The 286,269-nt window shown below is 48.1% G+C and overlaps 6 protein-coding genes and 1 long non-coding RNA gene across 14 annotated transcripts; 4 read left to right on the forward strand and 3 right to left on the reverse strand.

The window, feature by feature from the left end:
- Positions 1–2,372: 2,372 nt before the first annotated feature.
- TMEM106C (transmembrane protein 106C) lies at positions 2,373–10,424 on the reverse strand. 4 transcript variants are annotated; one of them, XM_067529628.1, is made up of 8 exons: positions 10,358–10,424; positions 9,485–9,693; positions 8,659–8,722; positions 7,403–7,562; positions 7,171–7,311; positions 5,793–5,842; positions 5,448–5,501; positions 2,373–4,219 (listed from the first exon to the last, which is right to left on the reverse strand). In XM_067529628.1, the coding sequence occupies exons 1-8, from the start codon at positions 10,396–10,398 to the stop codon at positions 4,072–4,074; spliced, it is 867 nt and encodes a 288-aa protein (XP_067385729.1). In that variant the 5' UTR covers positions 10,399–10,424; the 3' UTR covers positions 2,373–4,071. The 4 variants fall into 4 exon arrangements, with proteins under 4 accessions (XP_067385729.1, XP_067385730.1, XP_067385732.1 ...); XM_067529629.1 differs by having other exon boundaries at positions 10,270–10,406; XM_067529631.1 differs by lacking the exon at positions 10,358–10,424 and adding an exon at positions 10,312–10,329.
- Positions 10,425–70,465: 60,041 nt separating this feature from the next.
- On the forward strand, positions 70,466–169,621 carry VDR (vitamin D receptor). 4 transcript variants are annotated; one of them, XM_067529777.1, is made up of 13 exons: positions 70,466–70,510; positions 76,079–76,187; positions 80,043–80,254; positions 94,621–94,694; positions 112,779–112,850; positions 116,301–116,451; positions 133,293–133,423; positions 154,923–155,107; positions 156,785–156,893; positions 158,293–158,464; positions 160,760–160,911; positions 162,937–163,053; positions 163,747–169,621. In XM_067529777.1, exons 5-13 carry the CDS (start codon positions 112,787–112,789, stop codon positions 164,004–164,006), a joined length of 1,341 nt encoding a protein of 446 aa, XP_067385878.1. In that variant the 5' UTR covers positions 70,466–70,510; positions 76,079–76,187; positions 80,043–80,254; positions 94,621–94,694; positions 112,779–112,786; the 3' UTR covers positions 164,007–169,621. The 4 variants fall into 4 exon arrangements, with proteins under 4 accessions (XP_067385878.1, XP_067385879.1, XP_067385880.1 ...); XM_067529778.1 differs by having other exon boundaries at positions 80,160–80,254; XM_067529779.1 differs by lacking the exon at positions 80,043–80,254.
- Positions 169,622–170,937: 1,316 nt separating this feature from the next.
- MYG1 (MYG1 exonuclease) lies at positions 170,938–178,416 on the forward strand. The gene is made up of 7 exons (XM_067529645.1): positions 170,938–171,150; positions 172,107–172,219; positions 173,301–173,460; positions 174,270–174,419; positions 176,381–176,503; positions 177,370–177,551; positions 178,010–178,416. Exons 1-7 carry the CDS (start codon positions 170,938–170,940, stop codon positions 178,194–178,196), a joined length of 1,128 nt encoding a protein of 375 aa, XP_067385746.1. The 3' UTR covers positions 178,197–178,416.
- A 3,772-nt stretch (positions 178,417–182,188) lies between these two features.
- Positions 182,189–184,349, forward strand: LOC137140855 (leucine-rich repeat-containing protein 3-like). Its single transcript, XM_067529519.1, has 2 exons — positions 182,189–182,295; positions 182,797–184,349. Exon 2 carries the CDS (start codon positions 182,885–182,887, stop codon positions 183,644–183,646), a length of 762 nt encoding a protein of 253 aa, XP_067385620.1. The 5' UTR covers positions 182,189–182,295; positions 182,797–182,884; the 3' UTR covers positions 183,647–184,349.
- A 7,276-nt stretch (positions 184,350–191,625) lies between these two features.
- On the reverse strand, positions 191,626–214,795 carry AAAS (aladin WD repeat nucleoporin). 2 transcript variants are annotated; one of them, XM_067529644.1, is made up of 16 exons: positions 214,641–214,795; positions 212,897–213,024; positions 211,574–211,629; positions 209,554–209,645; positions 207,467–207,513; positions 205,590–205,688; positions 202,633–202,776; positions 202,182–202,302; positions 199,771–199,895; positions 198,961–199,021; positions 197,915–198,005; positions 197,105–197,198; positions 196,262–196,329; positions 194,081–194,162; positions 192,821–192,905; positions 191,626–192,155 (listed from the first exon to the last, which is right to left on the reverse strand). In XM_067529644.1, exons 1-16 carry the CDS (start codon positions 214,761–214,763, stop codon positions 192,009–192,011), a joined length of 1,563 nt encoding a protein of 520 aa, XP_067385745.1. In that variant the 5' UTR covers positions 214,764–214,795; the 3' UTR covers positions 191,626–192,008. The 2 variants fall into 2 exon arrangements, with proteins under 2 accessions (XP_067385745.1, XP_067385743.1); XM_067529642.1 differs by lacking the exons at positions 207,467–207,513; positions 209,554–209,645; positions 211,574–211,629; positions 212,897–213,024; positions 214,641–214,795 and adding an exon at positions 203,667–203,876 and having other exon boundaries at positions 205,590–205,863.
- Positions 214,796–229,914: 15,119 nt separating this feature from the next.
- SP7 (Sp7 transcription factor) lies at positions 229,915–253,099 on the reverse strand. Its single transcript, XM_067529636.1, has 2 exons — positions 253,012–253,099; positions 229,915–231,194 (listed from the first exon to the last, which is right to left on the reverse strand). Exons 1-2 carry the CDS (start codon positions 253,097–253,099, stop codon positions 229,915–229,917), a joined length of 1,368 nt encoding a protein of 455 aa, XP_067385737.1.
- Positions 253,100–277,358: 24,259 nt separating this feature from the next.
- On the forward strand, positions 277,359–279,111 carry LOC137140878 (uncharacterized). The gene is made up of 2 exons (XR_010916500.1): positions 277,359–277,509; positions 278,920–279,111. It is a non-coding gene; the product is annotated as an uncharacterized lncRNA (long non-coding RNA).
- Positions 279,112–286,269: the final 7,158 nt, after the last annotated feature.

The raw sequence follows: 286,269 nt of genomic DNA on the forward strand, positions 1-286,269 counted from the left end.
TGTTTGTTTGTTTGATTTAACCTGTATCCAACGCTCCCAGTTGTAGAGATGAACTTGAAAATGAAACCTAAAGGCTCAAAAATCAGAAGGCAAATAAACCCCCAATTTATTTATTTTTAAAAAGGTCCCAAGATCTTTTTGAGCCCAGTCTCCTGATTGTTGAGCATTTGGGTATCATAAACCTCCATCCATAGGCTAGCCCCTAGAGAGAGACAGAGCCACACTTGATTAACAGGGGTTATATAAGGTCTGCGGCTATCTTCATGCTGGCATATGCAATTCTGCAAGTAGATTCTAGCTAACCTACACCAACCAATCTCTGAGATGATGTAGAATATGTAGCTCTTATTTAGCAATTATCACTAGCCCTCAAGGCGCTTTACAAAGGAGTTCAGTATCCTTCCCCATCCGTAAAAAGTGAGGCTAAAGAGGCATAGAGAGGAGAGACATCATTTGCCTAAGGTTAGGAAGCAGGCCCCATGCTGATTTAGAGGCTGACCCCCTACCTGCTTGGAAACCAGAAAGGAAATAAACCCAAAGTGTGCTTTTTTTGGCTTCAAATAATAAAATAAGCAGGGGCTTGAAGAAAAAAAAACCCTATGAAATATCACAAGTTTCTCATGATTACAAAAAAAAAAAAAAAAAAAAAAAAAAAAGAAAACCACACCCCACACACACACGAGTTAGAACCACTGAGAGGAGAATTTGGCCCAGCCCGTAGGCATTTATTAGCCTGAATTACTCTATGTGGGGGCACGTTGATGGTGCTAAAGAAGTCCCTTAACTTTGGAATTTCTTGATATTCTCATATTTGAATCTTCATCTGCGATTCTGAACTCACAAGTAGGGCTTTTTCATTCAAATTTCCTTGGTCTGTCGCCCTTCAGACACAAATTGAATGAAAAAAGGTAACAGCTAATTTCAAGGTACAGATTCTAGCCTTACACAAATGCACTGTATACAACCACTGGCTCGGCTGAAAGCAAGCTGCCTTCCAAACATTCAGGACCACAAATTCCTGGAAGGACTGGTACTTCTCAATACCATGAGTCAAGTAGATACACAAGTGGGAATGGATGAATGTTACAGGCTTGCCTCCACAGGGGTCCTGAGGAAAAAAAAGGACAGGGTGATTGTACCTGTAAAGGTTTCTGCAGTTGGAAGGTGTACCATGTATTGGGACAGAGAGAGTTACTCAGCTGGGAAAAAGAAACTGTCATTAGATCCCATAACCTAATATTTTAATGCTTTTTAGAGCTGCATGACACAGAATGCATTGCCCCATTCAGAGCAGAAGACATCTGAAACATCCCTACAGGAGAAGGAGACCTAGGAAGAAGGTGGCTGCTGGATCTGTGGGTTGCCTTCCAATGATTCAAGATGTGAGTGGCAGGATTAGGTTACAAGCCTTCCCCTTCTTGGTGTAGGCAGAGTGTGCTGTCTTAGCTGGTGGGTGCCAGGTACCTACTTCACACTGTCCCTGATCTGAAAGGCATAGTGCACTCCGGGCCATGCAGCCCCACAATGGGTGATATTTTAGTGAGTGCAGCAGTGTAAAAGCAATTACTGAATACTTTAGATGGTTCTCTGAAGTTCAGTGTTTGGGCTTTATAAAATTCAACAATGCACAGGGAACAGAACAGATTACTACACTGGGTAAGGTCCATAAAAAAAGAAGCAAGACAAAAAAAAGCAGATTAAAGGAATGTGTTATCTAGGAAAAAACATTAGATACTACAGTACTTCTATTGCAAACACTTTGAGGCAGAGACAAGGCCGAAACATAATTTTTTCGGGTCCAGTACAAACTTGTAACATGGACCCCTCCCACACACATATCACAATCCCTCATCCCAGACATACAATTTTTTCCCCTATGGTAATGGGGGCTGCAGCCTGGGCTGAGTCCCCCAGTAAAGTGTACCCTTCCCCCCCCCGCCCATGTGGGGGCCCTGGACAGAGACCATCTCTATATGGACACAGGAACCCCAATACTGGATCAGAGCCAAAGTTCATCTAGTCCAGTATCCTGGATCTGGCAGTGGCTTCAGAGAAAGGTGCAAGAATGCCAGAGTAGGCAGATATGCGATAGTCTGCCCCCAACATCAGCCTCACCTGTCAGACTGAGTAATTAAGAAATTGGCTTAAACCATTTGGGTATGTTCGTACAGGGCCTGGCATGCTGGGGCCTTGATCAATGATTAGGGACACCAGACACTAGTGTAATACAAATCAGTAAGTGTTGCAAACTGATAGTACAGAGATTAGCCAGCTAAAAAGTCAAGGGTGGCACATCAGGTCAGTTGTAATACAAAGCACTCAAGGTCCTACGGCAAAAATGCAGGAGACAAAAAGAACCAGGGACTACTTCATTCCAATGACACTTCCTAGTGGTAAATAATCTCAGGCTTTATTTGTCTAGCAAGATTCAGTTCCAGAAATTCTGCCAGTGAAGTGCAATTCTATACAATAGTTACATTTTCTTAAAATAAGGTTCATTTTCTACTTCACACCAATAACAAACAACCATTCTTCAACGAAACATTTTAGGTATTATCAGTTTCCTTTGCAGACTTTGACTGTTGGATTTTTCCTCCGCACCAGCAGAACTATTTCCTCTAAACAAAGAGAGGGAAAGATGCCAGCTGACCTAGCCCAAAGGAAATGGGGAAACGGAGTTGATAAGACAGTGAATTTAAGAGGCCTGAAATCACGAAGTGCAAGACTCTGGCCCAGAAGCAGCCTATGGAATCATCTGTCCTGCATATAAAGTGAGGAATTTAAAACTAAAATACATTGTGCTTAGCCTTCTGTACCAGGGTTAACTGGCTATTATGCATACTAAGATAAAACTGCGTCTCTAAAATGAGCATTTGAGACAGGAAACTCCCATTAACTTACAGTGAAATCAGCTCGAGTGTGCACTCAGCCAAATCCCCATTGAAAAGCAAGCCAATGAATGGAGAATCTACACAAGGCTACTACCTATTTAATCTTTAAATCCTTTCCCTTTAGCAAAAAATATACAGAAGTACAAAAATGCTATTTTAAAATACTGGCCTTTACAAACTGGTACAAAGTTTTCCTGCTAAGAGAAAGAGCAAGTACACAGATAAAACTGCTCAGTTACAGGTTCTCTGGCTCCAATGACACCCAAGAACTCACTACCTTTAAATACAGCATATACCTAGAGCAGTAGCTTCAAAACAATGCATGAAGGAAAGAGGCCCAAGAACTATCTGGGCCATACAAGGAAATCAGTACGACTCCATTGGAGTGGTGCACCTAATGAAACACAGTCATCACTAAGATGTAGGGTTTTGATACCAAGTTATCCAAGCGTGTCCTACAGTGTGAGTAAGTAAACCAGCACCTCAAACAGAACATGTGCTGGTTAGCTCTAGTTATTTCCACTTCCAGAATCTGACGCAAGTTCCATCTACAGAGAATAAATTTGAGTGCCAATCTCTCCTAGAATGACTATGCGTAGAAATCCTACTAGTGAAAAGGGATAAGATCTCTTAACAGTGTGCTGCTACTGAGCAGAATGAGGGGCAAAGGGAGTTTCACTGAAACAGCATGTTTGTCCAGAAAAGACAAGAAACGGAGCAGAGCCCCATCAAGCAGTAGCAAAATTCAATCCCCAGCATCACACCAAGGCAATGACAGAGTCTGAAGTCTTCTTCATATCTCCACTAAAAGATGCATTTAAAACAGTTCCTTGATTTCTTCAGGCTTGAATTCTAAGAAATTTGTTGCAACAGCTAAATATCAGATCAATGTCAAGTTATAAGTGGGTGGGCACTCAGCACGTTTTGGGGCACGGACACACACACACTCAAATCCCTGCCCAAAAGATAAGCAGTGCAGCCATGTGAAACGCCACATGCTTTCAGACACCTCCTGTTCACTCCAAGTTTCCCCAAGGACAGCAGTGATCTCTCCACTTCCATTTAAAAAGTTACCTTGTGATCCTACCTACATGTACGTAATTCATAATGAAAGTCAGTCTCATGATCACTTCTCCAAGAGAAGTATTAGCTGACCCATGTGTCTTCAGAACATCCTCTTCTATTTGGTTACACTATTTAAAGTAGATGGGGTGGACACAGGTCGAGGGTCCTGGACAGCTGTGGAATTAGTGCCACAATCTACATAGTGATATGTTTCCAAGGAGCTCTGAGTCACGTGGCCAATGTATGAGATTTTCACTGATGTTCTGGAAGAAAAAGAAAAGAGATTCAGATCAGGTAGGACAAGTTATATTTAATTCACTTATTACATGAAAGGACAGTCTGGGAAGCAATGGGAGTGGTTCTGCTGTTTAGTAACCCCTTTCCCCCAAAAAACTGCATGCTATCTTGGGAACCTATCACTGGGGTATAGAGGTACCCAGATAAGGGATGTTTGTGGGACATTCTTTCCCCTCTATCAGAATTTGCTTAGGTGTGTATCAGATTTTCACATTTATGCAACTAAGCTTTAACTGTTCTGCATCCTTAAACAGCTCTTGTGGCCAGCTGTTTGCTGCAATTACACTCACCATACTTTTCAAGAGAGGCAGCCATCCACATCCAAGTGTGCCCCAGTTAAAGTGGGATCAAGTTTCCCATGCCAAAAGCCAAGACTGGCATAGCAATCACTGCTACAAACAAGGCATAAGGAACAGGCATATATAACCCTTCTTACTGCTGCTAATGGAATAGAGGAGAAAATATGCCCCTTTGACTATTAAAGGCCCATCCAACTTCCATATTACTCAGCTTTTCTTTGCCTGAAGCTAGGGCTCGTCCCTGCAGCCCTTACTCAGAGCTAGAGACTAGAGCCCCTAGATCACAGTGATGAAAATCTGTATTCTAGAGTCAAATATGGTGATGGATACTTAAAAGTTTCCTCAGATACAACCCTCTCCCACTTCTCCCATCAACTATCCTCTCCTACAGCCAATGACCTACACTTCACACAGCCTTTTCTCCTAGGAACTGGCCAGACCTCCTGGACACATGGAACTACTTTGGGATGCTTGCCAGAAGGAACTGGCATGGAATGCTACAGGTTTAAACGCACACAGTTAGCAACAGGGCTTGTCCCAAGCCCAAAAAAAAAGGAGGATTCTGCAGTTGGGTTTGTGACCCGCTCAGGTAAAACAGTCCATTTAAACCAAAATTTGAAAGTGGTAGTGCACATGAAGTTCAAAATGCAAGTATGGCAGATCTCAGTATAAGCCAAAAGGAAGCTGACATCTCAAGACATTGAATCCTGGTGACCAAATCTGCACATCTGAGAAGTACCACAACTAGCAAGCTACCACAATTAATGAAGGAACTGGAATGTCCAATATAACAGTAGCACAAGAGGTACTCAAATCTAAGACAAGGCTGTAAATTTGTCACCACAATTCCATTTCCAGTCATCAGATGCAGCAGAGCGTAAGAGGAATTACATACCTCATGAAGATCACTATATTATGCACCTTGACCTTGGGTAATGTACAAAAGAAACTGTAAAAGACCAACACAGAGAGATGTATTAGAAGAAAGATTAAAAACAGAGTTTGATCCATAACAAATTTTAGAAAGGTCCTGAAACGCCTTTTTTGCCTTGGGGCGGCTCTGACTGAATTGCCCAGAACATTTTTTTGTATTTGAAAACTGTGGTGCAGATGGCCTGTCAGGTCTGATTTTTTGACCAACAGGAACTCTTTAAATAAAATTGCCGGGCTCAGATCAGTTTAAGTAAATTCTTTGCGCAAATCACATGAACTGCAGAGATAAATGATAAATAATCCTTACTACACATAGGAGAAAGGTCCACCCATCTCGGATTTCACAGTAAAATTCACCTGGAAAGACAAGAGATGTTCAGCAAACAGCATAAAGAAGTGAGAGATGGAAGTGACTTTCACTATTAGACCAATTCAACCACTTCCTGTTCTTTCCCTACATTATGTTCTCCAGTGCTTTGTCCAGTCCAGCTATAAGAGAGACTAGTTGCAAGGTAATTCGCACAAAGTATCACTGAATTAGGAAACAGAGTAACATCACAGTTAAAATTGGTCCTGGGACAGGACCCAACAATGCTGTAAACTGAGTCTCTTGACTTGGTTATAGCTGTTTTGTAGATGAGGGTTAGTCAGTACAACTCAGGGTCAGGAAGATTCCCCTTCTAGCCTAAATTCTCCTTTGTTTAGTTTAATCCTATTACTTCTAGTTATACTCTAATTTGACCCTCTTAGACAATTTTCTCCTTCTTCATTCTCAGCATTCAGATATTTGTCAAACAACCTACCGCAAGTGACACTTAAACCAGTTTCTTTTAATTTTTCCTTCCCAAATCAGTCCTTTTCACCCCCAGAAGCATTTCTGTTGTTGTCTGGATTTCCTCCAGTTTGTCAGCATCTTTTTCCTGGAACTCAACAATACATTCCAGGTATAGTCTTACCAGAACTGAACTGAACAGAAAGGGATTACCTTGGAATCACGTTTCTTTAGAATAGTCCCAAAGGCTGCATTGCATTGGGGATCTTTTTGGCCATTGCTATATCACTGGACAAGCTCTAAGACTTGTAGATCTTAATATCACTGCTTTCCAATTACTTCTTGAATAAAACTGTCCAGAGTCACCTCATCCCATCCCACCTAACTTGTTAACTTTGGAAGAAACAGTTCAAGGTTCAGTCATTTTAAAATCACCATCAACTTTCCCAGTGTCTATTGAACATTTTCTTCTTTCACCTTCATTCCTATTAATTCATCCTGCTTTTTGGGGAAGAAGGGTGCTATGCTTGTTTTTTTCCTGTGAACCCAAACAAATTTTATTTTTGTCTAGTGCCACCCCAATTCTCTATTTCCACTAAGGCTGTTTTTAGCCTCATAAGGAACTGTTCAGAGATGTGAAACCTCACTGGCAATATCTCACAACTTGTATTTTAATGGAGCTGTGGGTCCACCTGGTTAGCGCACAAACCAGGAGAAGAGAAGGAGAGGAAAGTGCCTCTCTCTGCGCTGGTCCAGCTCATTAGCTGAAGAGCCTCAGCCAAACTCATCTAACTTTTTCAGTTGCAGCCATTTGGCTGAGTACTTTCAAAAGCCAGTATCACAAGCAGTAGGGGATGGTTCAATACTCTCTACAACTTATGCCCCAGCTCCTACTCAAGAAAGGCTGTAATACCAGTTTGTCGCTCAGCGGCTGGATGCGGGACACATTGGTAATCTGTTGGGTTCCAACCACAGTGTTCATGTACTGCACCTGGCTGGCTAGGCTGGCTACTGCGACTGAATAAAAATTGGAGTTTCTGATCCTCAAGGTGGTCTGTATTAAGAAAGAGAGAAGACATGTAAGCATCTAAGTCCTCCAGAGTTCAGCAGCAAATTCACAGAGAAAGTATTAGCCAGAGCTTTACCGTGATGGCAAGAATGACAATAGAGTTTTTCTGGTCGAACCAAACTTGAACCACTTTGATGCCCTCATCATCCACAAGGACCGAGTGTGGAAACAGGAAGAAAACCACCAGCCCTGAGATCAGAAGGCAGAGCAGCACAGACAGCAGTACATAGAGCTTCCTGCAACAGACACGAATATTTTACACACTTTGCCCTAAGACAGCACTTGTGATCGAAGAGTCTCAATTTACAAACATGAACTGATTTTAAAGGCTCCATGAAAGGTAGGAAGCATATTATCCCCATTTTACTTAGGAATGAACCAAGACACAGGGGCTAAGTGACCCACAGTCACACAGCAAGTATCTGAAGCAGCCAGAAAGAAACCACAGATCTAAGCTACTTGTACAGCCCTCATAACTGTAGTGAGTGAGCACCTAACAATCTTTAATGTATTTATCCTCACAGCACCATAGGGGTATCATCCCCATTTTACAGATGGAGGAGGGACAAAGATGCTAAGTGACTTGCCAAAGGTCAAATAGGAAGTATGGGCAGAGCAGAGAATGTACTCAGACCTCCCAAGTCTTAGGAAAGATGATCCAATGGTTAGGGCACTACCCTCTCTGTCACCAAGTCCTAGTTTGTTTGTTTAAAACCATTAGGCATTGTTTCCTCCCATACAATGAGACACAAGATCTCCAGCTGTTACTAATGATATTCCAGCTGTACAAAAACTTTAACACCCAGAAGAAAAGGGACTGAAAGAACAAAGGATTCCCTGAAAAAATATCATGTGCTGTACATTAACCCCTCCCCCAGCTATCAGACAATGCACCTGAGCTTTCCTGGGAAACATATCACAGATAATAAGTGGTACTCTTACATGAACAACATTAAAATTGGATAATGTGCCTGAACAGCTCAAATAAAGAACTGAGAACCCTTTAAACAGGCATTTTACCAGAAAGAAGGGGACTGAATATATTCAAAAAATGTAAAACACAGCATGCAGAATCATTTCCCCCCCTTTAATGTTTTCAGTCTGGCACTTCTGGTGGTGGTAAGACGAGCTTCTTTCAAGAATCAGTAAAGTGTTTGTTGGCATTATCTCAGATTAAACTAAAGCATGGAAGGGAACACAGAAAGGAACGCAGAGTGGGTATATTTAGTTGCTGAAGCACAATCAGTCAGTCGCCAAATGAGAAGCAGCCCCATTTATTCTTCATGAGAAAGATTACTGGACATGAGTCAGACTCTTTTACCCTGTACTTACGTTCTCTGAGGACGTAGCCTCTGGTCACTGTATGGTATTAAAGCCACCAACTCATTTACCTGTTCTGGAAGACAAAAGGAAAAAGCGGTCAATTCCACCCACTTGCAAAGTCACTATGTATTTTCCATGTGCTGAGCTGCCTAAAAACTGAGGGCATTCGAAATGACTAAAAGCTGCCAGGGGTTTCTGGGAATGCATTTTAATATCATGCTCCCCTAACATGAGAAGGAACATACTTTTCTAGACTGTAGTGGACAATACAAACATCACTGCTACCAGCTGGCAGGGTTTGGATAAACAATCTCATTGCTTCATTGCTTTAACAGTTGAACACCACCACGGGACATATGGACCACAATGTACCATCCATCCCAAGAAACCTCTTCTTTGTTGGTCCGGTGCCTTAAGATCCTCAAATACTATTAAAGAGTTTAGGTCTTGGGAAGTGAACCAGCCTTTGAAGAGGGAACTTGTTAGGAGAGATAGGATTAGTACAAACCAAATTCAGTGCACTTTTTTGTACACTAAAGAGTTCATTCAGTAACTTTTTCTATTCAACAGGAGAAACACTCCCAAACATTTAAGATTTATTACCGATCATCCACAGCCTGTTTTTTTAAATTATTTAAACTCTAAACTATCCACAAGTTCTCTATGTAGTCAAACAGTAGCAGAAAGAGAGAGAAACAAGCAAGAGATTTGGAAATCAAAGAGGGAAATTTTGAATTAGATCCTGAAAAGAATAGGAGTTTTATCTAAACAAGGAAGGTTTCTAACCAGTGTGTAAAATGCTTTGGGATTTAAGTTTCAATAGGGATAGGGTCACCTGTGGGAATGCAGCCAGTGCCTTGACAAGTTGGGCAGGTGATGCTGTCTCGACCTGTGAACTCAACATATGGAAACTTGGCAATGTCTTCCTCACGATCTCTGCTGTCTAGCAAGTCCTCATCATTCTCTCTCCTCTGCCTGGAGGCCACATTATCACTGAGAGAGAACAGAGACCCCATGGCAACAGATGAACAGTTGCTGCATGTCCTAGAACAAAAGTTGGCAAGAGCAAGGGTCATCATCAGACAGGATTTCCAGACCTGCCTGTCTGATCCCCGCCCTCCCGCACAGAGGAGCCAGCTGCTCTTCATCAAGCACATACACCCCCCTTTACTCCCCTTCCACACAGAGGGACAAAACCCTCCTTAAACACCCCCCCCCACAAAAGATGACCCTTCCACCTGGTCTCTCCCCCCCGCTGAGGCACCCACCGCTCTCACTCCAGCAAAATAGTCCCCCTCCCTTTCAAGAGAGGTACACCCCCCATCCACCCACAGGCACTTCTCCCACCAAAGAGAGCCACACCTCCCTCATGAGCACCTTGCCCCCAGACAAGACACCCATCCGCCAGCTCCGCTCCATCAATCCAGAACCCCCCAACCCTGGCCCCCAGAAACCCCCCACCACGCCCCTGACCCGCGAGGCCACACCCCCCACCACGCCCCGCCCCCCGAGGCCAGATACCACAACCCCACCACCACGCCCCGCCCCCCAGAGACCCCAACCCGGCTCCGCTCCCACAACGTCTCTCCACCAGGGCCGCAGGGACGACGAGGGACCCACCAGTTCTGCCTGCCTCGCCTCAGGCCCTTCACCCGCCCGCACCTCAGGGCTCCCCCACGGGCCTTCGCACTTGCTGAGGCTGTCTCACCCTGATAGGCCGGCCCGCCGGCGGCTCCCCGCACTGCGCATGCCCCCCGCCAGCTTGCGTCACTATATGACAGCGCTTCCGAAAGCGAGACGCGACGCGCGCAGTGGAAGGCGCGGCCAAAGAGAAGCCCCGCCCCTCCAGGGACCAGGCGGGGTAGCCATAGTGCGCCTGCGCTGAGTGCGACACGTTAGGGGGGGGGCGGGGACGGACTCTGAGGAAGACTCCGCCTCCCACTGACCCCGCCCGTTCCTCGCCACCCGTCCCAACCCCCGAGTCCCAACCCACAACTGCGCACGCGCGACAAGGAGGGCGGGGCCAAGAGAGAGGAAAAGGGTGGGCGAAATTTAGAGAAGGTTCCTCCCCTCTTTATCCTTCCCAGTGCGCATGCCCAAGTGCAGGAGGGAAGGAGAGGGCGAAACACTTATAGAAGACTCCGCCCTTAAAAAAATCTTGAGGGCCGCCACTCAGTACGCATGCGCTTCAGCCTATTTTTCCCCCCCCCCCCTCTCTCTCACTGCGCATGTTCCAAAATGGGATGACGACACGCATCCCCGCAGGGCCCATGTCATTGCGCATGTGCTAGCGCCTGTCCTGTCACCCTGTGGCCTTGGGTTATTCCTGCGCATGCGCCCAATGAGGAGCCGAGAATCCGAGCCAGCGGCGGGAGGGGGTGTGTCTGAGAGACAGCGCTTGGGTTGCAGACGTGCTCCCCCTGTCGCGTGGGAGGTGGCCGGTGCATGTTTCCATGCAGAGAAGCGCCCTGTCCGCTGCAGCCCACTTGTCCCAATGTGCCCCATGCTCGATGCAGAGTGCAGCCAGTCATGTCGTCGTTAGGTTCCAGGGTTAACACGGTGAGGGCGCTAGGACGCATGCTCGAGAGGACGGCGTGATCCTCCTCTGCTTTGCCCCCAGTCCATTGCTGACCCCACCCCTCCTGCCGCAGTCCTTTACACCCGTGCAAATGTTGGTTAGGGGGCGTTTTACCCCTCCATTGCACGAGTGCAAATGACTGGTCGAGGCGCAGAGGAGCGACGAAATGAGACCGTTTGCGGCCCCAAGTCTCTGTTGAACCGCATCTTGTGCAGTCATTTCACCTGTGTACAATGCTTCCTTTCCGATTCGGGCAGTGCCGAAGTGACTCTGGCCTAAGGTTGGCACCTGTCCCAGTTTTCCCAGGATAAACTCTTTCTTAAGGTAGTGGCCTGGGAAATCTGAAAGGCTTCTCATTACACGCTGCCTGCTGTCCAGTTTTATGGGCTCAGGAACATCCCAGGGGTCCCCATTTTTTGTACCTCAGCAGTAGCAACCCTCCTTGGGGCCCATGCCACAATATATACCTGTTCAGAGTGTAAAATGCTGTCAGATAAGAACACCTTACACTTAGCTTCGGTTTACATAAAAAAGTTACATTGGCACACCCCTGACTGACATAGATATGCAGACATCTGCATCTACGCTGTTTTTATGTTAACAGAAGAGGGCTGCAAGGTGTAACCTCCTGTGTCTACACTAGGGGGTTATACTGTCATAGGCTCGTGGTGTAGAAATACCCTCACCTTGCACAGGCATAGAAAACTACACATGGCGACAGACTGGGGAGAATCAGGCCTGATGGGGTGTTTTGTTTGTTTTAATGCAAGCTTAAATGTTGCTGCACAATTCTGTGTGGCAGGTGCTGAACTTTCTGACAAACTCTGTGGTTGCAGAATTGCGTAACGCCCCTTTCCCATCACTCTCTCTGCTGTGCCCACACTCACAATAACACACCGTACGTGATTTGACTCACGGTAGCTGAAGTGGCAGCAATAGACTGAAAGGGTGCTTTCCTGCATGTATGGTGGCTCTTGAGGTTAATACCAGTACCTTCAATGAATCAGGGACAGGAAATGGGCCTTTTAAAATTCTGCTCCTACTTGCACACAAAAAGCGGTGAGTGGGGAATTCAGTTTACGTCATAGATGTTGTAAAGGAAACCAGAGAAAAATGGTAAAGACGTGGGCAGATAAAGAAATGAGGAATTGAATACTGTCTACGCACAATTTTCGTACCAATATAACTATTTTTGTAAGGAGTATAATTTTTTTTTACCTTTATTCCAGTACAACCCCTGCTATGGAGGCAGTTCTGTCAGTCTAAGGCCATGTCTACACTAGCGAGTAGCACCGCTGCACTAATGCAGCTGCACCATTGTAAGATCGCTCATGTAGCTGTTCTATGCTGACGGGAGAGAGCTCTCCCAACTCCTGTCCACATAATAAAAGCACTTCAATGAGCAGTGGTAGCTGTGTCAGCAGGAAAACTTCTTATTAGGGCCCCAGTCATTGCCCACAACCCCATTGTGCAAGGTGCTGTACAAACACAGAACAAAAAGATAGTCCTTCCCTGCCCCAAAGAGCTCATGATTTAAGTAACCCCAGTGACTTCAGTGGAGGGGCATGCAGGTGCAGTAGTCCGCTTTGTACGCTGTCAGCTATAGGATCGGGGCCTAAATCAAATGAAAAAGCTGTCTAATGAGGTTAGTACCAGCTCCTCCACCCGACCTAGGGAAGCTCTTTGGTGGTGGAACACAAAGCTGGAACATGCCAGAGGGTTAGTATCTGGGACAGCTCTCATAATATGGGAACAACAGCTTCAGTAAGACAGTGCTTAAAGTGCACCCCTTAGTGACCTGGCTTTATTTTTAATTTTTTGGGGTGGGGGGTAGGTCTGGGAATCCTTACACACACCCTTTTAAGAAGGTAATATCTTACCAGGCTCCAGTGGGATGTCAGAGCCCCAGGCGAGGATCACCTCCATTTTGAACCCCGATTTCCCAAACATTTCGAAACACAAACAACCCTTCAGACTGAACATCCCAGTACAGCTGGCTGAAGTCTTTTGACTGAAACATATTTTTGGCAAACAATGCAGATTCAGCAACACCGAAATGTTTCATGAAATGACATTGATGTTGCCAAGTTGTTCTTTTAGAAAAACAAACAAACAAACAAAGAAAATCTGGAAAAAAATGGAACATTTCTTTTGGACATCTCCTAAATGAAACATTTTGATTTTTGGTTCGAAAGAACTTTACATTTGGAAATTTCTTTTAATTTTGACCATCCATGGTGGCATAGTCTAGGTGGGGCATCTGGGGAGTGGGAGGTGATGGTCAGGAGGCAGTTTATTAAAAAAAAACAAAAAAACAACTACCAATAATTGGTTTTGTGATTAAGACTTTGGCCTGACACTTGGGTGACCTGAATTCAGTTCCTGGTTCTAGCACAGACTTTCTTTGCAATCTTGCAAAAGTTACAGCTGTAAAATGTGGATAATAATCATGTAACCATATACATTTTAGAAGTGGGAAGTATCTCAAGAGGTCATTAAATCCAGCTCCTGTGCTGATGGCAACCAGACCAACCCTGACAGGTGTTTGTACAACTGCTCTTAAAAATCCCCAGTGACGGGGATTCCACAACCTCCTTTTTGAAGCCTATTCCAGAGCTTAACTATCCTTACAGTTAGAAAGTTTTTCCTAATACCTAACCTAAATCTCCCTTGCTGAAGATGAAGCCCATTACGTCTTGTCCTACTTTCAGTGGACATGCAGGACAATTGATCCCCGATCTCTTTATAACAGACTTTAATGAAAACATTATCAGATTCCCCCTCCCCCCAGTTGTCTTTTCTCAAGACTAAACATGCCCAGTTTTTTTAACCTTATAGGTCAGGTTTTCTAAACCTTTAATGATTTTTGTTGCTCTTCTCTGGACTCTCTCCAGGCTGACCACATCTTTCCTAAAGTGTGGTGCCCAGAATTCCTTTTTCCTGCCCTTTGCGTGTTAGGCCTTGTCTACAATTGAAAGTGATTACCAGGTGAGCTATACCCGCAAAGCCTCTTAGTGGAGATGCAGCTTATACCAGCAAAAGTGTAGCCAGTGCAGATTATACTAGTTCCCCGAATGAAATAAACTATATATAGGGGTGGCCAAACTGCGGCTCTTTTACAATTAAAGTGTGGCTTACAGAGCCCCACACATCCCCCACCCTGCAGTCTCCATCTACCAGACTGGGGCAGGGAGCTCGGGGCTTCTACCCTGCGGCAGGGTGATGGGGGTAGATGCTTCTGCCCAGTGGGGAGGGGGATCTTGGGGCTTCAGCCCCATGGGGCACACCTGCCGTGGCTCAGGGCTTCAGCCCTGCAGGGAGAAGGGGGGTCTTATGGCTTCAACAGGAGTGGGGCAGAAGCCCTAAGCCCCCACCACAGGGCTGAAGCCCCGAGATCTGGCAGACATACCCTGACTCTTGAACTTCTGAAGATTGTTGTATGCGACTCAGAGGGTCAGTACGTTTTGGCCACGCCTGCTATATAACAAACAAACGTTTTTGTCAGTATAACTGCATCTACGTTGGGGCTTTTGTTTACACAGCTTTGTCAGATCCGTGTATGATTTAGCTATGCGCAATTCTTCAGTGCAGCCCCCCCCCCGTGAGTCTCTTCAGACTGTAAGCTCTATGACGCATGGACTGTCCCTCGCTATGTGTTTGTACAGAGCTTAGCACCACGGGGCACCCACCTTAATTGGTGCGACCACCATATGAATAAGCTTCCTGCTGCGTTCTGCATGGCTGAGTGTTTGTCACATCAGTTGCAATTGCCCCGAATTTCACTAGATGGCACAAAATGCTACTTATATGGAAAAGCAGATCCAGCCGCTAAACCAGTGGCACATCACCAGGAGCCATCAGGTCCGTAGCTGTCCCAGGTCATACGCTATCTATGATACTTATCTGGGTTCCGTTGTGCAGCATCTGAGCTCTCTCGCCGACTTTATTATCTTTGTCATCATGACACACCCGGGAGAAAGGGACCGGCTAGTATTCGCATTGGGAACTGAGGCACAGAGTCCAAGTGACTCATAGCACTTAAGAGTCTCAGTCAAGGCCCAGGATTCTATCCTGCAAGGTGCTGTACAAACAGAGCAAAAAAAGGGTCCCTGCCCCAATGAGTTTACAATAATTTCTGCATCAAACCCATATTTTCTGTTTGAGCCAGAGCCGTGGTTTTCAAACTGGAGTACGTGAGTTCTCATCAGGGGGTATGCAAGGAAAATCCCATGTTGGTGGATAACTCATCGTGTTATTCCTTACAGACCAATTTTCTCCTGTTTTCAATAGGTATATTATGACCATATCTCAGATGGGGGTACATGGTAGACTACATTATTCGGAAAGGGGATGCAGCCTAAACAGTTTGAAAACAACTAGCTGGAGCATATGCATTAGAAAGATATCCAGTCTTGCTTTAAAAGCTTCAAGCGCTGGAGAATCCATCTCCCTAGGTATGTTGTTCCAGTGGCTAATTACCCTCATTGTTAAAAAGCACCTCATTTCTAGTCTGACTTTGTCTAGTTTCAGCATCCAACCGTTGAATCTCGTTAAGCCTTTGTCTGCTAGATTAAAGAGCCAGCTGGTCTCAGAAATCTCTTTCCTATGTGGGTACTTGCAGACAATGACCAAGTCACACCTTAACTTTTTCTTGGATCAATTATCTTAAGACTTGACTATAAGGCGTGTTTTCCAGGCCTTGTGTGGTCCCTAAAGCAGGACACAGCGTCCAATTATCGTCTCAAATATCTATCTAATCTAACAAAGGCGTTCATAATACAATCATGTGGGCATATGTCTGAGAATAAGATTGTGTATTAGAGCAAAACGTTTGTGTGAACTGTTATGTTACACGACCTGCTGCAGTTGATTTTGTTGTCATCTCTTACATACATAGAAAGAGAGGTTGGCGTTTTCAGTGGACTCAGGGAATTAGGCGCTAGACTCCCTCTGGCTTTCAATAAACTTTGGGTGACTAACTCCCTTAGGCTCATTGAAAATGGTTACATGCATAATGTGCATAGTTTCCAGAATACCATTTTCTCTGTAGGGAAAGACTCTGGAGGGCTAAATGAAGAGCACACTTCATTTAGCAAGAAGTGGGTGTTTTCATAAAATTCAGTATAAATGGATTATTGTTATTATTACAACAAGAAAGGGCCTGCCTTTACCTTGCTAAGAAAGAACAGCTGTAGAAGAAAACTCAAAAGAAATAATAGAATAAAAGGAGGGGAGGGATATGGGGTGAAGCCAGCAGCAGTACTGGATTTATGGAGCCACTCCCTGCTGGTGTCTGGGAGACTGCTGGGGTGAGAAATAAACCCAAATTTGCCTTTCTAAAGCCTAATAAACTCCAGGGAGCTGTTTTAAGCTAAAAATCCTGCTTCAGTTTCAGAGGACAGTGTGATCTCTGTCTGGAATGACATGCCAAGTTACATGCACACAGTAATCCAGATACTGCCACAACATTACCCCCTTCCACACTGCGCTCTCTGGGCTGGTGGACAGTGGCTGGCACTACATATGGTATACCTGGTAGAGGTCTGCTGTTGTGGTAGCAGAATCCACCCCTTCCAAGAAACAATGTCCATCCTTACAGGACAGTGCCAGGCAGTATTCCAGATGGAGTCCAACATCTGGTATAGTCAGGGGATCACCTCTGTTTTCTACACAGCAGCCACCATCCAATCTTTACAGGGGCTGTTTGCAAGTCATTAGTGTTACCAGGGTAACCGTAGTAGCTGTGGTGTAATTAGGCCAAAGGTAACACTGTAAAAGTTTTCAAGCCCACTACCTGCGATACAGCCTAGTGTCAAGTCATTGACTTTTTATTGTACTGTTCCTGGTTTCTATGGTTTCAAACCCGGGCCTTTTCTGGATCAGCGGATGGGTGGCTGCTATAGCGGGGTCAGATCGTACCAGAACGGCATCCTGGCGCTTCTGCTGCATCAAAATGGCGTCTTCCGCACAGCGTGTGTGCAAGGTAATGCTGGCAGGGGCATTCCCACGCTGGCAGGTGCATGCTGGGAGTTGCCCATTCAGGACTACACTCTCCCGCACCCCCTTAGCCAATCTCCCCAGCCCTTCAACAACAAACACTTGGTCTCCTTGAGTTAGATCCAAGTGTCCTGTGCTGATCTCCGTCACACAACTGCATCCATAGAAACCCTGCCGTACTTCTCTACATGCATGTTCTTTATTATTTCCATGGCGGTAGCAGCCAACTTGTGCTAAGTGCTGCAGTTACCATCGGAAAGTCAGGTCCCTGTTTTTAAAATTATGACTTGTCTGACTGTGATCCACAGCCTGTAGTCCACTTCATCTGCCTTTCGTGGTGACTGGGCCCCAGGTGTTTGATGGACCTGCTACAATATTGACTAGCAAAAAGAGTATTTTCGCTCAGGTGATGAGATCCAGAGGTCACAGCTTTAATATCCACTGCCGATGATCCACCCAAGAGTGTGGCATCCCATAATACGAGACAGTCCCTGCCCCCAGAGAGTTTACAATCTAATTAGGCAAGACGGAATGGGAGACTGGAAGTGTCATTATGCCCATATTAGAGTCTGCGAACTCGGGTGCGGAGCGATCAAGCGTCAGCATTTCTATAAATCTAAATAAACATCAGTCAATCTGGTGTGGGTGGAAGGTGGAGTTGTCACCTATCTGTTGCCCAGCTGGTTGAGGGATCTTGTGTTTTGTGTCCCCAGATAAATGGGGGATTGTCACATATCTCTAAATATAACAGAACCCAGTTCCCTAATACTGTTGCATTAGACATTGTGCCCAGAGGGTATGCACCATTACCGGAGTGGGCTGGGGAGAGACCGGATGAGATCGGTGTAGCAGAAGAGATACCTGCACAGGTAGAGGCCCAGGAAGAATTGTAGAGAAATAATCTCTGTCAGGAGACCGACAGACAGAGAGCCTCAGTTGGCATGAATGAACATAGCTCTATTTACTCAATGATTGATTTACACCAGCTGAGAATTTGGGAACCCTGTCTTTATTCACAGCCACATTGCAACCAGACTCTGCATGCCAAATTCAGAAGTCAGGGTCATGTCAGAACACAACTTCCGTGTTTGTGCACTCTCGTGATTTGAGGCACTTGGACTCTCTTCCCAGCCTCTGGGCACCTATGCTATCAGCATTAGGCTATCCCCCACTTCCAGGCCTCAGGCACCAGTGGTGGCAGCTCCCAGCCCTCCCCCCTTCATGAATCTCAGGGCAGTCATGGCAGAACCCACAGATGTTTTCCTTAAAGCCCCAGCTCCTTGAGTCATAGGATCAGGTGGGACTCCCAGCTTTTATTTAGTGTACAAAAATTAAGTTTCTAGCCTTCATGGTTGCAGAGAAAATCCAGAAGCCATGAACCCAGCACTAGCTAAAGGCTCACAAGACACAATGCAAATAAAAAGAATCCTACTTTTATTTATTTATTTTGTAAAGTCTCCTGACTGGGGGGAGAGGGGCCGATTCATGACTGTAGAATGCTTTGCGCTGGCAGTATTGCAGCTTATCCAAATCTCCTTGACTAGCTTTCCAGAGTGACCTCATCATCTAAACAAAGTCCCAGCCACGTTCTTCCAGCCTGTACATGTCCTCCATATGCCAGTGGAACAGCAACTGCTGGAGGACATGCACGTATACTTGAAATGCTATACCTAGCAAACACAGGGCCCTTTAGCATCGGATTGCATGGATCACTCTCGCAATGGGTACCTCTGGTCTCGTACATTGTGGGCCCCATATTTGCCCTTATCTGACTCTGTCCCGGGAATGCTACCTAATGCCTGTGGTATTTCCCGTAGCCCAGCTCTGTTCCACAGCAGTGTGTATTCTTATTAATGTTCTGAGCGCACCAAGAGGCACCAACTGAGATCAGGGCCCAGCATGTCAGGAGCTGGACAGACACGGTCAGAGGTCTTGAAGAACATACAGTCTAGACAGACAAACCACAGAAGGGGAAACAGAGGTACAGGAAGATGAAGTGACGCGCCCAAGGTCACACAATGGCAGAGTCAGGCATTGAACACACCTGTCTTGAGTCTCAAACCTGTGTTTGAGCCACTGGCCGATGCTGCCTATTAGCTCCACTAGCATAGCCAGCAGAAGCAGTGCAGGATTGTTCCTGACAGCATGTCTACGAATACTTTATCTGATCTCGTTTTAAATCACTCAGGCAGTGGGCTTTCCAATCTCTCTCTTTCCTTTGAGAAACTATTAAACAGCCTATCAACCTCTCCTATCAGAAAAATGCTTCCTCATCATGTGGTTCAACTGTCGTCTGCTGGCTACTTTACACCTGTCTGGGATTTCCCTGCGCACTTCCTCTCTCCTACTAGTTACAAGAGAACCACAAAACCCCACATGTGCAAAGTGTATTTATTATTGTTCTGGGAGCACCTAGGAAACGGGTTATGGACCCTCCCAGAATTTCACCTGCAGGGTTTTGTGCATCTCTGTGCTTTGTAACACCTCCCTGCTCTGAGGTTCTTCCACCTTCTTCTGCAGCATCTAGTTCTAGCCACTGGCAGAGACAGGGCAGAGGACAGGGCTAGATGGACCAGGGATCTGATCCAGGCTGGCAATTCGTACGTGCCGTCACCAGCCTTTAAGGTAAACCTTCAACAGAGCCGCCAGTAAATAGACTTTGTCATTTTTATTCCTCCCAGCACAACCTATGCTCAAGTCTACTAGGGGGCCACACATTTCGTAGGTTGCGTCGGCCGAACTTGTTGCACACACCAGGGGCTCCTGGCATCCCTCCATTGCCCCACAAGCTCCCTGTCAGCCCCCCAATCCCCCTCTATTTCAAGTCCCTCCACTGGCCATCCAGCCAGGGGCTCTGTGCGCCCCCCCACTGCCCTCCTACCCAGGACCCCCATTCTCCCCCCAAGCCAGCAGCTCCACGTGCACCCCCGTTCCCACTTCCCCCCTGCCACGTCAGAAATGGTTACGAGGAAAATAAAGACACAACGCTTACTAGTGCCGACCTTAGCAAGCAACGTCTCATCACATGCTGCCAGCATGGTTACTGACCGAACTCTTGAGGTCAGGATCCCCACCCACCCCCGAAAAGTCCAACTGCTGTTTCATTTGGTCTTCTCAGGTGCAGAGAATGCGAGGGGCAGGGAGAGAGAGGGGGGTATCTTGGGATGCCTGCCCCTGCTTTTTATAGTGTCAGTCCTCCTCTTGGAAAACCATTCCAGCTGAGAACCAAGAGACAGAGTCTATGTGGGAAGAGGATCCCTGCTGGGGTTTTTTCCACGTGTTTGAGATTTCTTTGTTTTCCCTTCCTGCTTGGTGGCTCTGTTTACTACTTAAAGGCAAATTAAGGTAAACACACATTCCTTTGTTTGCTGACTTCTGCCTGGGCAGGGCTGTGGGGTTTGGAACATGCGTTAATAACGCCATGCAGGGGAATCTGATAACTTCCCATACTGTATTGCCACACGTGTTTTATCAGGGCAATACTGACCAGCAAATGATGAGTTTTCAAAGGATACCTTACAAGGCAAAGATCATTACAGTAGTGTGTAGGGTGTGAATACAGGGGGGTACTCCATCACACCAGGGTCCCCCCATTCTTCCCCCAGGCCAGCAACTGTGTGCACCTCAGTTCTCACTCCCCCCACGCCATGTGTCCTCTATGATCCCCTTCCCCAAACCAGGTTCCTCAACTCCCCCCCCACCAGGGATTCTGTGGGCCCCATCATTCTGCACAATCCAGGGTTCCCACATTCTCCTCCTCGCCCCATGGCAGGGTTCTGTGTGAACCCCCATTCCCATCTTCCCCTCCATACCTCCCTTTCCCCCTTACCAGGGTCTCCCAAACTCCCTCTTAGCCAGAGATTCTGTGTGCCCCATTTGTCCCATCTTCCTTCCCACCTTCCTCCACATGCCAGGGGCGCTCTATGCCCCCCTTCTCCCATTCCAGGATACCCCATCCTCTCTCCATGGCAAGGGCTCTATGTGAACCATCTTCTCCCCCCCATGACCCCATTCCCCCTGCCCTCCCTACCAGGGTCCCCTCAATCTACCCCCAACAGAAGTTTTGCGCCCCCATACCTCCTTCACCCATGTCCCCCATTCTGCCCCATGGCAGAGGCTCTGTATGAAATCTCAGTATCCCTTCCCCCTATTTTCCATTTCCCAACATGCCAAGGAGTCTGCCTGTCCCCCATTCCCACCTTCTCCTCATGCTAGGGGCCTCCTTTCCCACTCCCCCCACACCAGAGTCCCCCAATCTCCCCCCCCCCCATGCCATGGGCTGTGTGCACCCCCCCTTTTCCTCATGACCCCCAGATCCCCTCCCATTATTTTTCTTTCTGTGTGGGAGGCAAATCACTCAGTGTATCACCATGTTAAACGCCGGTAGGAGGCCGAGCAGGCGTATTGCTATGTGGGAAGCCATTAATTGGTGGCCTCCACCAGTTATCTGATCTACAGCCAACCGCAGAGGTGCTTGAAGCTGTGGCTGTGCTAATAAAATATCAAGGGCTCCATGTGTCCCCCGTCTGGCCCCTTCGGATTGTCTCATTGGGGAGAAATATCAGGAGGGTTCTGACCACTGATGCCTAGGACAGTCTCTGAAATTTTGGCATTGATCCCCTGCGGCATTCAAAAGTTATCACACTGCAAACAGACGGACACAGAGTTCAGCCTAGAGGCCTTCGCAAGCACGGCAAACAATCAGCCCAGCGGGGGCCGATGCAGCCAAGAGACAAAGCCTTAAACTCAGGGGAAGTTTTATTCCCAAGGCCCAGCTGACTGGAAACACAAGTTAATGGGTAAGTGGTTTGTAGAAGAACTCGATCTCTGCAGCAACCCAGGGATGGTTTGAGCAACCACTTCACTTCAGAGCGGGTCATGGTGACCTTGCCTGGGCTGAGTGGGAGGAGAGTGAGAGCTTCCTTGAATCTACTGCTGGAAGGAGAAATACCGAGTTCTCTTCTTCAGTATTCCACAGGGTCCTTGTTATAACCCCCACATGCCCTCTGATTAGATATGGATTAATCTAGTTTATTAGCAACACCCCCAGCAGCTAGGACCGCAGGGTTCACCATGGGGGAATCTCAAATCGATGCTGACAAGAAGAGTTAAGGGCAAAATTCACTCCTGTGCAGAGAGGTGGCATGCGGAATATGCTCCAGTGAACCAACTCCCATGGAGTCTACGGAGTGATCTCATTGACTTCAGTGGGAATGGATACAGCCTCAAAAGAAGGCTTAATACGCAAGTGAAATCCACCAAGTGCAACCTTCATTACTGAGCTGCAGATTCCAGAGTTACCTTAAGAGTCCACCCAGGTAGATATCCACTGTGGGTGGGATTTCAAAGCCACCCAGAAGGGCTTGGGACACCCGCTATTCATTTATTTTAATGGGATTTGAAGTCCAATAGAGACTATTGCTACTGATTTTACAGGGCAGGTGCCCAGCTACTATGGTGATGGATGGCACTATATAACTGAGATACATAGATAGATGTGTATGGAGATGGATAGATTTGGGCATCTCAATCCCTTAGGCAGCTTTGAAATCTCAACCTAGAATGCTTATTTTGATCCCCATCTCTACATTTTAACAGGGAGGTGCTGCATTCATAGGAAAATATGTGTGATTCTATAAAGGAAAAGATTTTTTTTTTGAGGTTTGCTTTCTGATAAATGTTTTTCAAGTGGCGATGACTCAAAATGTGCCCTCTTTGAAGTTAAAAAAAGTTACAATTTTTCAGTCATCACTAACTTCAAAAGGGAGTTAAATCACTCATTTTAATCATGATTAATCAGCAGACAGGAAACCTTGATTTAAATCATCACTTTTAGTTGTGTTTTGCATTTGTACTTTTTAGTTATTTTCGTAATAAAATGTTGATTCTCATCAGTGGGTAACCATTAAAACATGTTGCTTTGCAACTAAATATGGTCTTTACACTAAATTTGGTACTTCTTTATCCATCCTGGAGGCTATTCTATATCTGTACACATTTACTGAAGCAATTATATAGCTTCATTGACATTTATTCAAATTTTTAGATTTTTTTATTGTTAGAAAATGGCAAATGATGCATTTCTTCTTTACTACATGATTAACTTTTTTACTTGTGATTTGTGGCAAGCTCTATTTGGACTGAAATTCAAATTCAATTAAAATGTACAAAAACAGTATTTTAATTTTTTTTTTTATTAAGTAAAGCTACCTTAACTGTGCTGGATACATAAGAAAAAAAAAGTTTTGCATTTAAAACTTACTGATTTATTAAACAAAGGAAGCATTATCTGTAGTTAGTGTATTGTGGACACGATGTCCTTCAAGATTTTAGAGCTCGTAGAGCTCATCCGCTCACACCTAGTTTTTATTCATAGATTGGAAAAGGAAAAAATGTTTTCCTGCTTTTTCAACTCCCAACTGATTTCTTAACTTCGAACGAACTGGTCATTGCACTGAACTGGCTGAATACAATGAAATGCAGAAAATATTCTCCCTGCACCTGCAGAAGAGGCCACTGCTTTCAAAAGCTGGTTTAGCAGATCAGCAAATTTTGATTTCACGTGCTTAGCCGGTGACTACCCCCAGTTCCGTGATTTGACTTTCTTTATAACTTGGCAGCAAACACGCACTGTGTTGATTTTTATTCACCCTGCCCATAAGGCTGGGTTTTTCAAATGGGATTAGGCCCATGGTGCAGTTTTCGAAAGCACCTATGTTTGTCTTAGGCACCTAACTCCCATTAACTTTCAATGTCAATTAGGTGCCCAACTCACTTATGCACTTTTGAAAATCTCACCCACCCATCTACTTTTGACTTGGGCACCTCACTCTTTTAGGCTCTCTTGAAAATCTCAGCCTAAATTCACACCCACTACATCACAGGATCAAGCCCTTAATGATATAGATGGGGTTTTCAAAAGTGCCTAATGACTTAGGATCACAAATCCCTTTGAATTATGCTCCTAAATCACTTAGGGGCACATCTACACTGCAAAGCAAAACCCGTGGCACTGAATCTCAGAGCCCAGATCAACTGTCTCAGGCTCAGAGGGCTCAGGCCAAAAATAGCAGAGTAGATGTTCCCATTTGGGTCAGAGCCTGGCCTTTGAGATCCTGCCTCCTTGCTATGATTCAGAGCCCAGGATCCAGGCAAAGAGCATGTCTACACAGCTAATTTTAGCCTCGCAGCCTGGGCCCTGTGAGCCCGAATCAATTGAGCCAGGCTCTGAGACTTGGCCTGGCAGGTTTTTCTTTGCAGTGTAGATGTACCTTCTGGCCCTTTTGCAAATTCCACTCAGGTTCCCAGTAACAAATAATAATAATTCATTTGTATTGCAGTACACTTTGGAGCCCCGCTTGTGGACCGTGACCCTGCTGCACAGAACGAAAAGACGGTGTCTGCCCCAAAGAGCTTACAGTCTTCCTGTGGTTAGCTCTGCGGTCCAAGAGGAAACCCATTTGCCCAGCAGATTCTGACAGCTCTAGGGGGAAAGCTTTTTAATAACAATCATTGATTTCAAATGTGATTAAATAAAAACCAACAAAAGAGAGGAACCAGGTGAAGTCAGATAGCCACAAACTGGAAATGACAATGATCTTCTGTGGAGAAATTATTTAAAAAAAAAAAGAACGTTATGGAAAAAAACAAAGGTGGGGGGGTAATAAAAAAAACCTCAAGGAACTAATAGAATCATAGAATATTAAAGTTGGAAGGGACCTCGGGAGGTCATCTAGTCCAACCCCCTGCTCAGAGCAGGACCAACCTCAGCTAAACCATCCCAGCCAGGGCTTTGTCAAGCCGCAGCTTAAAAACCTCTAAAGATGGAGATTCCACCACCTCCCTAGGTAACCCATTCCAGTGCTTCACCACACTCCTGGGGAAAAGGTTTTTCCTAATATCCAACCTAGACCTCTCCCACTGCAACTTGAGACCATTGCTCCTAGTTCTGTCATCTGCCACCCGTTAGAACAGCCTAGCCCCATCCTCTCTGGAAGCCCCTTTCAGGTAGTTAAAGGCTGCTGTGAAAGAAAATGGATAGAAGCCCAAAATGGTAAAATTGCTCCTGTTTGAATCTGATGTACAACAACCAAGTTCACGGAGTATCTCTGCTGCTCAAACAGCTTCGGAAGCACATTGTTTACTTGGTGCATGACGGCCCAAAAACCACCTCCAAAGAATAAGCCGACAGCATGTCATTTACAATGTGCAGAAACAGGTTGTCCAGACAAATTTGCCTTTCAGAGTTATTTCCTTCCCTCCCAGAATATAAGTATTTTGAACAAGAAATTCAACCACAGCTGGAACCCGAAACTAAAGTTAGCAAAGGAGACAGAGGGCTGCCAAAAGGAAATTGTAGGATCTAGAAATAGACAGGCTGGAGAGGCCAAGTCCTGTTTCAGAGGATGACCAAAGCCCAGCCAAGTCCCTCAGATGGCACCTGCCACACCTCTATTGCTCCGGCAACCCTGGACTGAGTCGATTTGGCACCTCAAAGATTTTCTTTGGCTGGAGGAATCACACTGTGGCGTAGATTCCCCCTAGTGTCTCCCAGCTAAGGGAAATGGGGTGTGTCTACCTATCTAAATACTTATGTGACCCTCTTTCACCATAGCGACTGGGCACCTTGGAATTAGTCATGGATTTTACCCTGGAAGGTAGGGAAGTATTACTCCAGTTTTACAGAGGAGATTGAGTGACTTGCCTAACTCACAGAAGAAGTCTGTAGCTGAACACAGAACCCAGGTCTCCTGACTCCAAGAACAATACTCCAGCCACAAGACCGGGATAGTCAATGGATGGACCACAGGCCAAATCCAGGCCGTCAGACACTTTTGAATGGACCCAGACATTTGTTTGGTTACTTTTGTATCATAATTGTTATTTTTTATTATTATTATTTTCTCTGGCGTCTGGATCTCGATTAGACCTTGACCAAGAAAATGGACCTTGATAAAAATAATTGACCACCCCTGCACTAGAGCATAAGTCCTTCCTGGCTGGCTTTAGTGCGCTCCAGCTCTTGAAATAATCCCTCGTGAGCAACATAAAGTAGAGCTGCCTTGAAGCTCTGCGAGACAACCCCGGAACTGGGAGGGAGGGGCATAAAGGTAGGTTACAGGTACCTGGGCCACCAGAGCCGGCACTAGGCATAAGCTGACTAAGCAATTCCTTAGGGCCCCGAGCAACTCCTGTTCACTTTTTTAGTAACTGTTGTGGGGGGGGGGGGGGGGGGGGGGGGCAAAATATTCCAACTTAGGGCCCCCAATGCGCTGGCACCGCCTCTGTTTGCACCTCTCTTTGCCCCGCTCCTTCAAGCTGCAATGACTGTAGCTCAGACGCAGCCTAGGATCTGAGCTAGAAAGAGTTTAAAGTATGTGAAATACAGGAAGATCTCGATAGCAGCAAAGATCCATTGCACCGTCCACGAGGATCTCTGTGCTTAGCTATGTAATTTAGATCGGGAGAATCATTTGAAATGGCATTCCAATTTCTACCCTATTGTAAAGACGTAGGTCCTGCTTCTGCTTTTACATGCACGGGTGTAAATATGGACTGAAGGCAAATACATTGCTGTGAAACCAGTGCAAGTAAGAGAGATGAGAAGTAGAACCCAATAGCACAAAACATTGTAAACTCCCAAACAAAACCTTTGCTAACTGTTCATGAAGCTTGCAAAGTCATTCCCATTTCCAAGAACATCTGGGAAAAAACATGTTATGGTTACAATGCTTTAAAAAGAGGCTTGTAAGTTCCAAGTCAACGTCATTGAATAGTCACGCTTATTAGTTAATTAGTAAATTAGTTATTATTTGTATTAAGTAGTTAATTAGTAAATTAGTTATTATTTGTATTAAGTAGCACATGGAGATTCCAACCTAGACTGAGGCTTTGTTGTGCTGGGAGCTGTACATACACTTCGTAAGAGAGAGTTCCTCCCCTAAAGAGCTGACAATCTAAACGGACAAAAAATGGGAGAGGAAACTGAGGCACAGAGAGGTGAAGCGACTGGGCTACGGTCACCGGCAGAGCCACGAACAGAACCCAGGTCTTCTAACTCCCAGTCTGGTGCCTTATGCATTAGACCACACCGCCAAATTATTAGCTATTTGTAAATGTAATGATATCATGCTTAAAAATGGGACCCCAACTTGCCTTTGCTGAATTTTAATTGTAACCTCTAGCCTCCCCTGAGGGATGTGCCTGAATCCTGTCAAAGGCAATGCACAGCCTCTGCTTAACCAAGGATTGTCCTACCTTACCAGTACCACATGGCCTTTGAACATAGCAACACTTTCTGTTTCCACTTGCTATTCCTGCCCTCTACCTGGGCAAAGTGGGTGAAGCAGAGCAAAGCAAAGGAAGAAGAGTCATGCAGAAAGAGACAGCCTGGAGAAGCTGTACAACATTCTGTCAAATTGGTAGTGGGCAGAAGGAAGCAGTGTTCACCTTATCGTCTTCCACCGTAGCAGAGCAACACAACATGGTGTCAGCGGTAGGCTTGGTAACTGAATTCTCAATGTTAATAGGCACGATAGGTCCAATACTGAAAATGACTTTTGTTTCTGGAGGGGCAGTCGGGGTCACCGTCCACTCTTGGCAGAGCTGGTCATTGACTGACCTGTCCATACTCTATGCACATGCAGACAGCTACATTACAACTGAGTGAATAATAGTAATTAAACAAACATACCTGACTTTGTTTCAAACCAAAATTGATTCTTTTTTCTTGACAAAACAAAACACTGAAAAAAATTTCCGTTTGACAATGTCAATTTGAACTGACATTTTTTAAATGGTTCATTGAAACATTTTCCTTTTCAGTTTCTTTTCGCTGAAACGATTTACTGAAGTTGACCTTAAAAAATACACTTTTTTGTGAATCTACTGTTTGCCAAAAAAAAAAAAAATGTGCTCAACTATAAGCTACATTCCTCTTTCTTACCCCCACAATTCATTATTTGCACTGCAGTAGTAACTAAGGCCCTAACCAAGATCAGGGCTCCATTGTGCTGGGCGCTGTACATACAGTTCCTGCCCCAAGGAGTTTATACTGGAGAGATATATGGGTTCCTGGATGGTGCCAGCAGCCCCAAGTTGTTGCAGAAAATGGGCCAGGTTTTCAACAGGTGTAAATCAGTGTCGCTTAATTGACTTTGGTGGACCTATGCCAATTTACACTGACTGCGGCACTGCTCGGTGATGTCTTCTGCATCAGCTGACACCAGCCACCTGGACCTTTCAAGGGAAGGTTTGGTGTCGTTCAGGCTGATTTGGCATTCTGTGGCTTGAAATCATTCAGCACATCATTCCTGAAGCGCTCCAAAGCCGGTGCAGGAATCACATCTCCATGCTCAAAGAAAGAGGATGGCCAATGAAAAAGTGAGACATGACCTGGGAAATGTCTCAGCCACCCACATTCCTTATCACTGGTAAGGGTGGGGGAGCCGGGGGGGAGAGAGGAATGTAAACCACTGACTCCATGGGACCATACTATCTACAAACCTCAGTGCCAACTCCCAGTCAGAGCATAATATAATGTCTAGTGTGCAACACGCAGGGTCTGTGGCTCAGAATCAGCTACCTCACTCATGCCAGCAAAGGCTCCGTCAACACCCACCAAGAGAAAAACATTTCCGCCACAGACTGTCCCCGTAATAGAAAAACTGCCAAATTCACACCGAAATTAGAGCAGAGGGAGCAGCTCGCAAAACCCCAGCTGTGGCGAGGAAGCTGCTGAACAAAAGCAAAGTCTGCAGTTCTGCTCAGAACTGAAAGAGGAGTCGAGAGACAGAAACCCACCAAAGAACATTGTGGTCCACAAACCACAGTCTGTCTGGGAAAGGGCGCGAAAGGCAAGAATAATAAACAAGTGGAATCCAGATCCACCGTGATCCACCGGATACAGGGGAAATAATTTACAGGGCCCAATTCTCCCACCACGCTGGCCCTGTACAGGGGCCTTAAAGTGCATGTAATGGTAATTGACATCCCCATAGGAGCATACAGGAGCCTGACTTAGGGTGTAAATCTGTTTTAGGGACTTGTATGGCACACATTACCATGCAATCGGAGCACTTCACAGCCTTTAGTGCATTTATCCTACCATGCTCCTTGGGAGACAAGACAATGCTATTATCCCCATTGTACAGACGGGGAACAGAGGCCCAGAAAAGCTATGGGTCTGTTCTCACTGCACAGTTAATTCAGAAGATTAGCACCTATGTTAGCCTAACAAGCACCCTTCCACTCCTGGATCCTCCCCGTTTCCGCCCTCACTGACGTGTGTCTGGGGGCATACCCCAGGGTTCTTTGTGCGGAGAAGTTCTCAGAGTTTTTCCCACCCAACTGTGGAAGAACTTGTCTGTCCTTGGGTTGGGGCGGAGAATTGTGGGAAGGGCATTGGAGGACGAGCTGTACTCGAGTGATTTTTGCCCACATCATCACTGCAGGTTCTAGCCCAAGTCTGGACCCCACCCCCAGCTGGGTTAGCTAGCCTGAGTTTAAACTTTAGGCATCTGCAAACCCAAAGCCAGAGCTTTCGCTCTGTGGGTGGGGTGGGGGAAGGAGGGGCTGGTTAAGTGTAGTGAAGAGAAGCCCAGCCCATTTATCCAGGGTCACACAGGAAGTCTGGGGCAGCGCAGGGATTTGCACCTGAGTGTCCTGAGTTCCAGGTTAGTGCGCTAACCGCTGAGCGCTGCGCTTCCACTTCCAGCACAGAAACCTCCTTCCAACAAGAAGGACCCAGGCTCAGGTTTTAGTCCTCAATCTGCATACCTGAGCAGTAAGCCAGTGGCGGACCGATGGAGGTGGGGAGGAGAGGGGCCATGCCCCAGGCGCTGGCTGGAGGGGGACAGGGGGGGCGCCGGCTCAGCCCTCCTCCTCCTCCTCGGAGCCACCCCCTGCTGTTGCAGGTGACCAGGGGCTGCCATGCATTGACATCCCCGGTGGCCACACCAACCCCAGCTCAGGCCTGCTGGTGGCCAAGGACTCCCACTGCGGGGGGAGCAAACGTCCTCCCGGCCCTTCCACCCATGTGCTGGGCCCAACAACACCAGGGTGCTACGGGGATCTCAGCCATGCAGGGGCCAGGAAGCCAACCCAATCCAGGGTTCCAGCTCAGAGCCCGTCACACCCCACCCACTCCCAGCTGTCGGGCAGCCCGGGGGCATCTGCCCCTCACTCCCGCTCCCTGCTGTGGGGGGGCATGGGATAGAGCGGGAAATGGGCCCGCAGACACCCCCACTCACGAGGCACTGCCGCTGCTGCCACTGACGACAATTGGGGGGGGGGGGGCAAATGCAAGTATTGGCCCCCGGACACCAGGGTCCCACCGTACACCACTGCAGTAAGCCCTCAAGGATGAAATTCATCCTGGTGCAGAGGGCCAGTTTAGGGATTCAGTCGCTCTTAACTCCCACATACGCTCTCATTTAACAGTTTAAGCAATGCTGGCCCTCTGCACAGTGGTGAATTCTCCCCTCAGAGAGTATCTTTACGGCTACGCTGATTTTCACCAGCTGAAAATCCAGCCCAGGGAGGTTCCAGCCCAGGGCACTGACCATTTCACAGAATTACCACGGCTTTTGCAAATCATTTGAGGCTACTATGTACTGCAGGGGCAAATGAATTCTCTGTCTTAATTTGTGATTGAGGTCACTTGGCTGATGCACGTAGATACTTTGTTAATACGTAGCAACTTCCCACCCACTGTGGAAGAAGCATAGTTTCTATCTATCTGTCTAAGGATTTAATATTGCCACTCATAACCATAGAATCTAAGTGTCTTCTACATACAATCTATTAGCAAAAGCTAAGTCCTTTCTGGACTCCATCACTGATGAAGCAAAGACTTTTTTGCACAGGTTGCTGGTTAATGTGTTAGAGTTCATCTGCCTGCTGAGAGCACAATCCTGCAAGGTCCTGAGCATTTCAGTCTGCATCCAGCAAAAGACTTCGGCATATGCTTAACTTTAAGTACCTGAGTAGTCAGTGGGACTAATTGTGCTTAAAGTTAAGCACGTGTTGAAGGGTAGGATTTTGGAAAGATCGTAAATGACAAATCCCATTGAAAGTCAATGTGGCTTGTGCTCCTAAGTCACTTGGGGGTTTAGAAAATCCCACCCTAAGTGCTTTGCTGGATCAGAACTGAAGCGATCGACATCGTACCAGATCGAGACCTGAGCCCATCAGGTTCTCCGTGTGTTTGGAACTGGGCTAAGGAAGGGAAACCAAGGCAAGTTTACTCTCCCCGTCTCCAGTTCTCCTGTCTTTCAAGCATCCCCTCTCTAGTACTGGTGAAACTCAGCACTGAATCTGAGCCACTCTGTCTGGCAGAGGAATCTGAAGAACGAAAGGATGAGAACCTCTTAAGAGGACTGTGATGCTAATTCCTGCCTGAGCGGAGCCAGGCCTGCCCCTCAGGGAGCTTTGGCTCTGCTCCGAGAAGATGTCCAAGGTAGAGCTGTTCAGAACACTTTGTGACCATACGGTCTACCGCGTGGACTTCCATTCGCGGCGCTGGGAGGTCTGTGGTTCTCTCAGGACTGTCATTATGGTGTGCAGAGGCAACTCCAGGAGAACATTTCACCAAATATACACGCTCCGGCTGTATATACGCGGTCCAGAGCTGTAATTACAATTGTGACATGATTCTGAGAGACAGTCGGAAGCTGTAGGGCCACCCGACTGCCCCGGCACCTGGCTGCAATACACCCTAAGGGAAACCTCTTAATGAGCAGACTGTGCGCTTGGAGAACTGTGAGGATACCACCACGCAGCTCCTGGCAGGGTTTTCGATCGCAATGGGGAAGGCGGCTTTTCCGGCCCTTCCAAAATCTCGCCCTCTTTCAGAATTCCCTGGGCCGGATCCAAGCCAGGCAGAACCTGACTGAAGTGGGGGTTAGCCCTCCGGAGCTCAGAGTGAGACTTAAGAGCTAGAACGGGTGGATGTGGACGCTGCTCCTTCTTGGCCGTGACCTATTTTCTCTGCCTTCAGCTGGATTCCAAGGGTTGACCAATGGGAGGAGATATCGGTCTAGCGTCTACTCTGACTTGGTCAGGGCTTCAAAGCAGGCCCGGCATCCAGCCGTTCCCATTGTTCTCAGTGGAAATGTCAGGTGCCAAGCCCTTCAGTTCAGCATCCCGGCAGTGGAAAGGCACACTCGCTGCGCGTGTCCTCTCATAGCTGGGCATGGGGTAGCGGGCTCCTCCTCTTCTCTGCCCCCCACTGACAGTCAGCACGGCCCAGTGGGGGTCTCTCTTCCTGTAACTCAGCCTTCCAGCCAGCTCACAGTTCAGGCCCATCCCATTCAGGGTAACAGAGTCCAGCAAATAAAAGTTCAGTGTCTTTACAAAAAGGTTTTCCGCTCCGACTCCGGGCCCTCATACCTTCTCTCAGGGCTCTCCGTTGTTCTTACCCCCTTCCATCAGCAGGGGCTTCATGCCACCTTCTCCAGTGGCTGCTAGGGGAATCCAAGCCCCGCACTTCACTGGCTTCCAGCCCAGGGCCCTGTAGTGAGCAGCCAAGGTGTGTGAATTCTCACCTGCCCCTGCTACCCTCCCCGGGCTTCTGCCTCCCATAGCCTTTTACCAGGCCTTCCCTGCAAAACCTCGCTACGCTCCCCCTTCTCTCCCGGCCAGGACTCCCAGGGCTCCCTCCCTATAATCCCCCCAAAAAATCTCAAACCAAAAAGAACAAACAATGCAACCTCTGCCTTCCAGGGGCTTTGACTTCATCCCTCCATTAAATGGCGCCCAGCGCTGGCTCTCCGGAAATCTAGTTCCTGCCCTTTTGACAGGCTTCCCACCAGAGCCTGCTCCATTTTGGTGGCTGCTCCAGGTCTCTCCTGGTCTCTTGCCAGACTTTTCTACTCAGGCGAGGAGCCCAGGGCCAACTCTCCCCCAGCCCGTCCTCTTTGATTCTCCCGGTCTCCCCACTCTCTAGTCCCAGTGAGCGACTCTGGAGTTTTTCCCTGCAGCTCCTTTCTAATCTGTGCTTCCTATCTTAAATGAACCACCCAGATCTGGCCCACCTGGGCTTTCAGATCCGTTATGCCTGGCTTACTCTTCTGCTGCAGCTGGGTAGGTAAACTGGCCTCTCAGGCCCACATTCAGAGCCTGTCTGGGAGACACACCCCATCACACCATTTCTAACAGTAGCCAACACCACAGGCTTCAGAGGAAGGTGCCGGAAGCCTGCGGGAGGCTGAGATCAGATAAGCCGCCCCCAAGCAAAGTTCCTCCTAGTCCCCAACAGTTAGAGATTGACTTAAATCCTCACCCTCGCGTAGGAGGGTCTACAGCAGTGCTGAAAGTCTTGTTGGTTTCTTTGTAATGTATTTACTGTTATAGCGCTGGGCAACCTCCGTGTCCAAATAAATATTATTATAAATGTCACTCTGATCTAACACTTCTCTGGTGTCTAATCCCTTTCCAAATCTTTCTCAGCTCTTGGCCTTAGAGGCATATTGTGGCAGTGAGTTCCACAGGCTAAGTATGGATTGTGTGGAAAAAGTATTTCCTTTGTTCAGATTTAGATTTAGACTCATAGACTCTAAGGTCAGAAGAGACCAATATGATCAGCTAGGCTGACCTCCTGCACAACGCAGGCCACAGAACTTCACCAATCCACTCCTGTAATAGACCCCTAACCTAGGACTGAGTTATTGAAGTCCTCAAATCATGGTTTAAAGACTTCAAAGTACAGAGAATCCACCAGAGAATCCACCAGCCAGTGAGCCGTGCCCCATGCTGCAGAGGAAGGCGAAAAACCCCCAGGGCCTCTGCCAATCTGCCCTGGGGGGAAATTCCTTCCCCACCCCAAATATGGCGATCAGTTAAACCCTGAGCATGTGGGCAAGACTCACCAGCCAGACACCCAGAAAGAATTCTCTGTAGTAACTCAGAACCGCCCCCCCATCTAACATCCCATCACAGGTCATTGGCATATCTACCACCAGGAGTCAAAGATCAGTCAATTGCCAAACTAGGCTGTCCCATCAGACCATCCCCTCCATACATTTATCAAGCTCAGTTTTGAAGCCAGCTCAGCTTTTTGCCCCCACTGCTTCCCTTGGGAGGCTGTTCCAGAACTTCACTCCTCCGATGGTTAGAAACCTGTGTCTAATTTCAAGTCTAAACTTCCTGATGGCCAGTTTATTAGTTCTTGTTTCCACATTGGCGCTGAACTTAAATAATTCCTCTCCCTCCCTGCTATTTATCCCTCTGATGTATTTACAGAGAGCAATCATATTTCCCCTCAGCCTTCTTTTGGTTAGGCTAAACAAGCCAAGCTCTTTGAGTCTCCTCTCATAGGGCAGGTTTTCCATTCCTCGGATCATCCTAGTAGCCCTTCTCTGCACCTGTTCCAGTTTGCCACCTTTCATTTCTTTCATGTCCTTGGTGCTGCCTGTACTTGAATCTGTGCTGCTAAAGATGGAGGCAGTGTAGTCTAGTGGCTAGCACACTGCATGGGAACTCAGACCTCAATTCTATTCCTGGCTCTTCCGCTGGCCTGGTGATCTTGGGCAACGCATGTCCCTGCTCTATGCCTAAGTTTCCCCATCTGTAAAATGGGGATAAGGATAGAGACCTCCTCTGTAAAGTGATTTGAGATTTAAAGATGAAAAACAATATACAGGAGCAAAGTATTATTATTTCAGACCCTGATAGCTGAGCTGCTAAGCCATATCCTCTGGCTACTGGAAGTGTGGTAGGGAGTTGTCCCGCTTGCTGGCTGGGATAGTTCAATTCAGTCTGTGTGTAAACACAGAAAGAGTTGTGAATGTTTTCCACAGAAAATTTCAATTTAAGAAAAAATTAAATTCCCCACCTATGTTTTCCACAGAAAATTTCTAATTTCAGCCAAAATGCAAACATTTTAAATATTTTGATTTGGCAATGATGCTGCAATGCAACATGGGAGATGTAGTTCAGGGGCCTCATTCCCCCATTCTCCACTATATGGTGCATTCCCTGGCCAGATTACAGCTCCCATGACCCCCGTCTCCCTTCTTGGAGAGAGGAGGTAGTGGATCATGGGTGTCCCCAAACATGGTGCATCATGGGAGATGTAGTCCGGCTGAAGAGCTCAGCCTGCAGAGGAGAATAGGGACACCAGGCCACTAAACTACAGTTCCCATGAGGCATTGCTGCAGCATTTCAGAATCAAAGTATTTGGTTTGGGGGGTTGGTTTTTCAATGAAAAAAAATCAAAATTTTCTACAGGAAGCAGACACATTTTGCAAAAAGTGTCATTATGTCGACAAGCTGATTTCCTGTGGAAAAACAGATTAGATGGAAAATTCTGAACCAACCCCAGTGACTCTACTAGTCAGCCTTATCCATCAGTTGCATGGCCATGCCCTCTCCCTTACAGCATATATAGTCAGTAGCCATTTCCCCCTGTCAACATCCCAAAGCACTACCTGGAAACACTTGTGATGGAAAAGAGGAGTGTTTGATCTTTGCTCCGTCCCTTTTATTGCTCCTCAGTTATCCCGCCTTATATTTTTATGACTGGAAAATGCTTGCTGTTTGTTATTTTGACTACGGGGCAGAGTTCAGCTCAGCATCTTCCAAAGCAATAAAGGTGAATTACTCCTTCCTCGATAGCTGGTGTCTGATCTGAGCACTCTGATGAGACAGAGTTCCTATCTTCCAGCTTCAACAATCCTGTCACCTAAAAAGCCCTCCCCTTTGCCAACTCACCCAGCGATGTGTATCCACCACAATGAAGTGGCAAAATCTTTCCAAAGGCAAATAAAAATGGTGATAAAATAAGAGAGTGATAAAAAATAGATAAGCACGTAAGATGTGGGAGGAGCCCTTGTAAAAAAACCCAAGGCTACATTAGCCTCCTTTAAATCTTTCCATACACAAAATATTTGGCAATTGTTAGGTAACCACTGCTTATTAGTATTGTGATGGGTTGAATGAGACTTTATTGTTATGGGTCGGTCATGGTCACTACCTTACATTTAGGACAGGGGTTCTCAACCTTTTTTGAATCACAGCCCCCCAAACTTTTTTTTTTTTTTTTTTTTTTTACTTGGAGTGTCCTCCCCCCCGCCACAAAACACATCTTTCCAAAGTAATCTAGATGGATCTGGGGCCGTTAATACATTGATTCCAATAAAAGGGATTCCACATTAAAAAACATCCAGTCCTTTGGATCCTGCTGTCTAACTGCGCATAGGCTGTGGAACCTTTCAAAAGAACATCCCGTAATTTCCCTACAGTTTTCAGGGCAGCATTTCTCAATTTCAGCATTGAAGAGAGCTAGTGGGCATGTGTCCTCTGCCCCAGCTTGCAACGGTGCTCATCCAAACTGCTACATTGGAGAATCAACCCCCCTCTCCCCCCAAATTAAAATGTTCCCATTCTGCTGCAGCAAACGTGAGAGTTGAGTAGAATGCTGAATTCCTTCCCGTTGTAATCTACAGCCTCCTTGCGTCTTTAAAAATGAAGTTTTTAACATACAATTATTCCAATAACCTTCTCACGTGCACCCTATAAACTAATGCCTTCAGAGGCCAAGGCACTTTCTTTATATCTTTTTTTCTTCCTGCCAATTTATGTTGATGATGGAAACTTTATGGATCATTTACTCTCTCCTTCCCACCAGCAAAATGCCAGCATGATTTCCTGGCTCACCTCTTACAGACAAGATGCTAGTGACCTGCTCCTAGTGCTCTGCGATGGCTGGTCTTGCATCTCTATCAGTGCTGAGAGTGACAGAGAAAAGAGAGGGGAGCTGTTGCATCGTAGGTCAGAGTTGGGATACAACGTGGTAGGTAGGATTCCCCCAGAGCTCCTGTAACTAAAAAAGAGGATCAGGGTTGCTTCCACAATGCTGCAGCACAGGTCTGAGCTCGGTATTCGGGGCGCCTAGTAACAACAACTTTATTGAACCCTGAAATTTACAAACGCAACAGTGGTTGTTACTTGTATTTGCCACTAGATGGCAATCTTTCTATATGACTAAGAGCAAGATTATTTTGGGCAGGGGCCCATTATTAAGGTCGCCCCCACACTTCCCGTTATAAGCCCCTCTTTTTTGGTTGCTCATAACTTCGCCAGACTTTAACAGTTTAGGCTGAAATTGTACATGCCCAGGTGTGTGCTGCAGGCTGAATTTTTTTCTTCAGAAATTTTCAGCCAAACTGGTTCGGTAGTTTCCAAGAACGAGGCTAGGGAAAAAGACTGCTAAAAAATTCTAGCTACTTTTTCTTTGAGAAGCTCTAGTGTCCCATGCTTTGACATTTGACAGAGGAGGGAGGTGTGTGTGTGTCAGGGATGCGACTTTTGCTATTCCCAAGAAAATCGGCTTGAATTTGGCCAAAGTTATAAACCCTTGAAAAATCACAGTTTGTACATGCTCAGTAGAGACTTCTTAGAGTTCAACAGCTAAGATCTCGGAAGATTCCTTCCGCACTGGGCATGCTCCAGCCCACCTCTGGAGCTGGACCTTCCTTGCAACTGCAGCTCTGGGCTGTTGCAGGCTGGGCCAGGGTGGGGCTGGGCGCTGAGAGCAGGGTCCCTCTCTCTCCTGTACTCTCAGTGCCTCCTCTGCTGGGGTCAGGAAGCCAGAAGGGAGGTGGAAGGGGTTGGACCACAACTGGAGGCTGACAGGAGGAGAGGGAAACTGGGACTTGGAATTGGGGGGGAGTGGGAATGGCTGATCAAGGAGACTGGGACTGGGAGCTAGGGAGGGAAAAAGGGGACAAGGCAGAGGGTGGGGGGACACAGACTGGGGAGGGAGACTGGAAGCCAGTGTGACTGGGGAATGTGGTAGAGGGGTGACCGGAGGCCAGGCCAGGGGGAAGGAGAGAGACAGATTGGACAAGGAGCCAGGGGGGACTTGTGCTTCCGATGAACTGTGAGCACCAGGTGCCTCTGACCCTCACGTTGCGACATGGCTCTTCTGAGCACCCATTCCACCGGAGAACCGCACTGGGACTCAATTCCCATGAGTCTCTGCTACCTCTGAGCCCTGTTTTGGGGCTGGACTCCCATGGGAGTCAGCTCCGTCAGAAAGTTGAGCTGGGACTTGGCTCCCATAAGCCCCTGCTTCCTCTGCCCCCAATGCTGGGAATCCTCTGCCATGAGCCTCTGCGTCCTGTGTTGGGACTCAACTCCCCGATCCTCTGCTGTGCTTTCTCCAGGCTTTATGCGCGTCTATGCTCCCAGCATTTTGCTCCTCAGCGGCATCTGACCCCTGGGCTGGGACTGGCTCCAGTGGGTGTGAGTTCCAGCTCCCTCCTCGCGTCACACCAAGACTCACTCCCTAGTCATTCCTGCTCCCTGAGAGCACTGCGCCAGACTCCAGTTCCTGGGAATCCCTCTCCTCCCAGAGCTCACTCTGCACATCGCACCAGGACAGCCGCTCCCTCGCTGTGCTCTGCCAGACTTCAGCTCCTGTTCTGGACTGGGCCCAAGCATAACCTTCTCGGGCCCAGTACAAACTTGTAACAGGGGCCCCCTCCCACACACATACCAGAATCCCTCAGCCCAGACGTACACTCTCATAAGCCATGAAAAAAATCTGAATTCTGAAATTACTGCTACGTATTCTACACTTCTGAAAAATGCCCCCCCCTCCCCCCTTTGCTATTTTTATTTCTATAAATATCCTCAGGCATGATCTACAATTTAGCCTCAATTTTTTCCTCATGATAATAGGGGTTGCAGCCTGGGCCGGGCCCCCCAGGGCCTCCAGGTCCCGGTAAAGTGGGGGCCCTGGTTCTGGACACCATGCCAGGGCTTCGCTGCTGGGAACTCCTGGCTGTGAGATCACATCACTGCACCAGAATGCGCATTGTGGATCAAGCCAAGGACTTTGCAAACCTTCTGGCAGATTTTGCTCTAGGAAATTGCAGTTCCTTTACCCTCTCCAGTGTGAGCAATGAATCAGGGCCTCTCTGCAGCTCCACTTCTGCTCTGCCACGGAGGGTATTGGGCACATGGGATAACAGTGTCACTTTAACAAAGCTGAGCCCTGAAGCAGTATCGACACTGATGGGCGCAGCAAAAAGCTCCTTCAGATGATGACAACCCCTTGTATAAGAATCGAGGGGGCTCAGGTACCAAGAGATAGCTGCCGTATAAGGCCCTGATCCTGCATCATTAAAGTCAATGGAAGCTTTGCCATTCGGTGAGCCCTAAAAATCTAGGATAGATGGGTACAGCGATGGGTAGAGACATAAACAGATCAATTAGACCCTGCTGCCATTGGCAAAAGTCTCACTGAGAGCAGGATCCAACTCGTAGTTTCCAGACTATGTCGATTCTTTCCAAGAAATCATAAATATTTGGTTCCAAAGACTATCCAGTCCAACCCCACTACCCCATCCAGCCCTGAACCCCCTTGGCAACAACTCAATTCAATTTCTGTCTGGCAGATTTCTGATCTCCACGAAATTAAGGATAGGAGCGGCCCACTGAGCCAGAGCCTTTGTCTGGCTTCTAAATCTGCCCCCACCATTTTTTTAATGCTCAATTTTTCATGCATTGAAGACACAAAACTATGGGTTTCCTGGCAGAGATCAGATGTCCGACCAGTTCTAGTGGAGATCTTACCTCTTATATATAGACTTGGCAGATTTTTAATTTTTTTTTTTTTTTTTTATAATTTCAATGGATAACGTTGATGTTGATTTTGAAGCATTTTAAAAAAGATTTTTATAGGTTTAAATTTCCCCAGTTGCGGATACTTATGGAGGGAGTCAGACAATTATTTAATGACAGTAGAAGAGGTTGAGAGCCAAGAAGTTAAAGTTTTATAAACCACTAAAACACAAATTGTCAACATCGCATGTCAAAATCCACAAAGCAAATATCCATAAATCAACAAATCAGGCCCATTTTCCCTATTCAATTGCTAGTCCATTTGTAACCAGCCTAATTCAAACGTCTAAATCACTGGAGTGTGACATTAAAATGTTCTCAAGCAGCATTTTTTTTTTATTTTGCCTATCTGTACATTTTGATTATTATGGGTGGAAACATTTTTTCCTCCTGTTTGTGTGTGCGGGGTGAAATCAACATTCACTGAAACAAATCTAATCCTTTCAAACCTACTTACCTACTGTGTTAAGCTGCTGAGCATGCCTAAGGAGACTTAATAGCTATATTCTTCGCTGGTGTATATGGGCATAACTGTGCTGATGGAGCGCTGCTGAGTGGGATGTGGCCCATTGACTCAAATGGAGCGACACCCGTTTACACCAGCCGAGGATTTGGCGCATTGACTCCAATGGAATATTTGAGAATATGGCTCTAGAGGTTTCCATATGCCTGTTCCCTGACCCCTACCTAAATATGATTCACCTTCTGAGCCCCACTGAATCACTGTATCATGAACACTAGGGCATGAACGTTCAGGAATGAAGGAATTCTTTACAATGGCCACAATCTGCATGATCTGGAATGGAAAATCATTTCTGATTCTTTCTCGCCTCCTGAGACACAAGACGCAGGAAGAAGAGGTGAATGAATGGAATGTGATCTGGACCAGGTCACGCACTATCTGCTATAGCCTACGACACATCTCCTGGTCTGCTATCTCCACGCCCTCCTAAGGCAACAAAGAGCCTGCTGTGACTCTGGTGATGGTGGACTAATTGCAAGGTCAGCAGGATATCAACTGTTCCCCGCACTGCTTTCCTACAAAGCCAAACCTCTCGCTCCGTTTCCATGGTGAGTTTTATTTCAATATTCCCGGATTAAAATACCTTCCATCTCTTTACTAGCCTTCCAGTACCCAATCTGCCAAGACCCTCAAAAAACACATACCCGGCCCTGAGCCGTGGCAAATCCCTGGCATCCACCCAAACACGCTTGCTTGTTCTAGCCAGCACATAAGCAACAGAACACCACCACCGGGACACCATTGGGCTCCTCTGTCCCCACCTCCTTCTCTGCCACACATCCCTCTGCCTCACATTCCTCCCCTTTCCCCGCTACACCGCTTCATCACACCCTTCATCCCAGAGAAACCAGCCAAGGCTGGGAAGGAAGAAAGGAGAGAGATTGCTGGTTTTAGTTTTAAATATTCAGGAACCGCTCAGATCATCCAAAGATGGTGCCAGATGAGAATCTAGAGAACATCTCACTCTGGAGTCATTAGCAGTGTTTATTAATACTCGATCTCAAAGCGCTTTACAAAGGAAGTCAGTATCATTATCCCCATTTGCCAGCTGGGGAAACTGAGGCACAGAGTGGAACTTCCCCAAAGTTACTCAGAAGGTCAGTGGCAGAGCTGGGAATAGAAGCCAAGGCCCAGCTCCTAAAAAGGATTTAAATGCCTAACTCTGAGGATTGCCTCCTAATCCGGTGGCTCGGCTGCCTTCTGGTTAGGGTAGTCACACTGCCATTAAGTGTGGTGACTTTTCCAGGTGTGCTATTTTCTGGTCCGGTCTTTCTGGTTAAACAGGTAGCTCAACATATTCTTCCTGTTTAAGTTGTAAAATGTGTCTCATAAAACGTTCAAGATATGCCATGCTGAGGCGTTAAAGGGACAACGCCAGCTCCAAACTGGTTCCAGAGGTAGATTTTGGAAAGGGGGGGGGGGGGAGCTTTTACAATGAATTTTGAGGGGCCAGTGGAAGCAATTGTCTTTACACAAATAAACAAACACTGCAGCCTTGGCAACTGCAACACTAAGAAGGGGACAGTAGCCAGGGCAGGACTTAGATGTCAGAGCCTGCTCCATGAGAGAGGACATTAGGCCAGACAGAGACAAGGCCTTTCTGGAGAGGACTTTAGGGCCTAAAGGCCTGATACAAGGTAGCTGGAGAAATGGACCTTGTGGGCAATCCGGTGGCAAAGAAGCGTGAGGGAGGGGAAGTGCCTAGGGGGAGCTCTGGGAGCAAGGGGCAGGACAGACACACAATTCTTAAGAGGAGGAGGCTTGAAGAAGTGCTAAGCAGCAGGACCTGGGGTTGGGAAAGAACAGTTCAGCCCCACAAGGGAGTGGTTGGTGGGGAAAGCCTTGCTTTGGTTTAAGCTGACATCTGAAGTGGGATGTTGTTTTAATAAATCAGTCCCCAGGAAGGGGTGTTATTTGACTTGCAAACAGGGCTGGGTGGAAAACAAGAATTTCATTTCATGGGAAAACACTGAGGTTTCATTCTGTGTTGGAAAAATTTCATTAAAAAATGAGAGATCTCCCCACCACCACACCCCCCCCTCACGTGGAGCCAATAGCCTGGAGATGAGGGCATTCAGTGGGGATGAGACAGCCCCTGATTTAACTCTCTACTCGGCCTGATTTAGAGCAGCGACTTGAACCGAGCTCTTCCCCATCCGAGGAGCGTGTCCGAATCATTTGGCTGTTTTGCGATGGGTTTCTTCTTTTCCAGCCGAAAAATTCCATCAAAAAAACAAAAACAAAAAATCCCTACTAGTTCTACTTGTTGGGAGCAGCTATTGGGAAGGCCAAGAAGGGGAAAGCGAGACCGCAGCAGGATCTGATGCTAGACTGGGTAAGACCCTGTTAATAAAATAACTTAAAAAGCACCCTTTGTACCCGGTCAGACATCTCTGCTAACAACCACCCTTCTGTTCTTGCGAGCAGTAGAGCCAATGGCTTTCCCACTTAGAGAGCACCACCCATTCTGCAGTTACAGTGAACTCTCTGCATGCTAAAGCATATCTTTGTGCCCTCGCTGGAAGTGGAATGTGACTAACCAGAGGGAAGATTGCAGCATTGCATGGGAAACAGCCTTGCATTTCTCCTATACAGCTATGGCTGCATCTGGCAGACCCTGATTTTGCTCCTCCCGATTCCTAGCTCCCCACCTACAATTAAGCCCTCTTTACAATAGCTCAAGTCAGACACTGCATTTGCTGGAGGCTGAAATTTGCCAAGTGTCTAGCCTTGAACAATCTGCATTCAGAGGCTTGTTTAGCTCAGACGCTTGCCTTGATAATAGGAGGATGTTGAACAAAACAGATAGAAAAGGCACTATAGTGTAGTGGCTAAGGCACTGTGGCCTAGAGGGGTTAGGGGACTGGATTTAGGAGACCTGGCTCTGTCACTGACCTGCCATGTGGCCTTTGGTAAATCACTTCCTTGTTCTGTGCGTCAATTTCCCCTCCCACCTATCATCTTTCTCAGCTGTTTACAGTGCATGCTCCTTGGGGCAGGGAGTGTCTCTCATTATGGGTTTGTCTAAATTAGGAAAAGAGACCTTAGCCCAGACCTTGCCCAGGGGTTGGATTATTCACATAGTTATACCAAAGTAATTTTATAGTGTACACCAGGGCTCTAAGTATCTTTCCCAGCCCTGGAGAAGAGCTCTGTGTAGCTCGAAAGCTTGCCTCTCTCCCCAGCAGAAGTTGGTTCAATAAAAGATATTACCTCACTCACCTTGTCTCTGAGAAAGTTTGGCTAAATAAAGGGGGTGCAGTGCCCTTGGTGCACCATGAGGAATTAGCTGTTCAAACTGTTTTTCACAGACTCCCATGTCCCACGTGAACTCAAAGCTCTGAAGACAGACATGAAAAATGTCTCACAAGTCATTGTTTCCAGGGCATACGTTTCCATATTTTTTTCATCCTCACTGCCAATGGCTGTAATGCCCTAGGTACAGGTGCAATTTATCATAGAAACCCCCGCTTTAAAATTCATTCTGAATGCATGCAACGTCAACTGACAAACTCCCTGACCTGTAAAACTGAAGGGGGGATGGTTTCCAAAGGTGCTGAGCACTGGCAGATCCTGGTGCAATCCATATCAGAGCCAGTACCTGTGAAAATCCGTCTGTAATATTCTTTCACTCCATTTATAGATTGCAAAAGAAGTCAAGTATCAGCCTCATTGTACAGATGGGGAAACCGAGGCATAGGGAGGGGATATGACCTGGGGAAAGTCCCAAGCAAGTCAATAGCTCAGACAGAACTAGAACCCAGGTCTCCTGAAGACTAGTCTAGAGCTCCAACCCTTAGGCCACGCTGACCTTTCCAGAAAGGACTTTACTGATTTTATTTACAGCTGGGTTTGGGTGTGGTGGGCAGACGAGCTGAAGTAGCAGGCTCTGACTCACCATGCTCAAAGTGGTGCAACACGTTTCCTGTGCTTGAGGAGACTCTGTGGCAATTGATGCTCTCCTCTGCCCTGCTCATTTTCAGTCAGGATGCTCTCAAACAGGCATGCTTTCACGAAATTGTTTTCCTAGGTGCTGTGTGACGCTCAGGAGGACGGCCTATTTCCAGCTAACATTAATTTAACTGCTGATAAGAGCAGGCAACAGGTGGTCACTGGGGCGTTTCACATAACCAACTTCTCAGACACGGCAGGATTTTATGTTGTTTAATTCCTGGGGCAAAATTTACCCAGAAACTGATTAAAATCAGAGCTGGGCAATGAATTCTCCTTCACAATGAGATGCTATTTATAGAGACAGCCATATATATACACACATTCTACACCAAAGCATAACAATCTGAGTCAGCACGAGGACTGCATGGGGAGACAATGGAAACCTCACCATAAAAGAATTTGTAGTAGGGGGACAGATCCTCAGCTGATATAAAATTTCCCATAGCTCCACTGAAGTTAATGGGGTGAGATCACCACCTGGTGTAAAGTACCACAGTCTAGTGAAGTCAGTCGGTCCAGACGCCCAGCTGGTGTGAATCTATCGAATGTCACAAAACTGGGCTCATTCACACCAGCTGGGGATCTGGCCGAGTATCTCAGGCCTGGTCTGCACAGAGAACCGGCACCATTATAACTCAACTGTGTATTTAAATTGATTTAGTAAAATCGACGCAGATCCCTAAGCAGACATCCTCATCGGTTTAAACCTGGCATGAATCACTTATGTCAATTTCCTTGCTGAATCAATAGTTAAAGCCAAGTGAAACCGATTTAAGAGAGAGTCCACACAGGAATTTGTACCACTTGAGCTAACTCAGTTTTAAAACACACAGTCATGCTGTCCGGGGTGGCTCACGACTGAGAGTGCCTCCCTCAGGGCAGACACCCCAAATTGTTCTATAATTAGATTTCATCAAGCCAGTAACAAATGTGAACTCCTGGCTCACTCTACCAGGCTTACCATGGAGTCACAGACAGTCCCCTTAGACTCTCCAGTCCATCTTGCCATCCAGGTAAGCTGGATTTAGTGATAAATGGTCACACCAAAAATCTCAAAATATTCAGGTTGCTTCTGGTCCCAAGAGACCAGTCACTTACCTCAGATCAATCAGTATCTTAGATCTCACACCAAAGACAACACCTGTAGCAAATCCTGTAATAAACTAACAAAGTTTTATTAACTAGGAAAAAGAAATAAAATAATTTTTTTTACAGGTTAAAGCAAGCAAACATATACACAAATGAGTTGCAATCTAAATCCTAAGAATGACACAGTTGTAGTGATCTGTCAACTCAGGGTCTTTTCGGGAGGACACAGGGGTAACCCCCAGGGATCCCTGACTTCAGTTTGGAGTCTCTGGCCTGGTGAGAATTCAAACAGCAAAAAGATGGAAAAATTTTCCTGGGTCTGTTTTATTTCCTTCATTTAGCTTCCAAGTCCATAGGACGGGCTTCCTTGCACGTAGCATTTCCCAAGTGCGATAGGGCCATTCATCAAGCCTTTGTATTGCCATGTTCCTTGGTGGCCTATCTGATTTTGATAGTTCTTTTGGATGCCCCCACCCACTTTCTGGAACCCAATAGTACAATGAACCAGCTCAGTGAGCAGTGGGACTTTCCTCTCCCCTCTTGGCCAGACAAACACAGGTCCTCTGTGACTCTTCTTTTATACACGGATACAAATAAGTTATGTATTGCCCCTCTGGACATGGTTAGTTACCGCCCTTTACCTTGTACATGTTGGTTTGGTCAAAACATCTCTATCCATCACCCTGTCATCCTGACCTTATCTTTAGGAAGGGTCAGTGTGTCCCTGCATCATCTTTGGGGAGTGTGTTTATACCATAACTCGGTTGTGACACTGTCTGGTATATGAATGACCATCTATATTATTGATATCAATATTGCAAAATTACAACAAATCTTGCAAAATATGCCATGTAAGGCACCACTGGAAAATATATGACTTTGAATATGATAAGCTCATCTCCATGTGTGTATCATCTTTGTATTGTATGCTATGAGGCCGGATGCAATGCATCCGAGGATGCTGAGGGAGTTGTCTGATATGATTGCGGAGCCATTGGCCATTATCTTTGAAAACTTGTGGCGACTGGGGGAGGTCCCAGATGATTGGAAAAAGGCAAATCTAGTGCCCATCTTCAAAAAAGAGAAGAAGGAGGAGCCAGGGAACTACAGACCGGTCAGCCTCACCTCAGTCTCCAGAAAAATCATGGTGCGGGTCCTCAAGGAATCTATAGAGGCATTTGGAGGAGAGGAAGGTGATCATGAACAGTTAGCATGGATTCACCAAGGGCAAGTCATGTCTGACCAACCTGACTGTCTTCTATGATGAGATGACTGGCTCTGTGGATGTGGGGAAAGCGGTGGACCTGATATACCTTGACTTTAGCAAAGCTTTTGGTATGGACTCCCACAGTATTCTCATCAGCAAGTTAAAGAAGTATGGGTTGGTTGGATGAATGGACTATAAGATGGACAGAAAGTTGGCTAGATCATTGGACTCAACAGGTAGTGATCAATGGCTCCATGTCTAGTTGGCAGCCGGTAACAAGCGGAGAGCCCCAGGGGTTGATGCTGGGGCCAGTTTTGTTCAACATCTTCATTAATGATCTGGAGGATGGGGTGGATTGCACCCTCAGCAAGTTTGCAGATGACACTAAGCTGGGGGAAGTGGTAGATATGCTGGTGGGTAGGAATAGGATACAGAGTGACCAAAACAAATTGGAGGATTGGGCCAAAAGAAATCTGATGAGGTTCAACAAGGTCAAGTGCAGAGTCCTGCACTTAGGACGGAAGAATCAGGAGCTCTGTTTGTGACAGTTTGATTAATCTAAATTCAGTGGTAGCTGCAAGTTTTGGGAGGATCTGCTCTCCTTTTTGCAGCCTGCCCTGATTTTGGCATTTTGAGGGGATTACCCTAGCCACAGAACACAGACGGGTCACATGGGTATCGGGTGTTCTGGCATGATCCTTCTGGAACGTGTTTATGCAAGTGTTCTGCGTCTAGCACTTCATAGGAGTGTTTGTGTTTTTTGCAACATTAGCCCTGTTCTTGCTAAGTTCAATCAACTTGTAAGTAGGCACGTTTTGTAACAGAGTGTGACTTTAGTTCAGGCCTTAGGCCTCACACCAGGCCCCTTACACCAGGCCTCATGTCTCAGGCTCCCTGTCTCTACTATACACCATGCTCAGAGTAAAGGCCAGAGGACAAATTAATCTCTGCCTGTGACACTATTGACTTTAGTGGAATTACACCAGGGATGACTTTACCCCCGTGAAACCTGATCAAACCAAAGAGTGAAGGTACATCTACACTTGGGGCTTGTCTACACTTAAAACGCTACAGGGGCACAGCTATATGTAGTGCTTCAATGTAGACACTACGTATGCTAACAGGAGGGCTTCTCCCTCAACATAGGTAATCCACCTCCGAGAGGTGGTCACTCGTTCAATGGAACGTTTCCATCGCCCTAGCGCTATCTCCACCTGGGGTTAGGTTGGCATAGCTACATGGGTCAGCGCTGGGGATTCTTCACACCCCTGAGAGGTGTAGCTGTGCCGATGTAAGTTCCCAAGGTAGACCAGCCCTGAGGCTGAAATGCTGTGCAGGCTGATTTTCCTGAAGAGTCTGGGTCTGGGGAAGCCACTGCTAATTTGATTGCACCAAGTCATCTAAATGCACTCCTACCTTAGAGCTGAGGCCGTTGGTCTCTTAGGCCTGGTCTCCACTACGAACTGAGGTCGGTAGAACTACATTGCTCAGGGGCGTGAAAAATCCACACCTCCTGCGCGAGGCCGTTAAACCAGCCTTACCCATGGCGGACTGTAGACAGTGCTAGGTGGATGGGAGAATGCTTCTGTCAACCTCGCTACCATTTCTTGGCTGGGTGGATTATCTATGCCAATGGGAGAACCACTGGCGAATGCCGTGGCTTCACGGAAGCACTACAGCTGTGCCCCTGCAGTGTTTTAAGTATAGACAAGCCCTTAGTTTTGACTGGGCTGCCAACCTGCCTGCTGTGATCAAAAAAAAAAAAAAAAAAAGTCACCGAGAGAGATATAGCTCTGGCCAGTCACAAGCTCTCTAACCATTTCCACCCTAGCCCTGATGTCTAGGAGATTACATGGACAATAGATCAGCATGGGCATCTATAAATAGCACCTCATTGTGAGGGCAAGGTGCCCAGCGCTGATTTTAATCAGTTTCTGGGTAAATTTTGCACAAGGAATGAAACAACATAAGATCCTGCCGTGTCTGAGAAGCTGTTTATGTGAAACGCTCCAGTGACTGCCCGTTGCCCCCTCTTATCAGCAGTTAGTCTAATGTCAGCTGGAAACAGCCATCAGACAGCACACCTAGGAAAATGATTTCATGGAACAGCACCCACTTGAGAGCATAACAACTGAAAATGAGCAGGGGAAAGCAGCTCCGGCTCTCACAGCATCAATTGCCTTGGAGTCCTCTCAAGCACTGGGCTCCCTGGGAAATCTGTTGCACCACTTTGAGCCTGGTGAGCTAGATGCTGCTGTTTTATCTCATCTGCCCACCACACCCAAACCCAGCTGGTGAATAAAATCAGGAAAGTCACATTTGGAAGATGTCAGCACGGCCTAGAGGCACAAGATCCGGGTTCTAGCCCAATCTCTGCTACTGAGCTCCTGCGAGACCTTGCCCAAGTCACTTCTCCTTCTGCTCTGGCTGTGCTTTGATTACATGCAAGTTCCTCAGGGCAGGATCTATCCATCACTACGACTCAGATCCTTAAAGGAATTTAGGCACCTAACTCTCATTGATTTCTATTTGAGTTAGGTGCCTAAATACCTTTGAGGATCTGGGGCTACCTGCCTGTGATGTGACTAAGGGCTTGTCTACACTTAAAATGCCGCAGGTGCGCTGCTGTAGTGCTTCAGTGAAACACCACCCACACCAATAGGAGCGGTTCTCCTGTAATCCACCTCCCTGAGAGGCAACTGCTAGGTCAACGGGAGAATTCTCCCATCAACCTAGCACTGTCTGCACTGGAGGTGAGATCGGTTAACTGCTTTGCCTGAGAGATGGATTTTTAACACCTCTGCGAGACCTAGTTATACCGACCTAATTTCCTAGCCTAGACCAGGCCTAGCCCAACTGAGGTGAGACATTTCAATCTGCCCTTACACTAAAGTCTGTTCACGGCTGGGAATGCTCTTTTCTTCTCTTGTGGTGGGGTAGGATTTTCAAAATGGCCTTAAATGACTTAGGAGCACTTGAAAATTAATGGCACTTGTGCTCCTGAGTCACCTAGGCACTTTTGGAACCCCCCGCCCTAGATAAACAGTTAAAGATCCCTAGTTAGGATGTCACATTCTCCAGGATTTGCTACCTAGTTAACATTTCCCTCTAGTTTCATCCACAACATTTTTGGATGGGATAGCAAAGTCCATGCTTCAGGGTTTAAGTCCACCTTTATCAAGGATCAGGATAAAACCCATGGGGGAGGGCCCCCTAATTCTCACACACTTTCCTACCCTGGGGTTTCTTACACCTTTCTCTAAAGCATCTGACATTGCCTACTGTCGGAGACAAGATACCGAGCTAAATGGACCATTGATCCGATCATGCTGGTAAATTCCATGTTTTGATCAGAAGTCAAGCCTCTCCTGCATCCCCATAACTCTGCATGTGACTTTCTTCCTCTCTTGATCTCCAGTAATTACCAAAACAGCAGTGTTTTCAGGGAGTTTAAACTCCCACGTCACCTCATCAGGATGTTTATTTTGTGGAAATTATTTTCTCCCTAACAGATTTCAGTGTGACGTTTCTGCTTGGTAGATTGCCAGCCCTGTTCTTTGAATCACGGCACTTCAGAGTTCTTAACTTTTTGCTAAAAAGATTTTGGGGTTAAAAAAAACAAACCCAAAACTTTCTGCCATACTTTTAAGCTGAGTATATGGGTGTGTCGTGAAGAGCAGCAGCGGCTATAAAGAAATACCATTGTAGCTCTGATTTCTAACAGAATGACTCTACTTGATTGGAAGAGCTGGAGTTTGAGGAAGAACAGCACAGGTTTTCGTCTCAGGCTTTCTGGAAACCCATACGGGACTTCCTCATCTTGGTACAGTGTGGTGTATGGTAGTAGATCGAGCTGGGGCGGGAAAGGAGAGTCTGACCCCAGATGTGGAAATCTTATGGCTGTAACCCAAATTGGTGCATGGGGAAGGATGGTCTTGTGGTTAAGTCACTAGGCGTAGGCCTGGGGAACAAGGAGGTCAGTGCTTAGCTCTGCACAGATTTTCTGCGTGGCTGTATGTGAAGCATTTCATCCATATTGTGCCCTAATTCACTGCTTGTAAAAATGCTCTCCTACCACCTGGAGTGTTGTGAAGCTGAAATCCATTAATGTTTATGGAGTCAGGGTTAGCTGCACCTTTCTCTCTGTAGGCAAACCTGTCCCTCGCCTCCCTTGCCTTCACCTGTCTGGAGGTCGGATCCCAGCATTTTCCCACTCTCAGATGGAGCTATTGCATCCTGTTTAACAACGACCAGCTGTCTTGCAAGACTTCCCTTCAGGAGCTGCAAACGCAGGGACAAAAAACAGCGCTTTCAAAACAAGGCATCATTTAATTAAGCTTGGAAGGATTCCATTTTTTATTGGGAAAGGTTAATGTCACCGTACACACAGACTGGCAAAAAGATATTCCCGTTGATAATAGCGGAAATTAGGGTGACCAGATAGCAAGTGCGAAAAATCAGGCCAGGGGGTGGGGAAGCAATTGGCACCTATATAAGAAAAAGCGCCGGATATTGGGACTGTTCCTATAACATTGGGACATCTGGTCACCCTAGCTGGAATGTACAGACAGACAAAGTAAGAAATGTGCTGCTTGAGAACTTAGGAGAGTGTGATTGAAGACTCTTTGCTGTGTGGATTTTGATATAGGATGTTGACCGTTGGTGTTTTAACGGTTATAAAGCTTTAACTTTTTGAATCTCAACATCTAGTGTCATTAAAGGATTACTGTCTGGCTTCCCTATTGTCTGAGTCTCCCACACATAATTGCCCACCGCTGTGAAAATTTACATAGATAAAAATTGGGAGAGGGCGGGAAAACAAACAATAAACATCGATATCATCTGTTGAAAATTGTAAAACAATAAAAATTGAATTCGGCCCAGCCTACATTTAATCTCAACAGTAAGCAGAAAGTATACAAGAGAAGAGTTCTTAACCCAATAAAAGACCTACATTCCGGGCTGTTTAACCTGAAGCTTACCCTCACCCCCACCCCCAGTTTAGGATAGCCCAAGACACATCCCACAGGGCCTTTGTCTGCGGATACATCTAAACAGCAGCCGGAAGGGGTAATTCCCAGCATTGGTAGACGTACACATGCTTCCTCTGCCCCACCCCTTGGGTATGTGATCAGGCAACTGGCCCGTGCCACTGCTGCTGCATTTCCCCTTTTAGGTGCTGACTCAAGCAGCGCCATTTGCTTGAGCTGAGACTCACTCCTCCCTGCTGCGGTGTAGACAGAAGCTGTGTCAGTCTGCTTCTCCACAAACAGCCCCTGACAACCGCCTCCCTTTGAACGATTTCCTTTGATCTGTCTATTTGCAGTCGTGGTGCACCAGCTGTGTAGCTTCGGGCTGGACCAAGGAGGTGGTATCTGCACCGTTAAGAGCACAGCATCGTTTCTTAACCTCCGGCCCTGTTTCTCAGAGATAGAACTGGGGGGGGAAATTATTTGACTAAAACTTTTTTCCCAGCAAAATAATGCAGATTCAGGTTGACTGAGAAAGTTTGCAACTTGTTGGGGAAAAAAGTCTCAAATAAAGTCTGAACTTTTTTATTTTTCATTTTGAAATGACTGTTCACTGCAAAACTTTCTTCGGTTTTATAGAGAAAAAGTTTTCAAATCACAAGGAACTTTTCCCCCTGATTTTTCTGAACTGCCAGTGAATCAAAAAAATAAACCATTGGAAACAGCTTTAGCCATGGTGAAGTTCCCTCGAGCCATTGTCTTACCGTCCAGCTAACACAACCTATTATTCCAACCCCCATGCAGCAAACATTTCAATATAATCACACAAGTAACCATTTTCCATTACCTTGTCAATCCAGATCAGCCTCATGTCCTTCACATTCAGATCAAAAGGTGACAAGGGCCACAGAAGTACCTAGATAGAGGGGTGTGGGGACCTGTCGTGGTTAGGCCATGGAAAGGGATTTATGAGTGTGGCAGCAGAGCCTCAGTAGCAGAGGTAAAAGCAACAATTTGCTAAAAATAACAAGAGTCCTGTAGCACTTTAAAGACTAATAAATTTAATTTCTGCAGGCATAAGCTTTCGTGGGCTGTAACCCACTTCGTCAGATGTAAGGAATAGAAATCAAATAGCAGGTACATATATGCATATCCAAGGTTAAACAATAATGGGGAAGTAATTGAGGCCTATTCACAACCATTGATTAGGAAGTGAGAATGTGTGAACAGTGACAATCATTTCTTGTAATGAGAGAACCATTCCAAGCCCCTATTTAGACCCAGTTTGATTGTGTCAAGTTTGCAGATCAGTTCAAGCTCAACAGTTTCTCTTTGAAGTCTGTTTTTGAAGTTTTTTTGTAGAAGAATGGCAACTTTCAAGTCATTTACAGAGTGTCCTGGGAGACTGAAGTGTTCTCTGACTGGTTTATGGATGTTTCTATTTTTTATGTCTGATCTGTGTCCATTTCTTCTTTTGCATAGTGACAGTCCGGTTTGGCCAATGTACATGGCAGAGGGGCACTGCTGGCACATGATGGCATGTATTACATTAGTAGATGTGCAGGTGAATGAGCTCCTTATGGTGTGGCTGATGTGGTTATGACCTGTGATGGTGTCACTAGAGTTGATGTGTGGGCAGAGCTGGCAACAGGGTTTGTTGCAGGGGTATGTTCCTGGGTTAGTGTTCCTCTTGTATGGTGTTCGGTTGCTGGTGAGTATTTGCTTCAGGTTGGGGGGCTGTCTGTAAGCAAGGATAGGTCTGCCTCCCACGGCTTGAGCGAGTGAGGTATCATCTGCTAGGATAGGTTGTAGATCCTTAATGATGTGTTGGAGAGATTTTAGTTGGGGGCTGTAAGTGGTGGCGAGTGGTGTTCTGTTGCTTTCTTTGTTGGGTCTGTCCTGTAATAGGCGACTTCTGGGTACCCGTCTGGCTCTGTCAATTTGTTTCTTCACCTCTCCGGTGGGTATTGTAGTTTTAAGAATGTTTTATGGAGATCCTGTAGGTGTTTGTCTCTGTCTGAGGGATCGGAGCAAATCTGGTTGTATCTTAAGGCTTGGCTGTAGACAACGGATTGTGTAATGTGTCCAGGGTGGAAGCTGGAGGCATGAAGATATGTATTGCAGTCAGTTGGTTTTCGGTATAGGGTGGTATTAATGTGACCATCCTTTATTTGTATTGTAGTGTCCAGGAAGTGGATTTCTTGTGTAGACTGGTCCGGGCTGAGGTTGATGGTGGGGTGGAAATTATTGAAATCACGGTGGAATTCTTCGAGAGACTCTTTCCCATGGGTCCAGATGATTAAAATGTCATCAACAGAGGTGATTCCTTAGTTCAAGCATTATGATACGCATGTCTTTATAGAGCCAGTGGTCCTGGGTTCAAGTGCCACCAATGACTTCTGCAAGAGGCTGGCCGAGGGTGATTCAGTAAGGGGAAGAGAGAGCTGAATTTTTGGGGACATTTTTGGGAAAATATTTTTTCACTGGAAAATGCCAATTCAGCAAACCTGAAACTTTTCGTGTAATGTACTAGTTTTAATGAGAAAAATTTCTCAGGTCCAGGATGGAAAATCTTGTCAAAATCAAAGTAAAAGTCCCACCTTGCAAATAATGCCATGCTTATGGGACACATCTGAGACATGGGAGATGCAGGTTCAAGTCCCTCTGCTATAAGAGCCTAGATGACTGCCCTAACCACTAGGTTATTGTCTGTTTTGAAGTGGGTCTTTCTATTTTTGGAGTTGTTCCACATTGCACAAATAATCATGGGAACAACAATTTGAACCCAGATCTCACACATCACAGCAGAATGCCACAGCCACTGGGCTGTTGGCTTGCTTGGAGCTGGGCTCTCTCTCTCTGGCTTTTCACAACAAAAATCACAAAATGAAAAGAGAGAAGGGGAATCATTTTTGAACTCTCAAAATTTTGTGCAGGATGGGAAAACCATCTCCCACCCAGCTCTAGTGGGGGAACATCTTGTATTGATGGGATAAACCATGGGGATCAGAGAAGAAATGTGTCCAGAAGGGCAGTCACGCCTGGCACAGTCCCAAAGCCAGTTGAGCTAGGTCAAACCTATGTCAATTCAGTAACCAGTTCTGCTGAGTGTGTCCAGAACAGCAACTCTCTCCATAGTGGGTGAATTCTCCTCTGGCCTCTGTACATCAGAGTGATGGTGTCTGTCTCTCATGGTCTTCGCTGTCCACCCTCGCATGCTGGGCACAGTTAAAACAGCCACCACATCTCACCCCATAGGCCCCTGAATGCAAAGTGATTCCTGCATATAGTTTGTACAGCTAGTAAATTTTGCAAATGTATGATCATTACCAGCCTTCTCATGGCGACGCTCACTCGCCCCCATAACAAGCACTATTAAAGCAATCGCGCAGGAGTGGGAGCAGCCATTACATTTAGATTGTTAAGGTTGCAAAATCATTTCTGCAATGACGTGATCGTAACTTTCACCTTCTGGGACAAAATGTTCTGGCTTTGGTCTCTGCCAGAAAGTGATGTTTTCTGGAAAGTTTGAGCACAATCCCTTCAGCCATTTGGGGGCTCTGAGAATTTGAGGGGTGCGGGGGAGATGTGCATTTTCCCCCCTTATAAAAAAATTCTGTTCATTTCTCTTTTTGCAGGGTTAAGTCAATAAGCACCGCCTCCCTCTCTTGGTTGCATTGCACCGCTAATACCAGATTGTTTCTAACTTAGGGCAGGTCTGCACTATTGCTTAAGTCGATCTAACTTCTGTCGCTCAGGGGTGTGAAAAAGCCACCCCCTGAGCAACGCAAGTTACAGTGATCTAAGCGCTGTCCACACCGGTGCTATGTTGGTGGGAGACGCTCTCCCGTCGGCACACAGCGTCTTCACCAGACATGCTACAGCGGCACAGCTGCTCCGATGTAGCACTTCTAGTGTAGACCTGCCCGTAGGCACATATCTGACAACCCTAATGAATTGATCCTCACAGCACGCACATGATGCTTGGCAACATACAGATGGGGAAACCAAGGCACACAGAAGATAAGGATCTGAATTTTAAAGGTATTTAAGCACCTAACTCTTTAAAAATCTGGACCTAATTAACACTGGAAGAGCAGGAACTTGAACACAACCCTTCCAAAGATTAAGCTAACACCCTAACCACTAGTCCATCCTTTCTCTCAATTAGCCAGCAAAGATCAAGGGAGAAAAGGACTGAATTTCTTTAAATGTTTAAAAAATAATTCAGAAAATGAATAAAAGTTTGGGCATAAACAAGCAAAATACACGGCACTAGTCCATATTATTTCATATTTATATTGCTCTTTGTACAGCGCCTAGCACAATGGGCCCTGTTCTTTTGGTGCTACAGAGAAACCATTCATAATAATAATGTTGCCATGAAGATGTCAAAGTAGTATTACTATTATTTGTTTTCCATAGCACTCAGAGGTCCCAGCTGAGCTCAGGGCCCCACCATGCTGAATGCTGCACAGATCCCATTCCCTGCCCTAAACACAGAGTCATCTTTGAGACCCAATCAGGAAAGCACTTAAGCACCTGCCTAACTTTAACCACTTAAGTCCATCCTGAGTCAGCCAAGTATTTATGCACCTGCTCAGATCCCAGCGAAGTCAATAGGACTCCAGCACTTGTGATTACGCGCTTTGCTGAATCGGGGCCTTACGAAAGAAGTCGGGATGCATATGGGATCATTTTTGTGGCCTGGGAAATATGGGATCTTGGAACTGGCTGTCTGTATCAGTTTATTGTGACCCGTGAGTTATCAGGCACATTTCCATATTGCGCGGTCTTGCTGTCCATCACTTGTATAACAAGGATTTGCCCATCCAGAATTAGTCATCCTGTTCTCCATGCAATTATAGCCTCGGCGAAATTAAAATTGGGCCCTGTGATTACATGACACAATCCCCATGGGTGTGGGAGAAAGGAAATGGATTGGGGTTATATCAGCAGCTGACATAGGCAAGAGGCTGAGAACGTGTGACTTTGGGCCTGGGCCAGGGCCAGATTTAGGGGCAGGCGACCCAGGTGACGGGCTTGGAGGGGCGCTGGGCTCGGGGTGCTGTTACAGTTAACGTTCTAAGGCTGTTGCCTACTGTAACATCACTTAATGCTGGTCCAGCCAACGTTGGGGCACCGTTCAATTTATTGAGGTCAGTACATTTCAGTTATTCTTAACATTAAAAAGTTTCTATAAGCTTAGAGGAAATTAATATTTTTTATTTGCTTTCATGCGGCATGAACAAATACAGATTTACAGATCCTAGCTTGCAAACTTAGCCTCTTATCTGACCGGCATAAATCATGCATGCAAATCATGCATTAAAGTTTAGGTTAGGGCTGGCCCTGCCTTGGGCAGACTAATTGCTAAGAACTAAGCAGGAAATGAGAGCGCAAAGGAGACCGATGGGAAAAACCTGGAAGAAAAGGTGCTGAAGAGGGTACAAAGAACAAAATATGTGACAGGTACTGGTAGTGCCCAGTGGACAGAGCATTGCAATGAGAGTCAGCTGCTTCTGACCAGCCTTGGGATGTTGGGTGAGTCACTTCCCCTCCCACCATTAGTCTATTTAGATTGCAAGCTCTTTGGGGACTGTCTCTCACTGTATATCTGTGCAGCACCTAGCACAGTGGGGCCCTGATCTTGGATGGGCTACAGCAATCCGAGACGGAAGGTGCTGTCTTTGGTAGCCAAGAAGCGTGGTTCTGCCAACTGGCCTTAGATCTGAATTCAGCCACACATAATCTATCAGCTGAGGAGCCAAATTCAGGCGTGGACGTGCGATACTCGGGAAGATGAGTGTTCACATGAGATGACTTCGCTCACCTGTTTTGATATCGCCTTGTGCTTTTCAAATCATCCTATTGGAGAGCAGAAACTATGCCACATGCTCTGTGGTGCTCAACCCAAAAGCAAGCAGAGCAGCGTTGATAACTCAAAGCCCTAGATCCTGGATTTGTGTGACTGCATGGGGGGGGCGGTCTCAGCTTCCATCTGAAAAGGCAGCATGTTTCTAGCTCTCCTGGCTATGGAGGAAAACTAGAAAGTACGAAACAAGTGCATCCTGAAGGCTCAGAAACCAGGAACAGAAATAAAAAGAACCTGACTTTTTTATTTATTTAAATCTCTTGATTTTTAAGCCAATCTCATGATTTTTGGGGGCCCGACTGGTGATTTTTGAAAGCTCGAGGTTGACAATACAGGACTAGCGAGGTTTGCACAGCAGATTCCTGAAGTGATAGTTGCTGCTATTTGCCTACAACCCTAAGGCAAAGTATGTTGGTAGGAACGTCTATACAGTAAAGAACAAAGTCCTACAAATCAAGGTCTGTTCGTGGCAACACTCAGTCTGAGTTTTCTTTCTGCAAGTGGGACGAATGGATGCCAGAGCTCATGTCTCAAACCTATAGACCCGGTTTTATAGGTTATAAGGGTCCCCTGTAGAGACCATTGTGATCATCTAATCCAGTGGTCCCCAGAATTTTTACCCCACATTCCTCCTTACCCCTGTCCACACCCCATCCGGGGCTGGGATCAGGACCATGGTTGGGGCCGGGGGCTGAAGCTCGGAGTGGGGCTGTGGGGGGCCCCAGCAGCTGGGGTCTGGGAGTTAAGACTGCAGGCTGAGGTGGGGGCTGGATGCTGAGACTGTGACTGGGTACTGCAGCTGGGGGCCGGAGCGTGTGCCGAGGCCATGGCCGGGCCTGGAGCAGAGCTCAAGGCAGAGTGGGGCTCCCTCCCCACCGCCCATGGGGGCTGGCCTGGGGCCAACCACGCCCCCCCAAAGTTCCTCCATGCCCCAGTACAGGGGGTACACCCCACAATTTGAGGAATTCTGATCTAGTTTGATCTCCGGCATAACACAGGCCATGGGACTTTCCTGAATTAATTCCTGTTTGAGCTAGAGCAGATATTTTAGCAAAACGTCCAATCTTGATAACATTGCCAGTGCTGGAGAATCCATCACGACCCTTGGCAAGTTGTCCCAATGGTTAGTTACCCCCACTGACAAAAATTCGCACCTTATTTCTCATCCGAATTTTTCCAGCTTTAATTTCCAGCTAACCCCTTGCTTGGTTTGCTCCACACTCCTCCATTGATCTTATCAGCACGTCACTTTGGTTTGTCGCATTACCCCTAACCTAGCCCCAACACCGCACCATGGGACATTTAACACCCCTCTCACGGATGAGTTTATCCACTGAAGACCGAGTTCAAACAGTCACAGCAAACCAGACACTCTTCGACAAACAGGTCTTGCCGTCTCCTGCATGAAGTGCATGTCTCGCTTATAAACGTCTTTGTGCTGACACAGAGTTCGTGATCTATCAAACCTGTGTACTACTTGTATCGCTATACGGGTCAGAAACCTGAACCTTCTTACAGGCCGACTCAGAGCACCTAGAGCCATCCCATATGCACTGTCAGCAGCAAATCCTGAGCATAAAGTGGTTTGACTTTGTGCAAAATGTCACAATCAGGCGGACATCTAGCTTCCTTCTGTTGTTCCTTATATTCAAAAGCGGCATTGCAAGCTCTTTGTTGCGTCGCCAGGAGGGAGAAAAATACCCCAGCATACCATGCTCTCAAATCTGCATCGTCGCATGAAGGGCTGCCCGCCCTGACCCTACTGGGCGTTATCCCCGGGAGCCACCCCAGAGATGCATGGATTTGCAGGAGTAAGCCAGATCTGGGAGCTTCACTACCTAACGCCTAGTTCTGTGGTCACTCTGGGTGGAACAATGGTCCTCAGTAGTTTATGCACTTTTGATGGTGATCTTATTCATCTCTAAAACCAAAGCCAGAGACATCTAGGCTGTGCTGTGCCAGGGGAATTAGAAGCCCAAATCCCAGGCCTACACTACACCAAGCATTTATGCAAACTATCACTATGTTGGGTTGGAGTGTAAAAAATTCACCCCTCTCCCCCCGTCGCTGACATAGCTAGTCTAACAAAACCCTCAGTGCAGACTCAACTATGCCAAGGGAAGAGTGTGCCTGTCACCTCATCGAACGTCATTTGGGACACACTGGCAGATGCTGCAATCTACACAGGTGGGATAGGACAGCATAGGCGCTGGAGTGTAGACATGGCCCCTGGGAAAGTCAAAGGAATCTGGGCAATAAACTCCCTTATTTCTGAAGCCCACACCTTGTATAGTCATTATAGTGTTATCCTCTTGTGATATGTCGTGTTTTCCTTAAAGCCCCAGCTCCTGGAGTTGGGGGATTCTGTGAGAATCTCACCTCTCATTTTAAAGGTGAAGTACATTTCTAGCCCTTATGGCTGTAGAGAAAAGCCAACATATGTGATCACTGAAATCTCCAAGCCCAGAAAGCAAATAAAAGAACCTTAACTTTATTATTTTTGTTAAAAGGCGCCTGAGTTTTAAGCCAATCGTGTGATTTTGGGAGAGGCCTTGATGTTTGATTTTTGAACACTTGGAGTCAGTGACACCAGTGCAAGGTGGCTGCAAATCAACACCATTTGGAGTTAGTAGCATTTTACACTCATTTTGCACAAAGTCCAGGGCAAGGGAAAATGTGCCTTCCTGTATTTCCCCACACTAAGGCTGCGAAAAGTTGCTGGTCCCCCAAAGTGTGGTTTGCACAATTATAACTAGTGTTCAACCCAGCTGACTGCAAAGTTCTGCACATTTAGATTGATTTTAAGATTTATTTTTCTGATCGGCACCATTAAACCAATTTAGAAACGTTTAGCAAAACATTTTCCCAAGGCAAATTAAAGCTGTTGAACTTACTGTTTACAGTTCATAGCGAAGAGAGAAGTGACTTTTTTTCTGTTGTGCTGATGTGTGGGATGTTAGATGGGGTGGGCTCTGAGTTACTACAGAGAATTCTTGCCGGATGTCTGGCTGGTGAGTCTTGCCCACATGCTCAGGGTTTAGCTTCGCCATATTTGGGGTCAGGAAGGAACTTTCCCCCAGGGCAGATTGGCAGAGACTCTGGGAGTTTTTCACCTTCCTCTGCAGCATGGGGCACAGGCCATTTGCTGGTGGATTCTCAGTACCTTGAAGTCTTTAAACCATGATTTGAGGACTTCAGTAACTCAGTCATAGGTTAGGGATCTATTACAGCAGTGGGTGGGTGAGGTTCTGTGGTCTGCATTGTGCAGGAGGTCAGACTAGATGATCATAATGGTCCCTTCTGACCTAAAAGTCTATAAAAGTAGTCATCCCTGCACACAGAAAGCCCAGGAGGTAATTAAATGCTGGAACAATCTTACTGTATTTAAACAGGTGAAGGCATGATTTAGAGATTGCTACAACCCCCAAAGGCCCTTCCTTTGAAGGAAGCTTCATGAGAGCAAAAGCGAAAGGACACAAGTGCCTTCTTATGAAGGAGAATTTGCTCAGGGCTATGTTGCGCACCTGGGAACTGACTGCAGCACTGCTACGCCACCCTTTAAAAAAAGGGCACTGTGCTCCCAGGGCCAGATCTTTTGCCTGCTCTGGGAATCAGTTGGATAAGTCTATGGCTCTGCCTTCTCCTTGGCTTTCCTGGGAGGGCCAGCGTTATAAATAGTAAAGTGCACATTTCCTTAAATTCCCCCTCCCTGCATACCCTGGTGATAGCTGCCATTGAGGGTAAGTCTACCCTGTAATCACAGGTTGTGACGGCAGTTCATGCAGGCAGACCCAAGCCAGCGTTAATCAAGCTAGCCAGTTCAGGTGCTAGAGCAGTGACGTTCCAGCAGCATGAACTTGCTGCATGAGAAATTTACCCAGGTTTCTGGGCAGGCTGGTACAGCAGCGGCTTCACTGCTCCGAGACCCAAGATTAAAGCTGCAAACACAGCCGGTGATGGCAGCATAGACCTACCCCGAGTCAACACCGATGATTGAACACCAGGGCACCCCAGAGCTGAATGCCTAAGCTTCTATAGTTTGAGCTGAAGAGCCAAGCTTTGTAGCTAGGACCTGTGACACACTCACATTCTTTGTAGGTCAGGCTCAGAGAAGGACACAACACACACTGACCCAGTGGGTTACACACGTGCCCAGGGACTGGAATGACCAATGGATGAAATTCTCCCAGACCCTCTGCATTCATGGGGTGAAATTCACCTTAGAGCAGAGTAGCTAGCTAATTGTCAATCATAGGTCAACAGCAACTATCCTGATAATCCAGTCCAACCTCCTTCATAACACAGCCCAGAGAACCTCCCCCCAGTAATCCCTGCATTGCAGCCAATAACATGTGGAGCTAGAGCGAGGGAGACCTTGCGGGACCTTTTTCTCGCTCTGACTTTTTCTCACTCCACGGAACTGCACACCACTTGACAGCTACTCATGGGGGAGGTGTTTGGGGGAGAAGCTGGGAAGGTGTGGTGACGTGGAAGACAGGAGAGGATAGAACGGCCAGTGTGGCAGATCCAAGTCTGATTCTTTACACAGAAGTATCACACTGGCTCCTTCACATGAGGCCTGGCCTATATTAAAGTTAAGGGTTGAAACTGGTTTAAAACTCAGTTGAAGCCCAGTCTGTGTGCAGTGCTGCATTGGTTATCTAATGGCATGATTTTAAACCAAGTTAGTTAAATCAGTGCAACAATGGGGGTGCATGTGTTTAAGTGCCCATAGGTGGTGCTCAATCAATATAAACCAGATTTTAAACCAGTGCACGCTTAATTGATACATATGAGTCAGATTTAAGGGCATAGCTGCATGGAGCCCGAAGATGTGATAGTAGATATATCTGCATTAGCTTTAATCCAGCTAGTACGGCTAAAAATACAAAGATATGCTGGTTCAGACCCTGGCACTGGCTAGCAATGTGAGTATGTACCCAGGGGACCAGGCAGTTTAGTACAGCCTGAGCTGAAACCCCTGGCGCTGCATCTTCACAGCTATTTTTAGCAGTGCTAGCTAGCTTAAAGCTAGCATGGGTATGCTCACTCCCAACCACACCTTCGATTGCAGTATAGACTGTCAACCTACAGGTGTACATTAGTTTCACCAAACTGACTTGAAATGGATTTAAGTTGAACCAGTGCAACCTGTGTGTGTAGACAAGCTCTATGTTAAAGCAGCGCAAACCCCTGTGTGGATTGGTTTAAAAAAAAAATCACACTGTTAGTTAAACCAGAGCAACGCCTGTGTGTGAAGGCATCAGCCAAATCTGATCAGATAGCACGAGAATGTTTCAGGTTTCCATCCTGGTTTTTGGCGACAGTTGATACTGATTCATTGGCTTTTACGAACAAGAATGAAATAATGTCAATAAAACTCTAATAGCTCTCTTTGACCTCATTTCTGATTTAATAGGGAAAAGGGTCATAGCACAAAGATCACATGTGGCTTTGTCAGGTGTTTGATAGAGAACTATGTAATTGACCTAAAGGATCTCAATAAAAAGCACTTACGAAAGAACTTCACAGCAGAGATTAGAAGTTAGTATTTAGAGAGTAAATTGACTTCTGTGGTACAGAGATAGCTATTGTATTTGTAGAGAGTGGCAGATGTAGCCTCCCGATTTAGTGGGTACACTCCGCTGCCACCATTTAGGAGGGATGGATCATTCGCAGCAGCACTTTCCCCTCCAGCAGGCCAACCAAATCCTGATACAGGCTGGAGAGGAGACTGGGGAAGAGGTGTGTGTGTGTGTGATAGGATGTGTATCCTACAGATGCCATGTAAGGGTTAATATGGGCCTGAGGGGCCAAGGAGGCTATGACCGAATGCATCCCTGTGTTCACACCCTACACACCACTGTAATAATTTTTGTGCAAAATATGCCTTGTGAGGTATCATCTGAAAACTCATAACTCACTGGTCAATAATGTCATGATGAAATGCATGTAGCAACATGATATGTAAAGTTCTGCATTCCCCCTGAATAACATTGGTAGCACATATTCAAACCCACATAGCCCCAATCAGGCAGGACTGCTCATGCAGGTCTTAAACACAGGAATGTGTTTACCTCAATTTTCATATAAGTTGTAAACAGGGTCCTCTGACAGCGAGAGGGGAAGACAGGAGACAAGACAAATCTGCATTTCAGCAAACTGAGGTGAAAAGAAACAGCGTACAACCTTTCACCACCACATCGCCTTCGTTACTGTTTAAATAAACTGGAACAAGGGGTAACCCTCCGGAAAATGCATTTCATAGGGTGACTGAGCTAGAAAAGTGAGGGGCAAAGATACCCCAAGTTCTCTCTCCCCATCCATCTCTCTTCTTTTCACCCAACAAGACAAAAACAAAACAACAGCCATTGGATTCTGCAGGCCTGAGAGTTTGGCCAGCGAGATTGCTGGAAACATGCAGTAAGGGACTTCACCTTGACCCAAGTCTAGTTTGTTAAGTTTAGTACTAGGAAGCATTTTATCTTTCTCTCTCTTGTCACCAATTCTGACTTTAATGCCTTAACTTGTACTCACTTAACACCTCGCTCTTTGAAGTTAAACTTGTTTTAGTCTTTAATCAAAACTAATCCAGTGTTGTGAACTATGTGTGGATAATTCCATTTCGGGTAGCAAACTGTTGTTGTATATTGATCCCCTTAGAGCGGTAATGCCCCTGACACATTTGGATGGCAGAACATGTTTTTTGGGGGAAATCCAGAACTGGGAATGTGTTGGGGTCATCCTGTAAGTAGTAACCAAGGCTGTTGGAAGCCAGAATGTGGCTGGTGTTTGCTGACAGGCTGCTGGGGTCCAGGGCTGTGGTTATAGACAGACATTCAGGGTGTGACCTGCCTGCTATTTGGGTGTGTGTGAAGAGCGCCGGTGGGCAGCTACAGCAGCAAAGCATTGTAGCCCACTAGGTCGCAGGGCAAGTGGTGACACAGAGCTCCTCACTGGTCTGGATTGCAACCTGGGATGTCATAGAGGGTACCTGACTGCACCTGGGGGGAGAGCCAGCCCTAACTGAACAAGAAGCATGGCTGGGCAGGAGTAGGCTGGCTTATAAAGCCAGGAAGTTTGCAGCAGAGAGAGGCTCCTGGGAGAGACTCGACAATCAGTCTCTGGGAGAGGAGAAGAGAAAAGAAAAGACAAAGAAAAAAAGTGGGAAGAGAATAAGCCCTGGGATTCTTGCCTTGGAAGAAAGGTCAGCCCCAGAGGAGTTCTGGGGAAAGGAAGTCTGGGAGGGCTAGGTAGGAAGAAGCCCCGGGAAACAGCAGCAAGGGATAGGACTGTGCAGACCTTGGCTGCTTGTGATAGGATCCCTATACTGGAACTCAATGTAGAGGGCAGGCCTCGGTTCCCCTACTAGCCACTGGCAAGTGGCACAGGAGTGTTGGAGATGCCAGCTGGTCCAGAGAGACTTTGTTACAGCAGAAGGGGAGGACCATGTAGTGACCTGGCCGGAGGGCTGAGTCACGAAGAATGAGCACCCCAACTCATGAAGAAAGGGGGCCATTGCTTGAGTAACTAATGGAAGAGAGAGCTGATCATACCCAGGGCAGAAGGAGGTGCCACCTGGGGTGGGTGACCCCCCTCACAAGGGGACTGGAGAGGGATCTGACCCCACGCTCCTCTCCTGTGAGGCTGGGCCCAGCTACCAGCTCTGGGTGTCATGACCTGGAAGCACAGGCTTGCGGCACAACTCAGGTGTGGAAGTTTATTAGTCAATCAAATTAAACCAACGGTAAATGGAATAATGTCACATCTAGTATAGAGGGGAAGGCAACGACCAAGCTAGGTAGTTTAGACCTTACAGATACAGTCCTGGTAAATGGGAAATTACAGTTCAAGCATTGTGTGCGTCTGTCCCATAGGCTCTGCCATTATCCCAACCCTCCACTGCCTGAAATCATAACAGCCAGTCAGTGAGACTATTCCAGTCCCCTCCTCCGTCAGTCTGCCACTTATAGTCTCAGTTCCTCTGAAGCCGAAGTATGAATGCTATTACCCAGGGCCTGCTAATCTGTCCTAGATGCAATGGATTTTGACGTCGACATACCCGCCCCATTATATCTCCCCATATTATTTACTAATGAAGAGGACTCTGCTTTCATGAGCAAAGAGTTTTTTATCTCTTGTTATTTAACATGTATCACTTCAAAGTAACTCCAGGAACTTTTTACACACCACTTGATTATAATGACATCTGTGTACCACTGCGTAGGTCTATTTTTGTAATAAAGAATAGAGGGGTGGGTGGGAGGTCAGAGAGGGCCCAGGCCTGTGGGGTTGCTGCCCTCCCTGTGGGGTTTGCGGGGTGGGGTCAGAAAGGGCCCAGGATGGTATTCCCAGGATATTTCCACCAGGTGTTTCACCATCACTTCACATTAGTTAATGAACACTTGAAGCAGCCACGAAATCTTTACTGTGTTGTCAGGTAGAGACAAACAACACACCATCGTGAGTCTTCTTACACTGCACTAACTCACCGCTGTGTTGCTGCAGCTGTACCCATGCGATGTAGAAAAGACTGATAGTGCCAAACTCTTGTATAGTTGGAGCAACTCAGCCGGGAGTTAGTTCAGGGTAAGACTTAACTACAATGATCACACCAGCCCTTCCTCCCCCATCCCCTTCTCCTCCCAGGAGCCCCCTTACTGTCCTCTCCCAGGAGCTCCTCCCTCCTCCCACCCCACTTCTTACCCCTCCCTGCTGGCTTGAGGCTTTTTTAGAGGAAGGGATATTAGGAACTTCCCCTCTCTGCCTCACATCCATACCTGCTCCCTTGCCATGCTGGGTTCCCAGGAGGGAGTTGCCATTGCAACCCCGAGTGGGCAGGAGCACCCGGACAGGGCACCCTTGCCCCAGCAGCTGCAGCACATGCTCCCCCATCCTTCCCTAACTCCCTGCCAGGCTGAGCCACGAGATCAGCCTAGCTTCCCCCAACACCATACCCTTTCCTGCTCATTCGATGCCTCCCTCTGGTCCCCAGCACCGAGGGGAGCTGCCTCAGGTTCCAAGCAGGCAGAGCAAGACTGGGTGCTGGTGGCGCTTCCAGCCACATGAGATGCATGCATGGTAGTGCACCACCAAGCCAGATTTCTGTGGGTGCAATGGACCCCAGCTAGAGATGCCATTGTTTGTATTATAGTAGAGCCTACAAACCACACAGGAAATCAGGTCATCACTGTGCTAGGTGCTGTAAGAACACAGAGTAAGAGACAGTCCTTGCTCCAAAGAGCTGATCATAGAATCATAGAAGATGAGGGTTGGAAGGGACTTCAGGAGGTCATCTAGTCCAACCCCCTGCTCAAAGCAGGACCAATCCCAACAAAGGGTATGTACACACTGACAGTAAATTTGCCGCCATCAGATCGATTTATCTGGATCAATTGAGCGGAAGTGAAGACCCGTTCAATTGATCTGGAAGTCAATTTAGTAAAACCACCTCCCCAAAAAAGTGTAGCGCTGCGTCAACGAGTACGTATTTCCCATCAGCGCAGCGTAGTGGAGATGGCGCACAGAAGGGGATTTAGGAAATCGAAGTAAGTTACGCAAGCTACTCCATGTAGCCATGTACTCCCAGCCAGGGCTTTGTCAAATCACACCTTAAAAACATCTAAGGATGGAGATTCCACCACCTCCCTAGGTAACTCATTCCAGTGCTTCTCCACCCCCCTAGTGAAAAAGATTTTCCTAATATCCAACCTAGACCTCCCCAACTGCAACTTGAGACCGTTGCTCCTTGTTCTGTCATCTGCCACCACTGAGAACAGCCTCGCTCCATCCTCCCTGGAACTGGTCATCTGAATAGACAGAAGGAGGAGAACCAGAGGCCCAGGGAGGGGACATGACTCACCAAAGGTCACACAGCAAGTCAATAGCAGATCCAGGATCACAACCTAGTCTCTCTAGGGCCCATACAGTGGCCTAGCCACTAGACCACACTGCCTCTAACAGAAAATAGCATTGCTGTGGCCACTGACCTGATTACGTATTGACACGCTCTTGCGAAGTCTTCTCCTCAGACGGCTCCTGTGTGTTGTTTTTCCACGGCTACTCGTACAGTTGGAACGGGTCCAGCCTTGCAACAAGTGCAGCATCTTCCTGCTGAATGCTTTACACAAGCCAGGAACCATCACAGCCACAAGGCTGTTAGAGCCTTCTGCTCCGGCCAGGGGACCTAACTCCCTGATCCAATTAAAAACCTCTGCTCTGGCTGACCGAAATTGCTCTAGCAGGGCCAATAACAGGTGAGGATAGAATGCATGCTATCAAGCTGCTGTAGCCGGGGAGCATGGGCTGGGAACAGAAAATAGCCCACAAAAAGAAATGCCATTGTTCCCAGAGTAAAAACACTACCTTAGAGTTGTCCCCTTATTTGGAGGGTTGTTAATTAAAATTGTTTATTATAACAGGGTGGCTAGACAGCCAGCTCTGTCCTGAGGCAGGGCCTCTTTAAGAGCAGGTAACTGGGCCTTGTGAAGGGGAAGATCAGACCCATTGAAGGGGGATGAGCTGCGAGAAGCAAGTGAGCTGCTAGCTGGCAACAGAGTAGCAATGGGGAGGCCCTTGGGTTGGTAGAAAGATAATTGTTGGATTCTAGGGTTTGCTAGTACAATTAGTAAATGGTACCATGAGGAAAGAGAGCATGAGCCAGACCCTTGGTTTGGTGTTTATACTTTCCAGGATGGGGGAACCAAAGCAATAGCCAGCCTTTATTTATTAATGTTATAGTAAGTTTGTGAGGTCTTTTTGACACCCCCCCCTTGTGCTAGGTGCTGTACAAGCATATGGGTAAATGACAATCTTTGCTTGCAAAGAGCTGATCATCTAGAATAGGGGATCTCCACCTTTGCCATAGCAGGACCTGACTCCTGTGTAGCTGGGCCTCCCATTTAGCAATAGGGGACCAGTGAGTATGATTGTGAGGACCTGATTGTCCTCTGGAGGTTGCAACCACTTGGTTCAGAACCCTGAGCTAAATGGCAGGAGGCATCAGCTGTGTGAGATGAACACATGGGGAGTGGTAAGTAATATTAATAACCATATATTTTAGTACAGAGTACCTAATTTGTAGCTGTCATAAGCAAGGTGGTAACAGAGATCCATGTTTACTGTAGCTCACCACTTGCTTAGCACCCCTAAGCCCTGCCCATCCCCAAAAGAGCAGCTTTAAATGCTGTACACAAAGGCCTGGTGAAACTGCTCTGTTCCCATTAGAGTGGGGTGCATGGTGGGCTGGAGGCTGTGCTGAGCCCTTCAGCAAGGAAGTTTGTGAAATAGGTGCTGATTCTTTTCATGCACCTTGGGCCTGGTTATCTGCTGCCCTACATGGTGCAAAATGCACTCAGAATGGCAGTATTTCCCCTTGTGCACAATGGGTGTACAGCTCTTGGTATGTGTTTAGATTGGGGGGGAAGTCTTGAGTGCAAAAAAGCAATACCTTTGGCAGGGAGTCTAGCTGGTGATTTCTGGGCTGCCTTGGAGGTGTGGAATTGTTTTTTGTTTCCTTTTCAGTCCCATTCTTTGGCACCAGTGTCAGCAGATGCAATGCTGAGCCAAGCCAGGCAGCCAGCAGGGGAAGCAGAAAACCATTGCAATTAGAGTAGGGATGTTGGAGTGAGACAGGGTAGCCCTGATCTAGAACTTAATCAAGTGCAAAAATATTCATGACTGTCACCTGCTCTGGGAGGTACCTGACACAGACCCGGTTACCAAGGGCTGATCTGGTTTACATTGAGGTAGTCAATGATATGGTAACTTCATAAAACCAATCAGAATTCCCAAACTTCCCAAACTGTTTCAACTGCTCACACTAAAAAGTTCATTTGTTTAGAAGCTTCCTTTACTTAACTGCCTCCCCCAAGGCATATGCTATGCTGTGTGAAGCCTTTGAAGAGAGGGAGCTAAATACGCTAGTACAATGTATTGTTGGGGGACGCGCGTTTACTGAAAAGCTGCTGATCGCTGTGAATGCAGCGGAGACTCCTTTAGCCCAACTGGGGTCTGTGCTTTAACGTCTCTGGCTGGGTCAGGCTCCTCTATTTGATACGGGACAGCTAGACTAGAGCATGGGTGTCAAACATAGGCTGGTCTGTGGGCTATTTGTGGCCTATCGCACGTATCCATGCGGTGCAGCATCTTTGCTCATTTAAAAAAAAAAGTTTCTAGCCCTCCTCATGGCTGAGGAGATACTTGGCTCCCCTGTGGCAGGTTCCCTGCTGAAACCATCCCTGCCTGAGTCTGCAGAGAGCCTCTGGGACCAGTCAACTCCTCTCTTTCCTGCTAACCTGATTAGAGCATCAGATCTACAGCTGGTGGATGACACTTCCTGAGGGATGTCATGGCTGATTATTGTGGCAGCTGGAAAGGCATGAGAGAAGCGCTGTGGGTAGGAGACTGGAGGAGGGCAAGGGGGGTGCTACCAGGCTGGTGGAGGAAAGGGGGTTTGGGGCGTTGCAGGGCGGGGCTGGTGGATGGAAGAGGGGTGGAAGGCAGGGGGTGGCAGGGCTGGTGGAGGGAAGGAGGCTGGGGGTGCAGGGCAGGGGCGGGGGCTGGGGGTGCAGGGCGGTGGAGGGAGGGGGGTGCAGGGCAGGGCTGGTGGATGGAAGAGGGGTGGAAGGCAGGGGGTGGCAGGGCTGGTGGAGGGAAGGAGGCTGGGGGGTGCAGGGCAGGGGCGGGGGCTGGGGGTGCAGGGCGGTGGAGGGAGGGGGGTGCAGGGCAGGGCTGGTGGATGGAAGAGGGGTGGAAGGCAGGGGGTGGCAGGGCTGGTGGAGGGAAGGGGTTTGTGGGGGGCAGGGAGGGGGGATGGGAGCGGGCTGCACGTCAGGAGCAGAGGCAGGACGAGGGGACCGAGGAGGGACGCTCGCAATTTCAGACGGGGGAGGGGGGAGTTGGAGAAAGGGGCGGGGCTTGGGGCGAGGGGGCGGGGAGCCGGTCGCTTCCAGTCAAAAGGCGGCGCGGGGTGGGTGCGGGGCGGTGATCGGGTGCGGGGCGCCGCCGACGGTGGGGCAGGGGCCAGCGGGACGCGCAGGTACCGAGCCGGGGGCAGAGTTGCCCTGGGGGGGGGGCGGCGGCGGCGGGTTCAGCTCCCCCCCGAGCGCTGGGGAGTGAGACCCACTCCATGAGGGGGCTGGGGGCTGGCTCTGAGGTGCCCCCCGGGGGGGCTGGGAAATGGGGGGGCTGGCTCTGAGGGGCCCCCCGGGGGGGCTGGGCTCCTAACGGTCACCCAGTGTGCGGGGCTGCCGGTTACTCCCTGATGCGGGGGGGGGCGGCTTTCTGCCCCCTTGTCCAGGCTGGTGTGAAGAAGCAGGTGCCTCTGGTGCGGGAGTGGGAAGGGTGGGGGGGCTGGTTTTGACCCCCGCTGGGGTGGGTGAGGGCTGAGAACGGGCAGAGGGGGGGGTGTGAGGACGGGGGCGTCTCTTCCTCCGCCTTGCCTGTGAACTTTCTTCATCCAATTCCATTCCTCCTCCTCCTCCTCCCTCCCCCGTGCGTTACCCTCAATATTCCCCATCCAGGCCTACACCCTTCACACACTTGTAGACTTGTGACCCCTTTAACTATCTCCCCCCCCCTTCCAGGTTGTCACTTAACCAAGCTCCACTCACTTTCTTTCCTCCCTACTCGGTTCCCCCAACCCCCTGATCTCTTCCCTGGCTAATCTCTTGAACCCCTGTCACTTTGTCAATTTCTTTCTGGTAACCTGGTGCCAATAAGTGAATGCCATATTCTTGGTGTGGTTGTATTTGAGCTCTATAGGTGGCCTGCCCATTCCTTCTGCCTAAAACTGCATTAACCTGTTTTACTTTACTTTATTTTTCAGTCCTATAACAATGCAAGCTGATGGCTACTTTGCTGTCTACCCTTGTAACGAAGGGCTTTCAACATTACTGATTCCTAGGCTGCTCATTTCCCTGAACATGGATTAATTTAGATTAATCCCACCCACTCCAATACACTAGCTGCATTTTTCCAAGATGAATCTCTTCAAAACTTTCTGCCCATGTATCTAATGTCTCTAGTTTAGACCACCCCCTCAATCCTGTTTCTCCATCCCCAGTGGTGTCTGCAGCTTGTTCCCTCTTAATGTTTAAGAATGTCAGCTCAATTTAATGAAACTTTATTGGGATGACAAGTTATACAAGTGTTGCCAAAGCGTTAGGAAATCTGTCACAGGTGGGTACAGCCCATCAGTGATCAGTTAACAGTGATCCCCATGTGGACATTGTTAATATTTTGCTTTCTAACTCTTCTAGATGATTAATGAGCATGTTAAGATGTGTCTTAACACTGGTTTCTCAGTCCCCTGCTGGACACCACTTCCCCATCAGCTACTGTGCTACTTCTGTTTATGGTTTTCCAGCCAGCTTACAATCCACAGGAGTTCTATCTAAGACAGTTTTAATTAATTTCCCAATTAAGATTTTGTGAGGCAGAGTATTGAATGCCTGATTAAAATCCAGCTATAATCCTTGCATTCTCTCTGTCTCTAGTTCTGATTCACTCTAGATTTGTAGTGACTTGTTCTAGTATATTCCTAATGACAGACTTTTGCCTTATTGCCAGGATCTTTCCTCTTTTGAGAGAGAGAAACTCCCCTGTGCATAACCCCCTCCTCAACCTTGTTCCTTTCCCTGAGTGGTGTCTGGGACATGGATAAAAGCATTAGGCATCTCCACCTATTGTGACAGGAGGGAGTAATTAGAGGGAGAAATTTATTTTGGGGGAAGACTGGTGAGGGAAGGGGCAGGCTGGGTTAGACGTCTGCCTGGGTCAAAAATGTGAAGTATGAAAGGATGACTGTCCTTTTTTCCTCCAGTGTGGTTTTCTTTCTCTTTGGGGCTATAACTTGCTGATGTAGTAACAGGAAAGGGTTGGTGTCTGACAGTCGGAGTTCTCTGATATCAAAGTAAAGTTTTATAGAAGTTAGTTTTCACAAAAAGCCCTCCCAAGGCTTGCTCTGTTCCATGGCTTGCTCTCCTCCCACCATAGATCTGGTCAGTGACTCATCTTCCTTTATGGGCTCAGTTTAAAAAGCTGTAGCATGTTCAGGAGCATCTGCATTTCCTTCTGAAAGGAGACTTTGTTCACAGTTCAGTTTTAGTCTGAAGTCTGCAAAATCCAGTGTAGCTTCTGATACTCTTCTCTTGCATCTGCAGTACAGTAGTGTAAGCTGGGTCAGCAGGCTCTCTTGACTTGTGGCTTTAGTACCTGGGAGGATGGGATAAAGGCTTTAATAAATACTTTTAAAACAGTACAGTCACGATTACAGAATAATTCTGTAAAGCTTAGTCACTTACTCTTTTAAGCCTCTTTTTCCCATGACAATACTGGCAGTTTACAAACTGATTCTGAGTTGATGTTCTCAAACACTTTAGACTCACAGCAAGAAAGTGCTTGTGCTTAAAGGCAGCTTTTCTATCATTCAGATAGGAATTTTTTGCCTTCTAGGTAGGTAGGTTTTTCTGAAATTTGTCAGCAAACTTGAAATGCAGAAAAGTTCAAGCTAATCTCATTGAGTCAGTGGAGTCCTGATTGACCTAGCAAGAAAATATTTTAAAAGCACTACAACTTTGTTGATAAACTGTACCATAAATGCAAATCTACCGTGTTAATCAGATCAGAATGACTTTCACCAAATGCTCTAGACTAGAGATTTGAGCTGTGCATTTGGCAAGTTCTAATCATGGCTAGAAAGGATAAATGGTACTGAATACTGTCTCTCTAAAGTTTACTTAAAATATATTATCAGCAGTTATTCACAAATCTGTGACACTTTCTCAAAGTCCTTTTTAAAGCTGCCTTTATAAAACAGGAATGGAAACTTATTCTCCTACCCCTTTAACATAATAACTCAAGTACTTGCTTGTCTGACTGAGGCCAGTCTTGCTTGTGATCATGTCAAGATGTGGGACCATGCAACAGAAGTCCAGGTGTGCTCTTTCAGAAACATAGAACAAACAATTAAAAATAAATAAATCCTTGAATCGTGAAAATTGCTTTGTTTGCTTTTTGCTAAGCTTTTTATGCCTAGATACTAAGGTACTTAGGACAGATGGCTATATAATATAACCCCTATGTAAAGTGCAAATATAACTAACTGCTACTTGTGGAGAGGTGGCTATTTCTGTCCTTGGTTAAAATGATGACTGTTTAAAAACTTTAACCTTCTGCAACTTAGCCAAAACTAAAACAATTCACCTGAAACTTCCTGTAACCTTCTGTGGAGAAGTACTGGAATCTGGGAAAGTTGGACAAAGAATGATCAGATAACAAAAAAACCTGAGTTTGCAAATCTTCTTACTTTGCTGGAAAATCCTGAGCTCAAGGAAATGATGGAGAATCAGCTCCATGACACAAATTTCCCTTTCTGGTGGTCAAGACTAGGGAGATTTAGGATTTGGGACCTGCTACAGCCTGTACCTTTGAAGAGGGAATGATACTACAAAGCCAGAGCCCAACAGAGGCTGCTGTGCTCCAGTTGAATTAATTGTGGGGGATATATTTGTCTTGGCCTATGAACTGGATCTACTCAGTTTTTGGCAAACACATACTACCAATAACCCAAGGTAGATTTCAGATGTGTTTAAAATGAGCCTTCCTGCAATTTATGGATTCACTCTTCCTGCAAAGTCTCCTGCTACAACAGAAGTTGAGCTTTGCCCATGTGGGATCCAAGGACATGATTTAATTTCTACCTTTCCTTCTTGTCCCTGAACCACCTGAAGTGGGAGGCCAGGCTTAAGTCTGTAAAGAGACGGGGGCGGGGGGAGGAATACATCAAGATTATGCAACACTAATCTACTTAAATATTAGTTTTTGAGAGAGAGGGATGTGATTTAGTCAAATAGCTTGTATACAAATGCAACGCAGCCTTGGAAATGTACTTTGTGGGGAAAATCCCCACAGCAACACCATTCACAATGAAATTGTGTGAAGGGAAATTGTGGTTCCCAAACCATCTTAATAGGCCATTTAAAGAGGGTAGTTTTGATAATGCAAATAGTTGATTGAACGTTAGTGGGAAGGGTATTAACAGCAAGTCTGGCATGTGGAAACAGTCTGTACTTGTGGGGAGGGACTAGTAAACCAGAACATGAGGAATAAAAACTGCAAGATAGAAAGGGAACAAAAGTCCAACCAGATAAACGAGGTCAAAGACTCTTGTTTTTTTTTTAAAGTAGAGCTTTAAAAAAAAAAAAATTCTGCAGCAAATAAGATGACTAAAAGGAGGTAAATTAGAATGCTAGTATTTTGTTCCAGTAATTAAGTTTGTCAGGGCATTCTGTGTCAACTGAGGCTTATTGAGGACATGTTCTGGAATATACAATGGGTTAGAATAGCTTATGTGGTTGAGGATGTTGGAGCTGCTGTGGAGAAGGCTTGGTGAGACTTCTAAAATGAAGCTTTGTAATCACTGGATTCATCCTGGACAGCCATGTGAGTGATGATCTGAGATGGCTGATGTGGATTCCTGTATCTCTTGTCTTCTGACTTTGGGAGCCTCAGTTTCTTGGTGTCTGAGTCGGGCCTGATCTTTCTTTTCCCTGTAGTACTGATTGTCCACCAACTTTACTTGAGGTTGAGGGTGCTCACAGCCCCTGAAAATAAGGCCCAAAGTGGTCTCAAGTTGAGCACCCAGAACTAGAAGCAACTGCTGAAAACCCAGGCCTCAAAATATTCATTGCAGAATGGTAAAGGGATGGGGAGAAGCTAAGAGCCATGCCCGGAAGTCCCAAATTCTGTTACCTGTGCTTTAATTGTGTGTGGTTTTGTTTTGAGTGGATTTACACTAGCAGGTGTTACCTAGCAAGCCACTGATGATCAGTGGAAAAAATGACACAACCCAATTAATGTTTCTTTGCTGTTTAAGACAAATGCATCTGTTCAGTTATAGTCAAAGAGAAGAAAGAAGGCTCATGTACTTGATATGCCTAGGGCTTTAAATCCTCCTTGGCTGATGTGATTAGTTTTAAACATGGGAGTTTTAATTCTTTGGCATTTAGCGTTTTGTATTTGAAATATCAAAGATCTGAATATACTATCTCTTGGGGCTAAGGGACAGGAAGAGGAGGAAGGGGTTCAAGGCAATCCATTTAGTTAGCTGTCAGGTTTCCTTCTTGGTCAGACCAAGATCTATTTTTATTACCATATAGTGGAGCCATGAGAATGGCTTGGTATTAAGTTGTTAACTTCCATTATGGGCCAGAGACATCCAACATCTTGCCTCTTTTTCCTCCAGATACAGACTGAGATCCAACTTTCCGCCATCACCATTTTTTCACTGTGGTCAAGAGATCACTACAAGTAGTATCTTACACTCCATATTTAGGTACCAATTCAGCAAGATACTTAAACAGCCCCATTAAATTCAATGGGGTTACTTACATGCTTAAATTAAAGTTAGGCATGTACTTAAGTAACTTGCTGAATCAGCTGTAATTCAGAAACACTGAATTTTGCTCCACTGTGCCCATGATATCAATAATATAAATAAACCTCACCCAGGGAAGTAACTCTTGGCTATAGCATGTTGAAAATGTTGACTAAAAAGCTCCCGGAAAGACTATCTGAAATATTAATACATGCATCTTGATTCTAGAGACTGCTCATCTTGCTGCCAGGATTATATACCCCTTGCCTGGAGTGTTGGTAGTTGCCAACATAAGTCTTTATCTTGACTCTGAAACATTCGTGTTGATAGCACATTGGTAAGTAGCTCTTTAAAACTGTGTATAAAAGATAGTCTTGCAGAATTAGAAATATCCAACAATTACTTTTGTTCTTACACTTGGGCCTCGTGGCTTTAAAAGCCAACTCTAAACATTCTCTTACAAAACTAGAACTGAAGTACCTCCTTTTTCTGAATGTCTGAGACTTGAATTCTGTTACCCTATAACATTCTCTCTCACTGCACTGGCTGCATAGAGGCATCATGCCCAATTTAAGTCCTTTTCACATGGCCAGAGGAGGTAAAGCAGGGGTTCTCAAACTGGGGGTTGGTACCCTTCAAGGGGTTGCGAGGTTATCGGGGGGGGAAGAGTTGTGAGCTGTCAGCCCCTGTACATGCTGTGGCTGCAGCTGTCAGCCTCGTGCATGGCTGACAGTCCTTCAGAGCTGGGTGGCCAGAGAGCAGTGGCTTCTGGCTGGGTGCTCTGAAGGCAGCGCCGCCCCCAGCAGCTGCGCAGAAGTAAGGGTGGCATGGCATGGGGCGGGGGGCTGGTCATCACAGCCTGAAATATTGTCCAAGGGGGTCCCAGCCAAAAAAAAGTTTGAGAATCCCTGAGGCTTTAGTGTAACTCATCAGGCACTGAATTTTTAGTAGCTTTTGTTCTGATGACACTGGAAGTGAAGAAGTAGTTGGCATTAGAATTCCTTTTGTTGAAAGGTACAGCTTCCCCTGAATAGTTGTCTGGAATAAAGGCCTTGTGATGACTGCAGTGCCTTAGGCCCTGTATATACACAGGCTGCAGTCTTTTTTTTGTTTGCAGATCATATAAAATCAAAACAAAATACATAGTTCCCCCTCCATCACTGCTTCTGCTTGAACTGTATGCTAGAACAGTTTGACCTGCTGGCATGACCCAAGCCAAACCCTATTGCGCCATCTAGAACGGCCTCCCAAACCATATTAGAAAACAGTCTAGCTAGGATCACTGTTGCACTGTGAAACTTTTTTTAACTTGGGTTTGAAACGTTACCCCAGTGTAACCCTATTCTATATGGGTGAAAAAGTTGTTATGGTCTGCATTCCTGTTTTTGCTCCATATGTTATGTCCAAAGATGAGGCTTTTAAAACTGATCCCTTCTGTGTCAGAGATGTCTAGCAAATGACTGGACAGTTGATGAGCAAGCTAAGAATTCTGAACTTGTAACATGGGATCAGATAGTACATTTTATTTTAAAAGGGCATTGCTGAGTCCTTTCCTATGGAGAGGAGAAAACTTTGCTTCACTGAGACATTAGTGTTGCATAGTCAAGATGCTTAAGCAAACACTTAACTCTAAGCTAATTATGGGGCTCAATTGCCTTTCTTCCCTTCCGCCCCAACTTTCAACCTTCCATGGCCCATGTGAACACAATGTGTGACTGACACACAAGTATTCATGTGGGAAGCTGTAAATGCTGTAGAATTCCTTCTCCTGATGTAAATAACGCTTTTCCTAGAAACTCCACTTGATTCTGTATTTCTAATGTAAATAACTTTCAACAATAAAAGTGAGGAAGACACCAAATTTATGTATAATGCAGGCAATTTTAGGGTTAAAATGGGTAATACATTTTGAAATGAGGGATGCTTGAGTAGTATGATGTTTACTTGTTAAGTGAATTTGCTTTCCGTTAATTTTCTTTGTGTATTCCTGTGAGGATTAGCAGAAATCTTCATCTGTCCTTCAGGGTTCAGGAACATGCCTTAGTCTCCTTGCAGATTTCTAAACATCTAATTAGTTTGGGCATATCCAATTTTCAGACCTGGTCTGCCTACACTTACATTTTAGGTTGATGTAGCTATTTCACTCAGTGTGAAGAATCCATGCTCCTGGGTGACATAGCTTTACTAACCTAACACTCAAACCTCTCCTCCCCCTTCCCCCCCCTCCAGTGTAGATGCAGCTAGGTTGAAGGATGAATGATTCCATTGACCTAACTACTGTTGCTCAGGGAGGTCCTACACTGATGGGAAAATGCAGCGTACACCTACAGAAGGCATCTGCACTATGGAATTAGGCTGACATAGCTACAGTGCTGTAGTTACACTGGTTTAGTCCTTGTCTTGTAGACATGGCCTCAGTCTCATGTCTGTAAAAGAGTTGTAGAGTCCATGAATATGCTGACATGGTGGTTGTTTATAAATATTTATAGCACCATAAATGTAAGCACTTTGCAGAACATAGATAAGACACATTCGCTTGCAGTCTAACTATATATATGCTTAATTCTATAGTTTGTTTGCTTTCCAATCTCAGAACTGGGGTCATTCATCCAGTTTCTCTGCCCATCCAGTAGTAGTGTGGCTCTGTGGGTAGGGCACCCAACTGGGACTTGAAGACCTGGATTCTATTTCCAGCTCTGCCACTGGCCTTCTGGGTGACACAGGACAAGTCACTCAACCTGTTTTTGATTCAGATCTTTCATGTATAAAATGGAAATAATGACTAATTACTTTTGTAAAGCACTTTGAGAGCCCTTATACAGCACTTTACATCCATAGGTAAATATTAGTGTTAATACTACTGGCTAGAAGGCTTGGTTTTTTTAAAACAGGGAAGACACTGACTTTAATAATGAATAATAAAGTACTTCATCATACTATAGTTTAAATCTTGGCTTACATGGAGTATGGAGATCATGCTGACTAGTTCCTATTTGTATTTTGCCTGTTTGGGCATTTTTTCCAACATAATATCAGTCTTGAGCAGATAGCGTGTCGCTTTCCATGCAATCCTGTGATTTCAGGTGTGGAGCTCTTATCTGTATTTATGCTAAAAATAGTGTGCTTGTAGTTTCAAACTGTAGTTATCTCAGGCTTGTGTGCTCAAAGGTGGCTTTTAAATTTATTTCTTGTCTGATTATTTCTGGCCATGTCTCCTTCATGTTCAGTTTTGGCAGAATCTTTTAATATCCTAGTGGGTAAGTGCAATGGATTCTGAGTTCATAGAACTCAGTTTCTGTTCCTGTCTGTGGCACTGACCTGCTTGGTGACCTTGATTAAGTCACTTTGCTTGTTTCTCCTCCAGCTTGTTGTCTGCCTTGTCTATTTGGATTGCATGCTTTTTCAAGGTATTGCAGTAATTTCTTATTGCTCAGTGCCTAGCACAGTGGGGCCCCGATCTTGATCCTCTAGGTGCTACTGTAATACTGCTAATAATAATTCACAGTGACTGGGAGATGTGTCACGAATGACTTATTTTGCCGATATAATAGTTAGTAAACATACAAAGACAAGGTTACTGCATTGCAAAAAATATTTTTTTTTGATGTAACTAGTTTAGCTTGTAATTCAACAGCCTCACAAAATATTTTGAAACAAATGAAACCTTAGTAATGGAAAACCTTGCAACTGCTCTTGATTAGGAAAGCTTTGAGGTTGGGAAGAGACTATAAAACACTGGATCACTAACTTTAAACGTGTGAAGATCGTAGTCAAGTTAATGGAACTACATGCTTAATGTAGGTGTGTCTTTTGCAGGGGTCAGAGATGGAATAAGCAGGGTCGAGCCCAGATTAGCAAGGTTCTCCTCGATTTGGTGAATGGGAAGAGGATCTTTGTCTCTAATTCTGATTAAAGTTTTCTCTGCCGTTATGTAAGGCACACATTGTCTCCCCTCTATCCCAGGTCCAAACCTTGTTGATCAGGCTGCTTTCTGAGCATGGTGTTCTGTTTCAGTGTAAACTGAATTGTAAACCGTTCAGATTCTGGAGGTTTGTCTTTTCAACTTTTTCGCTAGGAATTAGGCTGTCATTTAAAAACTTCTCCCTGGGGAGGGGAAAAAGAATTACCTATAATTCTTTTTTGCGAAGGTCATAATAAATCCACTCTCTCTCCCCCCTTGTTCCCCCGTGAGTCGTCAGCAGCGTTGCTAGAAAAGGAACCGGCAATTGAGGGCTGGGGCGTTCTGACTCTGCCTTCGGGTCACATGACTGCAGCTCTGCTGAGAGTTTCTATATTCTCCGTTTACTAGTCAGCTCCAACTCCACACCAGTCTGTCACTGGAGACACGGACCTGCGAGTCGGGACCTCTTCAAGCTGCGTACGGCCAGAGATCAAGTACTGTAGGTAAATAAACTTTTTTGTATCTAGCTTATTGATTTATTCAGTCCTTAGATTTCTCCTTCCCCCTCTAGTCTTGGTGCTCCAATTTTGCTAAATTCAGGTGACATTCAGTGAATAAGTGTGATCTTTCTCAATAGCGTTCTTAATGCAGGCAAGAGACAATAGTCTTTCTAAAACTCTTAAATACAGTAAGATTTGTTTTTAAAGTTTCCCTAATGACAGTAAGTATTAATTACAAGCTTTAACAATTATTTACTTCTCTTTATCCTGTATTTCCCTGCATTTTTACATTACTGAATGTTCTACATATTTTCTCACATAATAGAAAACAATTGCTGAAATTGCTATAATAACTCAAGGACAAATCAAGACGGGGGGGGGGAGAAGTGCAGGAGGAGAAACAACTTTGACATAATTTCCCTCTCAAATCAGGAACAATTTCTGATTTTTTTTTTCAAGGGATAATACCAATAATGTGATTTGTTCTACTGTGGCATGTAATATCAAGAAACTGTAATTACTTGGCACTGATGCAGATATTAAATGGGTATTATGGTTTCCCTTGCATTCTTAGGCTCCATGGATTCTTTAATCTCTGCTTTTGGGGGAGTGTAAATCTTATGACACAAGTGATACTTAAACTCATTTCAAGAAAACTAGAGTTGTGTAAACCATGATACATGTTTCTCTTGTTCTTTAATACACCATTCCTAGTTTGCATGTACAGCTTCTTTCCATTCCAATCTGTTTTTGCAGGCTTTATTTTGTATTAAATAGTGTAACTTTTTACAATAATAGGTGGCTAATTGTCAGACTGAAGTATGATTTTTGTTTTTAAAAAACGCCTTGGTTGGACTGTTTCTGTTCAGTACAGGTAGAAACTGAAGAGAAATAAACAAGAGTCCCATTCAATTACATCACACTGCATGAAGGCAGACCACTAAATATTGACAAACTTTAGTGCTTGTATAAAAATGCTAGAAGAAAAAATACTAAGATGGGTGAACTTCAGTGAATGGTATTAAATGAGGATATTGATACAAAAAGGGCACCATAGAAACTTGGTGGAACAATTCTAATCAGTGGGGCACTGTAATACCAGGGGACCAAATATAGAGGAATGACAGAGTAGGTTGCGCTGATGGAGTGGTACTACACGTGAAAAAGCATAGTCAAATGTAGTAAAAATGTTAAGTGAATCAAACTGTGCCGTAGAATCTCCATGGTTAGAAATTCCCTGTTTGAATAATAAGAATATAGGAGTAGGAACATGCTACTGACCAGGATGATGAGGGTGATTATGAAATGCCCAGGGAGATTACTGAGGCTACAAAAACAGAAAAACCAATAATAATGGGGGATTTCAACTATCCCCATACTGATTCCATACATGTCGCCTCAGAACAGGATGCAGAGAGCATTTCTAGGCACCATAAATGACTGCTTCTTGGAGCAGCTAGTCCTGGAACCCACAGGAGGAGGGGCAATTTTTGATGCATTCCTCAGTGGAGTGCAAGGTGTGATCCAAGAGGTGAATATAGCTGCATTGCTCAGTAATAGTGACCACAAGATAATTAAATTTAACATCCTTGTAGTGGGGAAAATACCAAATAAAGTCTACTGTGGTGAGTTTAACGTCATAAAGAAGAACTATAAATAAAATAAAGAGGAAGCAAGTAAATGGAAATTAAAAGGAACAGTCACAAGGGTGAAATGCCTGCAAACTGCATGGAAACTATTTTTAAAAAACACACCAATAAAGGCTCAGACTAACTATACTCTAAATTAAAAATACCATAAAAGGATCAAAAAAAGCCACCATGGCCATACAGCAGAGTAAAAGAGGCAGCTAGATGCAAAAAGGCATCCTTTTTAAAAACTAGAAGTCAAATTCCCCTGAGGAAAATAGAAAAGAACATTAAACTCTGGCAAGTCAAGTATAATAAGGCAGGCTAAAAAAGAACTTAAGAGCAACTAGCAAGAAACACCAAACCTAACAGTAAAAAAATGTAAGTTCATCCAAAGCAGGAAGCCTGCCAGACAATCAGGGTGATAAGGCGCACTCAAGAAAGATAAGGCTATTGCAAACAATTCATTTAGCTTCTCTTCATTGGTCTTCACTGCAGAGGGTGTGAGGAAGATTCCTACACTTGCGCCATTCTTTTTTGATAACAGATCTGAGGAACTGTCCCAGATTGAGGTGTCATCGAGAAGGTTTTGGAACAAATTAAACAATAAGGACCAGCTGGTATTCATTCAAGAGCTCTGAAGGAACTCAAATATAAAACTGCAGAACTACTAACTGTGGTATGTAACCTATTGCTTAAAAAGCCTTTGTACTAGATGACGACTGGTAGGTAGCTAATGTAATGCCAATATTTTTAAAGAAAAGCTCCACAGGTGATCCTGGCAATTAGACTGGTAAGTCTAACTTCAGTACCAGGCACATTGGTTTAAACTATAGTAAAGAACAAAATTATCAGACTGAATTATAGAAACTGAATTATATCAGTTGATATAGTATACTTGGACTTTCAGAAAGCCTTTGACAAGGTCCCATGTTAAAAGATCTTAAGAAAACTAAGCAGTCATGGGATAAAAGGGAAGGGCCTCAAGGATTAAAAGATAGAAAACAAAGGGAAGGAATAAACAGTTTTCACAACAAAAAGAGGTAAATAGTGGGGGTCCCCCAAGGATCTGTACTGGGATCTGTGCTCTTAAACATATTCATAAATGATCTGGAGAAGGGGGTAAATAGTGAGGTGGTGAAGTTTGCAGATACAAAATTACTCAGGATAGTAAAGTCCACAGCTCACTGTGAAGAATTACAAATGGATCTCACTGTTTTGGATGACAAAACAGCAGATGAAATTCAGTGTTAAGTGCAAAGTCATGCACATTGGAAAAAATAATTGCTGCTGTACATGCAAAATGATGGGGTCTAAATTAGCTATTACCACACAAGAAAGTAATCTTGGGTTCAGCAACATCTGTTCAATGTGCAACAGCAATCAAAAAAGCTAACAATGTTAGTAACCACTAGGAAAGGGGTAAATAACATGGAAAATGCCCTTATATAAATCTATGGTACTACTTGAATACTATGTACAGTTCTGGTTGCCCCATCTCAAAGATAAATTGGAATTAGGAAAGCTACAAAGAAGGGCAACAAAAATAATTTGAGTATGGCACAGCTCTCGTATGAGGGGGGATTAAAATGATGGACTGTTCATCTTGGAAAAGAGATAACTAAGGGGGGAATATCATGGAGATGTAGAAAATCCTGGATGGTATGGAGAAAGTGAATAAGGAAGTGTTATTTACCTCTTCACAATCCATGAACCAGAGATCATCCAGTGAAATTAATAGGCAGCAGGTTTAAAACAAACAAAAGGAAGTACTTTTTCCACGCAGTGCACAATCAGCCTCGGGGACTTGTTGCCAGAGAATGCTGTGAGGTTCGAAAGTATAACCTGGATTAAAAAATAAATTCATGGAGAAAAGGTCCATGAATGTCTATTAGCCATGATGGCAAGGGATGCAATCCTATGCTATGGATGTTCCTAAACCTCTTGACTGCCAGAAGCTGGGGCTGGATGATGGATCACTCAATAAATGCCTAGTTCTCTTCATTACCTCTGAAGTATCTGACACCGGCCACTGTTGGAAGACCGGATACTGGACTAGATGTGCCATTGTTCTGACCCGATATGGCCATTCTGATGTTCTTGCATTATAAAACAAAAGTTCAAAATTTTTTATATTTTAATATAAAATTTAAGATTGAGCCCATAAAAGTGAATAGAAATGCTTGTGGAGCATTCTTATATCTGTGATATCAAGAGTAGACTTGACAGATTTTTTGAAAAATGTGTACAAATGTATGTTCCACTGTCATACTGTAAAGAAACTGAAAATCTTCCATTTTATAGACTACTTAATCTCTGGATTTAAATGTTAGATCCTGTGTCTAAAATAACCATTTGTAACCTTGATCTTGCTGTAAGGGTTTGGTTTAGAGAGGTGGGTGGATGTGTGTGTCAGGTGTAAATCTGACTACCGTTAATCCTTGGTACTGATATAAAAATCAGACTTGTTTTGAGTATGAGGGGAATGAATCTGTGAGCACTCAAAATACAGTACATTCATAATAAGTCCAAACAGTGTTCTGGCTTTTTGGATAGTCTGGTTAATTTGAGGACTTGACTCAAAACAGAATAATTCTGTTCCCCTTGCCAGTCCCAGGGGAGTTCAGCGTTGAGCTACTTAACAAAACAAAAAAAAAAAATTAATCTGTCCCTAGAGAGAGTTGAGAAATACTGAAATTTCAGTTCCGCTCTGATGATAAGACTACTGGAGGGCTCATAGTTTTGCTGGTAATTGATCCTCACCTGAACATAGACATACCACTGGGTGAACCTCTAGTGCAGGGATTCTAAAACTGGGGGTGTGACCCCTCAGGCTCATGAGGTTATTATGAGGGGATTGCGAGCTGTCAGCCCCAGCACATGCCAGTAAAAGGTGGCATGGCATATGGGGGGGGGAGAGACGGGTCATCGCTTTTGAGGGGGTTTGTCACAGCCTGAAATATTTTCAAAGGGGTCCTAGCAAAAAATGTTTGAGAACCCCTGCTCTAGTGACTGTGTGGTTACCTAGCTTCTGTACTGAGGTTGCACAAAGTAGTAGAGAAGGCTTCTGTTCAAGGTTAGACCATGTAAGTTGAATTATAAGTTACATATTGCTTCAGAATCTCCAGCATCAGTGAAAAACCTGCTGAACATTGAACTTGATTGGATTCATAGTGAATAAACAGTGACAAAACACATAGTTCAATTAATGAGACTTCATTCAGCTATAAAAGTGTTGCCAAAGAACAAGACAGACCCCTGTCAGGTAGCTGTCAGCGGCAGATATGATTCGCTGAGGATGGAGTTGTGCTGTGTTTTCTGTTTGATCTCCAGTGTCCATTTGTTATAACTCAATTTCTGACCCAACAGTAGATTGCTACATATTGCAACACCCCATTACCAGTCTATAATATGAAGTCTATATGGAAATTCACTAGTATAGTCAATCTTCAAATCACCCAAATCTGAGGCGCATGAATATCACAGATCAGAGTATTACATTTTATTTCCCAGACTTACTTGCAATAGAATTGCACATACATCAAGTCCTTGTGCTAGATCTCAATTCCAGGCTGGCCCAGGTTTATCTGCGTATTTTTCCTTTAGTCATTATGCAAGATCCGGGGGCTACCTGCTGTATTATAACTTACTGTTTTAATACACCAATAAGGCTTTTGTTTCTTTTTTTCCTGGCTTTCACTGTCCTGGAAGAAGATATGTTGCAAGTCTGTATTTTTAAAAATATGAAAGTCTTTCTGTAAAAATTTTTATCCAGTGAATGGTCCACTGTAGTCCTTGGGTTCCCACACAGGCACTACTGCACAAGTAAAATCTGGATTACCTTGTAAATACTTATGACTGATATCTCAATTTCCTGCAATGTAATAAATGTGCTTGCTTCTAAAGAGCTGTGTGATAACTGTTGGCAGTTACATTCTCCATGGTCTTAAAGTAAGCAATGCACAGACGCAGGCTTGGTTAGGCAGTCTGGCTTTCTGGAAATAACTGTGTAGGCAGAGAGCTGTGCAGCCTGGAAAAACCCTGGCCATGAGGGGGACAAGAAAGTTAGCCGCTGAACAGTCCTTGAGGGACCACAGAGGAAATTCAGGTGCAGTTGTCCTGACCTATGTGGTATAGGGTAGCAGTGTGTGTGTGGGATGTATGACTGTGAATTACCATAAGTGCCAACAGCAGTGAAAGCAAATACCATAGGAGAAAGCACAGAGGAAAAAAAACTTGTAGCCCTTTTTGGGAATGGAACACCAGAAAGAGAGATGGGGAAAATTAATCATGAATAGCTAAATCAAAAAATCAGCTACTTGACCTATGCAGAGGAAGGCAGCTCAACACAGGACTGTACAAAGACTCAGCTAGTTGATTTGCTGTCGTCTTATGACCCGAAGAGGAATTACTGTCCAGGTTCACAGGGAACATCCAGCCCAGTGGCAGAGTCCAGCAAAGAGGATAGCGAAGATGGTTGAGGGGGAAATCTTGGAGCTGATTCCTTGAAGAGAGGCCAGAGAGAAGCTGATAGACACCAACTGTGTCCCATTGGGATCAAAGTCACTGTTTCAACATGGATTGTGAATGGATCAAGAGCAACCGAAGCAATAAGTGGCGGGGGATAGTGTGTGTCTGGAAATTTAGGTGCTTGCACACAGGGAGCAAGAGAATGGGCTGGAAGAGGCACATCAGTACAAGAGAGAAGAAAAGGAAAACCAACACCAGCACTAGGAGAGAGACAAGGACAAGAAGATCAGTGTCAGCTCAAGGTGGAGGAACTGTCAGGAGAACCATAGTCTGGTCCCAGTGGGTGGCAAAGATTCCAAATTACTTCTTGCTTTAGGCAGGGGTTCCCCTCTCCCCACCCCTCTGGATCCAGCCAGTGTGACGCCCACCTCAATTTTTGCTATTTTCCCCCAAGTTTTGTGGAATATGAGATGTGGGGGGAAAAAAGGTACATTGCCTAAGAGGCCAAGAAATAAAGTTGTTTAAAGAAAAAGGACTTATGAATGGGGCAAGCTAGTTAGCTAGAAGGCCGGATTTAGTTATTGGCAAAATAGCTAAGGAAGCAAGAAACTGGGGGACAACTTGTTTTCACCTGAGATTTGAAAGGAGATGGGGGAGTTGATTATCAACTTGTGTTACTCCAGAAAGTAAAGTAGATGTGAACTATAGTTTTGTAACTGAGAAAGCTGATGGCCTATTCTCCATCTCCTTTCAAATCTCCGGTGAAAACAAACTGTCTCCCTTCCCCAACATACTTTTGCAACTGCATTATTTAACTTTAAAGTATTTTAGGATAGTTAATATGAAAGATGCTGTTAAAAATAACTTGCATGATAGTGCTTCACCTTCCCATGCTAGTTCTTCTTGTTTGGGGTTTTAAAAAGGGCGGGTTATGCTGTCTTGAAGAACAAAACTTTCTTTTTGTGCTGCTTTTGCCATATCCTGCAATTAGCTGGATGTAAATGTGTTGCTACTTTCCAAGGTGCGGTGGTATAAACAGAATGGTAGTGCAATTATGTGGATGGTAATATCAGTATGGAAATCATGTTGACCAAGCTAAAGGCAGAGATTCCAGTGGAAAAAACAGCTTGGAAAAATAATTGTTCTAGATAAGAAATGGAAATAAAAACAAAATATAGAATCAATGCTGGTTGCCACTTTTGTCCAACTGCATGTCATTAAATTTCCCTCCCCTGCTGCCTTATCTGTGTTTGGTCTTTAAAGACATGTCACTGCTTATTTGTGGATGGTTTTGAGTTAGACTATTCTATTGGCAAATATTATGCAGTACAGATGGTGTTTCATGGAGACTGGTGCATAGATTCAAGGTCGAAGAACATGTCTCATTCTTGACCAGCTCTGGGAGTCCTGAAGAATTTCTATCCTAGAGTTCAAGGGGGGAGGGGGCGGGGTAGTGCATAGCTATTTAGCATCTTAGCAATTGTTCTTTGAGTTCATCTGAGTCCACAGGGGTTGCGTCTAGGGGCATAGTGGGACCAAAATGTTACTCCCACATGTTTCCAGATTTTGGTGTGGGAATGCCTCTGGTGAGATGACGAAGAGTTTCTCATGTTGCTCCAACACTACTACATTGGGATTCTGAAGGGCCTTTGGTTTGTCTGCTCCCTGCTTTCTCTAGTATCTATATTTGGCACATGGAGAAGACCCAGCACTGATTTCCCAAACTCTATGGTGATAGAGTGGATTCCCAGCTCTGACAATCAGTTTAAGGCGGAGAGGGAATGAGGAGCTTAATGAGGAGAGGGTGCAGGGGCAAGACGGGAGATGAAGTTTCAGACTACTGCTACTAAATGTGTAACTTTTTTCCCCTTCTACTTCATCTGATGGCCCCATATTACTCTTCATGCAGTATGTGTTCATATCTGACATCTTGGTCTGACTAGTGATTTCTTGACCAGGGTCATCAGATACAAGGCTGATTCTCTGGACTCCAGGAATCTAATCCTTTGACTGGTGAATACAGTACCCTCTCTTACAGACTTTGGCCCAATCACGTACCCAGAAATCTTTGACGCGCTGAAAGATGCATGAACTAGTATGTGTGACTCAGATGCCTGTGGGTGGAAGCCTGTGAAGAATGCCTTGCTAGAAGAAGGTTACTGTTTCTTTTACAAAGGGCAGCCTACTAGACTAGTCCAACCAGTTCCTGAGGTATTGTTCGGTCCAAATGACTGTTAAATACCATCCTGGCTCTAACTTTCTCTATTGGGGCTTGATAGGATATCTGAGCGGTCTCCAATTGTACCTCACCTCTGCCAATGTCCTTCAGGCCAGGAAGTAGCACTGAGACAGTGCTGGTGGTCCAGTCACCCCGAACAGGCATCTGATCCAAACTGCACTGGCACAATGTGGAGCTCTGGATACTGTCCATTCTGACCAACGATTGACTCACTTAAATGACTTGGCAAATGAAATATAACTAACTAGCATCACTTGTGCCTTTGAACTGATGATCTATTCCTCCCTGAGAGCTCCTACCTGTGGAGTCTGCAAGGCTGTCCTCTCTTCCCTTTATTCAGTGTGTATTAGGGCTCTAGAGGAGATCACTAGAGACTGAACTTTAATGCCAGTAACGTGCACATGATTTCAGTTCTGGCTCCTTCACGTCGTAAGAACATAACAATGGCCATGCTGGGTCAGACCAATGGTCCATCTGCCCCAGTATCCTGTCTTCCGACAGTGGCTAATGCCAGGTGCTTCAGAGGGAATGAACATAGGATGGATCACTTGATTACCTGTTATCAGCCATTCCCAGCCTCTGGCAAACAGCAATCCCTGCCTATCCTGGCTAATAGCCATTGATGAACCTATCTTCATGAACATATTGTTCTCTTTTGAACCCTGTTAGTCGTGGTCTTCACAACATTCTCTAGCAAGGAGTTCCACAGGTTGACTGTGCATTGTGTGAGGAAATAATTCCTTTTGTTCGTTTTAGACCTGCTGTCTTAATTTCATTTGGTGACCCCTAGTTTTTGTTATGAGGAGTAAATAACACATCCTTTTTTACTTTCTCCACAGTCATGATTTTATAGACCTCTATCATGTCCCCCCTTTGTCATCTTTTTCCAAGATGAAGAGTCCCAGTCTTATAAAACTCTCCTCATATAGAGGCTTTTTCATACCCCTAATCATTTTAGTTGCCCTTTTCTGTATCTTTTTCCAATTCCAATATATCTTTGAGATGGGGCAACCAGATCTGCACACAGTATACAAGATGTGGGCATACCATAGATGCCTTTTTGCCTCCAACTGTTGTGTTTAGCAATGGTAGCACTTTTTTGGTCCTCTTACTATGTTTTAATTTGGGATATACATTTTAAATTGAGCCTTTATTATGGTGTCTTTTAAAAGGTTCCATATAGCTTGCAGGGATTTCACTTTTGTCACTGTGTACCTTTTTTTAATTTTTGTAACTTCATTTTTGTGTCGTTCCCCTTTCTGAAATTAACTGCTACTGTGGTGAGCTGCTTTGGCGTCTCTTCATTTAGGACTAAATCAAGAATTGCCTCCCCTCTGTGGGTTCCAGGACTAGCTGCTCCAAGAAGCAGTCATTTGAAGTGTCAAACTTTCTCTGCATCCCTTCCTGAGATGACATGCACCCAGTCAACATGGGCTACTTGACATCCCTCATTATTGTTTTAATTTTTATAGCCTCTCTAATCTCCCTGAGCATTTTAGAGTCACTATCACCATCCTGGTCAGTGGTAAATCCCTACTGCTATATTCTTATTATTCAAGCATGGAATTCCTATCCAGAGAGGTTCTGGCATAGTTTGGTTCATTTAAGACTCTTATTTCATTTGACTCTGCTTTCTTTTTCATAGTGCCAATCCTCCACCAGTACGACCTATTCTGTCCTTCCGATAACTTTGTACCCTGATATTACTGTGTCCCATTGATTATCCTCATTCCATCAAGTTTCTGTGATGCCTATTATATGAATATCCTCATTTAATATGAGATCCTCAAGTTCCACTATCTCAGTATTTAGACTTCTAGCATTTGATTATAAGCACTTTTTTAAAATTGTCACTTTTTAGCTGTGTACCCTTATGTAATGTAATTGAATGGAACTTTTTTCATTTGACTTTCTCATCAGATCCTACCCCTATTTTATCATCTTCCATCCTGTCCTCCTTAGTAGGATATAGAGATTTTCCATTAATAGAGCCTCCACAAGGAATATCTCTGTCTGAACCACGTGCTCTGCCGTACCTGTTGGCTTTCCCCCAGCCCTTAGTTTAAAAACTGCTCTATGACCTTTTTTTAATTTTACATTCCAGCAATTCGGTTCATTTTGGTTTAGATGGAGTCCATCTTTCCAAAAAGGTTTCCCAGTTCCTAATAAATCTAAACCCCTCCTCCCTCCCCATCATCTCATCCATGCATTGAGAGCTTGCAGTTCTGCGTGTCCAACTGGCCCTGTGGGTGGAATTGGAAGCATTTCAGAGAATGCTACTATGGAGGTCCTGGACTTCAATCTCTTGTCTAGAAGCCTAAATTTAGCCTCCAGGACCTCTCTATCCTTCTGTCATTGGTACCTACATGTACCACAACCACTGGCTCCCTCCCAGCACTACACATAAGTCTGTCTAGATGTCTTGAGAGATCCGCAACCTTCACTCCTGGCAGGCAAGTCATCCTGCAGTTCTCCTGGTCATCACAAACCCAGCAATCTATGTTTCTAATGATCAAGTCCCCCATTACTATTATCTATCTTTACCTAAGAAGTGGAGTTCCCTTCTCTGGAGAGGTATCCTCAGTGCAAAAGGATACCATGACATCATCTGGAAGGAGGGTCCCAACTGTGGGATCTTATCAAACTGGAGCAGAAGGAAGTTCTCCTTCTCTGAGACTTTCCTCCTCCTCAACAGTAAAGAGGCTGTCCTACTGGAAGTGGGACTGTTCTACTGTGTCCTGTAAAGTCTCATCTATGAACTTCTGTCTCCCTTAGTTCCTCCAGTTCAGCCACCCTGGCCTCCAAAGCCCATATGTGGTCTCTGGGGGCCAGGAGCCCCTTGCACCGAATGCACACATTCACCACCCACCTATAGGGCAGGCAATCATACATGTTGCGTTCAGGGCACTAAACTGGATAGCCACCACTCTGTTGCTGGACTTCTGTCTGCATTTTCTTTTTACTCCTGCAGCTCTTTTTATTGTTTTATCGGCGGGATTTGTCTTTAGTTTACAGAATGTTAATGAAGTGTCTATCTACTCTCCCACTCAACTCCCTTGCAAAACGCCCGTTTACTAGCTCCTCTGGTTTCTTAGGAGTGGGTTTTTTAAACCCTGGTTCTTCCTGAGTAGCCCCGCCCCTTGGTTAAGGGTTGATGGGTGCTACAGGATTGGGGATTAAAGCCTCTGGCCGCTAGGATCAGCGCACGGTCCCCCAAACACACTGACCACACAATATACCTCAGTGAAGCAGCAAGCACACCATGAACACACACTACAGACAACAAACTCACCCAAAGGGTCACATACTCGCTCCTCCTTCACCTGGAGAACTTGCTCGCAAAACTCCCCTGTTAGCTGCCCCTGTTCACTATCAATACAGATAGCACTATCACTTAGCTATCCTAGTGAGTAAGACCAATTTGTTAGCCTCTGAATAAAGAGCAATTGGCAAAACTGAATTGGTTATGGGAAGAGAGAAACAAGTTGACACTACCTGAAGTGATGGATGATTTGCTTGATGGAGGCTGATGTCTTCCAATTGTCAAGGTGGCGCAGGCTCAATCTTGGGTCCTTATGGATGCTTTGCTTCTCCTGGAAACTCAAATGTTATGTCCAGGAATTTTTTCCTTCTCTCTGTCTGGCCCAGAATCTGTACCCATTCCTGTTGGAGACTGACTTGTCCTTAGTGAGCCAGATATTTGTCTTCCCTCCCCTAACTGACAACTCAAGAATCTGCAGCTGTTTCAACAGGCAGCAGCCTCATAGAATATTAGGGTGGGAAGGGACCTTAGAAGGTCATCTAATCCAACCCACTGCTCAAAGCAGGACCAACCCCAACTATATCTACTGTCTTTGTCTAGTAACACAAGCCAATGAGAACACATCACTCCAGTGTTTTGTGCTTGGTACTGCTTCACAATCCAGTACCAGGTTCACTTTATGGCATATTGTGGTTCTTGGTTAAATACAGGACTGCTATTCTCTGAGACCCGAAATGACAGCTACCATCAAAGGGGACCCTGGATCTGGCATGAAGTAGGCAAGAATTGCATGAACTCTAGCAATCAGATCCATATCCAGAGCCATAAGCTTTCTCTTTTCTGAATAATATTCAATGGAGGAATTCTTTCAGTTGGCCCCTTCTGTGTGTCCCTCCAGCTGCTCAATGGTGCACCTGCCATGGCAAACACTTTGACTGCATTCTCAACTTTGTCCTAAGTATTTTCCTCTTCTTTTCTGGCTAACTTTAGGAGCAAGGGGTTGTTGAACTTTGACGAACCTCTACGTTTATTATGAATTTCATTATAACCCAGTATTTTTCTAAAGCATTTGCTTTTGTATCTTTTGTACTGGTCTCTGACTAACAAGTGTCTGGTATACATTCCAAATGTTGATTAAATGGCCCTAACAGCTGCTGCGCTGCTGGAAGCGGGGAACAAACCTGCTAGGTCCTATGGAGGGAAAAAGGAGATAGGACCTAGTCCATGTGTGCTGGGACTTCTAATACTCAGAGCAAAGTTTAAATAGTTGTTGACTATCTTGGCATTATGCTCCTTGAAGAGCTCCTTTTCCCCTCTTTGTGTTGTGAATGACATGGCAGTTTTAGATAATAGATTGAACTTCATTTTCTCACTTGCTGATTTAAGCCAACTAGTAACTTAACTAAAAACATAACCGAACTGAAAGTCTAGAATCTTCTCCAGTCACCTTCCTGAGTTAGTAACTAATGCCTATCAATGTATATGTATTTGCAGAGACATCTAGACTTGTGTACTAAAAATAGTTTAGTATTTATGGTCTGTATGTATCTTAGACACTGGGGGAGACTGAAAAGGGGTGGGCGTGTGTGGTTTTTCAAATAAGGTGACCAGACAGCAAGTGTGAAAACTCAGGATGGAGGTGTGGGCAATAGGCACCTATATAAGAAAAAGCCCTGGATATTGGGACTGTCCCTGTAAAATCAGGACATCTGGTCACCCTAGTTTAAGAATAACATGTAAAAATAAGATTGGTAAAGTATGTCAATGGCTAAACAGTTACTCTGCTCAGCACCACTACTGAATTCCTCTTTGTTTTTAAAGCATTTTTCTATTTTTATCAATTTTACATTTTTACAGTTGCAGACAATTATGGGGGAGGTCAGAAATATTTAATGACAGGTTCAAAAAGTTAAAGCTTTGCAACTATTGAAACACAAATTAACATATGTCAAAACATGCAAAGTAAATATTCTTCAGCCAAACTCTTAAGTCTCAAGCCACAGTTTTCTTTTCTTATCTGTACATTTCAATTATCGGTGGAAATAGTCAGTTTGTGTGTACGGTGTAATTGACGTTTACTGACATTTACTGATAATCTAATCCTTCCAAGCCTAAATATATGGTTGCTATTGAACTTTGCTCCCACTAGTTATGTATATGCTCACTGTGTGTGTTCTGTAAATAGCTACTTTAGTATTTTATTACAATCAGTTGGGTGACTGCTCCTACCCAGAACTTCGTGGGTTTATGGAAATTTAGGAGGGGGGAACAAAATTAGCTCTATACCTATCAAGATTAATGTGACTGGTTTTAAATAGCTAACCCTTTTTCTAGAGTGGTTGTCTAGCTTAGACACATTGTATGACTGTACTGTTCTTCTACTAGCCTGGCTCTTTTTTTTACGTATGATTTATCTGATCCCAGATATTTCCTATCTGCCAATTAGCAGGTAGAGACAATCCACTGTTCAGCTTTCTCCAGTGTGTGTGTTTCCTAGAAGAGCTGCAAGTCTAGACTAGCTACTTGATCTTTGCCTTTCTTCCAAAGAATTTGATGGTGGGGGTGTGTGGGTTGGGGGTGTTAAATCTGATGGGGACCTTCTGCAGTTTCTCTTTCAAGTGGCCCCACAGAGGCAAATCAGTGACTTGCTGCATCTTTCCACTTTCTGACCTAAGGAGATTTGTTGTAGCTCTCCAGAGACACTCTGGAATGAGTGATGCTTCGGCTAGTATCTGAAGTGAATGGTGTTTTTCCAACATTTACATTGCAGATTTGTCCATAACACATGAAGGAACAGACTGTTCATCAGAATTCTTAAGAACTGAAAGTGCTTGGATTATTTTGGTGAGTCAAAAAAAGTCATTGAACCTGTTTTGTTTTCTTCTATGTGCTGACAGTTTTAGACCTTCAGGTTGCATCGAAATTGAATTAACCCATGTATGACTTCCTCAGGTCATCCTTATGTAACTGCCCTGTATCCTCATTCACCAACAATAAATAAAATCAGACGTCCATGCAGGCGTCTAATCTAATACAACATTGTGGATGAGAATTTAGTTATTCAATCAGGATAGCCAGTTTCCGATAGTATAGCAGTAAGGTAGGTATACATGTGTTAACAAGTTAATACACTGTATTTGAGTTATATTGTTACAAGAGATGAGACCATAACAAATCTGGATCAAAACCCTCCCAATTAATCTGTAAGAACCTAGAAGCTAATAAGGTTATAAGTTAGTCAACCACAAAGACCAAATCATGTCAAACCAACCTGATATCCTTCTTTAACAAGGTAACAAGCCTTGGATGGCGGGAGGTAGGGGAAGCAGTAGATATGATATATCTTGATTTTTAGTAACACTTTCGACACTCTTTCAAGACCGTCTCATAAGCAAACTAGGGAAATATAGTAGGTTCACCAAGGCTATAAAGTTGGACGCACAGCTGCTTGGAAAACCATATTCAGTAGTTCTCAATGGTTCACAGTCTAGCTGGAAGGACATATTGAGTGGGGTCCTGCAGGGATCTGTCCTGGGTCCAGTTCAGTCAATATCTTCAGAAATGACTTGGATAATGGCATTGAGTACACAAAGTTTTTGTGGAAGATATTGAGCTGAAAGGGATTTCATCCTATCCTCCAACGTGCTTGTAAATTCAAAATGATCGGGACAAACTGGAGAAATGGTCTGAAGTAAATAGGATGAAATCCAATAAGGACAAATGCAAAGTACTACGTTTAGGAAGGAATAATCAATTATACAAATACAAAATGGGAAATAACTGCCCAGGAAGGAGTACTGAAGAAAAGTGTGGGGGGTTATAATGGATCCCAAACTAAATGAGTGGTCAATGTAATACTGTTGCTAAAAAGCAAATATTATTTTGGGATGTATTAGCAGGAGTCTTGTAAGCAAAACACAAGAAGTAATTCTTCCAATCAGAATTGATAAGACATCAGCTGGTGTATTTTGTCCAATTCTGGGCACCATGTTTTGAGAAAGATGTGAACATAATGATTAAAGATCTAGAAAATGTGACCTATGAGGAAAGATTGAAAAATTGGGTTTTGTAGTGTGAAGAAGACAGGACTGAGTGGGGGACATAACCTTTTAATTTGTAAAAGGTGGTTATATAGCGGAGGGTGATAAATTGTTCTCCTTATGCACTAAGAACAGGACAAGAAGTGAAGTAATGGGCTTAAATTACAGCAGGGGAGATTTAGTTTAGACATTAGGAAAATCTTCCTAATTGTAAGGATAGTTAAGCACTGGAACAGATTACCTGGGGGGTTGTGGAATCTCCATCAGCGGAGGTTTTTAAAAACAGGTTGACAAATACTTGTGATAGATGATCTATATAATACTTATTCCTGCTTCAGTGCAGGGGACTATTAGATGACCTTTTCAGTTCCCTTCCAGTCCTACATTTCTATGATTTTAGGAAATGGGGGGAAAGTTTGAAGTCCGATCTAGATTCTGTGGCTTGGGCCAGTCTCTAGGTTTTTGTAACAACTATAACTCTCTCCTCCACTTGTTGCGTGTTTGTAGCTGTATTAAAGCACAAGTGCAGTGTTGCTGAATTGGGACTGCAATGTAAGCCCTTACTTTTGAAATTTCTGACTCTTATGTGTCGACAGGGAAAAAGAGAAAGTACTGATGTATCTAATATTGCTGATTTTTTTTGGGTGAGAGCTCTTGAGTGTCGTGTGACTTGGCTTCAGCAAAAGTTACAGTCCTTCAGGCATGGGAGTGAGGGAGGCACTCAAGTTAGGACATGCCGAAATTAAAGTAACTTCAGGTGTGCTGCTTTTTGCAAATGCAGCATTACTATACAGCCTTCAATTACAAGATAACTCCATATAGTATCGTGTAAAGATGCACGTATAGCATATATTTTCATTCCTTCAGATCCTTGCGTTGTTGTAGTAGTCCAGTTTATCTCTATTGCCTTACTTTTTTAATACAAGATCTCCTCCCTGCCTCTATATGATTTTTAATAACTTAAATTACATTTTTTGTTAACCAGTAACTCGTACTCCCTTAAGTACTGCTCAGGAGATGGGGCAGAAAGCTTTAGTTAACTCAGTTGCAGGCTTAATGGCCTATGTACGCCAGTCAATGTTCAGCTTTTTACTATGTTCTTAAGCTGTAATATGTTGTGAAAGAGACTTCTTTAATTTGAAAGATTTTTGTGGCCTCTGTGGCATCCATGGAACAGTACACTGTACTGCAAGATGCTATATATGTTTATGTAAGGCTGCAGGAAAAATCCTGTATTTTGTGCTGCTATGTGATCGTTATAATGCATGAGCACAAGTGGTCAGTCATGCGCATATATATATATAGTGTCTGTCTTTTTTACTTCTAAAATATGCAAATTTGCTGTAGAGTAACCAAAAGACAACGGCCATAAAATCCCAGAATGTTATTTTTAGAGTGACACTTTAAATTTACAGTGCTATTTCCCATTGCAAGTATAAGTAAGGCTGCAGTAAAGCCATGCTGCAGCTAATTAAATGTTTCTTTTTAAAAGATAGCAACTTCTTGTAAGTTACTGAATGAGCTATAAGGGTTGAGTTACAAATGCTTGTTCATCTGACACTTTGTTGGGGTGCTAACAGTTTTTTTAAACCTTTAACAAGTTTACAAGCTCTTAACAATTATTTTGTTTCTGATACATGTCAACAGTTAACTTGTTCAGAGATGTTATATAGGAGTACGGTCCTCAGAGGTTTCTATTTAACATGTTACCATCTTAGAGTGAACATTACAACACCTATAATATGTCATTTCTAGTGATTTTTATTAAACTGTGTAAAATTTCTATATACACATTTAAAAGATCAGACACATCTATCAGCTGTCTCACAGATTAAGCTTTTTACTGGTACTTGTATTGGCACTAAATGTTCTCTCCCCAAGTACCTGGCAATACTGGGACAATTACCAAGCATTAAGAAATCATGAGTCAGGTGTGGTGTCGTCGTCGTCGTGTGTCTCCCTCCCCCCCCCCCCCCCCCCATTACACTAAAACTTTGTTGGGTCATATATGTCTTTTCTGAGACCTTAAGGTTCATGTTTTCCAGCTCTTCTCCACAACCATGAAACCTAGAAACTCTTCCCCCCCACCCCCCAAATACATAATCACATGACTTTAGGATCTGGGAGCTGGAGCTTTAAATAAAAGTGAATAAAAAACACCAAATAACACATGACTTAGAAAATCACTGGTGTTGGCAGTAATGTTGTACTGAAAACATGATTGTGCTAATAGTCTAAATGTTTATCATTTTGTGCCTGCTGCAGTCAATTTTGGCTTCTAGGACTAGACTTGGAGGCTGTTCCACCTTGTCAGGCTGCTTATGTTTCACCTTTAAAACTCTTCTGTGCTGTGATGTCTACAAAACATTTTTGACAGCGGCGAGCTAGCGAAGTGTGCTGTGACTGCTGCTTATTACACTAATCACTATCATCTTACTGTTACCGTCTGCTCACTCTGTCCCTCTTGTCACATATTGGTATCATAAGCTCTTGGGGCGGGAATGAACTCTGGTCATTGTGCATAGTGGTTAGCACAATGGGACCCCAATCCTTGATCGGGCCTATAGGTGCTACTGCAGTACAAATTAAGAAACATAGTGAGGTGGAGCACTATGATGGGCAACCTGCTGCTTGTGCTTAATATTTATTTAGTTTAGATGATTTTAGTAGATTATACTAAATTTAGGCTCTAATATAGGTTGGCCTCATTTCCAATTTAACTTTTAAAAATCAAACCTATTTAAAAGAAATATGTATTTAATTTAAATAAAATTCAATTTTTATTTAAATATTTTTGTTTTTTAAATTGTGGATTTTTATCCACCTTGGTGCTCTTAAGAGGAGGATTCTTTTCAGTTAGCCCTTGTAGAGCCAGATGTATAGTTGATTATAGTATCAAAGGAGTGACTGTCATGTTCTTGTCTTTGACAAAGACACTTTTCCTTCACATATTTTAAGGTCATTAAATTTAATTCAGGAATTCTTGCATCAACAGCATGTTGAAGTGGCTAAGTAAATCAGTTCTAGGGAAATACACTCCATCTTCCCAGCAGTTGTGTGCAGTGGTGTCTCCATATTAACAATATATTACAGTACCTTTCTGAATTTGCTGAACATGTAAGTGAACACCTGACATTCCAGTGGTTCTCTGCAAACCTAGTGTGGCAGTGAACTGGAGGGCTCAAAAGAAGGGGGTTCAGAGAGCGGTTCTGCCAATGCTCACTAGACACAGCTTCATTTGTTGGAATCTGTGAAGTTAAGAAACTAAACCAGATATAGAAGATACAAGACAACACTGTTCCTTCTACTGAAGGAATATCAGGAGCAGCATAGTACAGGCTTTTCTCCATTCTGAAGGGACTTGTAGTTAGATGCTGAAAGAAATCCAGGAGCTGGATCAAGAGCAGATGCATCATGAGGTGAGGCACATGAGTTGAGACTGAAGGCAAAGATAAAAAGAATGTGGCAACAAAATGTAGTAGTAAGGTGAAAAGAATTGTGTGTGAAGGTAGTCAACCTTGACACCAGCCACAGGTTTTCCGCTCCCATAAAATGGAAAATCAGATGGAAAAAAGGGACTAAAGATGGACAAGTGAGCAAAAAATTGAAAGGACACTACTAAAAAAAGAGAGAGGAAAATATTCTGCCAGCCGGGGTGCTATAATTATGGCCATTGGGAAAAGCTACTTGGATAAATATGCGGATAAAAATTAATTTTGGAGGGTGGAAAAGTGACAAATTGATATTAACATAATTACATTTCTAAGTTACTGTTGCCCAATAACTCAAAATGCAAATCTAGTTTCAAAAGGGAATCTTTCTCCAACTTGCAAATTCAAATAGAACTCTGCAGCCTGCTTTTAGGGAACTTCTGGATAAAAAGGCTTAGTTATTGCTGGTCAGGAATTAGAGCATGTGTTCTAGCATGACCTTGTCATTACACCCAAGCACTAAGCGGGAAGCCTGTATACCAGGTTTCTTTCCACTCCTTAAGGGAACAGCATGTGGGATTTTGGAACCTTCAGAGATGTGAAATGTTTGTTGCTACTTAATCCATGTCGTATGAGTTCTAGTAAAGATAATCTAGAACTGTAAAATTATAAGTAAGCTTTACCAAATTCATATGCTTTGCCTCTCTCTATTAAACATCTATCAATGGCTCTCCTCAGTCTCATGCTCTTCATAGCCCAGGGTGCTGGTCTCTGCAGCCATCCTTCCTGTCTCAATCTCTCCCACTGCCCCTCCACACAGATAGCATCTTTCTTCTACTTCCATCCCTCCCACACTGTGGGTCAGCTTCTCCCCTGGAACTCCGTTTGAGGATTCCTCATATTTGATATATCTGGTTAGTACAGTTTGTGTCTAACTGGGATTAATATATTTGCCCTTAACTTCTGGTCTGTAATGGCACAGAGTGATAGAGAGAACCTCTAAACTCTTTGGGGCAACCTAATATATTCTTGTTTTGGGATCTTATCCAATGAGGAGGAATATGGGGATTGAAGCCAGAAACACTTTGCTGTCTCAACTAGAAGGTACACACTATGTTGCATCTGTAGGCAGAGCACATAGCACACATGAGGGGCTCATTGCATCTTTGTTTCCCTTCCCCTGCCCCACAAGTTTCCTGTGTGACACCCTCACATCCACCTCTTTTTAGGGACTTGCAACAATCTGCATCCCCTTTGCCATGTGCCAAGGGCTCTGTCTCCCTTGCCTCTTCCCCACCATGGCAAGGGCCCTGTGTGCTCTCCAGTGCCCCACTCTTCCCCCGCCAGAGGCTCTCCAGTCCCTTCTTCCATTTTCTGATTTTTCTTCATGAAAATCAGTGGGATTCTGTACATTGATACCTAGAACATTCCCTAAAAGTTAAGAATTGTTTGGAGGTGGCAATCAAAAGTTCATGTGTTTACAGATAGAAATGCCATGGAGCTCGGTATAAGACCTTGCTTAACTTAGACAATTTTCTTTCTTTTTTGACTTTATATCAGGACATGGCTTTTCAGTGGCCTGAGTCTAACTGTATTAGCTAAGAGCTTTTCTGGCTTTGTAGAAGTCCATAATCAAGTTGAGTTATTGATGGGCTTGTTCCGCTTTAAAACTTGTTATAGCCTATAAATAAGTGCTGGTGCAATCCAGTTCCACAAAGGTGATGAGCTTACTGTTCCTTTTCCATATAAGGATGTTGGATCTTTTGGTTTAAAGGACCAAATACCTACTTCCGTCTCTTTTTTTTTTTTTTTTTTTTAAACTTTTGGATGCAAAGGAAACTGCCTCTCTATTTATTTGTGCAGCATCTAGCACAATGAAGCCCCTGATCCTGATAAGGTTCCTGGAAGCTCCAGTAAAATTAATATCTAATAAAATTAATGGAGGGTATAGTTCTGTATTGGCATGAGGCAACTTGTTAGCAGTTATTTATTCTGTTACCTGCATCCCAGTGTCACTGTGCTACAAAGTTGTATGCACATCCAGCTTTCACAGCTCTTAGCGGCTCCCAGTGGCCTATGTGGTTTTGAATGGTAAAGCTGTAATTGTGTGTTTTTTGTTAACTCCAGCAGTCATAGCTGCTTTCCTGACCTCTATACCAATTGAAGTAGGTCATGAAATAGGGAAGCCTCGAGATTAATACATTCATTAACACCAGTGCCTCCTTCGGTGATGTTTTGTTTTTTTCCTGTCACACAACTTAGACTTCAGTATAAACTCAACTTGCAGGTATTTCTCTTGTCCTGATTCCTGCTTTTGCCTTTCCATGAGGGCCTCTTTGGGTATAACTCGTGACTTAATTCTCCTTGTAGCCTTTAGACTAGATAGGTCTATTCTTAATGCATTCGAAGACATTCTGAGAGGAAGCATGGTTCAGTGGATAGCAGAGGCAATATATGGTGGGGGCATGCAGGGTCACATACCCCCCTAGATTTGCTGGTTGGCTTGAACTGAGCATGCTTGTATGGAGCAGGCACAGGTCATCTATGGTGGGATTGGGATAGGACATAGGAATGCCAAAGACTTGGGTTCTAGTTGCATATCTGCTACTGACCTGCTGTGTGACCTCAGTGAGTCACTTCACCGCTGTGCCCCCTCTCCCATCCTTTGTTTTGTCTTATTAAATTGGTAATTGTTTGGGACAGATTCTCTTACTATGTTTATACAGTGCTTAGCCCAGTGGGGCTCTGACACTACTTTAGGTCTCTGGCTACCACTGTAATCTCACTGCTACTACCATTACTTATAACATATGCTAGATTATTAGTCTTTTTGCTTACTCTAAACACTTCATTCTGCCAAGATTTAAACTCATGCTTGTGTGTCTGTCTTGTGGTTCCAGGGAACTAAGCATAGGATAACTGCCATAGTCATAGAAAATGTGATCTCTTGAGAAGCCAAGATACACACTATAGTTAAGTACTAGCACCTAAAATACATGTAAAGCTTTACAACAGTTAGAAAGTTCAATGATGATGCATGAAGAAAAATGTTTGACATTGGGGAAAATAGTTCCTACTGCAGAACCCAAGGGAATCCATTCTAATCATGGTAGCTAGAAATACAAGACTCAAGTAGATCAATCCAGTTAATCCTCTGTCAATACAGTATTTTCCCTTTATACACTTCTCCAGTCTAGAGGTAAATGCCAAGAAATGGAAATTCTCCCCAATTTCTGTGGGAGACTATTTTTAACTGATCTGATATCACTAAATCTTGGTTGACTATAACATGGGCTGAGAGATTCTTGAGTATCCTTTTAACCCTTTTTGTTAGGGAAGACTGTGGGCCTGATTGTCCATTGTCCTATACCTTTTGGTAGTCCCCTACACTAGTGCAGAGTGGATGTAAAATGCTATGAAACCACAATTGATTTTATCCTGGCTTCATAGCATTTCATACTCATGACACAGGACAATGCCAAATCACTGTGTCCATCTTCGAAATATTTTAGTAAATATTTTAGTGAAATGAGAATTCTTTGACTACCTATTTCCCTGCCCAGTTTAAAGCCAGATTGCCTCCCAAAATCCCAATGGATTTTGAACCTGAGAGTTTAGTACTCTTATTTGCTTAAATGAAGAATATCTAATCCCAACATTAGGCACTGATCCTAATGCTATTCCATTGCTCTCTAAATCCTTGTATGCTCTCTGTATGTCAATTGACTGGCTCCTACTATTGGTGGTCCTTTTATTCACAACATATTTCATTGCTGGAAGGATTTCCCAAGATCATCAGCATTAAACCAGCCCAGCCTTTGTTTCTCTTCCCGTGTCTCTAAAGGTTGTGAATCAGATCTAATAGTCTATCACTGGTTCCGAGATAGCCCATAGTAAGTGGAAATTCCATAGCATTCTCCAGGTTATCCTTTTTTTTTTCTTTTATGTCTGTCTCTTGTTTTGGAATCCAGGATGCAGAAAGCCATTTCTCTTGCCTCACAGATTAAGAAACATGGTTATGTTCACTTGTTGCCTCTTCTTTCTGGTGGTTCTTTCAGCCCTTTATTTGCCCATGCTTCACGTCTCCCCATCTTCTCACTCTAGTCTTCTAACTCTCTTTCAGCTGATCCAGACTTGGCTGGACTATTAAGATTAACGTGCATATTTCTTACTAATGGCACTGGGTTTTCCTGCCGTCCTGCACCATCTATATCTAGCTCAGTGATGTCCCTCCTGTTGGTGCCTTCGTGATCTTAATTCCGCTTCCCTTTTTCTGCAACTTTTTATCTGAACCATTGCACTTCCTCCATCAGAATGGAAAATCCTCTCCACTTTGTGTTGACGTAGACCTCTTAGATGCAATTTCTGTATGAAAACCATCTGCACACTTGAGCTCCCCACAGGAATCCTCCTCTTGTTTGTCGCTCAATTAGGCTTGCTGAGCCACAGCAGTTAAACCTGGCTCAGTCCCTGTGTCTCACCACCACTCCCACACACAAACTTCCGAACAGACTAGTAAACATGTGGTTCACCAACCAGCACTTTGCCTTCCATCGCTCACCCTTGGAAACATAGAATCTGTTTCTGATGGAAACATTTTAAGGTGGAGTTAAGGTTGAAATTGGAGGGGTACATTTTAGTGCTCTGTGGTGGTGGTGGTGGTGGTGGTTTCCAAGTCCATGTTACCAGAAGATTGTAGAGGGCAGGTAGCAATAGAATAGACACAACTAAAGCTGGAATACACTCGGATCATTGCATGCAGACTGGGCTGGCCTGCTGCCTAACTGCACCCCTCATGTCAACAGGATTCTGACAGATAACTCTTGTCTGTGTGGAGGGAAGCATCAGACATGACCTCAGAATGGATCTTTTCTTTCTGGCATGACTGGCCAATAGATGTTCTACTGGGTAAGGCAGGGAGAGTTCTGGGGTTGTGTGGTGGCTCATAGGACAGCCAGTACTAGTCTCCTATCCTGCCAATGCACCTTCCTGCTTCCTAGTCCTTATCTATTTATCAATCCGTGTGTGTATGGCTGTCGTCATTGTGGTAGCTGAGCACCTCACAATCTTTAAAATATTTATCCTCAGAACACCCCTGTGAGCTAGGACAATTTTTATCCCCACTGTACAGATAGAGGAAATGAGGCATACAGGGCTAAGTGATGTGCCCAAAGTCACACAGGAAGTCTGCTGGAGCAGCTGATATTTATTTGTATTGCGGTAGGGCCTAGGAGCCCCAGCTGTGGATCAGGACCCCATTGTGCTAGAAGTATGATGAGAGACAATAAATGGATTCAGATAGGCCGGTGGGGGGAGTTCAAGGAAACAATATTTGTAGATTCTAAGGCAAGAAGGGACCATTGTGATCATCTAGTCTGACCTGTATAATACAGGCCGGAGAACTGCCCCAAAATTCCTCAAGCAAATGTTTTAGAAAAACATCCCATTTTTTTAATTTTAAAATGGTCAGTGATGGAGAATCCAACATGACTCTTGGTATACTGTTCCAGAAGTTAATTACTACTGGAATTTACACCTATTTCTAGTCTGAATTTGTCTAGTTTCAGCTTTCAGCCATTGAATGGTGTTGTACCTTTTTCTGCTAGATTGAAGAGCCTATCATTAAATGTTTCCCACATGTAGATATTTATAGACTGTAATTGAGTCACCTCATTCTTGTGGATCTTCTCTGAACTCTTTCCAATTATCACCATTCTTCTTGAATTTTGGGCACCAGAACTGGACACAGTATTCCAGCAGCAATCACACCATTGCCAGATAGGGGCATAAAATAACCTCTCTACTTCTTCTTGAAATTACCCTGTTTATGTATCCCAGGATCACATTAGCTCTTTTTGCCACAGCATCATGCTGGAGAGCTCATGTTCAGCTAATCATCCACCCTGATCCCCAAAACTTTCAGTCACAGCTTCCCAGGATCGAGTCCCCTCATTCTGTAAGTATGGCCTATGTTCTAGATGCATACATTTACATTTAGCCATATTAAAACACACATTGTTTGCCTGTGCCCGGTCTCTGAATCAATGTGACCTGTCTTCGATTACTCACCACTCCCCCAATTTTTGTCATCCTCACACTTTATCAGTGATGACTTTTACTTCCAGATAAAAATGTTGATAAAAGTGTTAAATGGCATAGGGCCAAGAGCCAATCCCTGGGATCCCACTGGACATAGCTGCTCTGATTCCCAGTATACAGCTACATTGAGTCCTATCAGTTAGCAGGGTTTAATCCCTTTAATATGTGCCGTGTTAATTTTCTATCATTTTAGCTTTTTAGTTAAAATGTTGTGTGGTGCCATGTTAAATGCCTTACAGAAAGTTATGTATATTTCATCAACAGTATTTCCTTTAGCAACCAAACTTGTAATCTCACTTTTTAAAAATCGTGTTTGTTTGACACAATCTATTTTTCCATAAATCCATGTTGATTTGCATTAATTATATTACTCTTTTAACTTTTTATTAATCGAGTCCCATATCCGCTGCTGCACTGTCTTGTCTGGGGTCAATGTCAGGCTGACAGGCTTATAATTACCCCCCCCAAAAAAACCCTCTTCCAGTCTTCTGGAACTTCCCCAGTTCCAAGACTTATTGAAAATCAGTATTAATGGTCCAGGGAGTACCTCAGCCAACTTATAAAACTCATGGATGCAAGTTATCTGAATCTGCTAATATAAAAATGTCTGTCTTTAGTAGCTTCTATTTAACATCCTCCTGAGATGCTAGTGGATAATACTGGTCAGCATGATAGTTTGTGTACTCTTCACACCAGCACTCTAACCATTGTCAAGTTTTTTTGTAGGCAACATGGCAAAGTTTTTTTTTTTTTTTTTTTTTTTTTTTTTTGTTTTGAGGTGGGACCTGAAGCTGGGTAATGAGGGGAGATCAGGGGGTTTCTGCAAAGCTACAAGTCCTAAGCTAGTTCTCTCATTTTAGAGAAGGGTATGGCTCTTGTGGGTTCTTCGTTCCACATTTTGTAGGCCCAATATCTAGGGTTTAGTGAATCCTGCCTTTAATTTCACCCAGTGATGCTCATAGCAGGGAGTGGCTTTTAAACTGTTTTGCCAGACCTGCTCGCATTAATCATTAGTGGGAGGGTTTTTTGCATGTCCTACATGCCTTCAGTCACTTCTACGTAAGAAGGATCAGACAGCCTGGTAACTGAATATAGTATATTACTGCATGTTCTTTTAAACAGTATCATCCATGCTATAGAAATAATGTTTTTCCCATCTATTTAATGCTTAACCATACTGGCTTCCTTACTAGAACTGCTTCCTCCACGTATTTTGTCTGGTAGTGTCTCAGTGCAGTGTTTCAGTTGTTAATTATACCGTATTCTTAACTAGCTCTGTGTGGCTCTTGTAGTTTTGTTTTTCCATTCTTGGTCCAACTTACAGTGGAAGGTTGTCATCCTAACCTTGACATTTCCTAACCTTTCAAAGACTTGACTTCAGTTTGCTCTATTGTAATAGGACTTATTGAGCTTTCCCTTGGTATATAGCATAGGGTTTTTTGTTTTTTTTTTTTTAAGCCTCTACATAGACTCCACTGGGTCAAAAAAAAAAAAAAAGGTCAACTATGACATACAGATGTGAAACTGATTTGACTTTTTTTTTCCAAATCACAAGCGAGACCAGGGACAAAAGTTTTAAGACAAACAACTTGGGCTCTTTCGACAGTTGAAGATTAAATATCAGCTTGATGAATCAGCCAACTGTAGGTCCTACGTCTCTGTTATCAGAAGTTAATTTCATTATAACATTGAATAACATATTCCAGGAATTCCAGCATGAAATAGTGCTAAACTGTCTAGTAATTCCCCTGGTGATTGCATCACCATTAGGAGAGCAGAATAATTGTGTAATTTTAATGACAAACCACCTTAGCTTTTCATTAAAAGTTAAGTAAGCTAATTGCAGGAAGAGCAAACTACAGCGATAAAACACATACAGTGTAACTGCAAGACTTAAAAATGCCCCCTCCTCAGTAGTGAAAAGGGAAATGGAGCCCTGACCAGCTGCTCCTCTTTTATGCCTAAATTGCACTGGCATACCAGAAACTGGAGGGCTGATAGCTGGAGTGCTCTCCTCTGCTCAGTGCAGATGTACTGGCCAGAGTCTCATCAGAGCAGGGAGCAGTGTGTCAGTGTGACTCAGGGGTAGCAATGACTGGAGCATCTAGGCACTGCATATACCTGCAGAGGAAGTAGAAGTTTGTTTGGGATCCCACTGTGGGGGGGGAAGAGAGTGGTCCTTCTCTTTTCCACCTTCTCTGCTTAGCCCTTTCTCCCAGTTGAGGAGAAGAGAGGCTGTGCTTCTTCCCATTTCTGAAGGCATCTGCCAACTAGACCTTGGTGCCCAAGTACCACAATGATTACAGATGGCTGTATTCTTCCTTCCTCTAACTTAACACTTGGAGGTGCCAGGTGTCAAGAAATTTTTATCTGGCCTGATGTAGATATCAGCAAAGCATGCTTTCCACCTATTCATCCAATATTGTTTTATGGGATGGAGGGTGCTTCATTCTAATATTGAACTCCCACTGTCCATTAAGGAAATGTCCCACTCAGCCAGGGCAGCCACCTCCATTTTGGGAAAATTTGGGGGGCATTGTAATGTCCACATCCCTAGCACTTAAATAACATACAGAGGTGCTGGGGCAACCTAGTTACATCAGTGTAACTAGGGCACAAGCACTTAGCAGTGACCAAGTCTGATGGATGCTCTATATAGAGCTGTGGCGAAAAGGAAGCTGCTGCTTGGGAAGAAGGGGTGGGGTGGAAGGCAGAAAGATTTAGAGTTGGGTGAGTGTTGCTTATGGTGCATGAGTAACCTGGCTAATGAAACTATATAATGTCCTTGCTGATGAGGCAATTGAGCACAAAGGGTGGAAGATCTGCCTCTCGAACCTTAGCAGCTATTTGAGAAATCCACAGCCTAGATTATATGCAAGAAGAAAAACCAGAGGAAAAGTTAGTTTTGATTCCAGATGGGATGTTCCTCGGTTAGGTTTGGGATTCAACTCTAAAACAACCATTTGGAAAACCTGTGTTTTGGTGGCTCCTCTTTTTTTAATACAAGAGGAATCTGGCAACATTTCACAGTCAGCCAAGTGACCTGTGGATTCAAAGTTGAAATGCTGCTTTCATGGAGACCTAAAGTGAAGGTCTCACCTTCACGGTTACTACTGCTTTATTTCCCCTCTGTGGTCCATTCCAAGAGCGCCCAGTTAGGGCTTGGTCTCCAGCTGTCACCTGTTAGCTTGGTCTATACTTGTGGTGAAATTCAGTGGCAGTCGATTGGAGATACGCAAAACTACGAGACATAGCTTGTGTATCTCCCATCGGCTTCCTAAATTCTAATTAGCATAGCATCCCCGCTATGCTGCGCACACAGGGAATGCTCTGCTGTTGATGCAGCATTAATCTTTTTGCGGGGGTGGATTTGAGTCGACCTCCGGATTGATTGAGCGGATCTCCACTTCTGCTCCATCGATCCCCAAGAATTGATGTGGTGCCATCGAATGTGCCACCGTGAGTGAAGACATAGCCTCTGGGTTGGGACCCTTGTCCCACTTCCTTTTGACTGTGGCTTGTATGGCAGGGGGCTGTACAGCCTTAAACTGGCATATCTCCAGCAAGCAAGTTTGCTTAAAGGCCAGCTATGCCTTTCTCTCCAAAGACCATGACTGTTTTTGCTAGTGACCACAGAGCTCTTTTTCAGCAGAGTACATTTATTTTTAGGACAAAAAAAGCACACACAGAAAGCATATTTAAAAAATAAATAAAATAAAAGCTCCTACACTTACTAAACATGCCAGAAATCACTCATCTTCCACATGTTGAGTCTGATAAGCCAACATTCCTTCTAACCCTTCAGCAAGGGTTGGGGTTTTTCCTAGGACAGAAAGTCCTGTCCATTTGCTGAATCAAAAGGAAGACCACAAAGCCAGCTTAATCTCCTCTTTTCTACCAAAAGCTCGTTTGCATATATTTGTTCAGGCAGCTTTTCCAGAGACTAGGAAACAAACCATTCCATAGGGTGGAACTTTTCTAGAGTTTACGATCTGTGGGGTAATTGCCTCCTGTTTCTAGTTCCTGTGGGAGCTGTGGTAACACCCCCGTCCCCACATTAAAGCACAATCAATCATACATAAACCATTCATAAATGTAATACAGTGGTCCCCAAAAATATTGCAATATCTGTCACAAAGACAGATTACTTCAAACACAGAATGCCATCAGTGGGCTATGGAGTCATTCTAATATATGACCATGTATTCTAATACAGCCTACTCCTGTATTGTCTCTGATGAAAGACCTAAGGGGAGAAGCTGGCAGGTATTTGTATTTGTATGAGAGAAATGTACAAAATCCCAAGGATGGAGCAGGTGTAAAGAAGGGAAACAAAGGGGGTCTGATTCTCCATTGCCCTGCACCTTTTGCATTACTTATACCAGGGCAAAATGGGTGTAAAAGCTGCTAAATCAGAATGCAAGCACATCACACTGGTCTGAATGAGTGCACCTTGTTCACTCAATGGATACTCTCTCTGGCCCAATTACTTGCTTTACATACTGAAGACTCTGAAAGCACTTTTCAGCAGCTACAAAACACAGGTATCCCTTAATGCAATCCTTAAATTCTAACTTCCTCCTAAAGTAGAGTTTAGCAGTTGTTTTAAAAGTAGATGGGGGCACCACACAGCAGTTCAGCACAGGAAGTGAAGAAAAATTCTTTAGACAATCCAACACATTGGGAATTTGTGAGTCAGAGAGCTGAAATGTTGCCATGATACCAAGGCTAACCTCCAGAGTTTTAGGCCTCAACCCTGACAGTAAGTAGCCAGGACTTCCAGTTTGATATTTTGTTTAAAACACAGCAGCATCCCTGATGAAGAGTTGTTACTGTCTCAGAGGGTAAAGTGGCACCTATGGAATTGCTAATCTGCCGAATCTGTCCCCTTTGGAATTCTTCCATCCACATGTGCCCCAATCCAGTCCTGTTTAGCATGTGAAATCTGACATGATCACTTCACACAGTAGCAGAGCTGCAGGCAAATGAATAGCTTGACTGAAAAGTCAATTTTTGTTGAATTTAACATGGATTATTGAATATAAATCCTGTTTCTATATGCACTGATTGTCATTAGATGTAAGCACATTATGCAAAGTTCATAGACAATTTTAAAAACCGAGGGAGCTCATATAACTGTATATTTGCAGGATTGTCCCATACTTAATCCTTGTTTAAATCTTTGGGATACAAAACAGTCTTGTAAATCTATAGCATGTGTTTGCGCAACCCTGCCCAGGCTACCCTGTGCCCCAGGGATCTTTGAAAGCTGCAGGGGTAGAGCAGAAGCTGCTGTTGGACATCAAAGGACATAATATCAAAGGGAAAATGGTCGTTCAAAACTGGTTTGTAGTAGTGTAGATAAGAGATGAGCAGTAATTGATACTGAATATTAAGATGATTGGTAGAGAGGGACTTCTAGTTGACTGTGTCAAACTATCCCAAAGTATTTTGGGTTATTATCCTCAATTCTTGAGTGTGTTGATAAATGGGGAGCAGATCTTTATATATGAATTTTTAAACTGAAATAATCTAAATTTTGGACTGTCTCAGTGTGGATCTTTTTGTAATGAAAAGTTTAAACGCTTAGCAAAATTCTATTCTACTCTTTCTGAGAGAGAGATTAATAGAAAGTGTTAAGTGAAAGTAACTTCAGTTTAATAAAAGTGTTGTATAACTTTTAATTTGGCCTTTTGATCTAGCAGCTGTGCAAATAGCAACAAGGCTTCATAGGTGCTGAAACTAGAGGTGCTACTGCACCCCTGGTCTGAAGTAATTTCTATTCTATCCAGGGTTTACAGTTTGGTTCAATGACTCTCAGCAATACATATTGTTCCAGCACCTCTAAAAGGTTTAATATCTCAGCCTTCAAAAACTGGGAAGTAATAGTCAATCACTGCAGAAAGTGGGGGAAGAAGTTGGTGTGCTATATTTACTGCAGTGGTTCACTGCCCATGAACTGTTTGCAGCCTAGTCAGCGGACAGCTGTGGCCCATGTGACATCCTCAGGGCCCCACAGGTAATATATATGTTGTGTGGATGTGACCCACATAACACACACACCACTGTGGGCTGCATATGCAGCTGTAAATAGGTTGAGAACTATTGGTGTACTGCATAGATTAGAGACGAGGTAAATGAGGTAATGTCTTTTATTAGACCAACTTTTGTTGGTGGAAAGTACAAGCTTTTGAGCTACACAGAGCTCTTCAGGTCTGGGGAAAGAAGCAGAGCAGCTGCATAGATTAGTCAGTACAGTTCTAATGCAGTTGCACCAAAGCACAAAAGAAACCCGTTCAATTATTTCTGGGATCTGAGCATGCACCATATTAATCCAGTCTTGTCCTTTATCATACCAGCAGGGCAGCTAGATAAAGAAATAAGGCTCCTGTTTCACAAGGTAGTTAAACGTGTGCCTAACTTTCAGCATTTAAATGATCCCACTGACTTCACGTCTAAATGCTTTGTTGAATCCAGGCCAAACCTGGGAAAAGCTATTCAGCACCATTTAACTCCATCCCACACAAGCATGCCAGCACTTCACTGTTAAGCCTTTGACTAGCTGAATTGTGAAATTTATGTTTATATAAAAATGTTATCAAGATTAAAGAAACTAGCTGTGTGTCATTCTCATCCTTTGTTCTTCTTATTGTGTCATTGAGCATCACATTTTCCCCAGCATTCTTATAATTCTCCTAGCAATGTGCTTAGTCTAGGCATTCAGCATAGGTGATGAGTTATATGGGCCCGTGGTGCCCGGGCTCCATCAATGTTGAGGATGGTGGGCCCGGCTCCACCGATATTTCTGTGTTGCTGTGGGGGTTGGCTGCTGAGCCTCCAGTGGTGCTCAGCCGTGCAGATGCAGAGTGCAGCGGCCCCAAGCAGCAGCCCAGCTGTTCTGCCTCCCTCCCCCGACACACTCAGCAGCTGGCCGGGAGCCGCCCCCGCCTCCAAGCAGTGTGGCGTGGGGGCGGCCACTCCCCCCAGCCCCTCTCCCACGGGGGCCCAGCGCCCTGGCCAGAAGCCGTTCCCGGCACCACCAAAAATTATACTACCCTTGCACCCATGGCATCCGGAGAGTAATATACTCTCCTATTAGCAATATTTCTTAACTTACTTGCAGGAGGCAGAGTTAGGAGAACCTCTGTGCCATGGAAAGCAGAATATGGCATTTGGTGCTGCAAGAACCTTTTTGTTAGGGTTATTTTGAGAACACCACACCTAGGTAATGTATATTGCTTATGTCAATAGATCAGAGTTAAAGGTGGGAGTAAACGGAATCTAAGATTATACATTTGACTTGCCTGACAATCATTAATGTTTTGAACAATTACATTGTCAAACACTTTTGACCACAGGTTGTTCCATGTCACAGCTTCAGGACTGTTGGGGGATATACCAGGACGGTGTGACGCATGTTCTGGATGCTGGTAAAGTAGTTGTTTTCTTATAGAAGGAATATCTGTCTATAGTGGGATGCCTATTGCTTGCTTCTGCAATTTCAAGGAGAGGGAGATCTCTGTGGCTCTTTCTAAAATAGCATGGACTGAATTCTGTAATTCTTGGCTGGGATTTCTGTAGGACCCCCAAGTTCAGCACACAGGTCACAATGAATTAGACACACCAAATCAATTAAAACTCCATGAAACTGCAAGGTACCTTTGGAAATCCCAGCCCTTAAATGCATTTTCTTTGTGTGTTACAGTGGGGAAAACATCCACTGTGTCAAGAGGTAAAACTTTCAAGAGTGCTAAACTGCTTGGGTCATAAGTCCAATTTTCAAAAGCGACTTAGGGCATATCTACACTTAAAATGCTACGGGGTACAGTTGCAGCACTTCAATGTTGACGCTCACTACAGCAACAATAAATAGGGGTTTTCCCATTGGTGTAGTTAACCCATCTCTCGAGAGGTGATAACTAGCTCGACAGAAGAATTCGTCTGTTGCCTTAGTGCTGCCTACACCAGGGGTTAGGTTGGTATAGCTACATCTCTGAGGGTGTGAAAAATGCACCCTCTGAGAGATGCAGCTATGGCTTACAAGCTCTCACTCTAAGACCCACTGAATTTCAATGGGACTTTAGGTTCCTAAGTGCCTGTCATTTTTGACAATTGGACTAAGGCTCCTAAGTCACTTGGGAGTAGATTTTTAAAGGTATTTAGGCACCTATTGGGTGTTAGGCATGCTTCTGAAAATCCCCCTAGGTGCCTAAACACCCTTTTAGAAATCTGGCCCTCAGGCACTTTTGAAAATCTTACTCAAGAGCTTGCTTTTCTGTACATTGACTTTCAAACATCCTGTACAGTGCTGTTTCCAGTCACATTGTGGGATTAGCTTCCTATCAGCAAGAAACTGAAAGTAAAGGCTTTTATATTATCGTTCATTACTTTTAAAGTGGATTGAAATCACCATTTACAGACTACGGAGTTTAAAAAAAAAAAAACCAATAAACTCCAAAGACCAATAATACTGTAACTGAATACCTGCTTGTTGCTCACATGATTACTGAATCTGTGGGCTTGGTTGTTGATTAATCGCTGCCTGAAGAAAGCAGCAGACAGGACAATTCCAGTACTCACTGAAAGCCTCTCAAAAAGTGGAGTAGATATTTTGATCCCTTGAAAGGTATAACATTATTCCTCATGGCATTGGTGGGCAGCTCGTGAGCCTCCTTAGGCCAGTACACGTAGGCATGTACATTAATAGACACTTGTGTTCTGTTGAATACAGACTCTCTATTCAAGTAGCCTTGAATGTTAGTTATAAACAGAAGACTTTGGCCCTGGTTGTCATGTACACCAAGGTTGCTGTACACTGTTCTTGCAATGTAAAGAGGCCTTAAACTGAGTGTAAATGTAACCTACTCCTGCTTTAAGGCCCCTTGATTCTGCCTGAGCAATGTAAGACTGCTTTACTGCAACTGAGAATCAATCATTACAATTCTCTCATGGCTGCTGAATTAATACAGTTGTTGAGGAAACCTTAACACAGGAGTAAATTACATTCAGTGCTATTTACAGAGAGCGTCTGTATTAAATAAAACAAGTTCGTTACAGTCATATGTTCCAATCCTGTCTAGGCAAATTCAGTAAATGTATGCCTGAATATATTTAAATACTAAATTTACTTAATTCGATGTTAGGAGTAGGATTTTAGCACTGAAAAGGCAGAACATGTAAGTTAGAGATCCTATTGTAATACGCCCATATTGCATATGTTGTCTCTCAGGGTAGACATTTTAATAGCATAACTAACAAAAATACTTTCTGCTTCTGTCATGGGATCTTAAGTGTGTAAATTGCTTTAAATTAAACCTCTCAATCCCTCTGTGAGAGCTGTTAATACCGCTTTACAGATGGGGAACCTGGGGCACAGGCGGGACGAGACTTTCTTGAGATTGCACAGTGAGTGATTGGCAGAGCTGGGAATAGAACCCAATCCCCCCCTACCAAAAGTGTTTCTGAAAATGTAACCTCAAAATTCCATGAGCCAACTCAGCTCCCACTTTTGGTACCAGATAAATTCTCACCTCCCAGCCAAACACTGTGTGCTCCCATGGAAAACAATGGGAGCTTCTGGGTGCTGAACAATTCAGAAAATCTGGTGTAACGTGGGAATTAACATTTGCATAGCAGCATTAACACTAGTGTATTCTGATTCTTGAGAGTTTAACATTGAAATCTTAGTTCAGTAATTTACTGTCATGTAATCTTCCTGTTTTGGGTGCAGAGTAGGGATAGGAGAGAGCAGAAAACTAAAATGCTGGTTTTTCTACTGATTTCACTGACTGGTTCCACAGTTTGAAAGTGTACAAAGAGATGAACTACACAATGAAAAAGCAGCTCAAAACCCACATCTATGTAACTGACAAGCAGTGATTTTATGTAATTGGTGCTCTCTAGTAAAAAGTCCAAACTTAGCAGAAATGTTATGCTGTGTGTTATGCAAAATGTTCAGTTGCATATAGTTTTTATTTTTTCCCCCTCCCTATTAGCCCAGAGACTGTTACTCAGAAAAGCCTGGACACCATAGGAATTTTTGAGTTATCAAAGTGCAAAAAAGGAACTTCAGTTTTCTAAGTGGAAAATTTTAGACGCAGTTGTGAGCATGTTATATTGTAATAAGGGGGTTATAATAGACATCTACATATAAGTTTAATTCTAGTGTTCACTGCCACAGATAACAGTATGAGCAATGTCTGAATTTCTTTTTGTGAAGCAGCAACCTTTTCCTCTTCATCCTTCTTTTAAAAAAAAAAAAAAAAAAAAAAAGGGGGTGGGGGGGCAAACAACCCCCTCCGTTATTTAAGAACAAGGGCATTTAAAACAAATCTGCTCACTTGATTGGCAGTGTTTGACTTCTGTGTGCGCGATTTTACTCGTCTCCTTGTAGGAGGGTGGCATGGGTGTACTTGAGTCACTTCCTTTTTGTGGAGAAGGAAAATTTTACTTGTTTCTGGTGAGCTGCATGTTTTCCAGTTGGTATAACTGATGAAATCTCAACGTACAACTCTTTCTGAAAGGACCAGGACAGGAAGGGTAGGGAGGAAAGATCCTGCCTTCAGATTGGGGTATAACCACTTATATACATTCCCCAGGTCTTAATAAACTAAGACTGCTTCACGGTGCATGTGGTCAGATTGGGAGGGTGGATGCAGTGGCAATTAGCAATGTAATTTCTGGGTAAATGAGCAAAAATTGCATGTGTACATTTTGTGATTCCACCACATTGCTGTATATGTTCCCTATAGTACACAGAGAGCAGCACAGAAGTACTTCTGCCATGGAGTCAGGGGCAACCTAGTGCCTCTGTCTTCAGTTTGCTTAACAAGCCTCTGTAAAGAGGAGGTCTCTAAAACCTTGCTTTTTCTCTGTCTCAGAGATGGAGTTGTTGGCAGCAAGCACACCTCTTCCTGACCCAGCCAATGAATTTGATAAGAACGTTCCCCGTATCTGTGGTGTCTGTGGGGACAAAGCTACTGGCTTTCATTTCAATGCCATGACGTGTGAAGGCTGCAAAGGATTTTTTAGGTAAGTGATGTTTTTTTGGTGAGAGTGAAAACAAACCACTAGAAACCAGCCTTGGTTTTTAAAATAACAAACTCTGACTGATTAGACAGATTGAGCAAAGGGGAGGCAACTCTGCCTCCTAGTTAGAGCAATCAGCATCTCTGCAAAATTGAACATCATGTGCATTTGAACAAACTTCTTAAAATTTTGTGCACTGATCTTAAAATTTTGTGCTTTTGCAAGAGGCTATGACTAATACAATTGCTGAAAAGTCCAACTGTCTCCATCCCCATGCAGTAGGTATTCTGTACAGTAAAATGCTACTGCCTAACACAAAACAGCCTGTGTACCTGTGAAGGGGACCTTGTATTAGAGAAGCATTGAGAGTTGTTCGAGAGAGAGAGAAAACTGTAAAGGCAAATGCCTCTCACACGCCACACCAAGGCTTGGGAAAACTTACCTGCTATTTGCTAATACTACATAATAGCTGAAGTAAACAAAAAAAAAAAAAAAAAACAACAAAAAACCTATTGCCCCCATGGAGTCCTTTAGACTTTTCTCTAATGGAAACATCTACGTGATGCTCTTTGCCTACGTAATATAATATAGCATAATTTGCATGAATGTTGTGAATTCTGTATAAAACTCTTTTCAAAAACTTACTGATAAGATTCTCCTTTGCACAGCTCTGGCAGTGTCAAGGGGCTTTACAGTAGGTATAATTTATATTTATACCCAATTTGAGGCCTGTTAACACTGCCAAAATGGTGTAAAGGAGGGGCCACTATGTTTCTCTTGCATTGGTATGTTTCCTTTCAATCCATTGTTTCCTGTCACCTTTTAGTGGCTATTCTTAGCTCTGGGCAGAGGTGCACATATATAATAAGCCCCTTCTATAACTGGAAAACACCTATTAGAAGGTTGTGCCAGGTAGTAAATTCTCCTCCGGCACAGGTCTTAAGAGGGATTTAAGTGATGCATAAACCTTGTACTGCCCTTTTATTAAGGGGGAGTTTCCTCTGGGCGTTGCAGGGGCAGCTCTGAGTGAACTTGGAGGGTTCCAGATAAATAGGGACTTTTTATACCAATTATTCCCTCACCCAGCAATTATCTGTAATGAAGCAGTTGTATTTATCTTTCAGAACGTTTCTGTACTGACAGCACTAGAGAATTTGCATGGGAATTTCTCCTGTTTGGTACAAACTATGTAATGACTAAGAGCTGGTGTAATTAAATAATATAATAGCTACTATGTGACTAATTATGGCAAAACTCACTTAAGCATTTAGAGCTGTAATGAGAAGATAGTAGCAGGGGATGGTAGGACTAGTTGTATTGTAGAATTATAGTAAACAGAGTTACAGTAAACACATCTGCAATTTGACCTGGGGTTTTAAAAACCTTAATTTCTGTTGCTATAGGAGCCAAGTCGTTGGCAGGAATTACTGAACTAGATGTTTTGCATACCAGTGCCTTGTAGCTTGTCTTCCAGTTGGGTTACATTGCAGCCTGGATAACTAGAACAACATTTTCCTCAGTTACGTGGCTAATTGAGTAACTCCTTTCAAGTGCTGACTTCCACACACAGGCTTAGCGTCATCAGCTACTTAGGTGCACGCAGTCTGGACGAAGCATATCACGAATTTTGTCATCATGACACAGAGAGGGAATAAATGCCAGTTTTCCCTCTTAGTCAGCCAGTTTCTTATCCATGAATGTGCTTCCCTTTTTGTTTAGAGAGTATGCACACCTTCTGAGACTCTGGTGTGGTGGCTGAGCCTACATACACCCTTTTTTGTACAAATTAAACTATTTTGGCCAGGAGCGTGATTTTGTTTTACGCCAATATAATTAAAGCAGCACAACTCCTTTGTGTGGTCTCAGTTATACTGGTATAAAGATATAAATTCTTGCAGGTAAACTATATAAACACCTTTTTTATACTGGTACAACTGCATCCACTCTAGGGGGTTGTTCTGTTAACTGTATCTGTTTTTAGCTAATCTAGTTAAAGCAGTACAAATACAGTGTATAGACCTGCTCGGTTATTCTTAAGTAGTCTCCATGGATCCATATAAAGACTTCAATTTCTGTGTCTTCAACTTAAGGATAGTTGACTTGCTGTTTCTCTTCCTTTTTAAAGCTCCCTTTCCAAAACATAGTATTACCACGGTAGTTCTGGGTAAATTTCCTCCCTCCCAAGGATGTTCTGTTTTGATTCTGTTTTGCAAAGGTTTCAATCTCTCTCATTTTACAATTGGTTGAATTTTTTTAACTGGATGTTTTATTATTCAGGTTTTCCTGGACCATTCCAACCAAAGTAAAATCTCATCACTATAAAATTAGCTCCACTAATGACAAGTCTTGCATCGTGCCCTTTATATAGCTCTAAACACTACCACTTTGCTGTTTTCCATGGATGCATGTTAACTTCTGTCTGCAGTGTTTGGCAAATTGCTGCATTGGGAGTAGCTACTTTACTGATCGCACGCATGTGTGTTTGTTGACTTATACTGAAACACTACCTTGTTCCTCTGTATTGTAGGCATGTTGATTTTAACACTTAAAACACTCAGGCTGTTCTGAGGTGTCTTACATCACCAGGACTGGCTAGGCTAGGTGTGAAAAGTAGTTATGAAGTCTGGTGGGGCAAAAAGAAACAACTTGTTCAGGACTCTAGGATGGAGCCAGTCCCACCCTTGCCCACATGAGAAGCTTGTTCACCCTCCACCCCTGCTGGGTCCTGCACCTGCCTCAAATAGCAGTCAGGCAACTGTGAAGGGATGCAGCAATGTCTAGAGGCAAGGTATTTCCTAGCAGGAAATCCAAACCGGATCAGTGTTATATAGCTATCTGCCAGCTGAATGCTCGCTAAAGAGGAGTGCGAGATTTGCCACATACACCCACTCCCTGGGCTCCCTCAATCAGTAACAGAATAGTTTGTACTACTGCCCTTCGTGGTAGCATGTGAGTGCCTTCCATATAAAACAAATGGTGGTAGTGGAATTTCTATTGGACTTAATGGAGTTTCGGGCTTCTTTTCCATGATGGAGTTAGAGTTCTTAGTTAGAGAGTTGGGGTAGATTCTTAATTTTGGAAGGAGGGTGTGACCCGTCCATGACTAGAGTAGCCCACCTGAAAATGCCAAGGTCAGGGCAGGCTGCAAAGGGAGAGCAGATTCTTCCAGAACTGGTGGATAACGCTGAAGTTAGATTCCCCGACCAGACACAAACCGTGCTTCTGATTTCCCAAACTGGTTATCGAGAACCTACAACAAGAAATACACACCCTGTGGGTGCTCCACTCCAGGTGTTGGCGCGTCCTTGATCAGAGATTTTTGTCAGCAGTGCCTGTCCAGGTCGCGCATGCGCCATCCCCGTCTCACGGCGCCATTGGCACCCTTTTCGGCGCACGTGCGACCTGATACCCTCGGTTCCTTCTCAATCATCCACAGTCTGAGACAGAACCCTCAGCAGATATTCGCAGCCTGCTTCAGACATTTTTATTTTTTCTCATTAAAGTTAGTTTACCTGTGGTTTAGAGTAGTTTACCTCAATCCTTCCCTTACACACACATTTCCCTCAGACTTACCCTGTAGTTAAAGGTTAATAGAAATATCATGCTAGACTCTCCTGGCTTCAAACGGTGTGCCTCATGCAGGGATGCTATGCCGGCTTTGGACGGACACTCGGAGTGCATCTGATGCCTAGGCGAAGGGCACATCGCCCCCAAAATGCATCCACTGCAAGAACCTAAAATCTAGAGCCAGGCATGACAGGGATCTCCGCCTGAAGCTAATACTTATGGAGAGGTCATTGTGACCTGCCTCAGACACTGGACAGGGTAACAGCTCTTAGGATAAGTCTCAAAAAAGGCAATCTACCCCACCGGCCATGGAGCAGAGTATGAGAGAGAGGTCACCAGGAACGGACAAAGGAGTTGGTACCAGAGAAGCTCTAGGTTCCTCTGATACACTGACTTCCACAACAAGGAAGGACTCTCACTGCTCCACTGAAGAGCCGAGAGAGGGGGGAAAAAAAACAAAACCTGTGATCCGATACGGCACCATGGAAAGTAACGGTCTGCAAAACGGCGGTAACCATCACAACATCGGCACTGACAAAGTCCTCTGTGCTGACGAGCGGTATGGCACTGACACCTACTGAGTCCATGACATCTGCACTGATTGTACCCATGGTGCCTTTGGCACCAACAATATCTGAGGCACCAATGGCACTGACAGCATCAACGGCGCCGACACAAACATCTGCACCGAGAATTGTCATGGAGCAGACTGCGGCACCCACACTAACGACAGAGCCGACGATGCTGGCCCCCCAAAAGCATACCAAAAAGTGCAGGCACCAGGAGAAGGAAGAATTCTTAGCATCCTCCCCACTATATGGGACCGACACCTCCCCAGTACAATTCAGTCAGGAGGATCCCATTTCCCCCATCTCCTTCTCCAGTGATGAGTATGAAGGTGAACAGCCTACCTTGTCCCCTCAATAACTATCACCTACAAGGCATCCAAACGAACACTGTCCACATTCTGGACGTCCATCATACCCATGGCCTGGATCCCCATGGTTCACTCCACCCGTCCCATACTGTATGCACTGACCTGGATAGGACACCTGGTCTGCTTATTCCACAACACACTGTAGACCATCAACCTCCCAGAGATACAGGGAAAGATCACTCTATAGACCTCCTCCAATAGGACCCAAAACAACCAGTCCTACCCAAGAGTAGAAGGATATTGCAGAGCAAGAGAACTCCATTGGCACACAACTCATCTTCACCAGATGAGGCCATAGTTCCCCCCACCTCCTACAACTGCAGACGATTTTAAGCAGTTTCAGGAGTTGTTTAAGAGGGTGGCTGACAGCTTGGAGATTCCACTTCAGGAGGTGGCAACTTCACAGCACAAACTACTGAAAATACTGCAGACCTCAGCTTCTAAAATTGCCCTTCCCATGGACGATGCCCTGATGGAGCCCGCCAATCACATCTGGCAAACGCCTGCCACTATCCCTCCTACTTGCAAAAGGGCTGATAAAAAGTATTATGTCCCCGCTAAAGATACTGAGTTCCTCTTCACTCACCCAGCTCCCAACTCACTGGTCATAGAAGCTGCTAACCAGAGGAACAAACAACAACATAACAAATCAACAACACACAATAAAGAGGACAAAAGACTAGATTTACTTGACAAGAAAGTCTACACCTCAGCTACACTACAATTGAGGGTAGCAAATTACGCGGTGTTGTTGTCAAATTATGATCCCGACAATTACGTGAAGATATCTCAATTTATTGATTGTTTTCTGTCCTCAGGGATGCAGTTTCAGTCCCTTACAAAAGAAGCACAGTTGGTTGGGAGAACCACCTTGCAAGCTTCCCTCGACGTTGCGGACACCACAGCTAGAACAGTGGCAACTGCAGTCGTCATGCGCAGGGCATCATGGCTCCACTCCGTGGCCCTTCCTAAACAACTACAGGCAACGATTGAGGATCTTCCTTTTGATAAAGTGAAACTCTCTTCACAGATAAGACCGATGTTATGCATACCATGAAGGATTCTAGGGCTAAGCTCCGCACACTCGGAATGTAGACACCTGCAACAAGGAGAACCTTTAGGTACCAACTGTATAACTCTAGGTATTAACACTACCAGCAAAGCAGGCAGTATGAGCAATCACGCTCCAGACAAAGGCCCCAGAGCTGCTGGCAGACAAACCAACAGCCATCAACATCTCAGGCTGCCCCTCCTAAACAACAATTTTGAGAATTTGGTCTAGGGTCTGCATGACGATTCCCACCCGTCACAGCCAGAACCCATGACATCCACCATCTTGTTCAAACAGCGCCTACACCCCTTCCCTGTCCCTCTTCAGGGACCCATCTCACGAGCATCTTCTGCAACAGGAGGTAGAACATTTACTCCAAATAGGTGCCATAAAGTATGTCCCCTACCGAGGCAGAGGCTTCTATTCCCATTATTTCCTCACCCAAAAGAAAACCGGAGGTTGGAGGTCCATTTTTGAATATAAGAAAACTGAACAAGTTTATAAGGGTACAGAAATTCAGGATGGTCACTCTAGCTACCATATTACTGGCGCTGGAAAAGGAGGATTGGTTTGCAGACCTTGACCTTCAGGATGCATATTTCCACGTTTCCATTCACCCGGCTCACAGAAGATTCTTAAGATTCACACTGGGCAACAACCACTGTCAATACGCAGTGTTACCCTTTGGCCTTTGTACTGCTCCAAGGGTCTTCTCCAAGATACTTGCTGTCGTAGCTGCCTACCTTCAGAGACTAGGGATTACTGTATTCCCCTATCTGGATGATTGCCTGTTAAGGACACGCACGTACATGGAGGTGGTTCAAGCAATTCACAGACAAGGACATTATTTCATATGCTAGGGCTGATGATCAACTACAAGAAATCTACCCTACAGCCTATGCAACAACTAGAGTTTATAGGCGTGCACTTGGATTCTCTCACTGCCAGGGCGTTCCTACCAAAAACCAGATTCAACACCATTGTGATCCTGGAAACAGCCTGACCCTGAACATATGCACATGCCTCCAAATGCTGGGGTATATGGCAGCAACCACATTTGTAGTACAACGTGCACGATTGCACATGCGAGCCCTCCAAATGTGGCTCACAACAGTTTACAAACCACACAGGCAATCAGACAAAAATGTGGAATGCCAAAAAAGATCAAGCAATCATTAAAATGGTGGACACAGCCCAACAACCTTCTAACAGGGATTCTGTTTATAAGGGAAACACTCTCCATCATGATCACTACGGACACATCACTAATTGGATGGGGAGTGTACCTTCAAGAACACACTGTTCAAGGAAAATGGTCAATACAGGAAAGCAAATTGTATATAAACTTGCTGGAGTTACGTGCCGTCCGCAACACCTGTTGGCGTTTCCTTCCTCTCATAGTGAGAAAAACTGTAAAAATCATGACAGACATGGTATGTATGTTCAATATCAATCAGTAAGAAGGGGCAAGATCCAGCTCCTTATGTTCAGAAGCATTAAGGCTATGGAATTGGTGCATAGGCCACAATATCCACATCAGCGGCATACTTACCTGGTATTCAGAACACCACCGCAGACAGTCTTAGTGGATTGTCTTTGTTTCATAGTGTCAATTGTAGATGAGTTGATCCAAAAGTAGAAATCAGGAATGAAGACAAGATGGAGATGGTACAGTTGCATTTTAGTTTCTGCCATGAGGCTTGTACTTCCTTTGTCTCAAACACAGCCACATGGCATGGAAAACCCTCAGTGTGTGTTGTCCATAGGTATGTTTACATGTTCTGGTGACTCATAAGGTGTAACCCTTGGGTTCTTTCACTGGATTCATTGTACATTTGAGTTCCCTTGATGGGCCATTAAGCAGGCATAGTGCTACTGCCATCCTGTCTGGGGATGTCATCCAGAAACACAGCACAAGTTTGAAATACAAATACACCAGACATATTTAGAACTGAGAATACAAAATTGATACATAGCAAATTATAACTTTTCCAATGGTACCTGACATAGCATATCTTGTAAGATTCATTGTAATTTTGCAATCTTGATATAAATGATCACTTACATTCTGGACAGTATCACAGAGGGCAGTGGCAGTGACAACCACTGTGAATGTCATTCTGGCTATGGTAACAACATTTTATCAAAAAGGCTTTGCAACTTTTCCTGAAGGTGGCTGGCCTCTGAATTAATCCAGTCTTCTTCAGAAGCTCATTCTACAGCCAGACCTCCTCACCTGATTGCTTTGTCTCTGGTGCCAATGCACTTCCTTTCTGAGCAATTTGCAGTGTCAAGCCTTGATGTGCACTTAGAAGGATGCACTGCACCTGCGAGAGAACCTAGTGAAGGGCACATGTTCTTCTAAACTGTTTTGCTGACTTCAAAGCTGGCTTTGTCGGTGCATCTGTAAATCCTAAAACTCTAGGCAAGTTTGAGATGCATCTGCACCATAGTTCTCAAGATATGAAAGTTTGAAACCAGCAGGGCCTGGCACGACTTTTTTAATTCCTACACATTTATGAGGCACTGTACTAGTCCATACAGAGGTAGTGAAATGTTTACTTAGTACTATAGGCTAACAGACACTAGATAACCTTTGGCCATTTTGGTGTCTTAAGTCTACAATTGTTCAGTTTACTAGTGACATTGATAGGCATCAGCCGGCCTTTTGTTTAGCATTGTCTGTTTGCTCAGTGTCTCTTAAACTGAACTTAATTTGTCTTACACAAAATAAATCTGGAGTGACTTCACTGAAGTCAGTGGAGTTATTCTGGACTGACACTAGTGTAACAGAGTGCAGAATTCATCTCTAATCTCCATCGAACACTTTCCTTTGTTTTCCTATCCCTTACTGTTGACAATATCACCAGTCATCCAAGTTCGTCAGTTTGGCATCTCCATGGCTTGTGCTTTTCCTTTTTTCACATTCTTGTGAAATCTTATAGTTTTGTCCCCTCACTCTAAAATCCATTCTTTCCTCCATCCTTCTGGCCCTAGATTGGTCTGCACCTTCTACCTCATCACTTACCCCAGTGAATTTTTAATCTCCTTTCCTGCATCTGTCCTCTCCTCCTCCCACCTTTCCAAAAGATAGTTGCCAAGATCACTTTCCTTCCGCCCTGTCTTTCTAACTTTCTCCCACCTGCCAAACAGTGTAATTTGCTGCTTCTCCCCTTCCATATCAAATTCATACTCCTTTTCCTCCCCTCAAGGTTCTGTCCAATGCTGTCCACCCATGTTTATACCCCATGCTGTGTCCCATGCTGTAGCTAAGCTGATGGCTCACTTCCCCTCCCTCACCCATTCCTGACTTTGGACCTTTATTTATACTAGAGCTGGTGGAAATTTTTCACAATAAAAAAAAAAATTCCATAACTTTGCAAATTTTTTGAAATGACCAAAGAATGTTGTTGTTTAGCTCAGGTTTACACGTTGCTGTATGCTCTGCAGTAATGCTAACCAAGTGTTTTATCCTCTCCTTATAAAACTTCTAAAAAGGCCCATTTGTTCTTAAAGGATTCCATCTACACAGACAACCCTTCGTCTTCCTATTCTCTCCCCACCCATGGCTCCCACCTATGTATTGTAACTTCTGTGTAACAAGCAGTCTTTTAACTCTTTGGCACACTACCCAATACAATGTTGCCAACCCTCACCCTTGGAAAACCACTAGTCAAACCCCCCCACACATCCAAAAATCATGAGGTTAGCTTAAAAATCATGAGGCATTTTTTAATGCTCCCAGGTCCCACATCTGGCTGACAGCGGGAGCCCCTCCCTGTGGGGTCCCTGCCAGGAGGGGCTCCTGCTGTCAGTGGGCGCCCCAGCCACCTGGGGCTGACAGTGATTTCTAAGTAAAATTATTAAGCCTAACTCATGATCTCAGGACAGACCTCTCAAATGTCAGGATTTATTTTGTTTCAGACGCAGCTGAAAAAAAAAAATTCCTGACATTTGACAGTTCTATCATGACATCATGAGTCAGGCTTAATAATTTTACTTAGCAATCAGGTCTCTCACAATTAATTCATGAGAGTTGGCATGTCTGCTATTGTAAAGGGTCTTGTATAAACTGTGGTGCTATATGAATGATTACTATGAAAAAAATAGTACTTTGGTCTACGCATGCTAAAATATAACAGTAAAGTAGGTTCATGCGTTTCAAAGCCAGAAGATACCATAATGATCATTTAGTTTCATCTTCTGCATAACATAGACCAGAGGATTTCACCCAGGCAAGTTGTCTGTGCATGGGAAACACCTGCATAAAGTCTTAGTTTTTGTAATGAATGTAACCAGACGGCTGCAGACAAAACCAGGATATAGAAACAAGAAACCAGGCACAAATTACCCCTCCGGACTTTTTCCTCTTTCTATCTCAATTCAAAGGTCTGGCTGAACAAGCTGGTCCTAATACTGCCTGGTAGGAATGTTGTTTGGGTCCCTGATAAATGCATTTCTGGGCAGGGTGCAGTTGTCTGTTGCATTTGTAACCCAATCTCTGGAATCTGAAGCAACAGTGCAGGATGGAAATTGCGGCAGTTATTCCACTTCTGCAAACAGACATATGAGTACAGACAAAAGGGTTACCAGAGAACTTCAGCTCTGCCAATACCAGCCTCTCAGTGGGTGTCATCAAAGGGCAAATCCCTGGGAACTGTTTAACCTTGGCATGTGTCTGCTGCTCATGTATTTGCCTGGAGACAAACATGCTCATTCTCTTAGCTATGTGGTAGTCACGCCCACACCACTAAAATCAGAGTTATTGTTCTTGGCTAGAACAGAATCCTGCTCCGTCTGCCTAATCAGTAGGGACTGTAGCTCTCGTGAGTGCTTTCTATGTCCCAGGGACCTCATGGGGGACCAGTTAACCCCACCTGGTTTTGTCCTCATATTTTGTCTCCTGGAATGGTCAGTTAATTTTTGTTTCCCAATATCCATATGGCAGTTCTTTTTTAAACAAAATACTCTTTAGCTAGGAAATGAAAAGAAATCTAAACAGTGATTTCAGTTTCCCTCCTGTCTAGGCATAGGCTGCTAAAGACTGGGCTAAGTGACTCAACTGCAGAGAGCTAGCTGTGGAGCTGACCCCAAGCGCTTCCATTTCTCATTGTTCATTCTCTTAGCTGGTGCCAGGCTGTCAGTGGGATTTCCTGCCTATTGCCAGGCCTGCCTTTCCCTCCCCCTAATTTCAGTGATCTGTCTTCATATAGATGTGACTTCCTTTTGTGCTTAGCAGTGAAAGGTGTTTGAAGGTTTGTTTAGCAATGCTGAAACATGCAAGGACAACTATAATTGCAGGTTATAACACTTTTTAATTAAAACTTCTGATTGCCACACCAAGGAGTAGTTCTTTCTACTTTGCATGTGGAAAGGTCTCTTATGCAGTAATCTGCAGCACTTCCCAGCTGATTTCCAGGTGACGGTTAAGGTGCTTGGTTCAAACCTGTAAAGACCTAAACTATTTAGGCCCTTGCAAGTGGCCCATCAAATGGCACGATGCTATTGCTGCAGTTGTGCTCGTGAGGCATGCAAGCTAACACCACAAAACGGTTTAAAGAGGGGGCTGGCAGTGGGATCTTCCCTGGGTGGGGTCCTTGACCCTGGAAATCTTTGATTCACCAGAGCCAGGATTTGGTGATGTTCACTGCATACCTTAAGAGTCTTCAGTCATTCAGGGAAGCTTGGGAGGACAGAAGATAACTGGAGCTATAGGTAGAAGGCAGGGGGGTTTGGACTGGGGAGTCCCATTTAGATATACATGTTCCAACCAGTGCACTTTCTTTGGGTGCTTTCAAATGTTGGGTATCCAAACTTGAGAAACCTTGGGCCTAACTCTTTGAGCGATTCCAATTCCCCACAGTTGCCATGGACTTTCACTAGAGGAGGGGGTGCTTGGTTCTGAAAATCAAGCCCATTGTGGATCAGACTGGGCAACCAGAATGAGTGTACTGACTAGAAATTTTAGGGTTAAACATGAATTTTGTAGCACCTGGAAACTTTGGGGCTAGCTGGGATTGAGTGGAGGTGGATGATTTTAAAATACAGACTAGTCATTTAAAATTGCAGTTGTCTTTGGAGCTCCATTCATGGATGAGGACTCCATTGTGCTAGGCATTTAATGAGTATAAATATCTAGATAAGCAGCACAGAGATGATCTCTACAGCCTAACACGAGAGGAGTAGGAAGCTTTACCATAGTCTGAGGACTGGAATGACTCACTGGTCTAACATAGATAGTCCCCAATTCTAGGGGATAGATTATGACTAACAAAATACCCCAGTTGGTACACAATGATTTTTGATATGACAAAGGTAACTTTCAGGAATTTGAGCATTTCACAGGTTTCACGAATGTGCTAGATGTGGGGGGTTTAGTTTGTCATTAAAGGTCATTATGCTAATTAAAATTCAGAGAGATAGTGAAACTGAAAGTTTGTTTGAAAGTCACTCTTTTTTAACTTTCAGTAAAAGACTCAACCAGAGCAAAATATAAATAACTGGCATGTCTGATGATGGCAAATTCCCAATACCCCCTGTCTCAGCCTCCTCCTAGAGCAGGCCATCACTTGTTGGTACTGCCCAATACTTGCTCCTTTTATTTTAATGAATTAAAAGTTTGGTTTCTAATAATGAGGCTGCCAAAAATCTATTTGGCAGCAAAAAATAAAATCTGAATCCTGTTTTAACATCTTCTCTTCACCTTTGTGTTCTGCCCAGGACACATCCTGGTACAAATAGCCAAAGAGCAATCCCCAAGCTAAAGTAACTTTAAGCATACACGCTAAACTTATTTGTATTTTCATAACACCTAGGAGCCTCAGCCATGGACCAGGACCCCGTTCTGCTGTGTGTTTGTACAAACACCAATCAAAAAGAGCCCTAATGTAATGTTCTAACTTCCTCATTTGCCTGTGCTCAGGCAACTTTAATATTACTCACTTGTATTGTGGAAGCACCTTAGAGGAGTTCCAGTCATGGAACAGGACCCCACTGAGCTAGGCACTGTACAAATGCACCCCAAAAAGATAGTTCCTGCCCCAAAGAGCTTACAGTCTAAGCACCCATCCACGTAAGTGCCAGTTGGAGTATCCAGTAGAATCAGGCACTCTAGCCTGGGTTTGAAGCAACACAGGCTTTTCAAACTTGTCTTAAATTGTGGGCCTAATTTTCAGTGCACTAGCCACTCGCTGGTGGGTTTCCAATAAAGCATATTGAAAACTACCACACAAATTCATTTTCAAATTTAGTTGCATACAGATTTAATTGCTTCCTCCTGAAGCCATATGGATCTGTCCAGAACTTCTGCACCGTGTGAGCCTCTTAACTCTGGCATCCAGCAGGTAGTTGATTACGGGCACCATGAAAAGAAATATTTTCCATTTCTCACTGATAGCAAAGCCAATTTTCACCTGCTTGGCTGAGGCAATCATCTCAACATTGGAAGCATGCACCAGGGCTGCCCAGAGGTGGGGGACAGTTCGCCCAGAGCCCCTAAACCGAGAGACATTGCAACCTGGTACAAAGGGTCACAGCACCACTCAGATTTGGTCTGGTGGCCCCTCTGTCATGATGGAGGAACAGCTAGCTGAGTCAGACCTGAGTGGTGCAGCAATCCCAGGTGTCAACTGGTAACTTCTGGAGTGGGAAGCTGGCCCCAGCCCCATGGGACAAGAGCTGCTGTTGTGGGGTGAGTGTGGGGCGATCTCACTCTCCAACTCTTCCCCCACCTCCCTTGAGTGGTAATTTTTTGGAAGAGTTGAGGGCCTCATTTTCAGATTTTGCCCAGGCTCCCAAAAACCTCTGTGCAGCATGCATTGGCATGCACTTTTGCTTTTAGTTGAATACAGAACCTGTTTATGCTTGCAGACAGACAAGATTAGTGCAGGAAGGGATTTGGTTATTTTAAATTTTCGGCAGGGTGCCTGGGACATAGCTTTAAGTGAACCTTGAAATGGCTAGTTCTGTACATTTTATAAAAATACACTGAGGTTGGACAGAGCCGGACAGCCTGTGCTCTTGTTGTGTGCCTGTGGGTGGGATGTCTGCCCTCACTGCCCTGACTCTGTAATTTTTTTCTTTTGTAATAAGGAAGCAAGGACCTATGCTCTGAGCAATAAGCCTCTTAAACCATTTTATTTTCCACTGCTACTCTGCGTGGAGGTATACAATGATTTGCATTAGTTTTCACGTGATCCAGAATCCAAGCACTCTATGCTATTGATTTTTATTACCATAGTGCCTAGAGACCCCAGCCAAGATAAGTACACTGTTGTGCTGAGCAGTGGGCAGATGAAGTCCCTGCCCCCCAAAAAACTTACAATAGACGAGACAAAGTGTGGGAGGGGAAACAGAGGCACCGGGGGAGAGAGCAGATTTGCTAACCCAACTCTTCAAAGTCATGAGCTGAGTCCATCAAAATAAGACCTTTAACCATGAGGCCTTTTTTTTTTATAAAAAGGTTGCATCCTCTTTATTTGCTTTCTGTGTTTGTTTGGTTTTGTGGGGGTTTTTTTTTGTTTGTTTGTTTGAGCCTATAGGCTGCACTTGGGGGACATTTTAAAAATTTTTCTCCACAAACACAAGCATTAGAAACTTTTTTTAATGACAACCAGAGGTTCTCACATTATCACTTGCCTCCTAGCAACTCATGAAATATCGCAAGACTTGTAATAGCATCAAGAGAGTTGGTAATAAGGCCAGGTGACTTGTCCATAGTCATGCAGCAGACCTGGGAATAGAACTCAAATCTCCTGACTCCCAGGCCATGCTGCCCCAGCTGTATTTAGGAAATACAGTAAAAGCAGCTCCAGAGCTGAATGAAGATTTTTTGGCCCATCTAATCTCATTCAGGTACCAAATTTAGGTTTATAGCATCCCAGATAACATTGTTTTCCCTTTTTGCTTAAATGAACTGTAGACATATTGAATTTAATGTCTTTATAATATGATTTTACAGGGCCCTATTTTTCAGCCTTTCCTTTTGAGTAGCCCCATTGACACAGGTAGATAAGGACTGCAAGATCCAGCTGGAAACACAATTTAAAGCTTTGTAGCAAGAAAATAATTGCTTTGAGAAGTCCTCACCTCAGAGCCTCTTATTTACTTGTGTCCTGATATATCCTGCTGAACCATTGCATGAATTCATAGAGAGAAAGAGTGGTGATGAAAAGTCAGGGGGAGGCGATTCATTGAGAACTTTTTTAATTAAGAAGAAAGCAAACTTTGGGCTACTATGTATTTGTATTACTGTATTGCTTTGGGGTTTCAACTAAGTGTGGGATGCCATTGTGCTGGGCCTTGTACATAAATACAGGAAGAGCCCATCTTGAAGCACTTGCAATCTAAATAGACAAGGCAAAGACTGGGAAGAGAAACAGCCAGGCACCGAGTAGGGAAGTGAGTCCAAGGTTACCACGAGGGTCGATGGCAGAGCCAGGAATAACATCCAGACCCGACTCCTAGTCCCCTAACCAACAAATCATGCTGCCTCTCAGTACTTTTAACTTGTTGCAGGTCCAATGGGTAACCTGAGATCTCTCTCTAACTGAATGGGAGTGGTATGTCTACACTGCAATAAAACGCCTGCGCCTGGCCTGCTTCAGCTGGCTCAGTCTGCAGGGCTATAAAATTGCAATGTAGATGTGCGGGCCCGGGCTGCCATCCCTCCCAGTAGCTTTGCTATTTGGATTTCTGCTTGTAGATGTTCTTGCTCCAATCTCTGCTGCTTCATCACACTTCCCCTCCTTTCTAGAAGATGCATTTTTGTATGTGTGTCTATCTCCAACTGTGTAACTTCCCTCAGAAAATTCAATCTGTGCTCACAGCCAGGCTGTAATTACACTGCATTCTTCATCCAGAACAAAGACAAAGGATCCCCGTTGTACATGCAATACAGAAACCAATGAGGACTGGAACTAAAAATCAGCCCTGGCATTTAAAGCACACGGGCCAGGGCTGCAGGGCCCACATGAAGGGAGAGGGACGGGCGGAAGGGGTGAAGCCAGGAGAGGGAGCAAAGCGGCCGCCACGCTCTTGCTAGGGCCCTGCTGGGCCCATGTGATGTAGCGGAGCCAAGAGTCTGGGAAGAGAGAGCAGTTGCCACGCTCCCGCCAGGGGGCGCTGCTGCTGGGCCCATGCATGGTGGGATTTAGGATTGGGAGAAGGGCGGGGCCAGGAGGGGGAGCAGAGCGGCTGTTGCGCTCCAGCCAAGGCGCCACTAGGCCCACATGGTGGGGGGGGGGGACGACACTGGTGGGGCTGGGAGGGGGGAGTGGCTACCTGCTCGACCAGGACCAGCTGGAGGGCCTGATGAAAGCAGTCCGCCAGCCCTTGAGTGCACTGGCCCCTCTGCTATTTGCCAAAACTGCCAGCTGGCCAATCTGCCCATGACAGAAACCAAACTTAATACAGAAGCACCACTATGCTTCTGCTAACTGGTCACTAAAGAGCACACCCCATACAATATTTATTTCTATTGTGGTAGTGGCTTGGAGCTCTACTCATCGCCTGGGACCATACTGTGCTAGGCACCATACAAACACAGAACAAAAAGTTAGTCCCTGGCCCAAAGAAATAACAATACTGACTAGTCAAGGAGGGCAAGTTATACTTTTGGTGGGACCTGTAACTCTGTATGTCCTGACAACATATATTTCTCCCACATCCTGCAGTGGGATTTCTGTCATGCACTCCAACCAGTTAACCAAGCCTCCAACCAGGAGACTTTTAAGGCTGGTAAATATTTAATAACATACTCTCCTTTGAAAGGCCTTCGCTGGCTACAAGTTGACCTATGCTCTAATTTGGTTTGGTTTCCTTTGCTGCTTCTGTTTGTGGGTCAGTTCTGCATTTCTCTGTAAATCCTTCCCACTCTCCTTTTTCCAATTTCAAAATGTCTGAAACTGGGAAATTTAAACTGTGGCTAATATTTTCCTGTTTATAGTTACATGTTTTATTTGTTGACAGGAAGCCCTGTTTTTCTGTGCAGCTTAAATTTTTAAACCTTTTAGATAACCATAGAGACGTGCAAGTTGTGACTGTCTTTCAAAGTTAAAAAAGAAAGTATTTTAAAATGCAGAGGCTGCAGAAACCGAACAGTAGCAGCTTAGAGGACTTTTCTGGCACACGCTTATTACAACCCTTATCCGACAGCCCATTCAATGGAGAGCTGGGTTTGAGTGCACATGGCCCATACAATGTTTTGAAACCGTCTCCACATGCAGCTCCAATGTTTCCTTAGTGGTAAACAAGCCAAAACACCATAATATTTGTGTGTTTTATTTTCAGGAGGAGCATGAAAAGAAAAGCTATGTTCACCTGTCCATTCAACAGCGACTGCAAAATTACCAAAGATAACCGGCGGCATTGCCAAGCCTGCCGGCTGAAGCGTTGTGTAGACATCGGCATGATGAAAGAATGTGAGTAAGCAAGTGCACAGTCTCATGTGGAATAGGTTGCTTGTGTGCTTAATGTATGTACGTTTGCCATAGTTTAAGGCTGGGGTTTTGAGGAAGTCAGCTGGCCAGCTCCCATGGACTTGACTCTTTCAGGTCCCTTTCCAAATTCTAGCCTAAAATTTTTGGCCTAAACCTTCAGAAGTGACTAGTAATTCTCTGGCTTTTTGTTTTCTTGGGTGCCCAACCAGAGACACCTTTGAAAGGGGCCTGTTTTGAGAGAGTCCTGAGCTCTTGTCAGGAATCCGGGTTTGCAGCAGAGCCGGTCTTCAGGCAATCTAACAAGCACAGACAGACAGTAGTAGGCGCCCTGATTGGCTACGCCACTTCACTGGTTGGAAGTGTCAGTAGGCCAGCTCTTAAGCCCAGCAGCAGTTCAACAGCTGCTCAAGCCATTCGCCTAGGGCCTGTTTGTTCCCATCCCTAGTCTTGCTTTGTTCCCAGCCTTCCTCACTCCAGATAAACCAGTCCTAACCCTTGGCTCTGGTTTCTGACTTCTGATCCTTGGCTGTGGCCTCTGACTCCAGTTCTGACCCTTGGCTCTGATTTCTGACCACTAACACCTGCTCTAACTATTGGGCATGGATGCCCACATCCTGGGCCCTGACAGCTCCTGCCCTCTGAAAATCAGGCCCCTTTACGTTCTTTAATATCTTCAGTTGAGCAACCAAAAATGGAGGTGCCTCGAATCCCTAGACACTGCCGTGGGATAGACAAATAAGTTAAAAGTCTGAGTAATACATGGATCATTTCAAGCATCACTTGCCATCTTAATTTTTAATTTGGGATGTAACTAGACCACAGTAATTCATGGGTAATAAGGTCTACAATCCTGAATTGTTTTTCAACATTCACCATGATTTAAAGGAGAATTTTTGCAGTAGGCCAAAATTGAGACACAAGTTGTTCCCCAATCAAGGCTTGTCAAATTAGGGAATCATACACCTTACACTGATGGAGTTACACCTATGGAAATCCTTAATGAAGACACACTGCACTGGATCAACCTACCCCAGTAGTCATACCGTTGTAATATGCTGGGTGCAATTTCCCTAACCTAGACAAACTCCAAGTGTCTTGTATTCATCTAACATCTGTAGATATTTACTTTCTAAATCCAAGTTTTCAGCTTCCCAGTCAAGTCTCTCTCTTGCCTGGCCCTTTAAATATTCATGCTATACTTCCATTTAGGAGTTCAAGCATCTTCCACATAATTTTGGCTTCATGCATCTCTTACTATAGTTTTTTGGTGTCGAATTTCCTTGTTTTTCCTTAATGGCATCTCTTGTTGGTATTAATTTCAGCAGAGTTCTGTTTTGTGACATTGATTCTCCTTGGTAGCACTGTACTGTGCATGGAGGAGACGGATGGGGAATAACTTGGAAAAGTAAAGTTCAACTTAGTTCAAACACACTAACATTGTCAAAATATTGATTTTTCTGAGTTCATACCTTTAATGGTAGAAAAGTAACTCTTAAAAATAAAACTTGTGCAATAATTTTCTTCATACACATTCCTTTCACTTCCTTACGGATGGAAGTCAAGATTTACTTTCTCACAGTGTCCAAGCCAAAATGGTCCACCTTCGTTAGGAAGCTTCACAAACTTCCTGCAGGAGCCATGCTGCTCCCCTGCCTCCAGAGTCTGGATTTGTTATGGCGTGTAGGTTGAACCTGTGCAACTACCCAAAGACCCCGCACCTGATCCTCGGCTGCCTTGTACCTTCTGTGTCCATTATACCTGTGTAAAGTGGGTGTAAGGTATTAGTTATCAAAATGTTTGTGTTGCACCCAGTTTGCACAGGTATAAATGTCACATGATATGATTCAAGGGAGAATCAGACTTGGCTTCTCCCCCATGGGTTTGGAGTGGGGAGAATCTCTTTGAGAGCTGCTGACTTCCCTAGTCTCTCCTTCTTCCCATCTATAGAGAATTTTCCTCCCTCTCCCAAGAGGGAGTGGAGCCTGCGTACCATGGAGGCATCAGTTGCCTCTTGAGCTGTCTCAGCTGGGAGGTGGCTTGGATTCATTTGTGAAAGTGGCGGGGGAGCATATGGCCCTGTGTATCTCATGTGATTTTGTTCGGGGAGAGTTCTTGTTCTCTTCCAGCCAGCCTCCCCATTTTCTCTGAAAGAGAGTGCCTGTCCCTTAGGGAAAATCAGTTGCCTGGGCACAAGAGACATTGTGCCACGTGATAATTGATTGATTTAAAAAACTGCAACCACTTTGGAAAATTTCAGTAATACTCCTCTTTGTGTTCAAGGTTCTCTCCTAAATAGAGAACAAACAGCTTCATTATGTAACTGAGTGTAGCTGAAGAACCTCACCTTAAGCAAACCAGCATTTACTGCAATCCTCTGGAAGATACAAGTATCTTCCGTGCATGTGGAAGAATTTCCATGTTTGTGACAAATAGGCAGACTCCAGTAAAACTAGTTTTAAAGTTAATGGGCAGGGTCCAATGGAAAGAGAAACAAAGGCCCTGTTTACCCTGGATAACAACTGAGACTACAGATTATTTTTGCAGCCTGTTTACAATTTATCTGTATTCAAGCACAGGTTATGTCTTTACTGCAAAGTTCTTACTCTAAACCAGCTCCTGCCCGCACAATCTCTCGATTGAGCGTGATGATGCTTTAAACCTGATTTAGCTGGGCCATTGGGGAGTATTGGCTACAGCTCATGTGCATGTTAGAACAGAGTTAATAGACTGCTCTCCATCTGCTATTTAACGTTTTGTTTTGGACTCTGTGTAAGCACTTTGGGGGTGCAGTGGACAATGTAAGATACCATGTAAAATAGTTTGGAATAGCGCACTGTTTAAACACGCTTGTTCCCTGGATGGAGCAAATAACCAATACAGCTACATAGTAATAGACCGAGAGCAACACAGAAAATCAGTGGCACTAAGGCAATTTTGAAAATGTTTCTTGGCATTTTGCTGCTTTAGTAGTTATCGGACACAGGAATAAAACTGGAGTTTTTTGGGATATTTCAGAAGTAGTGATTTGAAATGGAGAATTTTCACAAGCCTTCTGCTTTAAAAAGGGATGGCTTGGATTCTCCTGGGCATTTCTTCAGTGGCAGGAGACCGTTCTCCTAGAACAATGTTGTTTTCAACTGACATTATCTTGTAATCATTACACAAACTGCTTTTGAGGGAGCAAGTGTTGCTGTGCTTCTTTTGAAGGCAAAAAATTGCTTTGGAATATGTGAGTGTAAAAAGCAAACTGGATGTGAGCTAATGGCATAAGCAAATGCAACTCCACTGAAATCCAGTGAATTGTACCCACTTATACTAAGTTCATGAATTTGGCAAGGACAGCGGGAAATTTCAGTAGCAGCAAAACGGGGATGTTTTCTGGCCTGAGCAAAACTGTGTACTGTGTAGTAGTTAACTTGTAAATGATCCATTTAGTGAAATCCATACTTTATTAATGAAACCTAACCCAGAGTAACTGAAAATAGACCCTGAGTGTGGACTTTGCTGCTAGTTAAATGAATGGGAACAAAGTGTGCTTCAATTTATTTTTAGGTCGAATGAGGTTTAAAACTCCTGCAAGAGTGCAAGGAGTTGTCTTCCCACAGCTGCTTCCTCTCTCTGGGACATCCCTACCATTGTTCCTGCAAAAAGCAGCAGAGTGAAACCAATTTGATTTTAGTCCAAAGTAGACAAGTGATTTAAGGGAGTGAGAGAAGGGAAAACACTGGGAGATGAGATGAGAGTGAGGAGGTGGAGGGAGACAGAGAAGGGGAAAGAGCTTCTATGAAAGGGGGGAGAGATGGTAACCTGTACTTTAGCGACAGCTCATTAATTCGGGACTTTGTATAGTTAGTCCTTGCTCCCCAGGCCAATGAGAGTTCTGATTAGTTATTGCGAGGGCTGCTGCACTGTTTATTTTTTAACAAAGGTACATTCCCCAGATCCATTTGCAGCCCAAACAGTGCAACACTGCAGATTTGAGATGAGAATCTGGCTTTGTGAATGTTTGTTATCACACTCGTGAGGATGAAGTCTAGGAGCTTGAAATCAATTAGGAAGGTGAAGGAGCGGAAGCCTTTGAGAGGATTTGTGGTATGACCTAAGCAGCAAAAAACAAACACACACACACAAAAACTACCTTAGCAGCAGCATTTTGACAGCTCTGGACTTGGGAGATGAGATCTGAGCAGCTAGAGAAGGAGGCTGTAACAGCTCAGGTGACAGACAGGTTCTTCCTGGTGGAGATCAGTTATTTTCTTTGTATTGTGGTAGCACATAGGAGGCCCAGTCACGGACCAGGTCACCTTTGTGCTAGGTGCTGCACAAACAGTTAACAAAAAGACAGTCCTTGAGAAACTTAGAGTCTAAGACATGAGACAGCAATATTAGTTAGTATGATAGGCAATGGTCTCAGCACACCAGCTGCCTAACCATTGCCATGTTTTGGTGTAGGCATCACTGCAAAGGAAAGTTTTGAAGGAGGAAAACGATGGCCTTGCAGATGTTGACACTGAGCTCCTCCCATGTAAAGAGGAAGAGAGGGATTTTATTGATGTAGATGAAGTGGCAGGACATGGTAAGCAGATGAATAGAGGCGTTGAGACGAGGTGACCAGGTGGGCAGTGGTATTGGTCAGTATCAAATGCAAAGAGGAGTTTGAGATTTATCATGCGGGGTTTTAGTCTGCAGCAGGATAGCCAGGTGGAGCTGTTGGAAGCAGCTGGAACATGAAAGACTGAACATAAGAGGAAGGGTTGTGGGTAGAGAAGGAAGATATGAGTCCACAGTATTAATACAGTATAGGAGATATAGAATTCATGGCAGCAGATGAAGTCACCCAAGGATGGGGTATGGAATGTGACCAGAGTTTTAAAGGACACAGACAGTGGCAGGAAGGAGCGGCTGAAGGAATGAGTGGTTGGAAAGATGTGATGAAGTATAAGAGTATGGAGTTACAAAAACAGATGTTGAAAGTAGCCACATGAAGAGGTGTAGAGAAGGCCCTGAACTTGGATAGGAAGAGGGGTTTGATGCCTTCTGAGGCACAGAGAGGGAGAAGCTGGAGATCAGGGTGTTCCAGGAGGGATCATAGAATCATAGGACTGAAAGGGACCTTGTGAGGTCATCTAATCCAGTCCCTTGCATTTACGAGAAGACCAAGAATTATCTAGACCATTCCTGACAAGTGTTTGTCTAACCTGTCTGGTAAGAATAATCTGGAAGTGGTGTAAAGGCGAGGAGTGTAGATGTTTTGCTCAGGGAGCTGAGGAAGGAGATGGGATAGTAATTGGAGGGACAACTGGGGTTAAAGGGAGGAGTCTTAAGGACAGAGCACATGAGGAATGTGCTGAGAGAATGAGCGAGGGAGTGTAGAGATGATAAGGTTGCAGTGACAGGTTGAGGGGTAAGAAGTAGGCCTGGTCTACACTTAAAAGTTAGGTCAGCATAGCTATGACACTTAGGAAAATTCACATCCCCAGGCACTGTAAGTTAGCTGATCTAACCCCCTTTGTAGATATGGTTTAGTCAATGGAAGAATCTTCTGTTGACCTAAGTACTGCTACTGAGGGAGGTAGATTACCTACCAATGGAAAAACCCCTTCAGTCGTTCTAGGAAGTGTCTATGCTACAGTGGCATAACTGTGCCGCTGTATAGACCTGGCTGTAAATGGTGATGGACGTTGCTCAGAGTTGGAAATGGGTGAATGAACAGATGTGACTGGACTGGGGAGGAAGGGGCATAGGGTAGATTAGTATGTTCTCTCCCCACTTACCAAGTGTGTGGTGAAGCAACAGTGACAAAAAGGAAATAAAACTCCTGCAAATAGGTGGGATAACAAGAAGAGAGTTAATGAATGAAGTTGCTGAGGTTTCTTTGGGACTTTTTCAAAACTGTATCACTGAGTGAGCTCCAAACTCATTTGATTGAAAAAAGTAGCTTACAAAAGAGAATTCTTCTTCCAGTGGTTGGTACCACATTCAGAACTATAAATACTATCCAAAGACCAATTGAATTCAGAGTCTGACCTCATATTGACGACTTGGGGTGGGGCGGCAGGATTACACCCCAGGTGTTTTCAAGTAAATGTTACAGAATTAAAACATTTAGATGACAGTTTTCAAACACCATTCCGAAAGAATGAACAAAGTGAAAATACACTTCTTCTGATCAGCAAAGAAATTGTTCCCCAGACTACACAGCGGTGATAAGTGCTTTTTATTTCCTGTAGGTGCCTTATGTATACTCAGAGCTAGTTTTCCAATGTGTTAGATAAGGCAGCAGAAAAACCACAAATATATTTGCTGAGTTCCGTAAATCAATGTGTATATTTATGGTGCTGTGCTTTTGATGAGAGTGCTGAAATCTATGATAGGTAAATGAAATGCTGTTTTTACAGTCTTAACTCTTAAAGTTGGTTTGCTCATAGAGCATATTAAATAGCACAACTAATTCCAATAGCTAGGGGTGGGCAAAACACATTCTGCAGAAGTGTAACTATTTCAGCTACATTGGAGCTGGAAGGTGCAGTTTCCAGCCTGAGGAGACATACCCTCAAAGTGTAGCCGCAGCCATGCAGTGGGTTAGGTTCTCTGTGTACGTACCTAGGGTCTGGGACAGAATTGAACTGGGGCTGGCTAGTCTGTTGTGCTGCAACAGCTACACTTCTATTTTTAGCAAGTGAGCTCGGTCCTAGCTAGTGCGGGTATGTCTACTCAAACTGGATATGACACCTTCCAGTTCCAGTGTAGATGTATCCACAGTTAAAGGTGTGAGGTTTTTTTACCAAAATAGTTATACTATACTATATAAATATAATCTCTAGGGTGGAGGCAGTTTCCTCCTGTCAGGCTTGCTTCCGCGCAGGGGTCCTTTCTAGCCCGACATTTCTATGGTTCTGTAAAGGTGCCTTTTATGGGGATAGTTGACTTTCCCTTCCTCTATATAAATAGCTATACTGGTAGAAGACACCTTTTATGCCAATATAATGATATCTGCAAAAGGGAGTGTGACTGATTGATTGAACTATCCTGGTATAGTTAAAGCAGTACAACTGTTGTGGTAGACAAGCCCTAGCACCAGTGTGAACACACAGTTGCATTGATTTAAATTGATTAAGTACATCCACACAGGTGTTTGCACTTGTTTAAATAAATTGTCTAGCCCAATGGGGCCTCAGTCCTGCTGTGGGGGGATGGGGATTTTAGGCCCTATGGAAAACAGATAAAAATACTGAAGAGCCTTTCTGGGTGGGAGGGCAAGCTCAGAGCTAAAAAACTTCTTTGCCTTTCACACAAAGCCTGTGTCTCTACATTGCAATTTAATTCAGTCTGTTTCTAGCCTAGTTCAATCCACGCTCACTCTTTTATTTATATATTTGACACACTGATGCATACACCCATTAGCACAGCTCTGCGTGACAAGAGATCACAACGCCTCCCTAGGTGAGTGAGGGTAAACACTCTGAGAATTCTACTTAAGGATATGTTAGTGTGACAAGCAGCCAGGTTTCCAGTTTCCCACAGCTGTGCTTCACTTGCTCGTAAAATATCTGAATCAAAGCAGCCCTGACTGTTAGTCTGCAATTCTTGACAATTTTAAGCATGCTCTGTATATTCAACCCTGCTTCACCACTGATTTTAATAGGCAGCCGCAAAACAGTTTGAACAAAACTGCCCTCCACTGTTACCCCATGTACCAGATGTGTAAGTGCTGAAGTTCCATTTGAACATCAGTGTGGCCTAGCACACAGGACACTGGAGTAGGAGCCGGGAGACCTGGTTCTGTTACCAGCACTGCAACTAATCTGTGACCTGTGGGCAAGTCACATCCCCTCTCTCTGCCTCTGTTTTACCCCTTACCCTTTTTCTGTTTTAACCATTTAAAATGTGAACTCTTTGGGGCTGGGACTGTTTCTTATGAGGCAAGTACAGAGCCTAGCACAATGAGGCCTCAGAGCACTACTATAATACAGGAAAAAAATCCATTGTTCCACCCATGCCTGAAAGATCCAGCATAGTCTAGCACAGTGGTTCCCAACCTGTGGCCTGCGGACCACTTTCAGAGTGGCCTGGGGCCCCCCTCCCACTGGCTGCAGAAGGGAGCCACTGCCTAAGTACCCAGATGGCAGGCTCCTTACTGCAGCCAAGAGGACAGGAGATCAGCGATCCCGTCCCCTTGGCTGTAGCAGTGAGCACGGCAAAGCACTCCACCTGGGTCCCTAGGCTCTGAGGTTCCTGCTGGAGCCAGGGGGAGGGGAGCACTGATCTCCTATCCCCCTGGCTGCAGAAAGGAGTCACTGCCTAGCGACTCAGGTGGAGCACACGGTTTCCCTGCTGCAGCCAGAGGGACAGCAGATCCTTCTCACTGAACTCCTTCTGTCTGGCTGCATTTTGGAGGGTGGGGGGCTGCTGGTGGAGACTGGTGGCCCTTCAGGGTTGTAAAAATTATATTTGTGGTCTAGCAGCACAGGACTTAAGTGACAGCAAGAGATCCTCTTCTGAGTTCCTGTTTTTGTGTTCTTTTTAATTTTGTCATCACCCGAGGACTTCTTTGGAACTTAATCTATTAGGAAATGGTAAGTGTGTTGTTTAAAGTTCAGTTACTAATTTAGAGCCATTGATCTCACTCTGGCTAGTTCTGATATCTACGTGGACACATGCCTGTATCTTTACAAGCTTATACTATCGGTTGATGATTGTTCCCTTGACATTATGTGGGTGAACCATTCTGCAGTCTGTGAGCCAAAAGGCATTGGCTCTTCACTTTAGTCTGTGCAATGCTGTATAGTTGTAGCCACGTCATTCCCAAGATTTAGAGGGGCAAGGTGGGTGAATATCTTTTATTGGACCAACTTGGTGAGCAACAAGCTTTTGAGCTACACAGAGCTCTTCTTCAGCTCTGGGAAAAGTACTCAGCGTGTCACAGCTAAATACAAGAACGAACAGACAGAATAAGTGCTGACTACTTACGCCAAGCTATCTGTTCGATCTTGTATTTAGCTGTGACACGCTGAGTGCTTCCTCTTTTCTTTTACTTCCTCTTTCCCTCCGTTTCACCTGCAGAAGGCCACAGTTTTCTCATGATGAAGGTGGCTCCATGGTGCCAGGCTGAACTCCAGTACCATGGGAGCAGAGAGAGACCTGAGCTGGTGGGCTAATCAGAGTTTGTATCCCTTTAAACGTGAGCTCCCACAGCTAGCTATGTTAATGGGACGAGCAGGGGAATCCATTGTCATCTTTCTGCACCTCCTGCTGCTCCTTGCTTCTGTCTCATGCCTTTTCCATACTGCTCTGGCACCCCAGAGTTGTTGTCAGTTAAATTTGGGCACATGGTTACTTCAGAAAAAGCCTCTCTAAGAGCCCAAAAAGCTCTGTGGAACTTCTAGTCCTTCATAAAGCAGAGGAACATTTCCCATCAGTCTGATGCTCTCAAGAGCAATCGTGTGGAAGACCTAGGTCAGTGGATTCCTCACTGACGTGCCAGCAGGAGCTGCTTGCCTTGCTTGTAGTGAGGCGGGATTTACTGTCTCCACCCCAGCACTTCTGAAATGTGGTCTGGGAATTCTAGGGGGGGGGGAGTGGAAAATTAGCATCAGCTGGGAGGGGTGGATTGCAGAAATAGTTATGGGAGATCTCCCTGATCAGCACACAGAGGAGGAGGGAGGCTAAGAGCAGAGAGTTGCAGGGCAGGTTAAGAATAGCAGCAAGGCAGAGGTGGGGATGGTGTTCACCAGCGCAATAGGGCAAAGGTGAGTGAGCAGGCCAGGGAGGAGGCAGGTTAAGGAGCAAGGATATGAGGGGAGGGGAGGGGAAGAAGGGAGTCCTAAGTGAAGAAAGGCAGGTGGGAGCCTGGAGTCTATTTGGAAGTAGGTGCAGTGTCTCCTGGGTAGGGTGGAGGTGTATGTAGAAAGCAGCTTCAGTAGCATGGTGTTCCTCAGTGGACAAAACCCAGATTCACCCCAGTAAAAGGCTGCTGCCCATACTAATCTTTTGATGCGAGAGCAGTTCTAGCCAGAAGGTGGTGGTTACCTGTTCTATTCATTCCCTCTGAAGCACCTGCCATTAGCCACTGTCAGAAGACAGGATACTGGGCTAGATGGACAATTGGTCTGATGCAGGATAGCCGTTCTTATGTTCTAAGGTGGCATGCTGGAACAGTAGGGTTTGTTTTCTTATAAATCTATCAGCTTCTCTCTCCTGTGACTAAAGTGTAAGAAATCATGGCAAGCGCCTTCTGTTCTCTCTTGGTTTTTTAAATTTAATACAGAGACCAAAAAAGGACATCAAAAGAGCTATTTTGCGTTTCATTGCTAATAATCCATGTTCCTAAAAACAATAAACCAGAGGCAGCATTTCCAGTACTTCTTTGTTTCCATGAATAATGGCTATGACTACTGCATTTAAACACAGAAAAAGGTCAGGAAACAAAATATGGAATGTGGTAGGCAGTTTATTTTGCGAGCAAAGAATAATATAATTGTGCAAGGTCTGGCCTTTGGGATGGGAACTGACGTTAAAAAGTCTGGCAAAGAGGTGAGTGCGTAATAAAAAAAAAAATCGATCATTGCCATCAAACAAATGCTGTTTGGCAGCAATAGACGCTTTCAGTTTTGTTAGACAAGGTTGCTAGGGCTCTGTCCTGGTGACCGACCTGAACCACATGTTATAAAGCACCATATGCTCTTTTATCCCTTTTACAATTATTGTTGGATTTTCAAAGACTCCCAGGAAAATCAATGGGAATTGGGCACTTAATTCCCATTTGTCTCTAGAAAATCCTCCCCCAAATGCAGTGCTAGCATCACTCTGATCAGCTGTATCAGAGAGGAAGTGTATTTCTTCTTGACATGGAAGTGTGCCTCTAGCTCGGAGCATTGCAGTTGCTCTTGCCACTCTGGCTTTGCACTCTCGTGCTACTCAAGGCACTGGCAGGGAGTATAAGGTTAAAACACACAGAAGGTCTGCTACAGCTCCCTTTTAAGCTGTCTTTACTGCTAAAAAAAGTGTTTTTTACCACAGAATAATATTAGCTATCCCAGTTTCTCAAACTGGGGGTCCCGACCCAAAGGGGGTTCACAAGACTATTGAAGAGGGGTCACAAAAGCAGCAGCTACTGGTCAGGCACCCAGTTCTGAAGGCAGCACCACCGCCGACAGCAGCAGCGCAGAAGTAAGGATGGTCATCACAACCTGAAATATTTTCAGAATTTGAGAACCCCTGAGCTATCTTGTGGTAAAATCCTGGTAGAGACGTGGCCCTGTAGTTTTATTGTGAGGTCAACTATGGGAGGAGTATTAAGTGTTGACCTCGCTTAGCGGCCTAGGTAAAAATGACAGGTGTATTGTCTCCACTAAGATTTTCCAGCAGGTTAACTATCACTATTCGTTATCTTGCAGTGAAAAAAATTATTTTTTGGCAACGAAGACAAAGCATCAGCGTCATCAGCTCTGGTGGTTTCATCACAAATCTTGCAATCTGTTTTTTCTCTTTAAAGCCCTAGCTCCTGGAGTCATGTGATTATGTAAGCATCTCTGTTCACTTTTAAAAAGAAAGTAGGATTCTAGCCCTCACAGCTTCAGAGTGAAGCTTGAAAACCCAACCCCAAAGGTTCAAAACCAGAAAGCAAATAAAGAACCCGAAATCTATTTTTTTAAAATCTCATGATTTTGGCGCGGCCTGACTTTTGAGTGCTTGGGCATTTGTTGGGGGTAAACCTCTCGAGTGAAGGCAGAGGAGCAGCACTATTGGGAGCAAGAGAAGCAGGGATGGCTGCACCCTGAGCAGCAAGAGAGTAGCTGGCCCAATGTACTGTGATGCTCGTTCCATTCCATTATGCTTCTGCTACCCTTTACCCAGGAAGGATGATTCATTTAAGTGAGTTACTAGGCTCTGGCTTTGTTCTGTGGGCACTAAATGGAAGGGTGTGTTATGGAGAGGATTCTTCGAGTGTGCCATGACTAAGAACGCCTCTGCATGTCATGAATACTGCCTTTGTGTGGCCCAGTTGCACAAATCTCTGCTTCTGTGCTGCTCGTTCTTGTGCTACAAACTTGCTATGCCAAGGCACATTTGTTTGCAGCTACTTCTGCATTCTTGTCTTCCTGGTCTGGCTGCCTGCTCCTAGCTACTGTAACTGCTGTTACTGGTTGTTTCCTCACCAGCCCCATTCCTACACCTTCCCTCATTTTCAAGGCCTTTCCTGCTCTGTTCCTCCCTATATACCTTCTCCTCTCCTGTGTTGCTGTCACAACTGCTCTGCTGGCTTTGACCACCACACTTCTATGGTCCTTCTGTGTGTAGAATGCCCTCTCTGATTCATAAGGCTTCTACCCTCTCCTTAAATGTGCCTCCTCAAAATCTACTTCTGTGACAACTATAAGAAACTGGCCAGCTAATAATGAGGGAAGTCTGGAATAGCCAATGTGTTTTTAATTTAGAGACCAGTGTGTCAAAATAGCGTACCTCTTTCGATCGTTACCCTCTCCCTGTCCCTCTGGATGTATGTATCTTTTCAAATTATAAATGCTTCAGAGCAGGCATTGCCTACTGCATTGTGATTGATACCAGAACATTGATATTTCCTTCCTTCTCAGCTGAGAATGGGAGCCAGCAGACACAAGTTCTATTCCTGGCTCTGCCACTGACTTGCTGTGACCTTGAACAAGTAATTCACAATAACCTGACTGTGCCTCAGCATCCATTTCTGTAAAATGGGGATGGTACTAACCAGTGTCAAGGTGGGCAAGAATGCTTATGTAGCACAGTGGAAATGTCAAGTGCTTTGTGGCATTGTCTGTGACTGCAACGTGGGTGGCTTAAGTCTTTCTTTTTCAAGGGACGAGGAATGAGTGTGTTTTGGCTTGCACGTCAGCTTTTTGGCATGATCCTCCTTCTCTCTGCCCTTTTCTCTTCTTTCTTTCATGCTTCCTGTGTCCTGCTGCTCTGTCCATCTGCTCTGTCCTTTTTTTTTTTTTTCTCATGCTTCCTGTATCACTTTCTCTGTCCATTTCTGCTGCAGACTGGAATTCTGCAGTCTTCACTGGAGAAGAGACCTTCCTCCCTATGCTTCTCTCACTTTCAAGAGGCACAATAATGCCTGTCGTTCCCATGGAATAAGATCCCCAGGTGGTGATGGTAGCAGCATTGAGGGGTTGGGAGTGGCAAAAGTGGCAACAAATGAAAGCACTGACAGGAGCTGTTTTAGGCAGCTAGTCTTGTTTCTGCAGGCGGTGCTGCTGCTTCTGAGAAGATGGGGGTTAGTAGAAGGGCAGCTAAGAGGCTTTCTTATTTTGTAATCCAGTGTGAAGCTGGATCCTGTATGTTGCTTTGCAACTATCTGTTGGGACTGAGTTGCCTTGTGAAGTTGCAGGGGATCAAATTGGGTGATCCAGGGAATCACTCCATGCCCTCCAATGTGTGATTCTCATTCCTATTTGTGTTTAAATGTGAAAAACACCAGGAAGCCTAGGGTACATAGAGTCCTGCAGCAGCCCTGTGACCAGCCCTGTCATGGGGAGTTATGATTCATCAATTTATTTATAAATTTACATAGTATAGCATCCTGGAATTTCTCTTACGCTACCAGTAGCTCTTGCCTAACTATGAATCACTGTAAAGCTATCACTGGTTTGGGAGTGTGTATTGTGTAGTGTGTTCTAGATCAACTGCCAGGTCAAGAGTAGTCCTACTGGGTTGTGAGTCACCTGATGTGGCCAGCCCCTGCTACTGCTCATCCAGACAGGATCCTGAACATCTCTGCCCTTTCATTTTACTGTCTTAAATTCTCCTGGTACAGCAAATGCTCTGCTAGCCGCTGACTGGTAACAGACTTGTGCAGTGCCATTGGGCGCAGAAGAGTCTGTGTAAATTTGGTAGAAATCTCAGCAAGTTTTTGCGGGAAGAGTCACACAAATGGCGTGGTAGGAATCCAACATTGGATTCACAGATAGCACTTTGGTTTGCGTGCATGCTGACAACCAGGCTGAAGAGCTGGTGTGCTGGCTTTCATTTTGAATGAAATACTTGAGTGAAGCCTAAGGTTGCCACCCATCCAGTTTTCACCTGGACAATCTGATTTTTGGCTTCTGTGCCAGGTGTCATTTAGGGTTACCAGGTGTCTGGTTTTCAGGGACCTGGCAACCCTATGGCACCCGAACCAAAAATCCAGTTGCCCTGCAGGGAGAGACACACACTGCAAACATAGTAGAAATCTCTCTATCTCAATGTGAATTCAACATGCATTTAGTAAAGACAAGCTTTAAAAGACCTGTAGGGATTTACTTTTCTCTGTAATTGAAATAATCTTACATTCCATTGCAGTTTTTTAAAGCTCCAGTAACATGTGGTCTCTAGCTGAAGCTATAGCACATGGAGCCATCAAAGCAGACAACTGCTTTCAGTAACTGGCAGTGAAACATGAAATTGTGGGTGAGTTACTGCAGACATTCCACAAGGCCCGGTCCTGTTCCCAGTGACATCAGTGAGTTTTGAAATTGACTTCTGAGGAAGCAGGATCCAGCCCCACAGCGTCTAGTCTTCCAAAATGTTTAATGCAGCAGACAACACCCAGCTCAAAGACAGAACAAGTGAGAAACTCACTGCTTTATTATTTGGCCTCTTTTTATAGGGAAAGAACATCTGGATGGATGACAAAATACGCTTCTGCAAAAGCAATGAGTTGGGAATGCTTTTGCTTTCAGCTTCTATGTGACTGAGCACATTGAAGTTGTTATCCTTTGATCAGAATTAAAATTAATCCGTGTTGTCAACGCCTTTTTAAAGTTAACATTTTCCACTTTTTAAGCATTTAACTAGGGCAAATTGCAACATGATCAGTGCGAAACACACTATCATTTCCTTAAATCATTCCTGCCTCCAGAACTAACAAGTATGGTTGTGTTAACAATGTGTGTCATGTCACAATACATCTGGTGGAGGATACAAGTAGGAGATTGCCCTCTGTACTATTCAGTCATGTCACACACCCCTCTCTGGAAACGTGTCTGGAAGCCGGTAGATGGATGTGTTGAAGCTGAATACAGCAGAATTGTTGCTGAACTCGGTTAATTGGTGACACTTTTAAGCCTAAAGAAGATGGAAAGAAATTAAGAGTGTGTCTACACTTAAAATGCTGCTGTAGCACTTCAGTGAAGACGCTACCTATACCAATAGGAGGGGTTCTCCCATCGCTGTACATAATCTACCTCCCCAAGAGGCTGTAGCTAGGTTGATGGGAGAATTCTTTCATCAGTCTATCCCTGTCTACATGGGGGTGTAGGTTGGTTTAACTGTTGCTCAGAAATGTGGATTTTTCACACCCCTGAGCAACGTAGTTCTACTGACCGAATTTCCTAGTGTTGACCAGGCCTAGGAATTATTTCATAAAATCCTGGATTGCTTCTAGGCCCTATCTGCTGGCCTCTTGACAAGTAGTGTATTTATTATGTGATAGTTTATATATTGGCTTGGCAGAATTCAATTTTTATTTGTAATATAATTTTGACAGTATCAATGTTTATTTTTAAGCAGTTTTTATTTTTATTGATTTTTAAATTGTTCACAGTTGAGGGAAATTACTGGGGGGGACAACTGTTGGGGGAGGTCAGACAATTATTTAATGACAGTAGGTGTTGAGATGCAAAAAGTAAAAGCTTGATAACCATTAAAACACAAATTGTCAAAATCGCATGTCAAAATACACAAAGTAAATATCCTTAAATCAAACTCTACCAAGTTCAGAAGCAGCATTTTTCTTTCTTTGCCTATCTGTAAATTTTGATGATTATTATGGAAATATTTTTTCATCGGTTTGTGTGTGCAGTGAAATGGACACTCACCAATTAAAAATAGATTCCTTCCAAGCCTAGTTACATAGTACAATAATAACCCAATCAGGATTGGCGATCAATAGTGTATGGTGTTCATTCTTTTGAAGAATCTGTAGTAGCTCCTTTTGCTTTGACTCAGTGGTCTCCAGTTAGACTCCACAGAGTCACATCTCAGAATTTAGAAGGAAATTTTCCCATGTGCAGAAAGCGAGCACTTCAAGCCACTTGTAAACCCTCAAATGGGGCTCACATGCTGCATAGACTTTATGCTGTTCCTCTGCAGAAGGGTGAGTTTCAATAACAGTGTCTAAGGGCTTTCTGAGCTTTTCTCGCCATAATAACTTCCTTCTCTTGTGAAGCTGACATAAGAATCCTGGTCTCTAACCACTATTTAGGTGCCTAAATAAGGGCTGGATATTCAAACTCTCATCAAATTTCAGCACCCTACATGGCAAAGGAGCTGATAAAAAGTGAGAGGTTTTGATAAATGCTGGTCCAGTTCTTGGTACTGAGCACACTCTGAATGTCTGCTCTATGTTCTGCTTTTCTTTGTTTCCCCCTGGATAATGTGGTCCCTTTCCTTGTAAAAGGGTGTGATTCCTTGCCATTGCTCCGTGAGCATTTTCCCCTTGAGCACATGTAGCTTGTCTGAGTGCATCCAACTGCCCACCCCTGGGCTCCTCCAAGTTTCTGTTTTGCCTCTTAAGAGTGTTTTTGTGAGTGTTACAGGGTAACCTTGCCCACTGTCCTTGAATCTCATCATCTAATACTGCTAAGCACCCACCTACCCTGTTAATCATTTCACCCATAACTGTCAAGTGGTGCTCATTTTAATTTTACTACCATTCACTGGGTTTCATTGTCTTGAAAGATCTTTATCTCTCTCTGGACTGATGAGTGCCATGACATTTTAGACTGATAATGGGCTTGTCGAGATCTGTAGCATAGGGGCACACTTCAAAATGCACCCCTTGATTTGTGCCACCTTTTGGCTGATCTCCACTAGGTGTGTTGCAACAGACTAACTAGCATGTTCTAAAACTCTAGTGTACATAAAGCGGCATAAAACACACTAGCCAACACATCCTCACACACCTTTTAAATCCTAAGCTACATGTTCACTGCAGAAAAGTGTGTCTTCATTGAGAGAGCTATCTACCTCACCCCCCCCGTCATCTGGGGCTGACGCCAAAAAGCTATATTGAAATACAGCCTACCGGTGCTTGGTCTCTACTAGGATTTTTACAATGAGATAGCTATCTCCCTTTTCTGTCTTCACTGCACAGTTATAGTCAAGACAAAGCTCTTGTTCGCTTGGCTTGATGTTTTTGTTTCCTAGCCCTTCCACCCACTTACCAAAGCAAACTGTGTAACTGTAATTTAATACATACGATTCAGAGTCCCCAAAAAGAATTGCTCCCTCATGAAATCTTAACTTTGCCCCCTACTTTATCTCTGACATTTGCTGATATCTGATTCTAGCAAAGCCGCCACTAATCCAAAAGCCCTTCCCCAGCTAATTCTTTAGCAGTTTCCCATTTAGAATTTAGCAGTCCCCCCTTTGCTATCGAAAGCAGGATATTAAAGGGGAATTTGTAATTATATCAGTCTCTTATCCAGGTTAATTTGTAAACAAACCTAAAAAATGATCTTACAAAAGCATATCTCTTAAGAACTAATTGTAGTGTTCTAATCGTAGTGTAACCCTTTGGCCTGAAATGTTCAGTTAGCTGCCTCCTAGATTTTAAATCATTTTGAGGCATGCAGAGTGTTATGCAACTTTAAAAAATGTATTGGAAAAATACCGGCGGCTAAACCCTGCAGCTATAACTGAAGGCTACATAGCACAGCTATGGTACCTTACATTACCTCTGAACACAGCTCCATCAGATGTATTGCTTCTCTTTTTCTTGCCAAACCTCTCATTCCAAACTCCACCTTAACCTAAACACACAATATTCCTGCAACCTAATGTCGGCAAAAAGCCTCCAGTCATAAGATAAACTTTTTTTTATTTGTTGATGACAGGTTAAAAGACTGATACTGTCTTGACAGATGTTAGGGTTTATTACCTACCCTTCAAGGTGTATTTGCTCTGCTGAGTTATGCTGATGTATTAAAATGGAAACTTTCTATGGCTGTTTGGCTTTGGGCTTAAGTATAGATTGTGTGTGTGTGTGGGGGGGGGGGGAGGAGGAAACACTGTGATTGCTTACCTAAACTCTATCAAAAGATAAAATAAGATGATAAATTCTCTATGCTGCTTGTGCTAAATGGTTCATTATAATCTCGTGATAATAGCAATGTAGTTACGGTTTTAAAACACTTCAACTGGTTATACTTTTCAGGTGCTTGGAACTTTTTAATAAAAGTACCGTTTGAGCTGAAGTTACTTGTGCTTGTTCTCACCCCAAAAGTAAATTATGTGGGGTATTCTGTGTGGCCTTTTTTAGTTGGCCTGTAAGGTTTTTGTGCTGGGGCGCATGTGTTTCTGCAGCACACGGGACACTGGGGTCTCAGTCCTGATTGGTGGTACCACAAAGCAAACAACACATTTCCAAATGTGGAAAGGGATGTGTCGTCATGCTTTGCCAGGAGGACTCACTCATAGCTCAACAACTGTAAGGACTAGATTTTCAAAAGTAACCCAGAACCCACAGTGGAAGCTAGATTTTTTTCAGAACAGCTCATTTCCCATGTAGGCACCTAAATAAGTTGCCAGACTTTCAAAAGTACTCTGCACCCAGCAGCTCCTCTTGCTCTCACTAGGAGCTGCTGGGTGCTGAGCTCCTAGAAAACTCAGCTATAAATCTAAATCTCTCCTTTTTCTTTATGGGAAAACTTGGATTTCAGAGTCTGATGCTACTAGGTGCTGAGTATTCTCAACTCCTACTGGCTTCAGGGAGAGTTGAAGATGCTAAGCACATTGAAGGATTGGACCCCTGGACGTTTTTGTAAAGAACGTTTTGTTTAGAAATAGCTAGGCCTGTTAAGGGTTTGGAAAATCACTTGCCCCACATACACTGCCTGGGACTAGGTACGCAAGAGCTGATGCTTCTGAATGTTTGGAGACCTATATGTAGAAATATAAGTCAATGTGTTTGGTAGCTAGAAATCAGTACATAGCAGTGAGATGGCAAAGGTAATATTCTGCACTGTAATATGCGGTCAAAGGAGGAACAATGACTTTGCATTTTCTGAGTTTTGTGAAGCTAGAATCTCAAACATAATGACCCTTTGTTTTCGGCCAGTGTAAAGTACACTGGTTTAAGTCCTGGAAATTGTTATGATCAATCCTAAACCAGAGCTAAAAAAGCACAGTTGGGTTGAGGGACCAGTTTGGTTTAAAGACCCATGATCAGAAAAATGGGTGTTGACTTTTGTTTGCCAAAATTGCTCTCTTCATTCAGAATGCAAAATCCTGATCTGTATGAAGGCCCCAAATGGCCTCAGCTCATGCGTCAGTATTGCTAAAAGATTTGCGTAAGGCTAAGCATGTGCCCAGTGCCTTGCTGAATCAAGGCTTAAGCATAGAGATGTCCATAGGAACCCTCCACATTCTGATTAGTGAGTTTTAAGCCTATGCTTAAATGTTTTTTTAAAGAAAAAAATCAGACGAAAACTGCTGATGTTAACTAATGTTTAATTGTGAGCAGGGCATAGCTTGTGTTCATAGCCGATTCAAGTAGCTTTTGCTGAACAAATATTGCCATGTGTCCTGTAACTGAATTGTGCACATTTGCCCAAGTTAATCTATACAGTCAGAGAAGGACATGGTGCCATTTCTCTGAACAGTATCTGCAGAATGTAATGCAAACTTTTCCTGATCACGAAACTGTAAATTATCAGTGTTTTCAAAGAATCTGCCCTTTGCACTCCTGCCATGCCTGTGGAATATACACTGTTCAGGGTAATGCATGGGGCATGTTAATTACAAGTCTAGAATTCTCTTCAGAAGTTTTGATGGTGCAATAAACCACAGGAGTGAAACCTGATGAGACATTTCAGGGAGTGGGATGAAGAAATGGAAAAACTTGCATTGTACACGCAAACTACAGATTTACTGTACTTTCAGTTTGCTAGTGTAGACAAGGCCTCAGTATTTAGTTTTAGGTGTAGACTAGCTCTGTGAATTTTTTTTTCAATTAATTCCTTTAAAATGTTAATTCCACAAGTATAGGGAGCAGTTTGTTGTTTTCTTCTAAAAATGCAAGGACCAAAATTTAGGGGTTTTGAAGACTTGCAAAAAAGGGCTGTAGTTACTCTTTATTATACCTGTCATCTTGCTAAATGGTTAGGATGCAAACAGTATGTGAAATCAGTTCTCCAAAAGATTCACAGTCTAGATCACTGAACATCTTGGAGTTTTTCCCTATGATGACCCTTCCTCTTTAGCTTCTTTGCCTGTTAGAGTTAAGCAACTTCGATGCATTTTAATTTAGAATGTAGGAATTGTAGAGTTACAGGCTGAATTCTTGCATGATCAGGAGGGGCATTCAGCACACACAAAGGACTTTCAATGTGATACTTCCTTCCCTGCTCAAAGTTCCCTGAAATAGCAGATTATCCTTTCTACTACAGTGCTCTCACACAAGGCTGCCACAGCCAGCACAGGAGCATGGCCCGAGGAAGGGGCTAGGTACCGTGCTCCATAGTTCTTTTGCAAACAGTTTTTTAAAAAAATATTGTATGTGGCTTGGGATAGAACATATTAAGGAAGCAGGTTTCAAACAAAAGAAAGTACTTCTTCACACAACACATGGTCAACCTGTGGAACTCATTTCCATGGGATGTTGTGATGGCCAAAAGTATTAACTGGGTTAGAAAAAGATAAGTTCATGGAGGATATGTCCATCAATGACTATTAGCAAAGATGGTCAGGGACATACCCTGTGCTCCGTGTGTCCCTAAAATTCCAACTGTCAGAAGCTGGGACAGGATGACTGGATGGATCTCTCGAAATTGCCCTGTTCTGTTCATTTCTTCTGAAGCATCTGGCACTGGTTACTGTCAAAAAACAGGATACTGGCCTCAATGAACCATTGTTCTTCCCCAGTATGGCTATTCTTATGTTTTTAAGGCCTATCTCCTGCAATTGATATTATATGAACAAAGAGACATGGTGGGGGCGGTAATATCTTTTATTGGCCCAACTTCCGTTGGTGAGAGAGACAAGCTTTGGAGCTACCCAGAGCTCTTCTTTATGTCTGAGCTGGGCTGTCTGCCCACATCCTAGGTCCCACTGACTTAAATGGGACTCTCCACAGAAATTCACCCTCATTCAACAATCTGCAAGGCTAGGGTCTAGAACATGTATGGTGATACCAGAATTCCTCACCTCTTTTTTTATTCCACCTAACACAGGATCAAATGCTTCCCTCGGATTATGGGAGCTATGACATTGCTGAATCAGCTTTAAGTGGCAGCAGGAAGCAGTGACCTGCTAATTCAGGAGACCTAAAGAATGTGGGAGAAAATATAGGTTTAATTATTATGTAGCAGTGCAAAGGGACAGAATATTGTCTCGTAAGTGAGCTTCAGGGTCATCCACTGCAGGAAGTTTTTGGTTTTACCCAGTTTCTAGGTATTTGTGTATAATTCCAGGATGATGATTTTTACTCTTGTTTATTCTCTTCCCCTTGCTTTGTAAACAGTCATTCTGACAGATGAGGAGGTCCAGAGGAAGAGAGAGATGATAATGAAGCGAAAGGAGGAGGAGGCTCTTAAAGAAAGCATGAAGCCCAAATTATCAGAGGAGCAGCAGAGAGTCATCGACATCCTTCTCGAGGCTCATCGCAAAACTTATGACCCCACCTACTCTGATTTCACCCAGTTCCGGGTATGTTCCAGGACCTGCTTTCTCTCCCTTACCTCATTCACGCAGAAGAGTACCTGTTAGCTGTTACTAGGAGGACCTCTGCTGGTGGTAGAATGCTGTGCAATAACTTCTAAGCTAAAGAAGTGGTCTCTACCTCTACCATGACCCAATGTTACAACATATTCGAAACCTTCCTCCTAACTAGCCGTATGGTAAAGGAGGGTGGTCATGACCCCCTGAAACATGTTTTATGACCCCCCAGGTTCAGAATCTATCAGCTTAGGGTGCTCCCACAAAGGACAGCTGTCCATTACTTGAAGTCTTTAAATCAAGACTGGATGTCTTTCTAGAAGATATGCTGTAGCCCTCACAGAGGCTATGGGCTTGAATCAGAAATTACTGGGTGAGGTTCTCTGTGGCCAGTGTTACATAGATCAGACTAGATCACAATGATCCCGTCTGACCTTAAAATATATTAATCCATTCCAGTTGCCATCCATGAGAGAAATACTATATGTCAAATTGAAGCCTATAGGTTTATTGAATTAGTTGGATTCCTCTGTGGTACACAAGGACTTTGGAAGACAAGTTTTTTACTAGGAGGGTGGTGAAGCACTGGAATGGGTTACCTAGGGAGGTGGTGGAATCTCCATCCTTAGAGGTTTTTAAGCTGAGGCTTGACAAAGCCCTGGTTGGGATGATATAGTTGAGGTTAGTCCTGCTTTGAGCAGGGGGTTGGACTAGATACCTCCTGAGGTCCCTTCCAACTCTAATATTCTATGATTCTATGATTCAAACATGCAGTAATTGCATAAAACCTTTCTCTGCTCAGGACGCAGTCTGTTTTTTTAAATAAGCTAAAATTTAAGGAGTAACGGACTATATTCTTATTTCAATAGTGATCTGAAAACTAATATTCAAAACCTTACCATGTGCTGAATGCTCTAGTTAAATATGGCCGGCCTGATCCCCATCTGGAGTAAATCAGCTTAGCTCCATTGACTTAGGCTGATTCACACAACCAACTGAGGTCTGGGCCTATAAGTGGAACATTAATAGCTTAAAATTAGAAGAAAAACCTAAGTGACTAATATACCTGATGTATCTACTATGTTAGTTTTAACACAATTGCTAGTTAATTTTAATTATAGAATTATATTAAAACTGTCTTAAAAACCCCCACAAAGCACAGTTAGAAGGTAAGAGTCCCAGTGCAAAAGGACACATGGTTGAAACTATTGGTAGCCACATTTAAAGTACTTCTAAGTCAGTCTTGCAACATTGTCATGACAAGTTACCATCCCAGGAGCAATTTACTAACCTGCCCTTTCCCAGGGTGGACACTGGGTTCATTGGACAAGGTATCGTAGGAAGCAGCCTGGCATCAGCCAGGAATGACCTGAGCAATCTAATAGAAATAGGAAAAGACCAAGGGTGAGTTTTCCAAAAACAGTCGGCACCATTTCAACTCTGCTTCCATTGAAATAAAAGAAAGCACAGATAGGCCAACACTGAGCACTTTTGGAAATTCTCCCTGAAAATTCTATGGTCCACTGGATTGCACCCTTATCCTCGGCCAGGGTGTAGCCAGAACCATAGCCCTCTACCTGGGAGAACACCAAGAATAAAGAAAAATGCAGTGTTCCTTTGTCAGCCCACTTTCTCAGAGGTATAATCAGTCCCTGTGTTCTGTTCCAGCCTCCTGTGAGAGCCAACTCAAGCAATAGAACGACAGCTAGATGGTCATCGGTCCATACGCCTAGCTCCTCATCAGAAGACTCTTCAGATACCTTCAGCTGTTCTCAAGGTATTGTGCCTGGCTTGCTCCCCTACAAATGATAGTCACGCAGATAAGTCAAACTAGGGATTTAAGCTGGGTTATTTTGACACTTTGGCAGTTCTGACGCCTCATGTCCTTCGTTTGGGAAACGAATTTCCCCAACCTCATACATACCAAACCGTAAACACCTGCTTAGTCCCATTGAAGTCCGGAGGGACTGCTCGCGTGCTTTTAAAGTTAAGCATGTTAAATGGTTTGTTCGTTCGTGACTTAATTCTACATTTGGCTTCCAGCACAAGACCGCTTTGTAACATCTCCCAAAGAGCCCAGATCCTTGAGCACTGACGTAGGGTCCAGTCATCTCTGCTGCTTGCTGGTGCAGAGAATGGGGCAAAAGGAGTGGGGAAACAGCTGATGTGGCCACAAGCTGTTAAAGGGAGGGGAGTTGAATATAAGAGGCAGCCCCTCTTGCTCCAAACCTGAAGCAGTCCCTCTGTGTGGAGGGTTGTGTGACTGGGAGGAAATGGGTAATGGCAGAGGACGTCTGCTCTGCAGGGCATCGCCCTCACAAATCCTCAAGCAAATACTTCTGCGTTAATGACTGTGCATTCCTGCTCCATGCTGCTAATGAAGGGCTGGTGGTGCTACACCAGTCCAGAGGTGCTGCAGCTTTTAGAGCGCAAGAGGGAACCTGGCTCAGAGGAGAGGTGGCTGACTGGGATGCTACTGAGAGCAGGAGAGAATCATGGGAAGGGGGTTTGCTGTAGGTGGACAGGGGAATTCTAGGGATGGCGAAGAAGCCATATCATTGGGAGATTATTTACTGTAGGCATGTGGCTTTGTTGAACAGGAGGGAGCAAGTAGGGAGAAGATAACAAATAAGTAAGCGGTTGGGACATGGTGTGAGGGCAGAAGACCTGCTAGGGGTAAATAGTTGCAGGGGTGGTATTAGGGAGTGAGGCGATTATAGCACAGGGGATATTGGTGCCTGGGTGTGGGGTACAGGGGGTGATGTGAGTTACTAGGTGTGGATACAGATTGCTGGGAGGCTGTTGGGGATGTGCCAGGTGAGGGATATGGGCTGAATGTGATGTAGGTTTTCAAAACAAATAGAGCTTTAGTGTTGCTTTGATTCCCATATTCTCCTAATTGTACCACAATGGGTCCAGCAGGATCCTTTTCCAAGGACTGCTAAGATTCCTGTAGTGTGAGTCAGCTCACTCAAATGTAGATTGTTGCTTATTCTTCCCCACTTATTTTTGCTAAGCTATTCCCTAGCCTAAGCCACCTGAGAGTAAGGCTGTGATTGTGCATTATTTATTTTGACTCTCTCCCCTCTTGCTTGATTTTTATCCTAAAGAACAGATTTCTGTGTCATGGGAAACAGTGCAGCCAAGATAAATATCAACCTCTTTCCCCTCCCCAGAGGCTGTAGAGCACACAATGTTCTCCAACATGGCACTAAATGAGGACAGTGACGAAAGCCCTCCCATGGACATTAACTTCTCGCACCTCTCCATGCTACCTCACCTGGCTGACCTTGTTAGCTACAGCATACAGAAAGTGATTAGCTTTGCAAAAATGATCCCAGGGTTCAGGTAAGGATGGGTTTGTTCCCAGAAATTGGGGGGCGAGGGAGGCGTTACTTTGATTTTTTTTTTTGGTTGAAATCTCCATGTCTTTCCAGCTTTATGCTGCTTGTTCATTTTCCTAAGCTTGTCTCAGCTCTGTTGCTACCTTAAGCCCAAGCATTCTTCCTTCTTGATCCTTCTGCAACTCAGCACTACCTCCACTGAAGCCATCACTGACTCCTCTTTCTGTTGCTTCTCTAGCCTTGTCCATAGTGGCCCTAATCCAGCAAAGCACTTAAGCATGTGCTTAACACCCATCAAAATCAATGTCACCGTGTCCTCAGCCCCCCTCACCAGCTTCCTGTCCATCTCTGAATGCCAATTCAAAGGCATCCCTTTGGTTTCACAAAACACTCCCATTTTGGTGACTCCCTGTGGTTTGGTGTGTGTCACTTGTGCTGCCATCTCTTAGTCAAAGGCTAATCATTAAATTTCATCTTGAAAAATGATAGGTAACGAAAATCTTTATTCAGTTTACAAATCACTCTATAACCTTAGATTCAGAGAAGGCTTGTGGTGTTTTGTGGATTGCCCTGAGGGCATAGCTGGACTGGAAGTGATTTCTGCCGGGCTCGACTCTGATTCATGATAGGATGAGGACTTTTCCAGAGCTCCCAGAAGGAATAACTAAAGCACTCACATCTTAAAGCTTACTCAAATGACAGTGTCACAAAGGCTTCAGAGCTCTCAAGGATTTTATGTTCCTGAGAATTCCAGGAACAGCTACTGCTATTCTCTAATTACTAGTATAGATGGTGAGCTGATTATTTGGTCGGGAAGTTAATCATGGATTTCAGCTACATCCCTGATACGTGCAGCCATCTTGGTAAAGCCAAATTTGCCTTTTCTTTTTTTTTCTAATTGACACCAATGTATTTGGATCCTCTTCTAAATTCTGGTCTGTTACACTGGTGTAAATGCAGAGTAAATCCATTGTAGATAATGGAGTTACTCCAGGTTCACATTGACACAAATGAAATCAGAGTCTGGCTCCTCACATACAGAAGAACTCTTCCTAATTTGCTTTCTGCTTGCTCGTCTCACTTTTGCTCAATAGCAGAATTTTTTGGCAAGGTTCAGCGACTCAGTGTTGGAATCTTCTGCCCACACAGTTCCTTAGTCCAGGATGCCAGTAGGAACTGAGGGTTACTATAATATCCAGATATGAATAGTGTTAGTGGTTGGGCCACTAGATAGTAAATACTATTTAACGTAAGCAAATATTAGTTAATTTGAGAACCAGAGAGTAGGTGTTAGATGGATCAGTCATCAGCCACCCTGATGAACACGAAGATCTGAGAGTTACTGTGGGGAAATCATTGAAAGCATTGTTTCCATCGCTAGTAATGTTAAATTTGTGTTTGTGAGGCTCTTGGATACTGTGGTGATGCACACCACAGAGAGGCCTATCAGCAAAGCTTTATTTTGAGATCACAGCATCCCTGTGGTAAAGTGATGTCCTTGTTCCCCATTATACAGATGAAGTAAGAGACCCCAAGAGGTTAAGTGATTTGCCCAAGATCACGTAGCAAGTCGGTGCTAGAAGCAGCATTTGAACACTGGTTTCTTGACTGCTACAGTCCATGCCCTCTCCCCTTGGCTACAGTGTCTTCGAGGCAGTTCAGTTAATAATAGGACAAATGCTGTTCAATACTTAAGCATGCTTATTGTCAGTACTAATGCATTATCAAGAAATAAGTCCCTTGGAGCAGGGACTGCCTTTTTGTTCTGCTAGCATCAAGAGGTCCTAGTCCATGATTGGGGATCGTCGGTGCTACTGCAACACAAATAATTTAATAAAAGATGGTACCATGGTGTCTTCATTTCTGTTTGAAACACAGAGAAATTACTAGCTTTGCAAATAACTTCCCTTAGTGTCAATGCTATTTTCAAGCTTCTAAGGGGATATTGCAAGCTAGAGAGACTAATTCCAAGTTACCCAAAAAACAAACAAAAAAACAATACAAGGTCCCTTTTCCCTACTCTAACTTGCTTAAGCATTTAATCCTGAGTGAACTGCAGTATCTTTTTACTGCCATTTCAATTCAAAATTCCCTTTGGTGGGTCATTTGGAAATTAAATGGACTTAGTCAGCTTCTTCTGTATTTATTTAGTTCAAAAAGGTCGCTTGTGGAGCTAAGCCATGTCCTGTGTGAGTGGCGTTTGTTTATCCATTGCCGATCTAGCTAGAGGGTTGGTGTTAGATTTCCTTGAAGTTTCACTGATTATTTGTTCTTCTCTCTCTCACCTTTCAATGTTCAGGGATCTAACAGCAGAGGACCAGATTGCTTTATTGAAGTCCAGCGCCATTGAAATCATTATGCTTCGTTCAAACCAGTCATTTTCCTTGGAGGACATGGCATGGTCCTGTGGCAGCAATGAATTCAAGTACCAAATCAGTGATGTTACCCAAGGTAAATTAGCTCTTGCTACCACTGTATCCAAAGCACAGCATGGGTCCATGGCAGCTTGGTTGCTTATTGTAGGTTAATACATTTGTCAAGATATAATTTCCCTACCCTTAATATAGACTTTTGCATTTAATATAATTTAATGCCACTTTGAGGATGCAAATTGAGATCCACACCAATTCAAGGAATGCAAAGCTAAGGTGATCATAACTGTTATTTTATTAGTATAGCTGCAATTGGATACTGATGTGTAATTCATCTCTATGCGGAGCTCCAGCACAAGGCCCCTGCACCCCTTACATTCCGCTTGAGACCCCTGGGGCATTTACATTTAACAGCCTAATAAGTAATCTGAAGATAACACTCCTTCGAATACTAAAGAAAAGCACAGATGGGGTGAAGGAGAAGGGAGCATGACCCTCTATATCTGGTGGAATGATTCTCTGCCAAAGTCATGTGCATAAGAAGTTGTCACTCCACCTGTTACCTGCCCTTAATGTAACATGATAACTTATTTGACCTGTTTTTACGGTCTCCCATCCTCAAAGGAGGAACCTGTAATCAGTGGTTTGAGAGCTATTGGTGAGTGACTTAATGTAAAGTCCGAGTTGATGTTGATAAATCTCAGAAGAGCTCCAAGAATGAATTGAGGTCTGGAAAACATGCCTGCCAGTGAAACGTCAATCTGTTTAGTTTATAGTAGAGAAGATTAAAAGGAGACTTGATCACCATCTAGAAGTACCTATGCAAGGAGAATATATTTGATAGAGGAGTTTTTAATCTAGCAGATGAAGTCTTAACAAAATTCTGTGGTTGGAAGTTGAAGGCAGAAAAACTCAAACTGGAAACAAGATGCAGTTTTGTAAGTGAGGGTAACTAGCCGCTGGAACAGCTTCTCTAGGGGTGCGGTGGGTTTGCCATAGCTTCATCTTTCTAAATGAAGATGGGAGGGTCGCATGTTCGAGGGTTACTAATTCACTTAGCCACAAATTCCATTTTGCAGAATGACTTGGGCATATAGGAACCTGAGTCTCATTGAAAGTCCCTGGGACTTAAGTGGTGACTTAGGTGCTTAATCTCTTTGTTAAGAGAGTCTAAGACACTCTTCTATTCAGGCTCTCTTGCTAAAATAGATACTCTAGTTCAACCACAAGTTATTGGACTGGATGCAGGAATCCCCAAGTGGAATTGTCAGGCTTGTGTGATGTAGGGGGTCAGCCCAGATGATCTGAATGGTCCCTTCTGGCCTTGAAATCTGAGCTTCCAGCAATGCAGTCCCTGCTGCTGTCATTTGTGTACAGCACTTGGGAGGTTCCTGTTTCCAGAGCAGCTGGCTTAGAACAACCCGCTGTTATGACAGTAAATGCTTGGAAATGATCTATTTGCAAAAATGCTTTGGAAATGAGAGCCAGTGTGTGCACAAAAGTTCGGCAGGTCACGAGTGCAGCACAGATGTGACACTTGACTCTGTTTTTCCCTCGCACCGTTGTGACCCACACACTCTCCTTTTGCAAATCAGCTAACTGGGGATCAGCATGCTGTGCTTTCCAAGATCCCCAAGTGCCAATGATTCCTTCTCCCAGCTCCTAAAATTACTGGCTTTTAATGTGCATCGTGCCAGCGGTGTACTAAGATGATAGAACGCCGGGGTCCCTGCTCCAAAGCCTGATGATTTAGCGAGAGCCTCCCCAGGAGAGAGGGCCAGAAATGAGATATAGGGAGGGTTGTAGGTCTGGAATGAGGTGAAGCTGTGGGGAGAGAGGGAGGTCCCATGACTAGAGTAGCAAGGCTCAGGTGTGTTAGCGCTGTGTGACAAATGCTTTATTGCTTCATGAGAATGAAAGCTTGGAACTGATACATTTTCAACCACTTAGCAGATCCTCTCCCATTGATCAAACTCTTTGCTGGCTGAAGGGACCCATTGCAGATATCGCTGATACCTCTGGCTTTGCTGTCACTTAGCAGTTGACCTCTGAGATCTGAATTCCTGGATGTAGAAAGGACTATGCTGTGGTTTTTGTCTTTTAGCTGGTCACAACCTGGAACTGCTAGAACCACTTGTGAAATTTCAGGTTGGCTTAAAGAAGCTGGATCTTCATGAAGAGGAGCACGTGCTCCTGATGAGCATCTGCATCCTCTCTCCTGGTAAGAGAAACTTGATGTCTGGCTGCATGTTCTGTGCTCAGAGCCAATAACCAATGAGCAGCTTTTATTTGTGGGGCTGCCACCCTCAGCCAGGACCTACAAAGCTAACCACCAGCCATCTACAGGAGCCTGATCCCAGCCCAAGCAGGCCATGGCAGCCCTTACAGCCATTGCTGAGTCAGGGAGCAAGAGATTCAGAATCAATTTGCCAATATGCTGTATGTGGGGCTACACCTTTAAAATCATTCGGCGACTGATGCTGGTGCAGAACAGTGACTCACTTATTGATGGGGCATCTCGCTGGGAGCACATGACACCAGTGCTCTGGGATCTGCACTGGCTGCCTGTCTGTCTCCCCGTGGAGTTAAAGGTCTCGGTTGTATCCTGTGAAGCCCTACGTGACCTGGGACTGGCTTGCTTGAGGGATCGCCTCTCTCCCTGTACCAGGCTGCCATCAGCAGGGGCGCCCAACCTGGTTCCCCTCATTATAAAAGAGAGAGGGCAGCTGACAGGCGTTCCCTGTGGGGGCTCTGTAATAGCAAAAAATCAGGGAAATGTAGGGCTGGAAGGGACTTCAAGAAGTCATCCCCTCCTTCCCCTCCGCACTGAGGCAGGATTATGCTTAGACCATCCCTGACGGTACTAACCAGCTAAACCCCTCCCATGACATGAATTGTGTGCTTTGATTTCTAGACCGCCCTGGCTTGCAGGACACATCTCTGGTGGAGTCCCTCCAAGACCACCTCTCTGAGGTCCTGCAAACCTACATTCTGTGCAAACACCCTCCCCCAGGCAACCGCTTACTCTATGCCAAGATGATCCAGAAGCTGGCAGACCTGCGGAGCCTGAATGAGAAGCATTCCGAACAGTACCGCTGCCTTTCCTTCCAGCCAGAGCACAGCATGCAGCTCACCCCGCTGGTCCTTGAGGTCTTTGGCAATGAAATCTCCTGACTTCAAACACAGGCTTGCGCACCCAGAAATAAAGGGATAAGTCAGCCTGGCTTCCCACAGGTGGTGAGCGGAGGGGCGTGACCCTTAACCAGGGTTTGTAGATAGACAGTTTATTTTCACACTACTGGAGAGGACTGCGTGTTCTGCACATCTTCAATTACCTGAATTGGGTTGCTCCAGAGTGGCAACCAACCCAGCTAAGCTGCTTCCACCTCGCCCCCATGAGTGGCTTTTCCTCTTGCCTGCCTTCTGTAACCGGCTCACATATCCCTTTATGGCTGTTTCAAGGCTGCCTTCAGACTGGGGCCTTCTTGAAACCACCACTTTTTGGCTTGTTTGTAAAAAGCTGAAATTTACAATTGAAATATTAGACCGCTAGTCAGGAGGAAACGACCGAGATTTCATGTGTGAGCTTCAATGAACCCCAATGCTGTATGTGGAAGAGAGAGCAGTTTTCTCTAGTTACTCCTCCTATCCCTTGCTAAAGCCTGCTGCCCAAATGCTGTTGCTTGAGAATTGCTGGCTCATTCCACCCCAGAGGGAGCTGAATGCAGCCAGTTGTGAAGGGGGTAGGTGCTGGGATCAAAGTAGAGAAATATCTTAGTCTCAGATAAACAGGAAAATGCATTTGGAGGGGGAAATTTCCTGTATTGCCATCTCTGAGAGAAATCTCCATTTGCCCATTGTATACAAGCTGAAGATCTCAAAAGCAATAGCACATTGTGGTCTTTATTAACATGACAGGAATTAATGGGATATTTGGAAGGTTGCTCGTCTTGTGGATTGCTCTGAAAGATGTAGCCATTCTGAAAACGGTCTCTTCCAGTTTCACCATTGATCTGTGCTAAAGTGAAGACTGTCTCTTGGGCTCCCAGGATGGACAGCTAAATGCACAACAATCCATGCTAATCAACACACTGTGCCATTTTTGTTTCAGTGTTGACAGTGCCAGCTGTCGAGATGACATCAGATAATATGTTAGTCTTTTGACCAGTGGGGTGGTTTCTAGTGTCTCCTGGACAGTGATCAGATAGCTTCTTAACAGCTTTACCAAGCCTGTTAAGCTCTTGGGATAACTCAGTAGAGGGGGTTTAATCTCACATCTTCCTGCCCTAAAATGACCAGTTTGCAGCGAGATTTCAATCTTTATGAGCAGAATCTTGGTTTCTTAGCCACCAATAAGCTGTGTATAGTAGGCATCACAGTCAAAGGGTTGAGATGAACCCACTCTTCCACCCCAAGTTCTCCAGTTTTATACTGTGCTCAATGCACTGCAATCCACAGACTCCATTGTGTCAGGGGTTAAATGTGCTAGGCCCTGTACAAACACAGTGAATGACAGGGACTGGTGATACCTGCTTCTCTCCAAAATAGATGCTATCTGCTCCAGGGCCTCCAGTAGCGGTAGGACAAGCACTATTAAGTGGACAAGCAAGATCGCAGAAAACTCTGAGCCCCAAGGAAAACCAAATGATGCAGGTGCTATGAAAACCCCTCCAGTTCAGTCCCTCGTGTGTCAGTCGTGCTGTATGCAGAGGAGGTTTGGGGTCAGATTCGTTTTTGTGTATTACAAAAACTACTTTCCATCTACTACTGTGCACCGTTAGCTGCTGCCATTGCCACCTTTGTAAACGAGTTGCTTGTTTTCCTAATGCTAAAGAATCAGAACTGGGCTTTGGAGCTCCATATTAGTGCTGCATTGGGTGGCTTCAGCTTGGCAATGGTGTTGCTTTCTCTGACTTTCCCACTAATGTGGGAAGATTTGTGTTGTGCTTTGGTTGACCCTCCGTGGCGCTCAAGAAGTGGCCAGTGGCCTCTCGTGTTAAAACAGTTTACCCATATTCCCAAACTTCCAAGCACTTATTGCAGAGTAGCGCATTCCCCCAGATTGTGAGATTTGGGATAAGAAGAAATGTTCCCTTTTCTTTTAAAATAAAATGATGAAATGATTGATTCTGGAAGAAACTGAGTTAGCCTGCAGTACTGGCTAACTGGTGACTTTTGCTCTGGTGCCTGGGTGCTGAATTATGCCCTAAAATGCCAACTGTCTCCACTATGCTCATTGCCATGACTCTGCAAGTGAGCCCTGAATAATAATGTTTAATAAAATGGCTTGATTAAAGAGGAAAACATTAAGGAGTGAACTTTCCAGCAAGCTGAAGTTGAGATTGAAATAGAGACCCGACATGTCATCTGCTTTTGAGGCATCTCAGTGCTTGAATGTAGTTTTAAATGTGCATTGTTCGAGTGCATGTCTGCACATCAGAGGTGTGAGGGCAGAGTGGAGTATATGGGGATACAGCATTATAAAATCTGGATGTTTAAGTCTCTATATAGAATCTTCAAAGGGACACTGAAATAATTCCTCACTTTATGGTAGAAACAGACAGTAGGAATGATACATAAATCCCTGGAGATATTCTGGTAAATAAGAAATCCTGTGTCCCAGTTGGGGGGAGAGACTGCTTTGCTTTTTATCTTTGACTGCAATCTCTCTTGTGCCCGCTAGGTGTAGCTAAAACAGCATGAAGGAAAGCAGCACCTTTGCAAGTGAAAGTGCCTTGAGCTTACTTACAGCACTGTTAACCTTTTCCCTGTCTGTATTTGAGTCTCGCCAGTCTGACATTGATCATTCAGATTGAAGGAACTGATCTCCTCCTTGGTCCTGGCGTTTGTTTGAGAAGCCATGGGAAGGCAGTTCCCCATCCTCGGAGAAAATCCCGGTGTTTTTAGACAGTTGTCACCTTTGCTTGAAATCAGTGCCTTAAATATATGTCTTGTTCCGTGATCGTGACTCGTTGCTGTAGCAAATACATCTATACGCGTGTGTACGGGGTCTTTTAACCTCCGCTGAATCTCCCTTTGGTTGATTGCATGGTATGTGTAACCCCCGTGTGTGTCCCGCAAGATGCCAAATTCTGCTGCTCCGCCCTACCCCCCATCTACCATTCCAACCCCCAACACTAGCTGTCTCCTTGGATCCGCTCGCTGTCTCTGGAGAAAATGCAGCACTGCCGAGGACTCTCTTCACTGCATTCTTGCTCTTCGCTGCCTCAACTCTGCTGCCCTGCCATATGACTCTACTGCTCGGTCACTGAGTCTTGCTTCTGCCCTGCATTTTCTTTTAAGGCAAAATCAGCACTATTCACCCCACACACCTGGGGCCAATTGCCCCTTTTCTTTCCCTGCTTTCAGGCTTCTACTTTAATCCTGTCTCTGACTCGGAGCTGGTTGGAAAATTAGGGGGGGGAGGGGAGGAATGCTGACTTTTCATCAAAACCCCAAAAGTGTTCAGCTGAAAGCAGAAATGTTGAAATTTTCCCTTGGGATGTAAACGTGTGAAAATTTGTAGTAAAAATCCAATTTCCTATACAAAACTGCTTCAAAAAACTCTCAACCGGCTGCATCTGACTCCAAACCCTTTCCTCCTTTCACCTTATGACTTGCTCCTTCTGTACCTTTCCTTTTGGTCACCGCCACCTCTTCATCTGTAACCAAATGACATGGCTATCCCCTCTTCTGGAGGGGGATAAAAACTTTCTCTTCGCCCTACCCGCTTCTCCAGCTACTCTCCATCACATCTGGCACCATTCTGTCCAGGCTACTTAAAATCCCGCTGCCAAGATAACTGCCCCTTTCACACATTCCTTTACTGGCTTCATCCCAAATTCCTCCTCCTCCCCTTCAGAGCTCTGCACAGCCCCATACCTAAATGTCTTCTCCTGTTTTGCCTTTAACCCTCTCCACCCCCATATGCACCATCCAATCTTCCCCTGGCCCTACCATTCCCTCTCGTTCTTTCTCTGTTGACGTTGTGTCTTGTTCACATGCTGCTGCTTAGATCAACCCACCCAGTCCAGTTGATGCTTTCTCCTCCTCAAGGCCAGCTGTACATACCTCAGTCGTCTTGGAGTTTACCCTTTATTGTACCCATTTGTGCCTTTGAGTGTATGCTGTTCAGGCCAGGGACACACAATACAGTGCTGAGCTTACCTATAGCACTATAAATGATTGGAGACCTCTGGACGTATGGATTTGTTCCAGTCGCTAACTGTGGAGCAGGTGTCACCAGAGAAAATCTTTCAGACTGGTGGAAGCTCTCTCTCCGTAAAGGATCCTTTTATCTAACAAGGAGATTTCCAAGTAATATAGCACCACAGTATTCTAGCAATCCTGACCCATTCTTAGGGAGAACCACAACACCTAAAGGGGGCATCCCCTACAAACGCTGCCCTTTTCAATGTCTCTAATGTAGAAGTCTAATGTAGAAGCTTGAAAGCAAATTAAAGCTGGTCGAAGAATGAAAGAAAAAAATCATGAATATAATTTTGAAACTCCTCAGGTTTTCAAAACTATTTTCCACTTTAGGAAAAAACCTAATTTTTGAACATTTCTCTTTTCAAAACCAGAAAATGATGCATAGAGGATTGTCCAATGTTGCTGTTTGGAGAGAGGATGTTTTTTGACCAAAAGAAACACCAAATCCCTCTTTGTTCAAACAAGTTTTTTGTTTTTGACGGATTCTAATGTAAACTGTTTTAAAAAGGCACAAATCCCTTTTGCATTCTCCCTCTGCCAGAGCTCAATATACCCGACAGCTTGCAGGGAAAATAGAACGTCAAGCTTAAATTTAAAAAACAAACAAGAAACCTTGCATCTCATGACTACATTTTTTTTCAGCAGCTACAGATGTATTTTACCCAAATAACTGCAGCTTTGCATCATCAGTTGCCAAGCATTGCTGTGCTGGGAAATGACAGCTACTGCCCAATAGATGTGTGCTGAATCGCTCTCCCTTAGTGTCTTGCTGTTCTAAACTGTTTGTTTGACTTCAGTTTCTTTCCTAAAACCATTGTACATACCAATGAAGAATCGCCACTGGGAAGACTTAGTACTAACGTAAAGCTTGACTGGAGAAACGTAAACATATAGAAAATGAGGTGAAAATAGGGAGGTCTGATTTATAGGATATAAAAATGGCTTAGTTAAAAGAAAACATTTCTTTAGGGTAGTGGGGAAAGAGGTTGTTGGTTTTTTTTTTTAAACATTGATCCTGTTAACAAAAACATAAGTTATAAATATATGGAATGATTGCACCAAATTTTGTTGAGTAATTTAGTGTCAAAATGTAAATAATTATTTAATATAGTGGAAATGTTTTATTGTAAAATGTAAATCAGATTTTAAACAAAGTATTTAAATCATTCAAAGCTGCTTTTTTTAATTGATAGAAGCTGCGATTTTTCCATTTCTGCATGTAAAACAAGCGTGGATACAGTAAAGTGAAATTTCTGAATGTGAAACACAGCTCTCTATTTTGTTGCCTTGTGTAATATAGATTGTAAGGCAATGCACTTTATAAATAAAGATGTAAAAGAAATCTATTTTAATTATAGTCGTGAAGAAGAGTAGAGGCACCAGCTGTCTCTCTCTCTCACCTGCCCCTTCTGTATGCGGTGAGCATTTTCTAATGGACAAAAAAAGAGAAGCTGGAAGAAATGTGTATTAATGTGAAACCAACTTCAGAGCTTTAATGACAGAGGAAGTTGGATGCTGTTTCATATTTGTAATATGCTGTTGCCTTATGAATAAAATGTTTGGTGTTGTGAAAAACTCATTTCAGTGAGGCTTTTCTGAATCTTTATGGGACTTTCTAAACAGACAGTGATTCTATGCTTTAGAGTTCTAGCCCTACTCCTACACCATTGCAAATAATACCTTTGTCACCTCTCACCTCCAGTACAGCAGGGGTTTCAGCTGATTCCTTGCCTCGTAAAGCTACAACCAGGATTACATTTGAGCATCCACACAAGTTTGCACCAGTTCCAATGGGTGCAACCTCTCTGCGAAGATAAAGTCTTGCTCACATAGCGCAGTACCTCCTTCTGCAAAGTGCCCAAGCACTGGTCGGGTAAAGTACTATCCACCAGGAATGCAAGGTCAGAGGATGGAGCCCAGTGCCTCTTACAGGGACATGTAGCAAATTAGCCACAATGGGCCGTTTTCTTCAAACAGCAAAGCGTTGTCGTCTTGCTGCAAGTAAAAGCGAACGTTGCAGCGGGTTTCATGGACGGATATTGTTGCCCATTTTCAATCCGGGCCGCTAGTCAAAACAGGGCCCTGGGGCCGTTCCGGTTGGAAAAGGAAATGGAGGCGTTGCTGTTTTCTCTGCTGCAGGCCTGCTCGTTTATAGGGAACGTGCGAACTCCTGCCTTGCTGCAGATGGGGGAACCAAGGAGCAGGTTCTTCGCTTGCTGCCTCGCGCCGCTTTAGCCAACAGACCAACAACACAAGGCATGTGCTCTTGTTCGTTCTAGGGTGGCCCCAGCTGCTGATTGGCTTGCTTGGTTTTTACCTCCACTTTTCAAAGGAGCTGGGCGCTGGGCGCTTGCTGTCTGCCCTGGGCGGCCTTTTTTGGGGGGGGAGGGGCTGGCGTGTGCTGATGCCCACACGCGTCCCCAGCATGCCCCCCTCCCCACTGCGTTGCTGTCAGGGCCGTGCAGCCCCTAGAGCCGGGCACCCAGCCAGCAGCTGCCGCTCGCCGGCCCAGTGGCCAACCAGCTCTGAAGGGCTGGAGTTGGCCTGTCAGCCCCACGGCATGCGGGGGGTGGAGGGGGCTGACAGCTCACCCCCCCCCCCATCTGGTGACCCGCAGGGCGGGAAACTCTGTGCCAAGGCCCTTCTGGCTACACAGCTGGGAGCCCAGGCCTCGGGCTCGGAGTCTCGCAGGGCTCCCGCCCACGTGGGGGGCAGGCGTGTGGCGGGAGCGGGCTGCCACTCACGCGCCCAGGGCGGGAAGGGCAGCTGCGGAGCTGGCTGAGGCAGCACGTGGCAGAGGAGGGCGGGCCCTGGCAGAGCTCCGCAGGCGGCGGCTTCCGCTGGCCTTGGCGCGCATGCTCAGAGGGCTGTGGGGCATGCGCAGTAGCGGTGGATGGGGAGTGGGCTCCGCGCGGCCCGGTTGCTGCTGTCGCGGCTCCGCCCCCGCCGCCTCATGCCGGGCCCCGCCCCCGCCCCCGCCCCGGGTCAGGAGGGGCCCAAGCGGCTGCGACGCGCCATGGCCCTGCGCATCGGCACCCACAACGGCACCTTCCACTGCGACGAGGCGCTGGCCTGCTACCTGCTGCGGCTGCTGCCCCAGTACCGGGTACGGGCCCCGCCCCTCCCCCCGGGACCGCAGCCCCCGCCCCTCCCCCCCCTGAACCGGGCCCCCATTCCCCGCCCCTCTGGGGTGCCCATTCTCTGGGACCCCCCGAACCGGGCCTCCCCGGGGCCACCACCCTGAGCCCTGGGAACCGAGACCCGCAGGGACCCCCCACAACCACCCCCTGCCCTTCCCCGGGACTGGGGCCGCTCTCCTGACACCCCCACCCGGGACCGTCCCCCGAGAACCGGGCCCTCTGGAACAACCCCTGCCCCCCCCCATTTGACCACCAGGAACTGGGACCCCCCAGCCTGGGATTTGGGACCCCGTCCCCTGGGCTGCCCGACCTGGGACCCCCATCCTGCCACAGTGCCTGGGGCTCCCAGCATCTCCACCCAAGACCCCTGTTCACCCGGGCTGTCCTGGGAAGAGGACCCCTCACCCCAGTGCCCCTCACTCTTCCCATCACCCTGGGGATCCAGGATTCCCATCCCCCTGCTGGCACTAGAGCAGGCACACCTCCCTTTGCCTTGGGATTCCTGGCCCCCTTTGCCCTGGGACTGAGCATCCCTCTGGGATCTCAAACCCTGGACACTGGATTTCTCCCTCTGGCACAGCTCTCTCCTTTTCCCAGAACCTCCTGGGCACCCCCATCTCTACGGGACCGGGACTTCTCTAGCATCCCCTGGGGCTGGGGATGGGGTCCCTCCCATCATCTTTCCTAGGAGACTCCAGCCCCAGAAAACCCTAGTTCCTTTCCCCTTTGAGTAGTACCAGTTCATGCACATGAACACAGAGTGGGGCTAAAGTCACTCATGCTGAGCTACCACGTGGAGGGATGCAGAGTGTTCAGATACTGAGTGGTCTGGGGGAGAGTTAGAGATACTCAAACAAACTTATTCCAATGGCCGCTCCCATTGGGAATCGTCTTTCATTGTAATGCCCTCTTCCCCCCCAAGGATGCAGAGATCATCCGGACGCGGGAGCCCCAGCTGCTGTCCGAGTGCGACGTGGTGGTGGATGTGGGTGGCGAGTATGATCCTCAGAAACACCGGTACGATCATCACCAGAGGTGAGGACAGAAATACACAGCATCTGCCTGGCCCATCCCACTGGGTGGGCTTAAAGTACATTACAAAGGAAAGGGCGGGGATTATCAATCCTCCTTTTATAGATGGGGAAACTGAGGTGGCAGAGATAGGGGGAGAGGAATCAGAGTGGACTAGTAGACAGCGCTGGGCTGAGACTCAGGACTCCTGGGTTCTATTCCTGGCTCTGCCACTGACCTTAGACGTGCCCCTTCCGTTCTCCATGCCACTTTCCCCTCCCGCTCTTTGCCTCTTTAGCGTGTGAGCTCTTCAGGGCAGGGGCTGTCTGCAGCACCTAGTGAAATGGAGCTCTGAGCTTGGCTAGGGACTCTCGGGGGAGCCCTGCACAGATACAAAATTTGAATCTGCATCCAATCCCTGATCTGCAAAAATGGTCCATGGATATCTGTGGATTTGCAGGGCTTTACTTCTTGGCTCTCCTGGGATACAGTTAATTACATAAGCAAAGTGACTTGCCCAAGGTCCTACAGGCATCCTGACTTTCAGCTTGTGTCTGTTGTCTGGGTCATGGGGCACAGTGCCTGGACTGTCCCTCTAAGGGTGTCTACACTGCATTGTAACCCCAGCCTCAGGCTCAGATTGGAGCCCAAACCCCCCCTACTGTCCACACACAAATCTGCCTGACTCAGGTCAGCAAGCTCTGGAACCAGGTTCTATGACCCTGCCTGGCAGGGGAAGGGAGATCTGAATTCAAGTCCCAATGAAATTGGATCCAAATCCTGTCATTTTGCAGTGTGGACACAGCTCCAGCCGCAGTCCTGAGTCAGAAGGTCTGTGTAGTACCATATAGATGCGTTAGCGCGGCTCTGAGACCCAGGACCAGTGATTGTGAGCCCAGATTTACAGTGCAGTGTGGATGCTCAAGCGTGGGCTTGGAAACACAGAGTGCAAGAGCCTGGGTCCCCCAGACCCAGGTGTGCAGTGTAATGGGCTCAGCCAGCGGGCACAGCATTCGCTAGTGTTTTATTTATTTAGATGTATAATAGACTAACAGGGGAGGTGTCGCCCTAAGAACTCTGGCTAATTCCTCCCTGACTCTTGCAGGTCCTTTGCACAGTCCATGCACTGCCTGAGGCCCGACAAGCCCTGGCAGACCAAGCTGAGTAGTGCAGGGCTGGTGTATTTCCATTTTGGCTCGCAAATCTTGGCCAGCCTGTTGGATCTGAAGGAGGAGGATCCTGTGGTGCAGGTGCTGTACGATAAGGTAGGAAATGGGGGGGAGGATGGGGGGACACTAACCAGGGTGCCCCACACTCCAGGCCTGCAAAGGCCTGTTTGCCTCTTTAGAAAAATCATAATTAATGACCCTCACCAGCCTCCTGTGTGGTGGACTGGTATCTTCAGCCCTGTTTTATAGCTGGGGAAACTGAGGCACAGAACAGGGCTATATCTTGCCCAGGAACAACAACTCATTGGTAGAGGTGAGATTGGAATCCCAGCCTCCCTGCTGTAATCATTAGACCCCATTTCCCTCCCAGACCTGGGAATGGAACCCAGGAGTCCTGGCCCCATAACCACTGGCTGACGCTACCTTTTTAAAAAGTCCTGTGCTGCTGAACTTTCCCAGGAAACCCACTTTTTTTAGTCCCTCTCACGGTTCCTTGGCCTGGCCTGCCTAGTGGGCATAGAGGGGCTGAATCTCTGTAAGTGGTTTTCTACTGCTGCATGCCATGCTGGGCACTGTGTCCCCCAAGCTTTTCCCCCACACTCTGGCCCAATTCACCTCTGTGCTGTATAAACAGAGCCCAGGCGCAGCTCTGCGAAAGTGCCCTCATGGTCCCAGCCCCTCGGGGCAGATCATTTTCCCAACAACCCTTGCTGCTCCTTCTGCCGGTTGCTGGAGCTCAGGGGTTGCAGAGCTCAGGGCTCAGACGGCCGAATTGGGTCCTTTTTTGCTTCGAGCATCTTGGCGGCCAATCAGCAGGCGGAGCCGGGCTGGTGATTTTTTCATCAGGAGACATCCAGGGTGAGGCGGCCCCCTCAGTCTCTGTTTTTTCTCCTTCCATGTTCCAGCTGTACGAGAACTTTGTGGAGGAGATTGATGCCATCGACAACGGGATTGACCAGTGGGACGAAAAGCCTCGCTATGCCATAACCACCAACCTCAGCGCCAGGGTGGGCTACCTCAACCCCAGCTGGAACGACTCGGACCAGGACACTGAGGTAGGTGCATGGGGGCAAAAGAGGTGGAGTGGGGGCGGAATGGAAAGTGTAGGTACCAGGTGGGCTGTACCATGGACATGGAGGGGAGCATAGACTTAGATATGGAGTGGGCTGTACCACAGATACAGGGGGGGGTATAGACTTAGATATGGAGTGGGCTGTACCACAGATACAGGGGGGTATGGAGTGGGCTGTACCACAGATACAGGGGGGGTATAGACTAGATACAGAGGGGGGCTGTACCACCCTATGTAACCATAACTAACACAGACCCATTAGCAATTGATGAGAAGGACCATGGGTTAAAGGGGATGGTCTAGTCTTGCCCATTCAGTGCAGGGGGTCGCAGGAATGGGCCCTATCCCAGCCCTGGGGGAGCCATCCTCTCTGGGCACACTGACTCCTGGAAGCCCAGATCTTTGCCAACAAGGCTGCATCAGAGAGTCGAGCTTCGTTCTCCTTCCCAGGCTGGAGCAGTCAGCGTTGACAGGACACGCGCACCACGGTGAAGTTGTAGGTGCTCCCGTGGGCAATGCCGAGCTGCAGCGGATGCTCTCTGTGCCCCGTGGGCTATTGGATTTGCTGGTGCCATAGGACTCGCCAGAGGCTCTAAGTTATTTTGTTTCCCTGCAGAGCATTTTATCTGCCTCCCCTTCTAATCTCTACAGAAGATTTTCTTCAGATTTTAGGCAGGGGAGACAGATACGTGTACACACAGAGACAAACCTCAGCACCCAGGCATTGGCATGTGGGTGTCACTGCTTCCGATCCGGACACGGCCTGACTCAGGCTGTAACATAAGCCCTGATCTCAGACTCCCCACAAGGACATTTCACACCCAATGACAACCGTATGCTCCGACAACTGTGTAAGGGGGGATGAGGGTTTCGTACGGTTGCGTAAGATAGACTTGGCTGCCCCAGTCTGCTCCCAGAGGCCGAGGAAGTTCAGACACGTGCATGCCAGCACCTGTGCATGAGGGGCTCTTTGCTGGAACATTTTGTGGTGCTTAGGTGGGGAGGGCAAGGGATGGGATGGTTCTGGAGAAAATCTTTCCTGATAAAGAGTAGAAGGGCAGAGAAATAAAACAGTCTCAGGCTAGTGTAGATCAGAAGCAGCCTCTTACTACTGATATGTGGCAAGGGATGGATCAACAGATGCCTTTCAGGGTTATTGCTGACGTGGGCTTAGCTAAGACAGAGGCTGAAGCTGAGGGAAACTTCCTCGAAACTTCCAGCAGAAACAGCTTTGGGTTTTCAATCACTCTTCTCCCCGAAAAAACAGCAAGCGATCATTTCTTACCAAAAACTGGCTGTTTTTTGCAGGAAGTTGCTGTGAATGTAGCATAAAAACTTCCCAGAGCTTCCAGCAAAAAATAATTGATGTTTTTCATACATTGTAAGGCCCTGTGGAACCATTAGATCATGTGATCTGATCTGCATAACGCAGGCCAGAGCCTCAGCCAGTTACTCTGCATGGAGCCCAATAACTTGTGTTTGACTAAAGCAACTCTTGCAGACGGGCATCCGGACTTCTTGACCGGCTATAGTGGTGAGAATCCTCCACCCCACATCACAGAAATTTAGAACTAGACGGGCCCGCAAGAGCTCATCTAGTCCATGATGCCGATAAAAAGATCCATGGGGCCTTGATCCTGCGGGACTTTGCCTGCCAGGCAGCAGAGGGTGCTCCGCGGTGGCACAAGGAAGGCTGTAGCCTCTGCACACATAGGAGTGGCTCTTTGGGCACCTGCTGCCTTCCTTGTCTGAGAGGAGGGAGCAGGGCAGAGGGGCCGTGCCCGAAAAGCCGAACTGAGCTCCTTTCAGCTGGCCTGAGCTTCTGTCCTATGTTTGTTTGCAGGCGCTGCTCTCTGAGCCTGGCTCTCTAAGATGTAGGGGCCGGGCCAGCTGTGTAGCATGGGGGAAGGAGCAAGTAATGTCCCTGGCTTGTGTCTCCTCCAGGAGAGGTTCCAGAAGGCGATGGAGCTGGTGGGCAGGGAGTTCCTGGACCGTCTCAATTACTACCACCGCTCGTGGCTGCCGGCTCGCACTCTGGTGGAAGATGCCATTCAGAAGCGCTTCGAGGTATCGTCTAGCATGCAGGGGTCTTGGTGTGGGGATTGTGACCGGCCCTGTGGTTTCCCACGTAGAAGGGGATTCTCAAGTTGGGGGAATCGCGGCGTGGAAGAGGCCGATTGCTGTCCTATTGGCTATATGCTGACCTCGGGGAGGCAGAGAGGTGTTGAGCCTGGAGCTGCCCCTGATGGCAGGGGAGCAGAGCATGGGTTGAGAGGGGTGGCCCAGTGCCACAGCTTGGGTTTCCAGGGATAATCCTTAGCCTTTCTCACATCTTCCTTCCAAGGATCTCCATCCACGTGACACCCACCACCCCTCTGTCTCCCCATGAAGTGGGTTGGAATCAATAAATCTCTGCTGTACAGAAGTGGGGCAGCAGCCTACCTGAGGCCACTCCACAAGGCAGATCTGGGAATAGAACCCAGCAGTCCTGACTCCCAGCAGGCCCCCACCTGCGTTTGTCTGGTCACTGAACGTGCCTGGCAGTTATTTCCACCTGCCCCCTGAGTGTCTCTGCTCTTGCGGGCAGGTGGATTCCTTTCAACCCTGAATTCCCAAGTCCCTCCCTGGGCCAGTGACTACTATCAGATCAGGGCCCTGTTGTGCCAGGCACTGCACAGACACAGTCAGGGACAGTCCTTGCCCAAAGAACTCATGCTCTAGATATGGGCTGGGGAAGGGAAACTGAGGCACATAGCAGGGAAGTGACTTGGCCAAGGTTACCCAGCAGGTCAGTGGCAGTGCTGGGAATAGTCCCAGCTCAGGGCACGATCCACTGTGGTCATAATGTCCCAACATCCCGAGAACTTTCTCTGCTCCCCTCCCTTGCAAGGCCTAATGGTCACTGAGTCCCGGGTCTTCCTCTCCCCTGGCAGGTGGACCCCAGTGGCGAGATCCTCGTGTTCTCCAAGGGTGGCTGCCCCTGGAAGGAGCATCTCTTCAGCCTGGAGTCGGAGCTGGGAGTGGAGAAACCCATCAAGTTTGTCCTGTACGCGGACCAGAATGGCCGGTGGCGAGTGCAGTGCGTCCCCGCTGAACTCCACAGCTTCCAGAGCCGGTGAGATGCTCAGCCTGCAGGAAGCGCCCTGTCCCCCCAGTCTTCTCCCTCATGCCTCCCAGGGATGCCCATGAGGGGCCCTTGAGAGCTCCCACACCCTCCCCTCCCCAAGGAGTGGGGTGGGGGAGCAACAAGTCACTGCCTCTGCGAGGGGAAGGGGAGGGGAGCTTGGGGTGGAAGCCTCTAAACAACATATTTACACCAGTACAGTGTGTGTAAACTAGGCCTAAGAGGGGCTCGCTTTGGTTCATCTTAAACCTACTTCTAATGTAATCCGGATTCAGAGCGTGTCTGTCTTGGGTATTTCACACCATTTCTGGGTGTGGCCGAGCTCCGTGGCCGAGCTGGGTCAGACGAGGGTCGCAGGAAGGTCACGAGCCTTCGTAAATGGATACGTGTCAAGTGCTTTGAGATCAACCACAGCATTTTCCTTCTCGCCTGGTTTCTCTCTCGGCCAGGCTGCCCCTGCTGGAGGAGTGGCGTGGAGTCCGGGATGAGGCGCTCTCCCAGCTCAGCGGTATTCCTGGCTGCGTTTTCGTGCACGCCAGTGGCTTCATCGGAGGCAACCGGAGCCAGGAAGGTGCGCTGCGAATGGCGCAGAGAACGCTGGCTCAGCAGGCCGGGCCCGACACACCGAGCGGCTGAATGCCTCAGACTGTCCCAACAGAGCCAGCCTCTGCAGTGAACTTCTGGGTCTGTCTGGGTCATGCCGTGAGGAGAACCAGCGGAGAGCTCCTGCACTGGGCACTGGCCAGCGGAGATGCCTGTAGGATTGAGGCTGGGTCGTCCCAGGTGGTGGTGACCATTGAATCACGGCGAGCGCTGGCAAGTGCTGGGAGTGGAATAATAAAGGATTGTGGCCAGGCCTGTCTGTGCTGGGTCTCTGTAGCAGGGCATTTAGACCGACGTGGCTAGGCCAGTGCAAACCAGGATGTAAATCAGGGCTCCGGCACACCGGTCCCAGCGCCGTATTATACTTGTGCTGTGCATCTGCGCTGGGTTGCATCAATGTAGCTACGCCAGGCAAACGAAATAAACACCAGCCCGTCAGAGCTGCCCTGCCGCTCCGTCCAGGCGATGGATCCTGCCTCTGATCTCTTCGCCATCTCATCCCAGCAAAGGGCCTTCTCCAGGTGGTGGGGCGGAGCGAGGGGGTCAGTCCAGCGCTGGTAGCACTAAGGTGCCAGGCTGTCGAACTGCGAGTTGCGACTAATTAACCTCTGCCGCAGCGGGTCTGTTTGCTGGAGCTTTGATCTGCTGCAGAGGGATGAGGGGTGGCAGGAGGGTCTTTGTGCTTCCGCGGCGAGGCTGCCCCTCGCTCGCTGCCCTTGGTGGGCCTCTTTCATGGGGTGACATAGGTGCAGAAGCAGCGGGCGTGGGGAAGGCGCTTCATCTCTCTGTCTGTCTTCTGTTTCTATGCCAGCTGCAGCTGAGATCAGGGCCCGTTATGCTGGGTGCTGCACAGAACAAGTCACTCCCCCCAAAGAGCTCCCAGGGATAAATGAGAGGTGGGAGGGGAAGCTGAGGCACAGAGCAGGGAAGTAGCTCGCCCAAGGTCGCACAGTGACAGCTGGGAATGGAACGCAGTCCTGTGCTCTAGCCACTGGGCCACGCTGCCTCCCTGGGGCTTTAATGGAGGTGAGGGAGCTGGAGCTAGCTTGTCCCAGGAGCATAGTTCCCCCACCTCACCCATTCCTAATGGGGAATCCCACCTATCCCCACTGGGAACAATGGAGACTGACACACACACACACCCCCCCCCCCCCCGGTGCAGCGAGAACAGGGGAGAGCATGGGTGCTGGTGCTGGGGGTACTGCGCCCTCTCCCCCCCCTTGAAGTAGTAAGAACCCAAATCCATGATTTCCACCTTCAGCACCCCCTCTCTAAAAACTGTTCCAGCACCACTGGTGGGGAGCCCTGGGGATTTTCGCAGACCAGCCAGTGAAGTATAACCAGCTTCCTTCCCCCACCACCACTCACTCCTCTCCAGGCCCCAGCCTCTCTGGCTAAACCTGCAGAGGGCATGTGGGGCAGGTCAGAGGGGGGACCCTGCAGGGGGGGTGTGGTTCTCTGCATGCCCTGCCCAGGGTTGCAGCAGCCTGTGCCCCTCATCCCTCCAGGGGAGATGCGCGTACACGCCAGTGTGAACTGGGCATGCGGCTTTGGACTGGTGCTGCCTGTGGCAGTGCTGGGGGGTGGGAGGGGAGCTGAAATCTGACATGGGGAGATGATCCAAGGACTTGCCCTCACCTGCCTAGGGCTGGGACCCTAAAATTCTGGCACCCTCTGAGATGTCCCTCTTCCGTGAACCCCCCCTCTGCTACCCCTTTGCCTCCAGCCACTAACCTGCCCCCCCATTCTCCATAGCAGCTCTTGGGGGCGGGGGCAGGCCTGGACATGGCTACTAGTAAAACCAAGGCTATTGGGGTCTGACCCCCTCCCCCTTGGTAAGCGCTGCTGGAAGGAGCTGGGGCAGAGGGAGGCTGCTCTCGGGGGTATCCTTTGTCCCCAGCCAGGCCCCCACCCCTTGGAAGCTGCCAGCCTTGTTCCTAAAGGCTTTGGGGACGTGCAGTGTCTGCCCCACTGTAGTGGGGATGAGCGGGGGACAGGGTGAGTGGGGGGTGTTTTGGGGTATAGGCGCTTGGGGGATGGAGTGTTGGTGGTGGAGAGTGGGGCTGGGTGTGGGGCATGACTGGATGTGGGGGGTGGCAGTGGTTGGGGGAATGGGTGTATGGAGTGGCTGGGAGAAGGGGAGCGGGGTTGGGGAGAGGGTATATGACGGGTAGGTTTAGGGCTGTTGGAGAATGAGGGGGTGGAGGGTGGAATGTTGAGCTGGGGGGGGTCAGAGAAGGGAGGTGTGTGTGTGGGGGGGGGAGGGGGTGAATTTCATAGATTCCAAGGCCAGAAAGGCCCATTGTGATCACCCCGTTTGCCCTCCTGTACAACACAGGTCAAAGCCCTGCCCCAGAATAATTCCCAGAGCAGATCTTTTAGAACAACATCCAAGCTTGACTGTAAAAATCAGCAGTGAGGGAGGCTCCACCGTGACCCTCGGTAGATGGTTGCAGTGGTTCACTCGCTCTCGCTGTTAAACGGGAGCTTTGTCGCCAGCGGAATTCGTCTAGCTTCAACGTCCAGCCATTGCAGCGGGTTTGTTCTCTGCTGGATCGAAGCTCCCATGGCCGGAGCTGTCGCCTGTGAGCAAGGGCCCCGTTACCTTCTCCTCCTGCAGACACTGAGCTCCTCGGCTCCAGCCCTCTGCGGCAGCTTTTCTAACCCTGTAATCCTGCTTGGGGCTCTTCTCTGCCCTCTCTCCAATTTATCACCAGCCTGGACTTGTGGGCCCCGGCGCTGGAGTCCCTGTTGCAGCAGCAGGTGGCCGGTGCTACCTCCAGAGGTCAAACCACCTCACCCGTCCTCTGTGCTACTCCCCTGTTAATGCATCAGTCCTTTCAGCCCCTGCGGACTGGAACTGGTCTCACTTGACTAAGGCCCGCCACAGACCCAGGTGCAGTGGAAGACGCGCTGGGGAATGAGACTAAACCAGGGGTCACGGAACACCTCGGCCTTGTCTGCAGTACTGCTAATGCTGCGGTGTCCAGCTAGGACTGGACCACAGCGGAGGGAAGGAGACGGCGTATGGGCGGGGGTGTCAGAGGGACTGAGGGTGGCAGGGTGGGCCTGGGTGTGTGGATGGGCGTGGGGACAGTGTGTGTTGGAGTGAAGGCACTGGGGGGGAAGTGTAGTGGGGGAAGGGTGGTATGTGGGGGGGGGGGGGTGTAATAGGAAGAGCGGGATGTCTGGGGGTGTTGGGGGGAGGAGAGGAGAGGGGAGGGGTGTGCTGGGGGGCAGTGTGTCTGGGGGTGTGTGGGGGGAGGAGGGATTGGGGGTGTCAGAGGGAGGCAGTGGGTGGGACTGGGAGTATTGGCGCTGTGGGGGGGGTGGGCAGTGTGTGTCGGGGGGGCCTGGAGGCAGGGCTGTGGCGGGGGGGGGGTATTGGAGGCAGGGCGCTGTATGTGTGTGGGGGGGGCCCGCAGCGCTGACGCACGCTGGGGCCGAGGGCGGGGCTCCGCCCGGGGGCGGGGGAAGTTTGCAGTTCGCACGTGCAGGCGGGGGCCGGCCCAGAGCCCAGCGAGGCGCCCGGGACAGCTGCGGGGCCGCCCCGCCCCAGGTGGGTGCATTTACCGGAGGGGCGATGACGGGCCGGGACTGCTCGGCCGCGCCCCGGGAGAACAGAGCCGGGCCCGTGCCGCCCCCACCCCGGCCGGGAGTTAGCAAGCGGGGGGGGTTCGGCTGGCAGCCCGGGGCTCAGGGGCGAGGGGCGGTGGCAGGGTTAGCACCCTACGGTGCTGGCGGCGTTTAGTTCTCCAGGCACCCTCTGCACCCCCCTCCCTGGGTGCCGCGGGAGTCTGGGGGAGCGGCCCGCCCCCCACAGGCATTTTTGTCTCTATTACTGCCTGTGTTGTGTCCCTCCCCCGGTGGTGTGGTAGCCCCAGGCTCTGCTCTGACCCCCCTCTCTTCCCAGAGCTGGACATAGCACCCAGGAGCCGACTCCCAACCCCGCCCCCCCACACACACACTCTGTCTAAACCAGCGGTTCTCACCGGGGGGTACACAGAGATCTTCCAGAGCGAACAGCAACTCATCTCGATCTTTGCCTGGCTTTACACCTGGCACATACAAGGCATCAGCGAAGTCAGTACACTGACTGGTTTAAACCGCTCGCTGTAGGAGGCGCTGACACGTAAGTATATTTATATTCCAGTTGGTTTAGTTTATAATTATAATGAGAAAGTGACCCATTTTCCAGTACCACGGCGCTGTGCCACTTTCCTATTTTTATGTCTGATTTTGTAAGCAAGTAGTTTTTAAATGAGGCGAAACTTGGGGGGTATGCAAGACAGATCAGACTCCTGAAAGGGGTACAGTCATCTGGAAAGTTGAGAATCAGTGGTCTAAACCTCCAGCCCCCCTTTCCTACCAGCTGTAGGGAGAGAACCCAGGAGTCCTGACTGAGTTCCCCCTACTCTAACCCGTAGACCCCACTCTCTTTCCAGACTTGGAAATAGAACCCAGGAGTTCTGATTCTTAGCTGCCTGCTCTAACCACTCATCCTTCTGCTCCTCTTGCTCTGCAGCCTTTCCTGACAGTGGTCCCCCCCACACACACTTGCCAGCATGTTTCCACCCCGACCGACCCGCCTCCCAGTGCTCTTTACATTAGGGGTTTGTCTCTTGCTTTCCAGACAGGGCGGCCAGCCCGAGTCCCTGGGGCTCTTTTCCTGCTGTGAGTGTCCTGGCCAGCCAAGAAGGGGCAGGGGGAGCTATGTGGAAATGCCAGCACTGCCCTTGCTCCTCGTCGTCGTTCTCTGCCAGCGTGGCGGCCTGGCGTGTCCTGAGGGCTGCCGGTGCCTGCTGAAGAGCAGGGTAGTGACATGCACCCATGGGGAGCTACGGGAGATCCCCCAGGGCATCCCCCGTGACACCCGCGTGCTGCATCTGGACTCCAACGAGATCACCGGCGTCCCAGATGGCGCCTTGCGGGAGCTGCGCCAGCTGCGGGAGCTCTACCTCTCCGACAACCTGATCGAAAGCATCTCTCCAGCCGCCTTCGGGGAGCTGGGCAGCCGCTTGCAGCTGCTGGACCTCTCCAACAACCGGCTGCAGTGGCTGGGTCCCGCCGAGGCCACCTCCAGCCTGCAGGCCAAGACACGGCTTAACGGCAACCCGTGGCACTGCGGCTGCTCCCTGCAGGAGCTGCTGGAGGCGCTGCCCCTGGACGCCAAGACGCTGGAGGACGTGGTGTGCGCCAGCGCAGCCCAGGAGGAGCACGTTGGCCAGCCCTTCGCCCGCCTGCTCAGCACCGGCATCGACTTCTGCGGCGTCCAGCAGAGGACCACGGACGTGGCTATGCTGGTCACCATGTTCTGCTGGTTTGCAGTGGTCATCACCTACGTGGTCTACTACGTTCAGCGGAATCAGGCCGAAGCCCGCAGGCACCTGGAGTATCTCAAGTCTCTGCCCATCAAGCAGCCGAGTCCAGAGGAAGAGGAGGAGGAGGAGCTGGAGGAAGACACACTCAGTACCATCCTCTGACCCAGCCTCTTTGCAGTGGGCATGAGCTGTATTTAGACAGGAAGGCTTTGACTTTGGACCACAATGGCTGAGCAATCGGTATGGCACCAAATCCATACTGAGTCTGCTGGAAGGGTTGAGAGAGGAAGGTTGGCCCAGTGGTGCCTGGGCCATGAGAGACCTGAGTTCAGTTTCCTGCTTCACCGTAGACTTCCTGTGATACTCTGGACAAGTCATTTAGTATCTATGCCTCTGTTCCCCCATCTGTACCTTAAGGCTTGTCTACATGGGGAAGTTATTCCAGAATAAAGTAGGGTGTGAATCTGAAGCACAACAGCTATGCTGAAGCAAGAGTGTCCACAAGGGGAGTTTTCTGGAATAGCTTATTCTGCAGTAGCTATTCCGGTCAATTTCCCCATATAGACAAGGCTGGGAGGGTTCAAGGCTAGCTAAGTCCTAGATCTCAAAACATAACTGCTAACAGGGAATTGTCAATGCCTGGGGAGTATTTCCAGCCGAGATCGGTTCTTGGCCCAATGCCATCCAATAGCACTATCCGCAATCGGGAAGGAAATGTGGAATTACCAACCCTAAAGTTTGCAGGTGACATGGAAGTTGTTAAATAATGATGAGGACAGGACAGTGAGAGTCAGCGATGGGTACCATCCACACAGGGCCAAATGCAAGGTCCTACACGTAGGCACAAAGAAGGTAAGTTACACTGACAGGCTGTGTCCTGGGAACAAGAGACTGAAACGGACTCCCAGTGCAATGCTGTGGCTGAGGAGACAGTCCTTGGATGTATAAAGCAGGGGAACATGGAGTCGGAGTAGGGAAGTGGTATTACCTCCGTATATAGCATTGGCGACGGCATTACTGGATAGCGTCCCATCCTGGTGTCCACTTTTCAGAGAGGAGGATGGAAAAATTGATGATTCAGACAAGAGCGGCAAGAATGATTCAAGTTCTGGAAAACCTGCCTTAGAGTGAGAGGCTTATGGAGCTCAATTTATTTAGCTTATTATCCAAGAGAAGGTTAAGAAGCAATCTGATGGTCTAGAAGGATCTGCATGGGGGCGGAGATGTTTAAAACTAGGGGGTTAATGTTAGGCTCCAAAATCCTTTATTTAGGCACTTAGCACTTTTGAAAATTAGGACATTTACTTAAGCATCCAGCAACTCCCACCCACTTAACTAAACATCTTATTTCTGGCCTAACCTACTCTGTGGATCGTTGTCTGTCCAACTCCTTCCAAACTTGGCCACCCATCAGTTTCATAACCATCCAGTTAGCGGCAAACAGTGATCCAGTGGGGCTGGGAAGGGTGCTGCATGCCTGGGCTGGGAGCTACTAGCATAGACAGTCAAGGTCTTCTTGTGTTTTTCCTGCTGAATCTTAGCTAGTTTTTAAAACTCAAACCGAATAAAGAGCTGGTCTCAAAATTCAGCATTCCAGGTCGCTGTTTCCTTTTCTGGTTAGTCACAGGCTTTCCTTTTACAGTAGAACCTCAGCGTTACGAACACCTCAGGAATGGAAGTTTGTATCTCTGAAATGTTCGTAACTCTGAACAAAACATTCTGGTTGTTCTTTCAAAAGTTTACGACTGAACATTGACTTAATACAACTTTGAAACTTTACTATGCAGAAGAAAAATGCTGCTTTTAACCATCTTAATTTAAATGAAAGAAGCACCAAGCAGTTTCCTTAATTTGTCACATTTTTTTTAAACTTTCCCTTTGTTTAGTATTTTACCTTTAACACAGTATTGTGCTGTATTTGCTTTTATTTTGGGTCTCTGCTGCTGATTGCGTACTTCTGGGTCTAAACAAGGTGTGTGGTTGACGGGTGAGTTCCTAACGCTGGTGTTCATAACTCTGGCCAGGCTGACTGATAATCCTAGCTCCTTTCCCTTTCTCCAGGGGCAGGGCATGAGCCATTAACTCCTGTGTGTATTTAGGTTTATTGACACACTCATAAGAAAAATCCCTCTCCTTTGCTTTAGAGCACCTATGATGCATCAATAACACAACTAGGCATTGGCCAAAATTTTCAGAGCTGGGTACCTAATGATAAAGTCCCAAATCCTGACTTGAGCCTGGTCTACACACACAAATTGTAACACTTTTCTACTCCTCTAGTAAAAGTGATATAAGCCCCTCTAGTGGGGATGCAGTTATACTGGAATACAGGCCCTTAGTCCAGTAGGGGAAGGGGAATAAGCGATACCAGTGTAAGGCCTGCTCTACGCAGACTGTTTGTGCTGATATAACTATGTGGGTTAGGAGAGTGAAGTTTGTGTTACTGATATAGGGAATGTCTGCATTGCAAAAGAGGTTTGTTCTTCCAGCTGTCACAAGCTCCACTAGCTAGAAGTGGAAGTTAGACCAATTCAGACTGAAAATAAGGTGCAGGTGTGTAATGGTGAGGATAATTAATCATTGGAGCAATTTACCATGGATCATGGTAGATTCTCCATCACTAGTAATTTTTAAATCAAGATTGGATTTTTTTTCAGAAGAGATGCTCTAGGTCAAGAGAAATTATTTGGGGCAAGGTCTCTGGCCCGTGTTATACAGGCAGCGAGACGGGATGATTACAGCGGTCCCTTCCAGCTTCGGAATCTAGGACTCTACAAACTTGGCTTCGCTAACCCGGGTTCAAATAGCAGTGAAGACTCGGAGACTCAGCTTTTCCCTTGCTCAAGTTCAATACCAGGCTGCCCTGTTACAAGCTTGAACTGGAGCTGCTAGCTTGAGTGGAAAGTGTCACTGTGGGTACATCTACACTGCAAAGAACCCGCAGTGCCCATCCTCGGAGCTCAGGGGGTGATGGGGGCTCACAGGGCTCAAAAAATAGCAGTGTAGACAATCAGGCTCAGGCTGGAGCCCACACGCTGAGATCTCCTCCCCTCAGAGTCAGGCTGTTTTTAGCCATGTGAGACGAAGTCAATTGGCCTGGGTTCTGAGGCTCGGCTCTGTTGCCGTGTAGCTTTCCCTGCTGGTTTAACCCAGGTTAGCTAACGCGAGTTACGAGCACGCCTTATGTAGGCAGTGCAGGTCTACCCACGGTGATGGCCGTACAAGCCATAGTAAATCAAAGGTTCCTTCCAGCAGGGGCCCCATGACCCCTGGCACTTACAAACCCAGCTCCTGTCTGGGCCGTTGGGTCAGCTTGCTGAGGAATCACAGGGAGAGTAACTAGGAAGCCCTGGCGTGTCAGCACCAGCGGAGGCCCCTTTTCTGTCACCCTGGCCCAGGGCTGGGTGACTTCATGGGGCAGAGAGGTGCTTCCACTCACAATCAACAAGTTGGGCCCAGACTCTCCTCTGAGCCTGGACCCTTCATGCCCCATCTCCATTGGGGTTAAAGGATGGGGGGATGGGATATGGTGAGAATCGAAGGTTGGACAGACTGGGAGAGGGGGTGGGAGGCAGGGTGAGGGGCAAAGGGAGAGGGAGGTGAGAGGAAGTGGGAGTTGTGTGGTAGAGGCCGGACTGGGCCTTGGAGTTGTTGGCGGGGCCCAGGGGGAGTGTGAGGAGAGAGGCAGGAGCCAGAGTCATGGGGTGGGAGGAGGCAGAGGATGGGAGCAGAAGTCAGGCGGTCCAGGTGGAGATGGAGTGGTCAGGAGCTGTGTTTTGGGAGGGAAGGAGGGAAAGGTGGGCATCGGGGCAGTTTTTCCAATTTTGGATCCCCTTCTCTGCAGGGGCCCCATCTCCCCACTGCAGCAAGGGGTTTGGCAGAGACATAACAGCTTAATCTGGGGGATTAAATCACCATAAATCCTTCTCCTCTAATACTGGCTTTTCAGGGGTGTGTCTGGCCCATCTGCCCCTCCGCCCCCAGTTTCTAGCCAGTCATTCTCATTCACTCGTTTGCAGGCACTCTGCTTCTCTCCGCCACTACCACCTTTCACCCCAAGTAACCGTAAAACGCTTTGCAAGTACACAGCTCACTTCCTTTGTCCTGAAATGCAGCCAGTCCTGGGGAGGAACATGGCTGTTATTTTAACAGCTCACAGCCCCACTCTGTGACAAGTTAGGGAAGAAGAAACTGCAGGGGGAAATGGAACTTGGCTGGGATGGTGGTATTTCATAGCCCTGCCTCTTGGAACAAGAAAGGGCAAGGCCCTGCGATTTGCAGCTTGACTGAGATGCAGGCACTTGGTTTTCTTTTTAATTTCTCCAGCCCGGAGGGGATTTTAAGGCGATTACAGCTGAACCAAATGGCAGCTTTCCGGATTCATTTTGGAGGCTGATTTATGCTTCCTTTTGTTTTGTTTAAAGCCTTAGTGGGTTTAATTTTTTTTTTTTTAGTTTCCTGGTATCCTCAAAGGACCTTATCAGTCACTTCCGCACCATTGCTCATTTCTGGGAATTAAAAAAATTCTCATTATGTTCTATCCGTTTTTGCCTTATTCTATTGGATCAGTCTTTGTGCATGTTAAACTTCACATTTCATTTTTTATTTGACTTTGTTACAAACACAAGCAAATTAAGAAATAACGCCTCGCTGTCCCGCTCCGCCCCCATTCTAGTCTGAGGATGGATGATCTGGTGCTTAGGTCACTAAGCTGGGATAAGGGACTGTGTTCAGTCCCTGCTGCATCACAGCCTTCCTGTGTGACCTTGGGCAGCTCACACAGGCTGCTTGAGGAGCTGGGCTGGATCCACAGACGGACTTCAATGCCACTGAGCTGCTCCACATTCCTGCTGAACTGCCGCCTACTGCTATAGGCATCTAAATCCCCTAGGTGCCTAAATTTTCCACTGGTGAGTATTTGCAAAGCTACCTAAATCCTGATGGCACAGAATAGCTCAGTGCCCAAGCTCCGGCAGGATTCTCTAACTAGGTGTCCTGTCACCTAGCTCATCCGGATGGGGCAGGCATTCTCAGAGTATGCCTAGCCCACACAAGCGAGAGCTTGGGGTGGGACCTACCTACATGTACCATTATATCCAAAAGCCTAGAGGTTAGGACACGCACCTGGGAGCTCAGAGACCTGTTTTCAAATCTCCACAATTCGAAGCAAGGCCTTGAACCCAGGTCTTCCAATGGGTAGGGGTGCACCCTACTCACCAGGTTATGGGGCATTCCCGGAGAAGCTCCTCGGTTGAAATTGTTCCACTTTGTATTAACTATTCATTGGGCCAGACAGCAAATGAGAGCGACTCTACAGCGTGGTTAATGAGGCATTACATCAGCATGAAGGAGCAGCAGGGACTTGAACCTGCATCAAGGACTCCTGAAGTATTTGTACAAAAGTGGAACAGCTTCAACAGGAGAGATTTAGCAAGTCCCCGAGAGCACCCAACAGCCTACAGGTAGGGTGCGCACCTGGGCTGCAGACGACTGGGCTTCAAGTCCTGCTAGTGACTATTTATTTATATAAAATGGAACAAGCTCAAGAAAAGAGACAGGGAGCACCTCCCACACACACACACCCTCTTCCTTGGCATTTCCGATTGGCTAGCCTAGGTAGTTCTCTGAATCCCCTTCTTAAGTGCCTAACTCCCCCTGCATTGTGTAGGGAGCCTGGGTGCCGAATGCAGCGCTATGAATTGGTGCCTGAAAAGTAGGTGTTGGCATGCCTGAGTCCCGTGGGGGATCTGTACCTTGCGCAGGCAGTAGGGATAACAGCACTGCCCTGCCTCAACGTGGGCATGAGGATAAACACACGGAAGATTGTGAGGTGTTCGACAATACATTAAAGGGGCCATTAAGGGTTTCTCATGCTTTATGACTTTTGGTTTTAACTTTCTGCCTTGTTCTCCACTCCCTCAAATTAAAACTCTAGTCGGTTTCACTTTTGTTCTTGTTTTTGTTCATTTCACTTTCCAGTTTTTCCTGCATCACTGGAAGCTCTTTGGAGTGGGGACTGTCTTTTTGTTCTGTTTTTACAGTGCCTTGCAGAATGGGGTATCAGTCTCTTAGTGGGGCTCTTGGGCCCTATAGCAAGAGAAATAAATTAAACCACCCCCATTGAAATTAATAGTATTTTAATATTAATGCAGGAGAAGAGAGACTAATTTAACCATCAATGCCTTTATTAATTCCAAAGGCCAAATGGTATTTTATACAATTGCTCTACACCTGCTTAACAGCCTGAAAATAAGCAGCTGCTACACCCAATACAGTAACAAAGTATTCATAAGCAAGTGATCAGTATACTTAAAAATAGGGCAGACCTAGGGAACCATCTCATCCTGACATGCTCCACTATGATCAGCTGGGGTCTGACACAGAACCTGCAGACTCATGGCTCTCTTTATACCTTTCAGCTAACTTGCTGGCTTTAGCAAAAACCCAGTTTGACGCAGTTTATCCTTGCTACTTTCCTCCCTCCAAGGTCTCCCTTTCTTATCTCCTCTCCCCCTGCTTGCTTACGAGCAGACCCGTGGGAAGATTTGTGCTTATTTCTTTTAAGACAGTTTTTCTTTGTTTTGTTCTGCAGCTCTTTATTTTATTAAGTACTTTTGGAACCATACATCCTTCCCACACTACAAGCAATACTACTTATTATTCTCCCAGCCCCAACCAGCAAGTAAAAGACGGCCTTCTCCCTCCTAGCCACAAATTATAAAGCAAATATATTATTTTCTTAACCATATTTAAGCTAACTTTAATTCTTTTAATTTCATAATTATCCCTACACGCCACCTCTCCCAGCAGATAGGAGACCACCTCTTCTGAACTAACCCCAGACATGCAAGACTCCAGCCCTGGGGGCTGAGAACTCTCTCTGATCTCATGGAACAAGCTCTGTTATTTTTATTTAAGATGGACAGATTTTTCAGAGCTGCCTAGCAGATTTGTATACCTAGTTCCCATTAACAGGAACCGGGCATCCAAATCCCCCAACAGAGAGGAAGGAAGAAAGGTCACATCGGCAGGACTCTCATATTCCACTGACTATGAGAACGTCTTCCCCCAATCCATGACTACACATGCCCACCTGTATGTAACATGACACCTGTGGGAGAGTTGTCAGGACTTAGCAGAAAGACCCTTGTGCTCACCTCAACCACTACATAATCCAGACACAAGAGGGGGCCAGAGATCCATGCAGTATGCTTAGTTCAGATCACTGATTCTCAACCTTCGCAGACTACTGCACGTCTTTCAGGAGTCTGACTTGTCTTATGTACCTCAAGTTTCACCTCACTTAAACTACTTGCTTACAAAATCAGACACAAAAATAGAAAAGTGTCACAGCGCCTTAGTACTGACAAATTGCTCACTTTCTCATTTTTACCATATAATTATAAAATAAATCGACTGGAATATAAGTATCATACGTACATTTCTGTGTGAGACTTGAGCCTGTTTTTCACTTGTGAGCCTTGTCTGAAGCCCAGGGCCTGCGGCCCAGGGCTGAATTATGTAACTTAGCTTCATGGAGCCCCCTGTGGCAGGGTGCCCCAGGCAACTGCCCTACTCACTACTGCTTAAGGCCAGTCCTGCACCTGTGACACCCCCCCACCCCCAGATTGAGAAAAACTGATCTAGATGAATCGAGTACCCTCTGGAAGACCTCTGCGTACCCCCAGAGGTACACATACCCCTGGTCGAGAACAACTGGTTTAGGTGACCAACAGAGATAATCCTGACTTGGTGCAGAGGTGAGACTTGTTTATACAGCCCTCCAGCAGTGCTTAATCTGGATTGGCCTCCTAACTCCAAGCAGGCCCAACCCCTTTCCCAGTTATCCCCACACCCCTACACACACCCAGCAGAACAGAGACAAGCCCCATTGGTGACCGAGCGCAGGACTGAAGCCAGGTGGCTGTAGCAGAAAAGGCACATGAAAGTGCCAATCCTTTCAAAACCTGCCAGGAGCAGCTCCTGGGGTTACTTAGCTCTGGGACTCTGAGCCACCCCAGCGCAAACACCACTTAGCATTTTAAAGGCAGCAGGTTGGGAGCTGAAAATGCAGCTCTTGAGCTGCTGTGGACGCAGAGCAAGTGCAATTCAGGTCACAAATGGAGGTGCTAGAGAATGGAAGCCAGACAAAGTGTGATCTTTACTCTGGACAGCACCAATCGCTTTACAAAGCAGGGCCTCATACCCTGTGCTGGCTCCTTCAATCCAGTTCATACAGCAGACTCCTCCCAGCCTCGGGGCGCTCTTGACAAATTTAAAAATCCATCAGTTCCCAGCAAGTGCTGCCACCACAGCTGGTCCCAGTGGATGTGCTGGGGCCACCTCTCCCTTCCCAGTGAGGCTGGGGAAGAATGAACCATTACAGGGAGCATTGTGGTTACCCAGCAGCACAGCCCAGTTTTACTGGCGAAAGGAAACTCCTTAAACAGCACAAGCAGCATGATAAGGAAAGGCCCAGTAGGATTTAAACGGAGCCTGGCCCAAAGCTCCCGTGCTCCGCTCTTCACAGCTCCGAAAACAAGGGCTGCTCCCGCACGCTGGTGCTGCTGCTGCTCCAGGCCACGGCAGGACTGGGACTGGGGCTGAAGCAGGGAAACTGGGCGCTCACAAAGAAAAAGGGGATGTGGCTGATCCTCCCTGTAGACCAGCACTGGGGGAGGGAGAGAGAGAGAAACATGAGCACAGGGCTGGCTCACCACACCTCAACTCCCAGCCGTTAGAGCCCTGCTCGGCTGGAGATGCTATTAGACCTAGATCCCAATGCCAAGAGAACCCAAGTTAAGAACGTACGAATGGCCATGCTGGGTCAGACCAATGGGCCAGCGAGCCCAGCGTCCTGTCTTCTGACAGCGGCTGATGCCAGATGCTTCACAGGGAACGAACAGGGCAATTTTGAGTGATCCATCCCTTATCGCCCAGTCCCAGCTTCTGTCCGTCAGAGGCTTAGGGACACCCAGAGAATGGGCTTGCGGCAGGATAACGGCACCTCCCATTCTCAGTGCCAGTAGATCTCAGGGCCCGAAGCTCTCGTGGATCTGGTAATGACCCTCCCCCATTTCAATGCTAACAGATCCAGGATGAGGGTAATGGCACCTCCAAGTCCATTCCCAGCAGACGCAGAGCCTTCCCCTCTGCAGAAGCAGTGTTGTTTGGGGAGATCTTTCCTGCTCCTGCCTTGTGAAGGGCCTGCTAGGGTGGGTGGCTGGCTGGAGGAGGACAATTGTGTTAAGAAAGCCTCCAGCTTCAGAGCATCTCAGCTAAAATAACGGATACTCCCCGCCTCTAGAAGATCCCATAAAACAAGGCTGCACTCACCACAGTCAAGAGGGCCCCTCTCTTAAAGCAGGGATGGAAAGCGATCAGCTGTGGCTGAGTCCCCGGCTCACCCTGAAGGAAGCCACTAGGGAAGAGAGAGGGGATACAGTGACTGCATGTTCAATCAATCTCACTCTCATACCCCCCCCCCCCCCCCCCCCCAGTGATGGGCTATGAGCAACAGGAACTGTGGTCCCTTCCCCACACCTTCACACCCAGGTATTGTTACACTGCCATCCCAGTGCTTCACAAACTATACCACACCAGCCAGATGTAGCCACCATGGAGTGGATAGCAATCAGCAAAGAGGGGGGAAGGAACATTTGGGTGTTGAGGCCCGGGACAAATCCCCTTGCCCCGACTCTTCTGCACACTGCTACGGGATCTTTAACGTCGATGCGGCAAAGACGGGATCTGCGGATTTTATGGTCTTGTCTGAAAGACTGACACCTGCACAGGGCCTTAATGGGCTGTCTGGGATTGGTGTTGGGCAGAGTGGGTGGTTCTAAAGGATACACCTTACTCTTATGGGGTAATGTTCCCTATTTTGCAAGGAGGGTTTTTTGTTTTGATTTTAAAATAGGAACTCAGTGGAAGCCACCCTGCAGGCCAAAGAAAGGACCAGGATGGCAGGGACTGCGCCATCTGAAATGCAGCCAATTCTGGGGCAAGACAAAGCACACAGCAGCATTTCCCTCAGAGTTTAGGGCAGGAACCAAAGAATACAGCATCCAATTAAAACTGCAGGGGGAACTGAGGGGCTTGATCCTGCAATAGGTCCTCAGTGATTAGTGCAAAATGGAGGGTGCTCAGCACCACAAAGGGTCAGGGCCTGAGGGGAGCAGAATGGAATTACACAAGCTCGAACTGGATCAGGACACCAGAGGCCGCTCTCTGACTCTTACGCTCCAGCATCATGGGATCTTTAAGGACCAGCCATAGTCAGAATCCCTGTTTTAACACTCCCTTGAAAGACAGCGCCCCTCCAGCGTACAGCCAACCTCGCACCACCTCCAAGCGTTAGCTCAGTGCTGAGTCAGAGGGAATAACACCAAGAACCCAGCACCTCCTCCACAACCACACCAACGTTGGATGCATCTTTCTAAAGGACATGAAGGACAGAAGCTGTGGGCTTGATGCAGGAGTTACTGGGTGAAATTCTCTGGCGTTCTGCAGGTCAGACTAACTGATCAGAAGGGTCCCCCTGTTGACTTTAAGCCTATGACGTTGAGGGCTACTCCTTAAACCATCAGTACGCACCACGGCAGGAGTTCAAACACAGGGCTGTTGCGGGTACGAAACACAGCAATGATCATCCTGCTTTCAGGGGTTTCAGGATTCCCTGCAAAGAGGAAAAAAGGCAAGTGAATAGGACGTTGGCCATTTTTCAGCTATAAGAGCAGAGTCAAAAGGGGAAACAGTGCCCAGAAGCTGGTTTGAGATGGAGATGCCTCAGGAAATCGCTATAGTCAGCAGGTCCCAGCAGGATTCTTCATCAATGAGCTTCACTTCACACATAGCATTACCCAAAGTGATGGCTGTGGCCCTTTTTCTGCCTAAACGTATTAGATCAGAACCAGGAAGGCTGGTTAAAAACCACACTTCTATCAGTACATTATTTACCAGCGACTGGACCAAGCAATGCCTAGGGAGGAGTTTTCAAGAGCACCTAAGTGATCAAAAGCCAGTGGCTCTTGTATTTTGTGTTAGTTACTCAAACGGAGAAAGCAAAGGGTGGTCAGGGCACTAGCCTAGGACTTGGGAGACCTGGGTTCAAGCTCTGGTCTGCCACAAGCTTTCTGGGTGAGCTCAGCCAAGTTACTTGGTCTGTGAGCGTCAGTTGCCCACCCTCAGAATGGGGATAATAGCCCTGCCCTGGCCTCACGGGGCTGTTGTGAGGGTAAATACTATAAACATTGTGAAGTGCTCAAATAGATGGCCCTTTTTACCATAGCATCTGAGCACCCCCACTCACTAACCACTGCACCATCCTCCCTCTCCACTGCTGAAAATCCCATCCTAAGAGAGCGAGAATGGAATGATTGGAGAAGAAAACGTAAGCGTTCCTCCTAGTTTCTCAGTGGCTTTGCTGTGTGCTTTGCACAGCACATTAGGGGGAGGCAGCTTCTCTCGCACAGACAGTTTCCCCCATCACTTGTGTGGGTCTTGCACAGGGCAACATTGGAAAGAAACGTTTCTCACAGAAGGTGGCTCGACTAAGGCCATTGACACTGCTCTCCTGGTGCAAAGGGGTATTCAGATGGCTGGAATGTGCAAGCAGGCCAAGGTCCGGACGCTCTCCTGCCAGGCCAGGCTTTCGCCCAAGGCAGGAATGACGCCACAGCTTTGTCCACATTCCTGACAGCCGCCTATGGAGATGCACGAGCTCTCCAAAGGGGCTGGCACAAAGATATCCCATCGGGTTCCTGCTCTCAATGCTGTGAATAACAAAAGGTGCACTCTGGCTCGTTTACAACCATGCTTTGAAGAGAATCCCGGCAGCCTCCCGCTTGCTGCTTTGAAATGCTGATTACAGGGTTATTTCAAGTCTCTCAAGCCTGCAATATGACCCGCTTAGATCCATGCAAGACACACCTGCTTTCACTGATGGGCCGCTGTAGTAAGGTGGGGGGTGGCACAGCATGGGGTGCCAGTCATGGTTTGCTACCGTATCATGCATCCTGGCTGGCCCAGGTTTTGAAGCTTCTCTTCTTTGCACCAAGCTTCCTACACAGCACACAGGACTTCTCTGCATGAGATCAGGGGACTGGATGGCTCAGTGGCTTGGGAATAGCCTCTAGATCATAGATTCTACGCCCAGAGTGGAAGCGACTGCAAGGCTAATAACTTGTGTGGGTCTCCTCCTACCCCAATACGGGCAGGTGTCTGCATCATACAGCCATCAGCGGAACTGTTGCCAAGGGGGCCACCTAGCCTCAGAGAAGTGGAAGCCTGATGGCAGCCACAGAGCCTGAAGTCCCCTCTTATCCCTACGGTTACATTTACTGTCATAGCAAGAGCCCAGATAAGGACCAGGGCCCCATTTGGGTATTGTATGAACACACAGGATGAGATGGGCCTTACTCCACAGAGTTTACAGTCTAATCTGAAGGAGGTGGTTCATCCTGGTGAAGGCTGAGACCCACTGGCAGGGTCCTGGTCTGAGAGCAGGAGATTTGGAGGGCAGGAGTAGCTGTTTAAGGCAGATGGAGAAGAAGCAATTCAGGATGGAGGTCAGCTCTGGAGAGAGAGGAGACTGCTCTCAGCTGGAGCTAGCCACACCTCCCTTCCCCTTCTGCGTTATTCAGCTCTGGAGAGAGAGGAGACTGCTCTAGGAGCCCGCTGCTCTCAGCTGGAGCTAGCCACGCCTCCCTTCCCTTTCTGCGTTATTCAGCTCCAAAAGCCCATTTAGGGGTGGGGGGTGACGGCTCAAAGCTTTACCTCTGATGACAACCGCAAGCCTCTCGCCGCTGGGGTCCCAGACCATGGAGTGCACTTCCCCTCCGATCCTGAAACCAACACACTTGGCATTACAGCTCCCCTTGCTGACAGTGTGAGGATAACATGGGGGGAGGCCTCAGGCTGCAGCTACCAGCACAGTCCAGGGAGCACATCTCAGCTGCCAGGAATCCCACATGCCCCTTCCCCACTACTGCTCACTCACTAGATGGGCTTGGAAGAAGTCCAGACCCATACACACCCTGTCTCCTTCGCAGGGAAGCTCCGTTCCAAGCTGCCTTTTCCATCACAGAATTTCTATCCTATGGGGACAGAGTAGCACAGCTGGGATACACACCAGCCCTTCCACCGCCTGCCCTGGCTTGGGATCTCTTAGGATGAAGTGACAAGTGATATGAGTCAGGTGAGCTCAATGTATTTTGTCCACTACATGCAGCCACCCTACACCTGGCTCTCCCAGCTCAGGGATTACCCAAAACTGCAATCACCCAGGATTGCTACAGGCCATGACTCAGATGATGGGTGCAGAGATAAGAACCTGGGAAGAGACAGAGAGAGAAAAGGGGTTGCCTGTTTTACACCAGGCTCTGGGCAATGGTAAATCTATCTTCCACTGAAATCGCCCACAAAAGAGAGTGGAAGAGAAACACGCCCTGCAAGCACGGAGTGATGCCCCACACACAGATACGAGTATCACGAGTAACATGCACAGGGGTTATTTTAGGGCATCAGCACCTGCATCTTCAGTTCAGGGTCTGAATCTGCAGCACTGTTCCCCTCCCTTGCTCCGCAGCCCTGTAGCAATACCAGCTGCCCTGCTCTCACCTCTCCTCCCCATACAGTGTCTCGAATGTGGTCTCTGACAGGTCTGCCACAATAGAAGCTGTTTTCGATCCTCCTACTTGCCCTTGCGTCTCGCCTGGAATAGAAGAGCTCAAGACAGGTGAACTCTGCCAGTCAGCTGAGGTTAAACTTGCAGAGTTATGTGCTGAACAAGGTGGATCAGTGGCGTCGGCTTGTTGCTGCACTTGGCCCCCATGTCCTAACTGAATTCCAAGATGGGTCATTCCATTCTGCCTCCCTAAATTTCCCCTGCATTTAGGTTTGGATGCAAGATTCTTCTGTTTTCTGGCCTAAGCCACTGTATAGTGTTATTGTGCACTGTTGAAAAGCATCCTTGCTCCAGCCCAGAAGCAGCTGCATTGTAGTTTATACTACAAAGGGGAGGTTTTCACAGTTTCAAAGAGGAATTAGGTACCCAATTCCCACTGAAAATCCACAACAGTTGGGCACTTACTCCTCTTTGTAGCTCTGAAAATCTCCACCCACTGGGCTAATGACCAGTAATTCAGAGCTACAATCATTCTGAAATTCACAGAGTTCTGTCCCTCCCCCCACCAGTGTGCCTAAGATACATAGCACTACAGGGTAAGTTGAGCCCAAACATTAGCTTTGGTTGGTATGTTTCATAGCCAGCACCAAAGGTGCGCTCACCAAACCAGGAGGAAATTAAGAGCACATAGTAGGAAAGCAGAGCTCTGGCTGGAAAGTGTCCGAAAGGCCAGTAGAGCTGGGATTCAGACAACAATCCGGTGGAACTGGTTAGCTCCTCTTGGAAAGTTTAATCATACTCACCACTGTACTCTGAGAAGGACAAGGAGTAAATGACCGACTCCCCCAGAACCGTAAAGAGCAATCGGCTGCCATCTGGGCTCCAGCATCCGGTCTGTGGTAAGGAAGGGCACATGTTTAAAACCAGATCACAAGAACGACTTGCAATAAACACATCATCTTTCATCTTCAGAGCTGAGTAGGGAATTAGCCACACAGCTCCCCGTGACGTTAACGGGAGTCATGTGGCTAGCTCCCCTACTCAGCTTTTAAGTCCTCAATGTATATGGGATCATTTGCCCACTATGAAAATGCAGCCACCTCTGTTCCTAACTCAGCAGCTGCTAGGACAGGGAGGGAAGGAGAAGCCAACGGCCAATTGGAACTGCAGGGGGAGTTTAAGAAGGTAGAGTGTAATTGAACCAGGACCCTGGGGCTGATACCCCAGTTCTGATCAAAAGCACCCCAGGGTATTTAATAAGCACAGATCAAGGCCTTGGTTTCACCTTCATGTAAGGAAAAGTCTCTCCATTCCAGCACACGAACAAGGACAAACTCCATCATGTGACAAACGTCAAGGCTGGGGAGGAAACACTGGCCTTGTGCCTCTATGATCCAGCTCAACGTATTTGTAGCTGATATACTGCAGCTTGGCAGGTGGAAAGAAGGAGAGGCAGCCATGCCCCAGCAGCCTCTCTACAGACCTCTGGCAATGGGTTGCCTGTGACATCAGGGGACTAGAGGTTGAAGGGCCTTGTCTGTTCTTACCCTAGAGGATGGGAGTCCGCACAAAACCCCCCCTACATCAATTTGGATCAGTTTGGTGTCAAGAAGGGGCCAGCCCATTTGGAGAAAACAAAGCAGAGAACTAGTCTCACCTCAGAGAGTGGGATGGTCAAGGCAGGGCAACTCATTGCATCTGCTCCTGTGTACCTAATATGTAACAGGGCAGTGATGGGGCAAGGATCTCACTGTTCAGCATTTGTCCCTTAATCTTCACCAGAACAACCCACTCCGTGCTTCCCCCTTCACTAGCTCTGAATCAGGAACAACCCCCCACACTAACATACCTGGCAGCGCCCCTTGATGGTGGGCCACCTCTCGCACGTCCACATCTGAGCTTCCCACACTCTGGAAGAGACCATAGTTTGGAGTGAATGAGAGTGCAGACTCACTGTATTTCCAGCATTTCCATTTCAACTCTTGTGTTAGACCCAAGATCATCGAGAGACAAGGGTTCTGCTTCTCTGAGAAGGACCAAACAACTGCCATAACAGGCAGACAAGATGGTCTGCACAGACAACGGGTGTGTCTGTCAGTCAACTGCTGGGTTCTATTCCCAGCTCTGCCTCTGATTGAGTAACTCAGCCACAGAGTAGCTGCTTCCTTGAGGGGTGTGAGGCTTTGCTAAAGTTTTGCAATGTTGTTCTAAAGTTTGCAGAACATTTGGAGCCCCCTGGATGGCAGGTGCTAGACGAGGGGCAGACATTACTGGTTGAGGGGGAGAACACAGCAAAGCCATGACTCTGAAGCCAGAAAACCTGCAGTGATGGAGGGCTTGGAGACGCTATCATGCAGATACCATCTGCTTGCAGCAGAAGAGGTCAGAACGTGAAGAATTTCTGTTATCTTCCACCCACAGATCTCAAGGCGCTTTACAGACAAAGATTCACAGCCCCCTCTGAGGTGGGTCCATATCATCCTCTCCATTTTACAGATCAAGGCGCAGGCACGCAGAAAAAGGAGGTGACTTGCCCCAGCTCCAAACAGCGAGCCATTTGCAGAGCTGGGAATAGAACCTAGAAGTCCTGACTCCCAGTCCCATGCACTAACCAGCACTAGACCACACTCTGATGGGTCCCAGCACTCCTCATCCTCACCTGAACACTGCTGAGGGCGTGGCTGCTAGCACCTTGCTGCCATCAGGGGACCAAGCAAGGTAGGTGACTCCACCCCCTCCAAACCACTGCAGCTGGACACAGTTTTCTGTGGACACGTCCCACACCTAGAGAGGGAGAGAAGGGAAGGGGGAGAGGGGAGGAGAAGGGAAGGGTAACATACTGGAAAAACATCTCTCTCCCCCACCCCAAAACCTGTAAACAACTGGGAGTTAGAAAGGATTTGTGCATCTCTGCTTGTTGGTTCAGCTGTCTTCCAGGTAAGCTCTTGCTATGCAAGAAAGAGCAAGCCAGACACTGACCGTGCTTTTCAATATTAAGTTATCACCGTGTCAGTAGAGGTCTCAACCTTGCAGCAGATCAAAGGGACTAAAATACTGGGGGGAAAACCATTCCCTCCTTGGTCATGTCAGAGATCTCCTCCCACTCTGCAGCTCTCTCTAACCTCCATGGAAGTTGTGAATCCCACACAGCAGCTTTCAGCCTCAGGAACCTTGGCGGCCATCAGTCACAAGTCCATAGGCTCACAGCTCATCCCCTCCCTGAGATTAAACATGCTGCCTCCAAACCACCCAGGCCCTGCTGGCCCAGGAAGCAAGAAGCAGAGTCTATAAATTAAACCAGGAGCTTCTTCACAGCAGCAGACAGGCTGCCTCTAGGCCAGAAGGTTTTGGCCCTAAAATTTTATCAGGGTATCCAGGTATAGCTCCTGGGGAGGACTGGCTTGAGCCAGGCACACATTCTTTGCTAATGCACCTCCATCCCGACCTGTAGACCCCTTGCTATGCCAGTCCCCAGCACCTCCCACACAAAGTGCTGCCAATGCCCCTCAAACTTGACCCACAGCCCCCCTATTCCAGTCGTGTCCCCCCTGCTGGCCCCAGCAGCACTACCACTGCCCCTCATTCCTGATCGCCAGCATCCCCTGCTATTTTAGGCTTGGGCCTTACAAAACTATGCTGACAGCTCATTCCTGACCAGCTGCAGCGCTATGTTTCTGAATAGAGATGGCCGACTGCTGCAAAACTCAGCTAGCTGGAATCTGAACCCAGGCCTGCAGCAACACTGTCACCAACCATACCATCTTGGACTCGACCTCAGAGTCTTTATAAACAGAGGCCAGTCTAGAGAAGCAAATCTCAGATTCTCAAAGCACGGTCCCCATCTTAATAGCAAGACTGTCTCCTGGGGCACCTCTGGACCAAGCATAACTACGGAGGCCCCATTCCTCCCATTTCACCATCACACAGCATCCTGGTGATAACTATATGGAAGAGTAACATCAGGATCCAGTTTAATGTATTTTTAGCTGTCTTAATGGAGCTTGACAGCTGGAAACTAGGAGAGGCAGTCACATCGCCAGCAGGCTTTCAACAGACCTCTGGCAAGGGGTTGCCTATGACAGCAGAGGACTGGACTTGATGATCCAAGGGGTTCCTTCCAGTACCCTGCAGTACATCCGTAGTCTAAGGGTAGTTTGAGCACCCCTGGTCTAGCGAATAATCCTAACATAACCTACATTAGTACCCATATAGATCCTTGTCCCCCTTGTGGTATAGCGAGGGCAGAAAGCTGTAGGAAAGTGATTTACGGCAGATACGTAAGCCTCAGAATGCTCAGAGCTCTGTTCCCTGCAGATTAGCTGAGTCTCGTTAGGGGGCAATTAGGAGCAGCTGAGCCAATTAGGGACCAGACAGGTGCTCCATAAAAGCCCTCCGCCCCAAACAGACAGGGCATGAGCTGGGAGGAGTAGGAGTGCTGAGTTGCAAGGAGGAACAGACCAAAGTGCAGAGATTCTGTGGAGGAACAGGCTGGAGAAAGGTACCAGGCTCAAGAAGGCAGAAGGAGGGGGAAAATTAGCCCAGGGGAAGAGAAGTGCAGTTGGGAATATGGTGCCAGCAGTACCTAGCTGCTTCTCATAGGGCCCCTGGGCCCCTCCTCGGGGAAGACGGGGTGACTAGAGATGCCCTGACCCACTATAAGCAACCAAAGTGTGAGACCCGCTAGGGGGAAGTCGGCTGCCTGCCACACCCTCTAGTGGCTGGGTCACAGAGATGTGAGCTCACTACTGCCTCTTAATTAACAGAGCTGGATTTTTAAGTCAGGCTGTAGAAGCCCATGCTTTTAGATCCAGGCATCCCAGGTTCAAACCCGGGGATGACCCAACCAGACACAATGTTGCTAGAGAATATTTTATTAGGGGAAACACTTGGAAACTGTCATGCTGTCTACTCCGGCAGGTGATCTATGTAGGCCAAGACCACCGGAGGGTGACATGATTCAGCAGGTGTTGCTGTTCCATCCAGCACTAAGTGGTAGACACACCCCAGCCATGCCCCACACTACAGGAAGATACAGGCGGAGAGAAACGTAGGAGAGCCCTCCTTACTCACAAGCATGGCGGTATCAACAGGCGAGGCAGAGAGCAGCATCTCTCCGCTGGGGGCCCATGCCAGGCTGGTGACGGGACTGTGACCAAGGTGGGCAAGTACCTGGGCGCAGCCAGAGGAAGGCCTGAAGGAGAGAAAAGAGAGACCTTGCTAGTAGGGTCCACACTGCTAGGACATGTTCGGGGTGGGGGGGGAGCTGGAGGCATATAGCCACATCTGTCTGCATCAGGTGGCTTGTTGATAGCGAGGTGGCTTTGATCCAAAGACCACTGAAATGAGCTCTTAATGGCAACATACTGCTTTACTTGCCTGGGCGCTGGGTGTGCTAGAACTACACCAGACATATGGGATTCTGGCCCTTGCTGTGCAGGAGGCTTCCTTGCTAGGCAGAACAGTGCTGGTTACATGGGCAGAGAGCACAGGGCCACGACTGTGTCTCCAGTGGGCTAGTTACCTGGTAGAAAGGGAAGTGGGGTCCAGGTGCCAAACCAAGACACAGCTCTGACATGCCACGGCGAGGATGGACGCACACAGTGGCTTCCACGCCATTGAGGCCACATTCCTCTGCAAGCGGTGTTTCAGGATGGGGACCGTCGCGCTGCAAGAGAAGAGAGAGGTGTAACCTATAGGAGACAGTGGCAGCATTCACAGCAGGATCAAGGCAGCCAGCACTTGTGGCATCTGCCTCTGCCTAGTCATCAGCTCCAGATACTCAGCCTGCCTAGATGGACTGACTCCCAGGATGTGTATACAGCATAATTCTAGGAGACCTAACACAAGTCTTCTGCTTTTCTAGCACCTTCTGTCCTAAATGGAGAGGAAGGATGGCCTAGGGATTAGGGCATGAGCCTGGACTCAAGAGACAGATCCCATTCCCTGTTCAGACACAGGCTTCCTGTGTGATCTTGAGCAAGATACTTGGTCTCTCTCTGCCCCATCCATAGCTATGATAGCACTGCCCGGCCTCACAGGAGGGTTCTGAAAGTTAACACGTTGCAGATTGCGAGGCACTCAGGTATTGCCATAATGGGCACACCCAAAGTTAGAGAAATGATCCCAGAGCCCATACACATGCCAATGAAACATGGCCCCCTCTGAGGTGGGACGCAGCAGCTGTTTCATAGCACGGCACACCTGCTCAGTACAGGAGATGGAGAATACCAGGGCATTTAAAGCAGGCAGGACACAGCCAAATTTGACCAGAACACCCTGATTCTTGGGAAAGTTCTAACCACTTGTGGCCACCACAGATCCCACAGGAGCTCAATTTTATACCTAATCTGAAAGACAGCACCCCCAGCACCACGGTCTGACTGAGTGCAGTGTGGCCCTACTGAATCGCCACTTTCAGCGAGATGTGGGGTTTTCTTTGGAGGAGTGACCAGGCCCTGACACTGCTAATCTTGGGGGAAACTGACAAGATCACAGTCCAGGGTGGCATAGCTGCAATGTTCAAAGGTTCAAGAGGACAGAGAGATGGCAGCGCACCTAGTCTGTTTAAGTGGCATGCCCGGTGCTGCCTGCAGCCTAGTCCCAGCAGTTAATGGGGGTGATTTGGCGCTTGCTGGCATGAAAGTCCAGCCAGGGGATGCAGCCCACGAAGGGGAAAGCTGGCAGCATTTCAGAATGAGCTGGGAGAGTCTTCTCTTAAGGATGCCTTTGCTTGCCAGCTGGGATCCACTCGGAGAGTGGGGAGACCTGCAGGAGAGACGAAATTCAATGGATGCCCCAGAGGAAGAGTGAGAGACTTCCCCTTACTAAGCCTCTCGCAGGCAAGTGGGAGACAGTCTGAACCTGTTCTGCCTGCTGAGCCTCCCATAGGCAGAGGGACAAACTCCAGTCTGCACATAAGATGTGCTCTGTTCTCCTATTGCTTAGCCCAGCCACCTAGTGAAGTAAATAGGGAAAAATGGGGTTTATGGATTTCTTATCTGAGGACCAATGGGTCAGCCCTTAATGACAGCTGCTGCTTAGCTCGGCCGGGCAGTGGGTGCGCTATAAGGATTCTGGCTTTGGTCTGAAGGAGGCCTCTGTGTCAAAGGAGCAATGCTGACAACATGGGAGAGACTGCAGGAGCACACCTGGTCTCCAGGGAACATGGGGTCAGTGTTCAGCCCTAACACTTCCCTTGCATGGGTGCTCAGAGGAAAGATTTATACAAGAAGCTGGGAGAAGGACTCCCGTGGGGCATCCTCAGTAACAGCTGGTGTGAACCCCACGCTGAGGAGTTTTCTGCTCAGCCACTTATCTGAGAGCCTGGCCCCTGTCACTAACCCTCAAGGGCCAGGCCTCGTGGACAGTGGAAGTCACCCAGCTGCAGCATCATTCCACCTTTCCAAGCCCGGGGCTAAGCACAGAGAATGATGTTGTCCTTCAGATGGGATGGCCTGGAACAACGGAGGAGGAGGAGGGGGGGGGGCGATGACGACGTGAGAGGAAAGAAGGCAACTTCCTAGGGAATCTCCTTAGCCTCGTACTCAGAACAAAGATACCGGCAGCAGCCACCACTGTCTTAATGGGCTTCAGAGCAGGAACTAGAGAAGGGACTGACAATTGTGCTGCTACAGAGGTCCAAAGCACAGGGAACACACGCCTCCTCCCCTGAGTACTTCAGTCTGCAGCTTCAGCAGGGCATAACGAACTTGAAACCAGCCTCAGCCTTCGTATGCATTGGCAAGACAATGGGCGTCAGCTTAGAATCCTGAACCAGGAGCAGGCGACAGCCAGACTGGACCCTGCAGAGCCCCCGGAGCAGCAGACTTCATGCACAGGGACTCCTGCAGCAGGAAGGCTCGGAGCCTTGTCTCATGGGCCTCTGGGCTCCGGGTGTGAAACCCAACAAACCTCGCTCTGGTTTGGGAGTGGGGCTATTCCCTTGAACAAAAGGGATGTGTGGTGCCAGTGACAGGACTGAGGCAACCCCAGGGCAACAGGTGCATCTCCTGGACTTTTCTCTGGCCTCTGCCATGGCAGTTCCCGGAGCAGAGCAGAGCGCCTCACTCACACAAAAAGATCAGAATCCCTGAGAACAATCGTATGCTACGAACGGAGGCCAAAGCAAGGCATGACCCTGCAGAGAGATACCTGACATCAGCCGAGTCAGACACAGCTCCAGATTCCTGTCCCCACAAGGTACGGCGGGAAGACAAGACTGGAGACATCTGGGGCTGCACCGCCCTTTCCCAGGCTCAGCCAGCAAAGCACTGCTCTTGCAGCCTTGAAGGAGCACTGTTTCCAGTATCTTGTGGCGCAGGCTCCCAGATCCCAAGAACAGTGATACACTGAGGTCTTTGTAGCACCAGCGGAGGCGTCCGTACCTCACTGCATGAGCCCTCGCCACCATGCAAACTTTGCAACCACTGTGGGTCTTTACTCTGCCAGTGGCAGCACCAGCAACCTGACGCGCCTCACCTGTTTGTGTTGTAAACTCGGATGGAGTCGTCCAAAAGGGCCACTGCAAATTTGCTGGTGTGAGGATGCCAGGCAAAAGCCCGGATGGAACAGCCAGTCCTGGAAAAACAATGAGCAAGAGAGAGGGGATCACATTGCATTACACGGTCAGGAGGGTTTGAAAGGCTAAGATGCAAAGCAGGATTGCCTGATAGTAAAGATAGTAAGGGATGGCTGAGAAATGGCTACGCATCAGCTTGCAAACACAGGTTCAAACCCCAGCAAGGTCTCCTCAAACTTTCATCCTTCACAAGAACAGAAAATTTTGGGAATTCAGTTTGTCTAAGGGGCACTATGGTCCCTAGTAAAAAAAAGTCTCACCACTCCCCCACTGTTGTGCAATGTGCAACCCCTAAGTCCCACCCCAGAGGTAGCTGCATTTCAGTAGTGCTGTGTGTATATATATACACATTAGAGAGGAAGGATGGGCGCTACCCTAGAACTTGGAAAATCTGGATTCACTTCCTTGCTCTGCCACAGACTTTCTGTGTAACCCTGGGCAAGTCACTTAGCCTCTCTGGGCCTCAGTGCCCCATCGATAATAGCACTGACCTTCCTCAGAGGGGCATTGGGAAGATAAATACATTGCAGATTGTGAGATGCTCAGATATGACTATAGCGGGGGTCAGATAAGTACCACAGACAGCACATACAGAGCTTGAGAGATGGCAGGATGAACAGTGCCATGTCAAATATAGCACTATCCTGGAGACTGCCTTTCTGAATCTGAGCGCTGGAACATCGAGGCCAGGATCCCATCTCCAGCAGTGCCCAATCTGTGAGGAAGGCAAATGCCAAGTGCAACTGGGCTGTGCACAAAACTGAACAGGCCTCTCACAGATTGCAAGTCTGATCTACGGGCTTCGCAGACACAAGACGGCTGTTGATTCCTCTTAGCCCTGCAAGAGGTGACACAACCACGGGATGATGGGCTGGAGCAGAATTCCATTTCATATCAATGGAGCTCTGTTAGCAGGGAGAACCCAGGACGACATCAAGAGCCCAGGTGGCGCATGCAGGACTGACGTTTAGAAAGTTCACTATCTGACTTGCAGAGAGAGTAAAGTGGACCTGTGGTCCTGCCTGGCCCCCTATCAAATCCCTCCCACCCCCAGAAAACATTAGTTTTAGGGAGAGAGGATGAAACTGTGCCACCGACTGTGTGACCCTGGACAGTCACCCTACCTCTGTGCCTCACGCATACCACAGCGATAACACCACACAGGTGGAATGAGGTTAGATTTTAACATTTCCAGGGGTGCACAGCAACCAAGATTCCTGTTTGGTGCACAAGTGGGATCAAAAAGAAACTGTAAGGCACAAGACTTCTAGGAAGGCAGTGTGGCTCAGTGGCCAGACCATTGGGCTAGGACTCAGGAGATCTGGGTTCAAGCCCTGCCACTGTTGACTGACCTTGGGCAAGTCATTTCCTCTATTTTTCCATCTGTAAAGTGGGGCTAATGATCCTGACCTCCTGTGTAAAGCACCAGGACATCTATGGATGAAAAGGGTGTGCTATGAATTATGTGGTCTTATCACCTAAGGCCCTCATTGCCGTAGTACCCCAGCTGCTCACAATCTTTGATTTACCCTTCTTTCAGGCAGGCCTGTGCCATTAACCCCATTTTACAGCTGGAGAACTGAGGCAGACAAAGTGCCCTGCCCAAGGCAAAGCAGGGAATTGAACTCCGGTCTCCCAAGTCTCAGGCACCACACTCATCACTGCACTCTTCTTCCTCTCTACAATATTGCAGGCACCTAGTCCCCACAGTGATGGGCACCCTTATAAAAGCCCAGTTAGGTATGCACACACTGGAGCCTCAACACACAGAACTTACCAGTCCACCTCCTGGGAGAATTCGGCAATCATGTCTTCACTGCGTAGCTTAAGGACAGATGAAAAAAGAATTAACATGTCAGTGGCAGAGCTGGCAACCCGCACATGGAGAAGGCAGCAGCTGCCTGTGGAGTGGGTATCAGAGCCACAAGAAATTGGTGGGTGTTACTGTTATCAGGTAAGTGATTTTCACTTCTCATCCTCATACTTACCCTCAACAGTTCCTCTGGAATATTTAACCCTTGCTTTTCAGTATCATGTCATTCTTACCCAGACAGAAAGAACATGCACAGAGGGTGTGTCTACACTGCAACTGGGAGATGTGACTGCAGCACACAGACATATGACATAACGACAGTACATGGAGCTAGTCCTTGCAATTGCCCTGGTTACTGCAGTTTCACTGCTTTGATTACTCAATTAGCTTTGAACTAGCTAGCTACTTGACAAGTGCTGCAGTCACACCTCCTGACTGCAGTGTAGGCAAACCCAGTGCCCAGCCACGCCAGGCATTAGAGCAATACATTATGGCTCGGATTTGCAGAGGGGCATCCCCTGATTTTCAGCAAAGCTGAGGGCCTAACAAACTTAGGCCCTTTTGGAAATTTCAGACACTGCCAACAAGGAGATTTTAAACGTCTGAGTTTTAAATGTCAGCTTACTGTTCGTTATTTTATACAGTAGGCAACTGAGTTTGGGGCTCCATTATGCTAGATGCTGTGCAGATACAGTCCCTACCCCTAAAATAACTTGCAATCTAAATAGACAAAGGGGTGGGGGAACAGAGGCATGGAGTGGATCAGTGACCCAGACAAGGTCACCCAGCAGCTCAGTGAGAGCCAGGAACATAGAATCATGAAGATAAGGGTTGGAAGGGACTTCAGGGGGTATCTAGTCCAACCCTCTGCTCAAAGCAGGACCAACCCCAACTAAATCATCCCAGCCAGGGCTTTCTCAAGCCTGACAGAACCCTGCTCACCGAGTCCCAGTCCAGAACTTGGTTCACTGCATCAATCTGCTTCTCAACTTGCAGATCTTGCTAGCTGAATAACTCTGAGGTTGCCCCATGTCTATACTCGGTGCTGAATTTGGACACATGAACTGGCACGTGATTGCCCGTCACAGCCTTTGTAAATGCACACACTGTAGGCCAAAATGCCAGTTACCAGACTGATTCTGCCTGGCGTATTTGCAGACTTCATGCCACTCAGGGTGGCATCGAAGGGTCTTTGATCACTAGCTACGATGCCCTCTTCGTTCTCCCCTTGCAATGTATTCAGAGATCAGGGGGATCATGGCCCCTAGTTGGGTTTTCTATGCATCAAGGGGATCCTGGAGGCAGCTGAGACCTAGTGGATTGGGCTGAGAGTCAGGCAACCTGGGTTCTTATCCCCACTGACTCACAAAGCTTCATAAGCACAAACTACTTGCCCTCTCTCTGCCTCAGTTTCCCCCATTTATAATTATACCAGCCCACCTGAGTAAAGCCCTTTGAGGTGAGAAGCTTTGCACGTTCAAAGTACCATTTTTATTTTAGGCAAGGAGACCAGCTTCCTTGATGCCTGTATTGAGCTTCTCATGCTGCAGGAAAGTAGTGGGATGGACCCAGCCACAAACGGACATGAGGCCACCTTGTTTAATTGCAATACAACAGGGTGAACAACATTCAACGATTATATTCCTACCCAGCTGGTCCAATGTTACACCCAGACTGTGCTTCAGGGTCAGGGTAACACACAGACACCCACCGCCCACCACGCAGAGCCACGCACGAACAACTAATGTCACAGGATATGCCACATCTGCCAGCATTTCCATTACACTCAGGGCTCATCTACATGTAAAATGCTGCAGCAATGCAGCTGCTTCAGTGAACACATTACCTACACCAATGTGAGGGGTTCTTCTGTCAGCGTAGGAGGAAGAGGTAGCTAGGTTGATGGAGTCTACACCGAGGGTTAGATCGATTTAACTGCGTCACTTGGGTTTTTCACACCCCTGAGCAACATAGTGATACCAAACTAATTTCCTAGTGTAGATCAGGCCTCAGTAACAGTTAGGGACAGATTAATTCTATGCAACACTCACCGACAAATGGGGGAACAGTGAGCCATGGAGAGAGGAGACCCAGTGGCACAAAGCCAAAGCCCAGCGTGATCCTGTTTTGATCCACTGGAGATCTAGGAGGAAAGAGATGGATATAAGAATAGGAAAGAAGAGAGAAAAGGATCATCAATCCTTTTGAAATTGTGATTTTCCAAGCCAGGACTAAAAAGGGATGCGCACACCAGAGTTAATCTGGAAACGTAAGGACTGTCACATATATTGTCTACATCTCATGGACCATTACTGGAGCCAATAATAATCCCATCTAGTTCTGAAGCTCTGGCCTTTCCCAAAGTGCCATGGAAATGCAGATGCCCCAGGGTGAAAGGCGGCAACCAGCAGTAAAGGGGTGGAGGCCAACAGATAGCGGGGGAAACCCTAGTGAAGGGCTGTCAGTCCTCCGAAATCAGATGGGAATTGCAGAGAGGGAGGCGCACGGAGAGTGATTTATTGACTTAACCAAATTGAAAGACAGCAAATTTAAAACTGACAGTCAATCAGAAAGAAGATGCTAACAGTGTGTGTGGGACTCTCTGCCACAATATATCACTGAGAGCTGGCAAGATTCAAAGGATTAGAGGTTTCTACAAATAACCACCAGAGTTAAAATAGTAAGGACTGAAAACATCACCACCAAAGCCCAAGTGTTTTGACAGGGATCTAAACTCTCCTGCTTCAGGAATTAAGCCAAACTTCTACCTAATAGGGGTCAGGAAGAAACTTTCCCTGGGGGGGGGGGAGGGAGGGAAGGGAAGGTGTCCCATAGAGGATTTCTTGCACCTGTCTGAAGCATCTGGTCCTGGCCACTGTCGGGAACAAGATACAGAAGAAGACGGACCATTGGTCTAACCTGCAAAACAATCCCTAGCTCATGTACTCAGCTATTCCAGGGGAGCAATTCCCACTTACAGCTTATTTGGGAACCTTCAGGTGGAAGCACTATGGCGTTCTGTAGCTGTTGATGTTCATTTGAAAGCAATACGCCACCTGCAGTTTATAGGCTCAGCATGTTACTCTGCAAATGTGATTTTAAAAACACAGCAGTAACCAGAAGTCATTAGCCCAGTGTTCCTGGGAGCAACACTGATCTGGAAGTCCATAGCACCCTCCAGAAACAGCATCAGACAGGACATGTCTGTTCAACAGTCTCCCACTGCTCTCATTAGAGGTTGGGTTGTTATTCAGGTTCTGTGCAGTGGACGATATCGGTTGGGTTTTATTTCCCTTCTGTGAAATGAATAGATAAGTTTTGCTTTAAGCTTTTGTTGCTGTGGCGGCAGCAGCTCCTTGTATCTCCTGCAGCGACTGCAGGCACTGACAGAGAGGAAAGGGTGGAGTGGAAGCTTTAAGCCAGGGGTGGGGAACCTTTTCCCTGCCAAGGGCCATTTTGATATTGCTACCTCCATTCGCGGGCCATGTCGCCGATTCCGCCGCCGAATTCCCTCCGCCGCCGCCAGGCGCAAACGGCAGGGTTTCGGCGGCGGGAACTGCCCGACCCCCCACGGAACCGCGCCGCCGCCGACCCCGCCGCCGAAATGCCGCCGCCGTTTCCATCTTTTCGGCAGCGCGGTTTTACAGTGTCCGCGGGGTGCCGTGGCCCAGTAACCACCTCCGAGCTCCCGCCGCCGCCGAAAATGAGCAGACGCGGGCCGGATCAAATTCTTTCGCGGGCCGGAGGTTCCCCACCCCTGCTTTAAGCTGATATCAACTGTTTCAGAAGAAGTCAACCCCATCCCTGCTTCCTTTTCCCCACTAACTCCAGCTGACCTGCCTCAGCACCAGAACCCTTTCCTCACTAACTCATGTAACAGAGAGAGGTGCCAGCAGGAGGTGGAGAAGGAAGGGACACAGAAAGGGGTCCAGAGGATGAGCAAGGGAGGGGGAAGCAGCAGAGTCCCAGGAGACAGGGGCTCAAGGGAATGGAGGGCATTAGAAGACCTAGGAGACAGCTATCTAATTCCTTTGCAACATGCAGCCAGAGCTGCTCTCTTATCAGACTCACCTTCCTCCTCTGCATGTGCAATCTCGTTAAGCACCCCACACACACCCACATCGCGCCTGTGGACAAACAACTCTGTGAGTCTCCTACATATCATAAAGGGCTAGTTTTAGACTAGACAGAAGGGGTGGGGAGTAGCCTGTCCCCCAGCACTGCAGTTTGCTAGCCTCGGACTTGGGAGATTCAGGTTCAACTCACTGCTACACCACATTTCCCATGTGACTGTGGACAAGTCACTTAGTTTCTCTATGCCTCAACTCCCCATCTGTGCAATGGGGATAAAAGCACTGCCCTGCTTCACAGAAGGGGTGGGGGAGGAGAAGTCTTCAAGGGATTTATCTCAGAAGCACTCAGATACTACAGTAACATACCTTATATAAACAGCCCAACCCTGCTGAGATACCCTCTCTGTAGCCACGTGTGCAAGTAAGCATGATAGTCCGGCATGAACAAACTGGACACACACGGTATCCAGGAGTCAGACTCCAACCAGGGCCTCAAGTTGCATGGTGCAGCTGCCAATGATTTCCCTACAACCCAACCTTGTCCACACTGCTTCACCTTACTGCAACTCCTCCCTCACTGAAAGCCACCAACTCTGACTCCCTCCTTTCGACTGCTGGTTCCCTCCCACCAACCTTTCCCTTGGTCCAATACCGGCAATCCCTTTGCCTCCAAGCTGTTGGAAATTGTAATTTTATACCAAGCAAAGCATCTCCCTCCCCCTCCCACACACACATGCATGCACACACTGCCCTGCTACCTGACTTACTTATGACCTGCTTTCCAGCTGCAAAGAGCTTCCTGCTAACCTCAGGACAAAAAAAAACTGAGGAACCTCATTTCCCAGTTTCCAAGCAACCCTCTCCCACCCTTAGAAATTGCAGAAAATTCAAGGGTTCAGAACCCTTCTCATTTCAAGCAACATTGTAGCTGCCCTTAGAACAGCATATGGTTTTCTTCCACTGATTGCAAACAAGAGCTGAAAGGAGAATTTCAGCATGGTTTTTGTCAGGCCAGCAGAGCCAGTGTAGGGGACTGAAATGAGATATAATTTTAATTCTGAATGGCAGCCAGCACAATCAGGGTTATCTGAGGAACAGTCTCCTCTCAGGTCTCCAACACAGCAACCCTGTATTATTTATTATTATTATTAGTGTTATAGTAGTGCCTACAGGGACCCAATTAGAGATCAGGGCCTCACTCTGCTAGGCACCATATAAACACTTAAAGAGATGGTCCCTGCCCCCAAAAGCTTGCAGTCTAAGTAAGTAAGTGACAGCTGCCTCCTTGCTTTCTGTTTGGAGCGCACACGCACTTGCTCACCATGCATTGAGACATCTCTTCCAGAGGGTCTCCTGGTGGTGGATGAAGGCAGGTTTTGTGCTATACTCCAGCCGGCTGTGAGCTTTCAGGGTTTCCTTAGGGATGGTTAGGACAGGCAGATCGGCCAACTGCAAGTACAAAAACCAACAGTCTATCAAACAGACTCTAGTGAAATGGGTTGATCTAAGGACCAATGGCGGAGGGATTTGAGAACAGGACATGGAACCAATCGCTTCACAAGTCACCATTTCCAAAGAGCATCTGAAAGCTGCCACTGTCCAATCATTGGGCAACTTGCACATAAGAAGTCTGCAGGTGTCAGAGCAGTACAGGGGGTCTGTATGCTCCAGGGAATATGCCTTTTCACAGGTCTGTAAGGCACTTGGCACACTTCTACAAAAGAGTAAATATTGATAAATCAGAAAAACCACCAGCACAAGTGACCCCTCTTGCGGGCAACCTCAGCAAAGATGCCAAGGACTAATTGAACCAGCCTCTTATTTCTATTTCCAGGTCAGGGTTGAGGCACATTGGCAGGGGAAGCTTGCCCTGTTGTGCCCGACTATCTGTGCTGTTCAGAAACAAAGGAGTCAGTCTGTAGGCCTAGCAGAACGGCACCTACCAGACATTCTAAATTCACTTTGTAAAAAAGCAGCACCTATATCTGAGGAAGGAGGTGCAATCTTATTTGTATTGGAACCCCAGTCCTTATCCAGGACACCACTGCGCCCAGCGCTGTACAAACACAGAACAAAAAGACAGTTCCTGCCCCCAGGAGCTTATCATCTAAGTAATGAACAACCTGAGCTAATGGATATATTCTCAACTTGATGGAAGCAATATGCTAGGAGAACATAGTAACCATGTGAGTGCTACATGATCACAACTCATGCATCAGAAACCAGCTTCCACTGCTAGTTGAGGAGACACCATAATTACAGCTGCAGGTGGGGAAACAGGCAGTTGGGAGGCAACTGACTATGATTCCTGCAAAGGAGAAGGTCACATAGGAAAGGAAACACAAAGAAATCGGCCAGGAGGCACAACAGCTGCTACAGATTGCCAAAACACTGATTAATTTTAAAATGTTTTGAAATATTTGTTTGCAATTTGTGAATTTGGTGCTAGACGAAAAGTGCCAGAGGCCAAAGTCTCCCTCCCTCATCTTCAAGTATGAAGAAAGCAGGTTGAGGATCCCCACGTAGGGACGAGGACCCCACTCTCCTAGGTATCTACAGAACAAAGAGACAGTCCCTGCCCCAAAAAGCTTACAATCCAAGTCTGAGGCAAGAGGATACAAAAAGATGGATGTGGGAGTGGAAGGAGACAGTGAGACAACGGGGTTCTGAGGGTTCAAGATTGGCAGTTCCCGCTTCCATGCATCAAAATCCTTCCCCTGCTCAGGGGTTAAAACAAGGGGGACCTGAGAGAAATCACAGCTGCCCATCCTCCGCCAAAAGCGCAACCCCCCCCCCCGGCTGCTCTCCCTCCTCCTCGGCTGGCGTGAGGAGCACTTCCGGCGTTCAACCCACAGCCCAGCTCATCCTTGAAGCCGCCGGTTACAGTCCGGCTCCAGCGGGAAACAGCCCCAAGCTGTCCCGGTGGAAGAGTCCATTGGTCTCCTGCTGCTCCACCTGCCCCAGCCCGGGAGCGGGCGGGCCACGTGCTTGAGGCCGGCCCTGAGGAGGGGGGGGGGGGCAGGCGGCCCCCCCGGGAGGACAGGACAGGACAGGACAGGACTCACCTGGTCTTGGAAAGCCAGCGGGAGCTTCTCGTAGAGGTGGCCGGAGACCAGCGCGTTGTTCAGCTCGTACAGGGTGACGTCCCCGGGGGGAGGCGGCGGCGGGAAGAGCGCGAGGGAGCACATCCTGCGGCGGGGCCGGGGACAAGGCGGCACCGGTCAGCGCGGGGGGGGGGGGCGGGGTCCTCGTTCAACCCCGGGATCCACCCCTCCCTCCCCCGCCGGCCCGGGCCAGACCGTACCCCCGGGCCCCACTCACACCCGCTCCCCCCGCCCGGGCCGCGGTCACCCCCATTCCTACCTCACGGCTCCCCACCCCCTTTACCCGGCCCCCCCGCCGCACGCAGACTCCGGGGAGACTCGGCCCCGCCCCCTTCAGCCCCCCCGCGGCGGCCCCTCACCCGTTACTAGGCACCGGCCCCTGCTTTTCCCGGGCCGGCTTTCAGATCGCCGACGGAAGCCCGCTCTGGACACATGCCTCGGCGCGCGCGCGCCCCCTAGCGGCACCTCCCGGCAGAGCGTCTGGTGGTGGGGGGAGTGAGGGAAGCTGGGGAGAGAGCGGCCCGGGAATTAAAGGGGCCGCGACCACATTTCGCCCTGTGCCTCCCGCTCCCTGCTGCTGCCCCCCAGCGAGGTGTCTGGCCCTCCCAGCCTACCCCTTAACCAGCCCTGCGGCCTTCCTGCCTCTTCCTCCATCTCCTTCTCTCTCCTCTTCCCAGCCCCTTCTCCCTTCATTCCTCTTCCTCCCCCTTCCTCCATCCCCTTTCTCTCTCCCTCTCTTTTCATCCCCCCCATTCCATCTCTCCAGCCCCCCTCCTCCTCTGCCTCGGGCCCCCCCAAACAGATGGCATGAGGAGCAGGGGGGCTGGTAGCTGTACGGCCCCTCCCCCCACAGCTCCCCGTTATTCATTCCCCCAGGTGCCCCTCGATCATGCCCCCCTTTTAAAACACAACACAAGCATGCAACCCCTTCCCCGCCGTGAGGGAGTTGGGGTTGCAGGGTCTCATTCCCAGCTCCCCCCCTCCTGTGCGCTTCACACCCTTCTGGAGCAGCGCAGCTCAGGCTGAGATTTTCAGAGCTGCCCAGGGGATCTGGATGCCTGGTTCCTGCTATGAGGTTTTGGAAACCCCGGCCTTAATTCCCCAAAATCTCAAACACTGCAAAACCAGGGAGGACTCAATGTTACGGGCAGGGTGCTGCTGTGATAGGGGCTGTACAGCTATAGAGCTAAGAGCCAGTCCCTGCCCCAGAGCGCTTGCAATCTCTCCCTTAATGGTTGCCCTTCTAGAACACGTGTTTAATTGCCCAAACTCAAATGGTGGAAAAGCAGAAGCGCAGCGTTAAGCCACTGTTAGCCACGCGCCTTAAGTCTGCCCCATTTGAGCCTGTCGAATGCAATCGCAGTACCTTGGCTCTTCTTGACATGCTCTGGCAGTTCAGGAACTAGCTACAGCTGTGGGAGAGCTAGGGTCAATTCCCTGCTCCTCCACAGACTTCCTGTGTGACCTTGGATAAGTCACTTAGCCGCTCCGTGCCTCGGTTTCCCCATCTGTGCAATGGGAATAATAGCGCCACCTTGCCTCACAGGGGAGGTGTGAGAAGAAACACCCTAAGACTGTGGTGCACTGAGATCCTGTGGTAACAGGGGGCCTTAGAAGTACCTAACATAGATATTCCACAGTGTTTGCAAGGGGATCTGCACAGGGGGGATCTCTCTGTGGGTGGGGGGGAAACAAGGATGTATGGGAGTGTGAGGGTGCATCCAGCTGCATGTGGGGCGGGCAAGGGGGTAAAGGTGAGCAGCTGGGTAGAAGGGTGTTCTCACAAGACCACATCCTTTCTCTTTTCAGCAGATTTATTTCATTTCCCACCCCCCGCCACTGTCACATTCCTGCCATGAGGCTGTAAGGTGCGAGTGTTTGTATTTATGTGAGTGTCCATCTAGCTGTCTGTGTGTGTGTGTGTCCTTCTATGTCTGTCTGTGAGTGAGTCTTTCTCTGGGTGTGTCCATCTCTCTATATATGCAAGTCCAACTGACTCTCTGTGTGTGCGCCTCCATCGCTGTCTGTGTCTCTTTGTTCATTACTGTGTGTGTGTGTGTGTGTGTCCGTCCGTCTGTCTTTCTGGGCATATGTCCAGCTGCCTTGCTCTGTATGTCTGTGTGTCCCTCTCTCTGTCTGTGTAACCGTCCGTGTGTCTCCTTCGCTCTCACATTTCCTCCCGAAGCCCAACCTCTCCGGTTTGGAAGGATTCCAGCCCTTCCTTGGGGTTCTATTTTCTTTCCCTTCCATTTTCAGCTCACTTTTATTATATTTATCTTTGGGGGGGGGGTTTAGTGGCCACAGAAGTTATTTTAATTTTTTCAGGATATTAAATAAACGCTCTGGCGGAGGGGGCTGGGAGAGGGGGCCTGCATTCCTGATCCATTACACAAAGAAGAGGGTTTGATAGGAGCCGGCGATTTGGACGGCGCCTCTCGCTGGAAGACATCAGAACCACCACAGGCCTGGCTCGGCCTTGATGGCTTCCCCCCATCTTGGACACAGACCCACACACAAAACCCTGCTTGGAGCTGCCTGTGGGGAAGTGAAACAGGGAACGTCTGGGGTGCCCATTTCCCTCTATCAAGGGGTCCCCAAATCAGCCTTATGGGATGGTAAAGATCTGCTCGCAACAACAGAGGCCCCAGATTGGGATGTTCCTGCCAATGACCCCTGCATTCCCCCTTTCTGCCACATTAGCGTCATCTCTTCACTGTATCCTTGGGAACCGGTGAAGTAAGATGGAGTTTTTCCATTGATTTCAATGGGCCATTGGCCTGGGCCCATCCACAGCATGTGACATTATAACATTGGGTTTGGTAACCCCGGCGATCAAATCTGGCTCGGCAAAGAAAGAGGTTCATTAAAAGAGATATTCTTCAGATTAAAGAAATACATTTAAAAAGATCATTTCTCCAAGGCAACATGCGAGGAGCGTCTGTTAAATGGCAAGCGGTGGCCCAACACGACCTTTGAGGATTCTGAAATGCAAGCCGTGGTTAGCATCAGTAAACGGACAAGCTCAGATTTGAACTCACAATCTACTCCCCTAGGTCAAAGGGGTCACATCAGCCGCATATGATGTTGTAGCTCTGTCCTTGGGAGCCTGCTCAATGCAAAGGAGAAGTTCAGAGATTTTTAGGAGTAAGTTCTACTGAGAATGGGCAAATGGTGATCTTCAGAGGATTATAACTCAGCCAAACCTAGTAGTATTTTTGCGGGTACAAGAAAAGGCACCTCTCTGATTCCAGGGCTACACTTCTCCCAAATTTCAACATCCTGCTTCAAACCGTGGAGGGGCTAGAACTCTTCAAAGAAACAGTAAGAAAAATTGGTTAACATTGGTAAAACTGCCTATTATTTTCCTTAACCTCATTCTCAGAAGAACCATTTTTGCTCAAAATCTCCCAGAAACAAAAAATTCAGCCTGAGGCTGAGGGCAACCAGGGGATAATTCAGCACCAATGGTTTAAGTTCGGCAAAGTTATGCCTGAAAACAGGGGCTTATAATGGAAACGTGTTAGGTGACCTTAACTCTAGGTGGCACTATAAGCTCTGCTGGTTCCTGTCCCACGACCATCACAAAGTGCTTACCAACTAATCTACAGACAATACACAGGGATCTTTTTGCCTGCCACTGAGATGCAGATGTTTCTGAGATAAACCCACAACAGCTATTTCCCAGCATTCAGCACACACTAGTTTAGGACAGGCAGAGAAGAATTTCTCATCTGCCTGCAGCTGGAATTGGAATCCTGCTGCAAAGGGAAGTTTAGGGAGGCAGGATATTATCTGACTGGGATTTGGCCAAGCTACCAGGGTTACCATCCTTATTGACCAGTGGTTGGGGCACCAGCCTAGGACCTAAAAGAACTGGGTTCTCATCCCTGCTCCTCCACAGTCTTTCTGTGTGGAGCATCTATGTGTGTTAGCTTTCTGTTGATAGCAAACACCCGTTGATTTCCATGGAAGTTAGGTGCCTAAATACGGTTGAGGATCAAGGCCTTAGTTTCTATGTGCCTCAATTCCCCAACAGAGAATAGCTCTGTCCTGCCTCACGACCACATTAAAGATCATGAGGTGCCCAGATACTACGGTGACGGGTTCTGTGTAAGTGCCTTCGATGGATGAAAAGTGCAGGGTGAGACTGATTGACCGTGATGGATCAGGGGGTCTAAAGGACACTTCCTCCCTGCTCTGGCCCTGTATGCTTTACCTTCCTCTCCCCGGCAGGGTGCCCAGTCACTAGAGGGCAGGCTTGCATTGATGGAATAAATGGCCATGGGCAGCCGCTCTGTGCGTTGCTTCCACCTAGACGGTGGCTCGAGATACCCATGTCACACAAGCTATTGTCGCAGGCAGTGCAGCCCCCTGTCCTGCTTTCCCGGAGGGGTCCCTCCAAGGTGCTCTAGGGCAATACAGCCGGTGCCCCTGCAAGATCTGCCTGTTCTGGGTAGGTCAAGCTGGCACCATTCTCCGGAGCCAAATTCACTTGGGAAACATATTCCAGTGCCGCCTGCAGGTGGCGCTCACACCTCACCTCCCCAACCCCCATCCCTAAGACCAGCACCAGCCCCAAAGGAAGGGGTTACTAGATAACACGGTTCTAGGCTGCTGCCTCCCTGATTCCAGGCCCATAGCGCTGCCAGCAGGGCTACCCTGTCATGTGCTCCCCTCTGTTTTCTGTGGTGCTTGTTGGGGGTTGCTGGGTAACCCCTCCCTCCTCCAGACCATCCTTATGCTACTCATGACGTGTGGCCAGGATGGGCCATGATGGGACTAAAGTGGGGCTTAGAGCTGGGGGGGCTTGCTCTGCCCTTAGCAGAGATGCCTCCTGCACCAAAGGTTGTGGGGTTCATGCCCCGCCCCACAGCCTCTTTGCACTGGCACAGCGGGCACAAAGGGACACAGCCACTCTGGATCTGGCCTGAGAACCGTGTGAAGGTGAGCCGGACTGTGAGGGCCGGATTCTGATCTGGGTCTCAGAGGAGGTGCAGCCCATCGTGGGCGAGAGGAATGGAAGTGGCTTGTGACAGAGTGCTGTGTGCTCATGTCCTGCCCCCGCTCAGCCCCTAACACCAGGAGCTAGGTCCAGGCAGGAGAGTTGGCTCAACGCCATCCAGGGAGAACCCCTGCGCACTGTAAGTCCTCTGCATTAGCTATGCCCTTCCTGTGAGTGTGGCTATGCACATGCATGCCACTGCCCTCTTCTGGATATAACAAACACTGTTCATCTGTGTGTCATGGCCCCTATACTGCCAACAGCTTGATGGAGAGTCTCCTTTAGCTCAGGAAGCAAGGGGCTCAGGCTTTGGGAGCAGGGGGATCGGAGATCTAACCCTATGGTGAAGTTGGAGTGGCTGCAGCGTGCATCAAATTGGCAACCACGGAGTCCTGGCAACGGGGGATTTGTTACCGTCGTGGCACAACATTGCGACATCTCAACCATTGCCTTGTGGCTGCACTGCGGTGTCCTTGCGCTGTGACATGGCCACGTGCAATCCGGGGCCTGGAGGTCATTCCTATTCCCAAGAGCGGCCTGAGAGTCAGGCTGATGGGTGCGTTTCATTGTTTTCCATATAGGAAGATGACGTTGCCATCCCACCAAAATCAGCCTCTCCTGGAAAACATGCAAAGCGGTGGCCCCGGATGCTCCCCTCTAAATCTCCGGCTTCCCCGGCCCCTGCAAAGGGCGTGCTCAGGGAGAGATCCAGGCTTGTTCCCTTGCCCCCTCTGCCAGCAGTTTCCCAAAGGTGAGCAGCAGAGCAGCATGGCATGGCCCATATGGGGAGAATCTCAGCCTTCCAAAGCCCCTATGGCTATTGCAAACAACTCGCCCTGTCTTGCCTGGGGGTTAGACAGAGCATTCCTCCCGCCCCACACACACATACACACCCCACACACAGTCACCATTGAGAGCAAAGTAATTCCAGCCACCGGGTTTGCCTCATCCACAGACCAAGGAGAGCAGCTCCCCGCCTTGACCCACAGGGGAAAACCACTTCACAGGCAGCTGATTGGACTTTGCAAGGACCTTCCCCGCCCCCTCCCACCTCGCCACCTCCCGGCGGCTGTCCAGACCCGTCTGTGGTTTGCATCAGGACCATGAAACGCACCGAAGCTGATGGCGGCCGCGACCTCCCTGAAAGCATTCGGCACCGTCCCCATGAAACGGGCGGCCGTTCCCAGAGCAGGAGACATTCACGGAGAGCCCAGGCTTGCTGGAGCTCGCTGGCTTCTGGGAAAAACTGGCTCACTGGCTCTGAGTCTGCTCCCAGGTTTCTTTGGCCCTAGCTGGCTCATTATACAGTGTGTGTGTGTGTGTGTTTGTGGACAGCCGGGAGGAACGGTGCGAAGGGACTGAACGGCCAGCAGCCCTCCGTTGCGGACTTGTGGCCCTACCCTGCGTCCACACTTCCCAGAGGTCATGTTAGCAGCTGATGAGGCCGGCTCACCTACCCTACACGCCTGGTGCGGGCCACTCATGTGACTAGAACCCGGGAGGTTGTCTTAACAGCAACAGCTGAACTACAATATGTGGTGACTTTGCAGGGAAAATAAGACATCTCTGTATGCAGGAGCACCCAGCGGGGCCAACCGACATCAAGGCCAGGCACAGAGGGGAAACTGAGGCACAGAGCATGGCCATGACTGGCCCAAGGTCAGCCAGCAGGCCAGTGGCAGAACGGGGAATAGAACCCAGTTCTTTCCCCGGCCCTAGCCGCTAGATCACACTGCTCCAAGCCCCCCGCAAAGGATGAGGCATGGCCAGCCTCCTCCCAGCCAGACTGTGACAACCGGGGTCCCTCGTGGGGTTTCAGCATCGGCACTGCTGTGGCGAAATTCACAGCGCTGGGGTCCCCAGACGGGCACCACTGTCAGGAAACTCACTCGGACCCAGATGGGAGATGCTCCTGCTCCAGGATCTTTGCCTAGTGGACTTTCTCCGGGCACTGCTGGGTGGGGAAGTTCACACGTGCAAATACACCCGCTTTTCCCTTCCTGACCCTTCTCCCCATCTCTTTAATTCATCCTGTCTCCAGCTGATGTTGCTCCCCCCCTGCCAGTCCATCTCCTGAGTGGGAAGCAGATAGCTGGGAACCCTCTCCCCCCCGCCTTCCAGCTCCTCTGTAACCATTTGCACATGTCCGAGGCAGCGGCTCTGAGCTCCCTCCTCTCTATTTGTCCTGGCAGAGGGATGCCGATGGATGGGAGGCCTTTTTTTTTATCTTTCAGCAAACCAAAAAAGCCCCAAACTGAGACGCCCAGAGATGAAAGGCCTGGCTGGGGCCCAAGGTGCTGGGAAGAGCTGGGCGGCAGCTGGCTACGCCTGGCACCACCACAGCCATGCAACCACCCAGTGCCACCAGCTCGGCTCCAGACGGGCCTAGCTACAGGGGAAGGGTGACTAGGAGGGGAGCCCCAGAGAATCGGGCTGGGGCCCCTTCTGCGTGCAGCTCCATTCCTCAGTCAGGGCGAGTGCTAAAGGGGAGGCCTGCGGGTTGCTTGCAGGGGAGGAGGGTGGGGGTGTTTTGGGAAGGGGCATGGGGCGAGTGAATTAGCAGCTCAGCTAATGATCACAGTGGTAGTTGTTCAGGGCTAGGAGCACCCCTTCTGCTCTGTCTGGAAAGCCCTTAAAGTGGGGGGGGACCCTTGAGAAGAAGCAGCATGGCCCTGTGGGGAAGGCCCAGGGTTGGGACATAGGAGACCGGGTTCCATTCCCAGCCTTGACTCTGCTGGGTGACCATGAGCAAGTTACGTCCCCTTTCTGTGCCTCAGTTTCCCCTCCCATCCTTTGTCTATTTAGACAGCGAGCTCTTTGGAGCTGGGACTGTCTGTGCAGCCCCTGGCACAATGGGGCCCTGATCGCAGAGTCATAATAATAATGGGGGCGCTGCAGAAAATCAGTCAGATTTGGTTGGGTCCAGGTAGAGGAGCAACAGACAAGCTGGAAGAAGGGCACAAGGCTCTGGTGCTGCAGGAGTGACCCCGGGGGGCCACCACACGTCTATGCACACGCATGCAGACAGGCACACACGTGCACATGCACACGCCCATGCCCACAATCCTTGCACGACCATGAGCCAGCCAAATCTGAATGATATTCTGTAGCACCCCGTTATTGTTACTACCGCTGAGTTATGCTCCGGTGGTGCTGAAGGCAATGGAGGAAATTCCCCTGCATCTCCGCTGCTGGGGCCAACCACAACTGTCCCCCCCCTCACCCCCGACACACATGCACTTCTGATCGCTCCAGACCTGGACCAGCTGGGGATGATCTAGCCAGCCTCCCAGTGGGTGACCCCAAGAATGCCCCCCTACCAGCCAAGGGGCAGCATTTTCCAATCACAGCTCACCTCCCTTCAGCCCTGTTTCAGGGAGGATCTTGGAGCTTCAGTGCAAGACTCCCCCGCACCGCCCCAACACACATCTCAGAAACCCATCCCCCCCCCTGCAAGCTGCAGGATGAATCTGCTGGAAGTTGAGCTCCCCACCCTCATAGACAATGGGAGAGGAAGATGGGGAGGGGGCTGCATATTGTGTGCATACTGGGGACGAGGGGGGGGACGGGAGGGGGGGGATGACTCGAGCACCACAGAGACTCTGGGCTTAGGGGGTCGCGCCAGGCGCGTGGGTCTGCGTAGGCCAGAGGGAGAGCAGATGTGCTTCGCAGCTGTGCAGCTACTGTGCGCCTGACGGTGTGTGTGGTCCGCCGAAGGCCTTCGCATGGCCCCAGCTGGAGAAACGAACTTGCTGAGAGGCTTTCCTGGGCAGGGAGGTGGTACGTCGCCCGGGGTTGCCCCGCTCTGGGGCTTCCTTTCCTGGAGGAGTGGGAGAGAACATTAGCGACCTCCCAGGGCAGCTTCTGGGCGCCAGATCCTGCGGCGGCCAGCGCGATGGGGGAGCCTCCGGGGACTAGAAGGGGCCCCGACTCTAGTCCAGCGGCTCCCCAGCTCCAGGGAAGTCAGGGCGGGGGGCTTTGCGCGGCGCAGGTGGCCGCGTGGTCATTGCTGGCAGGAATCCCAAGGTTGTTTATGTCCCCTGCTGCTTTGGGTGAGGGTAGGGAGTAAAGGTGGGGGAGGTCTCCCCAGAGCAGGGGTGGGAGGGGAGGGTGGGGGAGGTCTCCCCAGAGCTGGGAGGGGTCTCCCCGCAGGCAGACTGGCTGGCTTAGGTGTTCAGATGTTCGTTGTGCTCCCGTCACTGTGGTGCTGAGGGGACCCAGCTGTCGTTTTGGGGAAATCTCCCCCTGGGGCAGCACCCTGACTGTGGGGGGAGCCCCTGGATGCTCCATTCCTGGCCTCTCCCAGCAGGGGGTGCTGTAGGGGGGTGGGACAGAAGTGCTGGCTGTGGGTGGGGAGTTCCAGCCTCTCCCAGCAGGGGACGCTGTGGGACATGGGGCAGGAGCCCTGACTTGGGGGGGGGAGCTCCCTGCTGTTCCGTTCCTGGCCTCTCCCAGCAGGGGGTGCTGTCGCACCAGGGTTGATTTGACCTAGCATTTGCAATGTGGGGCTGAGTCTCCAGGGCTCCGTCAGGGCAGGGGGACCCCTCAGCCAGGGGCGGGGGGGCTCTCAAGTCCCATCCCCCAGGGCTCCCTTGGAGTCAGTCCGGCCGGTATCTCGTGAGCCAAGGAGTTAACTCTGGGGCCGGCCGGCGTGGCCACGGCGTTGGCGGCAATCGCCAGCCGTGCTGACGGGAGCCCCGTCTCCCTACAAAGCACCATTGTGCGCTTGGAAAGCCACGCCGACCGCACAGAAGCCCTTTTGTTCCATGGGGGACTTGAAGCTTCGCCGGTGATCAGTTCCCGAACAACAATTCAGGGGCTTTGTGATTGTTACTGCGGTCCTGGGGGCGGGGGTGATTCCCACTTACCTCCCCACCCCACCAGCAGGCCCGCTTGGCCCCTGGCTGACCTGTGAAGCCGGCTCCACTCCGCCCCTGAGTTCATCAGCAGGCAGAGCTTGGCGTGGGGACGGCCCAGAGATGGCAGAGGAAGACCCCGGCCCAGGGAAGAGTGAGAGGAAGCAGAAGGGCATCTGCCCTGGAAATTTGCCGTACCCCGTTTCCCGGGTCCGGGAGCCACTCGCTCTGCTGGGCTTGGGGTCCCCAGCTCGTCCCATCTGGGTTTGACACCCACCTTGTCCGTGGGATAGCAGGGCCTGGCATGGAGTCTGGGGCGCTCCAGCATGTGGCAAGGTCTAGGGTGTACAGAGCAGCCCCACAAGCTGGGGGGCAGTGTGGGCTAGTGGGTAGAGTATTGCTGATTCTGAACACTGGGGTTGTGTTTATGGCTCTGCCACTGACCTGCTGGGTGATCTTGGGCACGTCACGTCCTCTCCTTGTGCCTCGGTTTCCTCTCCCCACTCCTTGTCTATTCAGACTGTGAGCTCTTTTTTTTCCTCTCGGTGATTTCAGGAAGGGGGGAGGAAAATATTCTGTTTGCTTTGGTTTGTTTATGTACCCGCCCGGTGCCCTGTGGTGCTGAAGGAGGAGGTCCCAGCTGGACCCTCTTTCTGGAAGATGCTTAGTCAAACCCAAATTACTGGCTCAGTACAGGAGGAAGTGAGTGAAATTCTCTGGCCTGTGTTAGGCAGGAGGTCAGACTAGAGGGTCTAACAGTCCCTTCTGGGCTTAAAAATCTGAGTCTGTGAATGATCTCAAGTGTATTAAGCCAGCAAGGAACACGTCTCAAAGCCAGGAGCCATTGGTAACAGTGCCTCCTTTGGAGACGTAATCTTCTTTCTCATTTGCAGCCTGTATGTACTACACGGCCGCTAGGTAGCACGCTGACAAGGCTGAAATATTTCTAACCTGCAAAGAAGAGGAAGGGTGGCCTTGGGGATCTATCTAGGTGACTGCATGGCCCTTGTCACTGTAGTATCTGAGCATCTCATGCATTTAACCCTCAGCCCTGCCTGTGAAGGAAGAGAGTATGATCCCCAGGTTAGAGGGGGCAGGGAGGGAGGGAACAGAGGCAGTATAGTCTAGTGGATAGTGCACTGCACTGCACTGAGACTCATGAGACTTGGGTTCTGTTCCTAGTTCTGCCAGTGGCCTGCTGGGTGAATGACCTCAGTTTTCCCATCTGTAAAATGGGGATGACACTAAGACCTTTGAGATGTAACGGTGCTGAGAGTTCAACAAGAGCTGGGCATTATCGTTAACTGATACGCCCACAGTCAGTGGCAGAGCCAGCAATGGAAGGCAGGCCTTCTGAGCCCACTGCGCCTCCCTGGAGCAATGCTTCTCACCGGGCCGGCCCCTTAGACTTAATCAAAGTAAACAATGGTCTCAAACAACCCTTATGTTGACTATGAAAGTCAGAGGGAAAAATGTGCCCGTGACAACACCGCTGAGCCCAAAGAAGTGATTGGTGTGTGCGTTTGAGAGGCAGGCAGAGGCCACACGCCCCTTAAAGGCAGGGCAGGGGGGGAGCGAGATTTTCTTCGCTTCAGCTTGCAGTTTGCTCAGTGGAGCGTGAAAGCCTGTCTCTCTCGCCAACAGAAGCTGGCCCAGTAAAAAATATTACCTCACCCACCTTGTCTCTCTTAGATTGCAGTGACCTTTTCAATGGCTTGTGACCCATCCCACACATGCACCCCCCTCGCCCAGCATCGTGACGCATCAGCCCTCCCTCCCTCCCTAGCCTCACGGGTGTGGTTAAGCCACTGGACTGGGAATCAGGATAAATTCCCACCTCTGCTACGGATTCCTTGTGTGCCCATGGGAGTTAGGTGCCTAAACGCCTCTGAGGATATGGGCCTCAGATCCTCATCTGTTAAATGGGAATGACAATATTTCCTTTCTTCCCCCAGCCTCCTTTTTGTCTCCCTTGTCTCCAAGGCAGAGTGTCCCTCGCAATGTGTTTGTACAGCACCCAACGCAAAGGGGCCCAGATTTTTGGCTGAAGATCATTTCAGACACAATTTCCTGCAGCTCGCTCATCCCAAAAGACGCTCCGTTTTTTGAACAAAGTCACGTTCACGAGGGTCCAATACAGCTCATATTTTATTACTTAAATTAAAACAAACAAAACTAAAATCCAAACAATTCAATTCCAAATCAAATGGCGGTGATGAGCATTGGGGCGGGGGGGGGGGAGGGGGGGGGGGGGGCGCGACGGTTAAAGACACTATCTCGCTTCCGCCAATGCCAGTGGTGTTGACATCCGCTTATGGAATGGCTCCCACCTTGGCTGACACCCCAGAGATTGAACCGGGGACCGAAAAGTATCAGCAACCCTCGCTGGGGCTATAATGAACTCTGTGGAGTGGGCACAGAAGGGCATCTGTAGTCTACACTCGCCAGTCAGTTACACTTGGAGCAAAGCTGAATTTTGCCCAGTGTGGGAAGGCGGGGGTGGGTGCGGGGTGGGGAGTGTTAAAAGTTGAAGGTGGTTGAAATCAGGGAAGTTACAGCAATTTACACCAGCTAAGTCTTTGGTCCAACATGTGCTTTACATGAGAATTAATAGTGTTCAGTTGAATGCATCCCTGCAATGCTAAGGGCTCCGCTGGTATCTTTTGTCCTCCATCCCTTCCCTGCCTCACCCGACAGAGTGTCTTATGAGTGCTCGCTGCATGCCTGTGTGCACAAGCGCATAAGTGGGGGGGGGAGGGGAGAGCACCTAAGTGTGTGCATGAGCGTGCAAATTTGCATGCATGCACCAGGGTGTACGTGTGCATGAGAATACAGACCTTTGCCTCTGTGTGTGTGTGTGTGTGTGTGTGTATGTGAGCATACAAGTGTGTGCATGTGTAAGAGTGTGCATGGGCATGAAAAGTGGCATGTTGTTTTCACACCCCTGACCCCGTCAACTGATTCCCTCTGGTTCCCCTGTTTCCTGGGGGATAAGAAGAGAGACGCACATCTCACACTGCTCCCCAGTTAATGTGGACCCCTCCTCACCAAATGAGAGTCCCAACAATACTGAGCATCCCCCAGGTTTTTGACAGAGAGACACCCCCTGGCGCAGAGAACCCCCTCCAAATGAAGCGATGCTCATTAATAAAACGCCTCCCCCATTAACATCCCGCGACGTCTCTACCATTAAAAGAGATGCCTTCCTTTAGGGTGACCTGCAAGGGGGGGAAATGGGCCCTGCCCTCTGCTCCTTTATGATGGACGAGGCCAGAAATGGCTTGAAAACAAGAAGAAATGTTTGCAGCTTCTTTTTTACATTAAAAAATCATCATCCTCATTCCTATTACTGGTATGACGGTAGCACCCATAGGCCTCTGACAGAATCGCGGCCCCCACCGTGCAAGGTGCTGTACAAAACCAAAGCAAATCCCTGCCCTAATGAATCTACAATCTGGATGGTGAGCCGATTTGACTAGAGTCGACTAAAAGAGCGTGGCTGGCTTAGTCTGGCAAAAGGAAAGCTGAGAGGGGATCTGGCCACTCTCTAAAAACTCATCAGAGGGGAAACACCAGGGAAAGAGAGGAGCTACTGAAGTTAAATGACAATGCTGGCAAATGGAGATAGCCTGGCCACGAATAAACACAGGCTGGAAATTCGAAGAAAGCTTTTAACCATCCATGGAGTGAGGTTTTGGAACGGCCTCCCAATCAGAGCAGTGGGAGCAAACACCTCTAACTAGTTTTAAAATGGAGCTGAATATTTTTATGAAGGGGATTAATGACGGGGTTGCCTGTGACAGGAGGGGACTGGACTTGATGACCCAGGAGGTTCGTTTTAGTCCTCTGTGCCTAATTTAGTACTCTGTGCCTAATCTGTCTAGGCTGGAGGATTCTGGTGACTGGAGAACTAGTGAAACACTAGAGTTGAGCAATTAAAGGGATAGGATTTTTTAGACAGACTGTTAAAACTCTGTCTCTGTCAGCACCTGTTTAACTCCAATGCCTAATTAACATTTTGGAGAAAGGAATTCACTGTTAATAAAACGCCCCTTTAAATTATTCCTGCTCACAGAACACATCCATGAGACCTCCCAAAGGTTATCCAGCAAAAAAAAAAATAATAATAATAATAATAACATCACAGAAGATCAAACTTTATGGCTGGAATTTTCAAAAGAGTTCAACTCCTATTTAGGCACCTAAATACATGGGGCAGCTTTGGTGCTGAGGACTTTGGGAGCCCAAGCCTTTACTTACGTGCCTATCCCTGTATAGGTGGTCAGCTCTTTTGTCAATCTGGCCCTGATTCTGGGTGCTGAAGAATTGGAAATCTGTCCCTGAGCTCTTTTTTAAATTCCTGACATTAATAAGGTAAAAAACTAAGGAGAAATCATAATAATTTTTTAAAAGGCTTTGAGGGGGGATGTTCAGGGTTTTCTTCCTCCATCATAAAGAAGCAAAAACCGAAAAGGGCCCAAGGCTAAATGCAGGTCATCTTTACCATAGATGCCCATCACGAGAGACCACCGGTTAACAGGGAGTCCTGCATTAAAAGATGACCCCTCCTGTGTTTTGAACACAAAGGTCTCCTAGAGTCCCCCCCTCCTGTCCCCCTGAACTCATCGTCATAACTTAAGACATAAATATAATTCTTACATTTCTAGATTAAATACTTAGCTGGGGAAGAGGGAAGCTTCTCTTGGTATCTCTGCGGAGTGACGGGTGGCCCTTCTTTGCAAAATGGCTGGAGTACAGCACTGGTTATTTGCAGCCTCCCCTCCCGGTCCCTCTGCCCCCTCTGGCCTGAGGGCAAAGGCTCTGATGCATCCTTTTAGGGCCCGATCCTGGCAGGTGCTGAGTGCCAGGGCCCCGATCCATCAAAGCGCCCACTGAGCTCCAAACTCACGAGTCGTCCCATCAGCTTTGCAGGATCAGGTTCCCGGCGCTCAGGATCAAGCCCTCTCTGGGTTGCCCCCACTGGGAGATGATTCCTCCCTCCCACACCCCTTGGTCAACCTTGAGTAATTCCTTAGGAAGACGACCCCCAACGGCTCTCCGAGAGAGCCCGGCCAGGTAAGACGAGAGGCTCAGGAGGCCTGTTGATGGTGAAGAAAACAGGGAGACCTGGGGACTCGGTTCAAATCCCAGCCCCTGCTGCATGTGACTTTGCATCAAGGTCATGTGACTCTTCCATGCACAGCTGGGAATGGGGCAAAAAGTCCAGGTTTCAAGAGGATCCTGTTGAAGAACCCAATAGGTGTCTGCATCTGAGCTGCCACGTCCCCCCCAGGCAATAAATTATCTCAACGAGAGGGGGAATTAAACAGGGGAAGGAGGAAGAAGAGGAGGCTGGAGGAGAAGCTCCATCCCTAGCTTAGATCTCCAGCAAGCTACTTTGCTCAGGGCTGGTGGTGTCCTTGTCATCGGTGGCCAGCCCGTCTTGCAAGGCGGCCCCTGGGGAGCCACCGCTGGCGGCCGTCTCCTTCCTCTCGGCTTCTCCCTCGGGAGGCTTGGCCGCCCCCATCTCGGTGTGGGTCTTCTGGTGCTTGCTGAGGTGGTCGCTCCGGGTGAACCGCTTGTTACAGAGCAGGCAGGTGAACTTCTTCTCCCGGGTGTGGGTGCGGACGTGACGCTCCAGCTCGTCCGAGCGGGTGAAGCGTTTGCCACAGAAGAGCCAGTTGCAGACGAAGGGCCGCTCGCCCGTGTGCCACCGTAGGTGGGCCTTGAGGTGGGATGCCTTGCCGTAGACCTTCCCGCAGCCCGGGATGTGGCAGCTGTGGATGGGCTTCTTCCGCAGGCTGGCGGCTGAGGCCCCGAGCCGCTCCAGCTCCTGGCAGTTGGGGCAGTCGCACGTCGAGCGGCCGGTGGTGCCGCTGAAGCTACTGCCACGCGGGGCCTTCAGTCCAATCCCGCCTTCCATCAGGGAGTTGTTGCCCACCGACTTGGGCTTGTACATCTCCTGGGGCAGCATGTGTTGGCCGGAAGGCAGGAGATGAGAGGAGGAGGTGATGCCCACGGCTGGGTATGGGGCAGGGTTCAAGGTGGTGAAATCGGAGCTGTAGCTGGGCAGCTGGGGGCTCAGGGACGTCTGGGCGGGCACAGGCTGGAGGGAGCCCTGGAGGCCGTCCGACTGAGGCTGGGCACTCAGCCAGTTGGTATTGGAGTGCACGTCCCACCAGGAGGCCGTGGCGTTGCTGGAGCTGCTGGAGATCCCGGGATGGATGCCGGCTTTGTACCAGGAGCCGTAAGGGTGCGCCATGTCCAAGGAGGTGTAGACGCTGGGAAGGCACTCGGCCGAAGGGTGGCCTTTGGACACCAGGAGGGAAGACGGTTCCTGAGAGCCGGAGGAAGCTGGGAAGGAGTGGGAGAAGGGGCTGTAGTCGTTGCCGTAGGTGGTGGAGGCTTGCGGGCTGGCCGAAGGGGACATCAACCCGTTCCCGCTGGGGAAGGCGGCCGTGTAGGAATCTCCCATGGCCTCGGCACTGCGGAGTTTGGGGGTGGGCTGCTCGGCTCCCAGCTGGTACAGCTTCTTCCCCAAAAGATTCCCTGCTTTGCCTGGCGTGGCCGAATCTCGGATCGGACTGGAGCCTCCAAATTTATTGCAGGTGGCCGTTAGCATAGCCAGGGGGCTGGAGCCATAACGAGCTTCTTCCTGGGGGGAGGGAGAAAGAAGGACAAGGCGTCAGCAAAGGGAGACGGGATCTGCTGCTCACGCGCAGTGACCTGGGCTCAGCGAGACCTTCAGCGGCTGAGTTTGTAGCGGACCAGGCTGATTCAGGGGTGACCTAAGGTCAGGGGGTCAGGACATGGGGCAACACAAATGCAGCGTGAAAGAGAGAAACTCTCACTGGGAACAATGGAAAATCTCCCCCACCCCATTGAGAACAACAGAGAATCACCCCGCGTCGCCAAGAACCGCATTCACTTGAACCACTGCAGTGCCCTCATGGGAGTTGTCGTTTCGGTGCCTGCCTCCTGCCCCCATTGTCTCTTATGGACTGTGCTCCCCAGCGACACTCCATCTCCCATGATGCATGGAGGTCATGGGATTCCCATGATGCACCAATGGCAGCCAGAGGGGAGACTGTGGTGCATCATGGGAGATGTAGTTCAGCCAGCAAGCCTTGCCCAAGGGGGAGAACAAGGACATGAGGCTTGCAGAAGGCACCACAGTGGCTCCGGCATATGCAGATTAATGTCAAACTGACCCCAAACGAAACATTTTCTGTTGGTTTCTCCAACTGATTTTTTTTTTTTTTTTAATTGGCTAAATCAACATTTTCCCACACAGAAATTCCATTTCGCTGCGACCACAGTTTTCTGTCAAAGATACATTTCAATGGAAAATTCCCAACCGGCGGAGTTGCTTCATAGTAACTGGATCCTCCCAAAGGGGTGTCTTGTGGGAGTTGTAATTCGGGTGTCTGACGCCCCCATTCTCCCCCCCATGGACTGGACTCCCTAGCTGGACTAACTTTCCATAATGCACAGAGGTCATGGGATTCCCATGATGTCTCCTAGCAGCACACAGTACGCACAGTGACAGCTGGGGTTTTCAGTGAATTTCAGTGAGATTTGGAAAGTAAATCCTTTGCCCGCCTTTGAAAATCCCAACAGTAGAAAATATATACATTTTAAGGCCAAAAGGCGCCATTAGATCATGTACTTGAACCTCCTGTATGTCACAAGCCATAAAATTTCACCCAGTCACCTCTGTATTGAGCACAGTAACTTGTATTTGACTAAAAAACAGTCCGACAGAAGCTGAGGAAAAAGGAAGATGTAGAAGCTAAGGAGAATCTGTGCTGCACAAGGAGACTGCTTCAAGCAGTAGGAGATGAAGAACAAAACATTCTCACATCAACAGCACAAAGCGAAGGTGGGACAGGAGGTAAATGGTAACCAAGCAGAGGGACTGAGAACTACAGCTGAGCAGGTTTTCCCATCTCACGAGAGGTTTTGAGATTTCCAAATGTTTTCCCATTCCGAATCAGGATGAACAAGTTGAAATCTCAGAAATATTCGTAAACTAATCATCTGAAAAAATTTCAGATCAGGTCAAGTGAAGCATCTCGTTTTGGTACCTTTGAAACATTGCAGGTTGTTTTTGACCTTTTATTTAATTTTTTTTTTCGTATAAATGCACCAACATTTTTAAAGGAAAAGCTGTTCTGAACTGAAAAACAAAACTTTTCATTTAGAAAAATGTCAAAGCGTCTGTGTTTGATTCTCCTTTTCCATGTGGAAGATTTGTCAAAATCAATCCTTTCCCATGAACGGTTTTAGTTTTGACAAATCAGCATTTTCTGACGACAAAATATTCCTGACCAGCTCTGGTGAAAACAGAAGTGAGACGTGGACAGGGCCCGGATGGGGTGAATACATGGCAATACAGCACACTCGTAGCTATCCCAAATTGCCTTCTGGTTCTCAAGAATCTTATATTTTCATTTTTTTAAAAACATAAGAGCAAGTCTACACTTAAAATGCTGCATTGATGCATCTGGACTGCTGTAATGAAGACGCTCTAAACTGACAGGAGGGAGCTCTCCTGTTGGCTTAGTTAATTCACCTTCCGGAGAGACGGTAGCTGTGTTGGCGAGAGTTGCTCTCCCATCAACATAGCACTGTCTGCATCACTCAGACGTGTGGATTTTTTTCACACCCCTGAGTGATGTAGTTATACCAATATAAGTCTTTAGTGTAGGCCAGATCTAAGTCTCTCGCTGTTAGAGTTGCAAAGAATTCTTTGAAGCCATGAACTATGTGTGACTGACAAAGCAACATCTGCCTGAGTTTGCAGAGAGCCTGAAACGATATCTGGGCAAGGTGTGAACTCTCTGAATAATAGTTCTGAGAGGCATGGGCAAAGCTTATTTTATGGGTGGAACTTGGAAGACTCCCACCAATTTTTCTTTTGGTCTCATGTAACCACTGGATGTGGGATCAGATATTCAAGGGGCTCCCAGAGGGTCAGTCTAAGACATGTGACTCCACAATCGGGACCAGATTTTCCACAGAGCTCAGCCCCCAATTTGCACCCGAGAGGCTGAGATCTTTGGTGCCTAACTGGGTGCTGAGATGTCTTGAAAATCTGGTCCGTAGAGTCTGACAGGATGGCTAGAGGTTAATTGGGAACTGGAGCTGAGCCGAATGGGGCAGGTCTACTTGTCGGTTTCTTCAGATCTGGCTCTCACTGAGTAACTCAACTAATTGGCATCACCGCACCTTGCACCCAGCCCCTGTTCTCGCTCTGGCTGGCGCGGTCCGTCTGACCCTGGATGATTGTTTCTCTCAGAGATGGGCCCAGCCAGAGGAGCTGATCTGAGAAGCAGCACAAGGAGCTGCAGATTGGTCTGCAGTCTGGAACTCATCCCCTTTGCTGTTCCAGTGCTGGATTAACCTCCCTGGACACAGCTTTGCTGATGCCTCTCGATCTCTATGGTCCGCTACTGGGCCTTCCACACACAGCTCTGCTCATGCTCCTTAGTCCTGGCCTTCGTCTCCTCACTGCTCTTCCAAACCTGGGACCATCCTACACACTCCGCTCTGCCGGCACACCTCGCTCCTGACCTGCTGCCCTCCGTGAGATAGCTCAGAAGTGAGTAAGCAAACCAGAGCCATAGTTTCACTCCTGTGTCCTTACCCAGGCAATCTCCCAGCACAAGCATGGTCTCGTGCCTCTGTATAAACCACATTTCAGCCATTACCAATCTCTACTAATTGACTTTATCCTTGTTAAGGAAAAACATTCCAGCCAATGCATCTTGAGTTTCTATAGTGTCTTTCACTCCCAAAAGATTCCAGATCACTTTACTGCTGCCTCATTACTTCACTGCTGGCTTTACCCCTCATTAAAATGCAGCCTCCTCTGGGATGGAATGTGACAGCTGTTTACCTGCGCGCAGAAACACTTGCGATGGTTTGGGGCAGGAAGTGAAAAATACTGTGTCTATTAGAAACTGCAGGGGGAATTTGGGGCAGGAGCTAGCAGGGCACCTATCACAGTGGCTGTTGCTATTTAAATGATAAATTAAATAAGATTATTGTTAATATTGACCTACGGATCTGACCCCAAAATTGGAATCTAGCCAGGACGTTAGAGCAACAACTCAGGCTTACAGAAAGCGATGTGCTCTGACCATGCAAAGAGTTAATTTTAAGCCATCATAGAACCATAAAATCATAGAAGATGAGGGTTGGAAGGGACCTCAGGAGGTATCTAGTCCAATCCCCTGCTCAAAGCAGGACCAAACCCAACTAATCAATAGGATTATTCCCGTGCTTGAAGTTCAAAAAGTTCCTAAATCTTGTCAGGATCAGTCTTCCTGGCCACGTGCAGTGAGGATTGCTCTTGGATGTCCCATTTGAAATCTGAGTCAGAAGAGTTGTGTGGTTTGGTTTGTTTATTACTCATGGAAGAATCACTAATACTCATGAATGTACGGTGCACGATTTTGGAATGCTCACTATTGTGTGCAATTTCACACCCCTGCAACATGTTGCTTTGTGTGACTTTGTTTTGGAAAAAGGGCTATTTTCACATTTATAAAACCGTGTGCCTTGCCTTAGATTGAGACTGCAAGGTCTTTGGGAGAGGGACTTTTTGTCCATTGTTTGTACAGCACCTAACACAATGGAGTCCTGGCCCATGACTGGGGTTCCCAGGTGCTATGATATAACAAATAATAAATAATAACATGTGGCAATGCATTTCGCATGGGGGTGAGGGTGGTTCTCACTCCAGGACTAGGGGTGAGGCTGTGACAGAAGACGGGTTCTTTATTTTTTTCCTGGAATAATTAATGCACCCAAGCAAAATTTGCCATGGAAACAGTCCCCATTCTGGAGTCCGGAACAAAATGTGAAAAGACTTGAAATTCAAGAAGCATTGCATTTTTGTTCCAGATATTTCGCAAACTACTGCTTACAGCACTGCGGCCAGAGGTGAAATCCAAATCTACTGCAAATTCAAGGGAAATTACCTTCCCCTGGACATACAGTAACACACAACACTGACCTGCCACCCCTCATACTCGGGGAGGATTTCACTGCCAATTGCATGTATGACCCTAATAGAGTGAGCTGCTCTGGAACTCATGATTTTTGGTTTCTGTGCCCTGTCCCTTTATGATTCTGCTAGAGCTGGCTGGAAAACGGAGGGTTTCATGGAAACTTTCAATTTTGTGGGTGAAAAATAAAAACTCACAAATTTTAATCCAAGCCCCAAAAATTTCTATTTAGAAATGTTGCTATGGTGCCTCGTGGAAGTTGTAGTTTTGATGCCTTCTGCCCCTCTGGGCTGGGCTCCCCGGCTGGACTACATCACCCATGATACATCATGCTCTCCCCTTGCTGAACTGCAGTGATGCATCATGGGTGTTGCATAGCCATGGTGTATCATGGGAGATGCAATCTGGCTGGAGATCCTAGCCCTTACAGAGGAATTACAGCATGAGACACCCAAACGATAACTCCCATAAGGTACCATTACATCTTTTCCAAATATACATTTTTTGGGGCAGTTGAGTGTTTTTTTCAATGAACAGTTGAAAATCTCTGCAATAAGCAGATACTTTTAGTGAAAATGTTTGTTTAATCAAAAACCCAATTTCCTATCTTAAAACAGTTTCACTAGGACATTTTTGATCAGCCCTAATTTCTACCTTTCTTGTCATTAACAGAACCTAAAGAGAAAAAATTAAATAGTCTAGAAAGAGACTTCTGCCTGCTTGTTCAGCCATTTTGTTCTCAGCATTGCTGCAGATTGTCATAGAGGAGATACACACACTGTGGTCTTTCCAAGAGACTTTACTTTTGATCTTTCTTGTTGCATTTTTTCCTTTAATCTAAAGATACGTTACTTTACTCTGAAAGCCATCTGGTTGCTCCTCGTGTATCTATGTGACACCTTGCTGCGGGACTGGGCGTTGCCATGCATGTCATAAAGGTGCGCTCCCACACAAGGCTGCAGCCTGCATGAAATCTGGGGAATTTCCTGCACGTTATTATTTGCATTAAGGTAGCACCCAGAGATTTCATCAGAGATTAAGGCTGCATCATGCTACACGTACATGCAGCACCTAGCACAACAGGACCTTGCGCTCAATCAGAGGCAAGTCAGAGAAAGGCTGGATTATTATCCCCATTTTACAGGTAGGGAACTGAGGCATACTGCCATTGTGGGTGTTAGGGGTCTAAATACCTTTGAGGATCTGGGCCAGAAAGTCTAAGTGACTTGCCCAAGGTCACGCACAGTCTGTGGCAGAGCCAGGAATTGAACCTAGGTCTCTTGAGCTAGGACGGGACCCAAACACAAGTGTGGGCTCCGGGTTGGGTGGGTGAACCTCTCAGGCTTGGGTCAGCTCTCCTCCCGCTGCCCGGGGAGTTGGCATGGTAGCAGCCACACGCCCCACTTCTGCAAAGCATGCTGGGGAGCCGCGACTCCTCTTGCTCTGCAGCACATAGACAGCCCAGCAGGGGGTGGCAGCCAGTGGGAGCATCAGGGTCGGGTCGGGTGGCGTTGAATCCAGGCTGGGCTTAAAGCGGCCTCTACCCTTGAGCCCCATCTTAGCCACAAAACCACCTTTTTACTACGCCCATGCGGTGTGACCCAGGCTAGCTCAGGGCTGGAGGCTTACGCACTCAGGCCCCAATTCAGGAAAGCACTTAAACACGTGTTCAACTCATCCGGTGTCCCAAAGATCATGACATTTAGGCCACACACAAAAAAATCTGGTTGTTTTTTTTTTTATTGGCTCTCTGGGGTTTTTTTTGCAGGGAGGGAGGTCACCATTTCAAGCTTTTCTCTGCAACCACTAGGGCTGGAAGCCTCCTTGGCTATTAGCCAGACAGTCAGGGATGCCACCCCATGCTCCAGGTGTCCGTAAGCCTTTGATTGCCGGATGCTGGGACTGGAAGACAGGGCATGGATCACTCGACAACTGGCCTGTTCTGTTCATTCCTTCTGCAGCTCTGGAACCAGCCACTGTCAGAAGGCAGGATACTGGGCTAGATGGACCATTGGTCTGAGCCAGCATGGCCATTCTTATATTCTTAAATAAAAGCTGAGATTCTTCTACAGCCCCATGACTCCAGGAGCTGGGGCTTGAAATTAAACACCAGATACTGCCAGGCTCATGATAAAATGTCCCGTCATGTGCTTGCGTGGTTTCCTGAATTGGGGCCCGATGTCGATGTGGGGGAGGGACAAAGACTCTGTTGAAATTGTTAAAACTCATTCAGTAAAACTCTGGTCCTTACTAACATGCTGAAGCGAGAATATAAATCCAGCTTTGCTGCCTTAAATCCCCACCACCAGCCCCTTGGCTTATTTTTCCCTTGCTTGTCTCATTATTTTTCCTCCTCGGAATGGCTGATCCGCTCCACGCAGAAGCTCGTGGCTGCTGAGAGACTCCTGTTTCCAATCTCGTGTCTCCCTCTCGCTCTCTCTTTTTTATGGCCTTTTAATTGAATTACGTTGTGGCATTTTAAATCCTCCTCTTTCCCTTCCTTAAACGACTTCCTCTTTATTTTGCTCCCTTTATGTTTTTAATCTGCTGCTCTGGGAGCTTGGGGCTTTGCCAATTCTGACATGCAATGCGTAAAAAAAATCAGCGTATTTCCAGCTCATCACGCGGCAGCTTTGAACTGCATGCTAAGCACCTATCTATCTTGTCACCGGAATCTGGAGTGCAAAACCCGGCATTTCCTTCTTTAACATCACAGCTATCGCCCCCCCCCCTCCCCCGCGCCCACCACTAGCCCCATTGCTGCTTTGTACTGGGGGTGAGGAAGAGCTGAAAGAATCTGTAAATGTTTGTAATAACTCGTCTAGTTTTGTACATGTGCCATTGCCCTCTACTGGAGAGAATCACAGCTGCTCAGCTATGTGTCCTAAACCCTGTACTGCAATCTGCTGATAAAGATTCTCCTTGAGCTCAAGTAGTAATGCTTTCAGAGCAAAAGGGTCTGAATTCTGTTTCCATTGTTCCCAGCGAATTGCTAGATGGCCTTAGGTTTGTCTGTTATTACAGGAAGATTGTCAGCTCTGGAATCGTATTTTTACATACTTTATTTTTCACTATTTGTGGCTTTTTAAAATTTTATTATTATTATTATTATTATTATTTCCCTGAGCTAAGACTATTTTTATTAGGATTCCGGTGTCACCCACAATCTGCTACTTGCTTTCCAAACATAACAAGACACAGGCCTTGCATTCTAAAAAAGCTGCACAAATTTAACAAAAAGCTGATCTAGTTAAAGCAATGCAAATGCCTGCTGCAGACACACAGCCTCACGTAAAGCAGTTTAGCTTTGATCTAGGTTAAATCAATTGATGCAAGGGTGAAACTGAATTAAGTGTTTCTACAGCAAGAATTTGCACTGATTTGGCTTTAAAATCAAGACGATGTTTTTCTAAAATATATGTTCTAGTTCAAACAGGAATTATTTCAGGGAAGTCTTGTGGCCTGTGTTATACAGGAGGGTCAGGCTATTAGATCACAGTGGGCCTTAATCTCTGAATCTATGAAAAAATCAATCTAAGTTTCATCTTTCACTTTGCTTCTAGTCCATTGCAGTTAGTCAGTTTCAGCTGATTAGTCAACCAGTTTTGTAATGTCCCGGGCTTGTCTACACATGTTACTTGTTGTACCAGATTCATTAAACTAGTTCAGTTAAACCAGTGCAAAGTCCTGTGTGGACGATCTTATTTCACATTAAAAGCAACTAATTTTGATTTTGCTTAAACCTGTTCCTAACTGACTTAAACTAAGCCCCAATGAATCTGGTTTAAACTGAAATAAAAAGTGGCCAAATGGCCTTTGGCTCTGATTTCACTAAATCACTGTCAAATCGCACCTTAAACTGAACTGGAGCAACCCTGCACATAGACAAGCCCCTAGAGCTGTCCCAAGACTTGGAAACCACCCAGAGGATCCATCCCAATGTGGGCTGGGACCGGACTTTGGGTGCTCACGGTAGATTGCCCAGGCATCTCTTAGTAATGCCCCTCAGAGTGGTCTCAGGGCTCTGACTCCCAGCATGTGCCCCAGCGCTTGCGTGGCGAACGCTGCCAGGAGACAGGAGATTTGCCGTTGGCTGTTGTGACATAGATTCCAGGGGAAACATTCTGACTGGCCTTTAGAGGAACTCGCCCCTTCCCAGCAGCACCAAATGTTAAGCCAAATCCGGCCTGAGAGTGTCTCTTTCAACAGCCTGGGAGGGTCCTGCTGGCTTTGCAGTGCAAACACAGCCTGGCAGTGCCAGGCACCTGGGAGCAATGCAGTCAATGGAGCTAGACCGGGGACAAGTCTGGCTTTTAGGCAGGGGCTTACTGCTCCTCGGGCTAGGTGAGGCGAGAGGACAGGGAGCTGCCTGAGATTCCCTCCCACCCCCCGACTCTGGCTGGCGACAGGCACGGCCAGATGGAAACATCCAGAGCCTCAGCTATTCACACAAACACCCAGAGACTCAGATGCGGCCGGGCTGCTCCGGGGGACGTGCCAGACCCCAACATTGCTGCCGCCTCAGAGTCTGAGGAAAGCCGGCGGTGGGGGCAGGTAGATGGAAAAGAAAACCCTGGGCCGTGGCTGAGATAGACAGGGCGGCTTGGCATCCGCCCAGGCAGCGAAGGCACGACCCACTCCCCACGCTCCGGCCGTATCAGGGACATCATGGAAGCCAGGAGACCAGCCAGGTAGCGTCTGCCAGACCCATGGAGGACAGTTGGTACCAGCAGCTGAGGGAGCTGCTAGCCCGGCTCAGACATCTAGGGCTGGCTACGGGGAGAGGGAATCCTCCATGGTTCTCGACGGGAGCCGCTGGGCAGGGAGCGTTTATGGAAACCTGGCCCTAGGCAGAAGCGTGAGCTGGGTGTGAACTGCAACCAGATCAGAATTAGCGTCGTTATTATTTGTATTTCGGTAGCATCTGGAGGCTCCAGCCCAGCTCAGGGCCCGCACAGTACCAGGCGCTGCCCAGACACACAGCGAGAGACAGTGCCTGCCCCAGCTGAGATATGGGCCCCATGGTGCCAGGTGCTGCACACACAGCGAGAGACAGTCCCTGCCCCAAAGAGCTCACCTTCTAAACAGACAAAGGTGGGAGGGGAAACTGAGGCACAGAGCAGGGAGGTGACTTGCCTGAGGTTAATGGCAGAACCAGGAACAGAATCCAGGTAGGCCAGTGCCCCTTGCCACTAGACCACACTGCCTCCTGGAAACCTACTGGCTTTTGTCCTTCGACACTTCCCCATTGGAACAGCTGCTGTAGATGTATTGACCTACCTGAGCCTTGGGCGAGGGAAAAAATTCCTGCAGGCTCTGAGCCCCAGAGGATTTAGACCAGCCTGGGCCACAGCAACATCCTCAGCACCCTGCCTGAAGAGACGAGCCCAGGACCTCAGCATCAACAGGCCTGGCCCTGCCAAGCGTGGGACTCAGCTGTGCCAGTGGGTTTTACAACAATCCTTGTTCCTCAGGAGCCAGGCTGAGAACCTCCAAACTCATTCCACTCAGGGGCTCAGAGCATGATCCCTTCCCAGTGGCTGTGGATCTAGGCCAGGTTCAAGCTGGTGGCCTAGCCATCAAATACACCCTAAACCCACTCCCTGTGCCTTCCGGCTGCCCCAGCACCTCATCTAAGGCAGCCTTCAGCTACAGCCATGTCTAGACTGGGGGAGCGCTCTCCCAGGATAGGAATACCGCTTGACTACACAAAGCGCTCCTAGTGTGAACACAGCTTATACCAGCAAAGCTGCGATCTCACCGGTAGATCTTATTCCCCCAAAACGAAGCAAGCTACGCCAGTAAAAGCACAGCTCTGCCAGGGTAACTGTGTCTGCCCCTGGCGTTTCTGCCAGCGCTGCTGTATCAGTCGGGGTCGCACATTTTCACAGTCAGTTTCACTGAGTCAGTTATGCCGGCAGGAGTCTGGCGTGTAGATATGGGCTTGGAGATGCAGGCTCTAGCTCGCCACTGAGGGGTTTATACCGCATCCAACACCAACAGGCTATTCAGGGATAACTGCTAGAGCAGGAATCATCCTCTCACCTTCACCTGGCTTTTTGTTAAGCCATTACAATCCCCAGCGCCCTTTGATCAGGTCCCAGAGCTCTGCGTAAGTGTCATTGGCTTATGGGGCCCTTCCATTTGGCTTGATGGCATTTCTCTGCTTGTCTGTCTGTAATGTGACAACTTCTGAACACCGCAGACTGCCTATTCCAAAATTTCAGGGCATGTTCTAGGTATCTAAGCTGGGGGAAATTTGGAGAAAACAAAAGGGGCAAATGAGGGACACACAGCGTCCATGACATCTGGCTGGCAAAGCCATCCGCGTCAGCAGCCTCTGTAATTCTCTATAGATCAGGGAATTGGTTGATGGCAGAAATCAACCCCTTCCAGCATGAAAACAGCCCTCGTTTTACCCTTCCATGTCCCAACTAAACTTAAAATGCTGACATCCTGAGAAAGAAAGAAAGAGATTAATGGGGGAGCACCCAGGGACCCTGGCATGGAGGAGAATGATGGATCCTGGTGTGGGATGGAAGGGGGGACACACACAGAGCCCCTGGCCTGTGGGAAGGGCAGTCCCCAGGAGTTCTTGGATGATACACAATGGGCTTGTGGGGGGCAACGGAGAGGCCCTGTGGGATGTGCAATGAACTTAGCCAACAGAAGTAATGAAGCATTTGAGCCCCCTTCATTATCCTCATTTCACAGATAGGGAAACTGAGGCAGAGAGAAGGTAATGACCAGGTTACACAGCCATTTAACAGGAGTGTTAGGAACAGAACCCAGGCATCCTGGTTCACAAGCTTGCGCCCTGCCCCACGCACACAGCCAGCAAACACTGAATATTTCCTCATGCCCGATTCACACTTGTTGGCCCTGAGCACGTGTGAGTGATAATCCCTTTGCTCTCCAGGGATTGCCCCATGCTTTCATTTGCAGCCGGTTGGTCTGTTTGCCTGGCTGGAGTTGTCAGAAAGAGAACACATCACACACATCTAATGGATGCGATGCAAGGGGCTGTAACCACTGGAGGAGTAATGGGAGACTGTTACAAAGAGGAACCTTTAAACGGAATATCAGGAAATTCTTTGTAGAGTCTATTTGGCTTGGAAATCTTTTCTCAATGGCACTAGCATAAACACCATTGCTTGGGTCTAGTGATGGGCGACTAATGGATTTTTTGTTTTGGGGCAATTCCAAAAAATCGGGGGTGAGGGGGAGGGGAATTACTTTTGTTGACCCAAAATTGAAAATTTTCAAACTTTTCGTTAAATCGAAAAGTTGCAAAAAATTTCATTTTGGTTCAACGAGACATTTCCTACAACGCCGAACGAAACGTTCCATTTTGGTGTTGAGCTTTTTTCTTCTTCTTCTTCTTCTTTTTTTAAATGAAAAAACTTTTAAAAATCCATCAAATTCAACGTAATGTCGAAAGAAAAAGTCCAAACGCTTCCTTTTGAAAGTGCGGAAACAAAAGGGTTTGACTTTTTCTGAACTGCTTTTAGGGTTAGTTTGGTTTTTTTCCCAACCAAAACAATTTGCAGAAATCATCATAAATTCACAAAACATTTCAATCGACCTGAATCGACGGGAATTTTTGCTGAAAAAGCTTCCAGATAAAAAATTTTGCCCAATTTAATTGGAACGTTTTAAGAAAAGGTTCCAGACGTCAGAGAGCTTTTTAACCCAGCAGGGAAAAGCCAAATGAGATCCAATGGCTGGAAATGGAAGCTAAACATAATCAGACCAGAATTAAGGTGCAATTTTTTGACCGGGAAGGCAATTAACCCTTGGAACAACTTATCGAGGGATGGATGCCCAAGCCTGGATGCCTTCCTAAAAACTGCATCCGAACTCAGCTACAGGACATGGGCTTTGTGGAGGAATCACTGGGGATCAGTTTCTCTGGGCTGTGTTACGCAAGAGCTTTAACTAGTTGATCAGAATGGTCCCTTCTAGCCAGGGCCGGCCTTATGGGTGGACACTGTGGGCAACTGCCCAGGGTGCTGTGTTCGAGGGGGATCACCGTGGTGAACAGGCAGGGACTGTGGCGAGCCTGCGAGACCAGGGAAGGGAGCTTGGGGAAACGGGGGTGGGGAAGGTAGCAGGGCCCAGGGGCAATGGGATGGGTGGGGAGCCCGGGGAGGCAGCAGGTGCTGGGGGCGATGGGTGGGGAGCCCAGGGAGGCTGCGGGGGCAGGGGTAATGGGGTAATGGGTATTGGGGCTTCTGAGGTCTTTACACGCCACTCGGTGGCCGTTCTCCGTCTGTCTGTCGGAGTGTCACCGTAACTTTCGCGTGCTGCAGCTGATCAATTCCAAAATCTCAGGGAATGTTCCAGGCATCCGTGGCCAGAACCCTAGTGATCTGGGTGAAAATCAGAAAAAAACTGAAGGGGGAAATGGAGGACAGATGGAGCCCCTGGCATCTGGTTGGTAGACCCAGCACTTTCAACCACCCCAGTCATTAGCCCTCTCTGGAGGCCGGGCCACACAAAGGGGTTTATGAGTAGGGCTACAGTTTTGTCATGGAGGTCACAAGGATCATGGAAATCATGAGTTTGAATAAAAGCCCTAAAACTGGCAACCCAGATTTGATTAGACCCCCAAACTGAGTGGCATTGCAATCCCACGCGCCAGGTCACGACGCCACTCAGGTTTGGCCCATCTGCCCCTCTGCAGTGGAGAAGTGGACGGGCCACACCTGAGTGGTGCAGGAGGTTCCAGGGAGGCTGGAGCGAGCTGTTCTCAGTGGTGTTAGATGATAGAACTAGGAGCAATGGTCTCAAGTTGCAGTGGGGGAGGTCCAGGTTGAATATTAGGACGAACTTTTTCCCTGGGAGGGTGGTGAAGCACTGGAATGGGTTCCCTAGGGAGGTGGTGGAATATCCATCCTTAGAGGATTTTAAGGCCCGGCTTGACAAAGTCCTGGCTGGGATGATTTAATTGGGGTTGGTCCTGCTGTGAGCAGGGGTTGGACTAGATACTTCCTGAGGTCCCTTCCAACCCTCATCTTCTATGATCCTATGACACCCGTGTGCCAGGTTGCAATGCCCCACGGGACAGGAGCTACTGGTGCAGAGTGAATGCAGGGTGCGTTTACTCTCCACCCCCAACAGAAGCCTCCCCGGGCCGGACCTTTCCACACCAACTACATTATTTGGTGACTGTTTGGTGACATCATTTTTTCCCACCCCCTCTGTTGTGAAATTTATTAAAAATGTCCGTGCCAAAACCAGAGCCTTTTTAATGAGTCAGCTACTGTCACCAAGTCAATGGAGCTACTACTTCACCGAAAGCCGTCCCCATTCATACTCTTCACTAGAGAATGCTCCAGGCTCAGTCCCACGCAGGGCAGCTGTTATGTTTGTGCAGATAGCCAAGCACAGGGTTAGAGGATGAGGGAAAAAGGGGGATTTCGACCTTTTTTGGGGGGAGTATTAAAAAAGAACATTTAAAAATATTTCATGGCCCATTAGAACTTTCCCAAGCCAACGAGAAGTTTCCTGAAGCACCAGTCTTTTTATTGATCTATTTCGTTCTCTCTCTAGTGACTCTTCTGTGGGTTTTTCTTTTTTCTTTTCTTTTTTTTTTAAAGCAAACAAAGTATCCATCTGATTTTTATAAAATTCCCCCCAAATCGGCCACTCTGCTCTTGCCACTAACTTTATCTCCAGGCTGATTTTTGTTTGTTCCACATTTTTTTGGGGGGGGGGAAAAAGCTTCTTTCTTATTTTATGCAAGAAACCGGCAGAGCGCCCACCGGTCTTTCAGTGGAGCCGTGCACGTTTCAGCTTCTTTCTGAAATCATTTCTATGGGCACCTAGCAGGCCCTTGGACTCATAGACTTTAAGGCCAGAAGGGACCATCGTGATCACCCAGTCTGACGTCCTGCACATCGCAGGCCACAGAACCTCGCCCACCTACGCCTGTAACAGACCCCTAACCTCTGGCTGAGTTACTGAAGTCCTCAGATCAGGATTTTAAAGACTTCAGGATGTGACCTCCCAAGATCTGAACTAGCACTTTATGCACATCTTTAGGTCCAATAATAAAGATCCAATGTGGCTCCCACGAAACCAGTGTGGGCCTTTTTCTGGCATTGCCAACTCGGAGTGTTCAGAAAACCTGCAATTCCTGAGTTTGGTGTAAAAATCATGAGCTTTTAAAATTAAATACTAACGGCTGGGTTCTTTTTATGCGTATTCTGGCTTCTGGTGAGATCGTTTGATTACATCAGTCATGGGGATGTATTATTTCCTTGTCTAACACAATGAAAGCAGAGATTCTGACATAGTCTCATGACTCCCGGCTCGCGAGATTCCCGGTAAAATGACAGCACGGGGATTCTCATTTACATTAAAGTCTCTTTAAACAGCCATACGGGTGCAAAAGGGGGCCTTAGTGTAAATGAGACTTGGTCTATGGAAGCTTTGCCATTGACTTAAACAGGAGTAGGATGGGGCTTTAAGAAATGTGTACATCTGGCCAGCAACATTTTACTGTAGCATCAGCAAGAAATCCCTTAGGGACGGACCATCCTCCCATTTACACCCATTTTAAACGGGTGTCACGCCATCAACTTCAGTGGAACAAGTTCTGATTTACACCAGGCCTTTAGATTCTCCCTGTGCTGACCCCCTTACCCCATCGTACTCCAGGCCAAGCTTGCGTGTGTGAGAGAGAAGGAATGAGCTGGTTTTTGGTCGGGTTTTTTTGTAGCACAAAGTAGGGCTTATAAAGGGGTGGGCTGGGGGGAAGAGAGAGTATTAAAAAATTAATTAAATGGGGGGGGGGTCTGCTTTAAAAAAATGAAACTGGCTTTTAGGCCATGCGTGCATTTAAGAATGAAACTGGGGTATTTGGGGGAGTGCCCTTTAAATATGATTTTGGGGCGTTTTCTGAAAGGTGTGCTTTGGGGGTGTGTTGAAATCCTGGATTGGGGGGGAGCACTGTGTGCTTTAGAAGCAGTCTAGTTTGGGGGGGGTCCATATGCTTCTCTTAAGAATTCAGATGAGGTTCTTTGTTGATGGGGTGTTTGTGTTTTATTCTCAGAATGCCATTGGGGGGCGAGAGGGTGGGGGGAGTGAATTGGTTTGATGGGGAGAGTTTGGGAATGAAATGGGGTTTTGATGGAAAGACGCCTCGGGGAGGGAGCAGGGGATGGGGAGTTGGGAGTTTTTTCTGGCTTTGGGAGAAAGCTGAGTGGTTGGAGCTGGGACTGGAACTCCTGGGTTCTCTCCCTACCTGGGGGGCGCAGTGCGGTCTGTAATGGAAACACTGGCATGAGAATGACTGTGGGGGCACCAGTGCAGGGCTGTTACCCGCCCCAGTGAAATATTCTCTCCCTCCCTGCTGAGTCGGCCAGCTTGGCCATCCAAGACACCCAGCTTCCCCTTCCACTTTTGGGAGTGAGAAACGATTCAGCCCCTAACCACCCCCTGGTGCGAATCCTCAGTAACTCCCTGGGCTTTCCTCGGAGTCGCAGCTGGAATAGAGCCATGCTGGCGTAGCTAAGGCCCGGGGCCTGCGGGGAAGGTGTTGCACCAATACAGCAAGAGCAGTGCAGACCCCCTGCAGCAGCACAAGCGTGTATATTGCAGCAACACAAGTCCAATGTGGCACCTACGCTGTTGTGACGGCCGACACTGTGGCCCTCCTGAGCCCGCCTTTCTACAGCCTCAGCTAAAGCTCCAGCCTGCATAGCTGGGAACAGAAACTGACCCACGTCCTGTGGGGCTCGGTCGCAGCAAAGACCAGGGAGGCAGACCAGTGAGTTCCACAGCTGGTGCGTGCGTCAGTGGGTTGCCACCGCTGCCCTTCCACAGGTGCAGCTCTCCCTAGCCCAGGCAAGCTCGACGATGGAAATCTGCCCTCTCAACTCCGGGAGATTACGCCGATGCCCCCTGAGGATTAGATAAATTAGATCTGGCCAGCCCTGGAAGAACAAGATGGAGTGGAACCTAGCAAAGGGGATACGGGTCGGACAAACGCAAGCCAAGGACCCACCACCAGGAAGCCACTATCCCGCTTGCTGGGAGCGCTGGGGGAGGCAGCTTTGACGTCCGTCCATTCGGGGTGTCGCTTCCGCCAGTCCTTCCACTCTTCTTGGCCTCCAGCCCTTTGGCGAAGGCAGGAAATCTGGAGTCACAAGCCTGGGTTCTGTTCCCGGCTCTGGGAATTAAGATGGGGAGGGAGCCAGGACACCTGGCTCCTCATTTGTTACTGCTCTACTTCTCTACCTGAGAAATACCCCCTGCCATCGAGAATGTCTGGGCCATCTCTGAACCAAAGAAATGCGAAGGGGCGCCGCAGTGGCCTTTGTTCGGCAAGCCGGTCTTTGCACGGAGACGCTTGCTCTGTGTGGCTCCAAGGATAAGGAGCCCTCGGGGAGGATGGCTGGGCTGAGCTGGGGAGTTTGCCGCAGGCTGGGGGAGAATCAGAGGCAGAAGAACGGAGGCTGCGTTTACATGCTGGGTGTCTGTGCTTTTCTTCAGTCCCTGCTCTGAGCTGAACCTGGGGGGGGCGGGATGCTCCAGACCGTGGATTGGATTCTTCTCAGCTTTGGGCTCTGCTTGAGCCTCTCTCTATTGGCACCTGACCACGGGAGACAGAGGGAATTTCATCTGACAATAGACTCTGCCGCTGACCCACTCGCTGGACCAGGGCTCTGTCGCGTCAAGGAAGGAGCCAGGGCTCTGACCTGATGCTAACCGTGATCACCACTAATCCAGTCCCCTTCTTTTTGCCTTCTCCCGTCTTCTCTTTGGCCTCGTCTGTGCCAGCAAAGTGCCCCACTTGAACGACACAGATTAAAAAATGCACGAGGCAAAGCCCTACGGGGACACACTTGGGGCTTGCTGAACACAAAAGTTACAGCAGTTTAACAAGCTATGTAGTTACACCCTTGTGTGGACACATTTCGATCGGTTTCAGACTAGTTTAGCCTGCACCCTTAATAATAACAACAACTCCTAGTGCTTTTCATCAGTAGATCTCAACACAAGTCCATATCATTCGCCTCAGATGGGGAAACTGAGGCAAAGAGTGGTCACCCAGCAGGCCAAGCTGTGACTGGACCTCAGTTCTCCAGCATCACAGTGCAGTGCACTATCTGCTATGCCACAATTCACCTTTCCTATACCTTTAGCTCAAAATAAGTGGGAGACGTCATATCTCTGAGGATACTGAGAATTTAAGCATGACATCATGGAAAAAAACATACAGGCCTTCCACTGGTTGCAGGGTGCAAAAGTTACTGCTGCTTACTGGGTGAGCTACCACATTACAGCCTACTGTGCCTCAGTTTCCCCACCCGACTAGGAATAATGATGCTACCTGGGCCTCGCATGGGACAGGTTGAAGGGTCATTCACATTTGCAAAGCTATTATTATTGTTATACACAAAGGTGTAACATGCATGCATAACATACAATGGGCTCTGTGCTGACACAACTTGTCCCCTCCTCCATATCTTTCTGAACAGACACTCCAGCTAACCATAGCTGGCTCTTTAGCTTCTGCTACAGCAGCGTGCACTTTTTAGGCCTGGAGGTCCCTGGTTCAGGCCGTCTAGGGGGTTAATTTAAATGGGAGCTTCATCTAAGTGGAACAGGCACTGGATGGGGACTCAGGACATCTGTCTGCTGGGTGACCTTGGGCAAGTCACACTGTGTGCCTCAGTTTCCCCTCCCAACCTTTGTTTCTTTAGACTGTGAGGTCTTTGGGGCAGGGACTGTCTCTTACGCGGCAGTGCCAGGCACGCTGAAGTCCTGATTTCAGCTGGGGCCTCTGGGCAGGCTAATGACATATACAGCTGGTCAAGACTCATGTTATTTGGCATTTTAATTAAAGCACCAGCTCCTGGAGTCATGTGATGATAATATAACCCCCCCAGAGGCTTTGAAAAATCTGTTCCTATGAGAATTCCCCGTATCATTAGAGCAAGAGGGGAATCTTGGTGCTGAGAAATCCACTAGGAAGATAGGAGAGGAGGGTTGTTTTCTATGTGACGAAAGAAGGAGGGTGTGGGCGTGTGTGTGGGTGCAGAGGATGCATGTGTTTTGATCTCTAATCCTCCAGAAGCCCTAAAAATTCCCCAGGAGAAAGATAATCAGAGCGAAGGAGATGGAGAAGGGGGAGGGAACGTGGCTGATAACGGGTAAAACTCATGTCAGCAGAAACAACAATGGTCCACAGGATCAAGAGTGAATCCCGTGAGGATTCGCAATAGAGATGCAGATGGAAAAGACCCTGGTGGGCGGGAGGTCAGTCTGAAAATCTGGTTTCATGACGGCACCCACCAACGGGCCGAGATCACTGGGAAATCCAGCCCTGAATGCGGTGGCTGGGCGCTCAGAAATCTGGCCCTAAACGGGCAAATTTGCCCCTGCCGTAACCTGGTGCGCCGTTGCTGCCGTTGTGCCCAAATGTGCTTGGCCCGAAGTATTTAAAACGAGGGATATGCAATTTCTTTCACTGATCTGACTAGCGTGAAAATAATCCCTGTGCCCTAAAACAGGAGCAGATTAACCCCCCCTTGGAATCTAAGATGGTTTGGTCTGTGATCCCCCCCCAGTGCACACACAGATCTGCTCCATCAGTATCCGACTGGCAGCTGCACAGGTGGGACCGGCTGCGGTGCCACGTCTCAGCCCCCGGCACGCACGCTGCCCGCTCCCTCCCAGCGCTGCACGCCTCGCTGAGGCTGGCAGCAACGCTGTGCCCACCCACGGCGCCTCTGGTGCTAGCTGCATTTTACAGACCTTGTTTAAACAACCCAATGTGCTCCGGGGGCGCTCCGAGCATTTTATTAACACAGTTCTGCAGGTGGATAAATGGAGGCGGGGGGAGAGGAAAGGCTCTGCACCCCGCACGTCAAGAGCAGAACCTTGCCCCTTATTCTAATCACGAGAGAATATTCCCTCCTTGAACCAAGAAGTCCCATGCCCCTGGCTTGACCCAGACATCCCAGTGTAACCATTATTCCCTCCCAGCACTGGAAGGAATACAGCCCAGGGGACCCAGTCCCCTGCCCTAACCACTCAACTCCCTCCCAGAGCCAGAATAGAACCCAGGAGTCCTGGCTCCTACATCCCAACAGGACACAAGTGTCCGTCCGAGCCCCACCCCCGCACTCCACAGCTGCCATCCCAAGCCCACCTGCATCAGGGTCTAGGGGCGAGTCCGTCTCATGCACCCACCTTCTCCTGAGACCCCTGGCGCCCCTGCATGGACGACAGCCGAGGTCAGGCTGAGCGACCCGCACATGCCATCCACGGAAGGCAGCTCTTGTTTTTCCCAGCTGTAAGTTTCCTCAGCCCAGGGCCCTTTGGACACGGGGGATGGAACTGATGCAGGGTGAAGACACTGACTGGGCCAAATCAGAGGCAGCCCTTTGATTCGTCCATTCCCTCCTTGCCCTTGTGGTTCCATCCTGATTGAATCCCCCCTCTCCAAAGGAAATATATACACATCGAATAAAATGTTGGCGACACAGAGCAGGGGGCAGCCAGGTGAACCTCCTGGTAGCTGTGCCCCAGACAGACAGACACAGGACTGGCAACAGACAGAACAAAACGGTGTCAGCAAAACATCAGGCAGAAGACTCGGATGTGCGGTGACCCTCTTAGAGCCTCTCTGGGCGCACCACGCCACCAGCTGCAACGGGCCGAGTTCAGAGACCAACAGCCAGATTTCTTGGGAGTTAGGTGCCTAAATCCCTTGAACATCTGTCCCCAAGCACCCTCCACTTGCAGTGAAGCCGAGACAGATAAGGGCAAGTTGCAACGCAGGGATCAGGCCCAGAGGGAGACTGGGCGGCTTGTATCTCCTTGGAAACAGTGGCCATCTGGGCAAGAACATTTGTCTCTAGGCTACTCGCCACCCCCAGCTAACATCTTGGGAGAGACCACAGCTGGGTTTGCCCTCTCCCAGTCACAGGCAGCAAAAGCACCTTCAACACACCCTGGGCCTAACCTGGGAGGCTGCGAGCACCCCTCGGACAGTGCCATGCACCCCCATAGCCAGCTCCCCGGATGGAGTCCACCGGTGTTGGAGATATCGACGCCAGTGGAGTGATGCCAGTTGACCCCCACTGTGGGGTCTGGTGCCATCGACCCCAAGGCAGCGACGATGGATTTACACCCGTCGGCATGTCTCGCCCACTGACGCCAGTGGATCTTCAGCCAATTTACACCAGCTGGGGTGTATTTGCCCCATTGCCATCAATGGATCGACTGATTTACACCAACCAGGTAGCTGGTTAATGTCGCCAGTTGAGGGCCCTCTGGGCCTAAAAGGACTGATTAAATCTTACTCTTAGCCCTGCTCAACCAACCGTCTTAGGCACCTAGATTCCTGATGCCTGTAACCAGGATCCAGGACGCTGAAAACACCATTGCTTTAACGAGATCCATTCCCCCCACCTTCTTCTTATTTTCCGAGACTGCAAATCAGAGAATGGAAGGGGTGGGGGGGCTAGCCGGGCGCTGGGGTTTTTTAATGTGGAACATGACCTTATTAACACACCTACTGCCAGCCTTGAATCGCTCACCACCCCTGAAATTTAAACTTCAAACAACTGGTTGGGTTGCGGGTTTTTTAAAAAAAACTTTCAGGCTTTGGGCTGGTTTTATTTTCCAGGGCCAATCGTTATTTCCTTTTTGTTTGTTTAAATTAAAATCCCTCGTTATCATCTCCCCCTTATTAAAAAACAACAACAGCAACTACTTCTAAATCTACCCAATCGCCCCCCCTTTAAAAGAAGACTCCGTTGGACACTTTTTCGCCGCACGATCACATAGGATCATTAAAAAGGATTTTTCTTTTTTCTAAAAAAAAGAAAAAAGCCTTAAAAACAACACTTTAAATAGAAACCCCAGCCGGTGAAATTTCTGTAGCCAATAAAATCTGAAAATAGCCCTGAACTGGGAGTTTGTCCTCAACCAAAATCTAAATATTTGTGAATATAGTGGCTGGACAGTTGGGTTTCTGAATCCTTCCCAACCATTGCTCCGAAGGTGATCGCTGCTAGCGAAGGGTGGGGAAGCTAGGACCAGATTTCTCTTTAACTTGATTCCCCTCTTCCAAGGTTTGCCTTTCATCTGAACAAGGCAAACACCCCCGAGGTTTAAAAAAAATACCCAATTAAATGGGACACAGTCCTGGGTTGAAGTCTACATACACACACGCACAAACTAAACACAGATGACACTAAAATCCGGGGCACCCACAATCAGTACCCAGGAGCTCCCACTCCAGAATTTAGAAGAAACATCCCTGATGTCTATTGCTAACCCCCTTCTCCTGCCTCTTGGTATATTTCACCCCCTTTTAAGATTGGCTGCCAAGTCCAGTCCTTATAGTTTCACCATGGATTTGATTTTAGGACAACCCCCGCCCCTAAAGGAAAATGCAAAGAAAGAAAGAAGGTAAAAAAAGAGCTTCTTACTTTTTCTCAGCTCCTTGGGGTTTAGTTTCCACCTGGCTCGAGAAAACCCAATTGCTGCTAAGTCAGGACTCTCTAAGGCCCCTGAGTGCATGCAGTGGGGAGATTACCTCGAGCGCTGGAGATGCCATCTCTCTGTGTGTCCCAGCCTGGGGCGGTTGCAGCAGATTTTGAGGAGAGACAGGGAGAGGGAACTAGTTGATCTGTAGTTAGAAGGGACTGGGGGGGGAGTTCCTTCCCTTTGCACTAGGATCCACCCTCTAATTACAGTCTAGGAGCCTTTGAGCACCCGCTAGTATCCAATAAAGGAGGAGGGAAGGGGGTGGAGGGGGGGGGGAAGTCAGCATTTTTGGATTGATCCTTGTTTCCTTAGAGGTTAGAAAAGAAAGAAATGTGGGTGGGGGGTGGGGAGGATGGAGGGAAAGAAAAGAGGGGAAAAGCAAAACGAATGGAAAAGGGGAAAGGAAATAGAGGGAGTGGGAAGCGGAGAAAGGGAAAGAAAAGAAACAGGAAGGAAAAAAGTATGGAAGGGGAAAAGAAAAGTAAATGAAGGAAGAAAAGAAACAAATCACAGGAGAAAGGATGGAAGAAAAGAGGAGAAGAAGAGCAGGAGTGGGGGGAAGGAAAGAAGCACATAGAGGAGGGAAGAAGGGAAGGGCAAGGAAGGCAGGAATGAAAGGAACGAAGTGAGGGAAGGAAGAAAAGGAGGAGAGGGGAAGGACGCCTGCGGCCCAGCTCCACACTCCCCGCGCCTCTGGTGCCGGCTCAGCCTCTGCTTTGCTTTCCCAGGGTTTGCTGGGGCTCCAGGCGGTGGAGCAGCCTCCTTCCCTCCCAACCAAGCAAAGGGGGGGAGCCGGGCTACGTTTCCCTTCCTGACCCCTTGGGAGGTAGGGGCTGGGGATCTCAGCCAGGCCCCGAGGCAATGCTGGGGGGCTTGGGGGAGGCTGTATCTGTGGGGATGGATGCAGGCCAACTTCACGCACTCTCCATTCCCACTCAGGCCAAGGGGGCGGGGGCTGTTGTCTGTAAACGGACTGAAGGATCGGGCCCAAATGGTTCAACCCCCGCTCCGGGCCCTATTTAAGCCCATAGGGCTTTTGCCATCGACGTCAAAGGGAGCAGAATCAGGCCCGCAGGCTGAAACAGACTCCCAGCTCAGAGTCCCTCCGCTCCTCTTCCAAAACACGCTCACTTGGAGGGCTGAGCCGGTTCCAACTGGGGGCCCAATCCAAACGGCTACCCCCGGCACAGCGCCACCTGCATTGGTGCGGTGGCCAGCTTGCCCCCACATTATGCCCTGGCGACACAAGCCGCAGGACCATGGAGCAGCGGGCCCCCGGCGTGCAGGTGGGACACGGCAGGCTGAGGGGTATACGAGCTGGATGGCTGTCTTCTCTGGCTGTCATCCGCAGAGGATCTCCGAGACAGGAAGGGAGAACGCTAAGCGGAGAGGGAAAGCAATGGGGGTACAAAAGAAAAGAGACGGGCAGGCAGGCTAGGTCAGCAAAGAGAAATATCATGAAGGAAAAGGAGAAAGAGACAGAGCGTGGGACCAGGAGAGAGGCGCTGGTAGTGATGGCGCTAACTGACAGGCGGAGGGGAAGGTGTAAACTGCACCGATTTAGTCTCACGTGGAGCCTGAGTCTGATCTGCATTTACACTGGCGCAAACATGGAGTAAGCAGCCTTACTCTGCATTTACATTGGTGTAATCTGGAGTGAGCAGAGTTGCTCTGCATTTACACTGGGATAAATCTGGAGCAAGCATTGCTTTGCATTTAGTCTGGTATAAATGAGAACAGAATCTAGCCAGGGCAGCTTGTCCAGTGTTTGCCCTGTGTGGCATTTGGAACGTAGGGTTGGGTGGTAATTTGCCTGCTCGTAGTCAAATAAAAGGCTCAGCATGGGCAGACTTGATCTCCGGAGTTGCCCCAGAACTCCTTGCACTCGATTTTCAAAGGTAGGAGACTTTGAGACCATTGATTATGATTTCACACCCCAGTGGCCCCTAGAATCTCATCGTCCCAGGGGCTGCCTGAACACAGAGTGAGACACAGGCCCTGCCCTGGAGAGTTTAACCAGACAAAGGGTGGGAGGGGAAACTGAGGCACAGAGCAGGGATGTGATTTGTCCGAGGTCACCCAGCTGGCCAGTATGGCAGAATCAGGTATTAAAACCAGGGCCCCCAACCCAGCACGCTCACTGTCCACTGCCTTACACTCCCAGAGGCCCAGAAACGGTGCAATGCAAGTATCACAACCGCTTTACGGATAAAATCAGACCGGCTTTCATCTGTGGAGATCCCCTCATACCCTGATCCATACAAGGACAGGCTTTGCACTGGGTCTGCTTAGACCTTTCTTTGACTGGATTTTTCTTTTTGGTTAGCAGGGGGGGGAAGCCACTAATTAAAGATACGGCAGCTCGCTGCCCATTTGGAGGCCACATTTGGAAGTATTTATTTTTTGTGCATCTGAAGTCAAGGGTGGGGGGGAATCAGCGATTGGTGGAAAAGCGGGGAGGGGGGAATCCAAGATTGCAGTGGCATGCGCTCCTGACCTCAAACTGATTTTCCAACATGACATTAAAGACCTTTTTAAAATGAATGTTGCCAGAATAGCAAAGTCAGGGGAACACGTCAACCGAGCCGCCAGCAGACAGGGAGGAAATAAATTAATATTTCCCCCGTTTCCAGCCCCGGCTTCTTGCAAGCGTGTGACAGAGGGTCAGTGGGGCAGAGATCCTGGTGCATCCATTGGTGTCGCTGGTAGTTTGGGCTGTGTGAGACGTGCACAATAGGGACTGTTATGTGGCATGTTAGAAAATGAGATGAACCAGGGGGCTGGGCTGCAGGGATTCCTGGGTTCTGTTCCCCAGGGGAGCGGCAGTCAGTCTCTTGCCTGCTTTCGGGGGACAAAGGGTTGTCTGGTGGTTACAGCAGGAGGGTGTCTCGGAGTCAGGACTGCTGGGTTCTATTCCTGTTTCTACCACTGATGTGCTCTGTGAACCTGGGTGGAGTCACCACCCCTCCTTGTGCCTCAGTTTCCCCCATCAGTACAATAGGAGGTGGCGAGCCTGCCTTTGAATGTCTAAGATGAAAGGCACTAGGGAAGCAGCAGGTGTGATTGCTGGGCACCCGCCTAGGGCTGATTTAGTGCTTCACATTGAAACCACGTGTGACGCTTGTATGTGTGCTTTAAAAAAACGAAACACCCCAAACACATAAAAGCCGAGGGCTTGAAGCGAGTTTCAGCCTGAAACCGGGGGAGGGCGATTTTGCATGGCCCGAAGGAAGAAAAGTGCAACAGAGCGGACCCTTGTGTAGCCCACAGGAGTGTGGGAAACAGCATATCTAACCCCCAGGTGACATGTCTCGTACAGTGGGGGGATTTGCTATGGCACGAGGGGGGGCAGTCCCCCCCCACCTTTATTTGCCCTCCTGACTTTGCATAGGTTTATATGCGCCACTTGTTCTCCTCCCGACTTTGCAGGATATACCATGCAATGGTCTCTATGCTGACACAACCATGTCCCTTCCCCCCATCTTTCTGAAATGACACCCCAGCTGACCGGAGATGGGTCTTTAGCTCCCAGTACACCAGCTTGCACTTTTTAGATCTGGAGGTCCCTAGTTCAAACCCCCGTGTAATAGCCACAACTGGGAAGCCACAACTCTTATTCTACATTGGAACGCCCCGTGTGCCTGACTATGCAACGGCTCCTGCTAAAAACTCCCCCAGGACCACATCAGAACTTCTGGGATCTCCATTGTGCTGTGGATTCTTAGGGAGAATGCATCATTTTCTGAGCTTGCAAACAATGGTCTGGGGATTTTTCTTAAGGCCCCATGGTTTTGATTAGAGACAGTCGGAAAATGGTCGGGTTTTTTGCAGAAAAAAAATTAAATTTTTCACCTAACATTTTTGTTTTGACCCCCCCGCGTCTGCCCCCCCAAAATCACCATTTGGAGTTTTCTCCTCTTTTCCAGCAGCAAAATGGAGAAAGGAGAAGGTGGGGGGAACTAAAATGTTTTTGATTTTTGGTTTTTCAACCAAAAACAATTGGAAATTTTTTAACAGAATGAACATATTTCACTACAACGGTGCTCTCAGGAAAACAGCTGCTTTTCCAGTGGGAAATGGTATTGAATGAAATAGTTCAAGCAGTTCTCTTGTTAATACAGCACACAGCCCAGCCAGACATGTAAAGAGTGGCAAGTTGGTCCCTTCATCTCTGTGGGACAGCCTACCCTCTGCCACACTGATGCCTGGGAAACTTGGAAACACACTTCACCCTAATACAGCTTTCTCTGGGTGCTTCCACAAAAATCTCTGACTCTCTGCCAGAGATGTCCATTCACCTGTTGTGACAGTAGAAACACAATAGGGTGTTGAAATCAACATTGCCCAATGCTCACGATATTTGGAGGTTGCCTTAAAGACCCAGCTCCTAGCGTCATGTGACTATGTGAGAATCTTGGCTTGCGTTTTAAAGGAAAAGGACATTTAAGCCCTCGTGGCTGCAGAGAAAAGCTGGAAAACATGATCCCAGAAAGAGCAAAAAGCCAGCAGGTAAATAAAAAAAGGCCTCCATTTTTATTATTTTTAAAATTTCATGTATTCGGAGCTGATCTCATGATTTTTAAGGCAATCTCATAACTTTTTGGGGCCTGACTGCTCATTTTTGAACATTTGGGGTTGGTGATACAGTAAAAAAGATGCAGAATGGGAGTCCAACAAATGACACTTTGAAAACTCATGGTAATCGGAGGAGATCCCGGACAACTGAAAAAAAGTAAATATAGTGCCCATCTTCAAAAAAGGTAAGGAGGAGGATCTGGGGAACTACAGACAGGTCAGCCTCACCTCAGTCCCCAGAAAAATCATGGAGCAGGTCTTCAAGGAATCCATTTTGCAACACTTGGAGGAGAGGAAGGTGATCAGGAACAGTCAACATGGATTCACCAAGGACAAGTCATGCCAGACCAACCTGATTGCCTTCTATGGTGAGATGACTGACTCCATGGGGAAAGTGGTAGACGTAAATCCCATGCACAGCTACAGACTGGGGACTGACTGGCTAGGCAGCAGTTCTGCAGAAAAGGACCTGGGGGTTACAGTGGACAAGAAGCTGGAGATGAGTCAGCAGTGTGCCCTTGTTGTCAAGAAGGCTAATGGTATATTGGGCTGCATTAGTGGGAGCATTGCCAGCAGATGGAGGGAAGTGATTGTTCCCCTCTATTCGGCACTGGTGAGGCCACATCTGGAGCATTGTGTCCAGTTTTGGGCCCCCCACTGCAGAAAGGATGTGGACAAATTGGGAAGAGTCCAGCGGAGGGCAACAAAAATGATTAGGGGGCTGGGGCACATGACTTAGGAGAGGCTGAGGGAACTGGGCTTATTTAGTCGACAAAAGAGAAAAATGAGGGGAGATTTGACAACAGCCTTTAACTACCTGAAAGGGGGTTCCAGGGAGGATGGAGCTAGGCTGTTCTCAGTGGTGGCAGTAGATGACAGAACAAGGAGCAATGGTCTCAAGTTGCAGTGGGGAAGGTCTAGGTTGGATATTAGGAAAAGCTTTTTCTCTAGGCAGGTGGTGAAGCACTGGAATGGGTTACCTAGGGAGGTGGTGGAATCTCCATCCTTAGAGGTTTTTAAGGCCCGGCTTGACAAAGCCCTGGCTGGGATGATTTAGTCAGGATTGGTCCTACTTTGAGCAGGGGGCTGGACTAGATACCTCCTGAGCTCCCTGCTAACCCTCATCTTCGATGACACACTCCTTCCTACCTTCCTAATTCATCCCCCTCTCTCACAGTGGCCCAAACTACAGCTCCAGATCCAAACCCTGCTCACCTTCAGCTGTGGGTGAACCAGGGTCTGGGTTCTGACTGCCCCAACACCAGGGTATTTCTGGAGTGACTCCGTTGACCTCCGTGGAGTATCCTTAGGACTGGTCTGCACTGGGAACGTACATCAGCATAAATACGTCTCTAGGGGCTGTGAAAAATCTACACTTCCCCCCCGTGAGAGACGAAGCTAAATCAACCTAACGCCTGGTGTAGACAATGCTGGTCAATGGAAGAATTCTTCTGTCAAGCCAGCTACCACTTCTTGGAGAGGTGGATTAACTACAACAACAGAGAACTGCTCCTGCTGCTGTCATGAGTGTCTACACTAAGGCCTTGTCTACACTCGCACTTATGCCAACCAAGCTTTTGGCGCTCAGGGGTGTGAAAAAACCCATCCCCCTGGGCGATGTGAGTTTTGCCAGCTTGTGAGGACAGCGCTACGTCGGTGGGAGACGCTCTCCCGCTGCCCCTCGGCTAGGTGGCTTTATTATGGCAGCGGGAGCTCTCTCTCCCGTCGACGTAACGCAGCTACACGAGGGCTCTCACAGCAGCGCAGCTGGACCGAGACAGCTGTGCCGCTAGAAGTTTTAAGTGTAGAGTGGCCCTAAGGCATCTTCAGTGTAGACCTGCCCTTACATTGGAGGAGGAACCATCTTTTGGTTTGGTGTGTGTACAGCGCAATGGGGCTCCGAAGCGCGACCATAATATGCCTACTAAATAATGTACAGGGCCTAGCGCAATGGCACTCTGGTCCATGCCTGGGGCTCCTAGGGGCTACCGTAATACACCTAATAATAAATGCACAGTGCAATGGGGTCCTGATCCATGACAAGGAGCCCTAGGTGCTACCATAATATACCTAATAAATAATAATAATAATAATAAGAGGCATCCCTTAAGCCAGACCCTGGACTCTGGACTCTGCATCCTGAGCAAGTCTGGATCCAAACTGTGAGGCTCAGACTAAGATTCCTCCCACATCTGCCCCCTTGGCAAAATGCTGGGTGGGGGTAAAGCCTCAACTTGTAAACAAAGCAGGTAGCAGGTCTCAGAGCAGGGTGGGATCTTTCCACTCTCCTCCTCCCACCCACCTGCTGATGGCAGGATAACCAGCAAACAGGTTCCTCCGAGGGCTTATCTGCTAATCAATTTGATCCTCCCTCTGGTAGTTCCCAGGGCATCCCTGGGGGAGGGGTAGGGCAGGCTGTGAGCTCTGAGCGTGATTTACTGATTTACCACGCACCTTCCTTCCTTGTTGTGCAGCTGGGAGGGTCATGACCCCCCTCCCCTCCTTGTGGGTGTATGCCCCAGCCAGGCCGGTATGCATGTTGCTGCTCTGGATTCTGTTGTTTGGATCCGTTCAGGGTTAGCCCAGCTTTTCTGGTTGTCAGATTTGCAGAGCAATTGTACCTGCAACAGGATGGACTGGGAGTTGAAGCTGCCGGCCCTAGAATCGTACCCAAGGGCTGATTTTACAGATGTCTGGTCTACCCACAGGTTTGGTATTGCTATAGCTACGTCAATTAGCTGCTATGCTGGTATAAATATGTCTTATACTGGTATAGCTTATTCCCTTTCTGTATAGGAATTGCTCTACTGGTATGAGCACACTTATAAGGATAATAGGGTTGACAACCCTCCAGCATTGTCCTAGAGTCTCCAGGAATTAAAGATGAATCTTTCATTAAAGATTGCATCATGTGATGAAACCTACAGGAATACGTCCAACCAAAATTGGTAACCCTAACTGGTATAACTGTGTCTACACTGGAGGAGCAGTCCCACTTTAAACAGACTGATCTAAAGCAGTCCAAACTTTTGTTGTTTAGCAAGCCCTGAGAATCTAGACGATAAGGATATAAATTAACAAGTTCCAATGGCTGGAAATTGAAGCTAGAAAAATTCACACTGGAAATAAGCTGGAAATTGTTAACATAGAGGTTAACAGAGAGGTTCCTGCGGTATACAGTGGATTCCCCATCAGCTGGAGTTTTTAAATCAGGACTGGCTGTCTTTTTCAAAGTTAAATTGTATGGTCTATGGTAAGGAAGAGAGTCAGATCGGATGCTTGATTCAGCACCTTTCCATTCCGGCACTTTTGGGGGGCACTTGTACGTCTGATAATTGCCAAACCAACCAGTAATTATTCATACTAAAAATACTGGGATTTTCTTAAGAGCCGTTTTAAGGTATTCTTTTTGTTGAAATTGTGTGTTCCAGCACTTCTTTTTTTAGGACTCAAGCACTGGTAAGGAGCTGACCTTAAAATCTCTTGATATGAACTGATAACAGGTAGATGAATTCATCATAGACAAATTATTCGTGGCAGAACTGAGAACCAAGTCAAAGCAAGCAAGGTCGTGGAGAGAAACAGATTTGATTTTGCAAAGAAAAGGGACCATTTGCAAGGCTAGTGAAAACTGCCTCTCATATGAAAGCAGGAAAAGGGCAGACTGCAGATGCCCATCTAACCTGAAATGCAGAGCAAAGTAAAAGGCAGTTTCTAAGAGTGAACAAGCCGCTGAGAACTGATTTGTCTGCAATGTGTGGAGGCTTTTGCACCCCAGTGCAAAAGAACGCAGCATAAGGGCAATAAATGCAATATGCAATGTTTGCAATAATGCAAAGCAATAAATGCCACAGGGGGGCAAGCCCAGATGATGTGGGCCGGTGGCTCATGAGTCAGGACTGGAGCTGAGCAAATAATGGGTTTTTCGGGTCGCGGCCAAAGTGAAAAATTGAAAAAAGACATCAGTTTGAGTCCCACCAAAAGTTGGTTTTTTCAAAAGTTTTTGTCGAATCGAAAAACTCAAACCCATTTAGGTTTGAATCGGCTGGCACGGGTGGGGTCAATTCGACACGTGTTTCTTTTCCATCTTTTCAGTTTGTTTGGAGTTGACTGAAATGTTTTGGTCAACACAAAATGAAACGTTTTTTTCAAGTGCGTCGGTTCGATCTGGCCAGCTTGAGCTGCTTTTCACCCGTTTGTCTGCTAGTTTTCAGCCTGGCCAAATTGGAAAATGAAATGAAAAGTGGAAATAAAATATCTCAGTATTTGGGGGGAGGGGGTTCAGGTTTTTTTTGGCCAGAACTAGTCATTGAATTTGACTTGAATTCGCCAGTAATTTTGGAGCTCCCAAAAATCTATTTTCCATCAAAATTTTTTTGACCAGCTCTAATCAAGACACCTGGGTTCTCTTCCAGGTTTTGTCACTGACTCTGGGTCTCTTTAGGCAAAGACTATCTCTCGCTCTGTGTCTGTTGGGACCCAGATAGCGGTTAGCGGCCTGGAGGTGCTACAAGAATGGCAGTGGCTGCTCCCACATGGCACTGGGCTCTGGGGAAGCCAAACTGCATTGATGTTCTGACTGCTGTGTGAACGCGGGCAAGTCCCCTCTCTTTGTGCCTCACTTTCCCCTTCTGAAGAAGGAGCCTTGTGTATTTACTCAGTGCTTAGAGATCCATGGCTGAAAAGCCCTAGCTACGAGCTGAGCATTATCACAGAGCAGATCCACATGGCGCACGGTTTTCCAGAGCTGCAGCCTGGCCTGTCTCCACAGTGATGCACCATGCCGACACCGTGGCAACGGGGGTTCTGGAAGATGCGACAATCCCTCCCTGAGGACAGGATGAGAGAATCCTGGGCAGTTCTGCATCCTCCAGTTGCTATTGTTGTGGGTAAAGACAAAGGCTCTGCAGGTGAGACAGGCCATGACTGGAGGGGCCTGAAAAGAATGCATTCCTGCCTAATGAGGAGGAGGATCTGGAGCCAACTGGCCACTGCTTGACAGACACATAAATGTTTGGATGCTTCTGCTCCCCTCGGAAGACACTCAGCAAGGAGGGCATCAGTGTGCCAACAAGACAAGCGGCCTTTGGAGAGATGGGCTGGAGACAAATTGTCTCTCACCGTTCTGCTTAATTTATATTGAGGGATCTCCCACCACCACTGGAAATGCAGCTACCTCTGGGGCGGGGCAAGTGTTGACCAGCAATAAGCCACATTACGCTGAGTTTAGGACAGGAAGTGAGGAAGAATCAGAGGGAGGCAGGATATTAGTAACCAAAGGGTGATTTGGTCATATCTGGGCCACGCATTCGCCTAACCCGCTTTACAGAGCCCAGCATCTCCCGTCTCCTTCATGGGCTCTGAAAGCAGCTGGCACACAGGACCCCCCAGACACTGACCCAGCTACACATGGACAGAAGGACAACTTCCCACTCCATCCAACTGCCCCCCCAGTCGCTGTGGCACTGACTGGTGCATTGCGCGATAGGCACGAGCCCTGCTTGGATCCCTGTAGTCAAAGCAGCAGCAGGACACAGCCGCTTGGCTGTCGACTGGCTTGGACGCCCACTGCTGGTACAGCACAGCCTCCGCTGGGAAGCCAGGCAGGAGCAGCGGGAGGCAATTTGTGGGCCCACAAGGTACACGAAAGCCCTGCGAATACTTACAACTGCCGCCCACGGCCAGCGCTGCTCGGCGTGTGAGAGATCCAGCTTGACGTTACACAGCTGGAGGCACCTGCCTGCCGCCTTCCTTTGCCCGGGCAGCTAAGGCCAGTCTGCACCACTGGGCTTTATACAATCAACCAGCTGGCTGCTGCCGTGACATGGCTGCCCTCGCCAGTTGCTTTCCCCGGGGTCGCCTCCTTTCCTAAGGCAGGGGCTTGCCACAGGACAGCTATCTGCAGGCCACTCTGCAGGAGATCTGGGGTTCATTGTCTGGCGGAGCCCCCGGAGGAGGAAACCTCTGGAGGGCAGGAGGCAGGCGCGCAGCTCAGAGCAGCAGGAAGAGCAGGGGTGCCGCTCGCTTGCGCCTCTCATCGCTGTCCCACACTCCAAAGGGTTAACCCGGGCGGCCGCCCGGATGCCGGGTGCGAGGGCAGCGCCGCCCTGCGGGTCCCTTCGGCCCATTCAAAGGGCTTGCGGTCGCCCGACCAAAGAGAGCGCGCGAGGGGGAAATTAAAGGGTTATAAATAAACACGCCATTTAGGCCTCGGCTGATTACAGGGCAGAGCCAGAGGCTGGCTGAGCAGGAAACTCGCTCTCTTATTTTAGTAGCTTGCTTTCTGGGTGACCCGGCTGCCGGGCCACGATTGAAGCTGATCGCAACTATCGGTGTCTTTCTATTTCATTGCAAGGGGGGGAGGCGGGGGCTTTGAAACAGAGGGTGAAAGTGCAAAGGAAGCAGCAGAGACCCTGCGAGTCCAGACAGCCAGCTCAGACTGGGGAAGCCACCCGCCTCTGAATCTATGCCCCATCACACTGAGCAAGGAGCTAGGAACGCATGGGTTCTGTTCCCTGCCACCGCCTCTGCTTCGTTAGGTGACCCTGGGTGAATGAGACAGGACAAATCTCTCTCCCAGAGCCACTTCCCCACGAAGCTGTAGGGGTTCTTTAATCAGCTCAGAGGCCAGGACGTCGTTGTGCGAGGCGACTCTGTGCCAAGGCCGCCCCTGCCTTGCGATCTCTTTGTGGACGTTGCAGACACAACCCAGGTCCTTCCAGAACAGGAGAGTTTGATTCCCCAATCTCAAGAGCTGGCAATGCAGCATTAAGGGCACATTAGCTACATAACCTTAACTCTGCCCTTTGAGCACTGCCCTTTGGGAGATCACAGCGCCTCACCCCTCCCTCAGGCCATGAGAACAGCCAGACTGGGTCAGACCAGTGGTCCATCTAGCCCAGTATCCTGTCTTCTGACAATGGCCAAGGCCAGGTGCTTCAAAGGGAATGAACAGAACAGGGCCATCATCGAGGGATCATCATCCACTCCCAACTTCTGGTAGTTGGAGGGTTAAGGACACCCAGAGCACAGGGTTGCATCCCTGACCATCTTAGCTAATAGCCGTTGATGAACCTATCCTCCATCAACTTATCTCATTCTTTTTCGAACCCTGCTTTTTTTATTTCAAATTTTGAAATGTAAAAACATTAAAATGTTGTCCGAATTTTGAAACCCATCGACCAGTTGCAATGATGTGCACACCCCAAGCCAGGAGACCAGCCTCGGGGGACAGAGGGTCGCGTCCTGCTTGGCCAGGTGCATTATGGGATGCGCTTTCGTTGCTTTTTGGCTCTGGAACTGGGAAGCCCCTCAAATCTGTGATGCTGATGGGCCGTGGTGTACACATTATAAACACCCTGGTTTCACCAGCCGTTCAGTGACGTTTACCCGTGACGTCAGGGGTTCTCAAACTTTTTTTGCTGGGACCCCTTTGAAAACATTTCAGGCTGTGACGACCCCCCGGTTTGAGAACCCTGCGCTAGGTCGATGAAGACGACTTGGTTGCATGAGGCAGCGTCTTTATTGAACCAACCTCCGCTGCTGAAAGAGACACGCTTTTGTGCTACACAGAACTTGTCTTGGTTGCGTTCAGCCATGATTGAAAGCTACATACGTGGGGGATAGTTCATGTAAGAAATGACATTGATGGGCAAATAAAATAGTTGAAACAATTGATCCTTGGATAAGACCATAGATAGATAGATAGATAGATAGTCTCCTTAAATGTTGCTGCTCTGTCCGGTTGTCTGTCCCATTTCCTCCCACTATCTCCCTCTTACAGTGTGTCTGTCTGTAGCTTCTCTTCCTGGTGAATTTCTTCCCGTCTTGCCAGTGGCCCCATCCACCTGCCTGGCCGGAGGGTGGGAGCTGAGGAGGACGCGGCCCCGGGTGTGAGGCAGGGGTTGTGATTGGAGGGAGAGCGTTGGGCCGGGTATATTTTTTAAATTAGATTTCTGGTGTGATCCGATTTGGAGCAGACAGATGGGGCCGTGATTACCTGCACCTTCTAATGTGCGTCTCGGGGAGTCCCCGCGGGACGGCCCTGCCTGGGCTGCTTTGCCTTCCTTCCGGGCGTGTGGATTTCATTTAGCCACGCCTCAACTGGCCGCTCGCTGGCTCGCCATGGACCTTTCGCATGGAGATTCAGCCCAGCCGTGGCATTTCCCTGTGCCGGGGCCATGACTGGCTGCCGTCTTCATCAATCACAAGGCATCATGGCATGACTTTGGAAGTGTACGCTGGATCGGGGGCAGGGCATTGGACAGTCGCTAAATGTATTGGTTGCCCCTATATGGTGTTGGCCAGCTGTTGGGCCAGCCGAATGGTTAGGATGCTAACCTTGGACTCAGGAGATTGGGGTTCATTTCCCTGACCGATCACTGGCTTCCTGTGTGACCCTGGGTAAGTCACTTAGCCGCTCGGCGCCTCAGTTTCCCCACTGTACAGTGAAAATAATATAGCCCTGCCCTTCCTCACCAGGGGGTTAGGAGGGTAAATCCATTAATGATTGCAAGGTGCTCAGATACTACAGTGATGGAGGTCAGATAAGTATCTTACCTACACAGACAGCCTGGGCTTGGGGAATCAGGACTCCTGGGTTCTATTCCTGTCTCTTCCACTACCTATGTCTCTTTGCAGGGAACCCTGAGGATACTTTCCTGACCCCAGCAAGGTGAACGCAAAGGAAGGGCAAATAGGAAGCCACCAAAAACAAACACACATGATCTTAGGAGCTAGGTTCTATTCCTGGCTCTACCACTGACCTGCTGGGTGACCTTAGGCAGGTCACTTCCCCTCTCTGTGCCTCAGTTTCCTTACCCACTCTTGTCTGTTTCAAGTATGAGCTACAGTGCTTAAATTTATGCCTGGCACCTCTGGGCTTGCTGCATAAGTTATGAATGTAAAAAGAAAAAATTGCTTGAGCTCCGGCACCCCTTTCATTACAAATTAAGCCCTGATGAGTTCTATGTCACTGTGTATACATGTACAGCGCCTGGCACAATGCGGTCTCAGCTGGTGCTCTGGCAGTGAAAGCGCCAGATCTCCTAGCCCCTCGGCGAGTGTTGGGAGGTGCAGTGTAACCTGACGTTGGCGGCTGGGCGGCTGGGCCAGACGGGGCAGCTACAGCCTGGCCTCATCCCACCATCATGTGAAAGAGAGGGCCCAGGAGTGGGGGGGCAGTGACTCCTCCCTCCCTTCCCTAAACTGGTACCTCGCCCCACGCCAGGCGGTGCAGCACACCGTTAACAACAGCTGGCTGAAACCGGGGTCCGTTGGAAAACACTGCGTCAGCCCCATCCAGCTGTTCCGCGGGAAGGTCTCCGCTTTGTCAGCGTTTTCGATGGAAGGTTTCCACCCAGATAAGATCGAAGCGCGCCGTTTCAACCGAACCCGTTTGGCTGCCGTGTTCATGGCCAAAGTAAAAGATCTTTACTATAAAATGGCACCACGAAGCTCTCCAACCTTAGGAAGCCAAAATGTGCCGAGGAAGCCTTGCGAGTTTCCCGAAGCAATTTTCGACTTTGGGACCAGCGGGGCTCTCGCCTCGTCAGACTTTGCTGCAGAAGGGGAATGCTGAGTTCGAGCAGCCCTGCTACGAATGCTGTGTGACTTTCCTGGATCTTTATGAGACTCGGTTCCCTCCCCAGCTATGGCCTGGTTTTATGGCCCCAGGCTGATGTCATGGGTCCAGGGACAGAGGCCACCTGTCCAGGCAACTCGTCACAAGAATTAACAATCGAAACGCGGACAGGGCAGAGCGATTGCCGCTTTCTCATGCTGGGATAGCTGAGCCAGCACTCAGTGATTGGTCCAGGACGAGAATGCAGCCTTCCTGGCTCCCCAGCTCCTGGTCTAACTGCTAGACCGCTCTCCCCTCCTTGAGTTTGGAACAGCGCCCAGGGTCTCAGCTTTCCCAGCTCTAACCCATTGGACCCCAGAACGCTCTAAGAGCTGGGGCTTGAGCCCGGGCTCCCCAATGCCTGCTCTAACCACTAGACCACACACCCTTCTAAATCAGGGAATGGAATCCAGGAGTCCTGGCTTGCCATCTCCTGCTCTAACCACTAGACCACACATCCTCCCACATCTGGCAATGGATCCCAGGGGTCCTGCCACCCCATCCTTGGCTCTAGTCACGAGACCACACTCCCTCCAAGAGCCAGGCACAGACCCTAGGACTCCTGGGAAATCTAGAAAATCTCATGGAAGGCAGCCATAGGGTCCCTCCTCGCTCCCTGTTCCCTGGGATCTCACCCCCAGACCACCACCCCCTCCTTGGGGGAATGAAGATCTGACAGATCTTCTTGCCGGCACACGCTCTTCCCCTTCAAAGGGGAAAATAAAATAAACCGTGGAATCATTTCCATGTGAGCGAGCCGGGCTCTGCACAGGAAAGGAGGGAGGGGGGCACTGGTTGGACAATCACTGTGAGGGGAAGCGCTGAAGCCGTGCTGGGTCTGACAGGCTCCGTCTGGCCCAGGGACCAGGGGAACTTGCTGCCGGGAGAGAAAAAAGTGGAAGGAAAACAGAAAGTGCAGTGCAAACCGGGAAGGGGGTGGGGGGTAGGGGGAAGCCTGTAGGGGGCTGCTAATGCTGTGGTGGGGGAAGGATCTTACAGGGTGTGCAGGGGCTGTGCGGTTTAAAGGGGGCTGCAGGATCTGTGGGGAGGGGCTGGAGGGTCTCGTGTGTGTGGGGGGGGGAAGGGGGCTGGGGTTGCACATCTCTTCTTGCAGTGAAGCCCAGTTCTATGCTCCCCGGTGAGCGGGAGCGACTGCAGAGTAGCCTGGCTCGGCCCAACTCGGAGAGATTTGAACTCGGGTCTCCCTCATCGCCGATGGCCATTCAGGGGCGTCTCTCTCTCTTTCTCGCTGGTTTTTCAAAAGGTCTCAGGTCCGACCCTCCCTCTGCAGCTCTGGGAAAAGGGTTGAAATCTCTCAAATTTTCACAGGCCGGGGAACTTGTTTCCCTCCAGCTCTACGAACGGGCGTTTTCTTGCCGCCCAGAGGAGGCGTCTCACCGCACTATCTCTGCCACGGCGGAGACATCTGTGCACCCTGAACGCCACTTCAGAGACCATCTGAGGGAGCTTCCCCCCAGCAGTGCCCCGCTGGGACCTCAGCGCTGTGACCTTCCATGCAGCAGGACTCCATTGCTGCGTGCTTCCCCTCAGCAGTGTCCTGAGCTACACCCCCAATGCTCTTCCCTCTTTCTCTGTACATAGGCCGTGCTCCGCTCCAGCGGTTCCCCCTTGCTCTCCAGCGTGGGAGGAAAGCCTGCCTCTCCCAGGGACCAGAGGCTGCTTTGCCTTCCCAGGGCTCCTTTTGACTCATCGCCCACTATACCACAGGCCAGGAATGGTGACTGCAGCCATTCCCTGCGCTCTCCCTCCCCCACTCTGGGCACTGGCCTGCCCCCCCCTCCCCATTACAGGGGTGTCATCCCCAGAACAAACTCCACTGGGATCCGACCCCCCCCATGGCCTGAACTGCTGGTGGCATCCAATTCCAGGGAGGCCATTCAGCCTTAGCCAGACCCCGCCCCCAGTCCCCTTTCCCCTACAATGGGGATTAACAGCACCCCGCATCCTTATCCCGTATCCTCCATCCCTCCCTCCCATCCCTCCCCCGCCCATCCCCCATATCTGCTTCCGAAAGCTTTTCCTGCTAAACTTTCCCCTGTTATTAATAGTTTGCCAACCACCATGACTCAGACTCACCCTCTCTGCTCCCCTTTCTCTTCCCTTGGGGAAGGAAGGAATCCCCGCCCCCAGGTTAACCAGGATCTGCCCCCCCTGCTCCGCGTTAACCCCGACTGGGTCCAGTCCCTGCCTGGGGCAGAGGCGTGTTGACGGTGGATGGTTAAACACCTTCCCAAACTGGATGCATTTCCCAGTGAAAGGCCCTGCAGGCGGACGGCCTGGTTCCCTCTCGTGCCCCGCTCCACTAGAATCCAGGGGAAGCATCCCCCTGCGGCAGGGCTGCCCCAGGACCGGGGGCATGCCAGGGGGCAGGAGCAGGCAGCCAGGTGGCACCCCCCACACTGGAGACCAGCTCTGGGGGAGGCTGACGGAGATCAGAGCATCCCCTCCTCCCATCCCCAGGGATTCTGCTGGGGACTCCTGGCTCTGTAGCCTGAGGCACTGGTGCCTTGTTTTAATCTCATGGCCTGCCCAGTGCCTGGTATATTTCTGGCCAGTGCCCACGGAAAATGGACGAGCAAGGGGGAAGATCCTGGGGGAGGATCCAGCTTGATCTTCCTTTCTCCCTTCCTCCTTCTCTTTCTTTCTTGCTTTCTTTCTTGCTTTCACAGAACACGCTTGTTGCTCCCTCACCCCGCCGCCCGTCTCAAGCCACGGCCCCGGATGCTTCCTTTGTGGTCAGAGGGACTGAAATAACCCTCCCTTAATGGGTGTGTGGGTGCAGCGCTGCGGCTCCCGCTAGCTCCTCCCGAAGCCCGTCTCGCCCCGTGCCAGCTGCCACTGGGCTCCAGACGGCTCAGCGGCGAGCAGCAGAAGGGACACCACAAGCATGTCATGGGGGGGGGGGGCGGGGAAGGGAGATGTGCGAGCCACCACTCCCCTCACCCAGGGGGCAGGAATTCATGGTTAAGCAGCCAGCGTAAAGGGCCCCCTCCCAAGGAATATCCCAGGCCCCTACAGCCACCCCAGAGGCAGGAGGGGGTATAGCTGGAGTATTCCTATACCCTTGCTATTCTCCTTACAGGCCTTGGGTTCACGGGTCCCTTTAATCTAGTCTCATCTGGGCTGCTCTGCCCGGTGGTGTATCTCGGGCACTCTCTGCCAATGCTAGTGTCCTGCAGAGCTGCCACCCGCCGGAGGAGAAAGTGGCACAGAGTCTTGGTGTTTTCCTACTGCTAGTTTATTGATACGATCTACATCAGTCCTGGAGCAGAGGTGGTTACCAATGGCATGCAGGCAACCTCCCTCTGCCAGGGAATACTGGTGCCCAGGTCCCAGGGAGCATCTCGGCCCCCAGAATCGGCTCTCATTCCATGCATCATGTGCCGACTCATAACAGGAGAGGATTCCGTGTTTCTCAAACTAAACTGACTTTTTATTAAGAGAGATGTTTACAGAGGGTGCCTTCCAGCCACGTGGACACAGACTGGCTTCCAGGTGCCGCCGCTAAACCCTTCCCTCCTGCAACCTGGGCTCTTCCCTCTAAGTTCCATGCAGGTTGCTACAACTCTAAGGCAGGCAGCAAAGTCTCTTACTACTTGCCAGAACACCCCGTAAAGAAACTGCATCACAGACCAGGCCGGCATTTCTTCCAAGATTGAACACTGCTAAGACAAGAAATTGGTGTTACGGCGCCACCTGGTGATTCCTGCTAGAAAATGCCCATCACCCTAACATCTGGGCCCTCCCCTTTCCCTCTTTTCAGTGGCAAATCTTCCAAGAGCCCCCAACCTCCTCCTGGGCTCCCCCAGAAACATTCACCCTGCCACTACAGGACTGTGATCTCTTCTGGTTTCTCTGTGCCCTATCACTTTCCATTTCCCCACCTGCCTGGAGTGGGAAACTGCCGGTCTCCGAGGGGATGCACACACCATGCTCTCTCCTGGAGCCCTTTTGCCTCAATCTGAAATACAAGTCAAGACTCTGGCTGCCCTTTGGGGATGGGAACCAGACCAGAGGGGAAGGATGGCCCAGTGATTAGGGCATTTGCTTAGGCCATGGGAAGACCACATTCAATTCCCTGCTCTCTCATGTGTTTCTTGTGTAACTGTGGGGCATGTCACTTGGCTTCTGTGTCTCAGCTTCCCTAGCTGTAAAATGGGTATAACGATGCTTCCTTGTCTCTCAGAGATGGGGTGAGAATAAATACATTAGAAGATTATGAACTATTTTGAGATCTATTGATGAAAGAAATAGTCTTTATTACTACCCCTAAGGCTAACCCTAAATCTAAAGCCATCTCTGCCCCTTTCGGTCCCCCAGAGCAATGCAGGCCCAGCTCCCTTCCCTCCTCTTGCCTCTCTTTATTGGTCTGCAATTGCATCAGGGCCCCATTGTGCTAGGCGCTGTACGTACACATGGGGAGAGACAGTCCCTGCCCTAAACCGCTTATCATCTAAAAGAACAGGCGGGGAACCAATCGGCTCAAGATCAGGGACGGCGAAAGGAGCAGAACGCATCTCAGAGGCCAGAGCCCTCGCCACTAGACCACGCTGCCTTTCTGCTGGGCTATGGTCTCTCCAGCCTGTTGAAGGACAGTTTAGCCAGCCTTGGCTCAGCTCCTGTTCCAAAACCTCCAGCCCAGCTGCCTCCCTTCCGCTCTCTAATTAGGCAACAGAGACAGCTATTTTTTTTTTTATTTTTTTTTTAGCTGTCCTAGTTTTTTGGGGTTTTTTTTCTTCCCTTCTTCCATGCAAATGCTAAAAATACAAGCAGCAGAGATGTCACCTCCCCTGAGACTCCTCCCCGAAATACTTCCAGTGTCCCCGGCACTGCACAGACCCCGGGAGCTACTTTGTGTGCAGGACAGGTCGCCCCCTAGTGGCTGGGCACTCGGCAGCGAAGACACAAGCCCTGCGACTTGCACATGGGCACTGCCCTTTGGATCCAGGGGCAGCAGAGAGTTGTGTTTGTGGCGCCAAGAGGCGAAGGATGGGATCCCAGCGCCCTAGAGGTGCGCCTGGTTTGGCTAGTAAATTACGATGATTTGTCTTGCATAGAGGCCCCGAGCGAGATCAGGGTGCCAGGCGCTGCACAGACAGAGTGAGAGACAGTCTAAATAAACAAAGGGCGAGAGGGGAAACTGAGGCACAGAGGAGGGTGGGGACTTGCCCAAGGTCATCCACCAGGTCAGTGGCAGAGCCAGCGATAGCATACACGTCCCCTTAGTGCCAGAGAGATGCCGGCAGGCCAGCCAGGCAGACTGGCACGCATAGACCCACGCCGTTCACATACAGCTCATGGTCACGGCCACCCTTTGGGCGCTGCCGCGCTTCTTCTGAGCTGCAGGCACCAATACAGGCCCAGGGGCAGCTGGCTTTGGGGTTGCCTGGCTCAACGATCCTCCTGCCGGGCTACTCAGCCTGCCCGCCGGTGGCCAGGCTAGTGCCCGCTGAGCCCTGGCAGACTTTGCTTTGGAGGCAGCCTCCCTGGCCACGACAGGCCGTCTCCATCCCTGCTCCCCTCTCCCCTACCGTCTAATGATCTCATTACCAGGGGCCTTTGGCTAACCGTGCAGGGCAGGGGGGTCCTCTCCGACCCAGGCCTGCTTTTCAGGCTGTGCAGTTACCACGTGGAACGGGCAAACCCCGCCTGGACTCCCCATGGGAACCCAACCAGCTGGAGAGGCCTCCCTGGGCTATCCCAGCTCCGGCTGTCCCCTCACCGGAGCTCGCTCCTGTCCCTGCTCCAACAGCATCATCCTGGAGGGTGCGGGGTACACAGCCGGGTCGGCAAAGGCGCTCCCCAGCCATTTGGGAATTACGGAGAATCGACCCCCCCCCCCCCGGCTGGGCTCAATGGCGAACCCCCGGCCCACAGGGAGCGATGGGAGGTGCGGGGTGTGGAGCGTTTTGGAAGGGTAACCCTAATTTTCAGCGGGGACCTCAATTGTGGGAGGAGAGATGCGGGCATCTCTAGAGACCGAAGTTCATGCTGAGCTGGGATATCAAAACGGAAATCAGTCGGCTCTTCCATTTATCGGTCTCCGTGCACGTCAGCTACCTACTTCTCTCCCTCCATTTATAACGTGCCCATCAGCCTGGTATCACTGGCTCTGACCCCGTGGGCACCAAAGCAAACAGAAGCCTTTCCATCACTTCCCCCAGCTGCTAGGAGGCTGCACGGCAGGGAACAGAGGGCTGGGCCGGCCGGCCGGGGGCACGTTGTCGTTTCAGTAGAGCAGCTGGGCCGGCCCCCACCACGTTGGCCCTGCCACCGCTCTGTGGCCCGGGCTTGGTTTAGATGAATCATCATTTCAAGTGAGCACACAAACCATAATTAGGTTTGGAATATAAATATGGAAAGTTACGCTAATGTTACCGACCGATATAGCTTCCCGGCTCATTATCTGCGCCCAGGCAGCTCTGCAGAGCTATTTTCTGAACAAAGAGCCTCACATTCCAGTTATTTAAATAAAGCCCAGGGAGATTTATGGGTTGTGGAGGCCTGGAGGTGTGGGGAGAAGGGAGAATCACTCTGCAAAGCCATTGTGTGTCTGCGAGATATACGAGCCAGTTCATCTCCCAGCCGGAGCCGCTTCCTGGCCTGACAGTGCCAGAGAGAACGGACAGCCTGTGAGGGGGCAGTTCTCCCCCTGGGGGAAAAGAGCCACGCCAGGGAATGAGCAGCGTCAGGCGATTCACCCCAAGACAACCCAGGCCAGGGTGGCGGAGTCACTGTGGGCCCTGGGTCCGGTGCAGGGCAGCATCACGGTACTAGAGACCCGGGCAGAGTCCGTGCTCTGACACGGTGTGGTGGTCGCTGGTGGCGGACGGCTGCGCTGCAGTGACATGATCTCACCCCCGGTGATGGCCTGTCTCATGAGGCTGCTCTCTGCGGCGTCACGGACGCGGTGCCATTAATGCCATTTTGGGGGGCGTCGCGAGAACTAGGTCGCCATCAGGAGCATCTCAGGCCGCTGGAGACTCTGCTCCCGACACGCACGCCCTGTGCCGTGCCCCCTCCCGCTTTGCAGACACTCGTGAACTCACCCTTGCAGCTCCCCACTCCCCGCCGACTCTCCTTCACCCCATGCTACAGATGGGGAAACTGAGTCACAGAGAGGCGATCGACCGCCTGGAGTCACTTGTGAAACTGGGACTAGGACTGAGGGCTCCCCCCCCAGTTCTCATCATACCTGACCAGGTTCACAGCACTGCTCAGCACCCTGCAGAATCCTTCACTGGAGCCACGCGGCTAGGTGGGCCCCGTGGTCTGGTCTGCTGCTGCAGGGCAGCAGGGACACCGATCCCCCCGGTCTGATCAGGCACATCAGGAAAGCTGGGGGTGCTGTGGCCCTCCAAATCTGCCTTCTGCCGGCCCAGGTACGGCCCTGCTGCCCCTGCCAGCAATGACGCCCTCTGCTGGTTCCTTAATCAAAACCTCACTGATACTTTCTGCTGGGGTTTTGTTTATTTTCTCAATCCCTTTTCACCACCCCAGGCTCTTCAGGCCTCCGGCACTCCTCCCCAGGCAACCCAAATTAACGTTATCACCTACCTTCTCCCGGCAGCTTCTCTGCACAGACCCTGGAGCTCCCTGCCCAGTCCAGCCTCAATGGTCCTTTCCTCTCCAAGTCAGGTGTCATCCCACCCCCAGTCATGTGCACCCGCTTGGCCATCAGGGAAGCTGGACCTACTTATTTAAAGGGGAACCAGTCACCTGTGACAGGGGCCTGCCAGGTGAAATTGACCCAGTACAGTCAGGATAGGGGGGGTCCCTTTGGCACAATGCCATCTGATGGACACAGCATCCATCGACCCGGCAGTGCAGAGGCCTAAGGGAGCAGACTTGGACAAGGCGTGGAGAGGAGGCTCCGGAGCCATGAAAGCGAGAGATGCTTTGGCGAAGATATTTGCGAACATCTTGCCTTTCAGCAGGAATGCAACTGATCTCTGAGCAGGGCTGGTCCACAGGCAGTCTGGCACTGACATAACCACAATGGATTTAATTCACCCCATTTTGGTATTTCACTGCAGAAAGGACTAAGCTACGCTGGAACAAGGCAGTCTTATTTCAGAACAAGAGTGTGTCCACACATGGAGTTATTCCTGAATAGCTATTGGGCTTGAAATTCACACCCTAATTAATCCAAATTAACTTTCAAATGTAGACAAGCCCTTATTTCAGATTCAGAGTGCCTTCGACCTAGTCTGCGCAGTGGTGCCAATATTACTAAAGGTTTGATAGCTAAACCACTTCCGCTTCACGTGTGTGGACGATTAAACTGCCTTCAATCTGGTTTAAATCAGTTTAGCGCAGGTCAATCAATTATCGGCCCAGGCTAAGCCAATATAACCAAGTGAAAACCAATGTGAGAGAGTCCACACAAAGAAAATCGCACCAGTTTAACAGAACTGATTTAAATTAAACCAGGGCAGCTTCTGTGTGTAGACGAGCCCTTGGGTCTTTTCTTGACTAGGAAAAAGGCTGAGTTTAGATCAGGCTTAGCAAAGATGAGCTAGCTAAGCGAGCGCTAAACTCTGCCATTTTTCTTATACTCGGCAAAGCTCTGCACACAGTGTTTCTATCGGTAGAACTATGTCAGCTGGGGGGGGGGGGAGTGATTATTTTACCAATACAGTTATGCCAGTACAACCCCATATATGATGCAGTTATAGGGATTTAAAGGTGCCTTACACCAGCACAGCTTATTCATCTTTCTGGAAGGGAATAGCGACTGGTATAAGGACATTTGTACTGGTAGAACTGCATCTAGGGAGTTTGTGCCGCTTTAGCTAGCCCAGGAGAAAGCGGTACAATTTCTGTATATACATAAGTCCAAAGCGTGACCTCAGTGGCACAAGAGTTTAGTTTATGAACTCAGAAGAAAGAGAAACTTGATTGTGAATGGACAAAACCCAGACATGGGTGTTGATCCTGGGAGTTTAAGAAGCTATTGCAACGTCAAAGTTAGTAAGAAACATTTTTTTCCCCTACGCTCAGACCCCAATGTACTTGATGGACAGATCACCTGAATGCCCCTGCATCCCACATAGTTACGTACTCCAGGGATCACATCCGGTACTGAGGGTATGTTTATAAATAGTTCAAAGGGGTTAATATATGATTCCTAGACCTATCCTAGGTACTTATATGGCCCACTTCACCTTAGTATCTGAGCACATCAAATCTTAAATGGATTTACCCTTCCAAACTTGCAGGGAGGCAGGGCACGGCTATTATCCCCATTGTACAGTTGGGGAAACTGAGGGCCAGAGAGACTTGTTATTTCTGATGGGATTTGGACTCCCAAATTGCTTAGGAACTTCTGAAAATTGTACCCTAAGGGACTTGCTTAAGGTCACACCGAAAGTCTGTGGAAGAGAGAGAGGCAGGTTTCCTTAGTCCCACGAGTGCACTAACCACTGGACCATCCTTCCTCTCTGAGAGAGACATGATACACGAGTATACATTACACATGTGTACGACTGGTGGTTCTAAGCACATCTGTAGAAGGTGCTGTACGTAGTTATGATGGCCTCTATAACTAATTGATTGAGCATTCATCTATTAATCATTTATTAAACTCTTGGTAAATGTCTAACAAAGTGTGCCAAGGCTGAGTTGCACTTTGCACTAGTGTAAATGACTGCACAAAGGTTAGAGCAACAGAGTATCCGGCCCAGGCCGGGTGGGTGCCGCAGGTGTTGCTGGGAATGCCAGCGCGCTGTTCGGCTGGCAACACGCAGAGCTGGGGGTGAATTGAACAGCTCGTTCCAGAGAACCGTTCCATAGAGTTCCCTGGGAAAAGAGGTCTTTAGTCAAATGACTCAGAGAAATGCCAGGACAGGGCATAGATACGGTGACTGGGCCAGCCCTGAGGGCTATAGGAGGGTGCTGGAAGGCATATATATCAGCCCCAGGCTTAGCACATTCCTGTTCCCTGGGTGATCCAGCTGGGGCTACTCCAGGGCAATTAGGCCAATTAGACCAGCTGAGGCCAATCAAGGAGCTTGCCCCAGCAGTTAAAAGCCTCCCAGTCAGGCCAACGGGGGTAGCTGAGAAGGAGTTGAGTAGAGAAGCAGTGCGGAGTGGAGCAGGTAGTGTGGCTGTGGTGAGAACACCCAGTCATGTCCTGTCTAGGCAAGACCAGGGGATGCCAGCCCCAAAGAGACTGAAGGAGGACCACAAGCCAGGGGGGCTACAGATGAGCGACCCAGGGAAGGTAGTAGCCCCTGGACTAAGCTGTTTGAGGCTACTCCTTGCAGGGTCCCTGGGTGGGGGCCTGGGGCCGAGGGTGGGACTGGGGCCCCTTCCCCCCCCTGCTCCCACCCAGCCACACCACCGGCATAGCTGTAGGGAGCGCAGACCCACAGGGCCAAACAGGCCCACCTTGCCACAATACATTCCCCCTAGAAACCAGGCACCAATTTTGAACCGGGAAGGTGACTAACCATTGGAACAAGTGCCCAAGGGGAGTGGTGGATCCTCCATCATTTGAATTTGAAGGCATCCGATCTAGACTGGATGCCTTAGTGGAAGATGCTTTAATCAGACATAAGTTACTGGGCTCCGTACAGGGGTAGCTGAGTGAAAGTCTCTGGCCTGTGTTGCAGAGGTCAGAGTACTGGAGGTACAGGTCATGTCTTAAAATCCAGGAATCTATTAACTGACACAAGGTTACAGTAGCTAATTAATAATACCTCGGTCTTATTTAGCCATTTTCATCAGTCGATCCCCAAGCACGTTCCCATGAAGGGCAGTATCGTTATCCCCATTTTACAGATGGGAAAACTGAGGCCCAGAGAGGGGAACTGACTTGCCTGAGGGCACCTAGCGGTCAAATAGAGAGGTCATTCTGCAATAGAACAGGAGCCCCTGGGGCTGAGCAGAGGTTGGAGCTTTTTGACATGTGGACCGCGCCAACCCACATGCCGAAGCAGAGCCAAACGACCACTTCACCCCCCCTCCCCTCTGGAGGCTGTGAGCCTGTGTTTTTACTGTTGGGTGCATCACAGGGAAAAGCAAATGGCACCATCTGCTTCTTCCAGATGCTACCTCTGAGCCGACAGCTCTAGTGGGCTACGGAGTTCTGAGCCGGGCGCGCCAGGGCTACTGGGGCCCACATTGGTCTGATCTGAAATGGAAGGGAGGGCGGATATTGGGCTAGACAGGCCCATTGGTCTGAGCTGGGAAAGCCAGGAGTGGGGATAGCAGGCTGGATGGCCTCACTGGGCTGTAATGCCCGGGAGTGGCCCATATGGACCGGCGAGCTGAGCCCCACTCTGCTCCCAGGCGCCAGGGACAGGGATGGGCAGTGGGGGGATGAGAGGGGCTGGAAAACGGCCGGGGAAAAGCGAGGCCGGGAAGCTGGTGGGGGGCGGGGGGGGAGGAGAATTAGAGGAAAGGAGGGAGAGGAGAATTGGAGGGAGGTGCCCCCCCCTCACTCCCCAAGGCAGGAGGAGATGGGGGGGGTCCTCCAGCCTGGTGCCCCCATTCCCAGGGGAGCAGGGGTTCCTCTGTTCAGAGCATGAGGGTTGGGGGGGGCCCCCCCACCTCCCGAGCGGCTCTGCGCCGCATTCCTCCTGCCTGGCCCCGACCCTACCGCACACTGGGAATTGATCCCTAATTGCAGGCTCCCATCGGAGGAGGCCGGGCCAGGCTGTGGAAAGCCACATGAGAGACGGCACCAGGCTTCGCGGAGGCTCCGCGGCCGCTCAGAGAGGCTGGGCCGGGCCGGCCTCCCCCCCCCCCAGGCCCCCAGCCCCTCGCAGACGTCATGTGGCAGCGATTCAGCTTGCGGTGGGATCCCTCATCAAAGGCTGGGTTAGCAGCACGCAGGCGGCAGGACTAGGCCTGGCTGCACCCCCGGGGCCCCGGGCTGCAAGGGGCAGGCGTCTGCCTGGGCGTCCAAGGGCCCCCGGGCCCCCTCCCCCTCCAGGGAGCAGGCCACAGGCACCCCTGGGTGGGCCCAGCACAGGGCGACTGCCCCAGGAGCCCGCTCTGAGCGGGGCAGCCGGCCCTGAGGTCTCCTGAACCCCCTTCCCCAGATGGGGATCTGCTGGCCCTCAAAGCCATTCGGCGGGTGGGGAGAGGAGGAGCCGGGCCCCATGGGCCCCCGCTGACAGCCAGATGGGGCGCCAAGGGTTTCGCCTTGGGTCCTGGGCGCAGCGTGGTGGAGCCAGAGCCGTGCTGGGAATCAACTCCAGGGAGCTTCCCCAGCACCCTGTGGCCCCCCCAATACCCGACCCCCAGCAGCCCCCTCCATTCTCAGCAGCGCCCCATCCCTCCTCCTTCATCCCCCGCCCCCGTGGGAAATGCTGCCCCTCACTATCAAAGGGGGTGGGCAGCCAGGGCAGCAGAAGGAGCTGAGGACAGGCCTCAAGGAAGGAATCAGCAAGAGCCGCACTTCACAAGCCCTGGCCATGCTGCCTGGCTCGGCCCCACCCGTTGTGGGGGAGACGCTCAGCGGGGGTGATGCAGCGAGAAGGCGCCTGTCACGGGAGGTGAGACAACGTGCAGGACACACCACACACGCCGGGCGCACACACCAGACACGCACAGGCCCTGCTCACCCTGCAGACACGCGCACACACGGCAGGCGCACACACCCCCCGCCCTTTGCACACAGGCGCACGCACGCATGGGTGCACGCTCGTTCGCACTGAGCGCCTGAGGCTCAGCTGGGGGAAACGGCCGCGGATCCAGTGACTGCCGTGGAGTTATTTAAGATTGCCCCCAGCCGCCTCACACGCAAAAAGTGACACTGTCACATGTGTCCGCTGCTCCATCCCCTATTGACGGGCACCCACGCCCAGGAATCCCCTCTGCAACACGCACGCACATCCAAGGTGTTGCTGGCCAGAAAGACATGTTCCCACTAGCGCAGGAGTCAGTGACATTGGCAGGGATCTGTGTGTGTGTGATTGTGTGTGTGTCGGCATGCGTGTCGGGGTTTGTGCCTGTGCAGGTCAGTGTGAGTATCTGGCCGGTGTGTGAGTGGAGGTTTGTGTGTGTGTTTGAATGCATGCGTGCCTGTCTCTGTGTGTACGTGTGATCATCTGTGTGTGTGTGTGCACGTAGATGTGTGACTCTGTGCGCTTGTGGGTGTGTGCGTGCGGGGGGGGCACAGCCCCCGCTGCCCACACCGGATCCTCGCTGTGACAAAGCCACATTAAAATGATGCAATACGCCGACCCGCGTCCTCGGGGCTGTCCCGGGGCCACTCCTCCTGCCCCTGGACTGGACAGAATTTAGCCCTTCCAGCACAAATCCCTGCAGTCTGAGCAAGAGGTGATTCCCCAGTCGCAGACAAGCTGGGGCTTGACACACCGTGGGGCAGGCCTGATCCCCGCCCCGTGCCCACGTGCTAGCCGGAGATCAAGGGGGATTTCCCCATATATCAGAGCAGCCTCCCCATGGGGCTGACCCTATCATTGGCCCCCCTGCTCCAGAGCCTGCTGCGAGTGCTCCCCGCCAGCACCCTCCGCTGGCCCAGGGGCCCCCGTCCCGCCCAACACGTGCCAGCAGGCGTCTGGGTTTGACGGGCTCTGCTAATATCGGAGAGGGGCAGGATCAGATTTCCTGGGCCAGGGCACGTCAGGGGTTAAAAACCAAGGCGACAGGTGAGCTCTGTGTCAAAGCTAAGGCGGCTCTGGTGTTTCCTGAGCTGCCCACGGGCCTGATCCGTGATCTCCCCAGCCCCCAGCACAGCCACCCCCTCCCCGCCCCCCATAGCGTGGGGGCCCAGGAGTGCCCCAACCTGTGCTGCTGGTGGATCTAACCCAGGCTGTGGGGACAGGCTCTCAGGGCTGGAGCTCACACCAGCCTGGGGATGAACTGGGAGCTCAGCCCCAAATATCTTTCCCTGCAGCTGGCTTCCAGCTATTGTTCAGGGTCGCCGTGAGCAGCCACCCCATTCCGACCCAGAGGTGGCTGCATTGACCCGGTTGGAGGCCCTGGGTATTCCTAAGGGCTCGGCCCCCACCGTCGCTTCCCTTGAGAACCATGCAGAACCCCCACCACTAGCATCGGGCGTCTGTGCTGGAGGGGACGTGGGCGTATGGCTTGTGGGGCCCGGGGGCCAGCCTGTGTGTGTTGAAGGGCCACGCGCCTGCTGCACCGGTTGTGTGTGTGCATGTCTGGTTGTGCGCTGGCGTCAGGGCTGTGTTGTTGAGATCATGTTGCTTGTGTGGGATTGGAGGTGTTGCAGATGCCATCTGGGTCTGTGCTGGGGGGGGGGGCTGTGTGTATGTTGCAGGTGGTGTGGTATATGTGTGTGTGCTGTGGTGTGTTTCTCTGTGTGATGCAGGGGTTGTAGTGTGGGGTGGTGGTATGTTGTGTGTGTATGACACACGGAGTGTGAGGAGGGGTGTGACCTAGGGGTTATGGTGTGTTGTGCATTGTGGTATGTGATGCAAGGGAGTGTAATGCCAGGGTTAAGGTGTGTGTGTGAAGCAGGGGTTGTGGTGTGTGGAATTGTGATGCAGGGGTTATGGTATGTTGTGTGTTGTGGTGTTTGTGTGATGCAAGAGTTGTAGGGGGTGGGGAAGTGTGTTGCAGGGGTTGTAGTGTGTTGTGCTGTTTGGGTGATACAGGCTTAGGGTATGTTGAGTGTTGTGTGTGTAATCCAGGGGTTGCGGTATTTGCGGCATTCTAGTGTGTGTGTGTGCAGTAGGGGTTGTAGGTGTGTGATGTAGAGGTTATGCTATGGTGTGTGTTGCAAGGGGTGTGATGTGGTGTGTGTAGTGGTGTGTGTCATCCAGGAGTTGGGGGGTTCTGCAGAGTTGTGATGAAGAGGTCATAGGGGTGTTGCAGGAGGTGTGTTGTGTTGTGGGAGTGTGATGCAGGGGCTGTGGGGTGTGTATTTTGGGGGTGTTGTGTTGTGGTGTTTTGCAGGGGTGTAATACAGGTGTTGCAGGGTGTGTGATGCAGGCGGTGTGTTGTGTTGCAGGGGATGTGATGCAGGCGGGGCGTGTGATGCAGGCAGCGTGTTGTGTTGCGGGGTGTGTGATGCAGGCGGCGTGTTGTGTTGCGGGGGGTGTGATGCAGGAGGGGAGGTGATGCAGGTGGGGGGGTGATGCAGGCAGCGTGTTGTGTTGCGGGGGATGTGATGCAGGCAGCGTGTTGTGTTGCGGGGTGTGTGATGCAGGCGGCGTGTTGTGTTGCGGGGGGTGTGATGCAGGAGGGGAGGTGATGCAGGCAGTGTGCTGCGTTGCGGGGGATGTGATGCAGGCAGTGTGTTGTGTTGCGGGGGGTGATGCAGGCGGGGGTGATGCAGGCAGTATGTTGTGTTGCGGGGGGTGATGCAGAGGCAGACAGCGTGCTGTGTTGTGGTGGGGGTGACACAGCGGCTCGGGGGTTATTTCTCCAGGCAGGGCGGGGGCGGCTCTGGCACACCCCGGAGCTGCATTTCTGTGGTTCCCAACCACCATGGCAGGGAGCCCCGTGGGCAGCCCGGCGGCGCTCGCTCTGCCCGCTGCTATTCCAGTGTGGCCGGCCCCTTCGGCCTGGGCAGCGCAGATCCGGGGCAGCAACCCGCTGCCCCCAGGCTCGGCTGCCCCCAGGCTCGGCTGCCCCCGGGCCAAGCCCCTCTCCCTTGCCAGCCCACGGCAGCCAGACCCCCTCCCTGGCACCCTTGGGTGGGGTGCTACGCACCCAGAAGCTCCTGGGGGAGCTGTGGAGCCCGCCCACGCCCATCCCCACGGAGCACAATGGGAGCTGCTGGGGGGGAGCTCACAGTGCTGAGGTCCAGGTGGGCACTGGCAGGGCACTGCTGGGGGGAAGCTCACAGCACGGTGGTCCCGCACTGCTGGGATCGGGTCGGCGTTGGCAGAGCCCGCTCCGGCAGCGTGGCGGAGGGGAGCAAACGAGAAGCGGGGGACGGTGGAGATAAAAGCCCAGCCTGGCCCGACCCCTTCCGAACCCGAGCTGCTTTCCAGACCGCACGTATGGGGCCACTGGGCTGCACCCACCACTGACATGCCACCACCTCTGGGGTGGGGCGCAGCAGCTGTTTCACCCCAGCTGATACGAGCGCTTTGGGCAGGAGGTGATGAAGGCTCCAGGGCAGAGTCCTCCCTTCCCTGTGCGGCACTGGGGCAACTGGGAGTCCGTTCAGACTGGCACTCGGGGCAGGTGGGGCCCCGCCCCACGGAGAGGCTGGGCCCCTGGATCCCCTACCCTCTCCTTGCAGAAGGTGCCCACCGGCTGTTAATGACCCTGAGCATTTGGGGCCTCCATGCTGCGTCTCCTCCTCCCCCCCCGCACTTGGAGAGCACCCCCTGCTGGCCCCCCGCCCGCTGCAGCACGGCACCCCCTGGGGCCGGCACTGACGGAGGGAGGGGAGAGCACACCCCTACTGAGCTCCCGGCACCACCTGCCTGTTCTTTGGGAGACTCCCGTCCAAGCAGCCGCCCCGATGACCGTACGACCTTGGCTTGGGGGTGGGGGATGCATGTAGGCCCCTAGCTCCCCACTTCCTGCCTGCAGATTCACCCCCTAAGGAGCAGTTCATCACCCCTCCCCCTAGGGAAGCCCAGTGTGTGGTTAGACAGGGCTGGTCCACGTGTGGGCCCCGTATGCAGCCCCACCCCACACTGCAGCCAGGCAGCCCCATTAGCCTCCATTATCCCAATTACCCAGCGCAGGAGAGATCTTCAAAGCCCCTCGTTCTGTGCCGCAGGGCTGGGCTGCGGGGTCACCGCGGGGTCCCCCTTGGAAGAGTAGGAGGTGGAAAGCCACCCAATGGGATGGGTCGCAGCAAACGCTCCCTGGGCTGGGCAGGGGCGGGGAACCGGCTGCGGGGCTGCCCCTGCTTAAGGCTGCCTGGGAGGGGGAGGGTAATTTAAACGTCAGGATCGGGGTGGGGGAGAGAGACGGTTCAAGAGAAAGAGTAGGGCGGGGGAGCTGGAAGGGGAAACTGAGGCAGAGAATGTGGCAGAGCCAGTGCACAGAGACCAGATTCCATGGTGGTGGTGGGCAGGGGGTGCAATGACGTCTGGCGTGGAGTGCGTGCCCAGACATCCAGCTCCGCTCCCCCCGGCTGGCAGCCTCAGCAGAGAAGCCCTGAAACTAATGGCTCCTCCCTGACCTGGGGCAGGGCACATGGCTCCCCCTGCTCGCTGGCCAGCAGCCCTGGCACCTGCCCTGAGAGCGGCCTCGCTTTGGAGACAAAGGCCTTTCTTTTCCTTTCATCAGCTGTTCCCTGCGGGACATAGGAGGAAGCCCCCTCCCTTCTCTGCCCATGAGGGTGATTATCCGATGCACTCCCCCCTGCCACGTAGGGACTCTGACACATGGACACCTAGCGAGATAGGGGCCCCAAGCGTGCCAGGCGCTGCACAGATGCAGACCGTCCCTGCCTGATAGCTCACAGCTGAGCTGGCACCGGGTGGGAGGGGGCGTGACTTGTGCAGGGTCAGCTCCCGGAATAGAACCAGATTCCCCTGAATCCCCGGCCAATTCTGCCACTGGACGCTGCTCCTGTCTCCTTGGAGACTCTGCCCCCGGCGATGGCCCTTTGCCCCCTAGTTCATTGGGATGGTGAGCACGGCCCGGGCATGGTCCCAGAGGCTGGGCACTGCTGAGATAGGGAGGGAAATTAAAGGGCAAAAATAGGACGGAGATTCAGTCACTGCAGGTACCTGTGCCAGGGAGAGGGCAGGGGGTTTGTGTGGAGGGGCAGGGAGGATGGAGAGGAAGCCTGGGGAAAGGCCCTGCGGAGGTTTGGGCCGGTGGGGTGCGGTGGGGCCAAGGCCAGAGCTGGGTGCTGGGTTTGTGCTTCTCTAGGCTCAGGAGTAGCGTACTGGCTGTGAGCCTCTCACCACGGCTTTGTGCCCTCTGGGGCTATCGGTCTGTCTGTGTCTCTCCCCTATTTCCTTGGCATCGGCCGCTCCCCGAAAGGCTCCGGCTCTGCTCCAGGGCACGGCGCTGATTCCTGTGTAAAAGCCCCTGAATGCATTGGGAGCCGGCTGCCTGAGAGAGGCAGCTCGCCCCTCATGAGCCGCCACTGGGCCCCCCAGACAAACAGGCTGGGGCCAGGGGCTGGCTCTGTGCCTGGCATAGAGGACCCCCAGCAATGGAGAGGCTCAGAGCTGCTGCTTCGCTGGTGCAGAGAGGCCTTTTGGTAAATTGGAGCCCGGGCTCCCTCTCGCTGGCTTGACACCACGTGACACCCTTAACGGAGTTCCTCCCAGTCAACACCGCTGTGAGATCCGAGCCCGGCGCACCGAGTCCTGCTGGAGACAGGCCGGGTCCTGCAGTCGCTGAGATGAAAGGCTTCAAGAGCGTGCCGGGGGCTGAGTGGTGCTGGCGCTCCGGCAGTTTCCGCAGTCTCTGGGGATCAGCCTGTCCCTGCCGTGGCTGTCTGACGTCTGTGCATAGTGGCCTGACTCATCTTCCAGGGCTTCCAGTTCTGAGCCACGTCGCTCCCCTCTTCCAGGAGGAGGGAGATTGCAGATTGCAGCTGGCCAGCTGCTTGAGAAGGTACGTGCCCACCAGCGGCGCGTCTTTCATCACGACGCCCGCGCTGGTCGAGGCTGCTGCGCCAGACGTGACAGCTGCGTCGCTGGTGCTTCACACCATTCACCCATCAGTTCCGCATCCCAGACCCGGCTGCTCGCCCACCCGCCCGGCTTCGACTTGCCATGTTATCCGTGGGCCCTTCTTAACCGGTGCAGGATGGGGCAGGGCCTCTGGGCAGCCGACCAGCACCGCCGCGGTCTTTGAGACAAGCCACCCTGCAGCTGCGGCGCAGATCAAACCACGGTACGCGTTGTCGAGGAGCGCCCGCTGACCGAGTTCTGCGGCAGGCTCCACTTGGCCGCTAAGAACGCTACTGCTTGGCTCGGCGAATAAGCAAACACTAAATAAACAGAGTGGCCTGAAGTCTCCCTTGTACTAGGGCGTTGCTCTGCTCCGATGCTGGGCCTGCAGCTGCTGGGGTTGTAAGATCTCCACCCACGCTAAGGCCATCTGACTGTGA

This window comes from Emydura macquarii, unplaced genomic scaffold, assembly GCF_026122565.2.
Source record: "Emydura macquarii macquarii isolate MOO-44397 ecotype Brisbane River unplaced genomic scaffold, CSIRO-AGI_Emac_v2 contig_2994, whole genome shotgun sequence".
In the NCBI taxonomy this organism is placed as follows: domain Eukaryota; kingdom Metazoa; phylum Chordata; order Testudines; family Chelidae; genus Emydura; species Emydura macquarii.

Coding starts and splice junctions, on each gene's coding strand:
- SP7 (XM_067529636.1), bottom strand. CDS start 253,099: ATGCACTCAGGGGCCTTAGAGAGTCCTGACTTAGCAGCAATTGGGTTT. Junction 231,195..253,011: donor AAACCCCAAGGAGCTGAGAA/AAAGTAAGAAGC, acceptor CTCCCTCCCCCC/AGGAAGAAGCTCGTTATGGC.
- TMEM106C (XM_067529628.1), bottom strand. CDS start 10,398: ATGCGCAGTGCGGGGAGCCGCCGGCGGGCCGGCCTATCAGG. Junction 7,312..7,402: donor TTGTCATTCTTGCCATCACG/GTAAAGCTCTGG, acceptor TTCTTAATACAG/ACCACCTTGAGGATCAGAAA. Junction 5,843..7,170: donor AGCCGCTGAGCGACAAACTG/GTATTACAGCCT, acceptor TTGTCTTTCCAG/GTGAATTTTACTGTGAAATC.
- MYG1 (XM_067529645.1), top strand. CDS start 170,938: ATGGGGAGTGGGCTCCGCGCGGCCCGGTTGCTGCTGTCGCGGCTCCGC. Junction 171,151..172,106: donor GGCTGCTGCCCCAGTACCGG/GTACGGGCCCCG, acceptor TTCCCCCCCAAG/GATGCAGAGATCATCCGGAC. Junction 173,461..174,269: donor TGCAGGTGCTGTACGATAAG/GTAGGAAATGGG, acceptor TCCATGTTCCAG/CTGTACGAGAACTTTGTGGA.
- AAAS (XM_067529644.1), bottom strand. CDS start 214,763: ATGTGCTCCCTCGCGCTCTTCCCGCCGCCGCCTCCCCCCGGGGACGTC. Junction 199,022..199,770: donor ACGCCCTCAGCAGTGTTCAG/GTGAGGATGAGG, acceptor GGTCTCTTCCAG/AGTGTGGGAAGCTCAGATGT. Junction 198,006..198,960: donor CCATCAAGGGGCGCTGCCAG/GTATGTTAGTGT, acceptor TCCTTACCACAG/ACCGGATGCTGGAGCCCAGA.
- VDR (XM_067529777.1), top strand. CDS start 112,787: ATGTCACAGCTTCAGGACTGTTGGGGGATATACCAGGACGGTGTGACG. Junction 116,452..133,292: donor GGCTGCAAAGGATTTTTTAG/GTAAGTGATGTT, acceptor TTTTATTTTCAG/GAGGAGCATGAAAAGAAAAG. Junction 155,108..156,784: donor CTGATTTCACCCAGTTCCGG/GTATGTTCCAGG, acceptor GTTCTGTTCCAG/CCTCCTGTGAGAGCCAACTC.
- LOC137140855 (XM_067529519.1), top strand. CDS start 182,885: ATGCCAGCACTGCCCTTGCTCCTCGTCGTCGTTCTCTGCCAGCGTGGC.